General features: G+C 35.8%; 2 protein-coding genes across 8 annotated transcripts; one reads left to right on the top strand and one right to left on the bottom strand.

Moving 5' to 3' along the window:
- Positions 1–113,028: 113,028 nt before the first annotated feature.
- Positions 113,029–147,137, top strand: CCNH (cyclin H). Of its 5 annotated transcripts, none has more exons than XM_047778241.1 (10): positions 113,029–113,369; positions 115,401–115,523; positions 117,539–117,612; positions 119,211–119,421; positions 122,331–122,494; positions 131,734–131,804; positions 134,807–134,918; positions 138,009–138,083; positions 138,652–138,728; positions 138,832–139,538. In XM_047778241.1, exons 1-9 carry the CDS (start codon positions 113,253–113,255, stop codon positions 138,677–138,679), a joined length of 975 nt encoding a protein of 324 aa, XP_047634197.1. In that variant the 5' UTR covers positions 113,029–113,252; the 3' UTR covers positions 138,680–138,728; positions 138,832–139,538. The 5 variants fall into 5 exon arrangements, with proteins under 5 accessions (XP_047634197.1, XP_047634195.1, XP_047634199.1 ...); XM_047778239.1 differs by lacking the exon at positions 138,832–139,538 and adding an exon at positions 146,806–147,137 and having other exon boundaries at positions 113,030–113,369; XM_047778243.1 differs by having other exon boundaries at positions 113,030–113,369; positions 138,009–138,069.
- RASA1 (RAS p21 protein activator 1) lies at positions 136,425–256,248 on the bottom strand. Of its 3 annotated transcripts, none has more exons than XM_047778238.1 (26): positions 255,134–256,248; positions 195,730–195,882; positions 194,616–194,751; positions 193,476–193,546; positions 189,444–189,561; positions 188,396–188,427; positions 184,375–184,427; positions 181,697–181,847; positions 177,842–177,920; positions 172,253–172,373; positions 171,484–171,640; positions 164,349–164,436; positions 162,027–162,104; positions 159,806–159,963; positions 159,228–159,304; positions 157,316–157,488; positions 156,831–156,990; positions 154,696–154,838; positions 152,674–152,789; positions 151,838–151,924; positions 149,212–149,279; positions 147,205–147,293; positions 145,231–145,308; positions 142,745–142,879; positions 141,369–141,498; positions 136,425–138,572 (listed from the first exon to the last, which is right to left on the bottom strand). In XM_047778238.1, exons 1-25 carry the CDS (start codon positions 255,649–255,651, stop codon positions 141,415–141,417), a joined length of 3,123 nt encoding a protein of 1,040 aa, XP_047634194.1. In that variant the 5' UTR covers positions 255,652–256,248; the 3' UTR covers positions 136,425–138,572; positions 141,369–141,414. The 3 variants fall into 3 exon arrangements, with proteins under 3 accessions (XP_047634194.1, XP_047634193.1, XP_047634191.1); XM_047778237.1 differs by lacking the exon at positions 136,425–138,572 and adding an exon at positions 139,682–140,304; XM_047778235.1 differs by lacking the exon at positions 136,425–138,572 and having other exon boundaries at positions 140,367–141,498.
- Between the last annotated feature and the right edge of the window lie 32,110 nt (positions 256,249–288,358).

Here is a 288,358-nt window from a genome sequence, read left to right as displayed (position 1 = left end):
GTTTTCAAAGTCTGAGTTTGTTTCTGTTCTGCAAATAAATTCATTTGTATCATTTTTTTAGATTGCATGTTTAAGCGATACCACATGATGTTTGTCTTTCACTGACTAACTAACTAACTGCCTGACTAACTTCACTTGGTACCATAATCTCTAAATCCATACATATTGTTGCAAATGGCATTATTTCATTAATTTTTATGGTTAAGTAATATTCTATTTTTATGTATGTGCCAAATTTTCTGTCTCAATTCCTCTGTTGGTGGACATTTAGGTTGCTTCCATGTCTTGACTATTGTAAATGGTGCTGCAACCAACATATATGTATTTTTTGAATTTGTTTCTTTCCGGATAGATGCCCAGGAGTGAGATTGCTGGATCATATGATGTTTCTACATTTAGCTTTTTGAGAAACTTCCTTACTGTTTCCCACAATGGTTGCATTAACTTACAGTCCTACCAACAGTGTAGAAGAGTTCCCTTTTCTTCATACCCTCTCTAGCATTTGTTATTTGTTTACTTATTAATGGTGGCCATTCTGACTGGTGTGAGATGGTACTTCATAGTATTTAGATTTGCATTTCTCTAATAATTGGTAATGTTGAGTGTTTTTGCCAGTGTATCTTCTTTGGAGAAATGCCTGTTTAGATGTTCTGCCCATCTTTTCATTCAGTTATTATATTTTTTTATTACTCAAATGAATTTATCACATCTGTAGTTGTATAATGATCATAACAACCCAATTTCACAGGATTTCCATCCCACACCCCCAGCACATCTCCCCACACCCCAAACTGTGTCCTCTGGAGACCATAAGTTTTTCAATGTCTTTGAGTCAGCATCTCTTCTGCAAAGAAGTTCATTGTGTCCTTTTTTCAGATTCCACATGAAAGTGATAGCATTGGATGTTGGTGTCTCATTGTATGGCTGACTTCACTTAGCATGATAATTTCTAGGTCCATCCATGTTGCTAAAAACACCAGTATTTCGTTCCTTCTAATGGCTGAGTAATATTCCATTGTGTATATGTACCACAACTTCTTGATCCACTCCTCTGTCAATAGACATTTAGGTTGTTTCCATGTCTCGGCTATTGCAAATAGTGCTGCAATGAACATTGGAGTACATGTGTCTTTGCGAGTCATGGTTTTCTCTGGATAGATGCCCAGGAGTGGCACTGCTGGATCAAATGGTAGTTCTATTTGTAGTTTTCTGAGGAATCTCCATACTGTTTTCCACAGTGGTTGCACCAATTGAAAATCCTACCAACAGTGTACTAGGGTTCCTTTTTCTCCACACCCTCTCCAGCACGTATTGTTTGTAGACTTTTTTTGATGGCCATTCTGGCTGGTGCAAGGTGGTAGCTCATCGTGGTTTTGATTTGCATTTCTCTAATAGTGAGTGATGTGGAACATCTTTTCATGTGTTTTTTGGCCATCTGTATGGCCAAAAAACAGTTCTTTGGAGAACTGTCTGCTTAGATGTTCTGCCCATTTTTTGATGGGGTTGTTTGTTTTTTGGGATGGAACTGCAGAAGGTGTTAATAAATTTTGGAGATTAATCCCTTGTCAGTTGATTCACTTGCAAAGATCTTCTCCCATTCTGTGGGTTGTCTTTTCATTTTGTTTAGGGTTTCCTTTGCTGTGCAGAAACTTTTAAGTTTGATTAGGTCCCATTTGTTTATTTTTGTTTTTATTGTTAATACTCTTAAGAGGTGGATCTGAGAAGATGTTGCTGTCAGTTATGCCAGACAGTGTTTGGCCTATGTTTTCCTCTAAGAGTCTTATAGTGTCTGGTCTTGTATCTAGGCCTTTAATCCATTCAGAGTTTATTTTTGTGTATGGTGTTAGGGAGTGTTCTAATTTCATTATTTTCCATGTGGCTGTCCAGTTTTCCCAGCACCACTTATTGAACAGGGTGTCTTTTCTCCATTGTATATTCTTTCCTCCTTTGTCATGGATTAGTTGGCTGTAGGTGCGTGGGTTTAATTCTAGGCTTTCTATCCTGTTCCACTGATCTATATTTCTGTATTTGGGCCAGTACCATACAGTTTTGATGATTGTTGCTTTGTAGCATAGTCTGAAGTCCAGGAGCCTGATTCCTCCAGCTCCATTTTTCTTTTTCAGGCTGTCTCTGGTTATTCTGGGTCTTGTGTGCTTCCAAACAAACTTTACAATACTTTGTTCGAGTTATGTGAAAAATGTCCTTGGTAATTTGATAGGGATTGCATTGAATCTGTTGATTGCCTTAGGTAGTATAGTCATTTTAATAATAGTAACTCTTCCAATCCACAAGCATGGTATATCTTTCCATTTGTGTCATCTTTGATTTCTTTCATCAGTGACTTATAGTTTTCAGAGTACAGGTCTTTTGTTTACTCCTACATATTTTATTTTTTTGGATGCGATGGTAAACGGGATTGCTCCCCTAATTTCTCTTTCTGATCTTTCATTGTTAGTGTATAGAAATGCCATCAATTTCTGTGTATTAATTTTGTATCCTGTGCCTTGACAAATTCATGGATGAGGTCTATCATTTTTCTGGTAGAGTTCTTACGATTCTCTAGGTATATTATCATGTCATCCGCAAATAGTGATAATTTTACTTCTTCCTTTCCAATTTGGATGCCTTTTATTTCTTTTACTTCTCTATTGCTGTGGCTAGGACCTCTAAGACTCTGTTGAATAGTAGTGGTGAGAGTGGGAATCCTTGTCTTGTTCCTAATCTCAGCAGGAATTCTTTTAGATTTTCACCATTGAGAATGATGCTAGCTGTGGGTTTGTCATATATGGCCTTTATTATGTTGAGGTAGGTTCCCTCTATGCCCACTTTCTGAAGAGTTTTTCTCAGAAATGGGTGTTGGATTTTGTCAAAGGCTTTTTCCGCATCTATTGAGAGGATCATAAGGTTTTTATTCTTGAGTTTGTTAATGTGGTGTATCACACTGATGTATTTGCTGATATTGAAGAATCTTTGCATCCCTGGGATAAATCCCACTTTATCATGATGTACAATCCTTTTAATGTACTGTCGTTGTGGTTTGCTAGTATTTTGTTGAGGATTTTTGCATTGATGTTCATCAGTGAAATTGGCCTGTAGTTTTCTTCTCTTGTGGTATCTTTGTCTGGTTTTAGTATCACGAGATAGTGGCCTCATAAAATGAGTTTGGGAGTATCCCCTCCTCAGCAATTTTTTGAAATGGTTTCAGAAGGATAGGTGTTAGCTCTTCTCTAAATGTTTGATAGAATTTGCCTGTGAAGCCATCTGGTCCAGGACTTTTGTTTGTCGGAAGTTTTTTAATCCCAGTTTCAATTTCAGTTCTTGTGATTGGTCCATTTATCTTTTCTATTTCATCTTGGTTTAGTCTTGGAAGATTGTACTTTTCTAAGAATTTGTCCATTTCTTCTAGGTTTTCCATTTTATTGGCGTATAGTTGCATATAGTAGTCTCTTATGATCCTCTGTATTTCTGTGATGTCCATTGTTACTTCTCCCTTTGCATTTCTAATTCTATTGATTTGAGTCCTCTCTCTTTTTTGCTTGATAAGTCTGGCTAAGGGTTTATCAATTTTGTTGATCTTTTCAAATAACCAACTTTTTGTTTCATTGATCTTTTCTATGGTTTTCTTTGTTTCTATTTCATTGATTTCTGCTCTGATCTTTATGATTTCTTTCCTTCTACTAACTTTAGATCTTGTCTGTTCTCTCTGGAGCTGCTTTAGATGTAACGTTAGCTTGTTTATTTGAGCTTTTTCTTGTTTCCTGAGGTGGGTTTGTATTGCTATAAGCTTTCCTCTTAGAATGGCTTTTGCTGCATCCCTTGGGTTTTGGAATATCGTATCTTCATTGTCATTTGCTTATAGGAATTTTTTAATTTCCTCTTTAATTTCTTCAGTGATCCATTGGTTGTTTAGAAGCATGATGTTTAGTCTCCACATGTTTGTGTTTTTTGCAGTATTTTTCTTGATGTTGATTTCCAGTCATATAGCATTGTGGTTGGAAAAGATGCTTGATATGATTTCAAATTTCTTAAAGTTACCAAGGTTTGATTTGTAGCCCAGGATATAATCAATCTTAGAGAATGTTCCATGTGCACTTGAGAAGAATGTGTATTCTGTTGCTTTTGGATGGAATGTCCTATATATATCTATTAAGTCCATCTGGTTTAATGCTTCATTCAGGGCCTGTGTTTCCTTATTGATTTTCTGTCTGGATGATCTGTCCATTGCTGTAAGTGGGGTGTTAATGTCCCCCACTATGATTGTGTTATTGTTGATTTGTCCTTTTAAGGTTGTTAGCAGTTGCCTTATATATTGTGGTGAACCTATGCTGGGTGTGTAGATATTTAAAATTGTTATATCTTCTTCTTGGATTGATCCTTTGATCATTAGGTAGTGACCTTCCCTGTCCCTTAAAATATTTTTCATTTTAAAGTCTATTTTGTCTGATATGAGTATTGCTACTCCAGTTTTCTTTTGATTCCCATTTGCATGGAATATTTTCTTCCATCCTCTCACTTTCAATTTGGATGTGTCCCTAGAAGTGAAGTGGGTCTCTTGAAGACAGCATATATTTGGGTCTTGTTTTTGTATCCATTCAGCCAGTCTATGTCTTTTGGTTGGGGCATTTAATTCATTAACATTTAAGGTAATTATTGATGTGTATGTTCTTATTGCCATTTTATTAACTGTTTTGGATTCATTTGTGATGCTCTTTTTTCTTCCCTTCTTCTGTTATTCTCTCCTCTTCTGGTTTGATGAGTATCTTTAGTGTTGTATTTGAGTTGAATTTTCTTGTTTGTTTTTGTATCAATTGTAGATTTTTGGTTTCCAGTTATTCCGAAGTTTTGATATAAGAGTCTATATATATATATATGAGATTATTTTAAGTTGTTGTTCTCTTAATTGCAAGTGCATCTGCAGTGTCCTGAATTTGTACCCACCTCTTCTCATGATTTCTGATTTTGGTGGTATAATTGTGCATGAATGATTTCATATCTTTACCGTACATATACCTTTACTAGTGAGCCTTGTCATTTGTGGAATTTTTGTTTCCTGTTGCTGCATTTTCTTTTCTGCCTAGAGAAGTTCCTTTAGTATTTGTTGTAAGGCTGGTTTAGTGTTGCTGAATTCTCTCAACTTTTGCTTATCTGGGAAGGTTTTGATTTATCCTTCAAATTTGAATGAGAGCCTTGCTGGGTAAAGTAATCTTGGTTGGAGGTTTTTTCCTTTCATCACATTAAGTATATCATGCCACTCCCTCTGGCCTGCAGAGTTTCTGCTGAAAAATCTGCCAATACCCTTATTGGGGCTCCCTTGTATGCTATTTGTTTCCTTTCTCTAGCTGCTTTCAGCATTTTCTTTCTGTCTTTAATTTTGTTTGATAAATATGTGTCTCGGGGTGTTCCTTCTTGGGTTTATTTTATATGGTACTCATTGCGCTTCCTGGATTTGAGTGAGTGGTTCCTTTCCCATGTTAGGGAAGTTTTCAATTATTATCTCTTTGAATGTTTTTTTCTGTCCCCTTTCTCTCTTCTCCATCTGGCACCCCTATAATACAGATGTTGGTGCGTTTAACATTGTCCCAGAGTTCTCTGAGACTCTCTTCATTTGTTTCCAATTTTTTTCTCTTTTCTCTTCCACATCTGTAATTTCCCCTAATCTGTCCTCCACCTCACTTATTTGTTCTTCTGTCTCCTGCATTCTGCTGTTAGCTACTTCTAATGAATTTTTTATTTCAGTTATTGTATTTTGCATCTCTTCTTGTTTAAGTTTTATATCTTGTATTGTTTGCTCAGTGTTACCTGTAATTTATCCATCTTTCCCTCCAGTTTTTTTCCAATGTCTTGAATCATCTTCAGTATCAACAGTCTAAAGTCTTTATCCTGGATGCTGAGAATTTCCTGATCACTTGGCTGTTTTCCTGGGGTTTTTCCTTTCTCCCTCATCTGAGTTATAATTCTCTGTCTTTTCATTTTTATAGGTGTTTGCTGTGGTGACCTTTTTATAGATAATAGAGTTGTAGCCTCTCTTACTTCTAGTGTCTGCCCCCCCCTGTGGCTGAAGTTGTTATGGGGGCTTGCTGTAGGCTTCCTGATGGGAAGGACTGATGCCTGCCCACTGGTAGATGGAACTGATTCCTATTCCTCTGGTGGGTGGGGCTTTGTCTCTGGATGAGATTAGAGGTGGCTGTGTGCTTGGGGGCTCTTTAGGCAGCCTGTTTACTGATGGGCAGTGCTGTGATCCCACCTGGATTGTTGTTTGCCCTGGGGCTTCTTAGAACTGATGGGTGCCAGATTTTCCCAAAATGGCCACTTCCAGAGAAAGGCACGCTGCTGAATATTCCTGAGAGCTTTACTTCCAGTGTCCTTCCCCCACAACAAGCCACATTCGCCCCTGTTTTCCCAGGAAGTCCTCTGAGAACTGCAGTCAGGCTTGACCAGATTCCTATGGAGACTTTGCTTTGCCCTGGGACCCAGTGCACGTGAAGGTCTGTGTGAGCCTTTTAAGAATGGGGTCTCCATTTCCCCCAGTCCTGTGGAGCTCCTGCACACAAGCCTCACTGGCCTTCAATGCCAGATGCTCCAGGGTCTCTTTCTTCCAGTGCCAGATCCTCACATGTAAGAGTCTGATGTGGGGCTCAGAACTCTCACTCCTGTAGGTGAGTTTCTGTGAACCAGTTACTTTCCAGTCTGTGGGGCTTGTCACCCAGGAGTTATGGGGTTGCTTATATTGCATAATCACCCCCTCCTACCTCTTGATGTGGCCTCCTCTTTGTCTTCTGGAATAGGATATCTTTTTGAAAGTTTCTGGTCCATTTGTTTGAAGATTGCTCAGCATTTAGTTGTAAATTTTGTTTTTTTTTTTTAGGAGAGAAGTTGAGCTCAAGTCCTTCTATTCTGCCATCTTAATCACATCCTATTTTATTTTATCTTAAGGTACCAATCAGAATATCAGTGGGGAAAGGACCAGAAACTCCTTATGAATATTGTTATCCTTATTTTGATATTGTTATATCAAAAAGGTTCTCTCATTTACTATGTTCCTCCAGAAGAAACATGCAGATATCTTTCCTACTAGAAAAAGATACTTTATTTTCATTTGTCATAAAATTATCATAGTATGCTGAATTAATTGGTGTAATACTCTGTACTGCCATCTGCTGTAAGATTGTCATAACTAAAATATAAATAGCTTATGTGTGGAGAGAACAAAGACAAGTGCAAAGAGTTTCTAACTAATAAAGATACCTACTAGATGTCCAGGATACCCTTAGCTGAGGCTCCTTGTGTGGTAGCAATCTAAACAAATGTCCCTGGGTGTTGGCCTCCACTCCTCTGATCTGAGAAGGATCTGAAGGCAAGTCCCTAAATAGTCTGGACCATTAAAAAAGGAATTTATTTGATCCTCATGACATAGCTTCAGGAAGGACATCTGCAGACCTTCTTAGTGCAGACAGGATACCACATTCAGGTGAATGGAGCCTAGAGGGTCTAAAAGGTCTGACTTGGCCACCACATGGCTTACTGGGTGCAGGCTGGCCTTCCTTGGGCAGAAAATGGACTCTCACTTCTGACTCAGTCACCACTTCCAGAAGCCATTACCTTTCAAAAATCCAGGCCTACAGTGAGTCATCTTCATTCTGTCAGGAGGGGCAAGCAGATGTTACAATATATAAATGCATCTCTTTCTCCATAAAACGTATACCACAGGTAATTTAAAGTAATGTGACAAGAATGCAGTACTTCTATCTGCTCTTTGGTTCCTCTTGCCCATGACAACTTTCCCTAGATAAGAACCTGGACATGGAGGTGGGGACCCTTCTGTTATTTTAATGTTTCACAGTGTTATCCTTTACAGATTTGTAAACTGTAATGAGAAGTGTATCATTAATATAGTATACTGGGTTGTTCCACTTAGGAGATAACAGTTCAAGCTATATTACTTTTATGATAACTGTCCTAAATTTAGTAACTGCTAGAAACATTTTTGATAAATACTAAATAGAGCCATCTGTCATCTTCTATTTCTGTTCTTTGATAGATATTTTTCAATAAGTGATCACATAAATCTGACAGAAAAATGTTTAAAATTGTATCAAAAGGATGTTTGGCAACATGGTGGGCTGAACTGATACCAATAAAAATATTCTCATTACAAACTCACTGGTAGGCTGGACACATTATAGCCAGAAATTTTAAGTGCATGATAAAGTTCAAAATAAAAAAAGGGAAATTGCTGAATAGCATAAAGAAGAAAGAAATAAATCTAGATCCCAGACTTTGTGGGTTCATGGATGTTTCCAACCTGCTACAGGCCCTGTGGTGAGAACTAGTGTGTCAGTGACCACAAAAGGGTAGATATGTGACCACAAGCTACAAGAGGTGAATGATTTCATTCATAATCATTCTATTCCCTACAGCTCCCACATCTATTTCTTCTGGCCAAACCCCTCTCAGGAGCTTCCCCTTCTCTTGTCCTAACCCTCCCAGGACAATTCACTACTTGAGCTTGTGGGTGATCTACATATGATAGGAGTGGGAAGTAGAGGCCCAATGTGGAGATTCAAAGCCCAAATTAGATGCAGAGAGAATCTGCATGAGATAGGAAACTGATCCAGGTGAGTTTCATGGACCAGGTTGAGAGAGGAGGCCTCCTATACAGGGTGCAGAGCAGCTCAGGGAATTGAAACAAGAGTTGGGTAAGGTGGGCATCTAAGCAGGATGTCAGAGCCAGTGGGATGATGTGGGCACATGCATAGGACATGGGTCTATACAAGGGAGATGATAAAATAAATACATATAATTTATTATAGTCAGAAAAAGTAATCCAAGTATGAAAAGAGATAAAACTATATGAACCCTACGTTATTGATCTGGACTCAGAGATGTCAGTGAACTATTGGTTTTCAAATTCAAGAATAGAGATAAAAATAAATGTAGACACACATGTGTGTATGCATATAATATATACATATATTCCTTAGCTCACTTAACTTCTTTCCAAAAGGCCTAGCACCAGTGAAAAATTCCCAAACAAACAAGTGCAGGCAACATCAGATCTTGGTTTTAAACATCATTGTCCACTTAAAGGAACCAGGGCTGGGACAGGAAAAGTATACATATGTGTCTGAAACATTCTGTTGTGCTGGAAAGCAACAAAGTATTCAGAGTAATGGGGTTATGTCAAAAAAGACACAGGAGCAAGTTCAAGAAGTGTCCAGTGCCAAATTTTGGGCAGTATAGCACCAAATAAAAATGATACTAATGGATCACAGCTTAACGAATAAGAATAGGAAACTATAGTCCATTTTAATGAATGAATAAATTGGAAACTTTTGAAAAAAATTTACAAAGCTTCAAAAGGCACATTCCCCAAATAATTATTAATTACAAGGTTTAAAAAAGTAAATTGAAAATGAAGATCTTAGTAAATATCATCTTCAGGGATCAAAAGGATCATCAGCAGTAACAAGATAACTTAAAATTTGTGCACCACATTATAGGAAGTAATGATGAGACAACATCTTTTTTGTGATACTTTGCCAAAGATGTATAACCTGAATCTAATCATGAGGAAACAGCAGGCAAAACCAAACTTGGTGACATTCTGCAAGATAATGCTTCTATAATCTTCAAAGCCTCAAGGTCACGAAAGCAAGGGAAAGAGTGAAAAAAATGGGTCAGATCAAAGGAGACAAAACAGCTAAATGCAGCACATGAAACTTGATTGGACTCTGAGGATTATAAGTGTCAGTGCTAATGTCTTAATATTGATGGTTATACTGTGATTATGTTGGAGAATGTACTTGTTTGTAGAAAATGTACACTAAAGTATTTGGAGGCTCAGGGTGCAAATAATTCTCAAATAATTCAGGAAAAAAGTTATTTTTATTGTATTTGACACTTTTCTATAAGTTTGAGGTTGTTTCAAAATAAAAGATATTTTTAAAAAATTTCAGTGTTGCTTCTGTATAAACAGTGACAAATCCAAAGATATTTGTATAACCTAAAACTATGAGATAAAAAGAACAATAGATAATAATAATTTAGAGCACATTTCTGCTCACATGATTACTAATTAATTTTTATATATTGTCAACTAATTTAATTTTGCAACACTGTATTATAAAAAGCAAACCTGAGGCACATAAAGGTTATATAATTTGTTTAAAAGTATACCAGAAGTAAGAGGCAAAGATGGTTATTATATTTCTATTCTCTCTAACCATGTAGAAATATAATTGGTCCAGAATAATTTATCTATGGGGTTTGTTTTAATACTATCTTTTTTCAAACATAACTCTCTTGATCCTTATAAACTATTATATCAAGCTTAAGATATGAGATATTTGTCCAGGGTTAAGGTGGGTCCCTCTAATGAGAGTGACAGGAAACTCCCTGATTAAAGTCAGCATGTGCACACAGCAGGAGTAATCACAGCATAATTAATTAAAGAGCTCCTTTCCGCATAGCTGAGTCAGTAGACCCCCTTTCCCCTTTCTGCCTTCCATATATACAGGGTATGATAACAACTGGCAGCAAGGGTGGAGCTTAGGCAGAGGATAAAACCTAAAAGATGTTCTCTCAAGACAGTAGGTGGTCTTTATGAGGAGAGACACACAACAAGTGTTGGAGATAGCAAAAATAAAAAATAGCTAAGACCTCCAATGACACACTAAAGAAAAAAGAAAGACCAACTTGGATGTGAAATATTCTAAAGCTATTCAACACCCAGAATAGAGACGTTTACTTCTGCAGTTAGGAAGACCACAGCCTGCCTGCTCCACACACATTCACAGGAATTGGCACCTGTCAACTTAGAACAAGCACTTAACCCTCCTTCCACCCACCCAACCTCCCCCCATTTAATGACTGCTGAAGAAGAAAACTCACTTAAATGCAAAAAAACCCTTATCTTTCATTTATAAAAATTCTGACAACCAGAGTATCAATGTTTTAAAAAAAAATAGCAAGAAAAAGGAAGATCAAGATGAGCATGAGGATCACTATTCCATCACCAGTAGAAAAGTGAACAATGAATATGCATGGCCAATTAAAGAAGATAAACTTGAATTGTTAATAAAAATATAAAAAGATGTTCAAATAGAGGAAGAAAAAATGCACTTTCATCATGCCTATGGTTCTGCATAATAAGAGGGCATCCATTGAAAATGCACAGATGCAGCCTTGTAACCCCAGGCCAGGGTTTCTCTGATGGACACTGATAAAGGGAGGTCATTTCAGGAGGCTTATTTTAAGCTGGGTACCTAGGGGTTTATTTTTCCTAGAAATGGAGATAGCCAATGGATTTATACTCATAAAGGAGCAGTAATGAACAGTTTAAGCAGATAGAGAGGGTAGGAAAACTATGGGAAAAATCTCTCTGATTGGTTACCTGGTGTAAAGATGTTTGTATCCCATGTGAGTGTTCATCAAACTATGACCTCATCAGAGGAAAATTTTAATAATCAGGTGGAAGATTAGCCATGTCATTTCTCAATGGGCTCAAGAAGAAAGCAGTCCTGGCAACAGGTAGGAAAAGAAGTTATACATGTGGAAGAGCATTCCTTCCAACCACTAAGATCCATCTGGCTATAGCCACCTGCTGAGTACCCAATCTTCCAAAAGCACAGACTGATGCTGAGCCCCTGATATGACTCCATTCTGAAAAAAACAAAAAACAAAAAACAAAAAAATAGCCAGTTACTTCATAGCAGGTTGATTAAACTGGATTGCTTCCACTGTAAAAGGAGCAGCGCTTGGTTCTTACTGAAATAGACACAATGACAATGCATTTGCCTTCTCTTCCTGAAAGACTTTTGCCAAAACTACCATCTGTAAACTTTAAGAATTCCTCATCCACCATCATAGAATTTTTCACAGCCTCATCTCTGACCAAGGAACTCCTTTTACAACAAATAAAGTGCAACAGTTTACCCATGCTTATGGTATTGGTTTTATCACTCCCCTAAAGCAGCTTACTTGGCAGAACAATGAAATGGCCTTTTAAAGGCCATTGAGAGCCAGGTGGGTGGTTGGTACCTTGTAGAGCTGCAGAAATATCCTCAAGGATACAGTATATACTCTCAATCCATGACTAGTATGTGGTGCTTTTACTCCAGGAGCAGGATTCATGGGACTGGGCACCAGAAGAAGGAAGTAGGATTACTTTCTATCACTTACCTTTTAGTGATAAATTGGCAAAATTTCTTTTTCTCATCTCCACAAATTTGGGTTCTGCTGGTCTAGAAATATTTGTGTTCAAAGGAGGAAGTCTTCTACCAGGGGATACAGCAATAGTTCCATTAAGCTAGATGTTGAGAATGCAACATGGCCACTTTAAGCTTCTGTGCTAATAAGTCAACAGGTAAAGTAGAGGATTACAGTACTGGGTGATTTATCTATCTTGATGACCAGGGGGAAATTGGGTTGTTACTACACAGTGAGGATAAGAAGGAGTTTGTCTGAAATATAGGAGATCCCCCTAGAGTACTTCTTAATACTCTCATGATCTGTAATTAAAGTAAGTGAAAAACTAAAACAAACCAATAGAAAGGACTTCCAATGACCAAGCCAATTAGGGAATAGAATTTTGATCACCTCACCATGTAAAAAACTGTAACCAGCTGAGATGCTTGTTGAGGGTCAAGAGAACATGGACTAGGTAGTGAGTGAATGGTGTTATAAATAACTACAGTGAGGTAACCAGTTGTAAGAGTGAAGATTATAATGGTTATGAAGATTCCTCCCCTGTTATGATATGAATATATTACACAGTTTTTCTTCCCTCCTCAAATCCTACCTTCTAACATAAGAAATATTAATAGTAGTTAAATTTATACCTCCATTTTTAAGTTAAAACGTATCAAAGGGAGCATGGATTTAGCTAGGAAAAAAATGAATATTACCCAAAGATGGATAGTGTAATGTTGTATCCTTTTTTGAGAGGAGAGGGTTGTATGTTTCATTTATGCATGACCTGGGTGCTTCATCATGTTAGTTGGCTTTGTAATGTGTAAACTTGGCTAAGTTAAACTGCATTTGCCAGCATTCAATTTCCTGAATATTCCCAGTCAGAGTGGTTACAACAGATACTGGCATGAAATATAGAGGGCAAAAGTGAAGGAACAGCCATGATTTATTGTCTGAAGGTCAGGGCACTTTAAGCTTTGTTTGGAACCCACCCAAGTTTTCTCTGATCTGGTGCCTCATTTTGTTACTGTGGATAGTAGAGAGTGCCTGCTCCTCAAGTTACAGCCAAATCATTTCTTTCAGTTTCTCAAAGTTCTGGGCCAGCTACAAATGTGGCTCTTCACAAAACAAAAGCTTCATCTTAGCACACAAAACAAAAGCTTCATCTTAGCACATGATGCTTGATGGAAAATACCTATAGAAGTCTGCATCAAGGCAAGAATAGCAACTAGGATAATAGCAGATTTCTTTGTAGAAACTTGTCAATGTATTTATAAAAGGAAAATAAATTAGTGTAAAAATCTGAAATTGTAGAGTGTTTGTACATATTATAATTCTATCTTGGGGTATATAATAGAATTATTTACACTCTTACAAGAGATTTCAGGGAAATGGATAGATACATAATAAATTTTTAACTTTTTGTGGTGAGAACATTTAAGATCTACTCTTTTGAAGCTTTCAAGTATGTGATACAGTCTATATACATTAGCTATAATCACCATGCAGAGAATTTTTTGAGGTATAATTGATATCAACATTATATTAGTTTCAAAGTTACAATATAATTCAATATTTGTATATTGTGAAATAATCATCACAGTAAGTCTAGGTAACATCCATTACCATATATAGTTATAGAATGTTTTTTTTCTTGTGAAAAGGACAATTAAGATTTATCTCTTAGCATCTCTCAAATATACAATATTATATTAAATATAATTGTCATGAAGTTCATTTCATTCTCATGACTTATTTATTTTATAACTAGAAGTTTGTATCTTTTGATCCCCTTCACCCATTTCCTCCACTATACCTCCCTCACCTCTGGTAACCACCAGTCTATTACCTGTATCTATGACCATGGTTTGTTTTGTTGTTGTTTCACTTAAACCTCTCAAAGTCTGACCATGTTGTATCAAGTGGCAAGATTTTATTCTTTTGCTGACTGAATAATATTTCATTATATATTTATACCATATCATCTTTATCCATTCATCTGGTGATGGACACTTAGGTTGTTTGCATATCTTGGCTATTGAGAATAAGTCTTCAATAAACATGAGGGGGTGAATATATCTTTTTGAGTTAGTGTTTTCATTTTTTTCAGATAAATATCTAGAAGTAAAATTGCTGCCTCATATGATAGTTCTATTTTTAATTTTTTAGGAAACTGCATACAGTTTTCCATGGTGACTGTACCAATTTATAGTCCCATAAACAATATGCAAGTGTTCCCTTTCTCCACATCCTTGCCAACACTTAGTTCTTGTCTTTTGCATTATAGCCATTTTAACAGGTGTGAGGTGATAGCTTGTTGTAGTTTTTATTTGAATTTCCCTTATGATGATTTTTAATATCTTTTCTGTTGGCCATCTGTATATCTTCTTTGGAAAGATTTCTATTCAGGTCCTCTGCCCATTTTTAAAACTGATTATTTGATTTTTTTTTTTTTTGCTATTGAGTTATATGTGTTCTTTATACAATTTTGGATATTAACCCCCATCAGCTATCTGATTTGAAAATATTTTCTCCCATTCAGTAGTTTGCCTTTTCATTTAGTTGATGGATTCCTTTGCAGTACAAAAACTTTTAGTTTGATATAGTGCACTTGTTTTTTGTTTGTTTGTTTTTTGCTTTTGTTGCCCTTCCTTTTGGTGTCAAATTTTTTTGCGGCCAAAAAATTACCAACACCTATGCAAAGGAGCTCATCATCTATTTTCTTCTGGGAGTTTTATGGTTTAATTTCAAGTCTTTAATCCATTTTGAGTTAATTTTTGTGTATCATGTAAGATAATGGTTTATTTTTATGATTTTGCATGTGACTGTTCAGTTTTCCCGATATCATATATTGAAGAGACCATTCTTTCCTCATTGTATATCCTTTGCTCTTTTGTCATAAATTTATTGACCATGAAAGTATGGTTTTATTTCTGAGCTCTCTACTCTCTTCCATTGATCTATATGTCTGTTTTTATGCCAATACCATACATTTTGGATTACTATAGCTTTATAATACTATTTGAAATCAGGGAATATGATGTCTTCAGCTTTGCTCCTTTTTCTCACTTGGGGTTTCTGTGATTCCATACAAATTTTAAGATTGTTTGTTCTATTTCTGTGAAAAATTTCATTGGAATTTTGATAGGGATTACTTTGAATCTGTAGACTGATTTGAGTAATATGGACACTTTAACAATATTAATTAACTCAATCCATGAGAAAGGAATGTCTTTCTGGATTTTTTTTTGTGTCTTCAATTTCTTTCATCGTTGTCCTATGGTTTCACCTCCTCCCTAGGTTAAATTTATATATAGGAAAATATTTTATTCTTTTGAACATAATTGTAAATGGGATTGTTTTCTTAATTTCTCTCTCTGAGAGTTTATTATGAGTATATAGAAATGCAACAGTATTCTATACATTGATTTCATATTCTGAAATTTTACTGAATTCCTTCATTTTTCTAACAGTTTTTTGGTGGAGTATTTATAGAGTTTTGTATATTCTAACATCATGTCATCTGCAAACAATGAGTTTTACTTCTTCCTTTCCAATTTGGATGACTTTTACTTATTTATTTTTTTTACTTAATTGTTCTAAGTCTTCCAATACTGTGTTGCATGAAAGTTGCAAGAGTGGGCATTCTTGTCTTGAGAAGTTAGTATATGATAAAGTTACATTACAAATCTGTTTTGAAAAGATTTATACCTCAATAAACAGTTTTAGACATAATGTTGGGGAAATTCCATACCCCACATGGAATAACTACCAATTGGGTCACATGTTTAAATATAAAAGGAAAATTTTAAAAAATAAAATCAAAACTATTAAAGTACTAGAACCAATATTATTCTTGATTATCACCAAATTGAAAAATCTATCTATTATGGAAAGCTGACATAGAGACCAGAAGGCTACCTCCTTGCCTCAGGATGGGATGAACTCAATATAGTTTATGCTTCAAGGATTCCATGAAATCAAACTAAAGCTAGACTCTAGTCCATACTGTCTGCCTTCTCTCACTGTACTGTTCCTGAAAGCAGTTCTTATAATAAATCACAAACAAGAATTCTATCTTAGGATCTCTGTCCAGATAACCAGCTCTAAAACATTGGTGAATATATATTTTATTGGGAAATTGAATTTAAAACAAATGTTAAAATAAAAACTGCATTTTGAGCCCTGGCTATAGGTTAGTTTTACTGCTGAGCACATCATGCTTTATTTACTTTATTCTTTGGGATCTAATTTAAGCCTTGTGAATTCCCTCATAAAAGCAAGCCAGTTAATTTTAAAACAGGCCTCAAGCACAGTCAAGTTCTGGTCCACAAGGCTTTATCAATGTGATCAGCCACTACCATTTGTGAAGAAAGTAAAATTGTGGTAATTCCTTCTCTTGGTATCAAGAGTGAGATGCTGGTGGAAGGGAAAGAATTGATTCCATTATTCTGTTTGTTCTGATGCTTAGTATTTGAGACCATGGAACAATGAGATTGACGTCTAAAATCTGGAGACTTTAATATCATGAGACTATGAAACTACAACTATGAGATCAAAAGATCTCTTTTTGCTTTCCCATTTTGCCCACAAGCCACTGCTTTCTTAGGAAAATAATCATTTGAAAATTTTGACCAGAGAGGATTATATTGGCATGTGGGACTAAAAGCCAGCATGCCAGCCAATAGTTTTGTTAAGATTCTGATGATTTCACTTCACCCTGGCAAAGACTGCCCTTTCATTGCAATTTCACTTCTCTGCCTATTCAACTCTAATCTTAGCAGCTGGTCCCAAGTATAAATGCATCCTCCATCCCTTGATCCTAAGATGGTTCTTTTGGTATTTCTTTATGCTTTAGCTCTTCAGTGGTTTTAAAGAGTCTGTATATTACATTTATCTGACAATTTCTAGCAATAGTAAAATTTCATGTCTTTCTGCTTTTTAATAAGAGGTTAAACCCCACTCCACCTCAGATTATTTTCAATATTACTTCAGAAGTTCTTACACAATACAGGATGGTATAAAACAAATATAAGAAATAGCGTAGTGGAAAGGATGAAGCAATACATTATTTGCATATCATCTGAATGTATATCAGAAAATAAGAAAGTAACTTAAAAATTAGAATCAATTGTATTTAAAACTAAGAGAAATCTATACAAATAATTTCCTCATATAACACAAAAAAACACGAAAGAAAATAAAAGAGTGAAGCTTACCAAAAACAACACCTTCCAAAAGAAATAAATATGTGAGAATAAACTTAAAAAGATGAGTAGCCTATATATGAAGGAAACCTGACAAATAATCTTAGATATTTGAATAAATGAAAAGGCATACCTTTTCCACAGATAGGAAGACTGAGTATTGTTTTTAAAATTACATTTTTGAGAATTATTTTATAGGTTTAATACAGTTTCAATTAAAATCAAGAATGCTTATGATTTTATTATTTTTTTTATTTTTTTATATATATATTTTTTTTATTTTCCCACTGTACAGCAAGGGGGTCAGGTTATCCTTACATGTATACATTACAATTACATTTTTTCCCCCACCCTTTCTTCTGTTGCAACATGAGTATCTAGACAAAGTTCTCAATGCTATTCAGCAGGGTCTCCTTGTAAATCTATTCTAAGTTGTGTCTGATAAGCCCAAGCTCCCGATCCCTCCCACTCCCTCCCCCTCCCATCAGGCAGCCACAAGTCTCTTCTCCAAGTCCATGATTTTCTTTTCTGAGGAGATGTTCATTTGTGCTGGATATTAGATTCCAGTTATAAGTGATATCATATGGTACTTGTCTTTGTCTTTCTGGCTCATTTCACTCAGTATGAGATTCTCTAGTTCCATCCATGTTGCTGCAAATGGCATTATGTCATTCTTTTTTATGGCTGAGGAGTATTCCATTGTGTATATATACCACCTCTTCCGAATCCAATCATCTGTCGATGGACATTTGGGTTGTTTCCATGTCCTGGCTATTGTGAATAGTGCTGCAATGAACATGCGGGTGCATGTGTCTCTTTTAAGTAGAGTTTTGTCTGGATAGATGCCCAAGAGTGGGATTGTGGGGTCACATGGAAGGTCTATGTATAGATTTCTAAGGTATCTCCAAACAGTTCTCCATAGTGGCTGTACCAGTTTACATTCCCACCAACAGTGCAGGAGGGTTCCTTTTTCTCCACAGCCCCTCCAGCACTGGTTATTTGTGGATTTATTAATGATGGCCATTCTGACTGGTGTGAGGTGATATCTCATGGTAGTTTTGATTTGCATTTCTCTTATAACCAGCGATGTTGAGCATTTTTTCATGTGTTTGTTGGCCATCTGTATATCTTCTTTGGAGAAATGTCTATTCAGGTCTTTTGCCCATTTTTCCATTGGGTTATTGGCTTTTTTGCTGTTGGGTTGTATAAGTTATTTATATATTCTAGAGATTAAGCCCTTGTCGGTTGCATCATTTGAAACTGTTTTCTCCCATTCTGTAAGTTGTCTTTTTGTTTTCTTTTGGGTTTCCTTTGCTGTGCAAAAGCTTTTCAGTTTGATGAGGTGCCATGGGTTTATTTTTGCTCTAATTTCTATTGCTTTGGGAGACTGACCTGAGAAAATATTCATGATGTTGATGTCAGAGAGTGTTTTGCCTATGTTTTCTTCTAGGAGTTTGATGGTGTCCTGTCATATATTTAAGTCTTTCAGCCAGTTGGAGTGTATTTTTGTGCATGGTGTGAGGTTGCATTGCTTTGCATGCAGCTGTCCAGGTTTCCCAGCAATGCTTGCTGAATAGACTTTCTTTTTTAAATTGAGATTTTAAGGAAGATCTCACTGAGAGGGTGACATTCAAGCCAAGACCTAATGTAAGTAAGCAGGCAGTCATGATATCTGGGCAGGAGCAATGCAGGCAATCAGGAGCTCTGAGATGTTTGAAGGAATGCAAAGAAAACCAGCACAGTTGGAAGGAAATGAATGAGGAAAAGATGCATAAAAGCAAGTAGTTGGAAAGAGATCAGAGAACGTAAGACATGAGATCATATAGGCCATAGTAAGAGTTTTGCTCTGAATGAAATGACAAAGCAGTGGAGGGTTTTAAGCTAAATAGTGACCTAGACCAAGCTACTTTTTATCAGGATCTTTAACTGCTGAATTTAGAATAGCCTGGTAGGTGGTAGGGTAGAAAGATCAATTAAAAAGCTATTACAAAGTTAAAACCAATTAACATAGACAATTTGAAAGCAATACGATTACTATAGATAACTTAGCAAAGAAAACAATTTCTAAAAACTAAAATAAATATGTGAGGAGTTTAATTTCACTTAAGATAAAAAATTCAAAGAAACTCTGAGATCACCTTCTTTATGTTGGCCAGCATACATTCAATTTCAGGAACTACTCCTGGAGAAGATGCATCCCCATTGACCTACTAATTGCTGTTCTAGTTATCTGTCTTAAGTCAGACATTTAGAAAGTAATATTTGCAAAAAAAATACTTGTCACTGTGTTACTTAGTCTACACACTTTCAATGAATAATCCAAACATAAAATTGAGAAAATAATTCTTTTTACAGTAGCATCAAAAAGGATAAAAATACTTAGAAATAAATTTAAGAAAAGAAGTTCAAAACTTGCATACTGAAAACTAAAAAATATTGTGAAGAGAAATTAATGAAGACTTAAAAAATTGAAAGACATTTCATGTTCATGGTTTTGACAACTTAGTATTGTTAAAATGGCAAAAATCTCGAAATTGATCTAGAGATTCAGTGCAATTTCCATCAAAATCCCATCTAGCTTTTTTGGTATAAATTGACAAACTGGTCCTAAAATTCATATGGAAATTCAAGGGGCCCAGAATAGCCAAAGCAATCTTTAAAAGGAAGAACAAATTTGGAGGTCTCTAATTTGCCAATTTTAAAACACACTTAAACTAGCATAATACTGTATCATACTAGCCTTATGATAGATATGTAGATCAATGGAATAAAACTAGGATTCCAGAAATAAAATATCTATTTATGGTCAATTTATTTTAGACAATGATGCTAAGACAATTCAACATGGGGAAAAAATAATTTCAATAATTTTCTGAGAAAACTGCGTATATATGCAAAAGAATAAATTTGGACCCCTACTTCATACCATGTAAAAAGTCAACCCAAAATGAATCTAATAGATAAAACACTTAGACAAATTCTTGAAACACATGGATGTATAGCTCAGTAATCTTGAATTTAAAAAAATGGTTTCTTAGACACGGCATGTAAAGCACAAGTAACCAAAGAAAAACTGGACTTCATCAACACTAAAAAAATTTGTACTTCAAAGTCACTACCAAGAAAGTGGACAGCTTACAGAATGGGAGAAAATACTAATAACCATATATCTGATAAGAGTCTAGTTTCTAGAATATTTAAAGAACTCTTACAACTCAATCATTAAAATACAAACAACCCAATATAAAAACGGTGTACTTATGGGACTATGAAATGGTGCAACCATGTTGGAAAAACAATTTGTACAGTTTCTATATATGTCAAACTTGTGACTCAAATTCTACTCATAAGTATATCCCACTATACACTTGAAAATATATACACCCAAAACATGTACATGTATGTTTACAGCAGCATTACTCATAACAGCCAAAAAGGTGAAAACAACCCAAATATCCATCAACTGGTGAATGGAGAAACAAAATGTCATATATTCATACAATGGACATTCAGCCATAGAAGTGAATAAAATACTGACACATACTTTAATGAAGGAGAACTCCGAAAATGTTTTGTGAAAGAAGTAAGTCACAAGAGGCCACACACTGTATGACTCTATAAACTAAAATATCCAGAATAAGCACTTTTGTACACACAAAAAATAGATTAGTGGTTTTCAGGGCTAGAAGCAAGAGTTTTTTTGCTGATGAGTATGGAGTTCCTTTTAGGTGATAAGAATGTTCTCACATGTGATATTGATGTTGGTTGTACAACTCTGTGAATATACTACCAGTTACTAGATTTTATGCTTTAAAATTGTTAATTTTGTGATTTTTTTTAGATTACAATTCAAGAAAGTTGATCTAAAAAACAGAGTTACACTATACTACGTCTACATTAAGAAAGCATTGAATACCTACTACATTGTCCAGATATATATGAAATGCTATTGTATATAGAAAGTAAAATTAGATTTCTCTGATGAAAGTAAATCAGAGAACAAAAAACTCAAAAGTTAAAACTTTGATAATTAAAATGCAAAAAAACTCAATAGAGTTATTAAAAATAAGATAATCAAAATGCTCCCTGTTTATATATGGAGAGAATAGAACCATAATACAAAAATAAATGAAATAAATAAGAGATAAGAAATAAATTTAATCCAGAAACATCTAAATAATAAGCTTTCCAGAGAGATTAGGGGAAAGGGAAATAAAGAAGCAATGAAGGAAATAATAGAAGAAAATCTCCCAGAACTGAAAGTCTTGAGTCTGTAAATCAAATGAGCCTGTCAAGGATCCAACAACATCCACCCTAAGGCATTTCCTTATAAAATTTCAGAATACTGGTTACCAAGAGATGAACTAAAATTCTTCCAAAGAAAATGAACATGTGACATACATACAAATACCAGAGATCAAAATGGCATCAGACTTAATAGAGTGATATTGAATGGTAGAATTTGTAAATTCTGAGGATGAATAACTTTTAATCTAAAATTATGTATCTAGGTAAGCTATCAAGAAAGTATAAGGATAATGTGAACATTTCCATGATAGTTCTTTAAAAAAATAATCTTTGTGTATCTTTCTTAAATTACTCCAATATATTCTTAAGAAAAATGAAGGATTAAACCATTAAAGAGGGAACAGGTATTCCTACTCAGGAGAATAGTGAAGAGAGGTATTCAGAGGCATTTCTGCACCTGCCCTACAGAGAAACTAAGTCAAAGCAACAGGGGGATAAAAGAAGGAGGTATATAAGACAAAAAGTTTTAAAATAGAACTGCTAGATTATTTAACATCTATACGCTTTTGAAAAAATTCTCATAGCTATTTGAAAGTTTTGTTGGAAAAACTGGTTAGAAAATGACAGAAATAAGAAAGTAAGAGAAAAATGAAGTAATTATTAGTGTCCCCTCCACTACCAAAAAGAAATGTTGTACTAGGAAAGAAACATATTTATAGTAAACAAATTGGTGAAACAACAAATAATGTTTTCATACTCATAATGATGAAATATTGATTATTGCCAATAAAAATTATGTAAAAAAGGAGTTCCCGTCGTGGCGCAGTGGTCAACGAATCCGACTAGGAACCATGAGGTTGCGGGTTCGGTCCCTGCCCTTGCTCAGTGGGTTAACGATCCGGTGTTGCCGTGAGCTGTGGTGTAGGTCGCAGACGCGGCTTGGATCCTGCGTTGCTGTGGCTCTGGCGTAGGCCAGTGGCTACAGCTCCGATTCAACCCTAGCCTGGGAACCTCCATATGCCGTGGGAGCGGCCCAAGAAATAACAACAACAATAACAACAACAACAACAAAAAGACAAAAAAAAATTATGTAAAAAAATTTATTAGGATATGACATAATGTGGAAATCACATAAAAGCTAAATTCTCAACTATCATAATAGGCAATTAGTAATATCTAAAATTGATAAAATATGCTGTAAGTATATCACTTAGAAATATATACCAATTAAAGAACTCAGTGTGGTTTTTTCTGAGGAAGTGGATAGAGAAATAGGGTGGTGAGAATACCTTTTTGTTAAAAGGCTATCAACTTGATTTGTTAGCAATTTATAAATATTTATGAAATATAATTTAACAAAGGAAGATTGGAATCATTTGGGATATTTGAATAAGAAAATAAGCATGTCAAATATATACCTTTTCATCAAGTCTAAGTTTTTTTAATTGATGTAACACTTGTTTATAACATTATATATTTCATATGTTCAACATATTTTGAGTTCTGTATGCACTGCAGCATGCTCACTACCAAAAGTTTAGTTTCTGTCTGTCATCATACAGTTGACCCCTTTTACTCATTTTGCTCCCCTGCCACTCTTCCCTTTTGGTAACCACTACTCTGTCTTCCATATCTATGGGTTTGTTTTTGTTTGGTTTCATTTCTTCATTTATTTTATTTCTTTGTTTGCTTGGTTGGTTTTTTAAAATATTCTATATACGAGTGAAATCATATGGTATTTGTCTTTCTCTGCCTGATTTATTTCACCTAGCATAATACTCTAAAGGCCCATCCATGCTATAAATCTAAGATTTTTTTTCATATCTGATATCTTGAAAATCAGATGTATTTTACAATCAATGGCATGTAATTTTTATTGAAAATGAATTTTCTTTCTTAGAAGATAAAATAATGCTTTGAGCCATCAGTGGCATCTTAGATTTGATAAAATACATTGTGAGCTTAACTTAAAATGAACCTCTTATAGACACATAATTTATAAAAATTAATCAACTATTAAGCCACAGATTCTGTCAGAGTTGTGGCTGCTGTGGACAGCTAGAAGTATCTGGTGTGACAGGTGAAGTAGTCACAACAGGCTTAGTGATGCAAAGGTATCATCATATGAAGAAAGGAAAGAGCAAGAATCAAGGTGAAGTTGGCAGTGAGGTGTTTATTTTCAGATGTGTGTTAATATATGATTGGCCATCAAGAGCCATCTGCAGATGCACTAAACAGAAAGAAAAATTTAAGAATGAGAAAACAAACTGGAAATAATTTTGCAAAGTGTCAAATAGTTCAGACCAAATAAAATTAATCTAAAATAACATTCTGGACAAACAGGCAAATATCTTTTTTTCAGCAAGCTGATACTGGAGAGTAAGTCTTTCTGATATACAAAGAAAAAAACTGACAATAGACATCCAGCTAAATTTGCCACAGGAAGACAGGATGATGACTTCAAAGAACTCATCAGGGTGTGTAAAGTTGCTAGTGATAGTGCATTGGCAGAAGAGTTCTTCAATGCAACCCATTCAGCTTAGTTCTTAGAATTTTTCCATATTCTACTATATAAAGTGCTCAATTCCCCTACTGAAGGCTGCAGACTGACAGAGTCTTTGGATAATGCAATTGCATAATTTGAAATAATGAGTGAAGAAAAGTATAAAGACTTGACAATCATCACGCAGTTGTTACATGAGAAACTCATATTATGGACTTCAGCCACCCAAGGTGACAATGAAAGACAAAATAAATAGATATTATAGGATGTGGAAGATGGAAACCAGTGAGTCATCAAAGCCAAAGGAGCCTTTAGCTCTGACTTGTCCAATCCCACTCATTCTCACCCCTCCAAAATCTCTAGTCACTACAAATAACCAACTCTTATTTTTACATTTGGGTGCAGCATAGAGATTCTGTCCTGAAGACTTTTATCCTTTAATTGCTTTTTAAAAAATTTCCAAGTGTCTTGAAGGCAGAGAATAAACTTGGGTGGATTTTACTCATCCTCATTTTAAGACTCTTTTAAGACAGGAAAGCACAGGTTTTCTCAAGATATCTGTATTACTGCCTCACCAATGGGAAATATTAGAAATGGACATTTTCTCTTAAAAAAAATTAAGCCTCCAGTAATGTAAGAGCCTAGGAGAAAATTTTATTTCTGTAAGGAGTACTTGATAGCATATTTCCTTAATATAATTAAAGTTCAGTTATGTATTAATATCTATGATTAACTGGTTGCTTAATTTGAAGGTTTAGGTAGATATGGCTTACCGTACTTACTGTAATAGTTATGCTGTCAAAGTTTTCTGAAATGTGCTGAAATGTTGCAGAGGATGCAACACAGATGTTTGCCCCTTTTATCTTATTTCAAAGCAGACTGGTATACGAGCCTATATTGAAAAGACTATCAATCTTCAGTCCTTTATTGTTATTTTATTGTTTGTGTGTTTGTTTTTCCCTTTTCCCTCAGTAGCATAGCAAGCTGGTGGTGGGAGTAAGTCAAGTTCTGAATGTGTAGGAAATAAGGGGTATAGTGTCTCTAGAGACTTCAAAATGGTAATAAAACCTACTAAGAGTAGATCTGTTTTTTATTAATACCATGTTCCAGCAATTCTAAAAAACATTAGTAATCGGAAGTTCTCCTTGTGGCTCACCAGAAACGAATCTGACTAGCATCCATGAGGAGGCAGCTTCGATCTTTGGCTTGGCTCAGTGGTTTAAGGATCCTGCATTGCTGTGAGCTCTGGTACAGGTCACAGAGGCAGCTCAGATCCCGTGTTACTGTGACTGCGGTGTAAGCCTGCAGCTGCATCTCTGATTTGATCCATAGCCTGGGAACCTCTGTATGCCATGTGTATAGCCCTCAAAAGACAAAAATAAATAAATAAACAAATAAGTTAGTAATAAAGTTTACTTCCATCCAAAATATTTTGCGTATGTTCTAAATAACAATTGTAGTTAATGACCATATTTTTATATCTAAGCTTTGAATTAGCACTATTGTATTACTTATTCTCTAACAAATATTATATTCTCCTTAGAAGTTAATTCAGAGAACTCTGAGTTATAGTTGCCTCTCATATGGATGGGTATTCAGCAACATGCATTTGTTTGGAGGGTAATTTCCTAAGGTCACAGATCTTTGACTTGCTTCCAGAACTGTTGGTGTCTTTATCCCCTGAGATATCACATATTCCTGCCTCCAAAGAGTAGACTCAAAATCATCAATGATAGTGCTATGATTATAAACACAAAGAACTAGAACTTGAGTTATCTTGTGTCTTTATCCCCTGAGATATCACACATTCCTGCCTCCAAAGAGTAGACTCAAAATTATCAATGATAGTGCTATGATTGTAAACACAAAGAACTAGAACTTGAGTTATCTTAATCCTATCATTCCTTGCCCACATGGAGTTTGGGCTTAAAATGTTTAAAGTTGAAACAATGTGCAAATGAAGAAGTATAACATTTTTCATAAATGCAGATTTTATAGCTGTGAAAAATACATGAATATGCATGAAATATATTTATTTCATTTAAAGTTATTACTAAAAATCATTTTCTTAAATAAAGGAGGAAAAATATTTTTAAATGATCTGCTCTGGGGTCAGATAACAAGGTACACGAGTGCCCACTACTGCCCTCCTTCCCTGCCAAGCCTCTTTTAATTGTATGGGTAATATTTCACTAATTTTGATTAGTAGATATGCTGAGACATAAATTCTGAATCTCTGATTATTGTTATTAAAACAAAGAATCAAATTACCATTTACTTAAATGCTCAAGATTATATGAAATCATAAATAAGTTAGAAACATATCTATATACATTTAATACACAGACGTATGTGTAATTTATGTACATATTACTTTATATATCTTAGTGTAAAAAAGTTTAAACAGCCTTCTAAATACCTCCTACATGAAAGATACAATTAAAACTGAAAATACATAACATTCAAAAGTGAGTAACAATGAGAAGGGGCTACACACCAAATCCGCTAAATAAGGACAACAGAGAATTGAAAGGAAAATTCAGAAGATTTAATGTCTTTAATAGAAAAAAGTGGGAGTTCCCGTCGTGGCTCGGTTAACGAATCTGACTAGGAACCATGAGGTTGTGGGTCTTGCTCAGTGGGTTAAGGATCCGGCGTTGCCCTGAGCTGTGGTGTAGGTCGCAGATGCAGCTCAGATCCTGCGTTGCTGTGGCTCTGGCGTAGGCCGGTGGCTACAGCTCCAATTACACCCTTAGCCTGGGAACCTCCATATGCCTTGGGAGCGGCCCAAGAAATGGCAAAAAAAAGAAAAAAGTGTATTAAATACAAATTAAACTTTTAATTCAAGGAGCTAGTGGGACTATTAACTCTAAAGAAGAGAAAAGAAAAATTAATAGAATAAAATACTTGTAATAAATATAATAAACATACTAGAATTCATAATCATTTTAAATACTTCCTATGAATTAATGAAGAAATGACAAAGGAAATAATTATTTAAATGGACTAAAATATGGAAAGGCAAGAAACATATTTACACTCATTTGCAAGCAAAACATTGCAAACTAAAATAAAATAGAACAATTTTCCCATCATATGGGCAAAATGTATCCCTGATAATATCAAGTGATAGAAAAACTGTGAAAAAATGAGATTTCTGATACTCCGTTGATAGAGTTTAAATTAGTGCAGCCTTTATACAAGAAAATTTGTCAGTACTTATTAATATTACAAGTGATCATACCTTTTTGATCAGACAATTCAATCTACAGGAATTTATTTTCCAGAAAGATAGTTGTACAAGAATATTTATTACATCATTATTTATATTAATTTGTTATTATATTAACAAAGACAACCTAAAAGTCAGGGCATTTTTATCTTATGGAATGTTATGCTGTCAGTAAATATAATGATGCAGTTCTCCATGTATTAAAATTAAAAACTCTCTAGTTGACAAGCACTTTATTAAGTGAAGAAAGCTACCTCATGGGAAAATATATAGTATGATCCCCTTTGAGGAAATGATTTTTTTAAACCTCAGAAGTAAATGTATATACCCATCCTCATAAATAAGTGAATGAAAAGCAGTCTCTAAGAACATACGACAAATTTTTTCTTGTTGGGGTGGCATTGGAATTGGGGTGGGGAGATAATAGAGGACTTTTACTTATTTTTCATTCCATATATTTCTGTATTATCTGGAATTCTGACAAGAATTCATTGATGAATAATTGTAATTGTGATAAATAGATGATAGATGATAGATAGATAGATAGATAGATAGATAGATAGATAGATAGATAGATAGATAGACTTTAAAATATCTGTCTGTAGCACAAGAGCAGTCAGTGGAAAATAGCCCAGAAACTTAACAATGAAGACAGAATAGTTGTAGGGTGTTCTCAAGAACAGGCTTGACTGAGTTGAATACTGCCATTGTGTGATCTTGGGAAGGTGATTAACCTCTTTGTCTCAGTTTTTTCATCTGTGAAATAGGGGGTAGTTAATGGAACATTATCCCAGTGCACATGTGTAAAATCCTTAGACCAGTGTCTAACATATATAAAGCATTCCATGCATGTATAAATATAGTGTTAGCTATTCTTTTTTTTTTTTTTTTTTGTCTTTGTTGTTGTTGTTGTTATTTCTTGGGCCGCTCCCACGGCATATGGAGGTTCCCAGGCTAGGGGTTGAATCGGAGCTGTAGCCACTGGCCTACGCCAGAGCCACAGCAACGCGGGATCCGAGCCGCGTCTGCGACCTACACCACAGCTCATGGCAACACCGGATCGTTAACCCACTGAGCAAGGGCAGGGACCGAACCCGCAACCTCATGGTTCCTAGTCGGATTCGTTAACCACTGCGCCACGACGGGAATTTTTTTTTTTTTTGTCTTTGTTGTTGTTGTTGTTGTTGTTGCTCTTTCTTAATGTTAGCTATTCTTAAAGGAGGAGCGATTCCCAGGAAGAAATGATTGATATTCTAAAATTGAGAATGGATGAGAAATGGGAAACAACTGAGATGTTATTTTCCCATTTGAAAGGATCAAACCAAAAGAACAGTTAGGTGTTGAGTCCTCAGGTTAATAAGCAAAAAGGGAAATAACTGAGATGTTATTTTCCCATTTGAAAGGATCAAACCAAAAGAACAGTTAGGTGTTGAGTCCTCAGGTTAATAAGCAGAAAGCGAAGTTCCCTAGTGATGTAGCAGTTAAGGATTTGGCTTTGTCACTGCAGTGGCTGGAGTTCAATCCCTGGCCCAGGAACTTCCGCAAGCCATGGCTGTGGCCAAATGAATAAATAAAATTAAATTGAACATTTTAAAAACTATTTTCAAACTATTTTTTTAAAAGAAGCAAAAAGTGGGAGCACCAAAATGCTGATACCTTCAATTAATATGCAAGAAAGGGGTGATGATAATGTAGATTAATTTGTGGGGGCAGACTCGAAGGAAATGTTTTTAGGATAAAAATATTGATTATGTTTTTAGCCTTGCAGGACATTTGGTCCTGTCCAGAATCCTTGAAATTCAGTCCTATGCAAAATGTCTGCAGGCACATTTGGTCCATGCCACATGGTTTTGGATAGGACCAAATATCAAGAACCTTTTGATGTGACCAGATGTCTTATGGATGTTGGAACAGGACCAAATATCTGCTAACTTCTTACAGCAATGTAAAAATGGTATCAGTGGGCAAAAGACTTAAAGGGGTGTTGGGAAGTAATAGTGATGGGTGGAAAATGGTCCCTGAAGGGACAGAAAGAGATAGAATCAGTAGCATAGAATAAGGTAGCAGAGAATTTCCATTTCCAAATAGGATTTGAAGCATGGTCTGACATTCTGAAAAAATATAACTAACACAGAACTATAACTCCAGAGGTGGAAATCTGCTTTGTGCTGAGAATACTTACATATTTGATACAAAGGAAAGGAGCAGTTGCCATGGTGGCTTAGGAGATGAGTGTGGATATCAACTGGATGACAAATTATGGCATTAGAAGTATAGGAGATTGCAGAACCTCAGAATTATTGGTGAATGTTTAAAAGAATTGTGGAGATATGAGGGCAACTTAAATCTAGGTGTAGAAGCTTAAGAAAGAGTGTGCTAAATCAATCAGTTACAAGAAACCTGGAAGTTTCAGAGAGACTTTCAAACTTCTCCAGCACAGGCAATAATAGAATGAGGAAAATGAACTATCTACATAAACCTTTAAAGGATGCAGTCATTGCATTTTTGTTGCAATCATTTCTCTTCATATTTTGGCAGCATTTTGAATGCCATGCATTTAATTTATATTAAAATGTGTTCAATCATAGTACACTGTATCTGCTACTATGTTCTTGAATAAAGTAGGACATTTAACGTATTTGTTGATCCCCAAAGTTTAGTCTGTGTTTGTTTTTATAATTAGAAAAAAGGAGGAGTTCCCATTGTGATGCAGCAGAAATGAATCCAACTAGGAACCATGAGCTTGCAGGTTCGATCCCTGGCCTTGCTCAGTGGGTTAAGGATCCGGTGTTGCTGTGAGCTGTGGTGTAGGCTAGAAGCTGTAGCTCTAATTAGACTCCTAGCCTGGGAACCTCAGTATGTGGCAGGTGGGCCCTCAAAAAGACGAAAGACAAAAAAAAAAAAAAAAAAAAAAAAAAAAAGAAAAGAAAAGAAAGAAAAGAGACAAGGAGGAGAACCACAAGCCTAATTTAGCAACTTCAGTTACAACTAACTCTACTCATGTCTGTCGTGTTCTAAATCCTTTGGCAAAAGACTATATAAGGAAGGACGAGACCAGGATGAAGAGTGAACAAGGGGGACAAATGGAATGGAAGGGACAGAGATATTTATTCCTCCACATATTTGCCATGTCTTTCCCATGCCTAAGCTATTCTACTGGAACTTCTCTTTTCTTTGGCAGGAGTTCTGGAAGAAAACAGATGAAGAGTGGGCAGACTTAGAGAGTAAGTTAAAGGAAATAATGTATGCCTTTGTGACAAGGAAATGTACTTTTGTGCACATGTATGTGGGTCCATGAAACTTGTAAGACTGTACCTCACTTTAACTCAGTATCTGAAAATAATATTTAATATGTGCAAAATACAAATCAGGAGGTTATTATTTACTTTAGAAAAGACTTTCACTTCTTCTATGTTTTTTTCTTGAATTTCCTTCAATTTGTAAGCAACCTCTGAGCAGTAAACCTAAGACTTGACTTAAATACAATGGTTCAGGAGTTCCCGTCGTGGTGCAGTCATTAACGAATCCGACTAGGAACCATGAGGTTGCGGGTTCGATCCCTGCCCTTGCTCAGTGGGTTGAGGATCCGGCGTCGCCATGAGCTGTGGTGTAGGTTGCAGACGCGGCTCAGATCCCGTGTTGCTGTGGCTCTGGTGTAGGCCAGTGGCTACAGCTCCAATTGGACCCCTAGCCTGGGAATCTCCATATGCTGCTGGAGCGGCCCAAGACCAAGAAATAGCAAAAAGACCAAAAATAAATAAATAAATAAATAAATACAATGGTTCAAAAATGTATCAAAATCCATCTAAATTCCAAAAGCAGAAACATAGTTTATGCCAAATGTGGGTCAACAATAATTTTTTTCTTGATGCCATTCTAAATGTTATTGGCAGTGAAATAGCATAAACCCTCAAAAAATATTTTTTTTTAAATCCCAAAAATACACATCAAAAAATCTGAACAAAATATCTTTCTCCCCAGCCTCTCTTGGTTTGGGTGGGAACAGTGGTAATTGACATGAAGGCACCCTGATTGCCCGTAATTCCAGATTTGAATTTAGCCAATAAAAGGCACCAAGAGAGAGTCAATTTAATTGTAAGCAATGTACATAAGACTCCCCAGGGTCAGAGGGTGGGAAGTGGGGGGTGGTGAGGGGTAGAGGTTGAAAGGATTGAAGCCATGGGCTCTAGGTTAGGGGCACTGAATGGAAGGACAGTATGACCCCTTGGGGACTAATCTGGAGTTCTTAGAATCTAATGTCAGCAAGCATGATGTTATTTTACAAGCCTAATAACCTTTTTGGTAGGTAGAAAGGTTTTCCCAAGCTATTTGTAAAGTGAAATTGGAAGAATTAATGAAGAGGAAGTTTCTGCTCAACAAGTGAATTGGCTGAATTAGAGGAATTTTCTTGCCTCGTCATCTGTAAAATTCAAGAAAATGTTTTACAATATGCGTTTGAATATCTATTTTCTTTTTCTAATCTTAGATCTCTGGAACACTTAGAGTGGAAACTTTGCCAGGCTTTATCCCTTTCTGATATCTAATTAAACCTGATTTAGTGGAGAATTTATCAGCATGCCTTTTCTCTCATATTTCATTTATGGATATGGACAGACACCCATTTTTGCCATGCACTGTATGTTGAAAGATCAAATACATCAGCATAATTTAAATAAATCTGAGCCCTATAAATTCCCACTGGATGCAAGACCACAAATGGAAACAAGAACAAGGGCATGTTCAATAACATTAAAATGCAACTAATTTAAAACACAAAGGAAATACATTTCTATGGAGTGCCTAATAAATCTACAGCACTCATTTCCACAGGATTTTAGTGAGCAAAATACTTCAGCAAATTTCAAGAAAGAATTACACATTCAGAGCATAGGAAAAAAATATTTGTGGCTATGAGGATACAGGAACAATTTTATATGAACAAATTTAAGGCTACATGAACAAATTTATATGCTTTGTTTTTGAGTTGAAAAAGATTCCAGCCAACTTTGTAGATTAGGAAAAGTTCATTGATAATTAGGGAATGTGCTAGAGTAAAACTCTCTTTATATTGGTACGTCTTCATTTATTATTTTATTTGACTGATTGGTTTGTTTCAAATAGCACTGAGGATAGTTATGACCAGAGTGTTTTCTGGCTATCTTCGAATTGATTATACCAGTAGAGTTATTACTGTAATTAAATCAACCTCCTGCAAAGACTGGATCATAGGCAAAAGCAATAGTTTTTATGAAGAGACAAATATATTTGTAAAAGTATTACTGGAAGGTTAAAAAAGAGAAAAAATAATAAAAGAGGAAGTGAATGAGAGCTAGAAGGGAGAGAGAAAAAGAAAAGAGCTAGAGGTGATAGCAGGACTGGAGACAGAGAGTGGTTCTAAACAAAAACATGGATAAGAAATAAAGATTTTGGAGTTCCCATCGTGGCTCAGTGGTTAACGAATCCGACTAGGAACCATGAGGTTGCGGGTTCGGTCCCTGCCCTTCCTCAGTGGGTTAACCATCTGGCGTTGCCGTGAGCTGCGGTGTAGGTTGCAGATGCGGCTCGGATCCCGCATTGCTGTGGCTCTGGCGTAGGCCAGTGGCTACAGCTCTGATTTTTTTATTTTTTTTTTTGTCTTTTTGCCATTTCTTGGGCTGCTCCCGTGGCATATGGAGGTTCCCAGGCTAGGGGTTGAATCGGAGCTGTAGCCACTGGCCTACGCCACAGCCACAGCAACGCGGGATCCGAGCCGTGTCTGTAACCTACACCACAGCTCACGGCAACGCCGGATCCTCAACCCACTGAGCAAGGGCAGGGATCGAACCCGCAACCTCATGGTTCCTAGTCAGATTCGTTAACCACTGCACCACGACGGGAACTCCTACAGCTCTGATTTGACCCCTAGCCTGGGAACCTCCATATGCCCTGGGAGCAGCCGAAAGAAATAGCAAAAAGACCAAAATAAATAAATAAATAAATAAAGTTTTGCTAATGAAATAATAAAAAACTTTATTTTCCCTCCTTATAACTAATTTTTCCTAATGTATAGTCTTCCATATAATGTGAATTCCCATGTTTTCCTTCTCCTATGCCAGCAATTACCAAAGAAGAGGGGCACATGTAAGCTTTCCTTTATCCAGATACCTTCTTAAAAGTATCTCTGAGGTTTAGGAAGTCCATTGTCCCTTCTTAGGAGCCCACCTTTCTGAATGCCAAGACCATGATCTTTCTATTCCTTCAAATATTTTGTAAACAATCATCTCCTAGGTACTACAATAGTCTTGGGAGTTACGTCAAAAAAAAAAACAGACCAAAATTTCTGTTCACATGGAGCTTATGTTCTAGTGGGACTGGGTGGGAGAGAAGGTAAACAATAAAATGAAAAGTCAAATATAGAGATGACAAGACGTGCTTGGGAATAAAGCAAAGCAGTAAATGTGAGAGGCGTGTGTGTGTGTGTGCAGGCTCGGGAAGGAGTATAGCTTATTTTGCTTTATTTTGTTTTCAATTTTATTGAAGTATAGTTTTTTTACAATGTTGTATTTATTTCTGCTATATAAAAGAGTGGCTTAATATATAGATATAGATATATATACACATATCTATATTATTTTTAATGTTCTCTTTTATTATGGTTTATCACAGGATATTGAATAGAGTTCCCTGTGTTATATAGTAGGACCTTGTTTTTATCCATTCCATATGTAATAGTTTGCATCTACTAATCATAAACTCTCATTCCTTCCCTCCCCAACCTTCCACCCACTTGGCATGCTCTCTGTATCTGTAAGTCTGTTTCCGTTTTGTAGATATGTTGATTTGTGTTGTATTTTAGAGTCCTCATATTAGTGATACCATATGGTATTTGTCTTTGAATTAATTCACTTAGTATGATAACTGCTAGGTCCATCCAGGTTGCAGCAAATGGCATTATTTTGTTCTTTTTTATGGCTGGGTGATATTTCATTATATATAGGTACCACATCTTCTTTGTCCATTCCTCTGTCAATGGACATTTATATTGTTTCCATGTCTTGGCTATTGTAAATAGTGTGGCTATGAACATAGGGGTACATGTATCTTTTTGAATTATAGTTTTATCTGGGTATATGCCTAGAAGTGATTGTGGATCATATGGCCACTCTATTTTTTGTTTTTTAAAGAACCTCTGTACTATTTTCCATAGTGGCTTCCCCAATTTACATTCCCACCAACAGTGTGAGAGGATTTCCTTTTCTCTATGGAAAGAATATGGTTTTAAATGGAGAAGTCAAAGAATTCCCATTATGGTTCAGCAGGTTCAGATCCAACATAGTGGAGTTCCCATCCTGGCTCAGTGGTTAACGAACCTGACGAGTATCCATGAGGATGTGGCTTCAATCCTTGGCCTTGCTCAGTGGGTGAAAGATCTGGCATTCCCATGAACTGTGGCGTAGGCTGCAGACACGGTTCGGATCCTGTGTTGCTGTGGTTGTGGCATTAGGCCTGGTGGCTACAGCTCGGACTCGACCCCTAGCCTGAGAACCTCCATATGCTGTGGGTGCAGTCCTAAAAGAGACAAAAAGACAAAAAAAAAAAAAGGAATCCAACGTAGTGTCCCTGAGGAGGTGAGTTCGACCCCTGGCCTCATTCAGTGGATTAGGTATATGGCATTTCCACAAGCTGCAGGGTAGTTTGCAGATGTGGCTCAGAATCAGCATTGCTGTGGCTGTGGCATAGGCCTGCAGCTGCAGCTCCAATTCCACCCCTAACCTAGAAACTTCCATATGCTGCATGTGTGGCCATAAAAATAATAATAATAATAAAATATATAGTCTCGTCCAGAAAATCTCACTGAAAAGTGTAAGTTGAACACTCTACTAAGTAAGGAGTGGGGTTGGCATAAAGATTCAAAGTAGAAAGAAAAAAGGGAATGCAAAGTCCCAGATGCAAATAATGATTCTGGCTTTAATTTTGATAAAGATGGGCACTTTGGGGATATTGACAGAATTGTGTCATGATCTGACTTGCTTTTTATCAGAATCATTCTTGCTTTGTATTGAGATTAAATGAATCTGAAGCTCTGCAAAGTTAGGTGTAGGTGGAAGGTTTAGAAATTACAGTCTTCAGTACAGATGCAAAAGTTAAAATCATAAAGGTTAATGGAAGCTTTCAAAGAAAGCATGTGAAAAGAACAATCAAAGAGGGAAAGGGATGGAATCCTACTGGATACTAATATGTAAGAGATAAAAAGAGAAGTATCAATTTATGGAATCCAAGAGAGAACATATCAAAAAAGTAAGAAAACAAATCATGAAGTTAAGACTATTGAGCTTCACTAAAGACTCAGATGAGTTTAGGCACCATGAATTTGGACTGGCCTAAATGTGGACTGACATATAGTTGTTTGATACATTTAACAGTACTTCCAGACCAGTAAAAGTGTAGAATCCTGACTGAATTGATTCAAGTTATGGTTTTGCGAAGCAGGTGCAGTAAACAATATGAGCATCAAATAACTGAGATATTGATGAGAGACAATGGAGAAAATATCCAGCCATGTGGTTTCAGGCAGAGAAAAACAAATAAAACCAAAAGAAGGTTAAATAATAAGGAAACAGCAATCAAGAAATGATGTGTCTAAGAGTTTGAAGAGCAGATTTAGTAGGAATGAGTTTGAGAATAAGGAAAGGAAAGAGGTATAATTAAGTGGGATATGGGTGCTTACTATTTTTAATGGAGAAAATAATAAGACAAATTGTATTAAACCTAATTAAAAGTTGATGTCTTTAGTTAATATATCTTAGGCTGTAGACAGTTTAATTTCATAATATAGATTTGATCATTCTCATTTATCTTTTTTTTGTCATTGTCATAAAATCCCAAGTTAAAGATTTCTCTTCAAGAGTTTTAGTTATATACCTGTTCTATTGTAGGCCAACTGGCCACCGGAAGCAAGATCAAGGGCTTCAAGATAGGAAAGCTCTCCCCTACTTACAGAATCCCCTTTTCACTAGGCTTATTGCAGAATGAGTGGATATGAGCATTTTACTCAAAGTTACGTATTTCTAGGGAGTCCAAATATTATGAAAATTTTGCTTGTGATTAGACTACAAATTTCTTCTGAGTGTTTTTTCCTGTTACATAATTGGAATAAAAGCATACATAGTCATTTGGTAAAACCAAAGAAAATCAGATATAAGGAGTTCCTTTGTGCCACAGCAGGTTAAGCATCCAGCTTGTCACTGCAGTGGCTCAGATCACTGTGGGGTGTAAATTTGATTCCTGGCCTGGGAACTTCTACATGCTGTGGGTATGGCCAAAAAAGGAGAAGACTAGAAAATAAAATATAAAAAAGCAAAGATTTTATTATTTAAAGAGAAATATGTTGTTTACTACCAAATATGATTACAAAAGATTAGATAGATAGATAGATAGACAGACACAGACAGCAGTTTTAATTTTAAACTTTTGAATAACTCTGAAGCAAGGTAATATGGTTGACTAGTTCTGCTTATGCTTTTCAAACTTTTCTGTGTCTTTTTTTCTAAATCAGCAGAGCAAGATCTGCCAGGTGCAGTTTTCTTTTTCAGAATGAACAATGAAGCAAATTGCCTCATCTTCTCTTAGGCAAAGTGTACTACTACTTTTAGTTTGCTTCTGGCCCCTTTGAGTTCTAGGCACTAAATTCAAACCTAAGTTTTCAGCTTCACATGTCTTTGCTTGGTATTTAACTCTCTTACTGTGGAACGGATGCTCACTACACTAAAGCTATGCATAAAATCATGAATAAATGACCTCAAAGGCTCCTTTTGGTCGTTAATCTCCAAGTAGCCCTCTCTAATGTAAAGCCACAAAGGAAGAACTTGGTAATTCTCTGCAACAAAATGAAGTCAAAATTGTGTGATCCTCCAAGGTTATACTCCTGCAAGTAATTTTGGTAGCACAAACTCCTCCTTTTTCACTTAAACCAAATATCCATTTTCCTGTAGCATTAGTAGAGAATTTATCAAGACAAAGAAATTCTCATAAAAGCTTAATTAGATGTTAAGAAGATTCAGCTAAAAGAAAGAATAAAAAAGAAGATAATATCAAGCATATGTTGATGAATAATGTCTATCAATGTGTTAATAATGAAGTAAAAGGAAAGTTATGCCAAAGAGGGGGGAAAAACAGAGAAGACAAAAAGGAACAAAGTTCTAGAGGTATATAAAGAGAAAATGAAGAAAAGAATGAAAGAATAAGAAGTAAATTCCAAAAAGGAGAGAATGGAAAGTTCACACTATTTTTAAAGTACGACATTTTTTACTATAATATTAAAAATATTAAACTATAAGGTGATTAATAGAGAAATAAAATATTAAAATTCTGTTTACATGCCTCTGTTGGTTTTTTATTTAATATACTATCATTTTAGCAAAAAATGTCTGTAATCTCCTTCCTTATATCATTGTATAGATTATTCACATAGAGTTGATATGACAACAGTAATGACACAATGTCTCAAATGCAGATGATGTATTATATGTGTACACTAATCGGGATATTCCATTCTACGTGAATAAACAAAATTACAATGCTAAATCTTTTATATTTTCTAGATGTCTAACTATTCCATCAATGATTTAGGATTACCCACTTATTTCAAGTGTGATTGAGGTATCCCCAAAAATCTAACAGTTGCTTCTTTATTATAGCCATATGCTCAGATTTAGTCAAAGAGAGAACAATTTCTGCAGCATCCTTTCAAAATAAAAAAAATAAAGGAGCTGATTATGATTGCTGTTTTGTAGGTTCAGACATTTAATGCCTTCTTCCTTGGAAAAAAAATAACAGCTAGGAACAATAATCACAGGCAAAACTTTGCAACACCAATTGCCTTGAAAAGGAAACAAATATTTCCCCTACACACAAGAAAAAAATACTGTCCATTCCTGTCAGCCTTTTCAACCTCTTTTGTGTTCCAAGAAATTGCGAGTAATGAAAACAGGGCAGAGCCAATCAAATGGGTGTGTATACTAGTGCACTGAGAGAGTTGAAAGCTCTGCATTTAAAATAAGGTTTATGCATAATTCATAGACTATGCATGTTTATGTAAATTACTAAAGGCGGAAGTGTATACGAAACCAGAATCTGAGGTAAAATGACGATGTTATAATATACTGCGGGACTTGCGTCTTGCCAATTCAACATACCCCGTTATACTATTCTTGAAAATTACAGCGTGTGCCAGTTCACACTAGGAAACCTAATAAAACTTTGAGGGTTACACACACAGTGTATTTTTCGACATTTTTTTTCAGATTCAATATATTATTAAACACTGAAACTCAGCCATATATAATTCAGACTGCCTGGGAATAAAGATGTACATATATAATCCTGTTAATGGGAGTTATATACGTTGAGGGAAATAGAAACAGTGCCTAGAAATTTTATTTAAACAGAGAGAGGTTTTAAGTGTATGGGGATTTCCACTTTAAAATGAAGGAAATGAATTCTTCCATCATTGGAAACAGAGCCATTGAATTTTGGAAGGTAAAATATTATTTTGAAGGCAACCTCCCACCTAACACAGAACACTGGTGTGGTTTCTGGCTGGTGATACTCAGCACAGACTCATCTTCTAGGTTAAAGTGTTCTTTTGAATCAGTCATTGCGGGCTGCCAGCAGAGAAGAGCTCATTTGCATGAGCTCTCCACCTCCTGGTCAGCTCTGAAAATCTTGGCAGCTTAGCAATGCAATTGGCAAAGGAGTATTTCAAAAAAAATTAATAAATAAGGACTTCCAAAGAAAACATTGTCACTGAATTAAGTCCAATGCACCTGAAATTCATTGCTCTGTTATCTTTTAAATTGTTATAAATATAGCAGGCATTTTAAAGTCATTTCTGTTTATTCCTTTCCTAATGTACTGTGTGAACCATTTTTCACGTGTTAACGTACTATATGCAAATGGAGTTTAATGTGTTTTATTCACAGAATGCATTTACAAATCATTTTGCGTATGGAGGAAGCAGTTGCTTCAGTTTCACACGTGAAGCTGAAAAGGAGGGTTATGTACTACTACATTTCTAAAACGAGAGAAAATAAATGGAATGAGGAAAGCCCACAGATGCTATAATAGAAATTTTCTAGGATTCTAATTCGCCTATTAGTACCTGTTTCTCATTTGATAGACTTTCAAAATCTGGTGATAAATTTCCCTCCCTAACAATTTAAGCTCTTGTTATTAGAAACAATTATCCCTTCCTTTATTCCTGCTTAGTTCCATGTGTACTATTCCTCTTAGAAATCAAAAGAAAAGCCCAGAAACAGCAAACACTTCTAGGTGAAGCAAAAATTCATTTAAACATTTGTGCTCTATGTACTCCCACAGAATCTGAGAGTAATTTCTCAGACAACTAATCATGATGTATTTTTTCATGGCATTTAAAGATTTTCAAATGATTTGCAACAGAATTTATTTTATTTCAAATAGTTCTCATACACTAAACTATGTTAAATCTCTAAATGTTTAAAAAAACGCAGAGTAAATATTGAAGGGGTATTAAAATTCCATGTTATATAATATTAAAGATATATCCAAAAGGAACATCTCTAATTGTGATAAAAATAATGTGAAGAATATGTACAACATAATGTTTTTATTCTGCAAATTTATAGAAATAGGTCCCTAAATGGTTATTATTTTTGTTCCATGTATAGAATGACTGGGAAAAATGTTGGCAATTACTCTGTGAATGGTGTTCTACCCTGGCATGAAGCTATCACTAATTTGCATATAGCATTGTTGGAGATGAAGGCTGTGACATACAGATCATCATCAACATTGGGAATTCACACTGCTTACTGTACCTCCTCATACAAACACATACTGCCACTTATGGATCAAAGGGAGTGTTGCCACTGCAGTTCTGAGCTATTAAAACACATCACGCTACTGGAATTTTAAACATGTTTTAGGAGTGGAGTCTTTACCATTAGAAGGATGTTTTTTCCTTTGTTAGGTAAACAAAAGGAATTCTCTTAGAAACTTATTCCACAGAAATATTGATCTTTTACCTACATTTTCATAGTTTTCTCAAACAAAAAAAGGCACATAGTATAAAAATTAAAAATTTTAATTATTTGGTATGTTAGTAAACAGTACTTTTTATTTTCTTCTATAACAGGAAGAAAGTTTAAGAGTATTCTTTGAATTTAAGAATAAAAAAGAGATCAAAATGTAGATACAATCCACTAACTTTTGAGCAGTGGCTTTTAGTAGTTTCCATGGTGACATGGGTCCATAAATATAAACTCAAATGAGGCAACTTTTACCTCATTTATTAAATAAATAGGCAAAGAGAATTTTATTTTAAATTACTAGAATAATTATCTTGGTTATTTCCTTCATATTGCACATATAGCCATGATGGGCCTATCTCCTACTATTCATCTTTATTTTTTTTTTAAAGAAACTAAAAATTTTGCTGTGTGCATTTTAGAAGACTAAATATTTTGAATTTAATATAATGAGAGATTATTACTCTTTCTTAATTTAAATAAAAGCTTTCTTGGTAACAAAATAGTGAATTGGTTATGGAACTTGAGAATTAAGCTCTCAGCAATATGATATTTTTCTACTAGTTTTTGTGAAAGAGGACATGTGAATGTATTAGAGAATTTACATCTGCCCTATGGGACCATCTATAGTAGATTGTTTCTATACATTATATGTCAAGACTTGCCTATTGAGGCATATATAGCAGGTATGCACTGGAGTATAATTTATAATGTATGCTTACAGCGTATTTCTATAATGTCCTTACCCATTCCCTATTACCTTTCTGTCCTCTAATTTTCATGAGGCTCCATCGTGCATCTTATTTTCAATTTAGTGAAGAAGCCGAGTGATCGGTTATGGATGATAAGAGGAAAAATCAGTCAAATGTGGACAAGGCTGGCCTGATAAGACTGAAATGAAGTATGCTTTTGATTGTGTAATAATTTCCAGCTGTGTTTCAGTTTAAGAAAATATCCAACATGACACTCCTAGCTTAACTCAGTCACACATTTCATACAGGTAGTATTTTTCAGATGACACCAAGTTAGAAGGGGTTGCTAACACTTCAGAAGAAAAGATCAGAATTCAAAGTGACCTTGATAAATTGAAGAAACAGCATGAACCAGATGAAAATACTGGCTTGCCAATACAGTGGGAGAAAAAAATCTTAGCTAGCATTCATCACTCATTTATGCATTCATCAAATATTTATTGAATGCCTACTATGTGCCGGTCACAAGCTGAATATTGGTTAATTTTAGTCTGGAAATCTGACCCCTCCTTCAATGATTGGTCCTTTTTAGGAAATCAATCTCTTTCAAAATTATGTTCCTACATTGTTTAAAACCAGTAGACTTAAGGAAAAAATACAAGCAGATAATATATACACATTATATATATTCATTGTGTATATGTAGTATATAGATATAAATATATGCAAGCTTCATTCTTTTTGAAGGTTGAGTCACTTTGAGGAGACAAAATGTCATTATTTAATGTTTAACTTTGGGTTATAATAAGGTAATATATATACATAATAATGAAAATAATTTAAAAGATATTTTACTGCTTCGATCTTGGTCTGCCAAAATTCAGGACTACTCATTTCCCTTTTTAAAATTTGACTCCAGTAGTATTCTAACTTTGTTTCCCCCCTGGCTGCCTTGAAGAAGAGTAAACATGCATCCTGGTTTCACTGGGAGAGTTTACACCTGCTTTTTCAGCATAATTCACTTTCAGAAGTAATCCACTTATACAACAAATTATGTGATGCCCCCTATCTTGAGGTATCTCTCCGCCTGTACCCAAGCATTGTGCCTTTTGATAGGGTCAAATAAATGTCATTCCTGCCCTCCTGGAGTTGACTGGATACCTGGAGAGACATAGATATCAACAGATCTTTTCAGGAAAAAAATCAAGAACCTGAAGGTGAACAGACTTCATACAAAAGTATGGATAAAAAGGAACTAGCAGTCAAGAAGCCATTAAAGCGGCCAAACTGGAGAACACAGGGCAGCAAAGCCTAATTGACAACTTATCAGACATAGTTCATCTTTGAGCAAAACTCCCTTTATATAGGTATCTTTAACTTGAAAACCAGGTTCCAGAGCCAAAACAGGCAGAAATGAGAATAGAACATGATAGTAATACCCATAAATAAATAATATATACCTGTCTATAATGAAAAGTGTTTTCATTACTTTTTTAGATTTTCGCCATTCCTTGAAAATCTGCAATGTATATATTTTACTGGTAATGAAAAAATTTTAACTGTTCTACCTAGTTTATATTTATCATAATGTTTTTCTCCTTTCAAATTTGTAACCTTAGGTGTGAGGAAATAAAGAGTTAAATTTTTAAACAGTCACTGATATGCTCTCTAAAGCAATTATTCCTTCTGTCACCAAGAGATAAATGTACTACCACAAGACATTACAAATGTGCTCTTCTAGACTCTAATACAAATTACTGTCAGACCATACCACTTAAAGCCTTCTTCCTCTTATTTAGTAAAGCCAATTCTTTTTGATTTTTTAACATATAAAGAAGAAAATATTGTGCTCTAAGGATTGTGAACACATTTTAACAATTTTTAACCCTTTTAAAATAACATTATCTGCTTATTAACTCTAAACACCACTCGATACCAAGACTCATGGACATTCTGGAAGAAGTTGGTGAGGAAGAGAGCATCTGGTATTGGATGAGTTTCCTGTTATTTGTTAGGGTTTGAACAAGCACCTCAATCAGTGAGAGGAACACTATAGTTAGTTTTAACCCTAAGTAAGCCTCACGAAGATGAAATTAAACTATAAAAATTGACTTAAAGGTTTACCTCCCTTGTAGTCTCACCCCAAGCAGAAATGATCTAAGGATCATTCAGAGCCTGTAAATGTGCTTAGAGATTGTGAACATGTGAACACAATGCATAGATCTAATGTTTGTGATTTTGCACTCTAATTTTTTCAATTTCTTAATCTGTGAAAAGACAAGTCTAAATCACAAACTCATTTGGGGGAAGCTGAAATTTAAGACAGAACTACTCAGGAGTTCGTCTTGTAGCTCATCAGGTTAAGGACCCACCGTTGTCCCCATGAGGATACAGGTTTGATCCCTGGCCTCACTCAGTGGGTTAAGGATACCGAGTTGCCACAAGGTGAAGCATAGCTCACACATCTGGCTCTGATCCACTGTTACTGTGGCTGTGGTACAGGCCGGCACCTGAAGCTCTGATTCTGCCCCTAGCCTGGGAACTTCCATATGCCACAGGTCTGGCCCTAAAAAGAAAAAATGAAATAAAAATAAAAGAGAACTGGAATTCCCATTGTGGTAACGAACCTGACTAATATCCATGAGGACGTGGATTTGATCCCTGGCCCCACTCAATGGGTTAAAGATCTGGTGTTGCCATGACCTCCAGTGTAGGCCAGCAGTTCCAGCTCTGATTTGGGCCCTAGCCCAGGGACCTTCCATATGCTGTGGGTGTGGCCCTAAGAAAAATAAAATTATATTAAAAAAAAAGAACTTTGTTTTTCTTTGCATGTAGGCTGTGAAAATGTGTCATACATTAGGCTATGGGCCATACAAGTTAGTGAGAGAGCACTTACTTTTTAAAGCAAAGGAGTTCAATCTGAGGAGTGGACAATGATGTAGAAATGCAAAGAAATGATGTGACCTAAGCCTGCAAGATTGACCAGTCCTTAGATATGTTTTCAGAGCAGCCTTGCAAGCCTAACACTGGTTTAGCCCCAGATATCTGCTCTAACCACCAATCGCCTGTAATTAATATACCCTACAGCACCCTTGTTTTTTTTTTTTCAAATAGAAAATATGTTCAGGAAAAAGTGAGAAATGTGTGGATAAGTATAGAGTGTGGGACAGAGAAATTGTCTTGACTACAGAGTAAAACAGCACTAATTAGAACACATTGAGGAGTAATGCTATTATTGTAGCATTGGTGGGGGGGGTTGATATTTTTTCAGTTAAATTATTTTAAAATGTTCTTCATTGATGGAAAGCAATTACATACTGTAATGCATTTTTTCTAAAAACAGCTCTATGGTTTTCAACTTGTTAATGAATTTGACATAAGACAAATGATTATATATAAAAAACTTGGTAAAGAATTTGCTTAATGTAAATATAAATAGTCATGATTATTATAAGCCCATTAATATATTTTTGATAATTTCTTTGCCATGTTTGTGGCATGTGGAAGTCCCCAGACCAGGGATCGAACCTGCACCATAGCAGTGACCTGAGGCGCTGCAGTGACAATGCCAGATATGTAACATTTTTCACCACAAGAGAACTCTTGATAATTTTTCATGCATGGTAAAAGTTAAAGTGGCAAACTGATATTCTGATAGAAAAGTCAAAGTTTTGAGTGTCCGTGTGGGAGAATAGAAAATTTTTAGATTTTCTTAAAAGACTTTTTTTAAATTTTAGGACAAAATTTTTCTTGACATTGTTTGATCTAATTTTGCACTCCTTGATAGTAATGTTTTAGAAAACAAGTGTAATCAAAATTGGTAGTTATGGCCTCTGTTAATACAGTAGTATATGTTTTAAAGCTTCATAAATGCCTGTTTTCACCCAAACTTGGGAAGTATCATGTGATGTGTGTTGAAATTAATGGGAAATAGCTTAAACGCTATGCCAAGAAACTTGGACATCAGTCTTTGAGATTATTTATCATGAAAAAAATAAAAAAAACTCTACATGGGGAGTTTCCGTCATGGCACAGCAGAAGTGAATCTGAATAGGAACCATGAAGTTTCAGGTTCAATCCCTGGCCTTGCTCAGTGGGTTAAGGATCCAGCGTTGCCGTGAGCTGTGGTATAGATTACAGATGCAGCTCAGATCTGGCTTTGCTGTGGCTCTGGCGTAGGTCAGCAGCTGCAGCTCTGATTAGACCCCTAGCCTGGGAACCTCTATATGCCGTGGGTAGTGGCCCTAAAAAAAAAAAAAAAAAAATCTACGTTTGACTTGAAAAACTCCTACCAAGTTCAAATTAGAAGACTACAAGACTTTGGTCTTTTCTTCCAAAGACAATTTACACAAACTATAGCAGTGGGAGGAAACCGAGGCATGGAATATTCTGCAAGTCATGCCTTCTGTTTGGGAAATTGTCTACTTCCTACTGCATAACATTTTTATTAGAGATTATTGAACCACTTCTTGATTCCCTAAATAAGAATATTTGAATGGCATCACTGTCCATTATCCAATTCATAAAAGAGGGAATCCCATCACCTCACCTTCTTTTAAAGTAGTCAACAGATCATTTCCCCTGAGCTTGAGCTGTGGACAAAAGATTCTTTTTAGTAGGCCTCCATAACACTGATGATGAATCTTAACTTACTGGAATTTTCAAACCACCAAATGAAAAAGTAGCCAAGATTCAATATACATGGTATCTAATAATTACCTAAAATTAACTTGTTAGATATTAATGCCACTAAATAGTACACTTAAAATGGTAAACTTTATGTACTATAAGTGTAAAAATTAATTCAAGCTAAAATTTTTTTTTAAAAGAAAAATATTTTGACATGAAAATTCTGAGTTTTATAGCCAACTGTTTATGAAAATAACTAATCACTTAGGAGCTACATGGAGAAAGAGACATCTCTGATCTAGGTTTTCTAAAAGAAATGGGTTGGATAAGGTTGGAGTATGGCAGGTCTTGAGAATCAGTTGGCATTATGTTAGGAATGTATTTCAAATCTAGCTGGCCCTCAACTCCTTAGTTTTGAGGTCTTTATTACCATTATGGGGAGAGATTAAACAAATGACCAAGTAAGAAGAAGAGGAGACAGGTGATAATTAAGAGCGGAAAAAATTAATTTTTAAACATTCAGAAGCCTTGAGTATAGTGATTGCTTTGCTGTAACTTCAGTGATATGAGGACTATTAATTTGTTTGAAAAAAGAAATGTTGGCACATCTATGAATTAGGTAAAATAATCCCTGATTATATGTTAAAACAATGGTTAGGATGACTCTCAAACTAATATCTCCCTACCCCTGTAGATAATTGTGTTTTTCAAGAGACTAGATACCATCAAAACCATATTTAATAAAATAGTACCTTTTCTTCCCTTTTGATTGACCTTCCAATGCTGAGAGAATTCAGGTATCCTTATACAGTACAAGCCAACATGTCATATTTGTCTACCAATAATATGTACTAGGGAATTAATTATCCAAATTTACATTTATGGATGATTTAATCAGCCTGTGATACCTTTCTGTGCTGCTCTGCAGTGCCAGTCTCATGCTCTTTCTTGCCATTCGCTGTTCTCTGCCAGAAACAACCTTTCTTCTTCCTTGGTCTCTGTCAAGTATAAAGCAAGACATCATCAATTAAAAACTAAAAGTGATAAGAACCTACCAACTGCCAGATAGTAAAAGCAGCAGATCTCTTTCCTCAGAAAAAACAAAAACAAAAAAGGTAGACCAAGGAGTCCACTTCAAATTATGATGATGTATTTCTAAAGGATTATTTATAGCAAAATATTTTCCATTTTGTAGAAAATAAAAATATGAAAAAATCATGAAGGGTTGCCCTTATTTTGCATTTTAGTGACATGCTGATCCAATACCAAAGAGAGGGGTATAAAGCTTTGGTCAAGGTTCTAGGTAGCAAAGACTTCTTTCTGGATTTCCTCACACTTACTTCCCTTCACAGAGATAACAAATGACAACATCTTAGCTATATGTGCCAGCTCTGAGCAACATTACTCATTAGAAGAAATTCCACACTATGGCTTCTGTCTCTCTTTGATCACTGCCCCTCCCTTGTTGGTAGGATCTGTACTGGTACAGCCTTTGGGGAATATGTTTAAAATTTAAAAATACACATAATCCTTGATCCTGACACTGTATGAATATTTCTGTAGGACTGATTATGAGAGGGAAAAGCAGCCCCTGACATCTAGGAATTGGCCTAACACTTAATAGAGAGGCCTTGTTGCTTACCTGGCTCCACCTAGGTGGAGGTGTTCTTTCGTTGGACACACAGAAAGAAAAAGAAAAGAAAAGAAGAAAGAAAAATAGAGAAAGAAAAGAAGAAAAGAAAGAAGGGAGGAAGGAAGGAAGCAAACCTCATAGCATCCCAACACTGGACAAGGTCACTTTGTGACTGTGAAGAAGAGAGAGCAAAACAAAAAAGACAGCTTCCTGGAACTTTACCCATAATGGCTTAACCAAAACCCAAATTCTGCAATTTTTAACACCTTCCTACTGAAATCCCTCATGGTTCTCCATGATGCAACTAGCAAAAACCGGACTTACTTGCTGGGGGTCTTTGATGGGAGGGAAGAAAGTTCTTAAAGACAGAATGTTGTTTATTACAGTAGTTTAATAGCAAATGTTGAAAACAACCTATTCAGAAATATGAAAATGATTCAATAAGTTATGACACATCCATTATATGAAATAGCCCTTGAAGAGTTAGAGGCACAGTTATTCAAATGAGGAAAAAATCTCTACATTGCGCTGTTATATTGGAGGAAAGGGCAAGCATGTTAAATAAAATCACAAAGAATAGGACACTACTATGTTTAAAGAAAAACAAATTTGTGTGTGTGTGTGTGTGTGTGTGTGTGTGTGTGTACCGAAGAAGTTCTGGAAGACTATCACATTCTTAACAGAGCCATGGGGAAGAGAAGAGATAAAGAAATATTTATATCTTATTATTTTAATTTTGACAAAGTTTTGTAAGTTTATAATTTTTGGAAAGGATTGTAACTTATAAAAATTGACTTCTCAGTAAACAAATACCATATGAGGAGTTCCCATCATGGCACAGCAGAAATGAGTCCGACTAGGAACCATGATGTTGAGGGTTCAATCCCTGACCTCACTCAGTGGGTTAAGGATCCAGCATAGCCATGAGCTGTGGTGTAGGTTGCAGTCGTGGCTCAGATCTGGCGTTGCTGTGACTGTGGTGTAGGCTAGAAGCTGTAGCTCCAATTAGACCCCTAGACTGGGAACCTCCATATGCTGTTGGTGTGGCCCTAAAGAGCCCCCCCAAAATTTAAAATACCATATTATCATATACATGATGTTTATATTGCATTATATATGTTGAAGAGGTGATAGATATACATTTCTCTGCATCTGCTTTTTGCATACATTACAGAAGCCCTCCCAAGTCAACTGGTATAGGCCTATCACAGTATTTATAAAAGGTACATAGTATTCCTTAATAGAGATGCAGAGAAATTATCTATTCTCCTATTGACAGACATTTGGTATGCAATTGAGCCACCACACACACACACACACACACACACACACACACACACGCGCGCGCGCACACACACACATATCCTTTCATATGTATGGTTTCATTTTAGTGCTTTTTTTCCATATGGCATCAATTGATAGGAAAGGGATTTGAGGGGCAAAGGCAAGGGCTATTCTCAATTTTATTTCTTTTAATTTAATTTTTATTTTATATTGGATTATAGTTGGTTTACAATGTCATGTTCAAATGTAAAACAAAATGATTCAGTTATACATATATCCTTTCCTTTTCAGATTCTTTTCCCACATAGGTTATTATACAGTATTGAGTAGGGCATCCTATGTGATACAGTGGACCCTTGTTAATTATCTATTTTACATATAGTGTGTATATGCTAATCTCAAACTCCTAATTTAAGCCTCATTCCACCCCTCTTTCCTCTTTCGTAATCATGTTTGTTTTCTCTGTTTCTGCTTCTTTTTTGTAAGTGAGTTCATCTGTATAATTTTTATTTTCACATATAATGATCTCATATGGTATTTGTCTTTCTCTAACTTAGTGTGATATCTCTAGGTATATCCTTGTTTCTGCAAATGGCATTACTTTGGATTTTATGGCTGAGTAATATTCCATTGTATATATGTACTACATCTTCTTTATCCATTTCTCTGTCAGTGAACATTTAGGCTTCTTCCATGTCTTGGCTATCGTAAATAGTAATGCAGTGAACTTTAGAGTGCATGTACCTTTTCGTTTATGGTTTTCTGCAGATAGATGCCCAGGAGTAAGACTGCTGGATCATATGGTAGTTCTATTGTTAGTTTTTCAATAAACCTCCAGAGTGTTCTCCATAGTGTTTGTATTAATTTATATTCCCACCAACAGTATAGAAGGGTTTCCTTTTCTCCAAAATCTCTTCGACATTTATTGTTTGTAGACTTTTTTGATAATGGCCATTATGACTGGTGCCAGATGATAGCTTATTGTAGTTTTGATTTTCATTTCTCTAATAATTAGTGATGTTGAGCATCTTTCCATATGCTTTTTGGCCATCTATTTGTCTTTGAAGAATATCTTCCGCTCTTTTTTTACTGGGTGACTTGATTTTTTTTTTATAGAGAGAGTTCAAGAGTTGTTAGTATATTTTGGAGATTCCTTGTCAGCTGTTACATTGGCAAAGATTTTCTCCCATCTGTGGCCTGTATTTTCAATTTGTTTATGGTTTGCTGTGCAAAAACTTTTAAGTTTTATTAGGTCCCATTTGTTTATTTTTATTTTTATTTTTATTTTCATTTCTCTGAGAGGTGGATCCAGAAAGATAGTGCTATGATTTATGCCAAATGCTTATATTTTCCTCTAAGAGTTTTATTCTCTCCAGCATTACATTTAGGATTTTAGTAGTTTTCTAGTAGCATCTGTAGGATTTTCTATGAATAGCATCATGTTGTTTGCAAACAGTGACAATTATACTTGTTCTTGTCCAATTTGGATTCCTTTTATTTCTTTTCCTTCTCTGCTTGTCATGGCTAGGACTTCCAAAACTACTGAATAAATGTGGTGAGAGTGGACATTCTTATCTTATTCCTTATCCCAGAGGAAATGCTTTCAAGCTCTTCACCACTGAGAATGATATTAGCTATGGGTTTGTCATATTTGGCCTTTATTATATTGAGGAAGTTTTCCTCTTTGAGAACTTTCTGAAATATTTATTATAAATGGTTGTTGAATTTTTTCAAAAGCTTTTTCTTCATCTATGCTGATGATGTGGTTTTTGTTCTTCAGTTTATTAATGTGGAATACCACACATTTGTGGATATTGAATCATCTTTGCATCTCTGGGATAAATCCCGCTTGATCATGGTGCATGACCCTTTGAATGTATTATTGGATTCAGTTTGCTAGCGTTTTGTTGAGGATTTTCACATCTATGTTCATCAGTTATACCAATGTGTGATTTTCTTTTGTTGTGGTATCTTTGTCTGATTTTGGTATCAGGGTGATGGTGGCTTCGTAGAATGGGTTTCGGAGTATTCATTTCTCTGCAGTTTTTTGGAATAGTTTCAGAAGGATAGGTGTTACCTCTTCTCTAAATGTTTGATAGAATTCACCTATGAAGCCATCTGGTCCTGGACTTTTGTTGGCTGGAAATTTTTTAATCACAATTTCAAGTTCAGTACTTGTGATTGGTCTGTTCATATTTTCTATTTCTTCTTGATTCAGTCTTAGAAGGTTGTACCTTTATAAGAATTTGTCCATTTCTTCTAGGTGGCCCATTTTATTGGTGTACATTTGCTTATAGTATTCTGTTATAATCCTTTGTATTTCTGTGGTGTAGCTTGTAACTTCTTTTTCGTTTCTAGTTATATTAATTTGAGCCTTCCCCATTTTTATCTTGATGAGTCTGACTAAAGGTTTATCAATTTTTTTTATCATTTCAAAGAACCAGCTTTTAGTTTCATTGATCTTTTCTACTGATTTCTTAATCTTTATTTCATTTTTTCTGTTTTGATCTTTATGATTTCTTTCCTTCTACTTGCTTTGGGATTTGTTCTTTATTAGTTGCTTTAGGTCTAAGGTTAGATTGTTTATTTCAGATTTTTCTTGTTTTCTGAGGTAAAATTTTATTGTTATAAATTACCCCATAAGAATTTCATTTGCAGCGTTCCTGTCATGGCGCAGCAGAAATGAATCTGACTAGGAACCATGAGGTTGCAGGTTTGATTCCTGGCCTTGCTCAGTGGGTTAAGGATCCGGCATTGCCGTGAGCTGTGGTGTGGGTCACAGACAAGGCTCAGATCTGGTGTTGCTATGGCTGTGGTGTAGGCCAGCAGCTACAGCACTGATTGGACCCCTAGTCTGGGAACCTCCATATGCCATGGGTGCAGCTCTAGAAAAGACAAAAAAAAATTATTTATAGGAGTTCCTGTCGTGGCTCAGTGGTTAACGAATCCAACTAGGAGCCATGAGGTTGCGGGTTCGATCCCTGGCCTTGCTCAGTGAGTTAAGGATCCGGCATTGCTGTGAGCTATGGTGGAGGTTGCAGACATGGCTCAGATCCTGCATTGCTGTGGCTCTGGAGTAGGCTGGCAGCTACAGCTCCCCATTTGACCCTTAGCCTGGGAACCTCCATATGCTGCGGGAGTGGCCCTAGAAATGGCAAAAAGACAAAAAAAAAAAAAGAATTTCATCTGCTGCATCCCATAACTTTTGGATTATTGTGTTCTCATTGTCATTTGTCTCTAGGTATTTTTTGATTTCCTCTTTATTTTCTTCACTGATCCATTGGTTGTTTAGTAACATATTATTTAACCTCCACATGTTTGTGTTTTATACAGTTTTTTCCCTTGGAATTGATTTCTAATCTCATATTGTTATGATCAGAAAAGATGCCTGATAATGTTTTTCCATTTTCTTAAATTTACTGAGGCTTGTTTTGAGGCCCAGAATGTGATCTATCCTGGACAAAATTCCACGTATACTTGAGAACAAAGCTTACTCTGCTGCTTTCTGATGGAATGTTCTATAAATATCAGTTAAGTCCACCTAGTAATGTAATGTAAGGTCTATGTTTCCTTGTATTGATTTTCTATCTGGGTGATCTGTCCATTGATGTAACTAAGATGTTATATCTCCCAATATTATTGCATTACTGTTGATTTCTCCTTTTATGTCTGTTGGCTTTTGCCTTATATATTGAGGTGTTCCTTTATGAGTGCATATATATTTATAATTGTTATATCTTATTCCTGGCTTGACCTTTTGATCATTATGTAATGTCCTTCTTTGTCTCTTGTAACAGTCTTTAAAGCTTATTTTACTTCACTGAGTATGATAATCTCTAGGTCTTTCCATGTTGCTGCAAATGGCATTATTTCATTTTTTTGAGGCTGAGTAATATTCCATTGTATATATGTCCCACTTCTTCTTTATTCATTCCTCTGTCAGTGGACATTTAGGTTGCTTCCATGTCTTAGCTATTGTAAATAGTGCTGCAATGAACTTTGTGGTACTTGTAAATTTTCAAACTATGGTTTTCTCTGAATAGATGCCCAGGAGCAGGATTGCTGAATCATATGGTAGTTCTACTTTTAGTTTTTAAGGACCCTCCATACAGTTTTCCATAGTGGTTTTACCAATTTACATTCCTACCAACAATGTGGAAGGGTTCCCTTTTCTCCACATTTATTGTTCGTAGACTTTTTATGATGGCCATTCCGACTGGTGTGAGGTGATACCTCATCATAGTTTTGATTTTCATTTCTATAATAATTAGCCGTGTTGAGCATTTTCATGTGTGGTTTTTTTTTTTGCCATCTATATATGTCTTCTAAGGAGAAATGTCTGTTTAGATCTTCTGCCCATTTTTTTCATTCTTTAAGTTGATCTGCATGAGTTCTTTGTATATTTTGGGTGAATTTCTTGTCAGTTGCTTCAATTACAAATATTTTCTCCTATTCTGTGAGTTGTGTTTTTTTTTTTATGGTTTCCTTTGCTGTGCAAAAACATGTAACTCTAATTAGGTCCTATTTGTTTATTTTCATTTTTATTTTCATTCCTATAGGAGGTGGATCCAAAAAAATATCCCACAGTTTATGTCAGAGAGTGTTCTGCCTATGTTGCCTACAGATTATCATACTAAGTGAAGTAAGTTAGACAGAGAAAGACAAACATTATATGATATCATTTATATGTGGAATCCTCAAAAAAGATACAAATGAACTTATTTGCAGAAGAGGAGACCCATAGACTTTTTTTTATTTTAATGATTTTATTTTTTTCTTTATAGTTGGCTTACAGTGTTCTGTCAATTTTCTACTGTACAGCAAAGTGACCCAGTCATATATATATACATTCTTTTTCGTACATTATCCTCCATCATGTTCCATCACAAGTGACTAGATGTAGTTCCCTGTGCTATATGGCAGGATCTCATTGCTTATTCACTCCAAATGCAATAGTTTGCATCTGTTAACACCAGACTCCCAGTACATCCCAATCCTTCCTCCTCCCTCTTGGCAACCACAAGTCTGTTCTCCAAGTCCATGAGTTTCTTTTCTGTAGAAAGGTTCATTTGTGCCATATATTAGATTCCAGATATAAATGATAACATATGGTATTTGTCTTTCTCTTTTTGACTTACTTCACTTAGTATGCTATTCTCTAGTTCCATCCATGTTGCTGCAAATGGCATTATGTCGTTCTTTTTTATGGCTGAGTAGTATTCCATTGTGCATATGTACCACATCTTCTTAATCCATTCATCTGTCTGTGGACATTTAGGTTGTTTCCATGTCCTGGCTATTGTGAATAGTGCTGCAATGAACATAAGGGTGCATGTATCTTTTTCAAGGAAAGTTTTATCTGGATATACACCCAGGGGTGGGATTTCTGGGTGCTATGGTAGTTCTATGCTTAGTTTTCTCAGGTGTTTCCATATTATTTTCCACAGTGGTTGTACCAATGTACCTTCCCACCAACAGTGTAGGAGGGTTCCCTTTGTTATTTGTTGAATTTTTAATGATTTCTGAATGGTGTGAGAGACTCATAGACTTTGAAAACAAATTTATAGTTACCAAAGGGGCATGTGGGGAAAGGGATGGGTTGGGGGTTTGGGATTGGCATATATCCACTGTGGTATATGGAATGATTGGCAAATAGGGAACTGCTGTATAGCACAGGGAACTCTACTCAATAATCTATGATAATCTATATGGAAAAAGAATCTGAAAAATAATGGATGTGTGTGTATGTGTAACTGAATCACTTTGTTGTACACCAGAAATTATCACAAATTTTAAATCAACAGTACTTCAATAAAACTTTGAAAAATAAATATTCCAGAAAAAATCTATTTTGTCTGACATGAGTATTGCTACTCCATCTTTCTTTTGATTTCCTGTTGCATGGAATACTTTTTTCCATCCATTCTGTTTCACTCTAAATGTGTCCCTAGATCTGAAGTGGGTCTCTTGTAGACAGCACATATGTAGGTCTTATTTTTGTATCCATTCATCCAATCTATATCTTTTGTTTAGAGCATTTAATCCATTTTCATTTATGGCAATTTTTTGATATGTATGTTCTGACTGCCATTTTTAAAATTATTTTGATTTGTTTTGGAGGTCATTTTATTCCCTTCTGCTTTTGTTATTTTCTTTTGTGATTTTATGACTATATTGTTGTATTTGGATTTCTTTTTCTTTTTGTATATATCTATTGTAGTTTTTGTTTGCAGTTCCCATGAGATTTTATATAGCAGGCTATATATATATATATATATATATATATATGATTGTTTTAAGCTCATGGTCTCAAATGCATTTCTAATATCTTGCATTTATACTTTCCTCTTCTCACAACTGCTGATTTTGATATCATAAATGTGTGTGGATTATTTACTACTTTTACTGTGTGTTTGCCATTGCTGGTATGCTATCCCCTTCACAATTTTCTTGTTTCTGGTTGTAAACTTATCTTTTCCACCTAGAGAACTTCCTTTAACATTTGTTGTAAAGCTAATTTGGTGGTGTTGAATTCTCTTGGTTTTTTTCTTATCTGTAAAGTTTTCAATTTTGCCTTTGAATCTGAATAAGAGTATTGCTGAGTAGAGTATTCTTGGTTATAGGTTTTTCCCTTTCATCCCTTTAAATATATCATTCTAATCTCTTCTGGCCTGCAGAGTTTCTGCTGAAAAGTCAGCTTATAACCTTATGGGGATTTCCTTGTACATTATTTGTTGCTTTTAATATTTTTTCTTTGTCTTTAATTTTTGTCAGTTTGATTAATATGTGTCTTGCTACATTCCTCCTTGGGTTCATCCTGTAAGGGACTCTCTGCAATTTGTGGACTTGAGTGAGTTTTTCCTTTCCCATGTTAGGGAAGTTTTTGGCTGTAATATCTTCACATATTATTTCTCTGTCTTCTCTTCTCCATCCTCCTTGGATGCCTATAATACAATGTTGTGTGTTTAAAGTTGTCCCAGAGGTCTTTGAGACTGTTCTCATTTATTTCCCCTCTTTTTTCTTCATTCTTTTCTGCATCAGTGATTTCTACCACTGTGTCTTCCAGCTCACTTATTAATTCTTCTGCCTCATTTATTCTGCCCTTGATTCCTTTTAGTGTATTTTTCATTTCCCTTATTATATTGTTCATCTCTGTTTGTTATTTAAATCTTCTGTCTCTTTGTTAAACATTTCTTATGTCTTCTTGGCCTCTGCCTCCATTCTCTGTCCAAGATAGCGGATCATTTTTATTATCAATACTCTGATTTATTTTTCAGGTAAATTGCCAATCTCCATTTCATTTAGTTGTTCTTATGGATTTTTATCTTGTTCCTTCATCTGGAACATATTTCTCTGCCATCTTATATTGTCTAACTTTGTGTGTTTGTGATCTCCTCCCTGCAGGCTGCAGGACTGTATTTCCTCTTGCTTCTGGTGTCTGCTCCCTGGTGGGTGTGGTTGGTCCAAAGACTTGCCTAGGCTTCTTGTTGGGAGTGACTGGTGCCTCCTTCCTGCTGTATGGAGTTGGGTCTTATTAATCTGATGGGCAGGGCCATGTCAAGGTGTGTTTAGAGGTGGCTGTGAGCTCAACATGACTTTAAGCAGTCTGCTGATGGGTGGAGCTGTGTTTCTATCCTGCTAGTTGTTTGGTCTGAGGCATTCCAGCATTGGAGCCTGCAGGCTATTAGATAGGCCAGGTTTTGATGCCAAAATAGTGACCTCTGGGAGAGTTCTGGATGATCAATATTCCCTTCAGCCTCAGCTACCAGTGTCCTTGCCCCCACAGTGAGCCAAAGGCAATCCCTACCTTCCAGGAGATCCTCCAACTCCTTTGGGCAGGTCTAGCTCCTTCTCCAGTGGAGTCACTACTTTGTGCTGGGTCCCAGTGCGTGTGACATCTTGTGTGTGCCCTTCAAGAGCATAAGGCACTCTGTTCCCCCAGTCCTGTGAAGTTCCTGCATTCAAGCCCTTCTGCCCTTCAAAGCCAAGTACTCCAGGGGCTCCTTCTCCCAGGGCCACATTATAAGGCTGGGGAGCTGATGTAAGGCTCATAACTCTCATTCCTATGGAAGAACCACTGCAATATAATTATTTTCCATTTGTGAGATTCTCACCTGGCAGGTATAAGATTTGATTATATTGTGAAAATGCTTTTCCTATTGTCTCCTTGTGGTTTCTTCTTTGTCTTTGGATGTAGAATATCTTTTTTGTATGTTTTAGTATTTTTTATCAATAGTAGTTGAGCAATTAGTTGTGATGTTGGTGTTTTCATGAAAGGAGGTGATCTCAAGTCCTTCTACTCCATCATCTTGTTTGGAATTGTGGGCTGGTTTTAATTTGGATGCTTGCTTCCTCTTTCCTCAGTGTGTGCTGGTTGTTATGCCCTTGAAATAGGGTATACAGGACCAGAAGCTCTTGAGAGTGCCCTCAGTATGGCAAGGGCAGTGCTTGGGACATGTTCATAGGTCTTGTAGTAGTGCCTGTGGCCCAAGAAGTCCTGATGGGGAGATAGCACTTGCCTGCTCACCAGTGTTGTAGTGGCAGCGGCAGCCCATGCCCATCTTTGCAGCCCGCCATGTCTGCAGCAGTTCACACCCATGCCCAAGAGCTACTTAGGTATTGTCCTTTTACCTAGGAGTACTTAGAGGGAATGAAACTCTTATGACAGTCTTAACCCTCTCCTCACACACTTCACCCCCTGCACCAACAGTGGCACCTTGCCACTCTGGCAGGCCCAGACTTCTCAGTACACCGTTAGTGGCCACAGGCTAGTCTCTTTAGGCTGTCTCTATGCAGCCAACCCTGGTCCTCTACCTGAGGCTAACCCCTAAAACCTGAGCTTTAGCATCCAGCCCCACCTGCAGAAGCAGATGAGTATCCGGCTAGGGAGCACCAGGTAGCAGTGCTAATCTTCTTGTAGATCACTCTCTGTTTTGCCTTCCACAAACTAGTTGCTATGCCTTACTTCTAGGATCCAAAGTTTCCCCTCCATCCAAGATGAGCTACCTGCCTGTGAGTGGAATTTCCAGGATGCAGAAAATTTCCTCCTTCACAGCTACATCTCTGGGGCCCAGGCTCTGTTCCAATTCTCTCTCTCTCTCTTTTTTTTTCTTTTACCTTTTATCCTATGTAGTTGCATGGAGATTTTCCTGCCCTTTCAGAAGTCTGAGGTCTTCTTCTAGCATTCAGCATATGTTCTATGTGAATTGTTCCACTTGTAGATGTATTTTTAATGTATTCGTGGGAAGATGCGAGCTCCACATCCAACTTCTTCACCATCTTGTTTTTCTTCCTTCCAATTTCAATTTTCAGGCTAAAATCATGGTCCCAAATAAGACTAAATTTGACTATGCTCTGTTTACAATAATAAAAAATAGATCCTTTATATTGTCTTTCTTGACACCAGGATTAGCTAGATAACTTATAGAGCCAGGAGAAAAATGGAAACATAGTGCCCATTATTCAAAATGCAGGAAAAAAATGTGCCATGAAAGGTAGTAAGATATTAAAAGTTTTCCTTTTTTCTACAATCTCTTCTTTGATCTGTCATGCTCTCTGAGGATGTCAGTACTACTGGACAAGTTCACACCCTCACATGCACCCAAGTACTGGGCTGCGATTTGTCCCAAAGTGATACCCACCTGCTGCCAGGCTCAGCATATATATTGAAGCAGTTTATGTTGAAGAGACTTTCCCCACATACTTCAAAAAAAAATCTATTGCAAAGGATATTTTTCTTTAAAATATTTTTCTCCAGTTTTTGAAAACAGTAAGTTAATGTTCCAACTCTCTCTCTCAACCTACAATATTTTATTGATCATCCAACCACATCAAAATATTAGACATATTTCTTATAACTCACATACTTCATAGGAGCAATAATTTTTGAATTATCTCAAATCATGCTTGCAAATACATGTTAAACCCATAACAGTTTCACCATTTTGCTTATAGTAGTCTCTGAAGCCACTCATTTGTCACCATTCACCTAGCACAATCATCACCAGCTAAAGATGGATGAGTAAGTAGCAATTTAGGAAGTTGCTACAGATAGTAGTGCATGCTTTATTTGTACTTTGTTGATCTGTCTTAGAGTTTTTAAATACTTGTTTTTATTTTCATAGCATGTTCATCTTTTGACAAAGTGAAATAAAGCTATTCTATAATTACACTAGTAACCCATGACAAGAAAAAAGTGGTAAGTGTTGCTTATATAGTTATATGATGTTCACATTATCTGTTTCTAAATTTTAAAATGAAAAGACACTATCAGTTATAACTAAATGCATCATCACCTACATATATATGTCATAGCTTTAAAAAAACGTAAGTTTTAATTCCTATAAAATTGCTTGCTGATACTTATATTCTTAATGATGTTTCTATAATAATCTACTTGTTATTATTCTTTGTTTATGACCCTATTAGATTATGATTTGGAAGTGCAACTATGGCTGAAAATTCCCATGTACTACTAGTGACATATTTCACAATGAACATAGAAAGGCTACTGCACACTATTTAAATTCTTACCAAAATTTCCCTAAATTATGTATCTGCTAATCACCCCACATGCCCCCATAATGAACAATTTTATCTTTAATGGCTTTTAGCATAATAATTGTTTATTGTGTGAATTTTGGAAAGTAAAAAATTAGAGAATTTATAATGGCCATCTGTAAGCCTACCACTAACTTTATATTTCAATGTATATCTCTTCATAAATATATCTTATAGCCCAACAAAATTGAGATCATATCACACATATGATTTTGTAGCTACTTTCCATACTACATATATCCTATAAAACTTTTAAATGTACTTCTTGGTATGACTTTAAACTAGACTTCTCCATAAGTTTAACAGTAGCTATACTAACATCCCATGCCTAGAATGATTCTGTTTATTACAGATATCTAAATTTCTCCTTGAATTTTGCTTAGTTACATTAAGGGACCTATTTTCTCTTTTAAGTAATTGATAAGAATTAGTACCTAGTGGCTCAAACTCATAACAAATTTGGCTTTAAAAGGTGAAAAACCTTTTGGTTGTTTTTTAATTATTAGACTCTAAATTTAAGAAAATTAAAAATCCAAAAAGAAGCTGGGTTGAGCTACTACATACAGAAGCTTGTTTTATTTTTCAGAGGCACACTTAGGAATGTAATTTTAAATGCAGAAAAATACTAAGAACTCAGTAGTACGTAAAAGTTTTTAAAATACCATTAACAAGTAGATAGTAAATTTTTTTTGTTGTTTTGCACCTAATTTATTCAAATACTTCCTTTTACAAAAAATATTTAGAAATTAACCGTAAACCCATTAAGGGGCTGAGGTATATGCTTCTCTTCATCCTCAGTGCCTAACACACAAAAAAAGTTTGCTTGTTGCTGCCACTGCTGCTTCTACTCTTGTTGATAAAATTGATAAGAACATTATCTTGATTTCTGCCTCACTCTGTTGCTCCTCAATAACTTGGAAAAGTTAGTGTACACCTGAGTTATCTTCAAATATTGAGTAATAAACCAAAATATCTAAGCCTCAGCCTTTAGTAGAATTATTGAAAAGACTTTAAAAATGAGGCTCTACAAATTGATTAAGTTGAGCAATCTTATGTTCCCAGGCCACAGGCAATGATCTTACAGTAGATAATTCACATCCTCTTATTACTCTGGCCTAAATTTCTCTCCATTCTTACACTCTAAATAATGCCCTCAGTCTTTGCCCTTTACTCTACAGATAATATCAGTTACTACTTGTCCTTAAACATCCTGAAATCTCATTAAAAATCTATATTCTTTATATTCAATGTATCTTCTATGGAATAACAATGTATTCTTTGTTTTCAGTGTAATTGTTGGTGCTAGATAGTAGGCAAAACATACATGACCTGAATGGTATCCCTGGGCCCCAGTACTGGAGTCCTTCAGCACTTAAGTATATACTGGATAGAATTATTAGAGGTCACCATATGCAGGTCCTCAGCAGATAGGACTACCAAAGATAATCACCTCCAAATTGCAAGTGAAGATCTTACTTGCAGGTTTCTTCCTCATTCTTTTTTTTTAACCTTTATGAATAACTTTAATCCATTAAATGACTGAATAAATACATTCAGTAAAATAAAATGAGATTCCAGTAGAAATATAATGTCATCTCAATAAATTTTCCAAGATTGTTTTTTCTTTTTTAATAGTAAAGTATAGTTGATTTACATTGTGCCAATTTCTGCTATTGTAAAAAACAATACAGGGAGTTCCCGCTGTGGCGCAGTGGTTAACAAATCTGACTAGGAACCATGAGGTTGTGTGTTTGGTCCCTGGCCTTGCTTAGTGAGTTAAGGATCCAGCATTGCTGTGAGCTGTGGTGTAGGTTGCAGATGCGGCTCGGATACCACCTTACTCTGGCTCTGGCATAGGCCAGCTGCTACAGCTCCGATCTGACCCCTAGCCTGGGAACCTCCATGTGCCGTGGGAGTGGCCCTAGAGAAGGCAAAAAGACAAAAAAAAATACAAAATGGCAAAAAAAGCAAAGTGACTCAGTCATACATACATATACATTCTTTTTTATATTGTTTTTCATCATGATCTGTCCCAGGAGATTAGATATAGTTCCCTGTGCTAAACAGCAGGACCTTGTTGTTTATCCATTCTAAATGTAATAGTTTGCATCTACTAACCCTCAATTCCCTCTCCCTTCCCCTTGGCATTCTTGCTAATGATGAGAAGGCTAAATGGGGTGACAAAGTAAAAACTGTTTCAATAGGGAAAGAGAATATATAAAGTTTTTTTGAAACTCTTGAGAGCTCAGCATGGAATGTTACATCATATTTACCATAATTCCATTGTATACCATGAGATCAGTAGGTTTCCTTGGATTCTGTAAATCAGACTGGTTAGTCTTTAATAGATTGTCCCTGTGACTTCATAAAAGCCAAGGTTATGTGGGTGAAGGAGTCCCAACACAAATAACATGGTAATGGAGTTTCTGTTGTGGCTCAGCAGTAATGAACCCAACTAGTATCCATGAGGATGCTGGTTCAACCCCTGGTCCTTCTCAGAGGGCTAAGGATCTGGCATTGCTGTGAGCTGTGATGTAGGTTGCAAACATGGCTCAGTTCTGGTGTTGCTGTGGCTGTGGCATAGGCTGGCAGCTGCAGCTCCAGTCTGACTCCTAGCCTGAGAACTTCCATGTGCCATGGGTGCAGCCCTAAAAAAAAAAGTGGGAATTCTCCTTTTATCTTAAATTTCTATTTTTTTATTGACTAAATCTTCTTCTATGTTAAATTTCTATTTTTTATATTAAGAGGTTAGTGTGTGGTCTATCACAACAGTCAGTCTGTAGGGTCTGGAGGAAAGTGGAGGTGATGACAGAAGGAAAACATAATAGAGGGAGGAAAAGAAGAACTAGAATGATCAGAACTCCACAAATATAAAATATCTATGTTCACTTCCTTGCAAAATTTAGGATCCAAATTGATGATTTACCATAAAATATTTTCATTGACTAGTTGAAATTCACTTCTTTGAGGTTTTGGCAGTGACTTCATTCTTAGAGTTTTTCTCCATTGTCCTCATTCTTAGAAACTCAACAGAACAGTTTTGTTTTCTTAGCCCACTCTAGCCTCCATCAGCATACCCTTCTATATGAAATGTTTCTGTGCATGTAATCACATAACATTATCTTCATCTCTTTTCACTTTGTGAGAATCCAGTTAAGCTCTTTAAAGATCCCAGATATGTGCTAATTAGAGTGGCCACCCTAAAGGTATCAGTAAATCAGGCCACTTCTAATCCAGCCCTCTCAGTGTATTTGAAATGCCTTAGGATGGACAAGGGTATTGAAAAATATCAACCCTAGAGAACAAATTTTATCACCCCTGTCAAATAACACTCACACTGATGAATTCTGACATTCACCTCCATATAAGTCAGAATCCACTTATTATTTAATTAGCCAATTCTATGTAACTTCTGCCATTAAGTTTGACAACATATGTAGCCTCTCTCTTTTCTTGTATGATGATATAATCTGGCAAGAATTAAAGAGGAATTTAAAATTGAGAGTTCAGTCTTCAAAGTCATATATTCTCTGACCTGTAGCTTGGCATCTTTTGGGCGATGTGAGTTTCTCTGAAGAACTAAACTCTATTGTAACATTGTGCGGTTTGGTGCCATTTTTAAAAAGCAAATTCTTGACATGAAATTGAGAATTATTTCTCGAAAGGGGTGAACTTTTGAGTACATAATGGCTCATGTGGTTTATCTGAAATATAATTGTTATTTAAGTAGCATTTGAATTGAGTACTTGTTTATTGAGAACTGAACAAGATCTTCTACTTCTGTGGGTATAGACTGGCTATTGAAAATGCTTCTAATTCCACATCTTGAGTAGCTGAGGGAGTAAGATCTCTACAGTTTAAAGGAAAAGTGCACCCCCTTTCTCCTAAACCTTCCTTTTTCAAAAAAGAGGGAACCCTCCCCCAAATCCCAGTTTCTAGAAATACTTGCATGGTATAGTGTACAACAGCTGTTTTGTTAAACTAATACCTTGGATTATGATAATGCTAAGCATTACATTATCCTACTAGAAATACCCTCTTCTTTTGTGGAATTTCTCCTTCCCCAATCCATCCATGTGTTTCCACTGGGAGCTGTCACTGTATACAACTTCCCTACCTAGAAGTTGGGTAGGTCCCTAACTCATACTGAGCCCAAAATACTGCCCCATCCCTGGGGTACACTGACTGTCTGAAAACCAAATTGGTGGCCTTGACTGTAACCAGAGGACTTCTTCGTAGGAGCTAATTATAAATTGTCAAGATCTCCTATGGCTTTTTGAGTTATATTGATGAAATTTTTTTGGTCTGCAGTGGTCTAGAGCCATGATCTCAGTCAGGTTTTGTTTTTCACTGTTTTTGGTGTTGTTATCAGAAAAATTTAAATTACCTATGTCCCTCATATATTTTGCCTTGGATGGTTCAATGATCTGAATGTTTGTATTGCCTTCCAATTCATATGTTGAAACCTTCCCCTGATGTGATGGTATTAAGAAGTGGGAAATTTCCAGGTGATTAGGTCATGAGGGCTCTGCTCCTTATGAATGAGGATTAGTGCCCTTATAAAAGAAGCCTGTATATATATGTATGACTGGGTCAGTTTGCTATACTGCAGAAATTGGCATGACACTGTATATCTACAGTTTAATTAAAAAAAATATTTTAAAAAGCCTGAGAAAGCTCCCTTGCCCTGTCAGCCATGTTAAGTTACAGCTAGAATACTACTATTTATGGCCAGATGCAGGCCCACACCAAACACAGAACTTAACCATGAAGGCACCTTGATCTCAGACTAACAGCCTTCAGAATCATGAGAAATAGATTTCTGATGTTTATAAGCCTTTCAGTCTATGGTACTTTTTTAATGGCAGTCTGAATGGACTAAGAAACTTTGTATCCCATTGGTCAGCACTAATCTATAGATTTAAAGCAATTCCAAACACAACCCCCACAGACTTTTGTTAAAAATTGATAAACTCATATAAAATTCATATTGAAATGCAAAGAACCAAAAGAATTTTTTTAAAAAGAACAATGTTGAAGAACTTATATTCTCTAGTTTCAAGACTTATAAGTCTACAGTAATCAAGGCAAGGTGGTATTTGGCCTAAGGATAGACAAACAAATCAGTGGAACAGAATAGAGTATAAAAATTGAGCCACATCGTATAACTTCAGCTAATTTTCAACAAGGCATGAATGTAATTCAGTGAGGAAAGTATGCTCTTTTCAACAAATAATGTTGAAAAAAACTAGACAGCTATGTAGAGAAAAATGAATCTTGATCCTTATCTCATGTGATACACAGTGATAATTTGAAATAGACCATAGTACTAAATATGAAGTCTAAAATTATAAAACTTCTGAAAGAAAACATAGGAAAAATCTTTTCAATCTTTTTCCTTAATAGGAAATGTCTTTGGACGAAAAAGTACAAATTATAAAAGACCAAAAAAACTTATTTGGGACATTATCAACATTTAAACTTCTGCTCAATAAAAATTTCTACATTTCATTAAAAAAGTACTAACCACCAGAGTTCCCACTGTGGCACAGTAGAATTAGCTGCAACTTGGAAACCCTGGGACTCAAGTTTAATCCCCAGACTGGCACAGTAGTTTAAGGATCCAGTCCTGCCACAGCTGTAGCTTAGGTCACAACTGCACTGCAGGTCTGATTCCTGGCCTGGGATATGCCGATGGGGCAGCCAAAAAAGGAAAAAGAAAAAAGAAAAAAAAATAGCCACAAACAGAAAATATTTGCAATAAGTGTATCCGACTGAGGACTAGATCTAGAATATATGAACAGCTCTTAAAATTTAGTAATAAGAACAAAAGCCATCTAGTTAAAATTAGGCAAAGATTTTAACAGAAATTTCATAAAAGAAAATAGCAAATAAGGAAATAAAAATGCTCTTAGTCATTAGTGAAATGTAACTTAAAACCACAATGAGATGTAGCAAACACCTATTAGAATAGGTAAAATAATTTTATACTAATTTTAAATTCATAATAATAAGGTATCTATAAAGTCTTACTCAGCATAATAAATTTGCTGTTTATTCACTATAAATAAATAAACAACAATGTATTGAAAGTTCATTCCTTGTTATTGCCAAGGAGTGTGTATGGATATAATTATTTAAACATTTACCTGGTGATGGACAGTGGATTGTTCTAACTTGGAGCTATGATGAGTAAATCTATGAAACTTCGTAAACAAATCTGTGTGTGGATCTGTTTTTATTGCTGTTGTGTGAATACTTAGGGATGGGATTCCTGGGTCAGATGGGAAATGAATGTCAACTTTGCAAGAAGCTGCCTGAGTGTTTCCTACAGTGAGTACCATTGTACATCCCCACCAACAATGTATGAAAATTTTTATTTCATATTCATGTTTATACTTAGTTTAAAATGTAACCATTTATTGTTCTTTGATATCAGTCGTGATTTCTTTTTCATTTCTGATTTTAGAGATAAGGACTCTCTCTCTTTTTCTTAATTAGACTGGCCAAGTGTTTATCAATTGCGTTTATCTTTTTAAAGAACCAGCTCTTAGTTTCATTGATATTTTCTATTTTTTCACTCATTTATTTCTGCCCTGATCTTTATGATTTTTTTGTTCCAATAATTTTGGGTTCTTTGTTTAGTGTTTTTTAACATTAATGTTTAATGTTATCAAAATGTTTAACAATACATTTAGAAGAGTTTTTCTTTCAAATGGTGGTTAGGTACTTAAAGGATTTGCCAGGGAAAAGTTGTGATTCTAATCTCAAAGCTCAGTTTATGATAAATGAGGACAGGATATCATTTCAGATCTTTTAATCCTAAATTGTATTGCATTTTATTGGAGTACTGGATCTTCTATGAACAAGGACCCCTCTTTTTTTAACCCTATTTTTCAGTTGAAATATAGTTTATGTGCAATATTTTATGTTACAGGTAAATAATATAGTGAGTCACAATTTTTTTTTGTCTTTTTAGGGCTGCACCCATGGCACATGGAGGTTCCCAGGCTAAGGGTCGAGTCAGAGCTGTAGCCACTAGCCTCCACCACAGCCACAGCAACACGGGATCCAAGCTACATCTGTGACCTATACCACAGCTCACAGCAACACTGGCTCCTTAACACTGGATCAAGGTGAGGGACCAAACCTATATCCTGATAGATGCCAGTCAGATTCATTTCTGCTGAACCATGACAAGAACTCCAGTGAGTCACAATTTTTAAAAGTCATTTCCCTTTTATAGTTATTATAACATATTGGTTCTATTCCCTGTGTTGTACAATATATCCTTGTAGCTTATTTTATACATAGCAGATTGTGCCTTTTAATCCCCTACCCCTATCTTCCCCCTCCCCTCTTCCCACTTGGTAACAACTAATTTGTTCTCTATATCTGTAAGTGTGCTTTTTTGTTATGTTCATTAGTTTGCTATACTTCTTATATTCCACATATAAGTGATATCATACAGTATTCGTCTTTCTCTGGCTGACATCTTTCACTTAGCATAATACATTCCAAGTCTGTCCATGTTATTGCAAATGGCAAAATTTCATTCTTTTTATGGCTAAGTGTTATTCCATTCCACCTACAACTTCTTTATCCATTTATCTGTTTACAAACACTTAAGTTGGTTCCATATCTTCTAGTTTTGGGTTTTGTTTTTCTTGTTTCTTTAGCTGTGAGCTTACATTGTTTAAGATTTCTCTTGTTTTCTGAGGTAGGCTTGTACGGCAATAAACTTCCCTTTTAGAACTACTTTTGCTGTTTCCCATGGATTTTGGATCTTTGTGTTTCCATTTTTATTTGTCTTGAGGTATTTTTTACTTTTTGATTTCTTCAGTGATCCATTGGTTGTTTAGTAACAAATTGTTTAGCCTTCTCGTGTTTGTGGGGTTTTTGCATTTTTTCTTTATGGTTTACATCTAGTCTCATAGTATTGTGGTCAGAAAAGATGCCTGATATAGTTTGTTTTCTTAAATTTACTGCGACTTATTTTGTAGCTAATATGTGATCTATCCTGGAGAATGTCCCATGTGCACTTGAAATGAATGTGCAGTCTACTGCTTTTGGATAAAATGTTCTATATATGTCTATAAAATCCATTTTGTCTAATGTATCATTTGAGACTTGTATTTCCTTATTGATTTTCTGTCTGGATGATTTGTATATTGATTTAAGTGGGTTGTTAAAGTTCTTTAGTATTATTGTGTTGCTTTCAGTTTCTCCCTTTATGTCTGTTAATATTTGCTTTATGTATTTAGGTGCTCTTATGTTGTTTACATGTATATATTTACAATTATTAAATTTTCTTCTTGGATTTATCACTTGATTGTTACATAATATCCTTCTTTATCTCCTGTTATAGCCTTTGTTTTAAAGTCCATTTTGCCTAATATAAGTTTTGCTACCCTGGCTGCCATTTCATTTCTATTTAATAGAATACCTTTTCCATCTGTTACTTTTAATCTATGTATGTTTTTAGATCTGAAGTGTGTCTCTTGTAGGCAGCATATATGGATCTTTTTTTGTATCATTCAGCCACTCTGTGACTTTTGATTTGGGTGTTTAGTCCATTTACATTTAAAGTAATTATTGATTGGTATGTACTTATTGCTATTTTATTAATTGTTTGAGGGTTGTCTTATAGTTCTTTTTTGTTCCTTTCTTCTTCTTTTGCTCTCTTCCCTTCTGATTTAGTGACTATCTTTAGTTTACATTTGGATTCTTTTCTCTTTTTCTGTGTGTATCTATTGTAGATTCTTGGTTTGTGGTTACCATGAAGTTTATATATAGCAATCTTTCTATGTATACATCTGTGATTAAGTGGATAATCTCTTAATTTCAAACACATTTTGACATCTCTGTGTTTTTGCTCCTCTCACCTCATGATGGCTGTTTTTGACATCATATTTTACATGTTTTTGTTAAGTGTATCCCTTAACTACTTATTGTGGTTATCAATGATTTTTACTATTTTGTCTTTAGTAACTTTACATATAGTTGATTTACTACTACCTTTACTGTATATTTGTCTTTACTGCTGAGCCTTTTCCTTTTATAATTTTCATGTTTCTAGTTGTGTCATTTCCTTTTTGACTTAGAGAAGACCCTTTAACATTTCTTGTAAAACTTATTTGTGGTGCTGAACTCTTTTAGATTTTGATTGTCTGTAAAAGTTTTGATCTCTCCATCAAATCTGAATGAAAGCCTTCCTGAGCATTCTTGGTTGTAATCTTTTCCCTTTCATTGTTTTAGGTATATAGTGCCATTCCCTTCTGGTCTATAGAATTTCTGCTGAAAAGTTGATTCACAGACTTCTAAGAGTTCCCTTGTATGTAATTTATTGCTTTTTCCCTGCTACTTTTAATAGCTGCTCTTTATCTTTAACTTTTGCCATTTTAATTACAATGTGTTTTGTAATTTGGTTGATTCTGTTTGGGACTCTCTTTGCTTCTTGCACCTGGATGTCTGTCTTCTTTCTCAGGTTAAGGAAGTTTTCAGTCATTATGTACAAATATGTTCTCTGCCCATTTCTTTCTCTTTTCTTCTTTCTCTCTTCTTCATTCTTCTATAATGTGAATGTTAGGATGCTTAATGTCCCAGAGGTTTCTTAAACTGTCCTCATTTTTTTTCATTGTTTTTTTGTTTTTTTTTTCTGTTCAACTTCAGTGATTTCTACTCTTCTACCTTCTAGCTGACTGGTCTGTTACTCTGTATTTTTTAATCTATGTTGATTCCTTCTAACATTTTTGTATTTCAATTTTGTATTCTTATTCCTATTTATTACTCTACATTTCATATAGTTCTTTTAGGGGTTTCTCTTGTTACTTCACTTGGAACATGTTCCTCTGTTGTCTCTTTTTGCCTAATTTGCTATCCCTGTCTCTATGCATCCTGTAGGTTGGTTGCATTTCCCACCTTGAAGAAATGGCTTTTTATAGGAGATATGCTATATGTCCAGGCAGTGCACTACCCTATGGTCATCACAGCTATATGCTCTAGGAGTGCCCCCTATTTGAACTGTATGAGTCCTTCTCTTGTGGCAGGCTGACTACAGTGGGCAATCTGGTAGACACCCATGGCTGGCCCCTGTTCCAGCTGGTTGCCAGGCCCTGACTTGTGCATAGGCTACTGGCCACTGTTTGGCAGGGCTGAGTCAGGAATTGGCTGGCTATGGAATTCTGAGGGATCTTGGACCTACTGCTAGCCCACTTGTGGGCAGAACTAGGTTCTGGGATGGGTGTTTGTGGGGCTAGGGTTTTCAGATCTAGTTTCAGCCTGCTAGTGCACGAGCCCTGTTCCTGATATAACAGGCTGCAGGTTCCAGGGTGTTCCAATCTGGCACTGGCCCATTGGTCAGTAGGGCAGGACTTTGGGCAGCTGGCTAAGGGGTCTAAGATACCTCAGAGCTGGTGTTGACCTGCTGTTGGGTGGGGATCCTAGGGCTGGTGTCAACTTACACATAAGTTGGCTGAGTCCTGATAAGGCAGGCTGAAGGGCTGTGATGGTCTCAGGGTTGTTGTCCACCTGCTGATGAGTGCTGTCAGGGCCAGGGGAACTTGGGGGCTAGTGCTCACCTACCAGTGATTGAAGCCAACTTCTCATTCTAGTATTGGCCCACTGGCAGGCAGACCTGGGTCTTGGGGTCTCTTGCTGCCAGTCCTGGGAGTCCTGGAGCTGGTGTTGACCCTCTTGTGGAAAGGACCTATTCCTGACACAGCTTTCTACCACTCTGTTCAGGGTGTCTCAAAGCTTGTGTAAGCCTTCTGGTGGTTGGGGCTGAATCCTGAAGTGACTTGCTAATGGATCCAGGATATTCAGAGTTGGTATTGGCCTGATGGCTGGCAGGAATGAAGCCCAGGTGGTCCCAGAGCTGATGCCGCCCTGTTGGTAGGTGGGCCTGATCCTGCCCTGGCAGGCTGTGGCATTATAGTGATCTTGGGGCTGGTATTGGAACTTCCTACTGGTTGGTGGGGTAGGGACACATGAGGTCTCAGGGCTACTTTTTGACTACTGGTGGGTGAGGCTGGACCTGAGTCTAGAGTCAGCTCACTGGTGGATATAGCCAGGGATCAGGGGTTCCTAGGGCTGGTTTCTGCCCATTGGTGGGCATTCCTGGGGTTTCTGGCTGCAGGGCCCTTGAAATCCCAGGAATAGTACTGGTGCACTGGTATGTACTGCTGGGTCCTGGTTCCACTGGTGGACAGGGCAATGTCCTGTGGCAACTGTGAGATCAGGAGGTTTTAAGGCAGACTGCCTGCTGGTGGGTGGGGCTGTATTTATGCCCAGCTAGCTGCTTGGCCTGAGGCATTCCTGTATTGGTGCCACAGGCTGGTGGGCAGGATTAGGTCCCATTCATAAGCTATAGGGAAGATTCCAAAATGATGCTTACCAGCACCAGTGTCCATATGGTAGAATAAGCTCCAAAAAAATGGCTTACAGCAGTTTCTATATCCCCAAGAAGAGCCATAGTTGCTTCCTGCCTGTCTGAAGGGCTCTCCAAGATTGACAGGTAGGTCTGACCCAGGCCTATAATTTTTTTTTACCACCAAGCAATATGGAGTAATCATTTTACAAATTTAATTGATTACTAGACGAAACAATGACAAAACCAGACTGCTATTTGATGTGAATCCATAGAAGTTCAGGCTTCAAGTCCAGCCAAAAAGTTTGTTACAATTTCTTTCAGTGTTGCATCTGACTCCTCCTTTCCATTAGCCCTGATTTTGCCCAGCAGGGTTTGGTGTTGGCTGACAATATGAGACAAGAAAGCATTCTCAAACTTTATAATTTTTCTTGGCTCAAGCTTTCAAATACTGCTTCTACCTTGGATCCTGAAGCATGTGAAATTTTGTGTGTGCTCTTTAAGAGTGGAATCTCTATTTCTCATAATTATCTGTGTCTCCTGAAAGTCCCTCTGGCCTTCAAAGCCAAACACTCTGGAGGCTTGTCTTACTGGTGAAGGACCCCTGGACTTCAGAGCCTGATGTAAGGCTCACACCCATTGCTCCTTGGGGAAAACATCTGCAATTTTGATTATATTCCTATTTGTGTGTCACCTAATCAAGGGTATGAATCTTGACTCTACTGGGACTCTGCCTCTCTTATGCATTTGGTTCCTTCTTTATATCTTTAGTTATAATTTTTTTGCTAAGAGAGATTCCAATATCTCTCATCAATAGTTGCTTTGTAAATAGTTGTGATTTTGGTGTGCCTGTGGGAGGAGGTGAGTTCAGGGTCTTCCTCTGTTTTGTTTTAAAGAGGAAAATTTTGTTTTAAAGAGGAAAGAAAGAATCTCCCTCCAGAGTTCCAGGATCCTGGTGCATATCTATAAAGGAAAAGTTGCTTTTGTAGATAGTAGTCCGAGAAATAATTTCCTGGCAGTAAAGTGCTATAACCCAAAATGCCAGACAGAACATCTTTGTAAAAGAATGAAAATTCTATCTATAAGACAAATTATTACAGCTATTGTCTTGTCTTTTTTTTTCGACAAGGGAAAATAAAGTTATGGAACCTCAAGTCATAAATACATGGATCATAGCTTGTGAGCTTTGTAACATTTTACCAACCATAAAGGAAGTCTAGTGAAGCTAAACATGCACTTTTTTTTGGTTTTTCTTTTATGTTATCCTCAAAGTATTATCTGTCCATAGCCAGACAAAACTATTCATGCTAACTGGAGGTGAGAAAGTTCAACTTGTTTATCAAGAGAGAAATATTTTATTGCCTATGTTTTCCACACTGAAGCAAACTGATAATCTTTAAAAGAGGAAATCCACTCATGCTAGGAGTATGATAGAAATTATTTTCAGGCTTAAACTTCCTTCTTGGTAGAGGTATAAAGAATAAAATTTTCAAAGTGCTTTTGTTTGCATTATGCCAGGGTTTACATTTCTGTAAATTTAGCAGATAAATTCAAAAAAGTTTTCAAGCTGTGTTGGTGTATAAAAACAAAAAATATGTGTGTCTCTGTCACTTAATAGCTCTGTGTCTTACATGTATGTCTCAAAAAATGAAGGAATTAAAGTAGACAATTTTTAAAGGTCTTCTTAAAAACATATATATTTTAAAGTTAATGCCAGATGGTTTCTGATCCCACATTCATGCTTATGAATATCTTGTACATTGTAAATGATTCCAATTTAGGATAAATCTCTGTCTTCACCCTAACTGGACACCCATTTCCTTTTTGCTTTTTCCTTTCTTCTAACATCTCCTTTTTAATACAGTATTGAAAAATGCTCATCTCTGCAGTGGAAATTACTCGACCTTGTCTTTCATAGCCTCCACTATCTGTTCAGCTAGCAAAGTGGTTGAATGGCTTCTGACTCTTGACATACTTTTATTCTTATGACTGCTTATACACGTCCTCCTCTTTTGAAAGTTTCAGATTTAATTGGAATACTTACCTGTAGGTACAGAAATTTAGTGGCGACTTAATTCTAACATTGATAGAACAATTGATTTTCCATATAGAAAGAAAATGCAATTATGTTTCTATATTATACCATATGCAAAAGTTTATTACTGTAGAAATAAAAATATAAATATAAAGGATAAACCATAAATATTTTAGAAAAGATATATTTATGATATCATAAGAAAGGATTTCTTAAATAAGACATAAAAAGAAATATCCATAAAACAAAAAGCTTAGGAGAAAATATGACCTCTGGGTAGGGAAAGAGTTAAGCAATGCACACAAAATAATAATTATAAAAGAAGAGACTGCAAAGTCCAACTATATTAAATTAAGAATATCTATTCATCAAAATGCACATAAAGGAAATAAAAAGATATTACAAATTGAAAGAAGACATTTTCAACAAATAGGCAGAAAAGGATTAGTAACTAAGTACAGAAAAACTCCCATAAATAAAAAGAAGACAAAAGAAGATTCAGTAGAAAATCCCCTCCCAAAGCAAACAGGTATTTCATGGAAGAGAAAACATGCATAACTCATAAACATAATAAAATAGGTTCATAACAATTATTAGTTGTTAGGAAAATGTAAATTATAAACAATTTGCTATCATTTGACATCATATCATCATTGGCATAAATTTACAAACCTGACATATCATGTATTGGCCACAATACAAATAATCAAGGATCTTAGACACTGTTCATAGGAACATCTATTGTCATTACTACTCTGGAAAACAGTTTGGTACTATCTTGTTCAAGTGAATTATCACATTATCTATAACCCAGCAATTTCACTCCTAGGTATAAAGCATCTGTCTTCCACATGTAAAAGAGATGTACAACAAGAGAATTATAGGTAATAAAAAAAAAAACCTGAAAAAACCTAAATTCTATCAGCAGGAGAATTAATACATATGTGTATATGTCACCTAATGGAATATTATACAGTAGTGAAATTATATATTCACCCATGCTTCAGTATGGGTGAATCTTAGACACATAATATTGAGAGGGAAAAGCACATTGTATTAAACTATATACCAAAAGATGCTACTTGTATCTTTAAAATACAAAGCTTTAAAAAACAGAATGCATTGCTTAATTATACATTTGTATGTCATAAATCTATTAAAAAGCAAATAGTCAATAAAATTCAGTATGAAGTGTGCTTCTTGGAGGGAAAAAGGGTGATGGGGAAGAGAACACAGGTGGTTGCAAAGTTATCTACAGTTCCCTGATTCTTAAGATGAATTGTGATTTCATTGATGTTTATGATTTATTTATATGTATAAAATACTTTGTAATTTGGTGATTTTAAAGATAAACGTGTGCTATGGGCTGAATTGGATCCCTCTCCCCAAATTCTTATGTTGAAGTCCTAACTCCAAATACCTCAGAATGTGAAGGCATTTGGAGTGTGAAGGCATTTGGAGATAAGGTCTTAAAAGATGTAACTGAATCAAAATGAGATAATCTGGGGATGCTAATCCAATATGCCTGGTATCTTTATAGAAAGAAGAGATTTTGATAGACACAGAGAGAAGAACATGTGAAATTACAGGGGAAGGACAACTATCTATAAGCCAAGGGTAGAGACCTCAGAAGAAACCAACAGTGCAAACACCTTGGTCGTGGACTTCTGGCCTCCAAAACTGTGAGAAAATACATTTCTGTTGTTTAAGCCCCACAGTCTTTGGTATTTCATTGTGGTAACCTGAGCTGGCTAATACAATGTGATTCCATAAAATATGATAAAGTAAATTACATCTGTTAATTAATTTTTTATTCACAAGTTTAATTCATTTTGTTAACTGGGAACCTAGGCATCACTGTGATGTGTTTCCAGTAGGAAATATACTCCAGGCTTAAAACAACTGATTTATAAATTAGCATTTTGTTACAATCCATTCATGCAGTGGGGCTCAGACCTTATTATCTCAGCTTCTTTTCAAGGGCCTTGATGTAAGTTCTTTAGTCTTTTCGTTACTCAAATATGATTTTCTTTAAAAAGTACCTACTTCTGGAGTTCCCATTGTGGCTCAGTGGTAACGAACTCGACTAGGATCCATGAGTACACATCCCTGGCCTCCCTCAGTGGGTTGAGGATCTGGCATTGCTGTGAGCTGTGGTGTAGATTGCAGACGTGGCTCCAATCTGGCATTGCTGTGGCTGTGGTGTAGGCCAGAAACTGTAGCTCTGATTTGACCCCTAGTATGGGAACTTCCATATGCTGCAGGTGTGGCCCTAAAACAAGACCAAAAAAAAAAAAAAAAAGCACCTACTTCCTTATGGGAATGGTGATAAGGTTCCTTCACAAAGCTGAGGCTAAAATGAAGATTTGGTGCAGGTGGTTTATTTGGGAAGTGAAGCCTAGAAGCAGGAGTGACAGTGAACAGTGAGAAAGAGAAAAAGAGAAAGCCAGCAAAGGATGTGAGAGGAAGCTGATTAATGTGGACAGCCGGGGCTCCATACAGCTGGGGATCCTCTGAGCACCCATGATCTTAGAACTTCACTCAACATGAAGGAGGATGGGGTATGTCCATCAGCTCCTCTTCTCCACTAGTTGAAGGTTGCTCCCAGAGGCATTAATTCCTCTGCAATTCCACACTGCCTTGCTCCTGACTGACTGATCCTATGCTTGCAAAAAGCCTGACATATAAAAGCAGAGAGACCTGGGAGTCACTTGAGGTGGGGCTGTGGTACTATGCCTAGAAGGTGTCCACCGTAACTTGTTCAATTCAGAGGCAGGCTTGAGGGGATGTGACAGAGGGCACAAAAGGCATCTGTTAAAAACATGTATTTCACCAATCTAAAAATAATGTTTGTTCTGGGACCATAAAACTCCTAGAAGAGAACATAGGCAGAACACTCTTAGATATATATCATAGCAATATTTTTTTTGTATCTATTTCCTAAGGCAAATAAATAAAAGCAAAAATAAACAAATGGGACCTAATTTCAACTCAAAACCTTTTGCACATCAAAAGACATCATTGACAAAACAAAAACCAAGTGAATGGAAGAAAATATTTGCAAATGATATGACCAGCAAGGGATTAATATCCAAAATATATAAACAGCTCATTCGATTCAATGATGAGAAACAAACAATCCAATTTTAAAAATAGGCAAAATATCTGAATAGACATTTTTCCAAAGAAGATATAACAGATGGCTAACAGGCCCATGAAAAGATGCCACAAAATTGCTTATTATCAGAGAAATACAAATCAAAACAAGAATGAGATATCACCTCATACCCATCAGAATGGCAATCATCAAAAAGTCTACAAATCACAAATATTGGAAAGGAAGTGGAGAAAAGGGAACCCTACTACTGTTGATGGAAATATAAATTTTTACAGCCACTATGGAAAACAGTATGGAGGTTTCTCAAAAAAAAAAAAAAATAGAACTAGAATATGACCCAGCACTTCCACTCCTGGGTATATATTCAAAAAAAAAATGAAAACATTAATTTGAAAAGATATATGCACTCCAAAGTTCATAGCAGCACTGCTCAACAAAAGCCAAGATATGGGAGAAACTCAAGTGTCCATTAGTAGAGGAATAGATAAAGAAGATAAGGTCTATGTATTTTATACACACACACACACACACACACATGCAGGAATATTATGAGCCATAAAAAAGAATAAAATTCTGCCATTTGCAGCAACATAATTGGATCTGGAGAATATTATAGTTAGTGAAATAAGTCAAAGATGACTATTATATAACTTATATGTGGAATATAAGAAACAATATAAAAAATGTGTATAGTAAAACAGAAAGAGACTCACAGATAGAGAAATCAAACTAGTTGTTACCAAAGTGAAGAGGGAAGTGGGAAGAGTCAAGTTAGGGTTATGGAATTAAGAGATACAACCTACTATGTATAAGATAGATAACCACCAAGGATATATTGTATAGCACAAGGACATAGAGCCATTATCTTGTAGTAACTTTAAATGGAGTATAGGCTATAAAAATATTGAATCATTATACTATACACCTGAAACTAATACAATATTGTAAATCAACTGTATTTCAACAGGAAGGGAGGGAGAAAGGAAAAGGGGGAGAGAGGGAGGAAGGGAAGGAAGGGGAAGGGAAGGAAAGGAAAGGAAAGGGAAACAGAAGAGAAGAAAATCAGTGTCTCTATTGGTCACAGTGGCAAGAAATGTCTTAGCCTATTGCAAGAAGAATGACATTATTGGAGGAGCAAAAAAGAATCTCAAATATTAGGGCCATGATAGCAGCAAGGAAGATAAATTATAAGAAGAAACCAATACCTTTCTGCCTGCTGTCTAACCAAGATGCAGTAAGGTACAAAAAGCTCACAGGCTTTTGGACTAGGTATAATTAAGCCATGGAATAATTAGAACAAGACCAATTGAATACTCATCACCTTTCAGAAGAAAAGTAGAGGGAGTTAAAGCTAAACTTTTAAGTAATAAAAAAAAAATTACTGGATTTCCCCATGGCTCTGGAAAATTACTGGATTTTCCCCATGGGGCTAAGGATCCAGCATTGTCACTGCTGTGGCACAGGTTCAACACTGGCCCAGGAATTTCCACATGTTGTGGGAGCAGCCAAAAAAAAAATAAGAAAAATGTCTATAGATCTAATATAGATAACATAAAAATAAACTATTAGCTATAAAATATAAAGCCAAAATTTACTGGATAAAAAAATTCCCTCTATTTATTACTGTTATGATGTTAGATAACATCAAATTATATTTCATATTATTTTCACTAAACTCTTTTTACATTTGATGTAAATAAATTTTTCTTTGGTGGCTAAACCTTAATGTGATAGAACCACTTTCCATGAAGAACATGGTCTTTGAAAAATGCATAGACATATATCACCATTTCCAGATCAAGTTTTCCCTGTGTTCCCACAAGAGCCTTTCCTTTGCTAGCATTTTTTCTACCTAAATGCCCTTTCCTTTTTTATAAGACTAAATATGCTCCATTCATCAGGGCCCAGCTCAAATCCCTTTCTCCTGGGAGGTTGCTTTGTCTCCTTTCTTGACAATACTAGCTCCTATACTTGAAGCCAGTCCCCCTTCTTCAGAGCTCTCAAAATCCTTGGGCCTCCATTATAGCTATTTATGGTCTTTTCCACCCACTACATTATAAATGCTTAAATGTAGAATTCATGTCTGATTGTTTTTTAGTTCCAAGTACCTAAGAGTGGCAATTTGCTTATAGTAGGAGTTTAAAAAATATTTATTGGCACAGTAAATTAAACAAATGATTGTCTAGTGGTAACATACCAGCAATTATTTGCCACTGCTTGCTCCTATATCTCACAACCCACTTTCTTCTCTGCATATGCAGAAATCTAGTTCTTCTATTAGTCTGATACATTTTATAATAGGTTTTCACTTGAATTCACAAATTGGTTATTGTTAATCATTGGCAGTTTGGACTTATTCAGGTTTTCTAATAAGAATAAGTTCTCAGAAATCTAGTTGGACCATTGATAGAATTAATAAATAATAAGAGGTAGAATTGCCAGATGAAACACTTGTCTTGAATATTTTTGAAAATAGAAAGCTTATAATGAGTTTGTGAGCTCATATAATAGTTCCTTATTTATTCCAAATATCATTGTAATTATGATATCCATGGAAATTGTTAAAAATTTACTTTTGATTCTTGCTAGTCAGGCTTTCTATAAGTGATTTCTAAATATTAAAGCAAATTGAGAGAAAAAGAAATTTTCTTGACTCGGTAGAGATAAACCATTCATACCCTTCTTTTTCTATTTCTTCTCTGTAATGTCATTCAGAGAAGACAAATATCTCTCCGTAATCAAGTAGACTGGAATGAAACCTTTTAGAAAAAAATTATGCTTTCCTCAGTTTAGTCACTCAATCCACAGTGTTTGTTTGTATCTCAGAAATAATGGTTATAAGGAAATTCAGCAAAGAGCTGATTTCTGTAAGATATTCTCAGTTCTATTATTCTAGTATAACAACCTGATATACTAAATTGGCAAAGAATTTTTTCCAAGAATAACTCATGGGATGAACAGAATTAGCTAGTTTTGCCACTGCTTTCTAGTCTCTGTAATCATATGCTCATCAATTTGATTAAGGTCTCTGGGAAGAACCTTGGAAAAGCTCCAATGATTATTTAAATATTTATTCAGAAACAACTAATCCAGAAAACACTGCCAATCTACTAACCTTTCCAAACACTTTGAGATAGATTTTTTTTTTATATCTTACTTTTAGGATAAGCATCTTAACTTTTAAGGAACTGAACCTCAAATGGCTTTGGTGATATTTGACATTCTAGATCTGTGCTATTCAGTATGGCACATGTGCCTCTTAAGCATCAGAAATATGACTAGACCAAACTGAGATGTGCTTAAATGTAAAATACAAGTCAGATGTTGAAGGCTGAGTATGTAAAATATAATGAAAAATCTCACTAATAACTTTCATATTCATTATATGCAGAAATGATAATAATTTAGACATTCACTTAAGATATTATTAACAGTAATTTCAACTATTTTTATAAAAGGGAACTATTAGAAAATTTTAGATTTCATATGTAGCTTGTGTTTGTGACTCAGGTTTTATTTCTTTTTGATAGCATTGTCCTATATTTATAACCAGTTTAGCTCAAATTAGAATTTTTTCAGGAAAATTTAACTGTTTATTACTTTAGACTTTACCAGTTATTAATCAGTCAAATAATTCAAGTAAACAGTGGGTAATGACTGATTTCTCAAAGATGAGTCTGGTTTGGGAGGTAGTATTTTTTGAAAGTGATCATTTCTTTCATCAATGATTGTTTTCAGATATATGACAGCTTTTTGACTTGAGGCTATGTACAGTATTCAGATACCAAAATTATACCTAGTTGTGTGGGATGATATATAGATAGACAGACAGACAGACATAAATTAATGTAAAGTGCCAATCAGCAAATATGGAGAGCATTATTCTGCACACCCCTTTCTATTTAATAAATATTTAATCAGCAGTGACTAATTATCACATCAAAATGTTAATACACTAATGTCAAGATACCTATAAAATAAGTGCAGAATTCAGAAAAGAATAAAGACTTTAAAATAAAACCACTATTTAAAAAACTAGAATGAAACTATGAACTTAGAGTGACTTTCTTATGTCACTTCATCTACAGATTATTTTTTGCCACTGATGTAAAAAGGATAATTTTGAAATGTTAGAGATATAATGAGAGGTTTTGAAAAGAATTTTTTTATCAAGTATTTTTGCAAATTCTTTACCTGCTTTGTCTTTGAGAAAGAAAAGTATTGCTTGACTTTATGTGATGAAAAGTGCAAAAGCAATGACACACTATTAAAAAAGAGATACTTTGGACTTCCTGTGTGGCTCACAACAAAAAGGAGATACTTTGGGAAGTGTCTATTAACATATAAAAGTATATTGCACACTTGTCAAATTTTCAAATTCTTTTCAGATATTGCTGGTTTGCTGTGATTCCATCCACTTGAAATGATTCAAAATCAGATACGTAGCATTCAAATCCTCTGTTATTTAAACCAAAGGAAAAGAGACATGAGTAGTTGTAAGTACTGTGGCTCCCCTTGCATGGTTATCGTTGCCAGGGAAACCACTTACTTCTAATCCTTGTGTTCAGCCTGTCCATCCCACTATCTGGCATCACTGCTTCTCAAGAAGGGCAACATCACAGCATGGCATAAGAACAGGAAACAAAAAATGACAATAACCAATACGTTATCCTGCTACATACAAACGTTTCTCAGAAAATCTACATGGTGGTGACTTCTGGGAAATGAAAAACAGAATCAGCCCTCTAAAACTGCTGTATGTACATGTGCTAGTGGCTACAAGGTACCACATTCACACATTCAAGTATGCAAAAACACCAATTTCTAAGTCACACATGTGACTGCAGAAAAGAATATAACATGTCAGGCCCGGACAGGACAGGGCTTGGCAGATCAGAGTCCTAGGGCTTGCTAGGTCAGTATGGAGCCTATGATCTTTCTGAGAGGCAGAGTTACTGGCCGGCAGTGTGATCTGCGAGGCAGCTTTATGGGAGTAGATTCTGAAAACCAGTTTAAGAAGGACTGAGATTCCTTAAGTCCTGGGTCAAGCTTAGTTATGAAACAAGCCAGCTAGCCAAATAAGAGCATCTTGAGTAAGTAAAAATAAAGCTGATATGTGCTAGTAAAAGAACCATAGGTCACAAAGGTAATTCTTCATATAATTCCAATATTGGCTTCCTCTTGGACACCTTAGCAACACACTCAAACACCTAAACTGGCTGTATGAATCAAAGGAATACCCAAACTCTGAAAAGTGATAATGCACAATAACTACTTTGAATGAATATAGCTAAAAGCACAGTTGTGGTATCATCTGTGCATCTATAAGATGTTAATCAATTCCTCTACTGCTTTTTGTTTTATTATGGATTTCTAGTATTTATTTCTGTGTTCTGCAACATTTGCTAAATTGAATTGAATGTAAAAAATTAGCCCAGCAGAAGGTGAACAATGTCTATCAAATTCTGAAGTCAGAGGTTCTAATTAAAAAAAAAAAAACAAAAAACTCCAGCCATAGTAGATAATTGTGCAAGTAACTCAGCTACAAGAGTACAAAAAAAAAATTAATCTGAAAGGACCATAAAAAACAAACGTTGCTCAAGTGAACTAGATGTAGTCATGGGCAGAGCTTTGTAAAAGATCATTTTCAAAGGTGCTATTCAGAATTAGCTTCCTTTATTCTTTTATAAACTTGGAACTTCATCTTATACTACACTTAATGTCTTCTTGAATGATGATAGAGGGTGGTCCCTGAACATTGCAACTGTAAGAAGGCCTCCTCCGATAACCATGCTAACCTAGAAGGTTGTTTTTCATAGGCTCTCAAGAGTGACATTCCACGTAAACTCACAATACAATCTCCAGAATACCACCCCAAAATGTAATAGTAACCCATCAAACATACAAAAGCAAATTTCCTGTAGACATCCCCAAATTGTCTTCTGAATCTCCCTTTTTACATGTTTTTGTCATCAGCTTTGAGAATTTTAGATATATTTGAGTTATCTGAGAAAGAGATTCAAATTTAATTTTAAAAAATGAACAGGAAAATAATAAATTGATATTGACCATACTAATCTTAATCACCCTCTTTTTTCTAGATAAAGATTATCCTCGCAGTGACCCAATACTAAAATACAGGATTCCCTTCCCGAAATTTTGGGAAGTTAGTTGCAAAGGTAATAAATAATCAATTCCTATGTAATGTAGGAGCTACTTAGTCATGCCTGCCAATAGAGAGAGAGACAGAGAGAGAGAGAAGAGGCAGGAAACATTCTAAACTGTCTAAATCTGACTGTTCTGCTCTCTGAAATGTAGCTTTAATGTCACAGCACCAAAAAGAGAGTTATACATAAGTTACAGATTTGTCTGCCTTTATTTTAATCTATAGTCTGATGCAAGGGTTCGTTCCTTTGTGACGATGTTTTCCTTCTTCCCATGATATTCTTAATATGAGTATAACCTTATCATTGTTAGGCTCGAACCACAAATAAAATTTAAGAACTTAGTTCTGATAACCATAAACATAAACTCTGTGCTTGACCAGTCAAGGCATTGACAAGTTGCAAATGGTTGAATAATTTCTCAAACCCAGTATTTCTTTTGGGGGAAAAGAAGGCTAAAGAAAATTACGAAACAATTCCCTAACTTGGATAACTAAAGTAGCATGATGTCCACGTGTGACATTCAAGGGTGTCTTACTCCTGTAGACTAGAAGGCTGTGTATTGCATCTAAAATCATCCTTACACATTCAGCCCACAGCCTGGGCAGCAGCCAAGCCTACCCAATGTGAGAGCTTTTTCCAGCCTCTCCATGCCTTTTACATTTTTCTTTCTCTCCAAGTAGCCCAGAGCCACATTTTAATAAGTGACCTTCAACAAGCTGAATAATTTCTTCAGTACATGGGTACATTCAAAAGCCTTGGAGGATTTAGCTGTAATAAGTAGTCCTAGCAAATATACGATCTTATGAAGCCTTTGAAGTCTCTAAAAACTTCCCTTAAATAGCCTCAATTGAAGGTTCAGGCTAGATGATTTACAGAGCCCCTTGCAAAGCAAAAATCCTATGATTTGGGATCAGCAGAACCAGCTGGATATTACAGCTTAGTGCAGTTAATATGGCTTTCTCATATTTAAGAATATTTTTGGATCCAAAAGAGACTGCCTGAATAGTTCAGCTATTAACTATTAATTAATGTCCAGTCTGCACTGGGATAGCAACAAAGCCAAATAAGCAGAGGTTTGTATTCTCATTCCCTTAGTTAAAGGAATAACTTAATAAAAATATTCCATTAAATTCAATTAGAAAACATTGTACAGTACTGCAGAGGTGAAGATATTTTCTTGTGACTCTGAATTAATTGTCATTTAGAAGACTCAGGGTTTGTATTTTTCCTTCAACAAACTTCTGTGCTTAACTTATAACTCATACCTCCCACATCTATTTCTGTAATTTTATAAAAAAGTGTGAAAATAATAGAAAATGTTCTTACTACTTTATTTTTCAATTAGTGGTGTATGAATCATATTTCTAATCATATGTGCTCTGAATAGCAGTTTTTGAAAACTTCAAGGATGTTTTAATAAATACTGCCTTTTAAAAGAGTAATTTTATGTTTAATCATGTACAGCATCTATGGCATGATTTTTGCAGAAATAAAATTGTAAAGCACAATCTCAAACAATAAACACATAAATAAGAAATCATGATCATAGAAGTTAAGATAAAATTGAACTATAAAAATCAATTTACTAGTTAACCAATTTCTGAATGGCAAAATTAATTGTTCAGTTGATTAAATTTACCAGAAACTCGTTTTAAGAAATATTATTTAGGAGTTCCCATCGTGGCTCAACAGTTAGTGAACCTGACTAGCATTCGTGAGGACACAAGTTTGGTCCCTGGCCTCACTCATTGGGTTAAGGATCTGGCATTGCCGTGAGCTGTGATGTAGGTTGCAGATCCGGCTGGAAACCTGTGTTGCTGTGGCTGTGGCGTAGGCCTCTGGCTTTAGCTCCAATTCGACTCCTAGCCTGGGAACCTCCACATGTCGCAGGTGCAGCCCTAAAAAGACAAAAGACGAGGAGAGAGAGAGAGAGAGAGAGAGAGAGAGAGAGAGAGAGAGAGGAGAGAAGGAAGAGAAGAGAAGGAGAAGAAGAGAAGGCAGAAGAGGAGAGGAGAGGAGGGAGGAGAGGAAGAGGAGAGGAGAGGGAGGAGAGGAGAGGAGAGGAGAGGAGCGGGAGAGGAGAGGAGAGGAGAGGGGGGAGGAGGAGGGAGAGAGAGGGAGAGAGAGAGGGGGAGAGAAGAGGAGAAGAGAGACGAGAGAAGCGAAGAGGACCGAGCGAGAGGCCGAGAAGAGATGCGAAAGCAACGAGAGCAAGAGAAGCGCAGGAAGAGACGCATAGATTAAAGAAAAGAAAAGGACAGGAGAAGAGACACCGAAAGATAAGAACTAGAAAGAAGAAAGAAGACAAGAAACAAGAACATAAGAAGAAGAAAGAAAGAATATAGAAAGAAGCAAGAATAAACAAAATGTAAAATAACGGACTTTTTAAATAACTACCCAAAAAACCAAAACACCTGATAAAAAAAAGAAAGAAAGAAAGATTGATTCTTTAAAATATATTTAATGAAAATGAATCTGAGTCATTATCTTCTGACTCAGTCTTTACCCCCTAATATTTATGGAGGACTTACAATATATTGAGCACTATTTTAAGTACATTATATAAATTAATTTGTGTATATATATACTCTTCACAATAACCATATAAGGTTTATTCTATTGATAGCCCCAATTTTAGAGAAGAAAACAAAGGCACAATTCTGTTGAGCAACGTTCCCAAGTTTGCACAGCCAAAGTTGCAATGCAATCCACCATACCATTCTGGTTCATAAAATGACATTCACAGAATGCAGCAAGTGACTGAGCATTACAGTGAGTGTACAAGGGCCTTCTGCCCTATATGGGGACTCTTCTAATGGTCAGACTTTGAGTCTTTGATCTGAGGCTCAGCATTGAGTTGGCTAGGACCTTTTCATCTGAAGGCTCTCACTGCTCAATTCTGCCTCTTTCCTGCCTGGTGTCAGACCAACATCATGGTATGAAAGCATTCCATGACCTTTTCATTTTTCACTTCTTTACCTTTCGTAGGCATTATCAACCATCCACATCTCTGATCAATAAATCTCTTCCACTTCTAACTCCAAATCAGCATTTGATTCTCAGAGAAACCAAAGATGACATACCAGATGACTCACAGATTTACATCTCCTTGGATTTCCAAATCCATAATATATTCATCTATTAGGTAATCCTCCAGATGTCTTAAAGAACCTTAAGTAGAACCTGGACTCATAATCTTCTCCTAATTTTTTTTTTCTGCCTGATGTTCCATCAGCAGCAGATAGTCCTTCAATCCATTTGGTTGTGCTAACCATAAACCTGGGAGCCATCCTTGGAATTTCTTCATGCCTGTCTCACATATCCAATTCATCATCAGATTATGTTTGTTTAACTTCCTAAATATATTCCTCCTTCTTTTTCTTTCCAGCTCCATCATAAGAGTCTTAGTCTCAAATACCATCATCTCTTGATTATTCTACACTAGTCTCCAAAGACTTGGAGTTCCTGTCATGGCTCAGTGGTTAACAAACCCGACTAGCATCCATGAGGACGCAGTTTCAATCCCTGGCCTTGCTTAGTGGGTTAAGGATCTGGCATTGCCATGAGCTGTGGTGTAGGTCTCAGATGTGGCTTGGATCCTGCGTTGCTGTGGCTCTGGAGTAGGCCAGCAGCTATAGCTCTGATTTGACCCCTAGCCTGGGAATCTCCATATGCCATGGGTGTGGCCCTAAAAAGACAAAAAAAAAAAAAAAGAGAGAGAGACACCTATAACCACTATAGTTGCCAGCCAATCCATCATTCTCCATGCTATAGCTAGAATTATTTTCAAGACACAAATCTGATCATGTCACCCTTTGGCTTAAAATCTTTCTGTTGTTTCCCACTGCTCTTAGAATATGACAAAATTCTTTAACATAACTTAACAGTGGTCAAGTTCTAGCCTCATTTCCTATTCCCCTCAGAGTATGGCTGTGATGGCAGGGACTATGCCCCTTTTATTTACTGTTTTATATCAGAGTTTGCTTGAGTACATGGCACACACCAAGTGCTAAATATATAGTTGTTTAATACATAATTAAGTGACTGAATGAATAAAGAATCAATCAAATGAGTCTATTCACAACCCACTGGACACATTTTGTGTTTTTCTTTTGTGGAACTTTATCTCAGAGTTGACTATTTAAATCTTATCCATCCTGGAAGGTCTAAGATGGTGGAGCAGCAGGACATAAGGCTCAAATACTCCCACAAATACATTGAAAATACAACTATATGTGGAACTATTTGCACAGAAAATTTGCAAAAAACTGAAAAAAGACCTCAAGATTATGACAGAACAATAAAAACATCACAAAACCAGATAGGACATAAGAAAGAAGAAAGAAGCAGAACAAGAGAAAAAGAAGCAAAAGGAAATGAGATGAGACCTGCTTTCCCGGGTGGGAGCTGGGAATAGGAATAGCTCCTGCAACCCAGGAAGTTCTGCCACCAGCGACAAAATAAGCCAAAAACAGAGGAGGAACTCTACAAAAATGGTCTGAAGCAGTTAAAAATGAGACGGTCCTCCATAAATGGTCAGTGCTATGGGCAACGGGCAACCATAGACGGGTACCAGTACATGTTAGGAACTAAAACTTTGGCCTTAGAAATCATACCCAGAGAAGGAGCTGGGGCTAGCTACATGGGGAAAAAAAGGGAGGTTGGTCATTTGGAAACAGCCTGGGGGGACTAGAGTGTAGGACAACCCCAAAGCAGAGCATCTAAACAGAGGCAACCCAGTGGGGCTTAGAGACTGGATGCCATTGGAGGTGCTGGAGGAAGGGGAAGGATCCACCACTACAGCCTTGTTCCCTATGCCCGCTTTCTTAAGCTGTAGAATACTGCCTGTCTCAGCTCCAGAACCACTTGGCCACAGCGGCTGCCTAGCATTGGCTAGGAAGCAGCCCCACCCTTAGGGCTACAGACTTCTTGGAGCAGGTGGAATAACCATCTGAGGGAATAACACAAGTTCCCAGTTCCTGCTGGTGGTGGCCCTGCGCTAGTGGAACCTGACATGTGCCAGAACAGCTACTGGTGGTGGTGGTGCTTATCCCCCCCCCCCCCACCGCCCTGAGAGATCAGGGAAAACACTTTGGCTCCATCCAGAGAATCTGCAGAGGCTCTGACCAGCAGCGCAGTGCCAGAAAAGCTGCTGGTGGCAGCACCCACTTCCTGCAAAACTAATGACCTGCTTGAGCAGGGAAAACACAGGCATCTCAGCTCTGCCTAGAGAGGCAGTGCTCATTCCTACAAGAGGGCCACTGGTGCCCGCTCCCTGCTGATCAGAGAAAACACAGGCACCTTGGCTCTGTCCAGAGAATCTACAGAGGTACATGCCAGCAAAGCAGCACCAGAAAAACTGCCGGCAGCAGCGCCCACTTCCTGCAAAAGCAGTGACCTGCTTGAGCAGGGAAAACACAGGCAAACACAGGCATCTCAGCTCTCCCCAGAGAATCTGCAGAGGCTAGTGCCAGTGCAGGAGGACCCATTCCTGTGAAAGGGCTGCCAGTGCTCACTCCCTGTTGATCAAGGAAAACACAGACACCTTGGCTCTGCCCGGAGAATCTGCAGAAGCTCGTGCCAGCAAAGTAGCACCAGAAAAGCTCCTGGCAGCAGCACCCATTCCCACTCTCTGATGGAGCTGTGGGCTGTCTAACTGGTGAAAAGCACAAGATACAGGACCCCTGCCAGTGGCCCTGTGAAGGCTCCTATCAGTGGCACTCTTTCCACACCAAGGAAGCCAGGGGAGGCCCATTAACACACATTTTAATCTTCAGGACTACAGAGAGCACTCCAACCAGCAGCAAGGCAGAGGGAAGGACCACCAGAAGCATACAACCTGCAGCTACAGAGAGCCTGTGAGCAGCAATTAAAGAGAGGCTCCCCCACCCCTGAGACTTAAGAGAGAGATTCCCAGAGTGGCCAAGCAAAGAGTACTGGCAGAACAGCAGCATCTGCTCCTAAATCTATAGAAAGTAGTCCTTAGAGCCTACCCTGCCAAAAGGTATATATGAACCACTACCACTTCTGAGAACTCCAGGCCTGGGCACCTGTTTCAACATCTACATACCAACTATGAAGGGGAGAGTAAACAGAAAGTTAGACACCATGAGATGACAAAAAAAAAAAGAAAAGAAAAAAAAACAGCTTTCAGACAAAGGCACAAGAAAAAAAACACACAAAAACCATTAAATGATGAGGAGATAGGCAATTTACATGAAAAAGAGTTCAGAGTGGTGATAGTAAAGATGATCCAAGATTTTGGAAAAAGAATGGAGACACAGATTGAGAACTTAAAAGAGGTGTTTAACAAAGAGCTACAGGATTTGAGGAGCAAAATGAATAGTGCAATAGCTGAAATGAAAAATAATCTAGAGGGAACCAATAGCAGGTTAATCAGAAGAATGAGTTAGTGAGGTGGAAGACAGAGTGGTGGAAATGACTGCTACAGAAAAAAATAAAGAAAAAAGAATGAAAAAAACTGAGGAGAGTCTGAGACATCTGTAACAACATTAAACATACCAACATTCACATCATAAGGGTTCCAGAAGGAGAGGAGAGACAGAAAGGACCAGAGAAAATATTTGAAGACATTATAACCGAAAATTTCCCAAATATGGGAAAGGAAACACTCACTCAAGTGGAATAAGCACAGAGAATTCCATACAAAATTAACCCCAGAAGAAATACAGCAAGCCACATACTAATCAAACTGACCAAAATTAAGTTCAAAGAGAAAATATTAAGCGCCACAAGGGAGAAACAACAAATCACATATAAGGGAATTCCCATAAGAATAACATCTAATCTTTCAGCAGAAACTCTACAAGCCAGAAGGGAGTGGCAAAATATGTCTGAGGTGATGAAGAGGAGGGACCTAGAACCAAGAATACTCTAATCGGCAAAACTCTCATTCAGATTTGATGGAGAGATCAAAAGCTTCACAGACAAGCAAAAGCTAAGAGAATTCAGCATCTCCAAACGAGCTCAACATCAACTACTAAAGGAACTTCTCTAAGCAGAAAAGGAAAAGCCACAATTATAAGCAATAATATTAAAAATGAAGAAGCTCATTGATAAAGGCAAAGACAATTTAAAAGTAGGAAATCACTCATTGACAAAAATGATATCTAAATTAGCCAGCATGAGAAGAGGAGAGAACAAATGCAGAACAGTGAAAATACATTTGAAATTAAGGAGACCAGCAGGATGAAACAATTCTACACACATATAGATGGATATATCAAAATATAAGGGGAACGACTAGTCCAATAACTGTAATGGTCACACACATAAAAAAGAAAAACCAAGCCAAACATAACATAAACATGGTCAGCAAATTGCAAGAAAAGACAACAAAAAGAGGAAGGGATAAAGAAAGACACAAAATAGCAATTCAAAAAAATTAAGTAAATGAAAATAAATATATATTTATCCATAATTACATTGAATGTAAAAGGATTAAATGCTCCAATTAAAAGAAAAGACTAGCTGAGTGGACTCAAAAGCAAGACCCATATATATGCTGTATACAGGAGACCTACTTCAGATCTAAGGACACATACAGACTTAAAGTGAGGAGATGGAAGAACGTACTACATGAAAATGGCAATTATAGAAAAGCAGGAGTAGCAATACTCATATCAGACAAAATAGATTTTAAAATAAAGAAGTTCACAAGAGACAAAAAGGACATTACATAATGATCAAAGTATCAATACAGAAATAAATAATTTTAAATATATATGCACCCAACATAGGAGCAGCACAATATATTAGGCAACTACTAACAGCCATCAAAGGGAAAATTGACAGTAACTCAATAATAGTGGGGGACTTTGACACCCACTGAGAGCAATGGACAGATGATCCAGACAGAAAATCAGCAAGGAAATATAGGCCTTAGATGATACACTAGACCAAAGAGACTTAACTATTACCTATGGAAATTTTCACCTCAAACAGCAGAACATACTTTCTTCTCAAGTGCACATGGAACATTATTCAGAATAGATCAAATCTTGGGCCACAGATCAAGCCTTGATAAATTTTTAAAAGTTGAAATTATTTCAAGCATTTTCTCCCATTACAGTGCTATAAGACCAGAAATAAACTACAAGAAAAAAACAGCAAAACCCACAAACTTTTGGATGCTGAACAATATACTACTAAACAATCAATGGATAATTAAAAAGAAGAGGAAATTAAAAGATACATAGAGACAAATGACAATGAAGATAAAACAATCCAAAACCTATTGGACAGTAAAAAAATAAATAAACAAATGGGACTTAATTAAACTTAAAAGTTTCTGCACAGCAAAGGAAACCCTAAACAAAATGAAAAAACCCACAAAATGTGAAAACATATTTGCAAATGAATCAACTGACAAGGGATTAATCTCCAAAATTTATAAACACCTTCTACAGCTCCATGCCAAAAAAATAACCCCATCAAAAAATGGGCAGAAGATCTAAGTAGACAATTCTCCAAAGAATACATATGGATGGCCAAAAAACACATGAAAAGATGTTCAACATCACTCATAATTAGAGAAACGCAAATCAAAACTACTCTGAACTACCACCTTACACCAGCCAGAATGGCCATCATCAAAAAGTCTACAAACAAGTGCTGGAGAGGGTGTGGAGAAAAAGGAACCCTATCACACTGTTGGTGGGATTGTAAACTGGTGCAGCCACTGTGGAAAACAGTATGGAGATTCCTCAGAAAACTAAAAATAGAACTACCATTTGATCCAGCAGTGCCACTCCTGGGCATCTATCCAGAGAAAACTATGACTCCAAAAACACATGTACTCCAATGTTCATTGCAGCACTATATACAATAGCCAAGACATGGAAACAACCTAAATGTCCATCAACAGAGGAGTGGATCAAGGAGATGTGGTACATATATAATGAAATATTACTCAGCCATTAAAAAGAATGAAATACTGTCATTTTTAGCAACATGGATGGATCTAGAAGTTATCATGCTAATGAAGTCAGTCAGACAATGAGACACCAACATCAAACGCTATCACTGACATGTGGAATATGAAAAAAAGGACACAATGAACTTCTTTTTGGAACAGATACTGACTCACAGACTTTGAAAAACCTATGGTTTCCAAAGGAGACAGGATGGGGGTGGAGGGATATGCTGGGTGTTTGGGAGGAATATGCTATAAAATTGGGTTGTGATGATCATTGTACAACTATAAATGTAATAAATTCATTGACTAATTTAAAAAAAAAACCTATAGAACACAGCAAAAGCAGTTCTGAGAGGGAAGTTTATAGCAATACAATCTTATCTCAGGGAAGAAGAAAAAATGTAAATAAACAATAAACTTACATTTCAAACATCTAAAGAAGGAAGTACAGACAAAGCCCAAAATCAGTAGAAGGAAATAAATCATAAAGATTAGAGCAGAAATCAATAACATAGGGACAAAGAAAACAATTGAGAAGATAGATAAAACCAAAAGTTGGTTCTTTGAAAAGATCAACAAAACTGATAAACTCTTAGCCAGACTTATCAAGAAAAAAAGATAGAGGGTTCAAATCAATAAAGTTAGGAATGAAAAAGAAGTTATAACTGACACTGCAGAAATACAAAGGATCATGAGAGACAACTGCGAGCAACTGTACGCCAATAAAATGAGGACAACCTAGAAGAAATGGACAGATACTTACAAAGGTACAACCTACCAAGACCGAACCAGGAAAAAATAGAAAAGATGAATAGACCAATCACAAGTACTGAAATTGAAAATGTAATTTGAAAATTTTCAAAATACAAAAGTCCTGGACCTGATGGCTTCATGGCCAAGTTCTACAAAACATTCAGAGAAGAGTTAACACCTCTTATTCTGAAACTTTTCCAGAAATTGCAGAGGAACACTTCCAAGCTCATTCTATGAAGCCGTCATTACCCTGATACCAAAACCAGATAAAGATACCGCAAAACAAGAAAATTACAGGCCAATATCACTGATGAACATAGATGCAAAAATCCTCAACAAAATATTAGCAAAATCCAAACAAATATACATTAAAAACTTCATATTCCATGATCAGTAGGATTTATCCCAGGGATGAAAGGATTCTTAAATATCAACAAATCTATCAATGTGATGCACCACATCAACAACTTTAAAAATAAAAACCATATGATCATCTCGATAGATGCAGAAAAAGCTTTTCACAAAAGTTGACAGCCATTCATGATAAAAACTCTCCAGAGAGTGGGCATAGAAGGGAACTATCTCAATATAGTAAGAGTCATGTTTGACAAACCCAGAGCTAACATCATTCTCAATGGGGAAAAACTGAAAGCAAGACTAAGATCAGGGACAAGACAAGGATGTCCTCTTGTGCCAATGTTATTCAACATAGTCTTGGAAGTCATAGTGATGGCAATCAGAGAAGAAAAAGAAATAAAAGTAATCCAAATTGGAAAAGAAGAAGTAAAACTATCACTGTTTGCAGATGACATGATACTACACCTAGAAAACCCTTAAGACTGTACCAGAAAATTGTCAGAACTCATCAATGAATTTGGGAAAGTTGCAGGATACAAAATTAATACACAGAAGTCAACTGCATTTCTGTATACTAACAATGAAAGATCAGAAAGAGAAATTATGGAAACAATCCCATTTACCACTGTATTGAAAAGAATAAAATACCTATGGATAAACCTCCCTAAAGAGACAAAAGATTTGTACTCTGAAAACTATAAGGCACTCATGAAAATCGAAGAAGACACAAATTGATGGAAAAATATACCATGCTCTTGGATTGGAAAGATCAGTATAGTCAAAATGACAATACACCTACGGAAATCCATAGATTCAATGCAATCCCTATCAAATTACCAATGACAGTCTTCACAGAACTAGAACAAAATATTTTAAAATTTGTATGGAAACACAAAAGACCCTGAATACCCAAAGCAACATAGAAAAGAAAAAATGGAGCTGAAGGAATCAGGCTCCCTGACTTCAAACCCTACTACAAAGCTACAGTCATCAAGACGTTATGATACTGGCACAAAAAATAGAAATACAGATCAATGTAATAGGATAGAGAGCCCAGAAATAAACCCAAACACCTATAGTCAATTAGCCTATGACAAAGGAGCCAAGGACATATAGTGAAGGAAAGATAGTCTCTTCAATAAATGGTGCTGGGGAAACTGGACAACTGAGTGTAAGAGAATGAAATTCGAATATTATCTAACACCATACACAAAAATAAACTCAAAATGGATTAAAGACTTAAATGTTAAGTCCAGACACTGTAAAACTCCTAGAGGAAAACATAGGCAGAACGCTCTTTGACATAAATCACAGCAATATCTTGTTTGACCCACCTCCCCTAGAATAAAGACAATAAAGCCGCAAATAAACCAGTGTGACCAATTGAACTCAAAAGCTTCTGCACAGCAAAGTAAATCATTAAAAAAACCAAAAAGACAATCCACAAAATGGGAAAACACTTTTGCAAATGACTCAACCGACAAAGGTTTAATCTCCAAAATATACAGATAGCACATACAACTCAGCAACAAAAAACCAAACTCAATTGAAAAATGGGCAGAAGACCTAAATAGACATTTCACCAAAGCAGACACACACATGGCCAGCAGGTTCAGGAAAAAATCCTCAACAGCACTAATTATTAGAGAAATGCAAATCAAAACTACTATCAGGTACCACTTCATATCAGTCAGAGTGGCCATCATTAACAAATCAACAAATAGCAAATGCTGGAGAGGATGTGGAAAAAAGGGAACCCTCCTATTCTGTTTGTGGGGATGTAAGTTAGTACAACCACTATGGAAAATAGTTTGGAAATAGCTCAGAAAACTAAATATAGAACTACAATATGACCCAGCAATTCCACTCCTAGGCATATATCCAGATGAAAATTTCTTTGAAAAAGATACATGTATCCATATGTTCATCATAGCACTATTCACCAGTTGCCAAGACATGGAAACAACCTAAATGCCCAACAATGGACGAATGGATCAGAAAGATGTGGTACATATATACAGTGAAATACTACTCAGCAATAAAAATAATGCCATTTGCAGCAACATGGGTGGAAATAGAGATTCTCATACTGAGTGAAGTAAGTCAGAAAGAGAAATACAGACACCATATAATATCACTTATATGTGGAGTCTAAAATATGGCACAAATGATCTAGTTACAAAACAGAAGAGATCATGGACATGTAGGACAGACTCGTGTTTGCTGGGATGGAGGGGAGAGGGAGGGAGTGGGATGGATTGGGAGTCTGGGGGGTAATAGAGGAAAACTCTTGGATTTGGAGTGGATGGGCAGTGAGGTCCTGCTGTATAGCACAAGGAACTATATATCTAATCATTTGTGATGGTACGTGAAGGAGGATAATGTGAGAAAAAGAATGTATACATATGTATGACTAGGTCACTTTGCTGTATATCAGAAATTGACAGAAGATTGTAAATCAATTATAATAAATTTTAAAAATAAATTAAACTAAATTTAAACCCCCCCAAAATAAAAATAAAATAAAAACAATCCTTTAATTCTCAGATCAAATGTCAAATCCATTAAGGCTTCCTTGACTTATCTAGGTGAAAATATTTATGTGCCCTATTATAAAATCCTGTATTCCTCTTGTATAATACACTTAATATGTAATCATCTGATTAAATATCTTTAATAAGACTAATATAGCAAATTAAACTCCATATTTCTTGAAGGCAAATGTTGCGTTTATGCTTTTAACTATTCTGCACATCACCTAACATACACATGTGTATAAGTGTATATGCTTACTTGATTGAATGATTTGATTGACTGATCTGGCAACATCTGGATGGTTTTTCCTGCCACTAGAGCAACTGTTGTGATATTAGAAAGAGTGGATGAGGCTAATAAAATTGTGATGGCCCAGTAAAAATGTTGGTTAGGCAATATATCTCTTGAATCTAGCTTTAAGTATCAAGAATAGGAGACTCATTCAGCCTATAAATTTTTGTTGGTTTTCTAAACTCAGATGTCATAAAATCTACTTCATAACTACAAAATGTGCTGTGGCTGTGTGTTTTTAAGGATCACCTAAGCTTTATACTAAAGAAAATTTTCCAAAATAATAATATATGTACCAGTGGGGACAGAAAAGTTGATTTTAGGTGCTATAGAGACAGGCCACTTAAAAATCTTTAATTATTATCAATATACTTTAATGTATGTTAGGAAAAATAAACTATCCCATCAAAATCATAATTGCCATGGCTAATATAGCTTTGGATGGGGTTGAAAAACATGCATTTTAGTATTAAAAATAATAATAATTTTAAATTAAAATACTATAAAATGTGGTATCAGATATGATCACAACCATGCCTGAAGTTTAAGAAATATTATTTTAAAGAATTGAAATATATTGAAACCTACCTAGGTTCTCACCATTATGGAATCAATCATTGTGTCTGAGAACTTTCATTCACTTGTCAGATATTTATGGGGCAGTGCTATGTTTCAATCTCCAGGCTCAAAATTAGAGGAATAATGTGATTAAGAAAGTGTCTTCCCTCAAAGAGCTCACAACCCCAAAGAGAAGCACCATGGAAAAAGTACATAAACCTAGTGTAAATATCCCAATATAAGAACATCTATTGAAGGGTCCATTGTGAAGGAGAAAAAAGGTAGGAATGAACAGCTCTGCTTGGTGAATGTGGTACCAAAAAAGGAGTTAATAGAGGAGCTCAACTTGGGAGGCTGGGGGAAGTTCTCTGGGCAAATAAGTGAGTTACATCATTTCAGGTGAAGACCATGGTCTGTCAAGGCAGAGAAGCATCTCTGACAAAAAATAATCCCAAATGGCTAGATTCTGGGATGCAGCATAGCAGGGTCTGGGAACTGGCAAAAGAGGCAAGTAGAAGCGGTGGTATCTCATGTAAGGAGTTGCTTCTATACCTTAAAGGACCAATACAGAGAATACGCACATGATCAGGTTTCTATTTTTAAAATAATAATAATGCCAAAGGAATTTTGAACTCTTCTGAATTTCAACGCAAGAAGTTTGAAAAATATTTTTCCTAGCAAAGATTCTCTTAAAAAAAAAATTTTCCAAAACACCCAAAAGTGAGATTTAAAAAAGAGATGCAAACAGAGATTAAGATGAGAAGCTGGAGTTCCCGTCATGGCTCAGTAGTTAACGAATCCGACCAGGAACCATGAGGTTGCGGGTTCGATCCCTGGCCTTGCTCAGTGGGTTAACGATCTGGTGTTGTGGTGAGCTGTGGTGTGTAGGTTGCAGATGCAGCTCGGATCCCGCATTGCTGTGGCTCTGGCGTAGGCCAGTGGCTACAGCTCTAATTCAACCCCTAGCCTAGGGAACTCCATATGCTGTGGAAGCGGCCCAAGAAATGGCAAAAAGACAAAAAAAAAAAAAGATGAAGAGAAACTTACACTCTTATAGGAAGAAAATCATCCATGTCTGAGGCTTTGGTCTCCTATCCTGAGGGTCTTACCTGTTTCTTAAGGAAAGCAGTTCCTAGTCATCCATTTCCTCCCATTCATGCTCCATCCTGCTCCTTCACTTTGGCAGCTCCTGAAATATCATAGCATTTCTGTAATCTTTTATTGACTGATATATAGATGAAGAACATTTAAAAATAATTGATCATTACAATATAAAATATCAATATTTTTGGTCATTATTAAGATTTTATATCTAAGCAATTTTTGTGGATGGGAGAGGATGGGGATGTAATATCTTCTTATTTATTTTATGTTAGGTCAATGCTTCTCACACTTGGCTGCACTTTGAAATCACTTGAAGGATGTTACAAATTTTTCTAAGTCAAAAAGAGAAAGAGAGAGAGAATCAAAAAAAAAACCATCACATACATACATACCATAAATTAAAAGACAAATGACAAAGAAGGAGAAAATATTTGGAATACCATTATAACCAGAAACATTAAAATAAAAAAAGAACAAAGGACAAAATTTAGAAAAATAGGCAGAAGGCATCATAGACGTGCGAAACAGGATATAGAAATGGCTTTTAAGTATGTTAAAAAAACATTCAATTTCACTTACAGAAAGATAAATACAAATTAAATTATAGTGAGAGAATATTTCTTACTTATCAAGTTAACAAAAATTCTAAAATTTGATATATCCTGTTGCTGAGAGTATAGGAAAACAGTCTCATACTTTGCTGGCAGAAGGGCAAAATGCCATAACATATGTTAAAATTAAACCTCCAAAGCCAAGACAAAGCCACTCCTACAATTTTTCTCCTGAAAATTCAGCAAACTGAAATTGTGTTCCTATAAATACTCTGCTTTGCCAGAAACACAGTATATCCAGTCAGCCAGTCCCCAAATACCTACCAAATCTGAGCTCGGTACTTACTTTTTTGTCATCTTAAAAGGTCAGATATGCAACGCAAGCAAATCATGCCATGTCTCTGTGTTGCGGCTTCTAACTCTACAAAAGTCATCTTTCCCAATATCCTTTGGGAAGAATGCTCCACTGTTTGTGAAGCACTGTAGTCTTGCAATCCATGGGGCTTGTTTTCCTTGAATAAAGGACATCAAATTCATTACTAAATCATTTTATTGTTTTTATTTGATACATCTAAGGAGAGGAATTAGGCAGTATCTAAAACCACTTGTGCATTTTACCTTTGACAAAGCAATCCTACTATATCAAGGAATTAGCCTTAAAGATACAACTGCAGCCATAATATATATATATATATATATATATAGACACAAAGTTATGCACTCCAGTATTGGAAAAAACTAAATTCCTATACATAAGACATTGGTTGAATAAAGATCTATGACTAAGTAGCTGTAAGAAAGAAAATGGAAGTTCTCCAAGTATTTTTAAGTATGGAGTGCTTTCCAAGATTTTTGGTAAGGGGAAAAAACATTTTTAAAAAGCAGGTTTGTATAGACAATACATAAACTCTTACATAAAAAGAAGGGAAAATAATATATTTTATATTATATCCTTGCTCGTTTTTGCAAAAATAAACACAAGAACAGTACCCTAGAATATAATGAAATGATTGTCTATGAAGACTTTGTAGAAAGAAGAGAGAGAAGCAAATGATATTATCTCTGATATTATCTCTATGTAGTTTTGATTTGGTAAAATGTTAATGCTTTATGTCCTCCAAAAAATTAAGCAAATAGAAAAAAAATTGAATAAAAGGAGAAACAAATGAACTTATCTATATATCATATTGATAATCATGCAGCAAGAAAACCTGAAGTAATTCAATTAACTTTTGAACACTGGAATATATTCTAAGGATCAAAGAAATTGCAAAGAAATCTTGAACTTTGCTCAGTAGGTTTGTTGGTGGTGGTAGTAGTATAGGCATAGCAATTATAAACTATTTTTTGTGCCTTTTTAGGCCTGAGAAATGTATAAACATTTGATGTGGCTGGGAATCAGTGTTTTACACTACTGAACAGAAGACAAAGAGGAATAAAATCAGTAATAGAATGAATTCCTAAATATTCATAAAATTCTTACTTCTCTCCCCTGAATGGCCCTAGAAGCACTGCTGCCAATAGCACATGAGCACACCAGGCTCTCAGATCAAAATGCTACTCACGGTTTAAAAGAGCCAGGGCTTTGGGAAAAAATGACTGATTCAAGTACGGGACAGGAAAAGTGCAACATGAACTGAGAATATTCTATTGCACCAGAAAGAAAAGAAGGGCCCCCAGTTTTAGTGGGGAAATGTCAAGACAACACAGAGTCATTTGAAAGGGCGCCTATGATTCCAGTATGACATAATGTGCATTAAAAGGAATAATGACAGATATTGAATATGAATTTAAAAATCCAAATTTATATGACAAAGCAAAGAGTGGGAAAGAAAGAAGAGGTCTTCTTTAGATTTCTTTAGAATCCCGACTTATAAATGTAGAAGGCATAATAAATAATTTTTTTTTTTTTTTAGCTATTTCTTGGGCCGCTTCTGTGGCATGTGGAGGTTCCCAGGCTAGGGGTCAAATCGAAGCTGTAGCCACGGGCCTACACCACAGCCACAACAACATGGGATCTGAGCCTCATCTGCGATCTACACCACAGCTCACAGCAACGCCAGATCCTTAACCCACTGAGCAAGGCCAGGGATCAAACCTGTGTCCTCATGGGTACTAGTCAGATTCGTTTCTGCAGAGCCACAATGGGAACTCCAAAGTTCTTATACTTTCAAATGATATCGCTTCTTTATTGTTATTTCAATAATCAAATTTATCATCTAACAGAAGTTTATCCCTTAACAAAATGTGAATAATTTTTCTATCCCCATACTACATTTGTGCTGAAAGAGTTCTAGTTGTATAGCTAAAATTCAGTATCAAATTTAGTGCTTACCTTAAAATGGTAAGTACACAAAGGGTCTTTATCTTCCAGTATTCCTAAAATACAAATTATATTTGGCTATTACTTCAAACATTATTTCCATAAGTGCATTAGCCAAATCAATTCAGTTCTACATCTGCTAACTATGAAAAACAAAACATCTTCTCCCACTTCTTGGCTCTTCACTATATATGCCCCCCAATACCAGAGAGAAGAATTAGGTATTATTTAAAAGCAATAATGTCCATTTTTTAATTTTGTCATGCTTGCTAAAGAAATAGCCATAAGACACATGAATTGGTTACTATATCTAGCAGCTTTACGAGACAAAATTTGGAAATGCAAGTTAAATGAAAATGGGGAGGGAGGTAAGTGAAAACAATTAATGCTAAGCAAAATATTGGATAATGGGAAAAATTATAGGGAAGGAAAGCAATTATTTTCTCCTTTATGGGTTTAGTTTTTCTTGTGCCTGAACATTAACATTTGCCCCCAGGACAGGGGTGTGTGCATGTATGAGTGTGTATGCATGTGCATGTCTATGATTCAACAGCTACTCACTGAACATTGAGTGAGGATGTCCACATGCAACTCACATCATTTGAAAGACTCCTAGAGACAAAGCTTGGACCTTTCTATGAGATATGGAATGTGAATGCCAAATTGGAACTTCCTTCTTGAGCCCTCAGGGGGTCTTTCCAACTAATATTTGCCAGAACATGCTTCTAGAAGTGAAGGAAATAGATTCTGGAGTAAAACTAACCTTTTTAGATAAGGTATAGAGTTTCTAACAGTGACCGGAGAGATTGCCAAGGAGAAACTCTTAGAAATTTGAGGATAGAATGAGGTTGGGAACTGGGACACTTCCCCAAGAGGACCCTCAAGAAAGGTAGAAATTTCCCTTTGGGCAATGGAAAAACCATATCTAACACACCCACTTAGAATTCTTTCTCTGTTAAGGTTAGTTTTCAGGTCCCCACACTATTTTCCTGAAGGGACCTGAAATGCTTGAACATGACTTTAAAAAGTCAGCATACTCTTGCATATATTTTTTCTAATGTACATTGTTGCCTGCCATGCCTCTTCTTTCCATATACTAAATTAGATACCCTGAAAAATAATGTTTTAAAAATTAAACCTTATCATAAAAAGGGGATGGAAAAAAGAATTAGAAAGAAATAGTGTAGAATGTTAAAACTTTTGTTCCCAGAACTCACTGAACTTATTTCTCTTCCTAGCCTTCTACTGTTGAACATGGGCTATCTGATAAGCACTGTTAGAAGCTTGGAGATTTTGATGCCAATGAATCCAAGGTTTCAAGTCATTTCAAGAAGAATATGAAATAGTTTTCATTTGGGAAATTTTGTTGGAAAAAGTACATGTTTATGTGAGTACCAATGGATGTTAAACATATGACTGGACCATAGCCCACAATTAGCAAATAACAAAGTAAGGATCTGTTCAGTTTTGTCAACTCTAGAACTTCTGCTGTACTCCACTATGGTGTACCACCTCCTAAATGTGCAAAGTTGGTCTGCACACCTAGGAGATCATAATGAGCTTATCAGTTCTCTAGGATTGTTACTGGACAGGGTTCTTGGCCTTCTTTAATCAATAGAAATTGATAAGAGGGCAGACAAGAAATTCAAGCAAGGCTTTACTTGGGGCTCCAGCTGCAGTTGGAGGTAGGGAAAACAAGTAACAGTTTCCTTTGCTCACTTGCCAAGGCCTGGAGCAAGCTTATTACTTCTGTGGGGTGATTATAGGGGTGGGTGAGCCTAGAGGTCAGGCAGGAGGGAATCCTTAGGCGGTCTGCTCATTTCATTGGTGGTACTCTGTGTAGGGTGCATGTGCAGTACCCTGCTTTTACTCCTCATACCCAGTTTTTTCTCCCAGCTCTTCAGAAGTAGCATTTGGATTTTTGGTCTTTTTGTATCTTGTTGTCCATAATTTACTCCAACTGCTCATGTATGCAGTTATTTTTAATCCTTTATAGTTTCTTTGTATTTTGTTGCTTGATGAGATGTTTGTCTAGGAGCATGCACTGCAACAAAAGGTCGCAGGTCCCAGGTCCCAGCCTGTCTTAAGATTTTGTACGGTGACAAGAAGCTGTGCTGGAAACCTGAGGGCAGGCTGGGGCAGCACCACTTCTTTGGAAAATGTGGAGCAGAATTCTGCTTATCAGTTACCAATCATATGAGGACACTAACACTTTTTGTTCTTTAGGCAGAATTAAGAAAGGGATATGAGGGCCTCAAATCTGACATGTGGCAAGATCCTCCTACCTGCAGCCCTGAGAAGCTGTGAGATTTAGATAGTTAATAAGTGACTGGCAGAAGAATCCACTGTATTCATTGCATTGACATACATATCAGAATGTTGAGTAACAGTAAAATTCTTAATGTAGGATATAGATTTCTTGTCATATATCATGTTTAATAGATGTATTTAATATTCACTATTGAATATTAAAACTATATTCCCTTGAAGCAATAGAGGCATCAAGAAAGAAAGAAAAATGACATGTTATCTTCTTTGACGCAGTGAACATTGAAAGAGCCTCAGAATAAATACTAATTTACTCATGACAGGTGTGCCTCGGGAAAGCAAGAGGTAGTTACTAAAAAAGCAAGAGCATAAGATGAGGAGTCCAGCAAGCCCAGTTCTGTTTATGGTTGTAGCACCAAATATGTAACCTTAGATAACCTTAGGTCACTGACTATTGAGAGTTAGCCACTCACAAAGCCACCCTCCTGGAATAGGAACCAACTCTAGGGTGCAGGACAATCCATCTGTATGAGTCCCACAGCTCCTCAGAGCATTTGGCTGACCTTGGGAATAGGGTTGGGATGTTCCACCAAGTGGAGAAATGGGGACTGAAGCCCTTGTGGCTCATGATGTGAGCTTAGAAAACACTGTATACAGAATGATACCATCAGCCCTGGCCAGTACCAATAACCAGAGGAGGCTTTAGAAAATTTGGAGAAAGGTACTCCAGAGTATGAAGCCCTTCTGGAACTAAAAATATGCAAACTTATGCATATCCTACAGCTTACTCTCTTACTGCTTCAGTTTTAATTTTTTAAAGCTTTTAGACCATAAAATCAATTTATATTTATTTATTCTTTGTCCTAGTTCCTCTTTAAAAACTTAGACCACTCAGAACTTAATGTTAATTGAAAATGTTTCTTTAAAAATATCAATAATTTTCCAGAAGTTTGATGTCCTTTCTCTGTGAAAACAACAGACATCCCATGTCACTGGGATAAGAATTGATTCAGGCATTGAAACTACTCTCAGTAAATAGCATTTCAGTGTTTATCTCATTCCTGTTTAAACACTCATATTTAATATTTGTGTTTTCAAATGTTACATGGATGGCTCAGCTGATTTGTACTTGCTAATTAAGATAATTCTGTGGTTGATGAGTGGAATTTGTCTATAATAGATGTATTATTTCATTAAACCATTGGACTAACTTATATTTTTATAAGAGTTTGCTATAATTGTATCCATGTTTTATTTATTCCTCACAATAAATATAGGGCATATGATGAACTGCCTTTGACAGATGAGAAAATTAAGGAAAGTTACCTAAGGTTATCTAAGGTTACATATAATTATTTCATTTAATCCTAAAATCCTTTTATCCTCAGTCTTTTCAACCAATTAACAAAATGTCTGATGTTTTATCCTTAGTTAATATTTTAAAACATATGCTTAAAGGTATGGGTAGATTTAAGCTTAGGGTAAGGAGGTTGTCAAAGAAGAGGGTGGGTGTACTTGCAGATGTATCCGAAGGACATTGGATTAGCCTATAAATTGGAACAATGGACCAGGAACAACCAAAACCAACATTTTCAAGGACATCAGGTTTAGAAGTAAAGATGCAAATGTCCTCCTCAGGACCTGGCTTCTTGCCTTCTTTTTTTCTGGTTCTTTCTTGTCTTATTTCCCTGTCTGTCTGCTTGGAATATGGAGTCCATGATGAAATACCACTACTCCTGGACACATATTCTCACATCTTCCCAACTAGAAGTAAAAGGGCTCATCTCTCTAACTCAAGTTTAGATTACTAGGAAGGCATCTGGTTGATACAACATATATCAGTGGCTCACTCCTTGGATTAATGACACAGTGTACTGTAACAGCAACCTTTGCTGAATGTCAAGTTTAAATCTCAGAAGGAAAGAAAGATACTGGGCAAACTAAGCAATAGAATATCCACAACAATAAACTAGACAATTGTGGGTCCATTTTTACTCTAAAATTCTGAACTAATCTTAGCAATATCATTTGGGGGGGGGGGTGCAAAGAACAGTTGTTATTCAAATGTGCAACTTGAGCACTGTCTAGGAAACCAGACCTCAAATGGCCAAGAGGCTCCTACTATTTATGAGCATGGCATTGAGGTTAAAAAAAAAAAAAAGATGCTCTATATAGCCAAGAAATGTATTCTAAACACATTGTAGTTATCAAGGGTCATCAACCTTAAAATATCCCTAGGAGTTCTCATCGTGATGCAGTGGAAATGAATCCAACTAGGAACCATGAGGTTTCAGGTTTGATCCCTGGCCTTACTCAGTGGATTAAGGATCCGGCGTTCCCTTGAGCTGTGGTGTAATTCACAGACGCAGCTTGAATCTCGCTTGCTGTGGCTGTGGCTGTGGCTATGGCTGTGGCGTAGGCCAGCAGCTATAGCTCCTATTAGACCCCTAGCCTGGGAACCTCCATATGCCATTGGAGTGGCCCTAAAAAGACAAAAGATAAAAAAAATTAAAATATTCCTATCACTGAAAGGGAATTGCATGGTAAGGCCAATCAAGGTAGTAGAATTTATTATTTATCTTTAATAAAAAAAAATATTAAGTGTATCCAATGTCACAGATACACTAATTGATTCAACAGCATGTTTGAATTTACATTAGAAAAGCAAAACCACTTGTTTAGTATTGCACATAAAGAGCATCTATATTCTGATTATGGATTTTGATGTTGAAGGTGCTCAGCTAATCGTGAGCTCGTTGCAATTATTAACACTTTCAAAAACATTTATTTTTCTAAACTTGAAAACTTTGGTAGCCTCTTTAACTAGAGACCATTTTAGAAAACTACTTTTGAAGGCTGAGTATACATGACAGGACTGCATTTTTTATGACTGTACCAATTTCTAGTATTGGCACCTTTTTATTAGAGCAACATCAAGATGTGACTATTCAAAACAAGAGCCTTTTCCATGTGGAATGACTCACTATTATCCAAAACAAAGGTTCATGCTATAGAGAAAAATGCAGGTTAAGGGGATGATTAGAGGAAATTTATAGTTGTCCACTGTAATGAGTACCAGCAACTACATCCACTTCAGTTGAAAAAAAAATCATAATTGTATTGGCATGGAGATTGGTAGCCTGAAATTAAGGACAAATATACCCTGGTAGCCCACTATCAGCATTCCTGTCAGCTGGCAGGCACAAATGTGGAGATGGTTTAGCCATAGAGACCCCTTCTCTAGTTTCCCTGAAATCAAGGCCACACAGTATTCCTGGGCTCTAGGCACTCTTGCTTTTCACAAGCACCTTCCTCCATAAAAATAATTACACGTTGTATTTTGTCACTGTGTTGTTATAAAGATGAATATATTACTATTTCATATTAAAACATTTTCTTTGGGCTAAAAGTCTATTTTTAATTCTGACTTAAAAGACATTAAAACATATTCATGCACCCCTCAAAGCATTGTGGTCACCAGGCACTATGCCTAGTAGATAAGGTAGCCTCCCCTCAAATCACACCTCTCACTCTTCAAGGATATCCAGCCTCGAAATTTTGGTTCAGTTAGGCTCTTGGCATTTCTGGGGTGATAACTAAGACCAAAGATTCTAAAAGATTAGCCACTGAGTCCAAGAATCCACTAATTTAAAAAATTGTGGAGTTCCCATTGTGGCTCAGTGGTAATGAACCTGACTAGTATCCATGAGGATGCAGGTTCAATTCCTGGCCTCATTCAGTGGGTGAAGGATCCGGCATTGCAGTGAGCTGTGGTATAAGTCACAAACACAGCTTAGATCTAGCATTGCTGTGGCTGTGGCGTAGGCTGGCAGCTGCAGCTCCAATTCAACCCATAGCCTGGGAACTTCCACATGCCGCAGGTACAGCCCTAAAGAGAAAAAGAAAAATTTCAAAGTATCATCACCTACAGGCAAACAGTCCATTCTTTACTGACACAAATATTAGAGTTGAAAAAATTAGATGGAAGCTAAGTACAGTGTAGAAGCAGCTGTCCCTAGGGAAGCTTTCAAATATTCCCTTTGGATGGAATAAGTTGGCAGAACACAGTGTCTACTTTAGAATATTTTTAACATTTGTTGGTTAATCCAATGCCATATTCTGAACTCCAAGCCATCAAAAGATAAGGAGACACTTGGAAATTGTTTTGACAGAAATAAACATCCCTGCCCTAGGTAAGAAAAAGCCATTGTACATTTTTCATTTAGTCATTCAATGAATATAAATTAGTGACACTTCTATTAGTTCCTAGGAATATGGGTCCAAGGCTGGAGGAGAGAAAAACCTGGTGATTTTAGAAGCCTGCAAGTAATTCTGCAGGCTGAGTCTCATGTGTGTTGAAAGGTAGAAGATGGAGATGACACTTAGAAAGCAATGGTCAGACTTCGAAGGAGCTTCTATGCCTTGTTAAGGAAGTCGTTTGTAACCTAAAGCTGTTGAGGAGTCAAGGAATGGTTTTAACTGAAGAAATGGTGTGATTTAAATTTACAGTTAGGAAGATACTATAGCAGCAGTATGGAGCATTGGTTTACAATCTTGCTTTCTGCACAGAATTACATGTGGAGCCTTTAAACCTGCCAACCCTCAAACCCCACCCTTCCAAGATTCCTGTTCAGTTAGCCTTAGGTAGGGCTCCAAGGATAAGGGTTTTTAAAAATTGCCCCAGTGATTAGTCTAAAGTGTAGCCAAAGTTGGAGAAGCACTGCTGCGGAAGAGTAGAATGGAAGAAGACTTCCCAGTGCTAAGTGAGAGTTTAAGGAACTAAACTACTAGTATGAGAGAAAACTGAATGTAGGAACCAGAAATTTGGTTGGTTGAATTTACTAATTTTTGACTTTTACAATGATGCGTATAATGAAACTGGTGTCTCCAGGATCTGGCCACATGGCTCCACCCTGTGGATAAACTGTGATGTATCAAGACAGCCGATGGCTTTTTTCCTTCAGATCTCACCATTAACCTGAGAATATTAGTAGAAATAAAAAGCCAAAAATAGTGTGTTGGTTAGAAGAAAAATGTGTATTGGCCCCTGAAAAGATTTAGAGCTCAAATACTTCATTCAAATCTGATATAATACTTTACATGTGAAATTGCTTTATAATTTTTCTTTGGGTACAACATTAATGAAAAAAAGGTATTTCTAAGTCTAAAAACTGTTAAAGAGTAAAATTATCAAATTTTTGCGGGGGAAAGTTATATAAAGAGTGTTGCCTTGAGGACTTGAAATGCCAAACATTCATATAGGATTCCTTGAAAGTAGCTTTATAATCATACCACTCTCATTCTTGGGATATTTGAAATAATTCAGGTAGAAATCTTAAGGAGATTAGAAAAAGAGTAAAAGAAATTGATTAATTTTTATGACTGTAGAAGTTTCTCATCTTATTTAATTACTCACATAAGTCTCTTTAAAAGCTTGAAATGTGTGATACTTAATGGCAAAATAAAACATCTTCATAGTCTGTAAACTTTCATACATGATTGGCTATTGTAATTTATCAATATCTCTTCAAGAAAATTCTGAAAATGAGATTATTAAACTAGTGAAATTAACATTGCATTTCTAATTCTGCAGACTCTAGACAGTTTGCTCAGTAAGCACTTTTTCATTTCATAATTAAGTGGTACTTTTCATTTCAAGGTTTGAACCAAGTTTAAATTTCAGTTTTATAATCTGATTTAATATATCAACCCAAAGATATATATTTTACATCAAAACTATCTTTGTTCTGGGAGAAACATGACCCTCACCAGTGAAACGTATCAAAAATCTATCAAAGAAAAAATAAATTAGTTCTAAAAATGTGAATGGATAAGAGTATTGCCTCACTTACAGGATAATGACATCCTGTTGACAAAAATGTCCTTTCTAGATGTGAGACAGTGATTAACTTAACAAATATTTTTAGAGTATCTGCCAGATATAAGATACTATATGAGCTCGCTGGTGACAGATGCCTAAAAACAAGACAGCTGCTTCAAGAGAGTTTAAGCCTTTGGGGGGCAGTAAGATAGTCACATTTAAAGGTCAAATGGTATATATACACAATCAACTACTACTCAGCCATAAAAAAGAACAAAATAATGCCATTTGCAGCAACATGGATGAAACTAGAGACTTTCATAGTAAGTGAAGTAAGTTAAAAAGAGAAAGACAAATACCATATGATATCACTTATATCTGGAATCTGGTATATGGCACAAAAGAACATATCTACAGAAAAGAAACAAACTCATGGACTTGGAAAACAGACTTGTGGTTGCCAAGGGTGAAGGGGGGAAGTGGGATGGACTGGGAGTTTGGAGTTAGTAGATGCAAACTACTATATTTAGAGTGGATAAGCAATGACATCCTGCTGTACAGCACAGGGAACTAGATCTAATCACTGATGATGGAACATGATGGAGGATTATGTGAGAAAACTGGGTCCCATTGCTGTACAGCATATTGACAGAACATTGTAAATCAACTATGATAGAAAAAATAAAAATCCCTAAAAAAAAAAAAAAAAAAAAAGGTCAAGGCAAACATTACATTAAAAAGCCAAAGAAGTGAGGCAAAGTAAGTGCAGTGAGGAAGGAGATATCACAGTCAGTTGGAATAGTGGAATAGTTAGGAGAAGTCACAGAAGTAGCAGGGTTCAAGTTAGGTGAACCTAAAAGAAATTTGTAAAGGCACAAAGCTTTGGGGGCACTGTAGTCAGGGACAGTGACAAGAGCAAAAACAGAGAAACAGGATGGAACTTGCAGGTCAGAAGCATTAGCCTCATGTGGGAGCACGTTAGAAATGGAGAATCTTGGTCTTGGCCTCCTTAATCCCATTCTGCATTTTAACAAGATTTGTGCATAGGTTAAAAAATGTAAAGCACTCTCTCAGAATGTCATCAGTAAACTTTTTTTTCTGTAAAGGGTCAGATAGTAAATAGTTTTGGCTTTGCAGGCCACCCTGTTCTGCTGCTCAGCATGAAAGCAACATAGAAGGCAACATATAAATGAAAAAGCATGGATGAATTCCAAAAAACTGTAAAACTGATATAGTTATGGATACCACAATTTGAATTTCATATGATTTTCATGTTATCATGAAATACTATTCTTCTTTTGATTTTTTTCTAACCATTTAAAAATGTACAAGCCATTCTGAACTTGCAGGGCATACAAAAATAAACATTGGTGGATCTGGTCTGTGAGCCATGGTTTGCCAACTCCTATCTTAGAACACTGAACATTAGTAGAGAACTTAAAAACAAGTTAGCCCTACCATTAATTTTACTGTCTAAATTCTAGATTCTACAACAATAAAATAAGAATGACTATAGAGGTTGGTATTCTTTATTACTCTATAGACAAAGGATACTTAATCTAATCATAGGAGAATAATATTTTTCTTCACCTTTTTTAAAACAAGTGGGAATTTGGTTATTACTAATTTTTTTCAAATGGGTATTAAATTTCACCATGATCATGGTACATGTGTATAAACATAAGGCAAACAAATACTTAAGCATCTTCCATTATTTTCTCTCACAGAGATAACCTGGGATAAACGTATGGTTTTCTTCAATCAACCTAACAGAAAAGGTAAAGACTCTCCTTGATAGTGTCATTCTCCCCATCACCTGGGCTTTAAAATCTATCACACTGAAGCAACTGGAATGGTAGTTCTCAAAGTATGAGCCAAATTCCCAGCATCACCTGGGAACTAGTTAGAAATGCTAATTTTGAGGCTGACCCAAGACAGAGGGGCAGGGGTAGGAGGACTAGGGCCCAGCCATCTATGTTTTAAAAGCTCTCCAGGTGTAAGGTGAACATTAAAGTTTGAAAACTGCCAGACTCAGGATAAATCTTGTTAAGAATCCAGATGCCTGGGATTGTACTCCAGACCTATTGAGTGGGAGTCTCTGGTTTGCATTTTAATAGGCTCCCAGATGACTGTTATGCTCATTCATATTTGAAAGTCACTACTTTAGAGTTGCTGCTTCTCTTTCATCCCACCACCTCATCCAAACTGTAAGACATTACCAAGTCCTATAAATTTCACATTTGCAAAAATTTCCGAACCTAATGCTCATGATCAGAAAAACCTAAGATTTTTATAAACAAAGATTTCTAGGCCTTGCTCTAGAATTAGACAGAGAAATGTATTACAGAAATACGTTACATCTCATGTAACATATGTTATATGATGCATATGATATACATGATATATTATCTCCCCATCTGGCAACACAGTCATGAATATATATATATATATATATATATATATATATATATATATATATATATATATTTTTTTTTTTAGGGCCATGCCCATGGCATATCAAAGTTACCAGACTAGGGGTCAAATCGGAGCTGTAGCTGTTGGACTCTGCCACAGCCACAGCAACTCTAGATCCAAGCCGCTTCTGCGACCTAAGCCACAACTCACAATAGCGCTGTATCCTTAACCTACTGAGTGAGGCCAGGGATCGAGGAGGCCATATCCTCATGGATACTAGAAAGGTTCATATTCCACTGAGTCACATTGGGAACTCCAAGTCTTTGTTTTTTCATATCAACATGGCAGTTTTTTTAAAAAAAAATGCCTTTTCTTTTTTTTTATTTCTTTTAGTAGTACTCTGTTTTGGAGAAATTAGGTATTTGCTGCACACAACTCTTTTTCTTCTCTTAGTTGTAACTTGACAACTGGGTAAAAAACTAGGAAGGGATATTAGAGCCAATGCTAACTGTATAAATTAAATAGAATTACAAGGGGTTTAACTGTTTTTGAATGTCATTGCAAAGCTATATTTAGAATGTAAAAAATCTATGTCAATTGTACTGAAGGGGTAAAATTTCATGTCAGATTATAAAGACTGTATGTTTTTGTGAGAATAGACATGGTTTATTCCCATGCCCCACTATCACCTTTGTGGCCCTGAAATCAGAAACTATGTGGATATGAGTATGCTGATGAGTTTGGGAAAGAACCATAAGTTAATCAGGGCACTTAATAAAATGTTTTTAGACTGCAAAATTATTGGCAGTCCCACACATATTTATTGGTCACTCCTCCACCCATTTCCCCTTTTCCTCCTTTACTCCTAAGATCAGGGAGTCTGATGTTCTTTATTTTCCCCAAAACATTAAGATAACAACAGCAGAGTCTGAGGAAGAGAGAAGCTTGTCCTAAAGCAAAAGAGAGGAATTCCCAGCACTCTCATGGGAAGCTTTGGCATAGCAAATAGGTAAGCTTAGAGCCTTTCCTATTTAACAACTATATCATAACAAAAGAGATCACGTTTCTTAAAAAAGTCACTTAATCTTTGCTGTTAACATTTAATTCTGGATAGTACTTAATGAAATATTACATATTTGTTTTCAAGTTTTTAACACTTTCATTACTCTTTTAGGATGTTTAGATTCTGTTTGGGGTTTTATTTTGTTGTTTTGTTTAAAATATCTCCATCTAGTAGCAAGGAAATTGAGATTTAAAGGTAATAGTAATTGGGTAGGAGGAGTTACCTTGATGGCACAATGGGTTAAGGATCCAGTGTTGTCACTGCAGTGGCTCAGGTCACAGCTACAACACAGGTTCAATCCCTGGACTGGGATTTTGACATGCCATGGGCATGTCAAATTAAAAAAAAAAAAAAAATGAAGTCCTTAGTCTGCCTTCCACTGTAGAAACTGCACAGAAAATTGTGCTCAACAGGCTGAACAGGGGAATGTCACTCAGGCTGAATGAAAATGCAACATCTACCTTGCTCACCTTAACAAGAATAAACCATATATGAGCCTTAATGTCAAGGCATCAGGAACAGCTTTATTCTGTAGATAGTTAACTCAGCTATAATTCCTTCTACACCCCCCAAATCTGGTCAATGTTAATTTTCATGGACTAAGATTTGTTAAAGGTTTAAAAAAAAATAGTTAACACCAGCAACACCAGGTTGTCATATTTGTCTTCCTAAATGAACTGTGACACTCAGCAATTTTATTCCTATCCCTGTGGAAATCATATCCCACCATTTCTCTCAAATGTCCATTTTTATTTCCCTTTGCATGAAACTAAAGGAGCTGTCATTACCTTTCAGAAAAACAAAAAGAATTGACATAGTATACATAACTGTCATGGTTCTAAGATTTTATACATACATTCATTTATCTAAATCACTTCTTTTCCTGACTTTCTGTTTTTCCTTTTAAATTACTCTTTCCCATTATACAGTCTCTTTGGATGCTCACAAACCATTGGACTCATAACTTGCTGTGTCCTTCCTTAAAATCAGCACATTTTCTTTTTTCTCTTTTTCCCTCTTTTCTTAGCCAATGTACTATCCAACTTACTAACTTATGTTCAAGGAGTGTCTGGATCTCCGGTTATAAACTACAAATGGTGTGAGTTCAAGAAATTCAAATAACTGTAAAAGTCTACCTTCAACTGCACCCACCCAAATAAAACAAAAAAGGGGGGAAAAAAGCTCTCTCTTTCATAAGGCTTTAAAAATATTTTCATTGAAAGTAGAGTTAGAGATACCATGAAACCTCTTTTTACCTATAGACCTTTTCAACTTTCTGAATCTCATTATCTTTATGTGCTTTTTTAATGTTTATTTTTAGGAAAACAACTTACAGTAAGTATATCCATCCTTTCTAACACAATGTATGATGCACAGGAGAAGGTATGCCTAAATGGGACAAATATAAAAATCAGTAAAGACTTTTATGTGATCAATGTAAATTCTGTATCTCAAAAGCAATTTTGAAAGCATTAGTTTTACATATATATAGATAGATATACAATCTTAAGTGTTAATAACAGCTTGTTGTAAGGCTCCCTTGAGGGCAATAATAAAGATGGGAATCTCAAGAAAACCCTAAAATTACCACTACCCTACATTGTGGCCTCAGAGATGGAAATAGGGGGAGAGGATTGGCTAGTCATCAACAGAAGCAGAAGGAAAAAGGCACAGAAAATAATAGAAAGGGACACAATACTCCTGCACTGCTTCTAGTTTTCCAATTATGTTCAAGTCTCTGAGGACAAGAATTTTGGTAGCGCCCCAGACGTTCTTCCTTAAAACAGCCAGGAAGGAATGCTTCTGCCCTAGGACCTCGACTGTTCCATCTGTTCCAATATCACCCCCTACATCATTGGTACTTCCGCGACTCTTTCAAGTCCTTGCTCAAATGTCACCTCAGTGAGACCTCCTGAACATTCTATTTAAAAGCTGACACCCTCTCACGTCCTTTCCACACTTCACTTATCCCACGTGAATTGCTTATGTTAGCTTCAACATACCCACAAATTATTCCCTTTTGGACACCCTGCCTGTCGCTTCTCCTTTAAATCTTGTGGGGAAGGGCGGAGCTAGGACCGAGGCTAAAAGCGAGGAGGAGCCTTCTACAGGCTACGCCTACTTGCGTCGCGGGCAGCGGGCCAGCAATCCCGCGCGGAGACATTCTTCCCCTCTTCCGCTCCGGAAGCGCGACTGCGGAGGGGATTACCACGTGACCTTGACGTCAACGCGCCCGCGCCAGGCGGACCTGATTCCCTCGGCTTCCCAGGGGTCTTGGTTTGTGGCTTATCTGCTTTCCACTCTGGTGCTGCGCAGTTCGCGGTCCTCGCTCAAGGCCCCCTGGGCCTGGCCTCCAACTTCAGTATGTACCACAATAGTAGCCAGAAGCGGCACTGGACTTTCGCCAGTGAGGAGCAACTAGCCCGGTTGCGGGCCGACGCCAACCGCAAATTCAGATGCAAAGCAGTGGCGAATGGGAAGGTAAGGGCTCCCGCTGCCGGCCCCTTACCTAGGTCTCTACGAGCTCTAGCCCGTCCCCCTCCGCCAGGACTCCCTGAACACCTTCTTCCTACCTGCCCCTGCCTTCTCAGTGCAGAGTGCGTTTATTTAGTAAACGATGAGCACTCTGCCAGGTGCTCTGGGTTAGGGACAGACGAAACTATCCATCCTACAGTCAAGTGAAGGAAAGATAAAAAAGCAGTAACGGCAAAGAAGACACTTTGTAGGATGCTAATATAATGAGGGGAGGGACTTTTCTCATCAGCTGTTGTGGAGAAGATGGGGGAAGGACCTTCCAGGTGGACAGAGCCACAAGTGCAAAGTAGAAGGTCAGTAATTGCAGGGCTGGTCCGTGGAACGCTCATGGTTCTGTGCGGCGGAAGCTGAGTACCTGTGCATGAAAGGCTGGAGAAGGTAGACAGGGGACTTGTAAATGGAAGTAAAGAGTTTAAAGTTTGTGAAATTTTATATTGGAAATTAACCCTATTAGATTCTGTTGTAGAACGAGCTTTCTGGGAAAGAATGGATTGATTGGATGGGACATGGTGGAGGCAGGGGGACAAGAGACCGTTAGCATGAACCAGTTGACCAGAGATGGTTTGGACTGTGGCCTGCCAGCCACGTCCTTCCTGTTCTCCTTCCTCTTCGGTTTAATCTTTGCTCACAAGCTCCAAAAAAACACCACCATCCATTCTAGCTTCTGTGTCAGACCTGTTTTGATTCTGAGTACTGAGGTACCTTTACCTATAATTCACAACTTACTTCATATCACTTTGTGCTGCACAAAGTAATACATATTGTGCAAAATTCAAGTATTTAGTATGTGTGAGCTCATACAGCCCTCACAACTACTCCATGAGGTAGATACTGTTATTTTCCTTGCTTTACATCTGAGGAAACTGAGGTACAGAGAGGTTGAATAACTTCTCAGGCTATATGCTAATAAGTGACAGAGCCAGGATTTGAACCCCTGGAATCTCGTTCCAGCATTCCTTCAGTAAACCACAAGGCCGTGCTGTCTTTAAAGTTAGAACCTGTGTTAGTTGCTTAGGACTGCTCTTAAAAAATTTACCACAAACTGGGTGCATTAAAACAGAAATTCATTGTCTAAAACAATGGACGATAGAAGTCTGAGGTTCTGGAGGCTAGAAATCTGAGGTCAAGGTGTTAGCCAAGTGGTAATATCTGTGGCTTCTAGGAAGGATCCTTCCTTTCCTCTTCCAGCTTCTGATAACCCGGGTGTACCTTTGCTTGCAGCAGCTAACTCCAATCTTTACGTCCATCTTTACAAAGTGTTCTCCATGTGTCTCTGTGCCCTCACATATTCTACTTATAAAGATACCAATCATACTGGATTAGGAGCCCATTCTACTTCAGTGTGACGTCATCTTAACTAATTACATCTGCAGAGATCTTATTTCCTCACCTTCTGAGGTACTGGGGGCTAGAACTTAACACTTTTTTTGGCAGTCCTAATTAAACTGATAACAGCATTAAATGAATATTTGTTGTAAATGTGTAGTGTTTATTAACTATCAAGTATAGTCTGTAGAGATTTTACAAAGGTAGTAAAGAGATAAAGTGTTAAGGATCAGAATTATCCTTGTGACACTTGTTGATTTTTACTCAAACCCGTGTGATTTAATAACTGACTGAGGGATATTGAAAGTTTTCCAGCCATTGATAGTGTATATCTTTATTGATTTATAAATAATGACATCAAACCTATGAACATATACACATGCTCCTCATGATTGCTTGTACCTTAGTGAGGCAGATATTCAGCTGACATACTGAGAAAATATGCAGTTATGGTGTAGTTTATTAAATATTTTCTTAAAAGCTATTTTGTGTAATATTAGCAGTTTTTGATAAAGGAAAAATATGGTATATTTCCTTTTGGTTGGATCTCTAAACTAAATTTAATCTGGACAAAGAAAAATATTTTAAGATTAAAAAATTTTTTAAGATTATCTAATTCATTACATTTTTATTCTAATTTTTGATTCAAAGGTTCTTCCAAATGACCCAGTCTTTCTTGAGCCTCATGAAGAAATGATACTCTGCAAATACTATGAGAAAAGATTATTGGAATTCTGTTCAGTGTTTAAGCCAGCAATGCCAAGGTCTGTTGTGGTAAGTTATTGTAGTGGTGAAGTATAATGTCATTTAGCTAATTTCTGAAATCTGATCAATTATATTTAACTCTTTATCTACTTTCCTCCAAAATATACTTTTGTTATATAAATATTATAATTTATGTATTTAAGTTTTTGTCACATACATTTTTCATAAATGCCTTGAATTATGAACTCCTATGTTGTATCTCTCAGAAGTGTTTCAAGAATCATTTCATATCAAAAGAATTTTGAGGCCTGATACATAGATCATGATATCCTCATTTTATAGAAAAAGAAAAAATCAAATTACTTTCCCTCCAGATTCTCAATTAGTGAGCATTATAACTCCTACCTTATGGTCCCATGGACTAGTGCTTTTTAAACTCTTCACACACATGTGAAATAATGCATTTATTCATCATCTGTAATCCTACGCCCCAGCCAAAAGTCATGCTGTAATTTTTTAAACCTTGAGTAGTAGAAACTGGAGGTTTACTTTTGGGTGAAACTTGTCTTGTGGCTGTTTCACATGTATGGTTCTGAGCACTGTGTGTGTGTGTGTGTGTACGTACTCTGATGGGGTAATAGTGAGGAGAAACATGTAGTTAGAACTTTTTGCTATGTGGATTTACAAACACTGCCCTCTAATTGTTCACCTTGTATGTTTTTGTTGATAGAAATTTAAATTTAAACGCCTATAAGATAAAAAAAGAGATATATAAAATATTTTTTCTTATTATCACACAGTTTTGTTGTGAAGGTCAAATATGAAAGTCTTAAGTGAAAGTCATACTTTTTCAAGTTATACAGCGTGAATAATTTATGGTCCAATAGAGAATAACCCCCGAAGAAATGATCTCCATTTTTATAGTTGGGGGAAAAAAAAAAAAACTGAAGTATATTGAAGATAGCAAGTCTGAAAGTATTCATAATGTTTTCTTTTTTTACTGCACCTTCATCTGAGAGATCAGATTCATGAAGAATTTTATATGCACTTTCTTAGTTCCTGTCTCCAGATTTGGTCCTAGCTTTTTCTGATAAGAGAACTATAACATGAAGCGATAGGTTTAAGTGATCTTTTCAGATAAACTAAATCCTTGAATGAACTTCTTTGTTGAATTTGTCTTTATATACAACTTGCTTATTTATAACTGCTAGTTTTGGTTTTTGTTTAACGCAAAATGACAAAACTAAACTTTTGAAATATTTTAAGAGAGGAATTCCCTAGTGGCTCAGCAGGTTAAGTATCCAGTGTTGTCACTGCTGTGGCTCTGGTTACTGATGTGCCACAGGTTTAAACCTGGATTAGGAACTTCAATATGCTGCAGGGGTGGTCAAAAAAATTTTTTTTAATAAATGTTTTTTTCATCCTAAAATAGGTAACATTGGTTCTAGCCAAATGACATAATGGTTAAAAATATACGCAGATCTTGGATGAAACCATTCCTGTCCCTTGTGAGATGTGTGACCTTGAGCAAGTCAGCCTTATTGATATTCGGTTTCCTTCTCTGTAGAGGTAGAGGTACTTCACCAAGTTGTTATAAGAATTAAAATAAGATGACAGTGTTGTACGTAGCACAGAGTCTGGCATGCGGTATGCTCTTAGTACATGGTAGATGCTGAGCAGAGATTGGTTGTATCATGGATCCAGAGTGGATTTAGAGAGAAGGCTTATTGCCCCAACCCTATTATTCCATCAGTATTTTACAGGATTGACTGCTTAAGCTGTGATCATATGTATAAATTATGCAAATATATGTAATTATATAAAATTCCCACACTTTTTAATTAAGCCACTGATCTCAGGAGGGATAACCTAGGGTGAGTGGAGAAGGACAACAAAGGGTCTTTGGCTGTGGTGTTTCTGTTGTAATTTATCATAATTTATTTTGATTTAAGAATTAACAAGTTTTGATATTTTACATGGGTGACTTTTTCAAAGAAATCTTCACATAAATAAGTTTTTTTAAATACAAAATTTAACTTGTATGTGCAAATAGATTCTGATAATATATGTATTTTTAATCTTAGGGTACGGCTTGTATGTATTTCAAGCGTTTTTATCTTAATAACTCAGTTATGGAATATCACCCCCGGATAATAATGTGAGTATAAGTCTGATTTATTGATTTACATCTAAGAAGACCTTTAAACTATTTGAGCATGTGTGTGTGAAAAAAATGGCTTCCTAATAAAGGGTAATTTAGCTGTGCATTCTATTCTGAACTTGGATCCCTCTTTGTACTTCTTAGTATGCCTATATAATACTTCCATCCTTGTAATACTGATATCATCTGAATTTGAAGTTATCGAAATTCTAATTCTGGTTTTTCTCAAACTAGCTTCCCTAATATTCCTCTCTGTTAGTGGAACCTTTGTTCTCCCAGTTGCTCTAAGAGTCATTTATGATAACTCCTCTCCCTGTACATGCAGTCAGTTTTTACAGGTCCTATAGCTCCATATTCATTATACTTGAACAAAGGTCTGTTGTGCTTCTGCTGAGCACTGTGCTTATCATTAAAGATAAAGATGAAATTCGTATGAGGCTCATCAGAGAGCTTGCTGTCAGTCACATTGTCCCCATGTATTTTCTCTTTTTCATTTCCATTTCTACCAGTTTAAGTCAGGCCTTTGTTACTTCCAATCTTGATTTTTGTGGTAGTTTTACTGCTAGTTTCTCAGTCTGAAACTTATGTAGTAGCCATGAGCGTTTCATAGGTTTGTTCTTGAGGTTAAAAATCCCCTATTTAAATGCCCTTGGTGACTTAACACTGATGGCTTTCCATAGGGTTTCTATGACATACCTTTCTTCCCAAGTCCATATGGTACATATGTGTGTACTATTTTTTTTCTTTTCCATATACATTTCTTGATGCTGAGTATTCCTTTTCCTCAGTTATTTTGTTTTTCTAGGTATTTAGGCTAAACTATATGAACTTGCCGTTAAGTCACAAATTGATGAATCCTGTGCCAGTATTATACAATTCAGCCTAATTTTGTAGTCTCCTTATGGATAAATAGATTAAACAGGAAACTCTTTTTTTTTTTTTTTGTCTTTTTAGGGCCACACCCACGGCATATGGAGGTTCCCAGGCTAGGGGTCCAGTCAGAGCTGTAGCCACTGGCCTGTGCCACAACCACAGCAGTGTGGGATCCAAGCCTCATCTGTGACCTACACCACAGCTCACCACAATGCTGGATCCTTAAGCCACTGAGCAAGGCCCGGGATCAAACCCGCGTCCTCATGGATGCTAGTCAGGTTCTTTTAACTACTGAGCCATGATAGGAACTCAGAAACTCTTTTTTTTTTTTTGTCTTTTTTGCTGTTTCTTTGGGCCGCTCCCGCGGCATATGGAGGTTCCCAGGCTAGGGGTCGAATCGGAGCTGTAGCCACTGGCCTATGCCAGAGCCACAGCAATGCGGGATCCGAGCTGCGTCTGCAACCTACACCACAGCTCACGGCAACGCCAGATCCTTAACCCACTGAGCAAGGGCAGGGACCGAACCCGCAACCTCATGGTTCCTAGTCGGATTCGTTAACCACTGCGCCACAACGGGAACTCCAGAAACTCTTTTTTAATCAATTTCCTGAGATACCTAGTATAGCATTTGGTGAATATTGGGTAATTTTAGAACATACTTTTAGAAATATTTAATTATTTCTCAAAGTATATACATATTTCTCCCCTTATTTTTCCTCTAGGCTCACTTGTGCATTTTTGGCCTGCAAGGTAGATGAATTCAATGTATCTAGTCCACAATTTGTTGGAAATCTGCGGGAGAGTCCTCTTGGACAAGAGAAAGCGCTTGAACAGATTTTGGAATATGAACTGCTCCTTATACAACAGCTTAATTTCCACCTTATTGTCCACAATCCTTATAGACCTTTTGAGGGCTTTCTCATTGATTTAAAGGTAATCTTGATATTAAGTAAACTGATAGAGTGAACTCCTTTGCTACGTTACTTAACCAAAAGAATCAAAATTTTATTATAACTTATGATGATCCTGGTGTTATAGCATGGGCTTGCTAAAACATGAGTTTGACCTGGACCTCTAGGGCAATACTTGTGAAACTTCAGTGTACTTCAGAATCATCTGGAGGGCTTATTAGCTCAGATTGCCAGACTGCAATGGAGGATAGGTAAGGGTTTGATGAATTTGGTTTGGGACATGATAAATTTCCATTGCCTGCAAGACACTCAGGTAGGTAGATGTTTATGTCTAGAAGTCAGAGAAGATGGATAGGCTGGAGGTATAGTTTTGGGCATCATTGCCCCAGGAAGATTTAAAGTGGGTCAGCCATTAGGACCGTTTAAAGGCTCGCTAGAGGAGTTCCCGTCGTGGCTCAACAGGAACAAATCTGACACTGAACCATGAGGTTGCAGGTTCAATCCCTGGCCTCACTCAGTGGGTTAAGGATCCCGACATTGCCATGAGCTGCAGTGTAGATCGCAGACACATCTTGGATCTGGCATTGCTGTGGCTCTGGCGTAGGCCAGAAGTTACAGCTCCGATTCAACCCCTAGCCTGGGAACCTCCATATGCCATGAGTGCGGCCGTAAAACACACACACACACACGGTCTCTAGAGGAAAACAAGAAGCCTGGGAATCTCCATATGCCACGAGTGCGGCCATAAAAAGCACGCGCAGACACACACACACACACACACACACACACACACACACACACACACACACACACACACACACACACGGTCTCTAGAGGAAAACAAGAAGCTCCTAAGACTGAAGGATATTGACACACACACGGTCTCTAGAGGAAAACAAGAAGCTCCTAAGACCGAAGGATATCGACACAGGTAGGACTTTTGGAGAAGTAAAGGGAAGTAGAATACTTATAAAGATGATCATGAAAAGCTCTCCAGTCCTGCTCAGAATTTAGACACAGTAAAAGTTGAAAGATAATGTTTACTGGATTTAGTGCTAGAAAGGTGATATGTGAACTTGGTGAAATTAGTCTCCATTGAATGCAGAGGAAGAAATAGAAGGTAAGAAAACAGGTATATATAACTTGGATTAAACAGCTTGTCTTTGAGGTGGAAAAGGAAGATGGGATGAATGAGAAGGTGGGGCAACTGCTGGAAATTGAGGAAAGGAGCAGTTTTTGGTTGTGTTTTGTTTTGTGGAAGAAACAATGTAGAGAGCTAGTAGAGAAAGCTTAGTGGAAAATATGTAGCTCAAGTTTTTCTCTGGAGTGTGGTAGAAGGGCCTGGCCTGGGATTTGAAGCAAGGTAGAAGAATTAATTGGCTCTCACTTTTAATGAAGGGAAAGAGGAAAGCATGAGTAAGGATAATGTTATGCCTGGGGATTTGGTGGTAGCAGGTAATATAATGTCTTTCTTTGTTATCAGCAGAGATAATTTTTTGAGAGCAGTGGAGTTGCTGAGAATTATCAAAGACATAGAGATGGGTAGAGGATGTTTAACATAATCACTGAAAGGTGGGAAAACACACTTTCTAAGGAATATTATCACAGCTATGCAGTGTTGAGAGCCTTGTTGAGGATGAGTGAACTTGGAATTTATAGTGATGTTACCAGACCACTTGGTTGCATTGTTTTCTCTAGCAGCACCCAGAAATCTGAGTATAGTTGCAAACAGAAGGCTGGTTGTATTCAGCCACTATTGAAGTTTTGACAGAAATGTGTTGACTGCATATTGAGGCAGGAAGTTGAAGAGAGAAATGAGGATTTGTGGACACCAGTGAATAGAAGAAAGTATAGGGATGAGAAACCAAATGTTCTGAGGAGGGTGTCAAGGAAAAGCTGTGAAGTAATTGAGCAAATCTCTGTGGTCAGAGTTGGAACATCAGATTCGTCATGTCAGAGTTCAGGCATTTTGGGATAACAGTAAGACCTGAGTGTGACTCTACAATTGACTCTGGCTCTTTGGTTTCAGAGTATAGAAAAGATTTATTACTTCTTTAGGACTTGCATGGAGATACCTGAAATGTATCTGAGGGTTTGGGATTTAGGGTTCATCTTAAAGGGTAAGAAGAATTGTTAGGAAATAGAGGTGTCATGCATATTTGGGGAACGCATACTGAAATTAATGCTGTAATCCAACCAAGATTCATTCCCATTTACTTGTTTCCAAAAGTAAATTTTAAGTAGGAGAAATTTCCAATCAAAATGAAGTCGTATTTTGGTTCCTAAATGTGGCCTTACATCTGAATCACCTGGATTGCCTGGGAAGTATTTACCTGGGAATATGTATTTCTTAGGTCAGCTTGCGTAGTCGAATCTCATAGGGCCACCTGTCCTCTTCCTTCTCAGGTGGAAGGATAAAGAGAGGGGTTAACATAAATCACAATAGTACTGAGTACTATACTGGAAACCTTAGATCTATTATCTCAAAGCATGTATTTCTTACTAATGGAATGTGTTCAGAAGAGTTGGGAGTTCCCTAGTAGCTCAGCAGGTTAAGATCTGGTGTGGTCACTGCTGTGCCTTGGGTTGCTTCTGTGGCACAGGTTTGGTGCCTGACCTGGAAACTTCTGCATGCTGCAGGTGTGGCCAGAAAAGAAAAAGAAAGAAAAAGTAAACAATAAAGTTTGAAAGCCAGTGAGTAAAAGAGTCCTAAAACATACAGAATTTGATGACTGTACTTTTGGTACATTCTGGTGCTGAATACAAAACATTGCTACATGGAAAGGTTATTATTGCTGGGGTATAGAAAAGGAATTACTTTTATTAAAAGTGTTTTGTGTTAAGCATTTTCTGGTCTATATAAACATTTTTGACCTGTTATTATTCCATTAAACTTTTAGAAGTGATGACATTTGCAAACTTTCTTTTTAGACTCGATATCCCATGTTGGAGAATCCAGAGATTTTGAGGAAGACAGCTGATGACTTTCTCAGTAGAGTTGCATTGACGGATGCTCACCTTTTATACACACCTTCCCAGATTGCCCTGACTGCCATTTTATCTAGTGCATCCAGAGCAGGAATTACTATGGAAAGGTATTAATTTGTATTTAACTTTGATCAGACCCAGTCACTCATTTTTTTCCTTCTGGAGTCCTGAGTTCTTAAGTAAGGTTCCCTTTGTGACGTAGTCCTTTGTATCTCCTGTGGTTGAGGGTTGATGAGGACAACTGAGGGAATAAATGGAATCACCTTTTAAGGAAATCTTCAAAAATTAAGTAAGATATTTTCGAGCTAAAAGGGCTAAAAGGATGCAATTTTGACTGAAGTAGAAGAAAATAAGGTGATGCTCAAAAGACTGGTATGTCTGGCAAATTTAGAAGTTACATGGACTGTTAAGCAACACAAGTGCAGCAAACACATCTGCCTTGTTTTATCATAAATCTCCTGTATAGAGTGTGTGTGGCACATGGAATTCAGTAAAGATTTGTTGAATGAATAATGCTTTAGGAAATGTCCAAGTGAATTTCAGTTGAGCTATAGATAGTAATAGAGGATACATAAATGCTCACTGAGAACCAGGCTCTGTGATACGTACTTTACATGAGTTAAATTCACTTGATTCCTACAATAATACCTTGTTGCACAGGTTAATTAGATTTTATTATATTTGTTAATAACTAACTCAAGTACAGGCTAGCAGTAAATTAGACTGTAAAAATTTTTACATTTAATTTCTTATGACCTTTGAAATTCTGTTTGATTTCATTTCTAGAAATAGCTGCGGAGGAAAGATGATAAAACTTTCTAAAGATAAACTGTTCTACATGTTTGTAATCCCTCATCTGTAATTTCAAAATCAGTTGATTTGGGGGCAGAAAACATGAACAGATGCGATTTAGTCTTTATTTAACTTCATGGGAGTATTTGTAGGTTTCCTTGCAGAAACATTAATATTACTGATTATAGGATACTGCCTCAGAGACATCAGTCAAGGATTTCACATTTCATGATATAGACACCATGTTAACTTTCTAAGACATGAACAATTCTAGATTTCAAAACACATCCAAGATAAGGGACTGTGGGCTTGTATTTTGTTTAATTTATGGTATGCCTCCTCTCTATAGACGCAACTCCCCAACTCTCTATATAAATATGTACATTTAATCCCAAAGTGATCTATACCTCTATTTATTTACTAAACAAAGCTTTATTTTTATTTATTTATTTTGCTTTTTAGAGCCACGGGTGTGGTATATGGAAGTTCTAGGCTAGGGGTCGAATCAGAGGTACAGCTGCTAGCCTGCACCACAGCTACAGCAATGCCAAATCTGAGCTGCGTCTTCCTCCTACACCGCAGTTCACAGCAGTGCCAGATCCTTAACCTGCTGAGTGTGGCCAGGGATTGAACCTGCGTCCTCATGTTCATTTCCACTGACCCAGTGGGAACTCCTAAGCAAAACTTTATTGAGGTTTCTGTGCCTTCTGTGATCATGCCCTATGCTATACTGTAGGAATATAAAAGTAAACAAACTATAAATCCTTGGTCTAGTTAAGAATGGGTGTGGAGCTTCCCTTTTCTAAGGGAAGAAAGCCGCTTTTCCACAATTCAGGTAATTAGCTGCTTGCTTAAACTGTTTACACATTATATCTTTCATGGTATATATGCAAATTCTCCAGTGGTGAGATTTTTCTTGTGTTGATAGAGAGGGATGAAGCATCCTGAGGTCTAAATTAAGAGTTTGTTTCATCGTGGAAATTAATTTAGTTATAATTTCATGTAGCCAGGTGAAGGTGAAATTGTAGTACCTTGGGCTCATTGCAAATTACATACACTTCTGTTGCATTCCTAGAGACTGTAGACATTTGGGATTTTTTTTTTTTTTTTGCTTTTTTAGTGTCACATCTGCAGCATATGGAAGTTCCCAGGCTAGGGGTCAAATTGGAGCTGCAGCTGCCAGCCACAGCCACACATCTGCCAGATCTGAGCTGTGTCTGCAATCTACAGCACAGCTCACAGCAATGCCTGATCCTTAACCAACTGAGCGAGCTCAGGGATCAAACCTACATCCTCACGGATACTTGTCAGGTTCTTAACCCCCAGGCCACAACGGGAACTCCAGGACATTTGTTTTCTTTTGAAGAAAAGCTTTCAAATGATTTTTAACTTTTGACTTCCTTTGCAACTTTTGGGACACAAGGTACTTCTTAGATAATTCTTGCTCGCCTAAGGATTTTTTTTTTTAATCCAAATATTAACATTTGAATTTAGAGTCGAGATTAAGAGCTACTAACTTTAAAAAGTTTCACAGAGTTAAAGAGTCTGGTCAGTTAACTCTTAAAAAGCAAACATATCACTCTTATGCATAAGAAGTGGAAAAGAAGAGTGAAAAGAAATGAAAAAAGATGCCTAAAGTTGTAGAGAGGGGAAAGGAAAACACTGTTACTTTGATTTATTGGTAACCAGAGATGAGTTAGTTAAGGGAATTATTTTTTTCTGTATCTGAAATGAATTCACACTAGGTGAAAATATAATAGCTAAGTTATTAAAATTTTGTAATAAAATTTTTACAAGAATTTTTATAATTGATTTACAGTATTCTGTCAATTTCTGCTGTATAGCAAAGTGACCCAGTTATACACATATATACATTCTTCACATTATCCTCCATCATGTTCCATCACAAGTGATTAGATATAGTTCCCTGTGCTATACAGCAGGATCTCATTGCTTATCCATTCCAAATGCAATAGTTTCATCTACTGAACCCAAATTCCTAGTACATCCCACCCTCTCCCCTCCCCCTTGGCCACCACTAATCTTTTGTCCATGTCCATGAGTCTTTCTCTTTTCTCTAGATAGATTAATTTCTGCCATGTATTATTTTCCAGATATAACTGATACCACATGGTATTTGTCTTTCTCTTTGTGACTTAATTAAGAATCTTTAGTTCCATCCATGTTGCTGTAGATAGCCTTATTTTGTTCTTTTTTATAGCCAAGTAGTATTCCATTGTGTATATGTACCACATCCTCTTAATCTCTTCATCTGTTATTAGACAGTTGGGTTGTTTCCATGTCTTGGCTATTGTGAATAGTGCTACAATGAATATAGGGGTGCATGTATCTCTTTCAAGAGAGTTTTGTATGGATATATGCCCAGGAGTAGGATCATATGGTAGTTCTGTATTTAGTTTTCTGAGGTACCTCCATATTGCTTTCCATTGTGGCCATACCGATTTACATTCCCACCAACAGTGTAGGAGGGTTCCCTTTTCTCTACACCCTTTCCAGCAGTTCGTATTTGTAAACTTTAATGATAATGGCCATTCTGACTTGTGTAAGGTGGTACCTCAGTAGAGTTTTGATTTGCATTTCCCTAATAATTAGTGATGTTGAGCATATTTTCATGTGTCTGTTGGCCATCCATATGTCTTCTTTGGAAAAATGTCTATTCACATCTCCTGTCCATTTTTCAATTGGATTGTTTTTTTTTTTGCTGTTGAGCTATATGAGATCTTGGTATATTTTGGTGGTTAAGCCCTTGTTGGTTGCATCATTTGAAACTATTTTCTCCTATTCTGGAGGTGGTCTTTTTTTTTATGGTTTTCTTTGTGTGCAAAAGCCTTTAAGTTTGATTAGGTCCCATTGGTTTATTTTTATTTTGATAACTATTGTTTTGGGAGACTAACCTAGGAAAACTTTTTTATGGTTGATGTCAGAGAATGTTTTGCCTACATTCTCTTCTAGGAGTTTTACAGTATCTTGTCTTATGTTTAAGTCTTTAAGGCATTCAGAGTTTATTTTTGTGCATGGTGTGAGGGTGTGTTATGGTTTCATTGATTTACATGCAGCTGTCCAGTTTTCCCAGCACACTTGCCAAAGAGACTGTCTTTTTCCCATTTTACATTCTTGCCTTTTTTGTCGAAGATTAATTCACCATAGGTGTCTGGGTTTATTTTTGGGTTTGCTATTCTGTTCCATTGTTCTGTATTTCTGTTTTTGTACCAGTACCACACTGTCTTGATTACTGTAGCTTTATAGCATTGTCTGAAGTCTGGGCGAAGTATGTGGTTTTTGTTCTTCAGGATTACTCTGGCAATTCTGATTCTTTTATGGTTCCATATAAGTTTTTGGTGTTTGTTCTAGTTCTTTGAAAAATGGCATGGCTGATTTGATGATAGGGGTCACATTAAATCTGTAGATTGCTTTGGGTAGTATGGCCATTTTAACAGTATTAATTTTTTTAATCCATTTCTTTGAATTCTCTTAATTTCCTTCATTAAATTTATATAGTTCTCAGCATATAAGTCTTTCACCTCCTTGGTCAGGTTTATTCCTAGGTATTTAATTTTGGGGGGTGTGATTTTAAAAAATACTGTATTTTTACATTCCTTTTCTAATATTTCATTGTTAGTATTCAGAAATGCAACTGATATCTGAATGTTAATCTTATGTCCTGCTACTTTGCTGAGTTTGTTGATCAGTTTGAGTAGTTTTTGTGTGGAGTTCTTTGGGTTTTCTGTGTATAGTATGATATCATCTGCCTAGAGTGACAATTTTCTTTTCTCTTTCAATTTGGATGCCTTTTATTTCTTTTGTTTGTCTGATTGCTGTGGCTAGGACTTCCAATACTATGTTTAACAACAGTGGTAAGAGAGGGTGTCCTTTTCTTGTTCCAGATTTTAGTGGGAAGACTTTCAGCTTCTCTCTGTTGAGTATTATATTGGCTGTGGGTTTGTTATGAATGACTTTTATTATGCTAAAGTATGCTCCAACTATACCCACTTTGGTGAGAGCTTTTATCATGAATGGAGGTTGGATTTTGTCAAATGCTTCTTCTGCATCTATTGAGATGATTATGTGGTTTTTGACTTTTCTTTTATTAATGGGGTTTATGACATTGATTTATGTATGTTGAACCATCCTTGTGAACTTGGGATGAATCCCACTTGGTCCTGGTCTGTGATTTTTTTTATATGTTGTTGGATTCAGTTAGCTAAAATTTTATTGAGAATTTTTGCATCTATATTCATCAAAGATATTGGCCCATAATAATCTTTTTTGGTGGTATCTTTGGTTTTTGTATTAAGATGATGGTGGCTTCATAGAATGTCTTTGGGAGTGTTCCTTCTTCTTCAACAGAAAGATTTAAAAAGGCTGGATATAAGTTCTTCTTTGTATGTTTGGTAGAATTTACCCATGAAGCTATCTGGTTCTGGACTTTTATTTGTAGGGAGTGTTTTTATTACATACTCAACTTCATGTCTAGTGATTGGTCTGTTCAGTGGATCTATTTATTGTTGATTCAGTTTTGGTGGGCTCTACGTCTCTACAAAGTTTTCCATTTCTAGGTTGTCAAATTTGTTGGCATATAGTTGTTTGTAGTATTCTCTTACTCTTTTTTTTTTTGTATTTCTGCAGTATCTGTTGAGATTTCTCCTTTTTCATTTCTTATTTTATTTGGGCTTTTCTCTCCTCTTCTTGGTGCATCTGGCCAGAGGTTTGTTAATTTTGTTTACCCTTTCAAAGAACCAGCTCCTGGTTTTATTGATTTTTTTTCTATTGTTTTTTGAATTTCTATTTTATTGATTTTCTCTCTGATCTTTATAATTTCCTTCCTTCTGCTGACTTTTAGTTTTGTTTGTTCTTCTTTTTCTAATTCTTTGAGGTGGTGCGTTAAGTTGTCAATTGGAGATTTTTCTTCTTTTTTGAGGAAGGCCTGTATTGCTATGAACTTCCCTCTAAGCACTGCTTTTGTGGCATCTCAGATTTTGAATGGTTGCGTTTTCATTATCCTTTGTCTCAAGGTAATTTTTAAATTCCCTTTTGATTTCCTCGACCCATTAGTTTTTTTTTTTAGCAACATGTTGTTTAGTCTCCATGTAGTCAGTTTTTTCTCATTTATTTTCCTGTGGTTGATTTCTAGTATCATGCCATTGTGGTCAGAGAAGACACTTGAAATAATTTCTATCCTCTTAAATTTGTTGAGGTTAGTTTTGTGCCCCAGCATGTGGTCAGTCCTTGGGAATGTTCCATGTGCTCTTGAAAATAATGTATATTCTAATTTTTTTGGATATAATGTCATGAATTAAGTCTCACTTTTCTATTGTGTCATTTAGAATCTCTCTTACCTTATTGATTTTCTGTCTAGAGGATTTGTCCGTTGATGTGAGTGTGGTTACTATTACTGTAGTCCCATCAATTTCTCCCTTTATGTTTGTTAGTTTTGGTTGTATGTATTTGGGTGCTCCTATATTAGGTGCATATATATTGATGATTATAATATCTCTTCTTAATGGATCCTTTTATCATTAGTGTCCTTCTTTATGGCTTCATTTTGAAGTCTGTTTTGTCTGATATGAGTATGGCAACTCCTGCTTTCTTGTCTTTTCCGTTGGCAGGAAATATCTTTTCCTATCCCCTCACTTTCAGTTTTTATGTGTCCTTTGCTCTAAGGTGAGGTCTCTTATAGGCAACATATTGTATGCTCTTGTTTTTTAATCCAGTCTACCACTCTGTCTTTTGATTGGAGCATTCAGTCTATTGACACTTAAGGTAATTATTGATAAATATGTATTTATTGCCATTTTAAACCTTGTTTTCCAGTCAATTCTATGTTTCTCCTTTGTTCCTTTCTTTTTTGGTGTTGGATAATTTCCCTTTACTTTACGCTTGTGTCCTCTTCTTTTTAATTTTTGTGAATGTATTATTTCGTTTTGATTTGTGGTTGCCCTGTTTTTCAAGTATGTTAACCCCTTCCTATATCTGCTAACTGTAGCCTGATAATTATATAGGCTAAAACACATTCTAAAAAAAAAAAAAAGTCTAGATTTTCTTACTTTCCTTTCCATTTTATGGTTTTGATGTCCTTTTTTAACATCTTCATATTTATCCTTTTTGCTGTTCCTTGTGTTTATTATTGCTTTTACAATAAGTTTTTTTTTCCTTTCAGATCTGTATACTGGCTTATTTAAATGATTACTTTCCAATTGTGATTTCCTCCATTCTATTGCTTTTTTTTTAATTTAGAGAAGCCCTTTCAGTATTTCTTTTACAATGAGTTTAGTATTGCTCAACTCTTTTAGTTTTTGTTTGTTGGACAAACCTTTATGTCTCCTTCTATTTTGAATAATGTTCTTGCTGGGTAGAGTTTCTAGGCTTCAGATTTTTCCCTTTTAGAACTTTGAATATATCTTGCCATTTTCTTCTGGCTTATAGTGTTTCTGTAGATAAATCAGCTGGTAGCCTTTTGGGGGTTCCCTAATAATTAACTCTTTTTTTTCTCTTGCTGCCTTTGAATCCTCTCTTTATAAGTTTTTGCCATTGTCATTATAATATGTCTTGGTGTGGGCCTGTTTGGATTCAACTTGTTTGGGGCCCTCTGTGCTTCCTGTCTCTCTATATCAGTTTCCTTTAGATTTGGAAAGTTTTCAGCCACAATTTTTTCAAATATATTTTCCATCCCCTTTTCTTTTTCTTCTCTTGCTGGAATCCATATTATGTGTAGATTGGCCCACTTTCTATTATTTCATAGCTCTCTTATATTGCTTCCATGTTTTTTCATTTGGTTTTCTGTCTGCTGTCCTGATTGGGTGATTTCCATTATTCTGTCTTCCAAGTCACTAATTATTTTCTCTGTGTTATTCATTCTGCTCTTCAGTGCCTTTAACTAAGCTTAAGTCTCTGCAAATGAATTTTCTAATTTGTCTTGGCTTCTCATATTTTCTAGTTCCTTTCTAAAATAATCTGCATTACTGTCCATATCCGCTCTTAATTCCTTCAGTATTTACACTGTCTCCTTTTTGAACTTGGTGTTGGTTAGACTGCAGAGATGTGTTTCATTATTTGCTCCTTGAGTGGAATTGTCCTTTTAACTGGGAATGGTTCCTGAGCTTCTTCATTTTGCTTATATTTTTTTTATTATCTGGAGCCTATCTCTCACACCCAGCCTTCTGCCCAGCTGCCTCAGACTGTGGTATCCTGGGAGGTGGTACTGATGGTTTGTGTGGCTCTCTTTCTGCTTTGCCCTCCTTAGTCCAGCTGCTGCGCTTTTGTCTGAGGCTTCGAAGCCCCTCTGTCTTCACTGATTTGCCCATCAGAAGGCTTCCCAGGGAGTGGGTTCCTTTCCTCTTTCACACTTCCCTCTCCGGAGTGCTAGTCCCATGCTGATTCTTTTTTCTCTTTTTTCCCCTTTTGTTCCGCCCAGTTATATGGAGGGTTTCTTTCCCTTTTTGGAGGTTTGAGGTCTTCAGCCAGCATTTATTGGATGTTCTGTGTGAATCATTCTACATGTGGATGGTTTTTTTTTTTTTTTTTTTTGATGTGTTTGTGGGAGAAGGTGAATGCCACATCTTACTCCTTCTCCATCTTGATCCTTCTCCTGTAATATAATTTAAATAGTTTTGATGGCTTAAAAGACATATAGCAACAAAACTTCTTAAAGAATTGACTTTCTAATTTTGTAACTTTATTTCACCCAAGGGAAAAATTAATAGTTTTTTAAACATTCATGTTTGAAAGATTACTTTGCTTTGAGAATCTGTTCTCTTGGGTTTTTATCAATTATGGATCAAGTTCAGATATATAAAGCCTCAGAGTAACTAAAAATTTAAATGTGGAAATTACATGTTTTGCTTTTTATGGCTACACCTGCGGCATATGGAGGTTCCTGGGCTAGGGGTTGAGTTGGAGCTGTAGATACTGGCCAGTGCCACAGCCATGGCAATGCCAGATCTGAGCCACATCTGCACCACAGCTCATGGCAACGCTGGATCCTTAACCCACCGAGCAAGGCCAGGGATTGAACCCACATCCTCATGGATCCTAGTCAGGGTCATTTGTCCTAAGCCACAATGTTAACTCCAGAAATTACATTTTTATACTATCATTGGTTCCCAGAAAAACAGGTAATTGGGCTTTATATCCATTTGTAGAAAAACATGAACACCTTTGGTTTGAACTTGTCCCTGTGGCTCAAGATTCCTCATCTGTAAAATGAGATTAGACACATAGGGTTTTTATATTAAACACTTAACATTAAAAGTATTGAATATTGCTACTGTTAGTTTCAGGTCATTCTTCCTCTAAATGTATTATAGAACTTAAGTTAATTTGAGCATTAAGCATCTTTTAATCTAAATTGTATATCCTTAAGTCTGTAAGAGGTACAAATTATATCTTTTTGGAGTTCAAAGTATTGATATTTAACTTTTAAATTTATTCAAAGATTGACCTTGATGAAATGTACATGGAGGAAAATAATTTATGATGTCATATTTTCTCAAGAGGCTATATGTGATCAATAGATTAAAACTTTTTTCTTTTCCAGTTATTTATCAGAAAGTCTGATGCTTAAAGAGAACAGAACTAGCCTGTCACAGTTACTAGATATTATGAAAAGTAAGTAAAACAGAATACCTCATAAAATGTTCTTCTATCACAATGTTACTTTCTAAATAAATAATATCTTAGTATTTAACTTGAGATAAGAGATTACTGATTGGATTAACTTTTATTGAATTATTGTATCATGGAGGCATGAAGGATACATTGGTGAAGAATAGAAGGTATATGGAAGAAAGTAGTTTTCACACAGAACAATTTTTTTTTTGGCCACCTTGTGGCATATGGAGTTCCCAGGCCAGGGATTAGTTCTGAGCCACAGTTGCAGCAGTGCCAGATCCTTTGACCTGCTGTGCCAGGCTGGGGATTGACCCTGCTTCCTGGTGTTTCAGAGACACTGCCGTTTGCATTGTGCCACAGCAAGAACTCCTACACAGAACTTTTGGGGAAAGTGAAAATATAATCAGGTGCAGAAAGGGTTGAGATTTAAAAGGTTCCTTTTAAAAGGTATCCAGACATGATGGGCACTGAAAAATATCTACAGGGAACCAAAAACTAATTAAATTTGAAACTCATATATTGTAGTTAAGTCAGCTTTAACTAGTTGATATGTCATTTTCTAGTCATTTTAGTTGATATTAGAAAAGCCATGGTTCTCAACAGAGTGGAATTTTTGCAGCATCTCCATCCTCTTGGTTGTCGCAACTTAGAGGTAGGGGGAGATGTTGGCAGCTACTATCAGCATCCAGTGCATGGAGGTGATAGGACCCAATAAACATTTTATAATTCATAATACAGCCCCTTGGTAGACTGAGAAATGGCTCCCCAAAGATTATCAGTGGAAGCCCAGCATTACCTTACATGGCCAAAAAGAGACCCCCCCAAAAAAGTCTTTGCAGGTGTGACAAAGTTAGACATTATTTTGGACTATTCAGGTTGAGCCTAAATATAATCACAAGAGTTCTTAGTAGAGGAAGGCAGAGAGAAGTCTGACACACTGAAGGTGATTTTGAAGACACAGCAGAGGTTTGAAGATATGTCTTAAAAATTGGAGCAGTACGGCCATAAGCTAAGGGATGTTGGCAGTCATCAGAAGCTGAAACAGAAGCCTCTAGAGTGTAGCCCTTCCCATATTTTGTTTTTGGTCTAGTGAAACTGATTGCAGACTCTGAGGCTTTAGAACTGTGGAACAGGAGTTCTCTTGTGGCACAACAGGTTAAGAATCCAGCATTCTCACCCTAGCAGCTCATGTGGCTGCTGTGGCACAGGTTCAATCCCTGGCCTGGGAACTTGTGCATGCCTCAGTTGCTGCAAAAAAAACAAAAACAAAAAAACAAAACAAAACAAAACCTGTGAAACAGTCCACTTTTGTTGTCTTAATAGGTCCTACTGAGTTTGTGGTAATTTTTAATAGCAGTCTCAGGAAATTAACATAAACCCTCACAACAAAGAATTTTCTAGCCCAGGCTGTCAGTAGTGCTTATGCTAAGAAACACTGTCTTAAGGTTTTTTTTTTTTTTTTCTTTTCACTTTTTTAAAGTATGCTTGCTTTACAGTGTTGTGTTAGTTTCATATGTGCAGCAAAGTGATTCAGATGTGTGTGTATATGTGTGCGCTTCAGATTCTTTTCCCTTGTAGGTTATTACAGGATATTGAATATAGTTCCCCAAGCTATATGGCAACCTTGTTCTTAAGGATTGAGTTAGAACCTCCCCTTAACTGATTGGCTGGATTAGCCATTCCTCTCCATGTTCATTCTTGCTCTTGTGACACTGCATGCTCATGGCTACTATGCACATCTTCAGGGTTAAAAGTCAGTTTTGTTTGTTTCCAAAATGTTTTGTGCCAGTTGTCCTTATGAATAAATTTCTGGTTTAAATATTGAGTAAGCCAATAAAATATGACATTGAAGATCTTTATCTTAGATGACAGTTAATCGGTGTTTTTATGTTTTATGTTTCAAAAGTTAAAATGCCTCAGGGCATGTAAATACCATTTCTTGATTCTTTGTTGGAAATGATCTCGAGGTCTTCCCTCTTTAAGTGAGAGTGATGAATTTGAGATTTATCAGTCAGAAAACTAGGTTTTCAGTTATACCACTAGAGGGTTCACTTCCAAAACTAATTGTGATTTGGCCATAGATATTAGGATCCAGGAATTTAGTAAGTACAAGAGGTCTTAAAGGTAACCCACTGTGCTGATTTTATAGCTGACACTTACCTTCATTTTACTCCATTTGTTTTAATATAAAATAAGAATAGCTCTTGCTAAAACTCAGAGCTGGAATGGTATTATCTTATTCATAATTTTTCACACACAAGATACTGTCCCAAGGGTTTTGATGCAAACACTGCTTTATTTGCTTTATGAAATAAGTCACTCATTTGGAGCACATGGCTGGCTAATTAGCCCTGTTTCTCTCATCATTCCTTATAAAAATCATGAGATTTATATTCTTTGTTTTGTGGTAGTTGAATAACATAAAGGGCCCAGGTGGAGAATCCTTGTGTGCTTAAAGTCACTGTAGTAGTTTGCTTTTAGCATAAGGAGGGTATTATTGTTTTCTTGGTGATGCTTCATTGTATAGGTTCCGCATTGTGTTAAAGCAAAGCATCATTGACGGGTATTTACTAAGCATTTTTCCTTCATTGCATATTACATAATAATGTTTTCCTTGTACATGAGGCCCTCCATCTGTAGGACAGAATGTTATGAATATAGTTGGTGGTAGAGAACAAAGCATGTTTACTAAATCATATAGGGATTTTTTAAAAGCCTTAAAACTGAGTAAAGTGACCATGGTAGGATTTGAAAAAAATACTGACTAGCAGAGCCTGCTTATCTTTATGCTGTACACGACGCGGGCTAAGCAGCAGAAGCTATAGTAACTTAAGTAAGGTGTTCATTGAATTCTAATGTGAAATAATAATCCTGATAATCACATTTCAGGAGTGTTCTTTGTTGTTCCCAAAACTAGATGGGAAAATATTATTCATCCCCTTTATGAGAACCAGACTTTTCATTATCTGATGTGGATCCTTTCTTTTATATACATATAGGCATGAGAAACTTGGTAAAAAAATATGAACCACCCAGATCTGAAGAAGTTGCTGTTCTGAAACAGAAGTTGGAGAGATGTCACTCTGCTGAGCTTGCACTTAACGTAATTACGTAAGTAGATGGGACACTGTTATCACAGAACAGATATAAATAACTATTATTGTGTTCAGCATAAAATAAGTCATTTAATTGGTGAATGCTCATATGGGTAAAACTGACTTACCTATTAAATCAGATTTTTTTTCAACAGGATTAAACACGAGATAATAAAAGAATTTGGCTTTTTATAGTCAATTCTGCTCCTGCTGTGATTAATGTGTTCTTTGGCTTGTGGGATCCCATGAGGCAGTCTTCCTAGGGAATTCATGAACCTCTTCTTGTCCTTTTAATCTCTAGGTTTTTTGTAGGTCTGGTTATCTCCTCTGGAGAACAAGTACACTGTTCCAGATTTATTTCTATTAGCTAGGGTATGGAAATTTAGCATATTTTCTCTCAGTGGTAAACTTTATATTGAAGACAGAATCAGTAGGAAAATGTGCTGTTAGATTTCTTGTTGCAGCCATAAGGAACACTGTAATACGTCTTATTGACTTGTTGCTGAATGTGGAATTCACTATATTTGAGCTCTTTATCACCTGCAGCTTGAAGATCTGCTTACACCTTTCAGGTGTTTAAACAGTTGGGGATCTGGTAGGTAATAAGAATGGTAAAATTATTATTTTCTATTTTCTGTGGAACACATTCTGTAAAACTTAGTGGGAGGTAGGTCTGTCTTCTTACAGTTGAGATGCATCTGAGATGTTTCTGATTCCATAATTGATGACTATATGTTATTGGATAATATATGAGACATCAGACCAGAATTCTAAGGCCTTCAGATCAGGTACTTGTAACTCAGATTCTTCTAACTATAAAGCTATAGTAGGAGAATATCCCAGGACTTATGATGTGTGTAAAATATGGGACTATTTTATATTTGTAGCTGTAACTGCAAAACATGGCTTAGAATAGAACCTAAAATTGGTAAATTTCACTCCTGGGTTTCAGTGTTACAGCAAAAGTAAAGAAAAATGTTGACTTTAATGAATGAAAGTATTGCAGTACTGATTTATAATCTTTTCACATTGATTTTGAAATGGGCTTATTAGACCAGGTGTTGGCACACTGTGGCCCAAGGGCCAAATCTGGGCCACAACCTGTTCTTAGAAATAGTTTTATTGGAACATAGATACATCTAGCATACTGTGTATTGCTGTTTTCAGACTATAGCAGAAGAATTGTGTAGTTGTGACAGAAACTACATGCCCATACAAGAATTAAAATACTCATTATATGGCCTTTTGAAGAAAAATTTGTCCACCTCTGAATTAGACCACTCAACTATTGATCTTCCTCTTCTAGCTAGTTAACTGAGTGGACCATAATCCAAAGTTCCTAATTGGCCAGAGTTTACATCTTACTTTCAAGTGTACTGTGTTAAGCAAATCCTGCATATCTATGAGTACTTAAAGGGCGCTTCTCAAACTGTAAAGGACTGTTAATTTTCTTTTTAACCCATTACAGACCTACACTTACATAAAATATTAACAAATAATTACTCGAAAAAAGACAAAAAAAAAGCTTAAATTTTATTAGATTCAATAAGCTTAAATTTTATTAGATTCAGTAGTCATAAATAAATCTATCAAATTCCTATAAAAATTTCTAAACACACACTCAATTTCTCTACTTATCTCATTGCACGCTGGAAATGGTCCATAAATCACACTTACAAGCACTACTTTAGGATAAAATATTTTTTCTTGGTCTTTAAAATTTTTTATCTTTTTTAATACACAAGTAGTATAGTGTCATTATTAAAGCCAATTTAATACAGGTAAACCAGAGTTCTCTTTAACCAAAACCCAAATCCCAGTTTCATCCCGAGAGGTAACTTATAGTTATCTTTGCCAAGCTTTTCACTATTATATATTTAGAAAAGGGTTTTTTTCCTTTTCATTGTTTTCATACACATTGTACAACATTTAATAGTATCAGTATTTAACTTCTGCCAGTCTGGGTGAAGAAATAATTATCACATCGGTATTTTTATTTGCATTTCTCTTATTATTCTGATACTGATATTTCTATGTCAAATAATCATGTTTCTTCTGTATTGCATAATTATAACCCCTGCCCAACTTTCTGGTCTTGTTTTCTTATGGTTCTTTTTATATACTCCTCTTTTTATATTTATCATAGACCTACTTTCTTTTGTTGCTTCTTTTACTTTGTGACATAGGCAGCTTGTCTTTTGCTGTATGCTCATACACCTGAACACCGTGTCTTACTCTGTATTTTGCCTTTTGTTTAGCTGTTAAAATTATTTAGAATTGTATGTGATTGGTTTGAGGTAGAAATCTCATTAATTTTTGTTCAAAGTAAACTTGTATCAGCCATTTAAAAATATTTCATGATTTTCTCTAGTTATTTAAAATAGTCATTTATTACAGATTAAACTCCTATATATATTTTGTACTGATCATTGATCTTTAACTCTTTGCTAATACAGACAGACCTTCATATCTGTGGATGCAGAGCACCAAATGTACTAATATTACCATTTCATAAAAGGGACTTGAGCATCAGGATTTTGGTATCTTGAGGGGTGGGGGTGGGGTTCCTGGAGCCAGTCTTCCTCAGATGTCAAAGAATGACTGTACCATACTTTTAATTACCATAGTTTATATAAAGTATGTTTTGATGTTAGGTGGGACATGCTCCCCATATTTTGTTCTTTTTCATATTCTTTTGCTATTTTTGTGTAATCTTTTCCTGGTCAGAGTTAAGCTTAGGAAAAATTTTATTAGGATTTTAATTAGAATTGGATTGAATTTTTTTATTTTGCTGCATCATGCAGCACCTTGATATGGGATCTCAATTCCCAGACCAGGAATCAAAACCGGTCCACAACGATGAAAGCACTGATCCTAACTGCCAGATCACCAAGGAACTCTGCAAACTGCACTGTCTTTAAAGAGTAATTTGAAAGATAATTGCCTTCCTCCCCATAATTCTTCACCTTTTTCCATTTATCCAGGGTTCTGTAGATATCTCAAAAAAAGATAGCTTGTTTGAGAGATCTACAGAATCTTGCTAGCTTAACCATGCTAGATTCTGTTGCCAGTATTAGATTGCTTATTGATGGTTGCTTAATTACAGCAAGAAGAGGAAAGGTTATGAAGATGATGATTATGTCTCAAAGAAATCCAAACATGAGGAGGTATGTTCTCAAAGGTAAATTTTAGCTTACTGTTGTTGTTTATTCTGGTATGACAATAGTGTTAAGATTTTATTGTTCCAGAGTGCGGGCATTATAGACAGAGGTGTGGGTATTAGAAAGCTTTTTTTTTTTGCATCTTTATGTACATTGTCTATTACAGGAATTTTTCTCACTTCCATCTTAGCCTGTTCTGAAGCAGTATAGTAGTTACTTCATGAAGAATCCCTCCTAAGGTCATCATAGAAGGCAGTAGGGATGTATAGACATGCTAAATTTTTGTCATTTTTTTAATCTTCAGGGATTCTTCACCTACCCTTTTTTTTAAAAAAAAAAAAAAAAACTATACCTGGCAAGTCAGATGCAAATAATCAGAGGCAGAGGGTCACATCTGTAACATTTATTCCTATCACTGGAGTTGTCTGATGAGATGAATTCTTATTATGCAAATTTTCCTGGTTTAATTACCTTCTATAATCAGCATAGCGAAGAGTTCATTTTCAAATCTGAGAAGAGGCAGGAAGGTAAACAATACTGGTTATTATTCAGTATAATGTTATCCTTGATATTTTCTTTCTTTCTTAGGAAGAATGGACTGATGATGACCTGGTAGACTCCCTGTAACCATCCGAAAGTGACCTGTTAATACTCGCTAATCAACAGTAAGATGAAGCATATCTGGCATTTCACTTTATTTAAAAATGAAATTGTGTGAAAGCATCAAAATGTTAAACTTTTCTATTATTTAATTTTTTTTTCTTTCAGGATAGATTTATATGAGATCAAACATCTTCAAATGGGCCAGAATAGCATCTGGTTTGGGTAACCTTGCTCCCTCCCATGACTAATATCAAATCACTCTTTCTGGGGTAGCGAACTTACCTTTACCTTTTTTTTTTTTTTTTAAAGGCACCATAAACAAACTTAGTTTTAAAAGTGCTAAGGAACATTGGCTTTTATAGCATTTGCTCAATTATTTAACATGCATGTTTTAAGTTGGAATCAAATTATATAGGTCTATCAGTTTTTTTTCTGCAGAATGGCGTTGAAGGAATTCTGAGAAACTGTAATGCCCTGTATCTAAGTTTTAGAGATGTATACCTCTTAGTGTCATTGTAGGATTTCCATAAAGTGTAGGTACCATTTAATGACATTTCAGTATTATATGCATATTTTTGTTTAATCTTTATATTTTAGGTTTGAATATTTTTTAGTTTAGTTTCCTTCTCATTGTGGAATGAAAGGAATAAAATTCATGAAATGTGACTGTATAAAAGCAGAGTAGAAGCTGAAATTAGCCATCCCCCATTGTAATCCAGGTTAAGTAGCATAGCTGCCAGATTATAGAAGGGCAAACTATTCACAATTTTCTTTTAGGTTACTAATGTTTGGCATCAGAGCAAGGTCCACATGTATCTCTGAAAATTCCCCTACCCACCACCTTTGAATAAATGTTTAGAGGTTTCATTTCATCATTGACCAGCTAGTTACTACAAAGCCTACAAAGGTAAATGACAAGTTTCCTATTCCAGCTTCAAAATAAGGATGTCATTAAAATACAAAAAGCAGGGTGTCTTTAGGTTTGTGGGTGGTTGTTTTTTCAAAATAAAAGGCTGAAGGAGAAGAAGCATTTCAGATTGAGAAGTAGCAAATGGGTCAGTGTGGTTACACCTGAAGTATGAGTAGTGGGAGAGAAGCAAATTGCTGAGCACTAGAGTCTGGACCTTTTTTTTGCATACTGTTTAAATGTTTTTAGAGATGTCACTAGTCCACATCCCTTTTAGTCTAGCCTTTAACAGCCAGAGGGATGGATAATGGGAAAAGAAAGTAGTATGATAGACAACACATTATTATTGAAATCAAGGAACTCAGGGACTGCTAAGTGTTTTGCTATCTATGTTCAGTTGTGATCGCAGCTACTTCTGGGCTAGCTACATCAATACAAATAACAGCATTTAATAGCTTGAAATTTATACAGCACACTTTTAGATTTAACATTTTGTTTTTTCTTTTTTCCTTTTTAAATAGTAGAGGGATAGAATAAAATGCTTTTCCCGGCCTTGTATGCCTTCTCTCCCCCTGCACAATTATGGGAGGGAAAGAATTGTTACTTAACAAATACGCAATGGATGAATTAATGGAATCCTTCAAAGAGACCATTAGCCATTAAAAAAACAAAAAAATCTGAAGTTTCATCTTCTCCCTGGGCCTTGCTCTGGTACTAAATTTGAACTGCCCCTAAAGGAGGAAGAAAATAAATGTTTAGCTGTATTTAAAAAAAAGTAAAAAGTAAGCAGTTATTCAAGATATCCCTTGGTTTTATTTTAACTTAACCCTTGTGAATACTTCACAAAAAAATACACATACAGAAGCAAATAAAACTATACAAACTAAATATCCAACAGATAACAAGTAGTCAGAAAGGTCAAAGATGGATAGCTGTTTTAAGTGGTTGGTGAGGTTGTTTGCATAATTTAAAAAGCAACTTAGAATTAATAAATGAATACTTTCAACAAAAGCATTCTAGGGTTTTTTTTAACTCAAAAGAAATTGGTAATGTATAAAATGGTTGACTGGGTAACATGCATTGATCAGTATACAATGACAAATAATATTTATTGAATTCAAACTATTTACTGCTGTAAACATTTAACAAAAAAGCATTATGAACGCTAAATACAATCTTTGACAATTCCAACAAAATAAGTGGTATGTGTAAAAAATAAAGCTGATGAGCAGTAGATCTCCATTCTATATATTTTCTTTCAACACTTCCAGCAAAGAGAAGTAGCACAGTTATTTTAAAAAAGTATACAGCAAAGATTGTTCCTATTATAATGGGAGACTCTGGAAACTGTAAATACAAATGAAGTCATTGAACAGTCAAACGGTCATATTCCTAATTCAGGAAGAAGTAACAGTAAGAACAGTCTGCAATCCAGTTATACTCAGTTGTCAATAGAGAATGCTTATTCTTAGTTGATTTCATAGTTCTTTTTTCAAGAGACAGCAAAACTTTGGCAACTCGATGTATTGAAAATATATTTTCAGAGTTCAAGATACAGTCATAGCATTGTGTGAAAGGTGATCTGTACACCAAGGCTCAGAGGTTGGTAAAGATTGGTTCCTTATATGGAAAAAGTGCAAATAATCCTGCACAAGATAGCTTACAAAGCTGCTGGTATGGTTACTCACCAGCAGAATCTGGGGTTTTGTTTGCATAGCTCACACATCACTGGAATGTGGAAAGGTGTGCTATTTTTTGGCAAGAGCAAAGGAAACATTATACTGATGTGAATTACCATGTTGGGCATGCTGGATCCATGCAGAACACTGAGGTAAAGGCTGCTACCTGACATCATTAGTTTTTGTATACTGGTTTTGTTTCTGTTGAAGCAGTTCTGTTATAGCCAGGAGCTTTTTCAGTACATGCTAGACAAGGAAAAACAGTATAAAAATTACTAGTAAATAAATGAAAGCTCAGAAATCTCAGGGATGGGAACCTAGATTTGACAAAAGCAATGTGATCGCAAAGGAATTCATAAAATAATATTACCAATCTAATCAAAGCATAAAATTGTCAAAGTATGCATTCAGTCCTTGACTGAGTATTTCTGGTCATATTATTTGGGTCAGGATAGAATGTTTGTACTTTAAAGTGAACAGAAAATCATTTGTGTTTGGCATTGTCTTATCTACTTAGGCCAGAACAATCTCAAGGACAGATTTAGCAATTTAAAGAACTTATCTCAAGCTCTGTAAAATAACCTCAGGGCAACTGGTTATATAGCTTAATGAATGCTTTTAAAGAATCATGGAAAAAATTATGACAATATTGGGCCTAAAATTAAATCAATCATCTCCTTCACCTTTTTTAAAAAGTCTTAATTGAGCCAAATTCTCCAATAACATTTTTTTTTTAATATTTAAGGCTACTCATATAATGAACACAGCCCCAATAAGAAAGAAAGCATTGTACATGCCAACAGCACATAAGTAGGTCCACGGCACATATTCTGTATAGGTTTCTAAAGTGATTGGAACCTAAATGAGCTATATACTATTATCTAAATTTGAAAAAACTTGAGTATTTTAGACTTTCAGATTGAGAAGAATTCAGTCACCAAACTCAATGAGTTAATCTTTTCTACAGGTACCCTGCCGAATGGTTGGCCACTGTGGTGACAAGTAATTCAAAAGAGCTTATCAAAAATGGCAATTTCTAAGGCCACACTCCAGAATCCCATCTGGAGTTTGAAATATTTTCTAAATAATTCTCATGTGTTTTAAGAGTTTGCAAAGCACTTGGCCATGCACTGTGTGTGTGAGCAAAGCAAAAAGACAAGGCCACATCACTGCTGGCTTACCATGAGCTCACTTAGAATTTTCACACACTCCATTAACGTGCATGAACACTACCATTTTTTAGTCAAGTTCTCACTCACTTAGAAGCAAGATTTGACATTTTGCAATATCGTAAATACATTATAATAGTCTGGGCCTATCATTCCTGTTTGGTGAGATCTTTGTGGATTATGACTTAAGAGTCTCAAAAATTTAATATAATTAAATAAAACAATGTAACTCAGCTATTTATCACCTTTCAAAGAAACTGTGTGGTTTCCATTCTGCTTAAGTGCCAATGAAACATCATTAACAAAGGCTGGCAAAAACGTACCTGCTGTGCACCTCGCTCATTACTGAGTGTTCGCAGTTCATCTGAATGGGCCACACAAATCTCATGCAGTGCTGCCAAATCACGGGACAGGTCAGTTCTAGAATGCTCTGTAGTGTCCGGAAGTTCAGGTACATTCTTTAAGGGAATCATAAAAATACATTTAGAAATACAACTCTTTATAGTCACTTCTGAAAAGATCCTAAGTGGGTATAGTGGATAAAATTTAACACAGAATTTTCTCTTAAAATGCTTTTAAAATTCACAAAAACAAAAACAAACAAAAAAAAGGAGTTCCCGTCGTGGCGCAGTGGTTAACGAATCTGACTAGGAACCATGAGGTTGCGGGTTCGGTCCCTGCCCTTGCTCAGTGGGTTAACGATCCGGCGTTGCCGTGAGCTGTGGTGTACGTTGCAGACGCGGCTCGGATGCCGCGTTGCTGTGGCTCTGGCGTAGGCCGGTGGCTACAGCTCCAATTCAACCCCTAGCCTGGGAATCTCCATATGCCACGGGAGCGGCCCAAGAAATAGCAACAACAACAACAGACAAAAGACAAAAAGACAAAAAAAAAAAATTCAACGTGATAGATTTTGTGACCTCAGTAGCCACATCACAACCAGGTTTCACTTTATTCAACAGCAGGGCAGGATATTATGCAGTACTATTACTATTCTAAATAATTGATTTTCCTAAACTTTTATCTATACCATTTTTGAAACTGGAAAATAAATAATGCAGATATTAACTGTATGTAACAGTTAATGTACCTGTTACATCAATGTAACCTAAATTTAAAATTCCTCTACCCTTTCAGACTTTCTTTCATTATTAAACTGCTGTAGTTTGTCTAAAGTGATCACCATATATATAACTAAGAACTAGATGATGAAAGTGTTGATGAGAACCTTTCAGGCCTGTAATTACCTGTGGACTAGGCCTAAAACACTTGCTAATGTATAGAAATGACAATGTTAATTACTATAACAAGTTGATGGCATTTCATTGGCACTAAGATACCATAATTAAGTATTGATTTTATTTTGAGCCTTGGATAATCAAACATGAGTAGTTTTAAATACATCGATTTCTCTAATGGTGACAGTATTTGCTATGCATTCCTGAAAAAGCATTCCTAAAAACTGCAGAATAGTTTTCTATGGTATAAATATTTACACTATTAATTCAGTTTTATTAACTGTCATTTATTCATTCAGTGTATGAAGGATTACAGAGATGGAATGAAAGACAAAACAGTATTGTCTTCAAAGAGTTTACAGTCTGGTAGAGAAGACAGACTAGAAGTAAACTGATCACAGAGTTATATATCCAAAGAACACTTAGGAAGTAGAACAAAAGGTATTTAATTCAGGTATACGGTTCAGCAAAGCCTTCCTGAAGGAGATGTCTGAGATAGGTCTAAAAAGATAAATTTGAATTATTGAGGTGTACAGCAATAGAGTATGAGGAGACTGGAAGAATATTAGAATATTGGAATTATTGGCAGGTTGAAAGGCTAGATTGTGGGGCATACCTAGAAAAGTGATATAGAAAGCTGGACTGCACAAATATGGGTTGATACAAAATTAGCTTAGCCTTAAATATTGGACAGGAGGTCGCATAGAGAAGCGTAATGGACATTCAGCATCTACTCCGTTACTTCTCAATTTCATTATCAATATGGACCTACACTGTAAATACCTTACACCTGATTGGTTTGATCATACAGTGGTATGGTGGTTGTATACTTGTGCTTTTAACTGAATCTGAATGAATGCATTAAGGCAGAACACTCTCCTATCTTAGCATTCTCTGCTATACACTTGGCTAAATTCACATATACGTATATACTCTTTTTTGGTTTCCATAGATATATGAACTGAATTACTAGTATATTAATTTTTTAATTGATTCAGTATCTGAAAATCTACAAGAAAATTTTACTATAAGAAATAATTTCTAAAATTATTTTCGAAATCCTATTCTTAATTTTATAATCACAGCTTATTTATAAAGGCCCAAATAAGGCATATGTTTAATACCAAATCCACGTATTTTAATTCCTAGAAAAGCCATAAGAACATTCATCCTCCAGTCCATTTACTTATTAAACTGGCCAGCACTATGAGTCATCCTTTTTGTTTCAAATTCCACACAGTAGAAGCAAACTTAAAGTAGCTAAAGCAGCTAAAGATGTCATAGTAGTGAGGTGGAACAGCTAAAAAGATAATGAAAGGTCAGACAGAAACTTAAGAATTACACACAAGTCCAAAAGCACAATACTGTATGCTTACTTGGTGTAAACCATTTTAATGTAAGAACAAGTGGTTATAATTGTAATCAAATGAAATAATTCATTCAGGAAGGCAGACAAAAATAGGGAGCTTTTTGTTTTTAGTTCTGAATAGAAAAGGTTCTAAAGATGGTTGCTTCAGTGAGTTAGACTCAGCAATACTACAGGTGTCAAAGTAGTCGAAAAATTATATACATACCCCAAGCTCATCTAAAAACATGATCATACGATGCTTGTTACTTTTGATGAATGGATTGACACCTTCCATGTAAGGCTCCTAAAAATATAAAAAAATAAAAAGCTTACTATATGCATCAAAAACACTGATCTATAGCAAAAGCCATATATATAGCAAAAATTCTTAGAAATTTAAATAATCAGTAGCAGCACATTCGTAAGAATTAATTTAAGCAGTGGAGATATTTTTTTTTCTTTTTTTGTGGTCTTTTTAAGGGCTGCAGCTGTGGCATATGGAAGTTCCCACACTAGGGGTAGAATCAGAGCTTCAACTGCCAACCTATGCCATAGCCACAACCATGTCAGATCCGCAACCTATGCCACAGCTTGTAGCAACACCAGATCCCTAACCCACTGAGAAGGGCCAGGGCTCAAACTCGCATCTTAGTGGATACTACTCAGGTTTTTAACCCACTGAGCCACAACAGGAACTCCCATATTTTTCTTCTCATATAAGCAAGGAGCCATTCTAAGGAATAGGAGTATGAAGCATTTTTTAATGAAGCAGTAAGAAACTGTGGATGGGAAAAAACAAATCAGAACACATAGCTCAGCAGACATAAAACTGCTTATAGGTAGGTCATTCAAAAATAATAACAGAAACTATTTGCCAAGCACACCCAGCAGTTATTAAAATCAAGCAGAGAATATAGGGAATTAAAATACAGTGTGATAAAAACTGCAATAAATAATATGGTACTCATAGCCTGCTTCAGGATTCAGGTAAGTTCAAAAAGTCATACCATAAATGACTCTTAATTCTAAAATCTTAAAACTTATCCTAAAATACGCTAGGTTGTGACATGGAAAACGGTTACTACTAACAAAAACTCTTAAAATCAGTAAAATGAGATAAGGACCTTGGCAGTCAATTCCAAAGAAATGGATATGAAAAATCATAGTCTAAGGGTAATGAAATAATGAAACACAAAGTAATATAATGGCTATCAGATCGTTAAAAATTAAAGAGTAATACTAGTTGAGTTTGGGCAAGTGTAGGCAGCAGAGTCTTCTTGCTCAGTAATTTTACTCCAAAATTAGGTTAAGAAAACAATTGGACAGTGATTTTTAAAGGAAGTATATATATAAGGATACTTGTCACAGGAGTATTCATCACAGTGACAAAATGGAAGCCATCCAAGTATCCAGTGGCAGACCACTTAACATTTACATTGTGGCATACTAAATAATCATTAAGAAAAATAAAATAGTTCGTGTTTCCAGGTACAGCAAGAAAAGTTTGTTAAATTGACAGAAGCAGGTGACATAGTATGATCCCTACCAGAACATTAACAATTGTTATCCTTAGGTAAAAGAATCATATATGGGTGTTTTAAAAACTCAATTGAGTTTTAATATTCACAGAGAATGTTTATTGTGCAATACATAATAAAATCAATTGGGGTGCATTTTAAAACATGTTCACTGATTTTAATATTTGAAAGTGGAAGAATCTAATTTTATTTGAAATTATACTGAAAAAATATTCTATATACTAGCTTAAACAGTGTTTTGGTTTTTTTTTCCTTTTTTTCAGGGCCACACATGTGATATATATAAGCTCCCAGGCTACATGTCAAATTGAAGCTTTAGCTCCTGGTCTACACCACAGCCACTGTGATCCAAGCCGCATCCGCAACCTACACCACAGCTCACAGCAAACCAGGATCCCCAACCCACTGAGCAAGGAAAGGGCTTGAACCCACATCCTCATGGATACTAGTTGGATTCACTTCTACTGCACAATGGGAACTCCAGAAAGAGTGGTTTTTAAAATTCCATTATTAAAATGTAAAATCGAAAAATATGAATATACCAACAAAATCATCAATTATCTTTATGAAATATCTACTGTTGAAAACTGTTATATTTTATGGTTTTATTGTGTCAAAGTTTCATTCATAAATGACATTTTAAAGTATCAAAATGTTTTTACCTTAGCTCCAAACTCCACAAGATTTGCTAAGTTCTGCACAGACTTAGCCACTAATATCAGCGTTCTTGCAGCAATAGGAGATGGGGAATCTATAAGAGAATTGGGCACAGCTAATGACACCAACTCCAAATTCTTCCAGCTAAACCGTTAAAAATTTACCACTTTAATATTTCTCTACTATTAAAAATACTTTCTTCCATTGAGAACTCAATGGTTCTAGGAAAGTACTACCCACATCATTCAAAAGAGCTTGAGTTAAAGGGGGAAAAACAGAATATGCTTATTGGTGCTTTTAGTGTGAATACTTCAAGACTAACTCATTCCTAACTGGTTGATGCTATTTCAGAATACCCCAAAGCTTTATTGCTAAAAAGACTGTCACTCCACCTACCCTTCAGGACAATCTACAAAGCTAATTTCAACCCACCCAGATTAGCAATTTGCAATGTGAGCAGTTCCATGTTGCCAACCTCCACTGACTCAAATTATACAATTTAAAGCTAAACAAAGTCTGGAACCTCTATTTTGAGGAGGAAAACATGAAATTATTAATTTAAAAAATACTTAAAAGGTTAATCAGGAAAATGTGCCCTATATAGATAGGATATAAATAGAATACATTTATGTCTATTAATTTTAAGCCTGGAAACGTATTGACAGTAAAAACCTATAGTTTATCTGCCTGATTTTACTTTTATTTATTTTTATGGCCACACTTGCAGCATATGGAACTTCCCAGGCCAGAGATTTATCTGAGCTGCAGCTGCAGCCTACACTACAGCTGTAGCAATGTGCAATATTTAACCCACTATGCCACGCCGGGGGTCAAACTCATGCCACCAAAGAGAACACTGGATCCTTAATCTGCTGCACCACAGCAAGAACTACTGACTGCCTGATTTTAAATTGTATTCTTTTCATCTTAAACTGCTAGACTACAAACAGTATTGCTTAGTGGTTCAGATCCAACATTCAGATAAATAAATCTCTCCACAAGAATTCAAAACCCTTAATTCTTAAACCCTAAATGTAACCATTTTAGTAGCAATAGGAGGTAATTACAGAGATGTGATGTCTATAAAGATAAAATAAGGTATTCTAAAAAAAATCTTAATACAATTTTGAGCTTCAAATTATTAAGACAAAAATGCTTCAGATTCCTTCTGCTAATAATGTGGTCACAAATATTCTTATCCTTTCTGTGAAATAAGCCTGCAGTAACATGTAAAAGTTCATAATGGGCATATGGGTAAAAAGCAAAACCAAAATTGGTTTGTTGGAGAATAAAATGCTAATTAACATTAGACACTAGGTGACAAGAAATCTCTACTATGAAATCTCAAAGGGCTACTTTCTTCCTAAGTGTTCAGAGTACTATTATAAATGCAGCTGTAATTTACATAGGGAGGTTCTCAGGCTAGGGGTCAAATTGAAGTTGTATGACATACCGACTGCGATGCAGGATCCAAGCCGAGTGGAGTCTGCAGCTTACACCAAAACTGGCAACACCAGATACTTAAACCACTGAGAGAGGCCAGGGATTGAACCCACATCCTAATGGATATTAGTTGGGTTCATCCACTGAGCCACAATGGGAACTCCTGCAGCTATAATTTTGATTCTAAAATCCAACTTGCAGTGGTAGTGTACAGGGTCTAGCATAGGCTAAAGGCTCACAGAAAGCTGTTCATCCCAACTTGAAAAAGCCACACTGCAGACTAGAAAAAGTCATCATAGGAATTGAGACACAGGTGGGGATGGGAAAAAAATGGTAGGTGTATAATCATGCCTTCTCAGGCTTCAGTTGCTTTAGAGAAAGAAAGGAAAGAAGCACAATTAAAAAAATAATAAGGTAAGCCAAAAGTAGAATAGGGTGCTTTGGAATGTTTTAAACCAAGTCTTAGATTTGGATAAGAAAAGCAGATTTAAAAGAGAAGAAAATGAAGTAAACTCACTAAAGAATATGACATTTTTTTTTAATTTCAAAATTTATCAGAAGTTGATTACCTGAGATGATATTAAACATCCGTGGATTCAGGATGGCAGGACAGATAAGTCGAAGAAAAACAAAACCACTGAATGGGAGGGAAATGTTGGGGTTTTTTTAGATAACCACTATAATATGTGTTACATTAAAATAATAAAAATTACAATACTTGTAGAACCATGAACTTTGAACTAATCTATGGAAGGCCAAATAAAGCTTTATGAAAATAATAAGCTAAAGTATTTTGCAATAAGAACATATATCTGCATCTTAAACATTCACTTTCCTCAAATTTAGAATTTTAAATTTACTTTGGGTAGACTTAAGTTATATCTGTAGCATTTATTGTCTTGGCTAATATTTATTTACTCCAAGGTAGTACGGCCTTTTATACTTACTTTGAAGAAAGTGTTTAGAAACACTAAGGCTTTCTGGGAGTACAAATAAATCTTTTTAATAGATACATAATCCTGAAAGGTCCAAAAGCTAACATTTTCTCACTTCTTTCTTTTCTTTAAACAGAACAGCTCAGTAAAGTCCATTATAAATCACACTGGTTATACAGATTTTGTGTTATTTAAAATTTAAGAATCCACTGTACTAGGGAAAAAGTGACTTCCTGATAAATGAAAATGTATACAGCAGTATGCTGAAAAGCTTTTAAAGCGATAAAAAGACATTAAGCTTTCCAAATTAAAATTTTTTCATATTCCAAAATATTAATAGCAAAAACAAAAACTAATTTAAAAGCACATGGCTTAACAATAGTTGTCATATATGATTTTACCTGCTAATCTCTCTCCTGGGAATGCAGTACAAAATAAATCTACAAGCTTACATATCTATTCCTAGTCTGCCCCTTTTAGTTACTGGTACAGTTTATGTCCTTATGTAGAAAATATTTCTCTAACTTCCTCTTCAGAAGAATCCACACTAGTAATTGACCTTTCACCTGCCCTATGTAAAGACAAGCATTATTTTCAAGTTGACAGAATTCCTTTTAGAGATTAAAATAGTTGACAGAGTCTCTGTTCTCTGTTAGAGTGAATAACCCAACTTCTCAGCATTTAACTTTCCAACAATGCTGTTTGCTAATTTTGGGAAATCTTAGGAAATTAATGCTGCTTCTCAAATAACATTTATTCCCAATTATAATATACAATTAAGTCTTTAAACAGATTATCTTTTAAATTACTTATGAAGAATATTACATAAAATTTGCTTGAAAACACTTGTGATACCTAAGTAGGTCTTTGAATTTGAAGTATAATCTAGCAACAATGAACCATAAGATTTCAGTGTGCGAACCTACTTTCTGTGAATTTTTAGAGGTGATTTGAAATGTAAGAGGAAAATTAGGTTTCTACACATATATTTAAAAGCTTAATCACCACCTTGGCCATAAATGTTCCCTTAAAAAATCCTATAGTATCAAACAATCCACACAGCAGAGTTTCCTGCTTTTTGCTTAACAATTATACTTGTTTGAAACTTACACAACAGTTTTCATTTTTTACATCACACAAAACTGTTGAAACATGTTTATAATTATTTTCTATTTTTCAATCACTACTAAAGGCAGGAAGTACAGAATCTCTAATTCTTAAATATTTAGGTCACATCATTACTAACCAAGAGAGATTTAATCTGTAAAAAAGAATAGAAGCTTCTTTGCAAAATTTAGGTTGGGGACAGGATTAACACACATTTTCAAAACTAATTACACGACCTTCAGTAGCTGCCTAATTGTTTTTTATGGTATAATAACATGACGGGAAGCATATATTCTTTAATGTTTTTGCACTGATTTCCTATCTTGAATGGGTTAAGGTGTGCTTAACAAAAGCCTGCCAGAGGGTCAAGGTTATTAGATTGGGATTTACAAAATCCACCATTAGTTCTGCCTTAGCCACTAATTTTCTGTGTAACCTGAAGCAAACCACTTACAAGCAAGCAACTCTACAGATTTGCCTCCTCACTGGCAAAGTTAAAATCGTGATAATGAAGTCTTCCTATATAAGCTACAAACTTTTATGACTTGACAAAGCAATTCCTAATTACTGTACAGTGAACACACTGAAACACAGCTTCAGAACTATAGATTCTGGTTTGAGATTAGGCCCCAAGTGACAGACTGTTGCAAATCAATATCTAAATGGTTCAATTATGTCTCTTCCTTCTTAACACAAATCAATCTTTTTCTCTTTCCCCCCGCCTCTGTCTTTCTATATATATCTATGTATGTATACACATCTATGCATGTATATATGTCTGTGTATGAAAGTTTCTACATGAAGTTAGCTACAGATTTTAGATTTTGTTGGTTTCATAACTTTTAACCTCATTCTGTAAGGTAAAAGAATCCCAAATAGTTAACTGAATATAAATTAATGTTCACGTTTTTAGAAAGTGCAAAAAGTAGCTAGCTAAGTATCATGGTAACTTAAAAAAAAAAAAACAAAAAAACAGTAAGTTAAAGCTTAGGAGCTATCTCAATTCAGAAAATATTCAGTGGGGCTCTGACATAAAAGTAGAAGAAAAAAGTCTTGAATTGCATGATATATATTGTTGGTCTTCAAATTTTCAGTTATCCACTTGACTATAAGTACATGCTATACAATCATTTAACAAACTGACAAGCCTTACCTAACAACTCTTGTTCTCATGGTGGTATTTGTAGGCCACTTGTGCTGGACAGATTTCTGTAAACACCCATAAATATATCTCAGTGTCCTGCCAAAATAACACAGTCATCTCAATACAGAAAATAAATGAAAATAATGATCACATTGTAGCCAAAAGCTTAATTTATCAAGTACATGATATTTTTAAATGCAACTGGCCTTTTTCCCAAAACAGAACTCTGCTGCAAAACATATGGCAAAGGATAAAACTTTTTAAAAGTTTTCATCATCAATTCATTTGGCCAATTCTTTACATTTACTTTGGAGGACATCCTACCATTTTTAGATTACTTCTATATTAATGAAAAGCATGAAAAAGTATTGGAATGAGGATACAGAGGAACTAATGAGTACACAGAGTCCAGTGAGACAGACTTTGATATAAGTTAACTTTCAACTGATTGAGTTCGCTAACATTGGAAGCCATTAAGCAGATATTAATTTTCTTGTGTACATTTTGAGCAAGATATTCAACTATAGACTGAAGAAATACATCTCTTTTATAATCTCTTTGAATCTGAGACTCTAAGTCTCTATTCATTCTCCAAGTCATGAGATAAACCAGACATATGGGCCTATATAAAAACATGATTTGTTTTATTTTAATGTAAATATTTAACTTTGGTTTCTTCAAGTCACTCTTTTTCCTTGAACACAATTCATTATGTAAAGATTAAAAACTCTAACTTTTCAGAGTTTAATAACATCACAATAGTAGAAAAGCTTATGTTTTAGAAATACAAAATTTTTAAGAGGCAGGTATACGATTTCTTGTCAAATTAAAATTTCACCACTTACGGTGGAAGTATTTCTGAAGCCATGAATATTTTCTCCACAAGCTCTGAAAGTATGTTCAATAGGTGTGCTAAATTAGTGTTCACATCTTCATTTTTTTCTAACTTTGATGGACTTAACTAAGAGAAGGAATAAATCAATATAAATGCATCTTGGCAATCATAAAAATCAAGATAAACAGTCGTTTTCAAGGTTCTCCATTATTCATTCTGTATTCATCTTGGTGGTAGAGGAATGGGGATAAATGAGAATTTTTTTTTTTATTATTTTATCTTAATTGTTTTTAGGGCCACACCTGCAGCATATGGAGGTTCCCAGACTAGGGGTTGAATCGGAGCTGTAGCCACTGGCCTCCACCACAGCCACAGCCACATCAGATCTAAGCAGCGTCTGCAACCTACACCAGGGCTCACAACGCCAATCCTCAACCTGTGAGCTAGGCTAGGGATTGAACCTGCATCATCATGGATGCTAGTCAGATTAGTTTATGCTCAGCCATGACAGGAACACTGAGAATTTCAAATAGTTTGCTCTATGGAATTCTTAATGGGCTTGTTACCATTAATTCATAATTATTCCACTAAAACCTGAGTAGTATTAAACCATTTTCATTTTTTTTTGAGGGGTTAATACCATCAATAAAGTTTTCTTTTATTCATTTACCATGTTTTACCATAGATTTTTACAGGCATACAAACTGTTTTAGACTTCATTTTAAATGTAATATTCCCAACTAGAAGACAAAAAATCCAGTTTCAGTGGCCACATATTCACAGATACACTACAGAGCATTTAAATGGGAAGAAAGATCACCACATATCATTATAAAATCTTAATTCTATTGAAAACTGATTAGAGAGGTTTTTCTGAATAAGATTTAAGTGACTAATAAAATACCAATGCCTCAGGCAGAATCATGAACCTTTTCCAAAATGTTCCAATAACTTTTGAAATTTAAGAATTCTGATCTGGAATCAATGGGGTAGATTTATTCACAGGAATCTAAAGTCGCTAGCCTGGATTCAACATCCAGAGACTGCGGACTTGCTACATTTCTGTATTCTTTACAGTCAGGCCAACTATGGTGTTAAGTCTACATTTGACAACTTAATGCAGAATTAACATTTACTGCACCCAGTGAACATTATCAAAAGTAGTTATTTTATTAATTTTATATCAGACCTAAAAAATATATTTAATATCCTCCTCAGGAGTTCCCATTGTGGCTCAGCAGGTTAAGAACCCAAATAGTATCCATGAGGATATGAGTTTGATCCCTGGCCTCATTCAGAGTGTTAAGGATCCAGCGTTGACACAAGCTACTGGGTAGTTTGCAGATATCGCTTGGATCTGACATGGCTGTGGCACAGGCCGGCAGCTGCAGCTCTGATTCCACCCCAAGCCCGGGAACTTCTATATGCTGCAGCTGTGGCCCTAAAAAGAAAAAATATATATATCCTCCTTCTATAGTTGCTCTAACTTCAAAATAAAATGACAGAATAGCCATATAAGTGAGATTTTACTCCTTATGGTAATGGTTCGTTATGAATCTTCAGTGAAGCCTTATCCTAAAAGGATGTTTTTATTTGCTTTTGAGGAGACTGTCTTGTACCTCTGACCTTCTCACCCCACCCCCCAAAAAATCTTCAAAGACAAACCTAGATGTTACTATCCAGTGCCACATACAACTTACACAATAGAAGTCTCAAACATAAATTTCAACTTATGCTAAGTATACTTTCTGAAAGTAGCATATACTTTTATCATTAGTACAGTATGAGAAATGATAAAGTACTTGCATGTATTTCTGGTGCAATTTGAGATTTTTAATCCACAAATAATGTACATCTTTTTTTTTAAAGTCTGTTTTGCGTAACACTTTTCTAAATGTATTAGAAAAGGTTTAACTGCTCTGATGAATAGTTTCAGACAGGTAACATATTTTCCTTAAGGTGTAATTAGTTATAACACATTACCTATTTGAATATGCTCTTTCCTGAAATACTTACAACATTAAATACTCACCTCACAAGATTGCTTGCTTTCCATTATCTTTAAGATAGAGTCTTTCAAAGCATGATGAACAAACTGTGTAGCAGTGGCTTTCATATACTGCTCCATCAAGGTGCTTGCAAGTGTTGTGGCTCGAAATAGAGTAGTGGCTTCATCTACATAAATATATTAAAAGATTATTTGTAAAGGATTGTATTAATGTGAACCAAATTGAAAATTCAATTCATTTTTCCTCAACCAATTATCATTTAAACATGCTTATTTGCATTCAGCAATAAAGTATTGATTATACTGACATTCTATATTTCTATAAACATAATTCTTTAAAAGATCATAATTTATCCTTAATTCTTAATTAAATCTTAAATAATGAATTAAGATAAAGAATTAATTCTTGGAGTTCCCATCATGGCTCAGAGGAATGAATCTGACTAGCACCCATGAGGACACAGGTTCAATCCCTGGCCTCAGTCAGTGGGTTAAGGATCTGGCATTGCCATGAGCTATGGTTTAAGTAGTAGATGCAGTTCGGATCCCACGTTGCTGTGGCTGTGGTGTAGGCCAGCGGCTATAGCTCTGATTTGACCCTTAGCCTGGGAACCTCTATATGCCACAGGTCCGGCCCTAAAAAGACAATAAATAAATAAATAAATAAATTCTTAATCTTCATTAGATCATAAACAGGAGAGGAATTAACACTGCCGTGTTCATATCACAAAACAGAGTTGGAGTTCCTGTTGTCGCTCAGTGGGTTAAGAATCAGACCTGTATCCATGAGGATGCAGTTTCCATCCCTGACCTTGCTCAGTGGTTTAAGGATCTGGTGTTGCCGCAAGCTGTAGAGTGGGTCACAGATGTGGCTCAGATCCTGTGTTGCCCTGGCTGTGGCTCAGGCCAGCACCTGCAGCTCCAATTTGACCCCTAGCCTAGGAACTTCCATATACTACTGCAGGTGCGGCCCTAAAAAGTAATAAAAAATAAAATCTCTAAGCTAATCTTAAAAAAAAAAAAGAAAAAAACCAAAAACTTTTGAAAGTGATATAACTTACCTAGGACTAAAGAACCAAATAGTGACAAAACTTAGCACCAGAATGTAGCTTTTTCTTTCTACTGAGGTCATGCTTTAAAAAAAATCTGAGCTAATTTCCAAGCAAGAATGCACAATAAAATCCCAGTATAAATTAACTTATTAGCCTAAACATAGCTATTAATGACATTAGTAAAATCCTAAAAAATGCAAGTATTACCAGAAAAGACAATCTTAATGCAAAACATGTACCACCACTTTATTTTTCCTGACAAATATATATATTTTTACATTTTTTTATGACTAGGAGGAAATAGTTCTGGGTATTACAGTTTATTTGGGGAATCCAGAAGCAAGGACTATTACTGAGTCAAAGTGCTGGTTGTAAATCCGTTTTTATAACATATTTATAAGCTGTTACAAAGTTTGTGTCCAGCTATACTGCCTAGAACTTCCTATCATAGAAGCTAGAAATAAAATGCAGACACCTAACTTGTACAATGAATTTTTAAATGAAAAATAAACAAGAGAATATGGAAATATGCCAAACTTCTTAATAATCAAGCACTGTGAACCACTGATCTGGACATGGAAGTCACTTTCTTATAGCACCTAATACTAATTTGCCATGACAGAAACTTGTATTTGAAATACTAACAGCAGTTCCTGTGGTGGCTCAGTGGTTAACGAATCTGACTAGGAACCATGAGGTTGTGGGTTCGATCCCTGGCCTCGCTCAGTGGGTTAAGGATCTGGCGTTGCCGTGAGCTGTGGAGTACGTCACAGACGCGGCTCGTATCCCACGTTGCTGTGGCTCTGGCATAGGCCGGCAGCTACAGCTCCAATTAGACCCCTAGCCTGGAAACCTCCATATTCTGAAGATGTAGCCCTAGAAAAGACAAAAAACAAAAAGAAATAATAGCTGCTCCCCATTAGCCAGCATAAAGAATCAGAAATGACATTCCAACTGTAATTTTTAAAGAAGGAAAAACAGTAACTTACTTTGTAAGATAATTTAACTATTTAATATAGTCTAAGATGGAGTCTGTATATACTTGATATATATAAAACCTATTAATCCAATTTTTAAAAGTATCACAGAAACACATCCATACTATACCTTCCATGCTTATTTCTCTGTCATTTAGTGTACATAACAACAAGGATTCAAGCTTTTCATGAAGAAAAATCCTCAGTAGGATGCTAGCCAGTAGTGTTCGATCCTGTCCACATACATGTGATAAAGCATTGACTACATGAAGCTCCTTTTGCAGTATAAGCTAAAAATGACATCAGGAAAAATAATTGAAAGTAAGAGAGCATTAAGCATTCTCAGATTAACAGGAAATTATGTTTTTATACATTCTGATATTTAGGAATATGTTCTATTGAAAAAATGTATTAAAAATAGAATGAGTTTGTAGGCTACATATTTATAGTCTCTTAAGACCAATAGCATACTGCTACAGGGCTTTTTAACCTTCTCTGCCTGTCAGTGTGCCATTAAACTATGAAATTACTGTATTTAACTCAATGGATCTTTCATTAAAAGTATTTCTTGCTAATGCCATTAAAAACAATTAGACTGGTAAATAACTTTAATACCTCTTTAAATTCGCTGTACTCTTCTTCTGGCATGATTTTTTCCATAGAATATCGTGCTCGGACACGCAGAGATCCTGGTTCAATACCTTTTAATGGTATATGGGAGCTGAGCAAAAACCATTCATCTGTGGCATGCCCTTTCTGTAACCGGCTCAATTGGCAGCGCATAAATACTTTGATAGAAAAACATGAAATGATTACTGTCTAAAAAGATGACACCGTAATTAGTCACGCAAATTTTCCTAACATTCCATCTTCTCAATAATGTTAAATGCTTTCCATTAAAGGGGTTTCCAATAATATGATAAATTCAGTACTTAATGTTTACTTCATTCATTTACTGAATGCCTACTATGTGCCATAGTCTCTGAGAGGCAGGGATGTGGGATACAGACTTTATTAAAACACACTCTCTGACTTATATGGAAATCAGAGTCTAGCCAAGGAGGCAAGAAATCAATTACAATGTGAGAAGGGCTATTAACAATGGTTAATGTGAATGAAGTACAGAGAAATAATATCTAATTCAGCCTGTGGAGGCTAAAACCCCTTTCACACAGGTACCCCTCAGGTTGACTTACAACAGGATCTGGAGATAAAGCTAAGTAGAAATGTACTGGAAAAAAGAGAGTATGTGCATAATCTGAATAGATGGTATTGTGGATGCTTTTATCCAAGGACTAGGAGTTCCCATTGCGGTTCAGCGGTAAAGAATCTGACTAGCATCTATGAGGAAACGGATTCAATCCCTGGCCTTGCTCGGTGGGTTAAGGGTCTGGCATTGCCATGAGCTGTGGCATATAGATCGCATATGCAGCCCAGATTTGGTGTTGCTCTGGCTGTGGCGTAGACTGGCAGAGGCAGCTCCAATTTGACTCCTAGCCTGGGAACCTCCATATGCCAAAGGTTTGGCCCTAAAAAGACAAAAACAAAAAAACAAAAACCATGAACTATTCAAGAGCTGTAAGAAAGCTGGTATAGAATCTGGAAAGGGATGGATGTGTGCATATGTATAACTGAATCACTTGTCCAGCAGAAATTATCACAACACTGTAAATCAGTTATACTTCAATAAAACGAGAAAAGAAAACAAAGTGATATAGTTGGAGAAGAGGTTTTAATTACTGAGAGTAAAAGTGGGGAGGAGTGGATCAGGAAAGGGCCTTTCTTCTGTGTCATTACTACAGGGTTAGATTCTATCTTAAAAGTAATGAGAAACCACTAAAAAATATTAAGCATTTAAATAGCATAGAAATCAAAGAATAAACATTATTTATAGCAAAAAACATTCAGCCTTTGATTCTGTTAACATATATCCCTTTTTCCCTCAAGCCTAACCTTTAAGAAGATATTTAAGTGTTAACCTAATTTACTATGATGTGAATCGCTAAATCCCACTGCCATCTGTTTCTAAAATAGCCTGTTTCAGGCTGGGAAAAGGTGTGCTGAGAACAAGCCCTGACCACCAGAAGTGACTAGTGTCCTCTTGTTTTAAGAAAACTTTTTAATAGACTGCTTTTGGCCACTTACATGCAATGTATAGGAAAGCAGGAGAAGCCTACAAAGTAAAAAGAAGGGACAGGGAAGCACCATAGACAAATGACCACTGTTAGTGTTTTCTTGTTCTTCTCATTCATTGGGGAGGGAGGGAGAACACTAATTTTAAGGGCTTAAATTTACAGTATATGCAATTTAGCCATCCTGGTCTTTTTTTTTCCCCCCTTTCTTTTTTAGATACATTCTTTCTCAACAACCAATACTTTTAGAGTACAAAAAGAAACTATCTCAAGTTATACTACTTACACATCTTTTAAATTTTCATTTTAGAAAATACCTCATTATGAATTTTAAAGTATATGAAACATCCTTTTTTTTTTTTTTACTTTAGAACGCAATTTCTGCATGAACTTACAGATATCAGGATCTTTGCTTTTCTTTGTTTTATTACTAAGAGTTATTTCAAATCTGTTGATGTCAGGAGGAAGATCACTAAAGGAGCAAGGAGAAAAAGAATTAAGAAAATATCCTGGCATCAAACCATCAAATTTGTTTATTCTTAGTATCAAATAAATCCCCATTTCTGCTATTAACCCAGTTGAGAGTGCTAGTTTTAAAACTAGATTCAAAACATGTTTTATTATTTGATACACAGGAATACAGGCGAGCAAATTATACTTTCCCTAACATCTTTAACTTCCTCAAGTAAATCCTGGAAACCCCTGGAAACATCCTATATGTGTATGTTAGTAAATGGTTCTGGAAGTGTCAGTTACAGTAATTCCTATTAATAACTAGGTGAAAAACCAAGGATATAGCACTTTACTAATAAAAGTGAACAAATACAATAGAAAAAGTAAGTATGTATTATTAACAAGCCTGGACTTGGTACCTGTTCTGACTGGTTTAGAAAAAGTCAAAAAAAGAAAAAAAGAAAGAAAATGCATTATAGTAAAAGAAAAGCATCTAATGTAATGATAAAATAAGACTTACTCAAAGACAAACTCTTCTGACCATACAGGGTTTTGCCCTTCCCTTGCATGAGTTTTTGCTACCTGGACACTATTCAGGTAGATGTTACAATATGGATTAGTAAAATGTTTTACTGGGAGTTTATGGGCTTCTTCAATATGTAAAACAAGACTGCTGACCTAAAGAAAACACAAAAATTGTTACCCTAGATTTCAAGAATTATGCATTAGGTTTCAAAGGCAACTATTACAAAATAAAAACCCAAAATAGTGATTTATTTTCTCTTTTTTTCCAGAAAGCATGACCTTCAGTTATAGTTTCCCTTTTAAGTGACATAAAATAAACACTCACATAGTCGTCCCACTTAAAAAAATAAATTCAATTTTATTTTATAAGTTATTCCTCCAATTATATTCTTGCAGAAATAAACACACCTTTTCTACCATAAAACAATGGTTCAGAGAAAAATAAAGTTGAGGATTCTTTACTAATTTAAGTAAGCAACTGTCACTACCCAAATCAAAATCTAATGTTATATTAATGTTCATCTGGAAGATTTTATTTCTATACAGAGTTCCACAGCTAGAAAGTACACTTTAAACACTGGTTCTACCTTCTCCTCTTACAGAAAAGGCTAGAGATCCAAAAAAGCTAAGTCATTTTTCAAGTTGTGTGTGCATATGTGGGTTTGTTTGTTTTTTGTTGTTCTGGCCACGTCTGTGATATGTGGAAGTTTCCAGGCCTAGGATCGAACCCAAGCCTCAACAACAACCCAAGTCACGATAGCAACCATGCCAGATCCTTAACCTGCTCTGCCACAAAAGAACTCCTATTTTTCAGTTTTGATGTCAAAAGTTATACTCTCTAGTATCAGGTTCTCTTTCACCCCTTCTACCAATTACTTGTGTGGCCTTGCACAAGTAAGTTTCTGAGCCTCATCTTCCTCAGATATAAAATCAGAATAGAATCTACACTGTTAGAGTATAGATTAGAAATGATATGTACAAAAGCACACAGCAGAGTACCTGGTACATAAAAAAGGCTCAAGATATGTTATTATATCATTATGATTTATATTATACCTACAAATGATAATTTCATGCCTAAAATTTCACACAAGATACAATCCACAAAAGTTCAATCTGATTTTCCATAGCTTACAAAATGTTAAAATATGTTTTGAGAAAACAGTGATTATGCATGTAATTAAATGTCTCAAGGCAAAGGATCAAACTTCTAGCTGCAGGGACTATAACTTAGGAGTCATCCAAATAATAACCATTTATCCACTTTCAGTAGAACAGTATGTTAAATTCACCAACCTTATTGGAATTCCCATAAATAAAACAAGTCACCTTGGTCAATAAATATTGTCTAAGGTTTCCTCAAAACTCCAAGAATGTTAAATTTACCTAACTTTTTCCAATTATCTAGGGATAACTAAAAGAAAAAAGCAAAGAAATCAAAGGAATAAAGTTGACTTTACATACCTAGAAAAAAAGAGAAAGCCTAGTTTAACTCTCCATAAATGAACATATAGGACATGTTAAGGTTTCAAATAAGATGGGATACTACCTATGAGTTATGCAATAAGTTTCAAGAGCAATTAATGAAAAACCCAAAAGTTTACTGGATTTCGTACTTTCAGTCAAATGATCATTTTCAGTAAGTACCTTTAGTTTTTCTTTTTTGACACAGGCCAAAATAATTTTTTGAAAAAAAAATAATGAAAGTGCCAAACACAATAGTTTCTGTTGTTGTTGGCTTGCTGTTGTTAATTTAAGTAGAAGGAAAAAAGTCCTTGGTATGTTTTCAAAAGATGGCATTATGGACTACATACCCAGAAGGTATGTAAAAGAACATTCTCTTTCATGAAGAAACAACTATTTCTCCTGCTGCTGAAGCAAGTGGGAGCATGGCTTAAAAATACCTGAAGAGATTAACCTCTCTTAAGAACTCTACATAAAGTGTTTTAACTGTTGCCCAAAATAGCTCATAGTGTGGGTGTTCCCATGTGGCGCACAGCAGGTTAAGGATCCTGAGTTGCTGCATCTCTGGTGCAGGTTGCAACTACGGTTTGGGTTCAGGCCCTGGCGTGGTAACTTCCACGTGCTGCAAGTGTTGGGGTTGGGGGGAAAACCAAAAAACAAACAGTTCATAGAGAAATATAAATAAAGAGCAAAGTGATAAAGCAAAACACAATCACAAATTTGTGATAAACACAGAGAAAATTAAGTTTCACCTGACGCAGACGTTTATTAGATGTTCCTGGACTACTTTTTCGTAAATTGCAAAATGCCTGTAGACCTTTCATCCAATCCTACAAAAAATAATAGCATTTCAAAGTAATATAATATACAACAGTTTATGAAGTTTCCAATCATCAATTTGTTTTTTTTCCCAAATTTAATTGTTCTTTCCTTCTCTAAACTGCCATTTCTATACTCAGAGTACCCATCCTGTGCTTTAAATATATGTATACTCCAACAAAGTAAAACAATGACCAAAACAATTATAATTACTGTAAAACTGACTGTATTACTGTAGAATCTCTAAATTAATCTTAAGTACCCATGTGTGGCTATTTATTAGCCTCCCCCTCTGAAAAAAATTTACATACAGTTAAGCAGTTAAAACTTGAGGCATCCTAAGGCAAAATTCAATTTGATATGTTTTGTGAAAAGAGGGCTGACCAGTTGATGATGACTGATTTGATAACAAGCATTCCAATCTTTACCTTAGACCATGACAGAGGTGGTAATGCATAAGGGAATCTGAGTGATGTTTAAGTTTTTCAAATATAGCATTAGATTTTTTTAAATATTTCAGTCTAATATTAAGTTGCAGCTGTATCCTAAAATGTTTAATGATCTAGTACTCTGGAGAAAGGAAAGAACAATTTTAGGTTTATCCAAAATAAATCTATATATTTCACTTAGCATACATGCTTCTAGAGAACTCTGAATCTGAACTCTGTTAAGAGAACTTCTTTCAAGTGAAGCAAATTAAGACTAAATCAATTACCAAAAAATCAATTAGAAAAAGAAGAGAGTAACCGCAGATCCCACAGGCCACACCAAAGCAACAAAAACTGGAAATATCAGTTGGGTTTTTGGACTTTAAGTTGTAGTTGGAAACAGAATATAGAAAGAGTAGATATAATTACAGTAAAAAAAAATGTTTATACAGTAATGTGAGGCATGCAAAATATACTAAAATGTCATCAAGGTGTGTAACCCATCTTTACAAAGAACATGATAAAATAATTGGAATACAGGATCCTCAAGTTTAAATTTCTTTTCTAACTCTATTTCTAACATTAAAAAAAAATGTCAAAGTTACTGAAATATTCTGAACCCTATTTTTGCACTTAAAAATTTGGGATACATACACACAAAACATGGTTTTATGTGTTTTGTAAGTTAATGAGTATTCAATTGAGATATTTTTCTAAGATTTGAAATATGATACTCAATTATGAGCCATCAAATATAATGGCTCATTCATCAAGTTTATTCTACAGTCTAAGATATTTTCAAAATTTATGAGTCAGGGGCCCATGCCAGGATCCAAAGCTTTAAGAGAATCTGCCTTATTATCCACAGTTGTCAAATTATCTTTTTCCCAATAAAGTAACATTCTTTCACTTAACTACCTTCAGGTTCCTTCCATGGAGTATAAGCAGAAGAAACAGAGCCATATTTCTACAAAATACCACTAAATACTCCCAAAATATTACGGTTCAAAGAAATGAAAATATTTCTAAAAGAATTTTTTTAAAGATTCTTCACTGCATTACTTAAAATTTAATAAGTTTTAAGAGTGGCACTGCACATGGATCCATGGCTAGTGCTAAAAGTAAACATATTTAAACTTAAGAAAAAAATAGAAAATTCCTCAAATATTTTCCTCATGATGACTGGACTTTTATTTTTATACAGAATTCAACCAGTGAAGAACAACAATGCTTATTAGAAAAACTAACTGGCTTACCTTTTTGACTGAACTGAGGATATCTATAACCTTTTCATTGACAGGGTTTTGAAATGAGCATTCTCAGTTGGACTCAACATCATAGAGTATTTAAAGATAAAGTTAAAAGTGGACTTTTCCTAATAACCCTTCACTGCATTTTTCTGCGTTTCTTTCAGAAAAAATTTTTACACATGAAAATTCTCATTCCTCAAAATAAATACATGATTAGATTTCAGGCATTCTTTTTCTTTTTAGGGCTACACCTGTGGCATATGGGAGTTCCCAGACTAGGGGTTGAATCACAGCTGCAGCTGCCAACCTACACCATAGCCACAGCCATGCAGAATCCAAGCTGTGTCTGCGACCTACACCACAACTCATGGCTACGCCAGATCCTTAATCCACAGAGTGCGGCCACAGATCAAACCCGCATCCTCATGGATGGGTTCATTACTGCTGAGCCACAATGAGAACTCCAATTTCAGGCATTCTTTTAATCACTTTATCTTAAATGCAATTGTTTTCTAGTCTACCTAAAAAGAAAACATGGACTGAATAAAGGTTTACAGTAGCTGAAAAAACAACTTACCTCTGCTTGTTCTGGAGTTTCGCCTGCAAAGTAGAAGATGTAATGTTCTTCACTAAAGTGCTGAACCACTATCTGAAAGCAGTTTGGTCTTTAAAAATACAAACAAAAAAGTTATTAGCAAGTTTAACAAAAAGTATTACAGCACTTTCTATCGACTTTAGGAAAAAAAATCACAGCATAATTATATAATTTATATAAAATTAACACAATACTTAGAGAAATAAAAATCCATTGTAATAGATCACTAAAAAAAGAAAATGTCAGCTGCACATATTTTAGAAAGCTTTTTGCACTATTTTATCAGTATTTCAAAGTACTATGTGAATTAATTTTAAAAGGCATTAGAAATAGAAACATTACAGTGAAATTGAAGCAGAAGTGCTAGAACTGCATACAGCTTGACTTTTTTAAGCAAATAAAATGTTACTGAACTCAATGCTTCAGGATGATATATCATATACATTTATATGAACTGGGAAAAGACATGTTCTTTAAGCCTAAAATGTTCTCAGTGGTTATCTCTCAGGAGGTTCTGAATGATTTTAATTTTCTTTATAATTTTCTTTTCAATTTCTATTTTACAACTAGCCATTTTTCCTCATCTGTTAAAATGGAAACACTGGAGCTCTCTTTGTAGCTCAGTGGTTAACAAACTCGACTAGGAACGTTGAGGATGCGGGTTCAGTCCCTGGCCTTGCTCATGGGTTAAGGTTCTGGCGTTGCCATGACCTGTGGTGTAGGTCACAGATGTGGCTGGGATCCCAAGTTGCTCTGGCTGTGGTGTAGGCTGGCAAGTATAGCTGTGATTCAACCCCTAGCCTGGGAACCTTCATATGCCACAGGTACAGCCCTTAAGATGGCAAAAAAAAAAAAAAAAAAAAAAGAAGGGAAACATCATCTACTCATACATAAGCTTATTTTGAGGATGAAATGACCTAACAATCATGTACAACAGCTATTTGTGCTTATCCTCCTTTAGTATGTACTGTACTATAATTTATTTGACATGTAAGTACAGTATTAGATAGTAGTTCCTATCTTTTTTGAAGAAGTAGTCTTTCCAACTAGATTTGAAAATGTTTAATAAGGGTCTTTATGTTTTTGAAATTGAATAAATGTTATTTCTATTTCTTGCTTTAATCAAAGATTATACCTTACACTTTACTGTTAGTAAATCATAGCAAAATACCCAAAGTCCAAGCTTAACATTTATTAAAGATAAAAAACCATCTCTTCATGCTTTGAGAATGCCATAAAATAATGGAATATATCAGCTGAAAACTTTTGATTCTGAAAGTGATTTTACCAGAGTAACCCTCCTGGCTGGATCAAATGTAAACAAAAAAAAAACACAACTCTTTGAAGTTAGTGAAAACAACCAAAGCAACTACTACTTGAGGGACCAAGATTAGAGTGAGGTGAGCCTGACATTCTCTACAGCTTTTCCTTTTGAGGTGTTTTCCAATTCCTAAACAGTACAGGGCAAGAAGCTGAGGGAATAAGCAGAAAGCACCATCCTAAGCGGTTTAAAAAGCTAACTAAGCTAACTGAGTTTCACAGCTGGGAGAAACAAATGAGTTTGGGACCTTTAAAAGAGAAAGCCTTCAGCTGAGATCCCTAAAGGACTATGTCTTCAGAATGAGAGAAAACCACCAACAGAACACCTTCACCAATATCTCCAGTTGATCAATCAGGGATCAATATGAACCACCCTAACTCTAACTTATCTGGCAGAAGAACAATCCTTTCTGGAGACAACATTATCCATAGCATCTACAGTTTTTCATACACAATGTCCCCCTTTCAGTCAAACGTAAGTAGACACAGGAATCAGGATCCAATGACCGAAAAGCCGAAAGAAAAACAAAGACCTACATATAATTCAGAAACTGAGAATAGATACAAGTTTAAAGTAACTGTGATTAAAATCTTTTTAAAAAGATTTAAAAATAGCGAATTCTGCCATATAACTAGATACATTAAAGAGGAATCAAACAAATTCTAAAGGGGCAAATTTAACAAATAAAATTAGGACCTCAACAAATGCATTTAACTGAAGAACAGATTAATGAACTGAAAGACAAATCAGAAGAAAAATATCCAACCTAAGGTACAGAGAGGGAAAAAACTATAAAAAACATAGAAACTGTTTAATAGACACATGGGGTACAGTAAAAGGTATATCCATGTAACATGAATCTCGTAAGATTGAAAAGAATGTGACAGAAAAACTGTTTAAAGAAATACTAATGAAAAATTTTCCAAAACTGACAAGAGACATCAAGTCTCAGATTGTAGAAGCTACACAAACATTAGGATACATTTAAAAATACATATTTTTTACAGCAAGCACATACTGGTTTAACTTTTGAAATCTAAGATAGGGTAAAATCACAAAGCATCCAGAGAAAGATGAAATACAGTACACTTTGAAGAGAAAAAAAGATACATTAGGTCTAAATGACAAAATGTTGGAAAGTAGAAAATCTTTAAAATGGAGTTCCCATCTGAGGATTAAGATAGTGAAATAGAAGGACTGGAGCTCAACTTCTCTCCTAAAAACAACAAAATTTACAACTAAAGACTGAGCAATCTCCACCCAAATGGATTGGAAACCTTAAAAAAGATACCCTACTCCAGAAGAAAAAAGAGGCCACATCAAGATGTAGGAGGGGCGATTTCACAATATAAACAACCCCATACCTCCCAGGTGGGAAGCTCCACAGACTGAAAACTAACTGGTTCACAGAGACTCACCTACAGGAGTGAGAGTTCGAGCCCCACATCAAACTCTCACGTGTGGGGATCTGGCACTGGGAGAAAGAGCCCCTGGAGTATCTGGCATTGAAGGCCAGTGGGGCTTGTGCTCAGGAGCTCCACAGGACTTGGGGAAACGGAGACCCCATTCTTAAAAGGTGCACACAGACTTTCACGTACACTGGGTCCCAGGGCAAAGCAAAGTCTCCACAGGAATCTCAGTCAAATCTGACTGCGGTTCTTGGAGGACATCCTGGGAAAACAGGGGTGAATGTGGCTTGTTGTGAGGGAAGGACATTGAAAGCAAAGCTCTCAGAAATATTCAGCAGCTGCCTTTCTCTGGAGGTGGCCATTTTGGGAAAATCTGGCCCCATCCATCAGACAGCACTGAGAAGCCCCAGAGCAAACAACAATCCAGGCGGGATCACAGCCCTTCCCCTCAGTAAACAGACTACCTAAAGACCCCTCAGGCACACAGCTGCCTCTAATCCCATCCAGAGACTAAGCCCCACCCACTAGAGGGATTAGAATCAGCTCCACCTACAAGTGGGCAGGCATCAGCCCCTCCCATCAGGAAGCCTACAGCAAGCCCCCATACCAACTTCAGCCACAAAGGGGGCAGATACCAGAAGTAAGAGAGGCTACAACTCTATTATCTATAAAAAGGTCACCACACCAAAAACCTATGAAAATGAAAAGACAGAGAACTATAACTCAAACAAGGGAGAAAGAAAAAAAAACCAGAAAATCAGCTAAGTGATGATTGTTGATGCTGGAGATGATGCAAGACACTGGAAATAAACTGGAGGCAAAGATGGATAACTGGAGGCAAAGATGGATAACTTACAGGAAACACTGAGCAAAGAGATACAAGATATAAAACTTAAGAAGAGATGCAAAATACAATAACTGAAATAAAAAATTCACTAGAATTAGCTAACAGCAGAATACAGGAGGCAGAAGAACAAATAAGTGAAGTGGAGGACAGATTAGTGGAAATTACGGATGCAGAACAGAAAAGAGAAAAAAGATTGAAAACAAATGAAGAGAGTCTCAGAGAACTCTGGGACAACATTAAATGCACCAATATCCATATTACAAGGGTGCCAGAAGGGGAAGAGAGAGAGAAGGGGACAGAAAAAAATATTCCAAGAGATAATAGCCGAAAACTTCCCTAACAAGGGAAAGGAAACACTCACTCAAATCCAGCGAGCACAACGAGTACCATATAAAATAAACCCAAGGAAGAATACACCGAGATACATATTAATCAAACTAACCAAAATTAAAAACAAAGAGAAAATCTTGAAAGCAGCTAGGGAAAAGAAACAAGTAACATACAAGGAAACCCCAATAAAGTTATCAGCAGATTTTTCAGCAGAAACTCTGCAGACCAGAAGGGAGTGGCATGATATACTTAATGTGATGAAAGGAAAAATCCTCCAACCAAGATTACTTTACCCAGCAAGGCTCTCATTCAGATTTGAAGGATAAATCAAAACCTTCCCAGATAAGCAAAAGTTGAGAGAATTCAGCAACACTAAACCAGCCTTACAACAAATACTAAAGGAACTTCTCTAGGCAGAAAAGAAAATGCAGCAACAGGAAACAAAAATTCCACAAATGACAAGGCTCACCAGTAAAGGTATATGTACAGTAAAGATATGAAATCATTCATTTACAGTTATACCACCAAAATCAGATATCATGAGAAGAGGTGGGTATGAATGCAGGACACTGGAGTTGAACTTGCAATTAAGAGAACAACAACTTAAAACAATCTCATATACATATAGACTCATATCAAAACTTCAGAATAACTGCAAATCAAAAATCTACAATTGATACATAAACAAGGAATCTCTGGAGAAGAAATATATCTCATAGTAAATAAGAGCATAATCCACCATGAAGGGGGTCATTTGACATCGTTCTTGGAATGCTGAAGTCTTCTTACATCTGATTCTGATTTCCTCTCCATCAAAGAATTTATGATAATTATAATTAAACAATGCAACTGTACAATTAAAATAAATAAATAAATAAAATAAAATAAAATGGAGTTCCCGTCATGGCTCAGCAGAAACGAATCTGACTAGTATCCATGAGGACACAGGTTAGACCCCTGGCCTCGCTCAGTGGGTTAAGGATCCAGAGGTGCCTGTGAGCTGCAGTGTATGTAGGAGATGCCGCTGAGGTCTGATGTTGCTGTAGCTGTGGAGTAGGCCACTAGCTGTAGCTCCGATTTGACCCCTAGCTGGGAACCTCCATATGCCTCCAGTGTGATCCTAAAAAGACGAAAAAAAAAAAAGGAAAAAAAGAAAAAAGCTTTAAAATGCTGAAATAATCACCAACCTAAAATTTAATATTTTGGAAAACATCCTTCTTAAATATAAATAAAACAATAAATACTGCCACAGTAATATTCAGCCTCAGAAAAGATAGAGGTGTAAAATTCCCATGTAAATATTCACTATAGCAATAACTCTCTGTATAACTGAACTATCTTTCAACCTGTGCTTCTGAAACAGCTAATATTTAAAGTAAAATGGCACTAAAAGCCAGAAGTTTAATATAAAGAAATTAAACACTTAGACACCTCTTAATACTGAAAATAACCTGGAAAAATTGTATGGCTGTGCAACTCAAGTGGTGAGGAAAACACCCTAACAAGCAGTGCTGTCCAGCTGTGGCTCTGGTATAGGCCAGTGGCTACAGCTCCAATTAGACCCCTAGCCTGGGAACCTCCACATGCTGTGGCTGCGGGCCTAGAAAAGACAGAAAGACCAAAAAAAAATACCACCTTGCCCCAAGCCAACTTTTTCTGCTTGGATTCTTTCTTTCTTTATCTACTTTTGGACAGCTTCTTGCTCTTAGTAATTCACAGTACAAACACTGGCTAAAATTCCAAAATGTCCCCCTGTAAAGAACATTATTTGTTCATTTCAGCATTTCCCAAACCTATTTGACCATTTTAAAAATGGATGATATGTTAAAATTTTAAGTAACACTAATGTGATCTCCTAAGCACAGTTTGGGGGCAAGAATGAGTTGTAATGCTCTACAGGTATTTCTCTTGAAGTTTCCTACCTTAAATAAGATAAACTAGATTTACCTAGTTAGAAATGCCATCCTGTATCGGAAAATAAGTTATTAAAAACATTTGTTTTAATTGCTTTGTGTTTTATTAACCATAATGCTAAGTATTAATCCTAATGCTAATTGTGAAGTCTATCTAAAAAGACCCTGGAAAAGATCTTTTTTTGGCGGGGGGGGGGGGGGGGGTGCTTTTTAGGGCCCCACCCGTGGCATATGTAAATTCCCAGGCCAAGGGTCAAATTGGAACTGCTGCCAGCCTATACCACGGCTCACAGTAATGCCAGATCCTTAACCAGCTGAGTGAGGCCAGGGATTGAACCCATGTCCTCAGTCAAGTTCTTTACCACTGAGCCATAACAGGAACTCCCTGGAATAGATTATTGATAATATTGACGGTGAAAGATAAAGAAAGGCCACTGTTACACAAAACTAGAAATAATCAAGAGCTGAATTTGCCTTGTGATGTTCAGGACTTGACTTTATACATTTATATTAAAAAAAAAAAAAAAACCCTGACAAGATGTTTTAATTTCAAATCTGCAACACTCTCCTCTTTCCTACTGAAATAATTGTGTTTATACAATTGTTTCTTAATGTCATTATTTCTTAAGAATAAGTTAACATGGAGTTCCCGTCATGGCGCAGTGGTTAACGAATCCGACTAGGAACCATGAGGTGGCGGGTTCGGTCCCTGCCCTTGCTCAGTGGGTTAATGATCCAGCATTGCCGTGAGCTGTGGTGTAGGTTGCAGACAGGGCTCGGATCCTGCGTTGCTGTGGCTCTGGCATAGGCCGGTGGCTACAGCTCCAATTCAATCCCTAGCCTGGGAACCTCCATATGCCACAGGAGCAGCCCAAGAAATACCAACAACAACAACAACAACAAAAGACAAAAAAAAAAAAAAAGAATAAGTTAACAGTACAACTGAGTGTACCTAGTACTATCAGATGCGCTGAGTAGTGATACAACAGTGGAAAGGTGACAAGACAAAGTCAGTCACTCAAATGTCTGGCGGAGGTACAAGGAGGAAACACTATATACAGATCAAGTCTTACTACAGGAGATGTCATTCCAAAGATTTCTGTGTAATGCAATGGAGTAGAATTTTATGCATAATTTAGTCTAAAATAACTAAGGAAGACAAAAATTACCCTAGAAAGTAAATGTGGCATTTTCAGATTATTTTAGGCCTCTCAAAATCAGCATGCTTTGAAATGATCTGAACATACTATTTATCATCAAGACAATTCCAAAAAGAAACAGGAAACCAATTTCTTACCTGCCGAAGAGACTATCGTGAACAACATAGACAGAACACACACTGAGATCTATTAATCCTTTTGGTTTTGTAGCTCGTTTTTCACTTTCAAAATAAATAAGTTGGGCATCACTGCCCTCTAAGATAAAATATAAATTTTTCCACCTTTTTCCTTTGCCTGTTAAAAGAAATTGTTTACCATTAGTCAAATAATGAACTATGAAATCACGTTTATTAAAATCATAAACACTGTTGCTAAAAAATTTAATGTTTCAACTTTTATTCCAAAGCATAAAAAAAATACCAATCCTTATAAAATGAAAAAAAATCTGTAGTTCCTCTGTAGAAAAGTACCTTTTGTTATATTGCTTGTTATAATGAATAAGTGAACTTGAATAAGTGACAAGGGTACCTTATCTGTATCTTTAGAGTTTATTTTGATAAAATCTTTAAAATTCCTGCTTATTTTCTACTCATAAGGAAAAAAAACTCTCTACTAAATAACCATGTGCCCCTTGAACCTCCTAACATTTCTTAATGACAAACCGAGGTAAATATATAAAATAGAACATCAATACCATGAATGTGCTAAGTGCCAACAAGAATTTACTTAAAAAAAAAATGAAAAAAAAAAAGTAGGGTTAGAAGAAGGGAGAAAGACTCAGATACAAGCTTATTAAATATGTATCCTCAATGCTAAGTTTTCTGACCAATATTCACAATGCTTTCAGTTAAATGGTAATTGTAAAATGCTGAAATTGAATCTTTAGTCTTAAAAGCTTACACTTACCCTTTTTTAGAAGATAACCTTTTTTAACAATATTTTTATAAAAAGCATCCTTTGTTTTACGACGAATTGTATTATAAATTTCCTTGCCATCCACTGTTTCATTGAGTACTTGTTCTTGATCCTGAATTTTCAAAGATATTAAAATTATTTCATGAATCCTTGATGGAAATGAGGTAAAAATCTACCAAATTACCAATTTAAAAAATAGATTATATGTCTGTTTAGACATTAAAAGATTTTAATACTAAAATGTAAAATAATGTAACATATATGAACAGATCCTTTGCTTTTCAAAGAAATTCTCAAAAAGGTTCCTTTACCATTTCTCAAGAACATGGACAACTAATAAGCTATTTTTTTTTTGTCTTTTTGCCTTTTCTTGAGCCACTCCCGCAGCATATGGAGGTTTCCAGGCTAGGGATCCAATCAGAGCTGTGGCCGCCGGCCTATGCCAGAGCCACAGCGATGAGGGATCCGAGCCACATCTACAACCTATACCACAGCTCATGGCAACGCCAGATGGTCAACCCATTGAGCAAGGCCAGGGATCAAACCCATCACCTCATGGTTCCTAGTCGGATTCGTTAACCACTGCGCCAAGACGGAAACTCCTATTTTTTAAAATACAACTTTGTTGTGTTTTAAGACAACATTGTTTTGAAAAATCATGAATTTATCCCAGCATAATTTATAGATTAGAACCAATTTAAGCATAAAGCAAATTAATGTTTGCTTATGCACAATTACATCTATAGGAAACACAAGGTGAATGCAGAAATCTGTACCCACCTCAAGTCAGATGCATAGGAATACACAAAACACATCTCAAATGCCTAACAGCCTCCCTAGCGTCACTAAGTGTTACACCTCATACCTATCCATCCACAACTGGTGTCAGAATGGGTCTGTTTTCATACAATCCTCCTTCTACCACTTCCCAGTATTTACAACCTTTCCAAAGGCTTCTTCCACAAGAAAACTCTAGGTCTTTTTAATGGTAAAATATTTATTATAGTACTTAAATATTTCTTAACCATTTAGCATGTATAAAAACTATTCATTTTTACTAGCTTCTTACTTATCTTTATGTGTCACTTTTCCCATAATCCTGTGGTTTTCATGGCATGATTTTACATAATCCTCTGACTTAATGGGAGAGCATATGTCTAATTGCTAAATCCCTTAAATAACAAAAGATGTCAGGAAAATAATGAGTGCCCTTATAATGATATTCACAAAATAAGTCAGCCTTCAGTATTACCATGAGGGTCCAGTGGACCCAGTTTCTTTTTTGAGCAGCTCTATTTGCAAGAATTAATATTTTATGATTCTGTTTCCTTAGAGACTTCAGCTGATCCTTTTATAAATCTAAGGTAGGTAATAGGACTTTAGCGAATCTTATTTTTCCTATATCTTCAAACATTCTGCTATTTCATTATCTTAAGAGCCATTCATCATTATTCAACAATTATTCCCAAGTATGCTAAAGAGCAGGGGTTGACAAATCATAGTACATGGACCAAATTCAGCCTATTGCCTGCTTTTGGATATAAAGTTTTACTGCAACACAGCCATGTTCATTCCTTTATATACTGTCTCGGGTTGCTTTCACACTACAAAGGCAGAGTTACAGAGACTGAATGGCCCACAAAATCTAAAATATTTGTTATCTAGTCCTTTACAGAAAATTATGCCAACCCTTGGTGTAGAGGGTGATGCAACACTGAAATAAACCATCTCTACTGCATTAACCCTTTGGCATTTTTTGATGTGTTCCTAACTACTGCGGCATTTTTCAAAAAAGCATAAAAGGCCATCTCCGTTGGTTTTTAAAAATTAGTTCTCACTGAACACAGCTGAAAATTCAGAACTCTTAATTTTCTGCTCATAAAACAAAGAGAAAAAAATGACAAAGAAAGATGTTTGACAATTACGAATGCAAAGAAGATGTGAATGCAAAGAAACAACACTCTGGGACCTATTGTGACGATAAAATTGATTTTGATAAGCAAAATCTCAGAATGTAATTCTTTAAATGGTAATATTTTGATGAATTTTCTCAAACTCAAGAATCACCGAATAAATGATATATTTCTAAGAGAAAAAAAAGAACTATACTGCTCTCAACTAGTTAGTGATTAAATAAGGAGGACATCATCATGCAGTATTTTGTGACAAGAATCTAGCTTAATCTGTTTCCTAAAAGAAAATGACAATTCTTTAGATATTTATGATTGGGCACCAAGATTTACTTAATATGATTTGTAAATGGAAAAAAGTACTTTGTATCTAAAGGTTACTGGGAGGAAACATATAATGTAGAAAACAACAAATTCACCATTATCAATCATTCTAAATAACTGATGCTTATAAACCTAAACAAAAAAATATTTTAGACTCATGGAGCAAAGAAGTTTATACTCTCCAAAAAAAATTATGAGTCACCAAAGTTTTAAAAAGTATTGCATTTGATGATATAAGAACAAGAATAGCAAGAAAGATTCATAAATGAGAACCTAGTAGAAATATATTCAAAATCTGGAATCGGTATTGATTTTGACAGTAAAAACGTGAGAAGAACCAAAGTAATTGTAAGCAAGAACTTATAAGCAATGTAAATCTGGAATTAGGATTTACAAGACAGATATGTTGAAGTCCGTGCATGACAGTGGATGAACAGTTAGCTGCCTTCCATTTCAGGTATGTAAGCCTTTACAAGCAAGAATATATAGAACAAAAATTTGGGTTCACTACATTTAAATTCTTATTAAATTTTCCAATAAAGTTGTTTTTATTTTTTTCCTTTCCTTTTCTAATAAAGTTGTTTTTAAACTATACCTTTACTCCTACCTCTACAAATAACTCAGAAAATTACTTAAGGATATAAAAAATTTAAATAGGTACATTGGATTCAGATGCTAAATGTTGATGACTACTTCCCTGGTTATATAGATTTGTATTAATCAGTCTTTATTATAAGTAGTGATAATATTTACTATTATTGGTACAAGATCAAGCATATTTGTAGTCTGTTATTTAAGACCTATTATTACAATAATATTTGGATTTAAATACCTGATTTCATGATAATTTATACAGGTCTATGCTATTTATTTTAAGTAGGAGAGCTGATCAACTGATCTATAACTCCTGAAGGGTTCCAACACTTTAGAAGACACCACAGGTGAGGACAATACTTCACTTTCCAGGTTCTAAGTAAATTACTGGATGATGGGAGGAACAGCTTCGCAGCTCAACACAGTTCTGGAGAAGGAAGTCTTATATACTCCTCCCTAAGGGAAGTAGATAATTTTACTGGTGTGAGTCTAACTAGCCAATGAAGCAAGCTTTTGCAAAGAGTTTTAGGTGTGCAGGCTCCTTAAATGAGACTTCAGCCATAAATCCTGCCTCTGTCCCAGAAAACTCATTTAATAAATTAATTCAATTAAGTGTAATTCTAGTTCTTGAGCTACATCAGTGAATAAATCAATGATCCTTACCCTCAAGGAACTTATATTTTAATGAACTAAAGAGATAATGAACTTAATAAATAAGCAGGTTGTATTGTTTGTAATAGGTGGTTAAGTGCTCTACAAGGTAGGGCAAGCAGCAACATTAAATAAAGTTTATAGGTAGATTTTAATTGCGAAGCTAATTTTTGAGCAAAATTTGAATGAAACAACAGTGTGAGGCAAGTGGGCATTTGAGGGAAAGTCATTTTGAGCAGAGTTAACAGATGGAGCAAAGAGCAGAGAGGCCAGTATGGGTGGAGATGAGTAAGGAAGATGGGAGAAAGAGGTCAGGGGACCATGAAAGGCTGCTCTAAGGTCTTGTATGCCACTGAAAGGACTTTTTGGCTTTTACTCTAAATGAAATATAGAACACCTCTAAGTATTAGAAGAGTGAATGGCCTGACTCATATTTTTAATGGACTCCTCCGATTGTTGTACGATATTAAGGGAGCAAAGGTAGAAACAGGGAGGTGAGGACAGATTCTGGTGGTGGTCATATTCTAGATGTACTTGAAGGCAGAATCATGATTCTCCTGACAGTGTGAATGACTTAACTTGTGGGCAAATAAAATTTGTGGACTTATAGGAAACAAATTAAAACCACCATTAACTCAAACAGCCAAGGTGAACTAGAACACAGGATGTAGCAATGGCACTGAGTGGAAGCACTGTCATTTGGAGGTAAAGACACCTCTGACACCTGATAAAAAGATTCTAAGCAGTGGTTTCTAGAAAGCACATACCACACTATGTGGTTTTAAAAAACAATTTTTAGTCAAAGTCTGCCAGAACTGCCAACCAAAGTAGTATATCAGTGCTTACTACAGATATTAGAAAGGTGTCAATGAGGAAGTGAAACTTGAGGTTGATCTTAAACCTGCAGTATTTAGATAGGCAGAGAGAAAGAAGGTGACATGGAAATAGCAACAAGCACAACAAGATTGGGACACATTAGTGAAAACACAAGGAAGGTGAGGTGGGTGCTTCTTGCTGGAGAGGAGATACTCATTTAATTAATTTTGACTGAAGCCAAGTACCCTTCTAAGCAATGGGAATGCAACACAAAACATCTGCCCTCCTGAACTTTCCAATCTACCAGCAAAGCATGAGGAAGTAAAGCAAGATATATTAAAATGTGATGAGATGGTGATTCTTAAATTTATATTAAGCATCAGAATAATCACCCTCCCCCTTTCAGCAGCTGCAATGAATAGTAGGTTAAAACCATTAGAAACTAACTTGCTAGGAGGAGGAAAATTGAGAAGCTCAAGATACTACAAAATAACTGCAAATTTACTTGGGTACCCAAAACCCCTGACATTCCTTCTTCATGCCCTTGGAATGTCACTACTTCCATTTTCCATACAGGAAAATTCCTAATCACTCTTTCAAAGAACTTTTTCTAACCTCTGAAATAACCTTTTCCTACCACACTTCAGAAAGTATGACAGGCAAGAAACAGAAGCTACTCAATCATCTGATGGACTAAGCAACTAGCACTCAAAAGACCCTCTTGTTCAAGACCAATCTTTCTTCTTAACATTCTGGATTTTAGCCATTCTTGCCTTCTCTATGACCTTGTACATCAGGTACTGCCAAGGCCCCATCCCTCACCTGGCACTGTCCTCTTGAGTATACAGACATTCTCAGAACTCTCTCACCATAAAACGATAGGCAACAAAGAAAGAAAAACTTTAAAACCCTTTTGGCCCTTTATCATCTTCATCATTTCTTATTTTCTTTACTTATCAAGCTCACCTAGATAAGCCTGGCTGTGATTTATCCTTGCTGTCTCTACTTTTATCTCCAACAAACTTACTCCTTAACCCAGTGCAACTTGGCTTCTGTCCCCACCACTGTTTCTAGCCTCAAACAGCCATCAAGGACTTCTTAATTATCTAGAACCAACATAAATAAAAACTAAGAGATTCTCTTACAAGATTTCATTTTCTTAAAGAATAATCTATAGTTTTAAATTTTATCAAATTTTAAATGCATGAATGTGTGCATAAACATTCCACGAAAGATGCATTTTAAAATGAAATGCTAATTATTAGAAAAAGAAAACAAAACTGACCTGCATTGGTACAGGTTCCTTAAGATAATACCCTTCGACAATTTGTTCTTTTCGATAGTGATCTATGATGTCCCCAATGCTGTTAAAATAAAAATTACTAACATTAACATAATTTGTCTTACAAAAATTGCAAATCTTAAAAATACATGCAAACCTTGTTAGCAAGGATTATCCACTTGCAAGTTTTTCCCTAAGTATATAACCTGGATACACTAATAGAACATATGATTGTTACAATCATATTATTTTAGAAAAATAAGAATTCTCCTAATATTGGTTTACAGGTCAGAAATAACTGAGTAAGAGATTTCAATTCTCCATACACATACTCAAATAATCATTATACATGAGGAAAGGGTTAAAAGTCTACTTTTGTTTAAACAAAAGTATTAGAGACATTGAGAAAGAACGATTGACAGAAATAGCATTTATTTAACAAGTAATGAGTTAAGGTAAACTGTAAGAATATTTATCATCAAAATATTTACACATTCTGCTTTTATAATAATTACATGGAGTTAGGTCAAAACCTACAAATAGCAGGTGAAAGAAAAAACAAATTAAAAGAAAAAAAGAAAGACCAGGAGCTAATCTTATATGTAGGTTTACTGCTAAAGCAGGACACACTTACTGATGATTTTGGGAAAAAGTCCTATAAAATAGTCCTAGTATTTGGGAAATAGTGCAAATTAAAAAAAAAGGACTAAAAATAAAATATTACATAATGCAATTTGACACAAATTTTAACATGATATAATGAGGATTTTTATTTATTTATTTTTTTTGTCCACACCTGTGGCATGGGGAAGTTCCTGGGCCAGGGATCGAACTCACATCACAACAGCAATCCAAGCCACTGCAGTGATAATGCCAGATCCTTAACCCACTGTGCCACAAGAGAATTCCATGAGTCTTTTAAAAATATAAAAATGTTTCTCTGAATATTAAATTTTAGAATTTTAATTAAAATTTAAAGTTTCCTTTAATATATTAGAGAAATCGGTATTTTAGCAACAGCTGGGAAACATTTGTCAAATCTTGTTAATTTACCACTCGATTTTTTCATGTTCTTCCTATTGCTACAATAATTGGAATATATATATTTATACAAAATTGGATATATATCACTGGATTTGTTTTTCACAGTCCTCCCTTCTGCTAGAAGTGGAATATATGTGTCTTTTAACTTTGGAAATACATATGTGTACATACACACACATATATAAATATATGTACATATACATGGTATCTTTTGGATACCAAAGATACAGACATACATACACAGACATGTATATATATTTATCTCTGATGATAAAGTACCTTTGCTATACTACAAAATTAATTTAAGCTAAATAAAGTATAATGTTAAAAAGCAAAACAGAAGACTTGAAAAGATTAATTTTTAAAAAGCACCAATGAATATGAACTAAATACCAGAGACAGCATTTAACGTAAGGAAGTGGGAGGATAAGACAAGTAAAAAGATCACAAAAAGGATAAAGAAGTTTCAAAAGTTTTTAAAGTAAAAATGTAACTCTAAAGAAAAATGAAAATCAGAAAAGAAACATTTGAAAATAGCTATGTACCACAACAGAGATGACTATGTGTTTCAAAGCAAAAGGCACCAAATCTATGAAAAACAATAAATATCCAGGGTTTCCGGCTTCGTAACTATAAATGCAATCGATCCTGTGTAGCACTACAGTGTTACAATATAATTCTTGACCATGAGCTAGAAGAACAGAATGCTGTTGTGTGGAATACTTCAGACTGTCCATGAGGAAATTTAGATGCATATGGCAACTAGACATATATATATATATTGCTAGTTTAGGGCCACACTCGCGGAATATGGAAGTTCCCAGGCTAGGGGTCTAATCAGAGCTTCAGCTGCCGGCCTATGCCACAGCTACAGCAACACAGGATGCAAGCTGCATCTGGGACCTACACTACAGCTCACAGGCAACTCTGGATCCTTAAGCCACTGAGTGAGGCCAGGGATCAAACCTGCATCCTCATGGATACTAGTCGAAGTTGTTTCCACTGCGCCACAACGGGGACTCCCAATCAGATATATTTTTACCAATGATCTGGACTTTCAAGAAGGTTTTTTTTTTTTTTAAATTATTCTTTAGTTCATATTCTGCCCAGATATATCTAAAGAGATAGTCAATGGAGACACAATAAACCAAAATTTCCTAGACGTTCCATAAAGTTTCCAGTCATGAAATCAGATTTACATCGCATAAACTTAAAACATGTTTACTATAAATTAGTGACATAACTGTGAGTTTCTCGACATACTATATCTTACCCTCTCGTTTTAGCAATTTAGTTAATGAATAAAACCCTACTTCTCTCTTTTGTTGAGCCCTACATAAATGTTAGTCATCTTAAAGGTCTGACCAAAATCTTCCCTCTCCCCTATCACCACCTGAACTGCTCTCGTTCCACTGAGTCTCCTATGCATGCCTGTACATCCCTGAATTTATCACTTTACCATCTTTTGTACCAGACCAGAGCATTAACAATGTAGGAACAGTTTCTTTTCCTTTGATATTTAGGTACAGGATTTGCATAATACACTTCACAAATTAGTCAATAAATGTTTACCAAATTATATTTGCTGTTTAATGCCTCTTCTACTTTTCTAAAATTTTCAATATAAAAACATTAAATGTATTCTCAACAATGCAGTTTCTAAATGAAACAGACCTAACTGCTACCTGCCTTTGCCAAAGGCTAATGTAGAGTTAAATTAGAGATAGGACAGAGGAGTTTGGCTCGATTACATAGATTAGATAATTTAACTTTACACTTCCGTATCTAAACAATAAATAATAATCACAAAGGTGTATCTTCCTAAGAATTATTTCATTACTGACATTCATGCTGGAGTATATACTTCCAAAACAATTTTTTAAATTGCTATTTTTCAGGAATGAGGGTCACACAATTCTGGTATTCCTTTAAAAATCCTGTTTTTTCTTTCTTTTTAGGGCCCCATCTGCAGCACACGGAAAAATCCCAGGCTGTGGGTCAAATCAGAGCTGCAGCTGCAGGCCTACATCACAGTCACAGCAACAGCAGATCCAAACCACATCGCCAAACTTCACCACAACTTTCAGCAATACCGGATCCTTAACCCACTGAGCCACAATGGGAATTCCCTAAAAACTACATTTCTTTCTTTTTTTTTTTTTTTGCTTTTTTGCTTTTTAGGGTCACACCCCCGACATGTGGAAGTTCCCAGGTTAGGGATCAAACTGGCCTATGCCACAGCAACACTGGATCCTTAACCCACTGAGTAAGGCCAAGGATCCAACCCACACCCTCATGGATAGATATTAATCGGGTTTGCAAGCACTGCACCACAATGGGAACTCCTAAAAATTACTTTTTAAATATTAAAACTAGAAACAACCAACACTCCTGAACTTTATAAGATGAACATACACATAGGAAATAAAGAATCTAAATTGGAGGAATAACCACAGATGCTAAATTAATGTGTACATAGAATTTTTTAAAGCCATCATTTTGTAAGCAAACTAGTAATTCTGTAATAATTTGACAAGAAATTTTTTTTTGCTTTTTAGGGCCACATCCACAGCATATGTAGGTTCCCAGGCTAGGGGTCCGTTTGGAGCTGTAGCTGCTGGCCTACACCACAGCCTACACCAACGCCAGGTCCTTAACCCACTGAGTGAGGCCAGGGATCAAACCCGCAACCTCATGGTCACTAGTCAGATTCGTTTCCATTGCGCCACAACAGGAACTCCCCTGTCTTACAATTTTTAATGAATTCGACTCTTTTGCAAAAGTAAAGATAACTAAAAATTTCTCACAACTTACCTGTTATAGTATCGACCTCCCATCATAAACTGATTGTTTGGTGTTGGACATATTTTAAATCGCTGAATATTTTCATTGGTCCGAAAATAAAGTGAATAGTCACCAGGAGTATTATCTGATGGCCTCACAAGAAAACTGCAGACTTGACCAACTGTAAAAATTAAGCTGTTAGTTTTTGTCCCTAATTATCAAATTTAAAAAGTGTTAAATAGTACAATTCCTAAATACATTCAAAAGTCAAAAACATAAATTTTAACAAGGAACCTGTTTTATAATAAAGACAAGTTTAAAAGGCAACTCTTTTTGCATTTTTGGTTTATGAGTCACAACCACCCATGATGTTGCTTATTACGTAAAGAAAAACAAAAGTTTGCAGCAGTGACTTCTGACTAATAATGTCTATATTTGTCATGAGTTGGAAAGAATACTCTAACCACAGGTGGGGGTACTGCCTAAAACTGCTATGTTTGTAAATCCCCTTAATAAGAAGAGTCTAAAAAAGTTAAAGTGAATTTTGGCTAAGAATACTCTATACTTAAACAATCCTGCTGATTAAACATTAAAAGTCGTAACTGTAATAAATAGTATCAAAAACTTCCAAAGGGAGATTCAAAACAACTGAAATATTTGTACCTCATCAAAATCAATACATAAGTACTGTATTTAATAGGCATGATCCTGCAAAGTCAATGTGAAACACATTATCATACATTAAATATTTTCATAATTTTAGAGAAGTCTCTCTTTGATGTCTGCAATTAGCAGTGACTCAACATTAAGATGCTTTTTTTTTTACCTTTTCTCTCTTTAAGCCCTAATGAAATAGAAAAAAATCAGAACTTCATTGCTTTTATGAAAGCACAATCAACACTTAAAAACATCAGATGTAATTTTTATGTAAATTGCCAATAGTTCCAGTCATCTAGCCAAGACACCTACTACCAAGTAATTTCATGTTCAATACAAAGAATAGATATTGAATGTGGAGTCTAAAATATGGCACAAATGATCTATCTACACAACAGAAAAGATCACGGATATGTAGACAGACTTGTGTTTGCCAGGGGAGAGGGGAAGGGAGTGGGATGGATTGGGAGTCTGGGGTTAGCAGATAAAAACTGTTGCATTTGGAGTGGACGGGCAATGAGATCCTATTGTATAGCACAGGGAACTATATATCTAATTACTTGCGATGGAACATGATGGAGGATAATGTGAGAAAAAGAATATATATATGCATGACTGGTCACTGCTGTATAGCAGAAATTGATAGAATATTATAAACCAATCATAATAAAAATTATAAAACAACAATAGGAATTACTGCAAAATTGCGCATGCAAATGCTTGGGTATACTTTTCAGGGGAGAAAATTGCCAGACTATTAAAAGAGCACATGACCCAAAGAAAATAAAAACATAAGGAAATCAAATTTAACTCATCTTCAAATTACATTCTTAAAACAAGAATACATTCCTCGAGTATTTTGTGGTACAAATTCAAAAAATATAAACATATATTCAAAAATTCAGTAAATTCAGTAAAATAAATATTTTGGTTCCACTTTGCAAGCTGATAACATGTCATCCTGGTTGAAAATTTGGTCTCTATTACTACCATGTAGCATTATCATGTTCTTTATTTTTATCCTACTTAAACTATACCCTGACAACAAAATTGAATACTTCCCCAAACTACTTCAAATCTCTCCTAAGAGCAGAGTATTTAATTACATTAAGATGCAATGCCTTATGGCCTAAACAGTAATTCAGATAAGATACTTAAATAATCAGTGAATAAACCACAACTACTGAACTCAAAATTATCGAACGCTGGTTGTTTTTAAATAATTAAGACTTCTAAATTACAGATCATGGCTTAAATTTGTCTCGAGTCCTTCAAAATCATGGTTTACTGAAGAGATATTTAATAGTTAAATTAGTTGTCTTTAATTTTAATTAGGATAAATGATGATGGAATAGTTTTCTGTTTTAAATAATAAACCCACAATACATTTCTATTTTTATTTTGCATATCTCTGCCACCACATAGTTTTAGGGAATGCTAATATCAATGTATTTTAAATAAGGCCCAATTTATAGTTCTAAAAGTATACAAAAACAATTGCAAGAACATTTGCTGCACTTAAACAGCAAGAAAAGGAAAAGAAGGTAATATCCCTATACAGGAAACTGATAACAAATTATGGTACGTATACATAATGGAAAGCATATGATCATTACAAAGAATAATGAAAATTTATGTACACAGATAAAGAATGATCTCCCCAAATAATCCTAACATGAAGAAAAAAGTGTGTTACATGTTCCTGTGAGTGTACGCAGGGAGTGGGTGGGTTCAGGAGAGTACGTAGGGGTGAGGAAGGAAGACACAAACACAGAAAACATCTTAAAAAAAAAAAAAAAACTCATCTGTCACTACTTTTAACGAAGAGTTCAGGGGCCTGGTGCAGAAAGAAAACACACTTTACTAATTTTATACTGCATGTATGTTTTCAACTAAAAATCAAAAACAAATTTCTCTGTGCTGAGCAATAAAAAATGGTATGCATAAATATCAAATGAATGCTAAATGCAAAATAGATGATAAATGGTTGGTTCTCTTTTTTGTTCTTTTTAAATAATGATATTGGAAAAGGAAAGTGAACATACAAGTACCTGTCATCAGTAAATTATAAGCTTCTTGTTTGGAAATTTTCCCATGGAACCATCTTAAAAAGAGAAAAAATTAAATATGTAAATCAAGCCTTTTCTGCACTTACACCATCACAACCATCAAAATAATATAGTAAGTTTAATTCAAGCTGACATAATAAACTGCCACTGATCAGATGATCTCACTCCTTTTATATTTGTTATTATACTTTGTAAACATGCATAAGTTCAACAAAATACAGAAAAATTAGCACCTATTTACTATGAACTATAATTTTCGTATTAATTACCAATACAAAACCAGCAAAGAATTTAAAACTGATAATGACAAAGTGTTATAAGCTTACATCATAGCTAGCATTTTCTTTTTATTAGGAGTGGGGATGGTACAGGTAGAGCCCACCAGAACCCCAGGAAAAAAAAAAATCAGTGGATTAATGTTTCTCATACTTATCTCTAAGTGAATTTCCCTAATAGTTCTTTCTTCCAATCTACATGGTTGATTCATACTTTACTGAAAGACAGAAACTAAGACTGAGTGATGACAGAGTTGATACCAACATCAAGAACTGAAAGAAGAGAGTGACTTAGTATTCCTACTTCTATTTGAGCTTATGGCCAATGAAAACAGGTTACTAGAGTATTTTATATTCTGCATACTTAAAATAAGCCTTTAGAAATTATTACAAACAGCATTATAGTCAAGATCTACTGCCTTAAAATAAAATGATACATGTGACTCTGATACAGGATACTGGCAATTAAATTACTTAAAAACTCTCATTCACCTGAAATATTATTATCTAGCTTGCAGATGAATATATGTTAATGCCAAGCTGACAACTCAAATCACCTCTGTACAACTTTGCCATATATTCTTAGGGTCTACACTTATTTTTAATCATGACTTAAAGAATACTTTGAAAGTAAAGATACTACAAGACTAAATCATAAATGCTATAAAATCCAATGGGAGAGGTTAAGAGGCTATTCACATTTTTAAATTATCCATATTATTACTGGTCAGAGTATAACATATAACTGAATTTTTACCTATTCACATGAATGAAATACTAAATTTTTTTTGTTGTTGTCTTTTTAGGGCCGCATCCTCAGCATATGGAAGTTCCTAGGCTGGGGGTTAAATCAGAGCTACAGCTACTGGCTTACACTACAGCCATAGAAACGTGGGATCCAAGCCGCATCTGCAACCTACACCACAGCTCATAGCAACACCGGATCTCCGACCCACTGAGCGAGACCAGGGACTGAATCAGCATCCTCATGAATCCTAGTTGGATTTGTTTCCTCTGCGCCACAATGGGAATTCTCTGAAATGTTAAACTTCTAAATTCTCTCTTTAATTTTATTTCAGCCATTAACTAATTCATATTTCCTGAGGCTCCCAAAGCAAATTCTGAATAATATAAGTATATAGTAACTGGAGTAGTCCAGCCTACCTTAAAAGGCAGTAAAGATCCATACTGCATGCACTCAAGTACTGTTGAAATGACCATTTACTACAAATGCTAGAACAAGATTTCTATATTCTAGGGGAGAGTTGATTACATGACCTCGAAGGCCCCATCCTATATTTTTATAGCTAGAATAAAGGCAAAAAGGGGAATTAAAGGTGGATGGGGGGAAAAATGGAATTCAGAGAACAATTTGCAATACTGTTTTCTGAAGGGGTTAGATCTGAATTTCCTCATTTAGGCATTTATTACCTGTATATAAAATGAATATATTTCAAGCACATAGTTTTGAAATAATAGAAAAATGAGTCTCTGACTTTAGGAAGTCCCCATTTTAGTAACAAAAGGGAACATAAATACCATCATCTATAAAGAGAATGCAGAAAATATAATAAAGCGCAATGACAGGTACATGCTGGGGGCAGTTTTGCAAGAACAGAGAAGGGCTCCAATTCTGTAGAACACGTAAGGGACAAGATAACAGAAGGCTTCTTGGAAAGAGTGATAAATGAGTTAAGTCTTTAAATAACAGGCATTAATCAAAAATAGTGAAGGGGAATTCTGGCCTAGGAAGTAGCTTGAGAAAAGGAGAAAAACAGTACTATACATTAGAAGATCTGCAAGCTGCAGAGTAGAGTATAAACTAGAAATGACAAGAGCTAGCACTTACAAAGGACACAGGATCTAGATCAAAGGATCTTTTCTAGCTCTGCTAAGGAAAAGAGAATCAGGAAAGAATTTTAAGTGAAAAAGTGATGCATTCCAATATATGCTTTGAGTTGATTATTCTGGCTATTGGAAGAAAGGATTTAAGGAGAATAAAGAGATGAAAAAGGCCTGAACTAGAATATGGTTGCTTAAGATTGAGAAGACAACCACATTTAAGGAGTATTTTAGAAGATAAAAAGAGCAGGACTTGATACCTTTATCATGGAAATATGGACCTGGAAAGGAACATGGCTGGAGTTATGACATCTATTTAGTCTCAAAGGGCACTCGGGGATGTTACTGAGATGCTTTACCGCCAGTCATAAGAAACTTAGGGAGCTGACAGATACATAAAGTAAAAAACAACAGTGCTAAACACCAAATGAGTAGAAAAGTATAACATTCAGAAAGTGGAAAAATTACAATGGTGTTAAGTTAAAAAAAAAAAAGATTTCGCAGTGAAAGTGAGATTTCTACTTTACGCTATGAGAAAACTGGATAGAGCTTTAAATATTTACTGGCATTTGATCTTTTTTTTTTCTTTTCTTTTTAAAACCAATCTATGGAATTATTTTAAATAGGGATAAAAAAATATAGATTTCTAGCTTCTCTTAAAAGTCAGAAGGCTTTCTTAACACTAGACTTCCATTCTTTTGCACATCAATTAGACAGAGCAGTTGCTTCACTGCAGGCAAACAAAGTTTAGTTTTTGACTTCCTGCAATCTCCCCCAATACAAAGAGTGAATGTCAGTTTCCATTTATCACCACACTTGCATTGTTATTCTCTTAGAGCAGGGAAACAGTTACATGTGTACCTAGATCACTATCAAAGAAGGAAAATAAGAAAGATCAAGAGTATTCTAACTTGAGAAAAACTGAAATATATACAACTGACCCAATTCATTTCTTACATTATCTGTATGCCTCCTCCAAACACTAATTAGAATTTTAATTCTCATATAGGTAGTGAGGAGACTTCAAAATAGTACAATCAAAAAAAGTAGTTCACTGATGAAGCCTACTTTGCAGCTACATAAAATAAGGAAAATGAACTCAGAAAACTTCTCAAATGTTCCACTTGAGGAAGGGTGGGGAACTAAATTAAATGACTGAAAGTGGAGTATTCAGTTTAGTGATTTTATGTTCTAATGGTTAGAAAACAGTTTAAGTAAACACTTGACAGGCAAGCCTTAAATTCCACCCCTAACTGCTGACAGAAAGCTAAGAAAAAAATGTTCCACTGACAAGATATTAAAAAATGAATGGTCTATTAAAATAAAGAGTAAAATAGGATTGGGATTAAGAGTTAAATTCTTTAAAAGAAAACATATATATATATATATATACATATAAATATCAAGAGGGATGAGAAGGACACTAAAGAAGATCTTTAAGAACATTAAAGAAATCAGAGTAAAGCTGAAACACCACATGGAGTTGGTGGTAGCTAACAACTTCTGGAATATAAGAGAAGAATGTGGCAAGTAGTAGGTGTAATAATACCTGGCCTTAGAATTAGTCCTTAAAATCAGCCCGAAAAAATTGACAAGAAAGTCCTTGTGAAATCTTATTAATATGGTAAAGAACCATCACTTGGAGGCTAAGTTCTCTGACAAGCAAGAAAAAAACAAAACCTAAACCATAGAACATTAAAAATATGGTCACCTTCATTATCATTATGTTCTTAAGAAAATATTTAGACATTAATTCTTGAGCCAAATAAAAACATTTTTTTAAATTCAGCTCAGAAAGTATTAATTTTCTTTTAAAATATTTTTAGGTGCCAGTTTTCAATTAGTAAGTGTACTATAGTTTTTTCCTTTTAATAACGCAAACTCACATTTTGCCTTCATGTGGATCTTCTTCCCGGCCCTAAAGGGAAGACATTAAAATAGTATTTTATAAAATCATTTATTTTTAGTAAAAATCAAATCTTCAAATACATCTATACCCTATCCTTCATATTTATTTATGTATATACAAGAAAAGATGTTTCTGTTCATGAAAGGTCTTTCCAAAACTCCCCCTTAGTCCTCTTCTCCCCTTGTTGCAATAACTCTAAATTCAGGCCCTTTTCCTCCTTTTTCTTAAACTATAAATAGTAGCCCAAGTAGTATAATTACCTCTGTGCCCTTTCCCACCCACCGCTCCAATATGAATTCATCAGTTTCAACTGAAACTTAGCCTTGCACTAAGAAACACCACACTTGGCTCAGCGGTAACAAACCCGATCAGTATCCATGAGGACTCAGATTCAATCCCTGGCCCCATTCAATGGGTTAAACGATCCAATTAAAGACACAAAGGGATACAAATGCTAATACATGTTTAATTCTTAGAAACACATGAAAACTTTCTGAAAATTGGCAGCTACAGATTAAGACATGCTAGCTTAGATATGTTCTTCACAAATAAATAGCATTTATTAACAGTAAATAGATTTTAATGAAAAATTACTTGTACTTATAAATGGAGGTTTTTCATGAAAGAAACGTATCTATAACTAATTTCCCTGATAATGGACATGTTTCAAAATTTTATTTTTTATTTTATTTTATTTTTTTGTCTTTTGTCTTTTGAGTGCTGCACCCGTGGCACACGGAGGTTCCCAGGCCAGTGGTCTAATTGGATATGTAGCTGCCGGCCTATGCCAGAGCCACAGCAACGCCAGATCTGAGCCACGTCTGTGACCTACACCACAGCTCACGGCATCACCAGATCCTTAACCCAACTGAGCGAGGCCAGGGATCGAACCCACAACCTCATGGTTGCTAGTCAGATTAGTTTCCACTGCGCCACCACGGGAACTCCAAATTTTTTTTTTTTTTGGTCTTTTGTCTCAAAATTTTAAAAATATTTAGAATTCTGAGAAAGAGCATAAAACTTACCACTTCTTCTACTAGGTCTTCAACAATAAGACCTTGTTCATCTGTTCTTAGATTTGTAACCCACATCCATCCATCTTCTAATTCGTTATGAACAATAAACATATCTCCTTTTAAGAAACTGAAAATAGAAATTGTGAAGTTAATGTCATAGAATACCCTAGGTCTTTGTCCTGTTTCTGTCATTATCTATATGGAAAACTTTGAAGACAGTTGCCAATCTGAATCTTGATTTCATTATGTGTAAAATGGATTTAGTAATGGTACCTGCACTATGTATATCACTGGATTATTATTAGATGAAAGTTGGAATTTATGTAAACAGGAATTATACATATATTATAGACTTCAGGGTATAACTCCAAGAAAACTAGACCTAAAAATATAAATTTCAACAGCATTACTCTTTCAGATGTAGGTAAGATATGAAATCGTAAACATAAAATAAGTATAATTAACTGATTCCACATACACAAGATATAGTTACTTTAAATAGTCACTGTTACTTTAAATAAGAAAAATTAGCCTTATCACAAAGATGCTTATGAGACTAGCATTTTTCTCATAAAAAAAGCATAAATAAGCCTTTATTAAGTTAATTCAGATATCCATGGTCCAAAAAGCATGGCATTCTTTCTCTGAAAGTGATACCAATAGACAGATTATGAGAATGCATGCATGTTTTTCCTGCTATCAATATCTGAATGGAGAGATGTATATACAACCTCATTTCTTTTCATTGGAATCTAGATGTTTTCAACCTTTACACAGTCATAAGAGGAAAAAGTTGTTGATTTAAGTCATCAATATGAAACCATTAGTATAATTCCTCAAACTTTTCCTTTTAGGCTTGAACAAATGCCTCTGAGCACTTAAGGTTTCATGATTGATTGGATGCTACCACTGACCTGTATCCATATCCTTACCTATCATATATGCTCATTTTTTAAAAATCAATTTTCCTTTCAGTGTTAATAATCATAAACTGAAGTTCTAATAAGTTAATCTCTTCTCATACCTTTCAAACTTTGTTCTTCTATAGAATATCTCAAACTTCACTGTTAACTTGGATCAGTTCAAGAATAAAAATTTGCACATCACACTTGATGAAGTTCTCATTGTGGCTTAGCAGTAAGGAACCTGACTAGCATGCAGGAGGATGAGGATTCGATCCCTGGCATTGCTCAGTGGGTTAAGGATCTGGTGTTGCCATGAGCTGTGGTGTGGGTCGCAGACATGGCTGGGATCTGGTGTTGCTGTGGCTGTAGTGTAGGCCAGCAGCTGCAGCTCCAACTAGACCCCTGGCCTGGAAGCTTCCATATGCCGTAGGTGTGGCCCTAAAAAGACCAATTAAAAAAAAAAAAGAAAGAAACTTGCACATGACACTTGAAATGCACCCTTTTTGAATAAGCACAGAATAGTGCATTCTATCTTTTTTTTGGCAGGGGGAGGGGAGCTGCCATGTGGCATGTGGCACTCCCAGGTTAGGGATCGAACCTGCACCACAGCAATGACCCAAGCTACACTAGTGATAATGCCAGATCTTTAACCTGCCACACCACAAGGGAACTCCTTGCATTCTACCTTCATTCTACAACCCTTAACAATAACTAGTGTTTCACTAGCTGAAATGTAGCAGAAATAACCACTTAACCAAATAAACTCTTCCTTTCCAGAACCAACTACCTAAGTAAACACATTAAAAAAATAATTATTAGTAAGGGGGAAAAAAAGGAGTACATAGGGACAAGAAGTAAAAGAGAAATGATAAATGATAAGCTTCATTTTTTGGTCAAAAGCAATCTTAAGAGATTTTTTTAAATTTTTGACTTCTGTTATTATTGCTATACTACTGACATTTTATAATGCAAAAAACAAACCTGAAAAGTAAAAAGCTTACCTCCTAGCACAAAAAAACATAATCTTAAGATTCATTCCATATTTTGCATTTTTCCTCAGAACAGGTTAAAGTGCTTTTATTAAAGCTCATTACATTTCAGATGTTTTTATTCTAAAAAACAAACTTCCCAGGTACATACAAAATTTTAAATTTGTTTAAAGCTGGAGTCCATTTTTTGGACGGTCTCTCAGGACCCCTTTTACACTTTCAGAAATTGCTATCTAACAAGGCTTTCCTTTATATGGATTGTATCTATTGATATTCAACCATATTAGAATTGAAAATGTGAATGTTTAAAAATATTTATTAATTCCTTTAAAAATAATGAGTTCCGTCATGGCTCAGCGGAAATGAATCTGATTAGCATCCATGAGGACACAGGTTTGCTCGCCAGCCTTGCCCAGTGGGTTAAGGATCTGGTGTTGCCATGAGCTGTGGTGTAAGTTGCAGACACAGCTTGGATCCCACATTGCTGAGGCATAGGCCAACAGCTACAGCTCCAATTCAGTCCCTAGCCTGGGAACCTCCATGTGCCACGGGTGTGATCCTAAAAAATAAAAAAGACAATAATAATACTATACCCTATTACATGGTAACATAAAAATGAAAAATAATTATAGTTTTTACAGGTTTAGTAAGCATATTATTGTTTGGCATTTTTGCAAAACTCATGTCTGGCTTAACTGAAAACTGATGGATTCTCACGTTTCTGTGTTTAATCTGTTGATGTATGTTTTTTTGCTTTAAGTATATAAAGAATCTAGCTTTATACAAATATGTAGTTGTGTAAAAGTTAAGTATTTTAATAGTCTTTCAGATTATAAACTTGACTAGTAGTACCTTCTTTTTTTATTTTTTTTATTTTTATTTTTTTGCTTTTTTTGTCTTTTTAGGGCCACATCTGAAACAACAGAGCTTCCCAGGCTAGGGGTCCAATCAGAGCTGTAACCACCGACCTATGCCACAGCCACAGCAATGCAGGATCCAAGTCATGTCTGCAACCTACACCCCAGCTCATGGCAGTAGTACCTTCTTGGAGGTTGGTTATAATGTGAAATCTAAAACTATGTATCAACAAAGTTGATGTTACCCATTTCAATAACATCTATTAGTCCATTTTGTACTTCGAATGGATCTTTTACCCATGCGTAATTATAAAAATAGTTTTGATCTTATGAACCCTGTGAATGTATCTCAAGGATCCCCAGGGTTACATGGATCATATACTTTCAGAGCTGCTGTCCTAGATGATCCCACTGAGAATTTTCAAATTATCCAAAATTCCCAAATTGGCAATTCATCACTCCTCTTCTTTGTTAGATCCATTTCTTCCCTTCTCTTTCTTTCACTGGTTTTTCCAGCTTAGATCACAAATAAAAGTGTGCTGATAAGAACTAAATGAGAAGTTGTTATTTTGAGGACAATTATATAAAAATGGAAAGCCTCTTTTAAGATTTCAGATAGTTTATTTTTTAAAATACCATAGTGCCAGAAATTTTTAGTACCTCCCAAAAGTTATTATATTTTAACTGATGTTGACTTTAATGAGAAGCTGTATACTCAGAATCACTAAAATTATTTCAAAGTGGCCTTAACATTTCACCAGTAAGAAACAAATTTTCTACTGGAAAGCTAGATAGCTTATAGAAAGATACAGATAATTTCATAACTGCTAATTTTCAAATTATATAAAATCAAATTCTATAGAAATAAATTATATCTAAATTAAATTACATAATAAAAACTTTATCATGTTCTGCAGCTATTTATACCATAACATGTAAAATTAATTCACTCATAAAAGTTGAATAATTATTTGAGTAACATTTAAAGTTGAAGTGTGTCATGTAATAACAAAAATTAAAATGGGAGTACTGAATATAACAGAACTCTCCTTACTCTGTCACAGTCTAATAAAAAGCTGTTATTTCTCCTGTCATCTTCACTGTGATCTCTCTGATCCAAATCCATAGGCAACATATGGGGTCAGGAACAATGAACTTAATAGTAAAGACATGCTTTGCTGGATGCTATGTTCTCAAATTCCAAAACCTTCCTAGTCCAAGAGCATTAAATATTCAATCTTTCAAATGCTTATTTCAAATGCCTATAAACGAAAATATCTTATAAAATACCTTATTTCATCAGTGTCTGGTACTTTCGTGTAAGGGAGAATGGCTCGAACACGCCTTCTATCTTCTACTGGCTAGAAACCATAAAAAAATTGATTTACAAAAGATAAACTTTTTATATCAAAGTCAAATCAGGTTTGTCCACATAAAGCCAATAAAAATCCACATTATAGGAGTTCCCATGGTGGCACAGTGGGTTAAAGATGTGACATTGCCACAGCTGTGGTGTAGGTTGCATCTGTAGCTTAGATTCCATCCCAGATATGACCCCTGGCCCAGAAACTTCCATATGCCATGGGTGTGACAAAAAAGAAAAAACACATTATAAACTCCACAGGATCATTCAAATTATTTTTTGCTGGGGTCTAAGTACCCAAAGCCTTGAAATGTTCATCTTGCTTTGCTGTTGTTTTTATAGAAATTCTTTTTTTTTTGTCTTTTGTTGTTGTTATTGTTGTTGTTGTTGCTATTTCTTGGGCCGCTCCTGCGGCATATGGAGGTTCCCAGGCTAGGGGTTGAATCGGAGCTGTAGCCACCGGCCTACACCAGGGCCACAGCAACGCGGGATCCGAGCCGCGTCTGCAACCTACACCACAGCTCACGGCAACGCCGGATCGTTAACCCACTGAGCAAGGGCAGGGACCGAACCCGCAACCTCATGGTTCCTAGTCGGATTGGTTAACCACTGCGCCACGACGGGAACTCCTAGAAATTCTTCTAACAACATGACCATCATGTTTTTAGTCAGGTAATATAACTTACGATTTAATTTTTGTTAAAAACTACACAACATATAATATTGCATTACTGTATGTTGTTATATATATAACTTTTCTCTAATGACGCAAGAGACATTTCAGAGGATACAGCAACTTCAGCATTAGCACTGTGATATCATTAAAAAACATTTAAATTATCACCATACAGTATGATTTTAAAAACATTAGTAACTTCAATACAAAGTTATAGAAAAATTACTTTCTTTTCTAAAGAAGTGGCCAGTTTTTCTCTGACACTACAACCAGATTTAAAATTTAATGTAACAAATACTCTTGAATTACAACAAACATCACAAAAAACTGAACAAGAGCTAACTTCATTAGTAAAGTGAAATAATAAAGTTTTGAAACATATTTTACTTGCCTCTGGCGGTGCAACTGGATAAAGCAATTTTTCTCCTTTAAGCAAACAGGAAACATGACTGTAATAACCTATTAGGTCTGACAGAGAAGAAAAACGTCTTCCACCAATGTAGTAATCTCCACACATAGCAATAATCCTATTTTTATAGGAAAAAGAATAAAGAAAAACAAAAACCTTTATAGCCAATTTTGATGGCCAAGTTCCATGGATATTATAAATTTATAATTTCATACTGTTTTCCTTTACCTGCATCCCTATACTAAAATACTACTAATAATACCTTCACTATATGAAAGTTACTTAAGATTGTCTTTTAAAAAGATATGTGTGCATTTGATATGAGATCCTTGACTTATAAACCTCAATTACATAATTCATTAAAATATTTGTAAATTCATCCTCAGACACATCTCCTTTCTTTCCATATTTAAGACAAAACAGGAGTTTTAATAAGTTTCCTTTGGCTAAAAATACCTTACAGATCTCTTGAAATATTTACACAGACTATAATAATAATCTCACATTCTACATATGGTAGATAGTACTCATAGAGCCTATTTTTAAAATATAAAAGTCAATGGTACAAAAACATTTTATCAATTAACACTATAGGCACTGGATGATTTTTTCAATGTTTCCAGAGAAATGAAATCAATACAATATATGTAAATATATTTATAAATATGAACTTTGATATCTGTATTTGAAAATCTACATGTCTCTTTAATTGAAGTGAATGTCTGCAGTTTCAAAATACTGAAGTTAAAAGGAATTCAAGGGCGCATACTTTTCTCTTAAAATACTATTTCTAAATTTTCTGTTACTCTGATCTAAAAGTATACATTTCCTTTATTTCTGCTTTACCATTCAAGGTTTCTTTGTAATTCTTTATATTTTAAAAATGATAATTATATTTATCAGCACAAAACCATCCAATAATAATATTCTTAAACAAAAATGTAAGCATTCAACAGCATCTACTCTAAATCACTAATTAAATCATTTAATTAAAAGTGTTTCTTTCCCTATTATTTAAATGTCACTAAAGCAGGTCTATGAATACTACAGAAAAATAGCTTTATTATGTAGCCTCATAATAGGAATAAAAACTTACCTAAAATGGTTGACAACATTTGTCTGGCTAAGAAATGAAAGTACAAAGGAACCTGGCCTCCGATCACTCTCTCTTATAAGGTAACTGCCGGACTTCCCTGCCTGCCTGAGGCGTTCTTCTGCTATGGTTCTATCAAGTTTTCCATGATACCACCTAAGGAAAAAAATTAAAGAGATGAGAATAAAAATAGCAACCATAAAATTACTATTGGTAGTTGAAAAACATACTACTAAAGATTTTACACACCTACATATTAACTTAAACATTTACATTTTATTCTGAACCAGTTATTCCAATTTTAACTCGTGTTTTTAAATTCTCAGGCTCTCAAAAATAATTCAGTCACTCAATTTTTAATTTGTTCTCTAAGCCCAGGCCTAATCACCTCAAGTATGAACCATCCAATACCTACTTAAAACATTAAGACTAAGATGAAAAAATGGAAACAAATGATCCCTTCACTATTTCTCAATATATTAAGGAACCAAGATTTAACAAGGCACACAGTATCTCAGAGAAAATAAAACTTTGATTTAGTGTTTGTGCCCTAAAATACGAAAAATAGAATGACACTAGCCCTATTCGAATTTCCTATTTCAATATGAAGTTAATTAGTCCCTTTTGTCTTAGGATGACCCACTCCATAATCACATATTTGAATTCTTCAAATGTATTTAACAAACGTGGGAAATAATTAATACCGTTGTCCCTTTAACTTTCCTGCTCTCAAATTACCTATTTTCTATCTACCATATTACCAGATGATCTGCTTAAATGACTGGCTATACCTTCGCTACAACCTGGCATCATCCATACTATCAAACTATGCCTATAAAAGCCTCATGGATTAACATAAACAGAAGCACACTTAGATTGGAATTTTCATATGGTCATGGTAAAAAGAAAAAAATCTACAAAGTAATTGTTATGAAATATTCTTACACTTTTAATATCCTTTGGTACTTGGGGTCTAATTTGAAACATTCAGAGGAAAACAATAAACATTCATATTACATTGACGTACTCAATATCTAAGCATTAGTCGACAAAACTATTATAGTACTATGACTATTTTTATAACCTTGCTGAAATGAAAGCTTACTATTCTTAACTTTTTTTTAAGAAATTTCAAACTTCTCAAAAGAATTATTATTATTATTATTTTGTCTTTTGTCTTTGTTGTTGTTGTTGCTATTTCTTGGGCCGCTCCTGCGGCATATGGAGGTTCCCAGGCTAGGGGTTGAATCGGAGCTGTAGCCACCGGCCTACGCCAGGGCCACAGTAACGCGGGATCCGAGCCGCGTCTGCAACCTACACCACAGCTCACGGCAACGCGGGATCGTTAACCCACTGAGCAAGGGCAGGGACCGAACCCGCAACCTCATGGTTCCTAGTCGGATTGGTTAACCACTGTGCCACGACGGGAACTCCAAAAGAATTATTTTTAATTTTCTTCTAAAAACCAACCCATTTGAAAGTTTGTATATAAGACAGAAATAAAACAATGAAAAACAATCACAGAGCTTCATTATAACAGTAGAGCTGCCCCACAGAGCAGATTTACACCTTGAACAAAGACAAAACTAAGAACAATATTAAACAAAGTATTTTATTTATTTATTTGTCTTTTTAGGGCCTCACCCTCAGCATATGGAAGTTCCCAGGCTATAGGGGTCAAATGGGAACTGTAGTTGCCAGCCTACGCCACAGCAATGCCAGATCCGAGCCACATCTGCTACCTACACCACAGCTCACAGCAACACCAGATCCTTAACCCACTAAGCAAGGCCAGGGATTGAACCCGCATCCTCAGGGATACTAGTCGGGTTCTTTAACCACTGAGCCATGATGGAAACTCCAATGTATCTATTTTAGTGTACTTGATATTTGTTAAACTTCTGTATTTTATGCAAAATGTCAAGATTAAAAGATTTTTTAATCTCCATCTTGTAAACACACTGTAAGAGCCAGAGGTATATGAGGCATTACAAATTACTAATTTATAATAAATACCCCATTTTTATGTATTTGTGATTTTCAGTTTTTACATCTATGTACTTTCTATAAGATTCTGGCATTAAAAGTGGTATTTAGTTCAAGACAGAGACATAAATCTAAATAAACAACCGTCTCCTGAATATTAGTAATTCTCTTTATGCCAAAAGTTTTGAAGATACTAGAAAAAAATCTCAATTCTTGATTATGACTATAAATTGAAATTGAATTATCCAACAATAGGCTTATGAGCACATAGGCATTTGACTATGATTCTCGAAAACTGTTAAAAAGATCCATTGTTACAAGCCTCTGACTGTTCTAGGAAAAAAACCGAATTATCTTAACCAAAACTCAGAATTTCTTGAATTATCTTTATAGTCCACATCAAATTACCAAGGAGAATCAGACAAAAAGAATCTTTTAAATATATCTGCACAGCTATATTTAGCTACTACTGAAACATAAAGCAGAATTAACCTTACAATTTGCAATCTTTATCCCATTTAAAAGCTTGAAAATCAAAATATTTTATATATTAAAGCTACTACTGAAACATAAAGCAGAATTAAACTTAAAATATGCAATCTTTATCCCATTTAAAAGCTTGAAAATCAAAAAATCAACATCATACTAGATAAAAGTAATCGCTTTACTAAAATTGTGTAAAGCATGATATACTGAAATGTTTTATAAAATAAATGTTTTAGAAAGTAAATAACAAATCAAATGTGATATGATTTGATTTAAATACTTTACAGATTAATAGAACCTTAATCTGTTAAGGTTCTGAGCACTAATCCTTAGGTCTTCTTTAATACAATGTCTCTCAACCTTTTTTTAACCTATTTTCTTTTATAAAAATAAAAACTTTACCTACCAGGAGATTGACGGTCCCTAAGGTGGTAGTTTCACATGGAGAATCATTACATATTCTATTTAACCCCAGCAGTGAAGAGAATGCTATCTCCCTTAATTTTCTGAAATTTGTAATACCATTCATTTTATATAAAAAAATGAGGAATATGCCATCTCAAAATATACCCGCATATGACACTCCCCAAGAGGAGACACTTCCTAGTAGATATTTGTCTAAAAGGTTCAATTTATCATTATAACAAGAAAATGAAAGAAAACCTACATTTAATTATCCCCACTATTTCTCTAAGTCTTTACAAATCAAAGCTTTATTGTATCTCTTTAAGGATACTTTTGCTGGTGACTATTTTCAAATAAGTAAAAATTAAAAAAAAAAAAAGATATGCAACTGGAAGCTAGAATATTCCAAAAGAACACAGAATAACTGAAGTGCCATTTAGGGGAATGAGAATATTCTGAGTATAACATGAGATTACCAAGTATCTATAAACTCCAACACCTAAATTAAATGTTTTACTCTGCTTAAACCTGTGGCAATTATAACCCACAGACTGCACCTGACACACAGTAATGTTAATCTAAAAAGTATTTCTTGAGTGAAGGAAGAAGTGTTGAATCATAAAATATAATAGTGAAAAGTAATTTTTTAGAAATCTAGTTTGATTTCCTCCCTTGCCAACTCGAAGAAAAACCAAAAAAATTTCTTCAATGTGCACAAAAGCAAATTCTCATCTTTTTCTATCTATTTCTGAAAAGAATATGAAAACGATTTTGGCTGACAGAGCTCAAAGAAGGATGGCTACACTGGTACCTCCTAAGCTTCTTCAAAAGAGATTAAGCTGACTGGTGAGACTAGAACCTAAAAGAAACCTCCACATTTATGCAAGTCTCTACATTTTTTACCTTATTACCACCACCTGTTTAAAAAAGGGCAGTGGAAATAATCTCCATCTGAACCTTGGAATAAATTAAATATTTATCCTAAACTTCTTTAAAGAAAAATATAAAAGTGAGAAAGCACTACATAGGCCATACAGTATAATGTTTAAGAGTGTCGGCTTATGTTTGAATACTAGCTCTGCCAACTGTATATACAAATGTGGGCAAAGTTCTTAATTTCTGAGCCTGAGTTGCCTCATGTAAAAAAGGCGCAAAATAACAGTATATACTTCATAGAAGGTTGGCATGACATTGTTAGAAATGAACTAATACATAAACTACACATAAATTACATACATGTACACATAGACTATAGGACTGATTAATTCAGCTTTGTCAATGAAGATTTCATATTACATACTGTTACATGATGGATGATTACTATGTGGGTCACCTAGGTCTCAGTTATCTTTCTGCTTTCCAATCTTGTTTACCTTCTAATTTTGGGAAAAGAACAAAAGAAACCAATTTTTGTTTCTTCTAAAACACTGATTTTTAAAGAGGAAATTTCTTTTCCCAAAACCTCTTTTTTGAACATTACAGATCAGACATATTAATTGAGGTTGGAGACTTCAAAGTATTCATAAAATAGAATTTCTTCCATTTCTCCTGGCAATTCCAAAAGGAAGCCCTAAAATAGCTCCATTCTTTCCCCAATGTGGATATATTTTTTGGAGAGACAGCAAGCACAGTATGCACTTGAGATGTTATAAATTAAGTTTGCTTAAATTAGTACTTTAATAATAAAGTATCTACTGTTTTCCTATTTAAAAGTAAATTAGCCCTTTCTCTTGATTTCTCTCTTTTAAGCAAGATGGGGGAGAGATACAGAAGAAAATTCTAAAAGTAAATACATTTTTAAAAAAACTCAGCTAGTTTTGTAATTTTTGTTGGGAAATCATACAGGCAGATGTGGAGTCCCTTGATATCATTTTCTTAGATGCTACATAACTAAGTTTATCTAAACTAAAACATCTAAGATGAAACTATACATTAAATAAGTTAAATAAGAAAAGAGGTATGTTGGGCAAACCTCAGGAATCATTTTAAATTTGGAATCACATGAATGTTTTTATAAGCATATATACTGGTACAGTTTATTTAAGGGGCCTTAGCAGAGCCTTTGTGCTTTTTAGTCTCTCATCAGGTAGAATACAGAAATCTATACAAGAAAACAACCTGTTATGAATATAGATAGGTGCTTAATTCAAACTACACGATTATTTAAAACTTCACAATCCTAAACGAAACTGTCTACTACAGTAGAAAACTATTAAAATAGCACTACCATCAACAAATTTCCTTTGTATAAAAAGGAAACTAAATTGCAGTTCCCAGCAGATCACTTTTACTTTCCACTATGCTCTTCCTCCTAGTTATATCACTGGCAGGCACCAAAGTTCTCACAGAGAAACATATATACAGAAATCTCATTGCCAAAAAATGTCATCACCTGAATCACTTGGAACCATTTGCGCCTGATCATATAATGAACTTCCAAAGTTCTTCCTTAACTCTCAAACATGTTAAGCAGATTCTCTCACACATGCTGTCCATTCTGAAATTAAACTGATTTCAGGCTGGGAGTAGAGGCATAAAGACATTTTCTAAACCTACTAGAAATCTCCTAAAACCTCGATATTTCCTTTCAGCAAACAAAGTCATACAGTCTGAGCTAGTGGTTAAGAAAAATAAACTGACTTTTTAAGGTGAAGGGGAGAGTAAAGAAAAGACACCTTATACTAAGTGATTTCATTCAGTCTTTTTTTTCCCGTATCACTATGCAGACAGACTAAAATTTGCTCACTAGGAAATTCATCGGAACAACCACTAGACTAAGGGAAATAGGTACCCCTTAGACCAACTACACTAAAACTTGAGAAGAAATATTTACATGTATGTTAGACCTCTTGAGTATAGTTACAGGTTCAGGCAAATATCAAGTGTGTGTGTCTGTGTGTGTTTGTTTATGTATTTAGTCATTTACCTCAGATCAAATGAGCTCAAGGCAAGGGCAAAAATTTGATTTCCTTTTGCCATAGGTAACACGTTTATAGAGAACAAAGGAGATTTAAGTTCTATGGGAGTATTAAAGAAACAGCACTGTCATATGTCTGTCCACACAAAATTTCAATTTATACAAAATGTGGGACCAACAATACAATGTTTATGCAACCAAAAGTTTATATTCAAGTACATTCAACTACGACAGTCTCATGGTAACCTTAACCCCTATAACCCTAGAAAACAGATAATGAAAAGTAGAAAATGCCACACGCTCTCCAAAAATGTTATGCACTAATTAAACATGTTTATTTAAAAAAACAAAAAAAAAAACAAGAAAGAGGAAAAGTATAATACTTTCTAGCAGGAAGCTAACATCAGTTCCCATATTACATCCTCCATTTCTTATATCTGTGTAGTTTCATTTCTCAAAAAACTCTCAATGCTGACTGCCGTACAGCATAGGGAACTCTACCCAATGTTCTATGATAATCTTTATGGGAAAAAAAATCTGAGAATGGATGTGTGTACATGTATAACTGAATCACTACGTTATACAGCAGAAATTATCACAACTTTGTACATCAACTAAACTTCAATAAAACTTTAAAAGATGGGGGGAAAAAAAACCCTCCCAATTCTTATAGCTGAATATTTCTTAGAAATTCAACAATTAAAAGTGTCAAGCCAGCAATTAAGCACATTAAAATAGGGCAAAGAAATGATGTGTGGTCATCTGGTCCAAAGAACACATTACTGCAACATAACTGTAAACTACCTTCTACTTAAAAACCCACACTTTTTTAATTTCACAATGTTCAACCTAAAACTTTAGAAGGTATGGTGATACAGCGGCCACCTTCTGTAACTAAAACATTTCTTAATATGGATATTAAGATAAGCCTTTAAACACTGAATCTGAAGTTCAAAAATAAACTTTAGTCTAGCATGACCTTTAATTAGAACATCTCCAACCAACTACATGCCAAGCATTGTGCTACATTGTAGAAAAATAAGTTACCACCACAGAATACCATGAAATAGAAGTTTACAGTCTAGTGGAGAATACAGACAAAACAGGCAGCTGCAATTTGGTACAGCAAGCACTAGAATGTGGGGGCATATGGAAAAACTTCAGTCTTAGCACATTAGTATACACTTCCTGAAAAAACTGATGGCTAAACGGAAAACCTAAAAAGATAAGTAGCAACTAATTCAGAGAAAGCAAGGGACTGAGAAGGTGAGAAAGATGTCACAGGCAGAGGGAAAAAGTAAAGACGAACAAAGGCAAAAAAAAAAAAAGTTTAAATACACTTATGGGAACATGAGAATAAATTTTCAAAATATACTTTACAAGACTAATTCTTACCAGATAAAATGGAAAGAATATAACCTTCTGAATTAGACTAGACTTATAACCTTACCTGCTAAACTTCTTTCAATACTTCAAAAAGAAATGCATCTCAAAGAACATTTCAAGAGTTCAAAATATTTTCAGGAGTTCCCACAATGGCTCAATGGAAATAAATCTGACTAGCATCCAGGAGGACACAGGTTCGATCCCTGGCCTTGCTCAGTGGGTTAAGAATCCAGCGTTGTGTTGTGGTGAGCTGTGGTGTAGGTCGCAGATGCAGCTCAGATCTGGCGTTGTTGGGGCTGTGGCGTTAGGCTGGGCAGCTTCAGCTCTGTTTCGACCCCTAGCCTGGGAACTTCTATATGCCGCGGGTGCGGACATAAAAAGACCAAAAAAAATTTGTGTATTTTCAGATCTATCTACTCACCTGCTCCCAGAAATAACACTATGTTAGGGGACTTATGACATAACAAGTTCTCCACCATACATATCCATTATTTTCTCCTACATCCCCTATATCCCACACAAAAATTTGTCTTTATTAATTCAACAAAATTTTTTAAGCACCACTATATTTAGGCATTGTTTTAGACATAGATTTCCTCCCTGTGTTTTCTCAAAATGTTTTTCCTATATAATATCTTTTAATGAGGTGAAAAGATTACACAATTTAGCAAAATGTCATCCTAAAATTAAGGTATTTCCTATGAGTTTTCTCCCTCAGAAATTCCTATTTCTCTATTCTCACTGATGGAAATATCACTATCTCTTCAGCTCAAATGACAACTTCTATAAAAATGATTCTCAAATTCTTCTCTCTATACTTGGCTTTCCTCCTGAGCTTCAGGCCTAAGTTAACAAGTACCTACTAAAAGTATCTGCTAAGAATCTTCACTTGAAGGCGAATATAGCCAAATCTAAAATATTGGCAATATTTTATCCCTATACACAAACACACCCTTCTTCCTCTTTACACCTCTATACTGTTAATGGCATCAGCATCTTCCCCAGTGTTCAGACTCAAAACTTCAAAAGCAACACTGTTCCATCCTATTTCTCTAGCCATAACACTACTTCCAACTTACATATTTCATTTTCAACAATGCTGGAGTTGCAATATACAAACTCTTCTCTAATTTTCCATTTCCTCATCAATTTATTTCATTCAGGCCCTCTTTTTCTCTCATACTGTTTCAACCCTTCCTACAACTGTGGAAAGATTCATCTTCCTAATAGGCTCTTCCCAAACCATAAGCTTAATCATTTCACTCTAATAACTCAAAATCTACAAAATCATCCATTACCAAATGAAGTATAAACTATTCAACTGGCATTCAAAGGTCACCATAAAAGACTCCAATCTACTTTTGAGGGAGAGAGGTGAAGAACTTAGAAGAGAATGAAAAAAAAAAAAAGGGAGATTTAGGTTTTGAAGTATGTTTGTGATTGTCGAATTTAATCATCTTTTGCTTACCTAGAAATCAGAATAAGCTATCCATAGACTTCTGAAAGGCTCATTATTTTTTCCTTATTTTTTTTATTTCTTCAAGTACATTATTAAACAAGGAGTCCTCAGTAAGATAACCAAAGTAATTGTCCAAAGAATGAATTGTTCTCCTAACATCATGGCCATAACAATGATAACTTCCAGGGTGTTTGTGAAAAGCAGGAGAGTCAAGGCATAAGCTGCTAATTATTTCTTATTTACAATTTTTTCAAATAAACAGATCTGGTTTAAAGCATTCTAGCAGGAAGAAATTAAACATTAGTAGCTCTCTGAAATCTATCCACAAAAATGTCACTTTAAAATGTATTATACTTTGACAGATTTGAACATCTGTCTTACATATTTCCTAAAATTTAATAAAACTACAAATAAATTAATAATAAATTATCTAAGAAGTCACAAAAATTTCATTAAAATTTTGAACTTTCACTAATAGAAATTAAAGGATCAGCTTGCATATTCATTTTTTTAAATTAGGTTTATATTTACCTGTAGAGTATCTTATATCAACACTGTTTCTTAAGCAAGACAAATAACCATAATAGCTGTAAAGTATTTGCTTGATTACTAATAGATAAAAATAATGGAATAAAGACTACTGTTCTCAAGCTGCTACTTCTTTTTTAAGTACATAAAATATAGTAACACCAAAGGTTGTTCAACGCTCTCTCATATGACCATTCTAACATGAGAAATCTAACAGTATTCTGTACTTACTCCAGATTGGGATTTCCTGAAAACCCCAGCTACCTCTTTAAAAAAACAAGATTTTGTAATGAAATTGAATATGTAATAAAAACACTCCCTACAAACAAAAGTCCAGGACCAGATGGCTTCAACTGTGAATTCTACCAAACATACAAAGAAGAACTTATACCCATCCTTCCTAAACTTTTATAAAGGGTTGAAGAAGGACACTCCTAAAGACATTCTACGAAGCCACCATCACCCTAATACCAAAATCAGACAGAGAAACTACCAAAAAAGAAAATTATAGGCCAGTTATTTTGATGAATATAGATGTAAAAATTCTCAAGAAAATTCTAGCCAACCAAATCCAACAACATGTAAAAAAAGATCATACACCACAACCAAGTAGGATTTCTCCCAAGTTAATAAGAATGGTTCAAAATACGCAAGTCAATCAACACTGCACACCACATTAATAAAAGAAGAGTAAAAAAAACCACACGATCATCTCAATAGATGCAGAAAAAACATTTGACAAAATCCAACATCCATTCACAATATAAACAATTCCAAAAGTGGGTATAGAGGAAACATACCTTAACATAATCAAATCCTTTTATGACAAACCCACAGCAAATGTAATACTCAACAGAAAAAACTGAAAACCTTCCCACCAAAATCTGAAACAAGACAAGGAAGCCCACTCTCACCACTTTTATTCAACATTCTATTGGAAGTCCTAGCCACAGCAATAAGACAAACAAAAGAAATAAAAGGTATCCAAATTATAAAAGAAGAGGTAAAATTATCACTCTATGCAGATGACACTGATACTATATATAGAAAACTCTAAGAAGTCCACACAAAAACTACTCTAACTGATCAATGAATTCAGCAAAGTAGCAAGATATAAGATTAACATTCAGAAATCAGTCACATTTCTGTATACTAACAATGAAATAGTAGAAAAGGAAATACCTTTTAAAATCACACCTGACCAAGGAGATCAAAGACTAATATGCTGAGAACTATAAAACATCAATCAAGGAAATTAATGAGGATTCAAAGAAATGGAAAGATATTCCATGCTCCTGGACTGGATAAATTAATATCGTAAAAATGGCCATACTACCCAAAGCAATCTACAGACTCAATGTGATTCCTATCAAATTACTCATGATATTTTTCAGAGAACTAGAACAAACAATCCAAAAATTTATACGGATCCACAAAAGTCCCAGAATTGCCACAGCTATCCTGGGGAACAAAAACCAATGTTCACTGCAGCACTATTCACAAAAGCCAAGACTTGGAAACAATCTAAATGTCCATCAACAGATGAATGGATTAAGAAGATGAGGTATATACACAATGGAATACTACTCAGCCATTAAAAAAAAATGCCTTTTGCATCAACATGAATGGGACTAGAGACTCTCAGAGATTCTAAGAAAAGTCAGAAAGAGGAAAACAAATACCATATGATATCGGTTATATCTGGAATCTAATATACAGCACAAATGAACCTTTCCATAGAAAAGAAAATCATGGACTTGGAGAATAGACTTGTGGTGCTAAGGGGGAGGGGGAGGGAGTGAGACGGACTGGGAGCTTGGGGTTAACTGATGCAGACGATTGCCTTTGGAATGGATTAGCAATGAGATCCTGCTGTGTAGCACTGGGAACTCTATCTAGTCACTTATGATGGACCATGATAATGTGAGAAAAAGGAATGTATATGTGTATGTGTGACTGGATCACCCTGCTGCATAGTAGAAAATTGACAGGACACTGTAAACCAGCTATAACGGAAAAAAAAAGTAAAAATCATTAAATAAAAAAAAAAAAATACAGCACAGACCAAATAAAATATATCTGTAGGCAAGACTCAGCACACCAACTGGCTATTTAAAATCTTGACTGCAGTTCTCTCTGACCCCCGCACAAGAAATTTAGGAACTCAGGATCTAAGCATTCAGATTAATACAACCTCTCAAAATCACAGAGATGTTTATTTTCTCTTAACTTTTTATTAAAAATAAATAAATAAAAACAAGATTTTTTAAAAGGAAGCTTTTGTCTGTTGCCATTAATAAGGGCTACAACATAATTCTGCACTTATTTATGAACACAGTGAATATGAAAATCAGAATACATCCATTTTATTTTCTCTTTTTGAGTTCTCATATACCTGAAATTTTTTATAATGATTTTTATTTCTATTATAGCTGGTTTACAATGTTCTGTCAAATTTCTACTGCCATAGCAAGGTGACCCAGTCACACATACATGTATACATTCTTTCTTCTCACATTATCATGCTCCACCGTAAGTGACTAGACAAAGTTCCCAGTGCTACACAGCAGGATCTCATTGCTAATCCATTCCAAAGGCAATAGTCTGTATCTATTAACCTCAAGCTCCCAGGCCATCCCACTCCCTCCACCTCTCTCCTGGCAACCACAAGTCTATTCTCCAAGTCCATGATTTTCTTTTCTATGGAAAGGTTCATTTGTGCTCTATATTAGATTCCAGATTCCATAGGTGATACCATATGGTATTTGTCTTTCTCTGACTCTGACTTACCCTTGTCAGTTGCATCATTTGACACTATTTTCTTCCATTTGCTAAGTTGTCTTTTCATTTTCTTTTTGGTTTCCTTTGCTGTGCAAAAGCCTGTCAGTTTGATTAGGTCCCATGGGTTTATTTTTGCTTTTATTTCTGTTGCTTTGGAAAACTGACCTGAGAAAACATTTGTAAGGTTGGTGTCAGAGAATGTTTTGCCTATGTCCTCTTCCAGGAGTTTGATGGTATCCTGTCTTACATTTCAGTCTTTCAGCCGTTTTGAGTTTATTTTTGTGCACGGTGTGAGGGTGTGTTCTAGTTTCACTGATTTGCATGCAGCCATCCAGTTTTCCCAGAAATACTTGCTGAAAAGACTGTCTATTCCCATTTTATGTTCTTGCCTCCTTTGTCAAAGATTAATTGACCACAGGTGTCTGGGTTTATTTGTGGGTTCTCTACTCTGTTCCATTGGTCTGTATGTCTGTTTTGGTACCAGTACCACACTGTTTTGATGACTGTGGTTCTGTAATATTGCCTAAAGTCTGGGAGACTTATGCCTCCTGCTTGGTTTTTGTTCCTCAGAATTGCTTTGGCAATTCTGGGTCTTTTGTGGATCCACATAAATTTTTGGATTGTTTGTTCTAGTTCTCTGAAAAATGTCATGGGTCATTTGACAGGGATTGCATTGAATCTGTAGATTGCTTTGGGTAGTACGGCCATTTTTATAATATTAATTTTTCCAACCCAGGAGCATTGAATATCTTTCCATTTCTTTACATCTTCTTTAATTTCCTTGATTAATGTTTTATAGTTCTCAGCATATAAGTCTTTTACCTCCTTGGTCAGGTGTATTCCCAGGTATTTGATTTTGGGGGGTACAATTTTATAAGGTATTACATTTTTGTATTCCTTTTCTACTATTTCATTGTTAGTATACAGAAATGTGACTGATTTCTGAATGTTAATCTTATATCCTGCTCCTTTGCTGAACTTGTTGATCATTTCAAGTAGTTTTTGGGTTGAGTCCTTAGGGTTTTCTATATATAGTATCATGTCATCTGCATACAGTGACAGTTTTATCTCTTTTCTTCCTATTTGGATGCATTTTATTTCTTTTGTTTTTCTGACTGCTGTGGGTAGGACTTCCAATATTACGTTGAATGACAGTGGTGAGAGTGGGCATCCTTGTCTTGTTTCAGAATTTCAGCTTTTCTTCCTTGTGTATTATATTTGCTGTGGGTTTGTCATAAGTGGGTATACATCCATTTTAATATAAAACTCTTTATATTTGGTCTGTTTGTCTTTTCTTTCTTTTTTTTTTTTTTCAGGGCCACACTTGAGGCATATGGAGGTTCCCAGGCTAGGGGTCCAATTGGAGCTAATAGCCACCAGCCTACACCACAGCCACAGCAACTCAGGATCCGAGCCACATCTGCGACCTACACCACAGCTCGTGTCAACGCTGGATCTTTAACCCACTGCGTGAGGCCAGTGATCAAACCTGTGTTATCTTGGATGCTAGTCAGGTTTGCTAACCACTGATCCACTATGGGAACTCCAAAAGTCTTTATATTTTGGAGTTCCCGTCGTGGCTCAGTGGTTAACGAATCCGACTAGGAACCATGAGGTTGCGGGTTCGGTCCCTGCCCTTGCTCAGTGGGTTAACGATCCGGCGTTGCCGTGAGCTGTGGTGTAGGTTGCAGACGCGGCTCGGATCCCGCGTTGCTGTGGCTCTGGCGTAGGCCGGTGGCTACAGCTCCGATTCGACCCCTAGCCTGGGAACCTCCATATGCCGCGGGAGCGGCCCAAAGAAATAGCAAAAAAAAAAAAAAAGTCTTTATATTTTAAGCAATTTGAAGATATTCTGCCTCGCTTCCAAATATAACTTTCTCAACAATAGGTACAATAGTAAGTGCAAAATATTAAGGGGGGGTGCCATTTATATAATCTAGATCACATACCCCCATCACATTCATTTGATTTCATGATATAGAGTATTTATCAATATAAATCATTCCTAACCCTCCAGCCAGCAATAACTGACAACCTGCATTTCTAACAGCTGCTGGACCTTTCAATCTAAGTATCTCAACCAGTAACTCAAACTCAACACATCAAAACCTTGCCTTCATTCTTCTACACTCCTTTTCTTCTTTATCTCCTGCTTCTCAACTTTCCTTATGCCACATGTCAATCCACTCACCCAAGGTATTAGGCAGAACCATATATTGCTGGATTTTTTTTAAGACCAAAAAACAATTACATATGGTTCAACCTTGTGGAAACCTCTCAATATCTCATTTATTCCTCTATTCTGTTTCCCTCATATCCAATCAGTCAAAAAAGCCTTAACAATTCCAAATTCTCAATGCCCTTTTATCGATCCAATCTTTTCCTTTCCCAATGTCAATATCCTTCCTTATGTTCTGTAGTAATTCCTGCAATAGCTCTTCTAGATTAACTGCTCTTCCATTTCCTTATATAACAAATAGCTAAGCCTGAATCACATCTCAAAAATTAAATCGGTCCCATTGGCTATAGAATAAAATCCAAACGATTTACATGGCATTTAGCTAATTATTATGACTTTTCCAGTCTTCACAGGACTACTCGCCACTGTCTAAACATATCAAGCACATACTTTCAAGCCTCTATCACTTTGATCACGCTATTCCTTTTATTTAAAATGCCCTTTTGCCAGCCCTTTGGGCACAAAAATCCACGTCATTCTTCAATGCTTACCTCGAATGCCATCTCCTTGATCATCTGGTCACAACCATATTCTATCATATTTCTGAGTATTTCTTATACATATTTTTGATATTTTATCTTATCTGTAATATACTTGGTCACTTTCACATTTATTTTCTCTATTAAACTGAAAAACACTTGAGGATACTGGGGACTTTTAAGTCATCTTTATAATTCCCTACTCTAGCACTTAGCACAATGCTTAGAACATAGCAGGCATTGACAGGTAGGAGGCTAAGAAAAACAAATCCATCAAAAGTTCCTGCCTACACTGAAATTCTAAAGTCACAATCCCTTACTTCTATCCACATACTTAGTCAAACAGGAGAAAGCTTTGTATTCTCCGATTCAAGCTGTTTGCTCAACCCTCATGGTCTTCCCACCCCCATTCTAGAGATCTTTTATCACTCTTCCCTTCAGGGGACACCATGCCTCCAGGCAGAGCCCAAATTCCACCACCTCAAAGGCATCATCTAATGACCACAGCTGAAAGAATTCCCACTAAGATAAAGAACAAGACAAGGATTTCTGTTCTCACCACTTTTATTCAATATAGTTTTGGAAGTTGTAGCCACTGCAATTAGAGAAGATAAAGAAATACAAGAAATCTAAATTGGAAAGGAAGACGCAAAACTATCACTGTTTGCGGATGACATGATATCATCCATAGAAAATCCTAAAGATGCTTTCAGAAAACTATTAGAGCTCATCAATCAATCTGGTAATATTGTAGGACACAAAACTAATACACAGAAATCTACTGCACTTTTAATACTAAAAATGTAAGATCAGAAAGCAAAATTAGGGAAACAATCCCATTTCCACTGCATCAAAAATAAAATAAAATAAGATACCTAGGAATAAACCTACCTAAAGAGACAGAAGACCTGTACTCTTACACTGTTGGTAGGTATGTAAATTGGTACAACCACTATGGAAAACAGTATGGAGGTTACACAAAAAAACTAAAAATAGAACTACGATATAATCCTGCAATCCCACTCCTGGGCATCTTTCTGGAGAAAACCATAATTTGAAAAGATAAATACAACCCAATGTTCATTGCAGCACTACTTAAAATGCCATGACATTGAAGCAAACTAAATATCCATCAATAGAGGAATAGATAAACAAGAAGTGGTACATATATATATAATAGAATATTACTCTGCCATAAAAAATGAATGAAATAATTCCATTTAAAGCAAGATGGATGGATCTAAAGATTATCATTCTAAGTGAGGTTAGACAGTGAAAGATAAACGTAGGTATGATATCACTTACATACGGAATATAAAATAATGATACAAATGAATTTACTTGTAGAACAGAAACAGACTCAGACTTTCAAAACAAACTTATGATTATCAAAGGGGACAGGCAGAGGAGGAATGGACTGAGGATTTGGGATTGGCATATGCACACTGGTATATGGAATGACTGGCCAACAGGGACCTGCTATACAGCACAGGGAACTCTACCCAATTTTCTGTGATAATCCGCGTGGAACAAGGATCTGAAGAATGGTTGTGTATACATGTATAACTGAATCACTGTGTTGTATAGCAGAAATTATCACAATGTTGTAAATCAACTATACTTCAATAAAACTTTAAAAAATGAAAAAAAGACCATTCTGCCCAAAGTGATTTTTTTTTTTGGGGGGGGGGGTCTTTTTGTCTTTCTAGGGCCACATCCATGGCATATGGAGGTTCCCAGGCTAAGGGTCCAATCGGAGCTATAGCCACTGGCTTACACCACAGCCACAGCAACACAGGAGATGAGCCACGGGCTGTGACCTACACCACAGCTCACAGCAAAGCCAGATCCTTAACCCACTGAGCGAGGCCAGGGATTGAACCTGTGTCCTCATGGATGCTAGTTGGGTTTGTTAACTGATGAACCACGACAGGAACTCCCTGAAGAGATTTTTTAAATCAAAAATGATCTAAAATGCGTTATATATAATGCGTTGCGTTCACATCAGTTTTCTCAGTAGAAATAGTGAGTAGAAAAATCAGTTCCCCCATCTAGACACCCTAACTTCCCCTACTGTGAACTCCCATAATATTGGCAATCTATACAACTTGCCTACACTCAAAAGATGCTGATTTGGGAGTTGCCTATTCAACACCCATTCCATTCAGGAAAAAACACTCACACTCACACCAGCCTCTGGGAATGCTTTCTCCTCAATTTTCAAAAACATGGCTTCTGAGGAAGGTGTCCTTTTCTTTGAAGAATCTGGCCTAGTCAAAATTGATCATTCCATAGTGAGTCAAATATTCTTTTCAAGTATATTTTTCCACACTGGAACTGAGAGTTGGTCCTTTTCTGATGGCAAAAGCTATAGGATGCAAAGTTAAAGAAAGGGTTTTTGCTTCTCTGTTACATTTCCCCTTAGATGAGTCAGTTTATAGTAAGAAAGAATGAAGGTAACAGCTCTAAACAGATAAAGAGATGGAAATGAAGATTAATGATAACATTCAAATTCCTGGCTGGAGTTATCTCTGAGATTCCAGTTACAGGCCTACCCTTCCCTTAGTTTAGCTGTTCATCTCATCCTTCTATTACTTCTAGACCAGTTTTTTGGTCTCTAGGTGCTTTGAGATATTTAAAAAATTACTAGATCTCAGAGAAATGTGTTTATGTAGGTTGTGTCTATCAACATTATCATTAATAGAAATCAAAAACTGTGAACATTCTAAACATTTACTATTAATTTTAAATTAACATTAGTTACTATTGTCGGTATAGAAAACATTCTTTACATAAGATGATAATAAATTTCAAAAAATTACAGCTGAATTCTCATATCTGAATTCTCATATCTGTTTCTTTTTTTTTTTTCTTTTTGGCTTTTTAGGGCTGCATATGGAGGTTCCCAGGCTACAGGTTCAATCAGAGCTTTAGTTGCCAGCCTATGCCACAGCCACAGCCACACCAGATCTGAGCCATGTTTGTAATCTACACCACAGCTCACAGCAACTCCAGATCCTTAACCCACTGAGCGAGGCCAGGGATGGAACCTGCAACCTCATGGTTCCTTGTCAGATTCATTTCTGCTGTGCCACAACAGGAACTCCCTCATATCTGTTTCAGAATTCAGTCAGTTGCTGTATATTGTTTTGATCATGGTATATGAAAACTGTTACTCAACATAGCTACTTAAAAGTTAGATAAAATGTAGAATCCAACCACACCTATAAATGTTCCATACTCTTATTAGAATTCATTAATGTACCATTTATTTGTGCATATTTTGTAGTATCATGCAATAGGCACTTGGCCATACTGGTTCACTGAGTTATAAAGATCTTCTAAGGGTTAACATGTTTTATTTTATAATATCAAGATATCACATTATTCATATCACCGCTACACAGTAAAGTAGGCCTTGGTTGTCTAAGCTGCATATCTGGCCTTTCCCCAGCTCCTAAGAGAAAACATCTAAGCCTTTAAAATATTCTGGAAATAAGAGTGGCTTTGTTTACTGAGAACCCTGGGCCATGCTAGACTGTTCATGATAATATGATGATGTATGGTGGGGGACTTAGAACTCTTTGAAGTCAAACGGATGAAGTAACTAATGTAGGCCACCAGGGGGCACTAGGCCGACATGACGAAATCTCAATAAAATTTCTGAACACCAAGGCTCAGGTGAGCTTTCCTGATTGGTAATACTTCATACGTGCTGTCCCATATTGTTGATGGGAGAATTAAGCACTATCTGCATGACTCCACTGAGAGAAGACAATTAGAAGCTTGCATCTCGTCTCTCGTGGACTCTGCCCTATGCACTTTCTTCGCTGATTTTAATCTGTCTTCACAATAAACTATTAACTGTGTGTTAACACCTTTGCTGAGTTATGTTTTTCCTTCTAGAAAACACCAAATCTGAGGGTGATTTTAGGAACCTCCAACAACCATCAGTATCATTAGGAGAGCTGTTAGCAACACTAATGCGGGTGTCAAGACTCTTTTCAGGTAATAAGTGTAACCTTGAAGAAAAGGTAAGCACTGTTTTCAAAAAAGTGATCTGACCCTGGCTCTGATGAGTTTTTCTTCCAGAAATAAAAACACTGCATGTGTATCTTATATCCTTTCTAACTGGCCACAGATTTGTTCTAGGGTTCAGCATAAAAGCTCTAATTTTTGTTTTGTTTTGTTTTAGTGAAATACCATGTCTCTTGCTAATTCTAGCTGTTAGCTATTAATTAGTTAGACACGTGAAGAGTATCTATATTGTAGTTTACGGATTTCAAATAAATAGTATAGTGAAATACTGACCTGAATTTTTTGAGATGCTTATCAACTGACATTTTTCTTAGCCCCAGAAAAGAGTATGAACTATGATTTTTTAATTTACACCTTACAACAATAGATTTGTTCTTTTAAATATAAGCATGCCACTTTGTCTTGAAGCATAGAAATAATTCCTCACAAATGATTTTTCCCTCTGGAAAAAATAAGCTACAAAAATATTTGTTAAACTACATATAGTCCATAACTGAGTGTAGCATGTAAAGGTATACAAAGCTTATAATAAGTAATGCTTCATCCAAATAATTCTTTTTTTTGTTTTATTTTCTTTTTTGCTTTTTAGGGCCGTACCCGTGACATATGGAGGTTTCCAGGCTAGGAGTCTAATCGGTGCCAGCCTACACCACAACCACAGCAACACAGGATCCGAGCCGCATCTGCGACCTGCACCACAGCTCACAACACCACCAGATCCTTAACCAACTGAGCGAGACCAGGGCTCGAACCCGAAACCTCATGGTTCCTAGCTCGATTTGTTTTTGCTGTGCCACGACGGGAGCTCCAAAATAATTCTCCTATTTTGAAAAAAAGTGTTAAAGAGTTTAACAGTTCCATAATAAATCTTCGCCCAGAAAAAAATATATCATCCTAAAGTCACTATGTATTTAGGAAGCTAAAGTTGCAGATAACAAGGGTTCTAAAATTCTAATGTTTACATGAAAGCTCAAAGTTTGCTTAAAAGCACCAAATATCATTGGTTAGTTCCCTTAAAATGAGAGGTTCACTTTGTTCTTTTCCCAGAAAAATGTCTGTCAAATACTCAGGTGTGACTAACCACAGTGTGTCATTCTTTATAGTAAAATGGTATGCCATAAAAGACATGGTTAATTCAGCTCACAATTGCTTTTCAAGAAAATGTACTTAGGGAGGCAGCATTATGTGCATTTTCAATTTCTACACACAGAATGGTAAAAAGACATACACTCAAGGATTCCAACTTATTAAAATTAATAATTTTCACTGCTTCATCAAACTCACTTTCAACTAAAACTGGCTTTTTTTCTCCACAAGTGTATGGCAGTGATAAATACAGTAACTACTGAGACAATCTGGTGATACTGCATTAATTTATACTAAAGGACCATACATTTTTATCTCACATTGCTTGGCACCATCAGTGCAAATGTCAACGTGAAAATGGCAAATAATGGCTTAGTATTATGAAAACCTTTACAGCTCCAAAAGGGTCTCAAGGAACCTCAGGATTTGAAGTCAATATCCTAGTCAAAGCAGACCACAAGGGTCTCTCAATAATGTAGTAGGGAAGCTACTCCAACCTTTTGGAGAATCTCAGCTAAGCCTGTCAACTTTTATATGGAAGATAAGGCCATCACTGATAATATAACCAAAATTATAATCCTTCCCTATTTCTTTATGCCAAGCTCACTAAGCCACCATTATTATGGATTTTTGGTTGTCACTGTTTTGATATAAGACCTACTCTGTTATAAAGCACCTCATTTCCAAATATTTCATTAGTTCTGACATTATTTTATTAATGTTTCAGATATTAACTTCCTAGCTTTGATATCTTTCTTCTACTTACTAATGATGATCAATTACATTCTCTAGATTACTAATATTTCTTTAGCTGAATCACAGGCCTATGAAACTCTTTAAAATTCCTTAGTTTCTACTTGATGGTTTGCTACACTTCATAATTTCAGCAATTACTTAGGAATGTCTGACTTACAAACCACTCTAAATTATGCACCAAAAAATGAAACTCAAGCCAGCCAATTATTATTTAATTGGCCTTCAAAATCAAAAAGGTTCTGGACATTACTTGCCACAGTGAACAACCTGAGCCTTTTCCACTAGTCACAGCATATTACATATACCTCCTTCCATTTGTTCCCACTAAAACCTTCTTCCCTCCAGATCACCCAACCAGAAACGTATCTTTCAGCCACGACATACACATCAATTCCAGAGGAGGACCCTACCACATATAAAAATTGAATATATAATAGGAGGCTTATCACCAAAAACATTAAATAATACTCCAGAATTTCCCATTGTGGCAGAGCAGAAACAAATCTAACTAGCACCCATGAAGATGCACATTCGATCCCTGGTCTCGCTCAGTGGGTCAGGGATCCTGTGTTGCTGTTAGCTGTGGTGTGGGTCACAGACATGGCTTGGATCTGGTGTTGCTGTGGCTGTGGTAAGGCCAGCAGCAGCTGTTGCTCTGATTCGACCCCTAGCCTGGGAATTTCCATATGCTGCAAGTGCAGTCTTAAAAAAAAAAATTAAATAGTCCTACAACAATCAATTAGATGTTCAGAAAGGAGTCAAAGATTCCCAAACAAAATAAAGAGTGCCAGAGAAAGTGTGTCCCTAAAAGGAAAAATAAATAAAATAAAAATTCTGCACCCTCCCTTCTGGAACTACCAGTACCCTTTTATACTGTGCCATTTCTTTTTTCTTTATCATAGCATTTATTACCTCTCACATTTTGTATAATTTATTTATTTTGTTTATTATCTTTCCCACAGCAAAATGTAACCTCTAAACAACAAAGTCTCTTCACCTGTTTATTCATCTATCCTAAGCATCTAGAATAGTGCCTGACATAAGATAGGTTCTGAAAAGTTTATTAAATAAATAAATATACCAAAAAATGATAGTTATCTTAAAAAGCCTAACTAGAGAACTAAGAGCCAGTGGTAGAAGGGATTTTTTTTAATTAAAGAATAATTTTGTGTACTTTTTATACACATTGCATTTGTTTCCCTGTATGCAAGAGTATACTGCCTCCTGGAAAACTTAATAATCTGAACACTCATCACAATCATATGTTATACATATATATAAACTATACACACACACACACAAAGATAGCAATGGTTACTACTAAAAACAGTGAGATTAAGGAGGTATGAAGAAACAAAATGGAGACATTTTCATGTATTTTTCCTTTTTCTTTTTGACAAGAGGTATTTACATAATACTCATTATACTACTTGTGGCAGAATAACTCTACAACCAAGAATAACTAGAAATGGCAAATAGAATGCAAGGAAAAAAAGAGGTTTGTCCATTTGAAGTCATCATAGAGTTACTTGAGGAGCCAAAATTTCAGAGAAAGTGTGCCATTCAGCAGCCACTTCACCATTTTTCCCCTCAGAGTATTTGTGGATTACAATCAGAAAGCAAAGGCTGGGAATCCATGTAAAGACCATGTCTTCTGCCTGTGTAGGAGGAAAGGGATCCAAAAGGGCTTTTGGCAGTCTCATAAAGCTGGTGAAACATATTAGAGACTTGAAGGGCCAGGAGTCTCGTTATAAAGCAAACAGAGAAAATTGAGCCACAGTCTGAACTAATCCCCCTCTAGAGACATTTACTAAATTCTGAAGCTACAAGGATAAGAAGTTCAGCAAAGACTGCAAAGCAAAATGAAGTATTTGAAAATTTTGTGATTAAAGTGATTTGACTGCATTCTACTTGCTTAGCCGAGGACAAGGTGAGTCATCTTCTGTAGCAAATTATCATTCAGATCTTCTATAAACTGTCAAATACAATGTCTGACATTTAATTAAAAATTAACAGCATGCCAGAGTTCCCATTGTGGCTCAGTGAAAATGAATCTGACTAGCATCCATGAGGACGTAGGTTCGATCTCTGGCCTTGCTCAGGGGGTTATGGAACCTGCATTGCCATGAGCTGTGCAGTAGGTTGGAGACGCAACTCTGACCTCGCATTGCTGTGGCTGTGGCATAGGCCAGCAATTACAGCTCCAATTCGACCCCTAGCCTGGGAACCCTCATATGCCGCAAGTGCGGCCCTAAAAAGACCAAAAAAAAAAAAAATTAATAGCATGCCAAGAGACAGGACCCAACAAAAGAAAACAAACAAGAAAAAAAAAGATATAAAACTTGAGAAAAAAATCAAAGATGGTTCTTGGAGAGAGTAATTTGGAGAAGTTCTAGAAAGACTGATCAAAAGAAGAAAAATGACACCAATTATCAAACTCAGACCCACAGGTAAATAAATTTGAAATTAATAAAGAGACTTTATCTCGCAAAAAATACGTGAAAGATAAAAATGAAACTGAGCTTTATGCATAAAATTGGAATGATTAAAAAGTAAGTGACTTTACCAAATTAAGAACTAAATATGTGAGAGTAATACCATATTAGATATATTTTTAAAAGCCTAATAAATGGGCAACTTTCATAGAAAGTAGCCTTACTGAAGTACAAAAAGAAAAGAAGGATGGACTAAAGAGAAAAGAGCATAAAAGATGAATGAGACATAACAAAAGAAAAAATTGTTAACATTTATGTTGAGTTTCAGAAGACGGCAAAAATGGAACAAAGGCAAAAATCTGAAGAGAAAATGGCCAAGAATTTTCAAAATCCAATGAGAGATATCAATTCAAAGATTCAAGAAGAAAAGGAAAAGCAAGAGAGAGAGAGAGAAAGAGAGAGGGAGAGAGAAAGAGAGAGGGAGAGAGAAGGAGAGAAGGAGGAAAGGAGGGGAGACGAGAGGAGGACTGCCTGCCTCATCTAGGTACATTAAAGATAAAAACCAAAGACTAAATTTTATAAGCAATTAGAACAAAAAGACATGATTTTCAAAAAAAATAATAAAAAAGACTTCGCTGACTTTAAAACAAAAATACTGGAAGCTTGAGAAAATGGAAGATCTTTACACTTCTGAAAAAAGTACTTGCAAACCTAGAATTTTATGCCCATAAACAACACCTTCAAAAACCAAAGTAAGCATGTTCTTAGGTAAACAGAAAGCAAATATGTTGACAGTTGATGTTCCACAAAAGAAATTCTCAAAGTGCTGTGGGGAAAGAAAAAAAAAAAAAAAAAGAGTTCCCAGAGAAAAGCGAGGAAATGCAGAATAAAGTAAAAAAGGTAAATGGCTAAATTCAAATAAACATTGACTATATAAAGCAATACTATACAATGAATATTAAAACATATATGAAAATTCAGGACACTAATATAAAAATCAGGATAAGTGTATGTAGAGTTCAAGTGTTCTAAGTTCTTAGTATTGTTAAGGAAGTGGTAGAAGTAAATATTTTCAGTAGATTGCATTAAGTCAATGATATGTGTTGTAATCTCTAGGGCAACCACTAAAAGATCAAGATTGCTAGAAAGGATAAAAAATAAAACACTTATAATGGATTCATCTTAAATGGAAGAATATAGAAAAATTGAAAGTGAAAGGATGAAAAAAGTTATACCATTTTAGCACTAATCAAAAGAAAAATGATGTCAGACAAACTAGATTTTAAGACAAGAAGTATTATTACAGATAAGGGGCATTTCATAATAAAGGGACCAATCCACCAGGAATTTAGGCTAAGTTGATAATGCATATACCCAATAACATAACATCAAAATATAAACCACAGTAGGTTGAGAAACTTAAACAAGCTACTCTTAACAGTTGATAAAAGAAGCAAATAAAAGAAAAAAAAAGTATGCATAAAAAGATACGACCAAGATTCATAAACATAATGACCTTAACATCCAATAACAAAAGAACATACATCCTTCTAAAGTGAACATGGAACATTTGTCAAAACTACCATATGCTGAATCAAAAAGGAAGCCTCATTTCAAAGGACTGAAGTCATTCAGAGTATTTCTTAGGACTTAGTGAAATTAAGAAATCAGTTTAAGACCAAAAGAAACAAAAGATGAAAAATTTTTTAAACACTACACACAGCTATTTGGAAATTAAGCAATATATCTCTTAACTCTTGAATCAAAGAAGAAATCACACTGGAAACAGAAAGGACTTAAAGAATGATAATGAAGATAGGACATAAAGTTACGATATGTAGCTGAACCTATACTTGGGAGTTAAATTTGTAGCCTCAAATGGTATGACAATTATTTAAATAGCTACCTCAAGGAATTAAAGAACAAAAAAGTTAAATCTGAAAAAGGCTTAAAGTAGAGAACAGAATTAATGAAATCAAAAGCAAAAGTATAACACAACTTCAGAAAACAAATCAAAATTTGGTTTCTGCAAGTATTAACAAAATTGATAATTGTAGCGAAACTAATCAAAAGAAGAAAAAACTCATACATTCTCATTTTCAGTAATGAAAAGGAAAGTCTATAGGTTCTAGAGAAGAACAACTAGTTATGCTATCATTTATCAAGATTTATTGCCAACACTGACAAGTAAACCAAAGGAATAGAAGTAAGATATAAGTAAAATGCTCACAAACAGACTGCTGTTATTTATGACAATGACATACATGAAAAATATGGTCATTTAGGTAATATTTCTGGGTTGACTGGATATCAATGTTTTTAAAAGGATGGAAGGCAGAGAGGAGAAGGAGGAGGGAGAAGGAGAAATCAGTATGGAAAAAGAAAAGCCAAAAGAAAAAAAAGCCCTAAGAATGTGAACAGCCAATTTATGAACAAGTTATCCAAATAAGACAATAAATATGAGAAGATACACACCACCATTATTCATTACATTTGGAAAATACAAATTAAAACTACAAACACTATTTTATCACACACCCACCAAAGTAGCTACAATGAAAAGAATAAACAATACCAACTTTGGCAAGAATGCAGAGTAAAAGAATTCTCATACACTGCTATTGAGAATGTCAATGGGTATAAGCACTTTGAGAAACTATTTAACAGTATCTACCAAGCTTGTCATACAAACATCCTACGACCCAACAATTCTAATCCTAACTACATACATATGTTGATCAAAAAAAACAAGAAAAATTCATAGTAGTACTATCTGTAATAGACAAAACTGGATATCATCCTAAATGTCATGTCTATCAACAGCAGAAAGGATAATAAACTGGTAGTCACACTACAAGCAATGAAAGGGTGAAATATTGCTACATGTAATAACAAGGATAAATCTCATAGACGTTAACAAAGTTTATGAAGTAACACAAAAGATCACATTATCTGACTCAATTTATAATAAAACTCAATTTACATAAGTTCAAAAACCCAAAAATAATCTATAGTATAAGAAGTTAGTATTATGTTTTATTCTTTGGGATAAGTAGTATGGGTATTAAACTGGGGTAGGCACAGGACTTCTAGGATGCTGGTAAATCCTTGATTTAAAGCTGGATCACATAGGTATTATTAGCAAATACTACTAATAATCCATTAGCATGTATTAGTACATAATATTATGCATATACAATACTCTTAAAATTCATCAAGATGAAAACTTATGATGCTAACTTTATGTACATTATACTTCAATAAAAGCCTATTTTTAAAAAGTAATTTGAAATACAAAAAAACTCTTTATACTAAAACCTTAATTTTAACATTAAAGGGGAGGATGCTTAAATATATTTTTATAAACAAACAGTATTATGCAAAGTTATATGCATATTAAACACCTCATACAGTATACTATATGCAACTGGCCAGTATACTGTTACCTTCCCCTCAATCTTTTACATTATCTTGGACTCGATCTCACTTAATCCCCAATACCACCAAACATTTGCACCGTTCAAGAGTGTGGTTAACTTTTGCAAATTTTTGTTATGTTCTGCTCAACAGCCTAAGAGTCTACAGTCAGTACTAGCAGGTGAGTCAATGGATGACACAGTGACAGGTTCTAGCCCCGTCTCACTTGTTGTCTTCCTATGACTAACGACTTGTGACCACTGAGGTCAGAGAATGATGGGAATACATATTTCTGCCTCTTTGGCATGTGTATTTTTATATCTCTCAGGATTCTGTCACCACTCTTCTCTTTCTCTATTCATTAATTATGTGAACTTTAATCACATCCACCATTTTTAAGCTTTTTAAATAATAAAAAAAATATATGAATACTTTAGTCTCCCTTCATACAAAAAGTTCTTCCATTCTCAATTATTGTAGGCAGGCATTATTCTATGACTCAGTTTTAACATCCTTAGAACAAAGCAATTATAAATGTAGATGTTATCTCACAAACAACTAAATGATTTTATCCCAAATTTTCTACATTGTTTCTATCATATTTCTGTCATTAATAATTAGAATAAGCTTCCCTGTTAAGGAGATTTCCTCTTTTCCTTATAAATCATAATGAGTAACACTAAAATGTTTATTTATTGTTGCTTTATTGTCATCTTGGCTGCATATTATACTATGTACAAAGAAAAAAATTACATGGAAACGTAAGTTCTTGACAACTGCTGCTTCAACTTAAAGAAGTCATTCACTTATGTACTTAATTTACTATTTCGTATTTATGCAGGTTTTTTGTTTCAAGTCACATCAATGTCACCTACCTGCAGAAGGTAGGCATCAAATATTCACCTTTGGTAAGAAATATACAAAACTATATATGTGTTTTACTAAATTTTTTGTGATAATTATAAAACATCAGCATCACTGTGAGTTATAAAAGGAGAAATGTTACCATATTTCATAAAAGGAAAATTAAAGCATGAGGAAATTAAATAAATTTTCCAATACAATGATTCACTAAAAGTATTAAAACAGAAACTCAACTTTTCCAAAGACTAAACTATGGGTTCTTCCTCTATACTACTTCCCCAATAGGCACCAGGTGGACAGAAACATAGCTACTTGCTATTTCTGTTAAAACATGCTCTGCAAAGAATGTTCACCAAGGTATGAACTTAAGAAAAGCAAGCTGTCAAAAAGGCTTCCTTGGTATATTAAAGACTCAGGAACCGTACCAAGTACACTCTGGAATTCCAAGAACACAGACCCAAATTATTTAACTGTCAAAAAAACAAAAACAAACAAAAAAACTACAGAATGCCAATTCCCATCAACTGAAAAATACACAATTTATTAAATGCTATGAGACAATTAGGTAACTAGGGACACTGTTGGTTGGCTAGTAATTACCTCTATTTTTTCAAACAACTTTTTTCTAATGATAAAGTCTCTACCTTAATTCTCTAGGTTTTGATAAGCATATTAACATACAGTGAAAAATAAAGTGCAATTTGCTTTTGAATATATGTGAGTAAACACAAGAAATCAAGCCAAATAACTATTTCTCAAGACATCTAAATATTTATTATTAGGAATAAAAATACTCTCATTCCAAGTATTTCTCTTTGCTACTCTGAAAAAGCTGCTCCCCTTAGTTTGTTATCTCCTCTAGCAACCACCCTCTTGAAATACTGATCCCCCAAATTTCCATAAACCAAACTCTTTTTAACCTCTTTAAAACTTCTAACTTTAAACTCCTTTAAGCCACTTCTGGTTTCTAGTCAGGCATTTGAGGAACTTAGAAATTTATGCTCTATCCAAACAAAAAGTAAAAAGCTGAACAAACTGAGAAATCAACAATTCTGCTTAGATTCATCGGAGAAGTGAGGGGATAGGACAAACCACTGCCTCCAAAACTGAGAGAAAGAAATCATACCTTACCTAAGCAGAAACCTCCCCAAGGAATCAGCATCAGAGAACTGTAATTGACAAATTACTAGAGGCTCATTTTGGACAGCTCATGGAGTTTTAACTCCAGCATGACCCAAGCATAAGGGGGCACCCCAACATTTTCAGAAGTTATACCAGGTCCTCAGAGTGAATATCTGAGAAAAATCACCTCATACTTCTGGAAGTGGGGGAAAGATCATTTTGAAATACATCAGAGCATTCTGTTAATAAAGCCTTTCCCCAGGAGAAATTAATTTACCAGGCCTAACTTGCTAAGGTTTTTTCAAAAGTCCTAACCCACCTGACGGAAGAGAAATTATCAAATTCAGCCCTCTATAGCCATCCTGTTTTACCTAAGGGAGTATAACAACAACAACAACAACAACAAAAAAAAAAAAACTGGGAGGCACTGAAGGTCACAATGCAGAGGCACAAGAGCACCGAAAGACTGGGATCTAATCATAGCACTACAGCATTGCCCCCTCCCCCACTAGCACTAAGAGGCCTACCTACCAGTTATTTTTACCCCACACATCATGTCCACCTTTCAACAAGAAATTACAAGGTATACAAAAAGGCAAAAGACAGAGTTTGAAGAGACAGAGCAAGCATGAGAATCAGAGTCAGAGCAGGAATGTGGGAATTATCAGAGCAGAAATCTTTTTAAAAAAACTATGATTAATATTTTAAAAGTTTTAATGGAAAAAGTATGCAAAAACAGAAGAATAATATAAAGCAGAAAACATAAATTCTATAAAATAATAAAAAAAAATTAGAGATCCAAATCACTGTAAAAGAAATGAAGAATGACTTTGATGGGGCTCATTAGTAGACTGGAGGCAACTGAGCAAAAAAAATCTCTGAATTTGATGATATGACAATAAACAAAAACTTCCAAAACTGAAAAACAAAGAGGAAAAAAAAATAGAATATTGAAGAAATGTGGGACAACTATAGAAGATGTAATACACTTGTAAAGGGAACAGCATGAGGAGAAAGAAAAAGAGAGAGGAGGCAAAGTAATAATGACTTAGAATTTCCCCCAAGTCACTATCCAGGATCAGAATACCAAGATCCTAGCAACTCAGAATACCAAGCATGATAAATGCCAAAAAAATTGCACCTGGGCATAGCATATTCGAACCTCAGAAAATCAAAGGCAAAGAAAACAGAAAAGAATCAAGAGAATAAAAAAGCATATTATACCTGGAAAGGATTAAAGATAAAAATTACATCCAAATTCATGCAAGAAGAGCATGGAGTGAAATATTTAAAGTGTTGATAGAAATCACCAACCTAGAATTCTGTACCCTGAAAAAGTATCCTTCAAAATCACAGAAGAAATACTTTCTCAGACAAAAATTGAAGTAATCTTTTCACAGTAGAGCTGCTTTCCAAGAAATGTTAAATATTCTTCAGAGAAAAGAAAACTGACATGTCAAAAATGCAAATCTACATAAAGAAAGGAAGAGCATCAATGAATAAGTGAAGATACAGTTTAATGCCTTACTTTTCTTAAGCTTAATTAATCTAACAGATAAATGTCTGTCCCAAATAACAGCAACAATATATTTGATTATGTATGCTTACATACCTTATATGTGTGTATATACATATGTGTGTGTGTGTATAAGCTTATGTGTAAATGAAATGAATGACAGTAATGATACAAGGGACAGGAGGGAAGAATCAGGAATATTTTGTTATGGAAAAATCCTTGCACTATCTGTGAAGCAGTACAGTATTATCTGAAAGTGGACTTGGATTAGCTGTTAGTGTATATTGCAAACTCTAGGGCAAAAACTAAAAAAAGTAAAATGAAAAGTATAACATATGATAAAAGAGAAAAAAATGCAATCATACCAATGTTCAATTAAAACCACAAAAGGCAGAAAAACGTTAGACATAAATAGAAATAAAAAACAAGGGCAACAAATAGAAAACAGTTACAAAAATGGTAACTATTAATCCAACTATATCAATGATTGCTTTAAATGTCAATGGTCTAATTAAAAGACAGACCATCTGACTGGATCGAAGAGTAAGACCCAACTGTATGCTGCCTACAAGAAACCAACTTTAAAGACACATAAAGAGAAAAAAAAATTTTTTAAAGACACAAAGATTAAAAGTAAAAGTAGAGAGATAAAGAGGTAGAGAGCTTAAATGTTCTCACTACAAAAAAAAAAAGTAACTATGTAAATATGCGTTTAAAAAAAAAAAAGTAGGGGAATTCAAATGTAGCTCGGTGCAAACAAATCTGACTACCACCCATGAGGACGCAGTTCCCATCCCTGGCCTCGCTCAGTGTGTTAAGGTTCTCACATTGTCATGAGCTGTGGTGAAGATTGCAGACGTAGCTCAGATCCGGCATGGCTGTGGTTATGGCCTAGGCCAGTAGCTATAGCTCTGATTCCACCCCTATCCTGGGAACCTCCCTACGCCAAGGGTACAGCCATAAAAAGACAAAAAAAAAAGGAAAGATATAGAAAAAGATATACCATGCTAACACTAATAATAAAAAAAATAAATAAATATTTAAAGAAGCTGGAATAGCTATATTAATTCCAGACAGAGCAGATTTCAGAGCAAGGAAAGTAATCAAGAATAGAGGCATTACATAATGATACAAGGGTCAATATTCCAAGAAGACATAGCAAATCCTCACTGTATACATGCCTTAACAACAGAGCATCAAAACGTGAGGAAAAAACTGATAGCACTGCAAGGTGAAACACATGAATTCGTAGTTATAGTTGGAGACTTTAATAATTCTCTAACAGAAATTAATAGACTTAGCAAACAAGAAATCAGCAAGGACACAGCTGCACTCAACACCACCATCAATCAACTGGATATAATCACTATTTATAGACCATTTCATCCAACAGCAGTTAACACATTCTTCCCAAAAACCATATGGAACATTCACCAAGATGGGTCACATTATGTGCTATAAAAACACCTTAACAATTTAAAATAGAGATCATCCAGGAGTTCCCTTTGTGGCGCAGTGGTTAACGAATCCGACTAGGAACCATGAGGTTGCAGGTTCGGTCCCTGCCCTTGCTCAGTGGGTTAACGATCCGGCGTTGCCGTGAGCTGTGGTGTAGGTTGCAGACTCGGCTTGGATCCCGTGTTGCTGTGGCTCTGGCATAGGCCGGTGGCTACAGCTCCAATTCAATCCCTAGCCTGGGAACCTCCATATGCCGCGAGTGCGGCCCAAGAAATAGCAACAACAACAACAACAACAGACAAAAAAAAAAAAAAATGCCTCATAAAATAGAGATCATCCAATATCATATACAACAATGGAATTAAAAAGAGAATTAATAACAGCACAAAAATTCCAAAATGCTTGGAGATTAAACAACACACAAATAACACATGCATCAAAGAAATCTCAAAAAATTTAAATAGTTTTAACCAAACGAATATATAACTTAATAAATTTGTGGGATGTAGGATAAACAATCATTAGAAGGAAATTTATAGCACTAAATGCTTAAGTGAGAAAAGATATAAAATCAATAACCTCAGTTTCCATGTTAGGAAACCAGAAAAAGAAGAGCAAATTTATAAGAAGAAAATAAATAATAAAAATTAGAACAAAACTCAGTTTTCTGAAATTGAAAACAGGAAGTCAAAAGAAAAAAAAAATCAGTGAATCCAAAGGCTGGTTCTTTGAGATCAATAAGGCTATAAACCTCTACCCAGGCTAAGAAAAAAAGAAAAAATACACAAATCACTGATATCAGAAATTAAAGATGGGATATCATGACTAATCCCCAGGACATTAAAAGGATAAAGGAACACTTTACCCACAAATATGATAGCCTAGATTAAATGGATCAATTCTGTGAAAAACACAATTTGCCAAAACTCACACAGAAGAAATAGATGATATGAACAGGCTTACATCTATTAAAGAAACTGAGTCAATGATTAGTGACCTCCAATTACAAAAAGCACCAAGCCTAGATGGGTTCATTGGTGAATTCTACCAAACATCAAAGGAAGAAATTTTAACAATTTTCTACAATCTCTTCCAGAAGATAGAAGTAAAGGGAATACGTACTCTTTCTATGAGGCCAGCATTGTCCTAACACCAAAACCAGACAAATTACAAGAAAACTGCAGACCACTATCTCATGAATACATGTACTCCTCAACAAAGTATTAGTAAGTCAAACCCAACACTGTGTAAAAATAATTATGTACCATGACAAAGTGAAATTTAGCCCAAGTACGCCATGTTGGTTCAACATTTGAAAATTTTTTCTTTTAGGGCCGCACCCATGAAGTATATGGAGGTCCAGAGGCTAGGAGTCGAATCGGAGCTGTAGCTGCTGGCCTATGCCACAGTCACACCAGATCCGAGCCACGTCTGCAATCTACACCACAGCTCACAACAACGCCGGATCATTGACCCTTGAGCAAGGCTATGGATTGAACCTCCATCCTCATGAATGCTAGTCAGATTCACTTCCACTGAGCCACAACAGGAATTTCCCCAACATTTGAAAATTAATGTAATCCATCATATCAACAAGCTAAAAAAGGGAAAAAAATGATCATATAAACAGAAGCAGAAAAAACATCTGACAAAATCCGACACCCATTAATGCTAAGAGAAACACTCAAAAATCTAGAAAACACGGAGTAACTTCCTTGACTTGATAAAGATTTCACAACTTTAGGAGTTCCCGTTGTGGCACAGTGGTTAACGAATCCGACTAGGAACCATGAGGTTGCGGGTTCGGTCCCTGCCCTTGCTCGGTGGGTTAACGATCTGGTGTTGCCGTGAGCTGCGGTGTAGGTTGCAGACGCGGCTCGGATCCCGCGTTGCTGTGGCTCTGGCATAGGCCGGTGGCTACAGCTCCGATTGGACCCCTAGCCTGGGAACCTCTATATGCCGCGGGTGTGGCCCAAGAAATAGCAACAACAACAACAAAAGACAAAAAAAAAAAGATTTCAAAACTTTAAAGTGACACCATACTCAATGGTGAGAAAATTAAAACTTTCCACTAAAATTGGAAACAAGTCAAGGATGTCTTTTCACATCACTTTTTTCATTATTTTACTGGAAGTATTGATACATTACCCAAGAAAAGGAAAAGGCTTAAAATTGGAAGAAAGAAATCTGTCACTGTTTGCATATGACATGATTGCCTATGAAGAAAACCTAAATGAATCAACAAAAAACTGCTACAACTAACAGGAGATTATAACAAGATTTTGGGATACAAGATTAATAAGCAGAAGCCAATAGGTTTCCTATATACAACAAGCTATAAACAAGTGGAATTTTTAAATTTAATTTTAATTTTAAATTACCATTTATATTAGCACTCCAAAATATTAAAGAGATTATATTACAGCAAGATTTGGGGATACAAGGTTAATATGCAGAAGCCAATAGCTTTCCTATATACAAGCTATAAACAAGTAGAATTTTAAATTTAATTTTAAATTACCATTTATATTAGCACTCAAAAATACTAAAAACTCAGGTATAAATCTAATAAAACAAGGTCTGAGGAAAACTACAAAACTCTGATAAGCAAAATCAAGAAAGAACTAAATAAATGGAGAGCTCCTTTTTCATTTATAATTTTGGTTATTTGGGTTCTTTCTCTCCTCTTTTTAGTGAGTCTGGCCAGGGGTTTGTCAATTTTGTTTACCTTTTCAAAGAAGCAGCTCTTGGTTTTATTAATTTTCTCTATTGTTTTTTGAGTCTCTATTTTATTGATTTCTTCTTTGATCTTTTCCTTCCTTCTGCTGACTTTAGGACTTTTTTGTTCTTCTTTTTCTAATTCATTTAGGTGGAGGGTTAAGTTGTCAATTTGGGATCTTTCTTCTTTTTTGAGAAAGGCCTGTATTGCTATAAATTTCCCTCTGAGCACTGCTTTCGCAGCATCCCATAGATTTTGAGCGGTTGTCTTCATTATCATTTGTTTCAAGGTAGTTTTTAATTTCCTACTTGATTTCCTCATTGACCCATTGGTTTTTTAGTAGCATGTTGTTTAGTCTCCATGCAGTAGGTTTTTTCTCTTTCCTTTTCCCATGGTTGATTTCTAATTTCATGGCATTGTGGTCAGAGAAGATACTTGAGATAATTTCTGTGCTCCTAAATTTATTGAGATTAGCTTTGTGCATCCATTCATGATCAAGACCCTCGCCAAAGTGGGTATAGAGGGAACATTCCTGAATAGAATCAAAGCCATTTATGATAAACCCACAGCAAATATAATACTCAATGGGGAAAAACTGAAAGCCTTCTCACTCAAATCTGGAACAAGACAGGGATGCCCACTCTCACCACTGCTCTTCAACATAGTTTTGGAAGTCCTAGCCACAGCAATTAGACAAACAAAAGAAATAAATGGCATCCATATAGGAAGAGAAGAGATAAAACTGTCACTGTATGCAGATGACATGACACTATACACAGAAAACCCTAAGGACTCAACCCCAAAACTACTTGAACTGATTCATAAATTCAGCAAAGTAGCAGGATATAAGATGAACATTCAGAAGTCAGTTGCATTTCTGTATACCAGCAATGAACTATTAGAAAAGGAATACAAAAATATAATACCTTTTAAAATTGCACCTCACAAAATCAAATACCTCGGAATACACCTGACCAAGGAGGTAAAGGACCTATATGCCAGGAACTATAAAACTTTAATCAAAGAAATCAAAGAAGATGTAAAGAAATGGAAAGATATTCCACGTTCCTGGATTGGGAAAATCAATATTGTAAAAATGGCCATACTACCCAAAGCAATCTACAGATTCAATGCAATCCCTATCAAATGACCCAGGACATTTTTCACAGAACTAGAACAAACAATCCAAACATTTCTATGGAACAACAAAAGACCCAGAATCGCCAAAGCAATCCTGAGAAACAAAAACCAAGCAGGAGGCATCACTCTCCCAGACTTCAAGAAATACTACAAAGCCAAAGTCATCAAGACAGTGTGGTACTGGTATCAAAACAGACAGACAGACCAATGGAACAGAATAGAGAACCCGGAAATAAACCCTAACACCTATGGTCAATTAATTTTTGACAAGGGAGGCAAGAACATAAAATGGGAAAAAGAAGGTCTATTCAGCAAGCATTGCTGGGAAACCTGGACAGCTGCATGCAAAGCAATGAAACTAGAACACACCCTCACACCATGCACAAAAATAAACTCCAAATGGCTGAAAGACTTAAATATACAACAGGACACCATCAAACTCCTAGAAGAAAACATAGGCAAAACACTCTCTGACATCAACATCATGAATATTTTCTCAGGTCAGTCTCCCAAAGCAATAGAAATTAGAGCAAAAATAAACCCATGGGACCTCATCAAACTGAAAAGCTTTTGCACAGCAAAGGAAACCCAAAAGAAAACAAAAAGACAACTTACAGAATGGGAGAAAACAGTTTCAAATGATGCAACCGGCAAGGGCTTAATCTCTAGAATATATAAACAACTTATACAACCCAAAAGCAAAAAAGCCAATCAATCAATGGAAAAATGGGCAAAAGACCTGAATAGACATTTCTCCAAAGAAGATATACAGATGGCCAACAAACACATGAAAAAATGCTCAACATCGCTGGTTATAAGAGAAATGCAAATCAAAACTACCATGAGATATCACCTCACACCAGTCAGAATGGCCATCATTAATAAATCCACAAATAACAAGTGCTGGAGGGGCTGTGGAGAAAAAGGAACCCTCCTGCACTGTTGGTGGGAATGTAAACTGGTACAGCCACTATGGAGAACAGTTTGGAGATACCTTAGAAATCTATACACAGACCTTCCATGTGACCCCGCAATCCCACTCTTGGGCATCTATCCGGACAAAACTCTACTTAAAAGAGACACGTGCACCCGCATGTTCACTGCGGCACTATTCACAATAGCCAGGACATGGAAACAACCCAAATGTCCATCGACAGATGATTGGATTCGGAAGAGGTGGTATATATACACAATGGAATACTCCTCAGCCATAAAAAAGAATGACATAATGCCATTTGCAGCAACATGGATGGAACTAGAGAATCTCATACTGAGTGAAATGAGCCAGAAAGACAAAGACAAGTACCATATGATATCACTTATAACTGGAATCTAATATCCAGCACAAATGAACATCTCCTCAGAAAAGAAAATCATGGACTTGGAGAAGAGACTTGTGGCTGCCTGATGGGAGGGATCGGGAGCTTGGGCTTATCAGACACAACTTAGAATAGATTTACAAGGAGACCCTGCTGAATAGCATTGAGAACTTTGTCTAGATACTCATGTTGCAACAGAAGAAAGGCTGGGGGAAAAATGTAATTGTAATGTATACATGTAAGGATAACCTGACCCCCTTGCTGTACAGTGGGAAAATAAAAAATAAATAAATAAATAAATAAATAAATAGAGAGCTATTCCATGTCCATAGATAGGCAGACTCAAGACTGTCAAAATGTCATTTCTGCCTAACTTTATCTACATTCTAGGAAATCTCAATCAAAACCCCAGGAAGTTAGTTTTATGAGTATCAACAAATTAATTCTAAAGCTCATATGGAGAGGCAAATGACCTAGCTAGTATAGCTAACTCAATATCGAAAGAGAAGAACAAAGTCAGACATTATTATTATTATTATTTCAAAATCTACATTATTATTTCGAAATTTACTACAAAGCCAGTTATCCAGACAGGATGGTATTGGCCAAAGAACAGACAGACAAATACATTAATGAAAACAAAACAAAGCCCAGTTCCAGACCCATAAAATATAGCCAAAAATCATCTTCAACAAAGGAACAAAAGTAATGCAATGGGGGAAAGACAGTATTTTCAACAAACAATGCTGGAACAACTGGACATTCAAATGCAAAAAAAAAAAAAAATCTAGAAACAAATGCTTTCCAAAATTAACTCAAAATGGTTCACAAACCTAAATAAGCACAAAACTACATAACTCCTAGAAGATAACAGGTGAAAATCTAAATGACCTTGAATATTGTGATAACTTTCAAAATACAACAGGCATTAAAAGAAATAAAAGGTAAGCTAAACTTCATTAAAATTCAACATTCTGCTCTGTGAAACATTGTCAAGAGAATTAGAAGGTGAGCCACAGACTAGGAGAAAATATTCACAAGAGACATTTACCAAGGGACTGACATCTATTGGAATGGCCAAAATCTGGATCAACAAATGCTGGTCTGACTGGGGAATAACAGAAATTTTCATTCATTGATGGTCAAACTGTACATACTCTTTACCATACAAGCAAGTAATTATGCTTCTTGGTATTTTCCCAAATAAACTGAAAACTTAGGTCCATACAAAAATCTGTGCACAGATGTTTATAGTAGATTTATAACTGCCAAAAGATGGAAGCAACACAGATGTCCTTCAGTAGAAGGGATAAATTAAATGAGGTACATCTAGACAATGAATGTAAAAATACTCAGCAGTAAAAAGAGATGAACTATCAAGCAATGAAGAGACATACAGGGAGTTCCCGTCGTGGCGCAGTGGTTAACGAATCTCTCTAGGAACCATGAGGTTGTGGGTTCGGTCCCTGCCCTTGCTCAGTGGGTTAACCATCCAGCGTTGCCGTGAGCTGTGGTGTGGGTTGCAGATGCGGCTCGGATCCCGTGTTGCTGCGGCTCTGGCATAGGCCGGAGGCTACAGCTCCGATTTGACCCCTAGCCTGGGAACCTCCATGTGCCGCGGAACGGCCCTAGAAATGGCAAAAAGACAAAAAAAAAGAAAGAAAGAAAGAAAGAAAAGACATACAGGAACCTTAAGTACCTATTACTAAGTATAAGAAGCTAAACTGAAAAGGCTGTATACTGTAGGAATCCAACTATATGGCATTCTGCAAAAGGTGAAACTATGAGGATAGTAAAAAGATTGCCAGAGGTTGGGGGGTAGGGGGAGGAGAAGAATGAATAGACAGAACAGGCAATGAAACTATTCTTTATGTTACTACAGTGGTGGGCACATTTTATTTACATTTATCAAAACCCATAAAATGTACAACACCAAGAGTATCCTAATATAAATCATGAACTTTGAGTTAATAATCATGTGTTAATGTAGGTTATTCAATTGTAACAAATGCACTACTGTGCTGTGGGATGAAGATGGGAGAGGTTGTACATGTGTGGGGTTAGGGACTATGTGAGAATTCTATACTTTTTCCTCAAAGTTTCCTTTAAATTGCTATAAAAAATTAAGTTTATTACCTTAAAAATTTTGATTTAAAAAAAAAAAACAATACTCCTCTAAGCCAGTCAACAAGGATTTACCATTATATTCAAATAGCATTCCTATTAATTATCCATCACCTTTATAATTAAATTCAACACATTTCATGATATGCATCCTCCCAGTTCTTAATTTGAAAAGATCACTGTAAAAACAGTGAAACCAAAGAGTAAGGGGCTAGGCAGAACTCATTTGCTGTCTGTCAAGAGACTTCATAAAGTAGCAATAGCCAAGGTGACTTCTCCAGGGTCTGCTGATAGTCAAATTCAAATCGGTCAAGTTTCAAAAATAGACTGGAATCAAGATTGTTGATCTATTCTAACAAAGTTCCCAAGTGACTAAAACAAACTACAATAATTTTTCTATTAAAAAAGTCCACAATCTTGAACTTAGTCGATGACACATTTATCCTTAATAAGGCTCCATTTTATGAGTCCATTTCAACTATGTCACTTGCTACAATCCCCATTCTTTATGTCAATACTTCCAACTGGTGTATGTCAGATCTTTCTAAACAGAAAGCATATTTAATTCATCACATGTTAATTTAGTTGAGATTGTGTGGTTTAATTCTCTAAGAAAACATTTCTTTTGAAGTTTGTTTGATGAGATCACTGTAGCCACTGCTTAAGAAGAAAACTTTTTGTCATTGTGCACCTTCATTAAGATCATAGCTATATTCAGAAGAATGAATGACGTCTGTCACACAAGGTAGAGAGAAGGGCACCCCAGACAGAATAAATAGTAGAGTCAGAAAACAACACGGCAAGTTTAAGGAATACACAGTATAATATTGATGAAAAATAAAACACTGGAGACTAGTGCAAACAGCAATGTGTGTTACACTAAAGGTTTAATTCTTTTGTCTCAACCTGCAGGTCTCAAGCTATTGGGTTAAGAAATCAATTTAGTAGGTCACAACCAGTATTTTTTTTTTTCGATTAAGTGAAATGGGACAGAAGAGTAAAACAGAGTGCATCACAGGTAGTAAGGACAAGTACTATTTCATTAAGCGTTTGTTTCTGTTATATATATTAGTTTATATTTGTGTGCTGGGTCACAGACATAAAATCTATTTCTTTTGGTAAGTCATCATCAAAATTGGGATTGAGAGCCACTACTCTCTTGGACAATGGAGACTTATGGATAGTTGTCAAGAGAGTGTACAAAATCATGCTGGCAGTAATATAAGGCAGTTTTTCAAACGCTGAGAATCTCCATTTCAATTTACTTTCTACCAGTATTTCTGGGGGTTTTTGTTTTGTTTTTTAAAGTAGAATACAACAGAGTTAGAAAGACAACACAAAGTATCATAAGTAGTAATTTAAAAGGATGTTTTTCATGCCATTTTGGTTATTTTTTCTGTATTTACACATGCACAAGTCCTGTCACATTGTGTAATAAATTCCTTAATTTTTACTTGCATGAAACAAGAAAAATTTGCAAACCACTGATAAATTGGCAGAGAAAGAGATCAGGGGCACATTTTCAGGGAAAAAATTAATAGACTACCCCAATAGAAGGGAAGAGAAAATGACAGTTTGAAGTCACTGGAAATGTTTCTTAAAGTGAGATTCTAAAACAATTTAAGAAGTAGAAAAGAACCATCAAAGTAAATGATTACATTTAGTGTTTGTAGATTTTTTGATGATGGCCATTCTGGTTGATCTAAGGTGGTACCTCACCGAAGTTCTGACTTGAATTTTCTCTAATAATTAACAATGCTGAACATCTTTTCAGGCATTTTTTTGTTTTTTGGGATTTCTTTTTTTTTTTTTGTATGTCTTCTTTGGAGAAATCTCTATTTAAGGTCTTTTGCCCATTTTTTTGACTGGGTTGTTTGTTTTTTTGATATTGAGCTGCATGAGTTGTTTGTATATTTTGGAGGTTAATCCCTTATCAGCTGCATCAGTTGCAAATATTTTCTCCCCTTCTGTGCATAAATGCTGGGGAGGGTGCGTAGAAAAGGGAACACTTTTACACTGTTAGTAGGAATGTAAACTGGTACAACTACTATGAAAATAGTAGTGGAGTCTCCTCAAAAAAAAAAAAAAAAAAAAAACTAAAAACAGAACTACCATAAGATCCAGCAATCCCACTCCTGGGCATGGATTTGGAGAAAACTATAATTTGAAAAGGTATGTGCACCCCAGTGTTCACTGAAGCAGTATTTACGTTGACCAAGACATGTAAGCAACGTAAATGTCCACTGAAAGAGGAATGGATAAAGATGTAGTACATATATAGAATGGAATATTACTCAGCCATAAAAAAGAATGAAATAATGTCATTTATAGCAACATGGATGGACCTAGAGATTATCACACTAAGTGAGGTTACGTGGACAGTGAAAGACACACATTATATGATATCACTTATATGTGGAATCTTTAAAAAAGAGGATACAAATGAATATATTTGCAGAACACAAACACAATTACAGACTTTGAAAAAAAAAACTAATGGTTACCAAAGAGGACAAGAGGGTTAAGGGATGGACTGGGGGTTTAGGACTGGCATATGCACACTGTGGTATACAGAATGACTGGCCAACCAGGACCTGCTGTACAGGGAACTCTACTCAAAATTCTGTGATGGTCTATGTGGGAGAAGAATCTGAAAAAGAATGGATGTATGTATATGTATGACTGAATCACTTTGCTGTACAAAAAAAATTATCACAACACTGTAAATCAACTATACTTCAATAAAACTTTAAAAAATGAAAAAAAAGGACTTTCTGTCATGGTGCCGCAGAAACAATTCCAACTAGGAACCATGAGGTTGCAGGTTCAATCCCTGGCCTCACTCAGGGAGTTAAGGATCCAGTGTTGCTGTGAGCTGTGGTGTAGGTTGCAGATGCAGCTCGGATCCCACACTGCAGCAGCTGTGGCATAGGCCAGCAGCTGTAGCTCCAATTAGACCTCCAGCCTGCGAATCTCCATATGCCGCAGGTGCAGCCCTAAAAACGACCCCCCCAAAAAAAAGAAAAAAGAAAGAAAAAAAAATGATCACATTGAAGTGGGGAAAGGAGAAAAAGAAAGGCATATTGCTGACATCTTTTTTAAAAAGTGTTAAAAAGTTAAGAAAAAGATTGCATTCTATGGATTCCACATATCTATAGGACAATGCTCAAGCTCATGCAAAGCATACCAAGATGCACCTGCTAGCTAGTGTATTTCAAGTTCTCTTCTACTGCATGTTCTCACAGGCCCTGTGCACTAGGCAAACAAAACCATTTCATAAAAACTAATTTTAATTTATTAAAAAGTACTATTTCTCCACAGCACACTAAGACTTTGTATGATTTTTGACACTACAATATTTTATCAAGTTAAATAAGTCCCAAAAAAAGTGTCAAAATAAAATTGCTAGCTACTTTAAATACTACTCACTTTTATAATTATTTTTTAAAAAAAGGCTTCATGAGGAAAATACTCTGTGGAAAATATTCACGAATTCTAATGTGAACTGGAGGATACAGTCCCCTGACAGTGTCCTCCTTTTTCCTGAATGCCATGAAAGACTAAAAGCAAACATCAACTACATCATTTACTCATTTTTAGCTGCCAGAATGACAAATGCAGAGAATTCTAATAGGATTCCAAAGAAATACTGAAAATTTATTTTCTCTTACCATCACCTGATCATTGCTATGTCCCTTAAGTACACACACAGAGAAATGCACTCTAGACACATGGATTAGTTCTCTTAGGTGAAAACTGAAATGCAGCAAGTTATTCCTAAACCACCATATAATCACTATTTAACCCGGTGATTAGGAATTTCCCCAAAAATCCATGCTTAGGCAGCTACCCTAAAACTCAATGTTATGGGTAAACAACCAAGCTTACTACATATTATGTGCTGAGTGACCCTCTAGTCACTTAAGTGACACAATGTTTGGAAGAATTTCTACACAATTTGTGGCTCAAGAAATGAGTAAGGAAGCTAATAATCATTTACTTTCAAAAAATTTAAAAAAGTTCTTTTGAAGGAAGATTAAAAACCTATAAAAAGAAAAAAGAAAGCCTATTACCACCTTCCATTCAAATATAAGAAGGCATTTATTTATTTAAATATCCATAAGCAAATGCATAGAGGCATCAAAACTGCTTTCTCTACTATCTACGGTAATCTTGCAAAATGCACGTATATATCTGTAGCTAAACACATTTAATTATCTATAGATATATGTATTGAACCACTTAAACACTATCCGAAATATCTTCAAAAGGCTATTAATCTATTATCTCTCCTAAGATAAGTTTGTTCTCCTATCGAAGGAATTTTTCACAAGTGGTAAAGGCAAAAAAAAAAAAAGAGTAAGAGTGAGTGTTTCACAATGGTTAAAAGTATAGACCTGGGCATCAAAAGTTTGGGTTTGAATCTTCTGGTAGTTTTGTGACCTGGGAAAATTACCTAAAACTCTGCTTACCTCTATTTCCTCACATGTGAAAGTGTTAGCTACAATTATATTTGGGGGGAATGGGAATATATACAGGCATATCTCATTTTATTGTGCTTTACTAAAGAATTAAAGAATTTACTAAACTATTACTGTGCTTCACAGATAACTGTGTTTTTTACAAATTAAAGGACTCTAGTAACCCTATAGTGAGCAAGTCTATCAGCACCATTTTTTCAACAGCATTTGCTCATTTTGTGTCTCTGTATCATATTTTGCTAATTCTCACAGTATTTCAAACTTTTACATTATTATTATATTTGTTATGGTGCTTGGTGATCTGACGTTATCCCCCCACACACTACGACTCACTGAAGGTTCAGATAATGGTTAATACTGTTTTTAGCATAAAGTATTTTTAAATAAAGGTTTATATACTTGTTTAGAACACTACTGCACACTTAACAGACACTATAATAGAGTATAAACAGTTTGATCTTAATATGCACAAGGATACCAAAAAGTTTGTGTCACTCGCTTTATTGCAATGTTCACTTCACTACAGTAGTCTGGAATGAAACGTGCACTATCATATCTCAAGGTATAACTGACATATTTTCTTTGGATAAGTGTTATGGAGTATACATAAAAAATTTAAAGGAGACTTCGTCAATAAAAAAGTGATTTTTTTTCTTCTTTGTATGTTCCAATGGTTTCCAAATTTTCTGTAGTAAATACATCCATCATACCTAGGGAACATACCCATCATACTAAGAACCAAGAAAATCATTACTTGAATGAGGAAAAAAGACAATCATCAACATATGCCAACACTGACACAAATTAGATATTTGAATCATCTGAAAAAGATTTTAAAGCAGCCATCATAAAAAAAATCTCCCAACAGAGTTCTCTTGTAGTACGGCAGGTTAAGGATCCAGTGTTATCACGGCAGCAGCCCAAGAAGTGTGGGTTTGATTTCTGGCCCAGTCTCTGGCCCAGGAATTTCCACATACTGTTGGTGCAGCCAAAAAAAAAAAAAAAATCTTGATCAGTGAATCACAAATTCTCTTGAAACAGACAAAATATAAGCTAAGAAATAAAAACTATTAAAAAAATTAAAGAACTGAAAACTACAATAAGCAAGAAAAACAAAAACTTATTAGATGGGCTCAATAGTAGGAATTATTACTATTGACAATAGTAGTAATAGAATAGTAGAGAACAGAATCAGTGAAGTTGAAGACAGATCAACAGAATTTACTCAATCTGAAAAAAAATAGAAAAATCACTGAAAAGAAAATAACATGGTCTCACAGAAAGATGGGACAATAATAAAAGACCCAAGTCCATATCATTAGAGTTACAAGAAAAAAAAAAAAAAGAGTGAGTTGTAGAATCTTCAACAAATGGCTGAAAACTTTCAAAGTTGAAGGAAGACATAAACTTACAGATTCAAATGAGCAAACCACAAACAAGTAAACCCAGAGAAGTTACAGCTTGACATATTATCTATGAACAAAGACAAAGAAAAATCTTGAAAGCAATCACAGAGAAAGGATGCACTGCCTACAGGGGAACACCAACTCAATTGCAGCCATTTTCTCATCTGAAACCACAAAGGTCAGAAGACAGTAACAAAAAAATTTCAAAAGCACTGAAAGAAAAGAACTGTCAACCATGATTTCTATATCTAACAGAATTATCTCTCAGAAATAAAGCAGAAATAAAGACATAGAAGAGAAAGGAAAACTAAAAGAATCTGTCAGATAGCAGACTATCCTTCGAGAATGGCTAAGGAAAGTTTTCAAGTGATAAAAAGGACTTTGGAATGACAGGAAAGAAGAAAGAACAATGGGGAAAGCAAAAATATGAATAAATATAATAGATTCAACAGACTACTCTCTTACTCAAAAGATTTTAAAATCATAGCAAATGAACAAAATAAAAATTTCAGAGGCAAAAAAATTCGCTAAGCTTGAGTTCATCAAAATTAATAAACTTCTATATCAAAAGACTGTCAATAATGAACAATCAACCCTTCACAACAGGAGAAAATGTTTATAAACCACTTATCTGAAAAAGAAACTGATAATCCAGAATATATAAAGAACACCTACAACTCAACAAAAACAAACAAGTTGATTTTTAAAAAATGGGCAAGAGCTCCCACTGTGGTGCAATGAGACTAATAGTGTCTTGGCAGCCTTGAACATGGGCAGCCTTGCATAGTGGGTTAGGGATCCAGCATTGCCGCAGCTGCAACTGTGGCTCAGATCTGATCCCTAGATCAGGAGCAACATATGCCACAGGGGAGCCAAAAATGACAAAAGACATTTCTCCAAATAATATATACTAACGGACACTCAGTACATGAAAACATGCTCAACATCACTACTCATTAGGAAAATGCAAGTCAAAACCACAATGAGATACAATTTCATACCCAAAGGATAGCTATCATCATCAAAAAAAAAAAAAAAAAAGGAGTTCCCGTTGTGACACAGTGCAAATGAATCCAACTAATATCCATGAGGATGCAGATTCCATCCCTGGCCTCACTCAGTGGGTCGGGGATCTGGCACTGCTGGAACTGTAGTATAGGTCACAGACACGGCTCAGATTCAGTGTTGCTGTGGCTGTGGTGTAGGCCAGCAGCTGTAGCCCCTATTCAACCCCTAGCCTGGAACTTCTATATGCCACTAGTGCAGCCCTAAAAAAGCAAATAAATAAATAAATAAATAACCAACTCAGATAATACAAGTGATAGTGAGGATATGAAACAATTAGAACCCTCATACTTGCTACTGAGGCTACAAAATGGTATAGATGCTATCAAAAATGCTATCCTAATTCCTCAAAAACTGAAACACAGAATTAAGTCCTCTATGATCCAAAAATTCCACTTCTAGGTATACCCCTAAAATGAAAGAAATGACTAAAACAGATACTTACACTATGTTCAAACAGCATTAATCACAACAGTCAAAAAGGGGAAGGGACCCAAGTGTCCATCGATGGCTGAGTGAATAAAAACGTGGTGTAAGGCTAGAGTAGTACTCAGACCTAATTAAAAACAAAGTTCTGACAAATGCTGCAACATAGATGAACCTTCAAGACATGCTAAATGAAATAAGTCAGTTACAAAAGGAAAATATTCCATGATGCCATTTATGTAAGGTACTTAGAGGAGTCAAATTCATAGAAACAAAAAGTAAAATGGTGGTTGCCAGGAGCTGAGGAAAAAGGGAAAGGAGAGTTAGTGTCTAAAGGGTACAGAGTTTCAGTTGGGGAAGATGGAAAAGTTCTGGAGGTAGGTGGTGGTAATGGTTGAACAACAATGTGTATGCACTTCAGACCACAGAACTATACCCTAAAAATGATTAAAATGATAAGTTTTACATAATGTATATTCTACGATAACAAAAATATTAATACCATCTGAAAAGCTACTCAGTGTATGCAGAAGAAATAGTCAAAGTGGGAAGGTAAAGGGAGATAAGTGGAAGAATAGTTTCCCCACTTCGTTTGAATTAATAAAATGCTTATACCTACAGACTGCAGTAAATTACACACATATTTTTTAATATCTACAAAGTGATATAAATATCACTGTAATATATCATGATGAAATCCTAACAAATGTTCAAATAACCCAAGGGAAAGCAAGAACAGAGAGGCAGAGAAATGAGAAAGAGAAGGCACACTTAAGCCCTAACATATCAATAATTATTATAACTGTAAATATTTAAAACACACCAAATAAGGGCAGATGAGCAGTGTGGGCTTGGGGGTGGAGGTGAGAACCAACTATATGCTCTCTATAATCAGATCACTTAAAATAAGACATGTGAAAAGCAAAATGATGGGGGACTCAGAACTCATTTGAAGTCAAACGGATGAAGTAATATTTGCTAGAGACAAAAAGAAATTACATCATGATAAAAGAAACTATCCACCAGAAATATACAACAATCCTAAAAGTATATACACCAAACCACAGAGCTCCAAAATACATGAAACGAAAACAATAAGAGTTGAAAAATAGAGACAAATTCACAGTTATAGTTGGGAATGTCAAGACTTCACTCTCACAGACTCACAATAAAGAGAAAATGAACAAAGATTTAAAAGTTCTGAACACCACATTCAAACAAAAATATCTAATAGTTGTATAAGCTGTCTGTATATTTCAGAGATTAAGCCCTTGTCAGTTGTATCATTTGAAGTTGTTTTCTCCCATTCTGTAAGTGGTCTTTTTGTTTTCCTTTTGGTTTCCTTTGCTGTGCAAAAGCTTGTCAGTTTGATTAGGTTCCATTGATTTATTTTTGGTTTATTTCTGTTGCTTTGGAAGACTGACCTGAGAAAACATTTGTAAGGTTGGTGTCAGAGAATGTTTTGCCTATGTTCTCTTCCAGGAGTTTGATGGTGTCTTGTCTTATATTTGTCTTTCAGCCATTTTGAGCTTATTTTTGTGCATGGTGCGAGGATGTGCTCTGGTTTCTCTGATTTGCATGCAACTCAAAGGCAAAAAAGCCAACAACTCAATTGAATAATGGGCAAAGGACCTGAATAGACATTTCTCCAAAGAAGATATACAGATGGCCAACCAGCACATGAAAAAATGCTCAACATCCCTGATTATTAGAGAAATGCAAGTAAAACTACCATGAGATACCACTTTACACCAGTCAGAATGGCCGTCATTCGTAAGTCCACAAAGAACAAATGCTGGAGGGCGTGTGGAGAAAAGGGAACCCTCCTGCACTGTGGGTGGGAATGTAGCTGGTACAACCACTATGGACAACAGTATGAAGGTACCTTAGAAATCTATACATAGACCTACCATATAACCCAGCAACCCCACTCTTGGGTATATATCCAGACAAAACCTTCCTTAAAAAAGACACATGCACCTGAATGTTCATTGCAGTACTAGTCACAATAGCCAAGACATGGAAACAACCCAAATGTTCATTGGCAGATGATTGGAATAGAAGATCCTACTCAGCCAAAAAAAAAGAACAAAATAATACCCTTTGCAGCAACATGGATGGAACTAGACTCTCATACTGAGTGAAGTAAGTAGGAAAGAAAAAGACAAATACAATATGATATCGCTTATATCTGGAATCTAATATATGGCACAAATGAATCTTTCCACAGAAAAGAAAATCATGGACTTGGAGAATAAACTTGTGGTTGCCATGAGGGAGAGAGAGGGAGTGGAATGGACTGGGAGCTTGGAGTTAATAGATGCATAGTATTACCTTCAGAACGGATTAGTAATGAGATCCTGCTGTGTAGCACTGGAAACTATGTCTAGTCACTTATGATGGGGCATGATAATGTGCGAAAAAAGAATGTATACATGTATAACTGGGTCACCATGCTGTACAGTGGAAAAAACAAATAAAAGGTAAAAAAAAAATTATCTGACATAGAACATTCCACCAAAAACAGCCAAATACACATTTTCTCATGAATCCATGGAACATTCACCAAGACAGACCATATCCTGGACTATAAAACCAACCTCTACAAGTTTAAAAGTACTAAAGTCGTAAGGGTATATTCTCTGACCATAATGGACTCTAGAAATCAAAAACAGAAAGACAATTGTTAAATCTTAAAACACTTAGAACACATTTCTAAATAATCCGAGAGTCAAAAAGTCTCAAAGTTAAAAAAAGAAACACAGAACTGAAAGATAATAAAAAGGCATGTTAAAAGATGCAGAATATGGCTAAAGAAGTGCCAAGAGGGAAAGGTATAGTATTAAACGCTTATTTTAATAAACAACAACAATAAAAGGCATCAAATCAGTAATCTTTAATTCCTTGCTCAAGAAATTAGAAAAATAAGAGCAAACCTAACCCAAAGCAACCAGAAAAAAGGAATAATAAAAATAAGAGAAATCATTAAACTGAAAACAAAACCATGGGGCAGGGGGGAATTAATGCAACAAAAAACTAATCCTTTGAAAAAAATAAAACTGATAAAACTTTAGCAAGACTGACAAAACCAAAAGGAGATAAGGTTACAAATTCAAGTATCAGGAATGAAAGAGTATTATGAATATTCTACAGTCATTAAAAGGTTAACTAGGAAATGATACAAATAAGTTTATGCTGCTAAATTAGACAAATTAGAAGAAATGAATCAATTCCTTTAAAGCCTCCAAACTCAACCAAAATAAAATAATCATAAATTATAATCCTATAATCATTAAAAAATGAATTCATAACTTTAAATCTCAAAAAAAATAATCTCAGACTGAAATGTTTTCACCAGGGAATTCTACCAAATATTAAAATCAATAATGCACAAACTCTTCCAAAGAGCAGAAAAGGAGGAAACATGTCCTACCCCATACTATGAGACCAGTGTTACTCAAATACTGAAAAAAGACAAAGATAGCACAAAAAAGCTGCAGACCAATATCGTAAAGATGTCAATTCTCTGCAAACTCATGCAGTATTGGTGAGAATGTAAAAGGTTACAGCCACTCTAGAAAACAGATTGGCAGTTTCTTCTAAAACTGAAACATGCAATTGCCACACAATCCAGCAGTTGCACTCTTACAAAAATGAAAACATGTTCATGCAAAAACATAAACATAAATGCTCAAAGCAGTTTTTTTTTTTTCCTGTAACAGCCAAAACTGGAATTTACCCAAATGTTCTGCAATGAGTGAATGATTTAACAAACCAAAGTACATCCATACTAATCGGCAATGAAAAAGAACAAAATATTGATACATGCAACGATGTGGATGAATCTTGACGTGGATGAATCTTGACGAAATTGTGTTGAGTGACAAATGCTATCCCAAAAGGTTACATATTATATGAATACACTTATGTAATCTTTTTGAAACAACTAAATGAAGAAAAGAATAGTGGTTGCCAGGGGTTAGAGGATGAAGGAATGTGAGTTTAGAGCCCTGGTGGTAATGCAATTGTTTGGTACCTTTACAGTGGTGATGATTACACAAATCTATACATGTGGTAAAACGCCACTGATTTAAATGCACGCCACACACACACACACACACACACACACACACACACGAGTATATGTAGAACTGGTGAAATCTGAATAAGTGAATTACATCAATGAAATCAGTTCACAGTTGTGATACCACCAGATGTTGCTACTGAGGAAAAATGGGTGGGGAGTACCCCGTTGTGGCACAGCAGGAAACGAATCCGACTAGGAACCATGAGGTTGCTGGTTTGATCCCTGGCCTCGCTCAGTGGGTTAAAGATCCAGCTTAGCCATGAACTGTGGTGTAGGTCACAGATGCGGCTTGGCTCAGATCCCTTGTTGCTGTGGCAGCTATGGAGTAGGCTGGCAGCTCTAACTCTGATTTGACCCCTAGCCTGGGAACTTCCATGTGCCGCAAGTGCAGCCCTAAAAAGGAAAAATGGCTGAAGGATACACCTCTATATTATTTCTTATAACTAAATATGAAAATACAATTTACAATTAGGAGTTTCTGTCATAGTTCAGCAGAAACAAATCTGACTAGTATCCATCAAGACACAGGTTCAATCCCTGGCCTTGATCAGTGGGTTAAGGATCTGGTGTTGCTGTGAGCTGTGGGGTAGGTCACAGAAACAGCTCGGATCTGGCGCTGCTGTGGCTATAGCCTGGGCTGGCAGCTAATCACAGACCCCTAACCTGGGAACCTCCATATGCTGCCAGTACGGTCCGAAAAGACTAAAGACAAAAAAAAAAAAAGAAAAAGGAAAAAAAAAAGAAAGAAAACACAATTAGATTAGACAAGGTAGATAGATATGGATGGGTGAGAGAGAATGTTCTACTAATTATTATATAAGTATCTTAACTGAACACAGTCTAGTGGGTCATATCTATAAGGACTTTAATAAAAGAGCTGAGCGGTATCTCTATGTTCTTTCTTTAGCTAGAAACAGATATATAAGAGAAAGGAATTTTAAAAGTAACACTGACTGTTCCAACAACAAACACAGAATGAACACAGAAAATTTGTTAGAGTAATGTCTCACCCACAGAATTTTCTACAGCTACCACTCATGGTCACCTGTAGGACCTTTACACACTATGATAAATCAGACATGCATTTAAATATTTTCCATCTTCCAACACATATATAGCCAAAAAAGAAGATGTAAGTCACTAACTCAAAAAGTAAAGCATAAGCAAAGTTTTTCTTCCCTATCAGGAAAAATAGAAAATATAGGAATGAAGACTCTTTCTCAAGCAGCAAATGTGCATTTAATCTGCTCCATAATTATCCAAAGTCTTTTTCAAAGATGCAGAGTTACTCAGTGTATCAGTCAGCTCTGGATGCCCTAACAAAATTCCACAGTCGACAACTTAAACAGCAGCAATTTCTCATAGTTCTAGAGGCCGAGTCTAAGATTAGGTGCCAAAAGAGTTAGCTGGCTTCTAATGAGGCATCTCTCCTTGGCTTGTAGGTGAACTCTTATGGCCTTTTCTCTATGCACGTGCATTTCTGTTTGCCTCTTCCTGTTCTTATGAGAACATCAGTCCTACTGAATTATGGATCCACCCTTACACTTCATTTAGCTCCATAAAGGTACTGTCTCCATATACAGCCATATTGGCAGCTATGGCTTCAACCTATGAATTTTGGAGACATAATTCAGTCCACAACACCCAGGGACTAGCCAGCCCTGTGATATGCTGACTTATGCATGGGTGCACATATATGTGTGTATTGTATGTACTGGAACCGACAAGGCAAAGGAACAAGGGAAGTATCTGCCTTTGAATTTCAGGTTTTTTTTTGTTTGTTTGTTTGTTTTTGTCTTTGGTCTTTATAGGGCCACACCCGTGGCATACAGAGGTTCCCAGGCTAGGGGTCTAATCAGAGCTGTTGTTGCTGGCCTATGCCAGAGCCACAGCAATGCCAGATCAGAGCTGCATCTGCAACCTGTACCACAGCTGACAGCAACACTGGATCCTTAACCCACTGAGCGAGGCCAGGGAGCAAACCCGCAACCTCATGGTTCCTAGTTGGATTCGTTTCCACGGATCCATGATGGGAAGTAATTCCTGAATTTCAGTTCTATCACTCAGTTTTCTCAACTATAAAAATGTGGATAATATCTCTTATTGTTTATTTTTGAGAATTAAATGACATAACCACTGTAAAGTATCTAGAATGCAGTAAATCATTATGCAATAAAGGGTCTTTGCTTTACCATTTCCTCCCCCTCAAAATTAATTATAAATATTACTCAAATTTAAACCTATCTGAAACATCATGAGTACTGGATTCTGCCCCAGTTCTACCAAGACTTAGCTATGTGACCTTAAGCAAGCCACTCTACCTGAGTCTGCTTCTGTACCTGTGCAATGAGAGTTTCCTCTATCACTAAAACACTATGTATCTATGCATACACTCGTAATTACACAGTAGTCCTTCTCTTATCCTCAGGGAATACATTCCAAGACTCCCAGGCATACCTAAAACCTCAAATTAGTACCAAATCCCACATATACTGTTTTTCCCATACATAGATACCTATGATCAAGTTTAATTTATAAATTAGACACAGCAAGAGATCAAGAATAACAAATAATAAAATAGAACAAGTGTAATAATATACTGTAATAAATGTTATGTATCTCTTAAAATACCTTATTGTACAAAGGAATGCTTTTCCCTCTTACTAAGCACTATCATACAATGTGGTCCTATCTTTTGCCACTCGAGATGCAAGAGCAAAACTATCATGAATTTCTTTCTCCTTCTTCACAGCTTCGAAGATAGAAGATTTGTTCCCATCATAGATCTTAGTAACCCTAGCATGATATTTTTCATCCCTTATTAAGCCAAAAACTTGCACCTTTTGACTTAAAGGAAGCACTTTACAGCTTTTTTTTTTTTTTTTAGGGCCATACCTGGGGCATATGGAAGTTCCCAGACTAGGGGTCAAATTGGAGCTACAGGCCACAGCTACAGCAATAGCTACAGCAACTCGAGCCACGTGTGTGACCTACACCAGGGATTGAACCTGCAACCTCACGGTTCCTAACTGGATTCGTGTCCTGCTGCACCACAACAGGAACTCCTTACAGCTTCTTTTTGGCGTATCTGAATTGCCAACATCACTACTCTTAGGGCCATTAACTAAAACAAGGGTTACCTGAACACAAGCACTGTGATACCGCAATAGTCGATCTGATGACCAAGACAGGACTACTAAGTGACAGCAGGATATGCTGGACAAAGGTATGATTCATGTCTGGGCAGGATGGAGTGAGATTTCATCATGCAACTCCGAATAGCATAAAATTTTTAAAATTTATGAATTGCTTATTTCTGGTATTTTCCATTTAATATTTTTCAATCAAGGTTGACTGAGAATAACTGAAATCATGGAAAGGTAATCTGTGACTATGGGGAACTACTATGATATCAAACACTGACACTACAAAAGCTAATCAAACCTTCCATGAAAATTTAGTAAAACAGAATTATGGTATAAAATTCACTATCACTCTTTCATATACTCTCTTTCAACTCTTTCAAAACTATCCTCTCATTTGAAAAATGTATTTGTACAATGTGTCAGTACATTAATTTTATTTTTCTCTATCACTAACGCCTTATTGTCCAGCTAGATTGCACAATCTTATATTGTTTTGCCCCCCTATAATGTTCACTGTTTTACTCACAGAATCATATGACCGCAGAACACCTAAAAGCATATTTCAAATCTACTGAGATGTTATTACACATATGGAGAAGTTATCTGTAAATTTTAACTGATAACAACTATTTTTTACTTAACCCACAACTGAAATGTACTGCAGATAATTTCAAGATAATACACCTACCATACATATATTTATATATTCAAAAAGTGAGCCATAACCAACACCTATATTCAAGATCTTTGGTTTAAAATTAAGATAATCATGGTCACAGCAAAATCTATTGTGTGGCTATTTGAACCATATGATGAAGGACAATTCACCATGTGGACCCTAAGGGAAAAACCTGATTACTTGCCCTTTCTTCCACACCACCCCTGAGCACTAGTATTCTAATATTGTCTGATATTTACATATCTATGAGTAATATATGCAGTGGGCAGTTACTATGATGCACTCAAGAAATCTTACCTCCCCATATTGGTGCCCCTGTATAGTCCACTCTCATATTAAATCTGGACTGAGTCATGTGATTAGCAATGGCCATTGGAACATGAAGAACACAGAGGCTTCGTAAGTGCTGGTATGGTAAGGCTTGTCCTCTTAGAAAGCTCCCTCATGGAACCCATCTGCCATGCTGTGAAGAAGTTCAAACTAATGAAATGGAGAGGGTTGGGGAGGCAGGAGGAGGTGAAGAAGGGGAAGGCACAGAGACACAGATGGACATACATACACACATATACACGCTCAGTTCTCCAACAGCTGTTCCCACCCATCCTAGCTAAAGTACCAGACTTATAAGTTAAAAAGCCACCTTGGACACTACAGCCAACAGATGACACACGAAGGCAGTCCTCCTTCAAGTCCTGCCCAAATTTTAGAATCAAGAGCAGATAAATGTTTTTAAGAACTAAGTTTTGGAGCAAAGCAATATGCAACTACAATAACACACATAAGCCAATTAGAACAGTTCCTATCAGGTACTAAGCAACCAACAAATATCATCAGTAACAACTGTTACTATTAAAAATCATTTTAAGTTCTATCGCCATCCCTCAAAAGATATTATTTGGAGTATTTGAGCTTTTGTTAAAGTCATTCTCTCATTTCCCTAATGGCCCATAAAAAGGGAGCAAAGAAACCAAAAGACCACTTAATTTCCCCCTTGTTCCCCATTTACTGCTGTCCTTTTATTTATTTATTTATTTTATAAATCTGTCAATGTTTGCCTGATTTCCCTAGAGGGCTAATCAGTGATCCAAACCAATTCAAGCCTTTGGATGTGCTCTGTATTCTCAGTAACTACAGGCACCACCTCAACCTATCCTAGGACACAGGTAAATAATTAAGAATTCAGTAGGACAGACTCTTCACTAAAGGTCAAAAATTTACACTCATTAATCTGCAATACTTTTCCTGACAGAATCATTAGGCAAAGGGCATAGGAACCAATTACCTCTTGTTCAGAATACATTAAGCAGCACTGAAAACATACCTGCTACTTTTCTTCTAAGACTTTACTGACTCTAATTAAATAAATATCTTACTCTTTTATGCCCCCCATGACTGCATATACTTCACTCATGATATTTATCTTAACCTAGCCTGAATGATAGTAACTGGTTTACTTAACTTCCTACTAGATCTAAAACTCTGCCAGAAGAGAGACTCAGTAAGAAAAAGGTTATCTTACTCATTATTGTATCCCTTAAATTAACCTACTGCACTGCTCTACTACTCACACAAATAAAGTACAAATAACTGGTGTTAGTCAGAAACTACTTGTCCATAACTCATCTTTTAAATGCTCACCATCATTTTTATTAAGAAATAATGACTGATCCAGAGTTTTAATGCAATCAGTGACAAAGTAAATGAATGCTACGTCCTAACATTAACATTTAACAATTATTTGTCTTAATTAATAATGAATGTTATTTTTTAGAAACAGTAAGATGATGTTTAAGAAAAAGATAGATATTACTTACATTCCTTCTTCCTGTTTTAAGTTTCAGGCTTGAAAAAGCCTGCCTTTTAGGTCCAAGGTAAGATCAAGTTAGGCGAGATGCCAGGTAAATAACATCAAAGGCAACACAGACCTGGTGGAGATTACAGCTAACTATAGAGCTCAGAACTCACCCAAACAGGGCAACCACTACCCAGGTCTAGAAATCTATCCTCAAGCAGGAAGAGAAACCAGGTAGAGCCAAGTCCTGTGATTTTTCAAGTGATGCTGGAAATCAAGACTTCCTAAACATGAAGTTTTCCTATTTGTAAGTGGTAGCAACTAATCACTAAATGCTCCAAATACATTCAGAGCAAGCAAGATACATCTGTAGGTTGGAGTCAGCACAAGAGTCTCCTGCTACTGCAGGCTCATAGTTAAAAAAACCCTATATATAATTGAAGGTGGGCTAAGGGAACTATACTCCATTAACTATCAGCCCTCACCTCTGGAGAAGAGAGAAAGAAATAATGAGGCCCATGAAAAGCAGCTCCATAATAGTAGAGGCAGTACCAGCAACAAATTCCCTTAATTTAACCTCCCCTCTCCCCCTTCCTCCTTCTCTCTCTTTTTTTTGGCCTCGCCCCTGTCATATGAAAGTTACCAGACCAAACCCAAGCCACTGCAGTGACAAAACCAGATCCTTAACCTGCTGTGCAACAAGAGAACTCCCCTTATTCTCTCAAAACAGAAATCTGTGGAGTTTCTGCTGTGGCACAGTGGGTCAAGAATCCAACTGCAGGGGTTTAGGTCCATGCGAAGGAGCAGGTTTGATCATGGCCTGGTGCAGTGGGTTAAAGGATTCTGTGTTGCTGCAGCTGAAACAAAGGTAGCAGCTGCAGTTAGGATTCAATCCCTGGCCCAGGAACTTCCACATGCTGCAGGTGGGGCCATGAAAAAAAAAAAAAAAAAAAAAAAGGAAACAAATTTGTTAGCAGTTTTAGATACAGAATCTTTGTAGCATAAAAATACATGGGGAGAATTTTTTTCCTTTTTAAAAATTTTTCCTAAAAACTTGCAAAAAAGGAGAATATTCAAACAAAGGAATAGTTAAAATTATACAAATTTTTCTGGCCGTAACCAAACTAATGAAAATAATAATAAAAATACTAAACGTGGAACTAATAATTCAACATACACACAGGAAAATAACATAAAAAATTATAGTAGTGTGATTATATTTGCACTGGTCTATCTACATATTGTCACTTTACTCTCTTATAACAAAGAACATCAAACTAGTTGGACATAAGGTTGAGCTCTGTGACCAGAGAACCATGGTCTATCTAACAAACCACTGTGGACTTGATCTTGTGACCTGAACTTCCCTGGCACCGTGCTATCACTAAGGTGACCAGTCACTAGTAGTCATATATTAATTTAGGTCAGAAGCACCTCTTCAATACATTTCTTAAAGATTTGACATTATTTAACCAAGTCATTTAGGCTTTTCCTTTTATTTAAAATAAGAATTTATAGGAAACACTTGAATTTCATCTCTAAACCTGCTTAACCTGCTGGAAGGCTTTATGAAGTTAAAATAAAAATTTTAACATAATTAATCATAGTAGACAGGCCTTTGGAGTTCAAAACATTCTCTAAAAGAGCCATTAATAAGGGAGTTCCTATACCAACAGAACTAGTAGGCAATTCAATGACAATAAAATTATACTGTTATTTTAGGAGACTATTAATTTACTCAACACTCACAATGTGCCAGGTACTGTGCTGAATATGTTCAGGGGGTACTCATTAACCTTAAAAAACGACCATTTGAGGGAGATACCATTATTATCCCCATTTTACAGATGGGGCAACTGACCTTTCCAAGATCACACAGTTAGTAAGTAGCAGAGTCAGGATTCCAACCCAAATCTTGTCTAACTTCAGAATTTGCACGCTTAACCACTACACTGTATTGCCTCCAGAGACTCTGGGTTGATATCTAAGATAAAGAAAAAAGGGAAATTTGTACTTCTCAGTGGCAAATTTAAGAAACATACTAGAAATGGAGGATACTTTTTTAGAACATGAACAATTCTCATATACATAATTATACAAATAATATTTTTATTTCTAAATACATATAACATGATGAAAATCTCACGAGACTTCTTACAAACATATTTTTTCCTATGCACTCATTCATGTTTATTATTAAAAAGTTAATGGGAAGAATGCATTTTCTGCTCAATTTTGCTGTGAATCTAAAATTGCTCTACAAAATAAATTCTGTATTTAAAGATTTAGAACTGCAATAAACTAAATATGCCTAATTCAACTTAGGAAATGCCAAAAGACTATATACTCTTTTATTATGAAAAGTTGTACATTATCATAACCACAGGGCCCTTAATATCTAAGTGATTTTCCAAAAAGTCTTAAAGGTGTAAAAACAATGCTGTAATTTGAATTTTTAACACTCTCAGAACACCTTCAAAAAAGTCTGCAATACATAAAGTAAGCTGGAATAAAATCAGACCAAAAAAACTGAACTCAAAATGAACAATATTAAAAGGAATATAACAACCCCATACCACCGCTGTCATAAATAGCACTAACTTTACTTTTACATCAAAAGATGTAGCTTAAAGTCTAAAAAGTCCTAATTCATTGAGCCCTTTCTAAATCTTCCAAAGAAGCTTTTCCAAAAAGCAAACAAAAACTTTCAACTGTCCAGAGTGTTTGTCAACATAGGAACCAAATCTTTCTTCCTCTGATACCAAGTTGTCAAAATTCTAAAGGTCAATTAAGACAGATATGAGGGACCTATAAAACAAGTTTTGCCTACTATTAGCACTTCCCCATCAACATTTTCCTCTCATCAAGGTCCACCTATACATACCTATGAAGAGAACAAGGTGGAGGTACTACATACGGAAGAGTCACTTCCTATATATTCTGCTGTAGACTGTCAAAATTAATTTTCAAATAGAATACTGCATTGGCCACCAACAAAAACTGTTGAAGCACACTATTTTGATTTGCTCCAACATTCTACTTAGGTTTCAACTATAAAAGAATTACACTAATATCAATAAATGGGAATTCTACAGCATAAATTACAGATATTGCAGAGTATGGGCCCCTAACCACACTTCACAGAACCCCCTTCCTTTCTCGCTGACCCAGGCTCTCAAAAGTGATTCAAAGACTTCTCCATCATTAAGCCTTGCGATTTGCAGCGCAACGAAAACAAAGCATTCTGACCAATGCATGTCTCAAATGATACTAGTACAATGCTCATTCAAATACTTGTAAAGCTTCTTACTAATCATCTAACCCGGGTTAATACGGACAAGGACCGCCTGGGTATCTGCAAGCTCAGCTGAATCCCAGGACGGCACCTCAATTTGGAAGGGGCAGAACCTTATCTGGTTGTCACTGGATCTACACTTTCCCATGCTTCCCGTATTTAAAACTTTACATCTTCCCAGAGGAGCAATAAATATACAAAGACGCCAGGGAGTGTGCCTGTAGGGAAGATGAGTGATCAAATTAAATCCCTACGCACGGAACCTTAAGCTTCAAAACTTTTCACAACGAGTCACAGCTGCAGGAACGAGGCAGGTTTTCTCACTTCTTTCCACGAGCCAGCTTCCCCCAAAACAGCGGTCTTGACTTACTGGTTAGTTGGAGGAGCGGTCAGCGGGATGGCCACCTCTTCCTCCTCGTATTCTGGTCCATCCAGAGAGTCACCTTCGTCCACTGTTCCCAGGCCCGCGCCCAACGGGGGCAGCTGAGGAGGAGGCGGCAGAGGAGGGAATCCACCGCCTGCCCCGAACGTCTCAGTAGGCAACGAAGTGGTCCCCTTGGTGAGAGCCATCTCCCCGCCGGGTCCGGCAGCGGCAGCACCAGCCACGCCAGCAGCAGCACCTCCCCCTGACAGTCCGGCTCCCGCCAGTGCCCCAGCCACAGACCCAGGTCCCAGGATCGATGACCCCAGAGCGGCTCCTCCACCCAGAGTCCCGGCCACTCCAGCTTCCGCCTGCCCAGAATAGGGGCCAGCTGCCACAGGCAGGGCCGCGGGTATCTTCACCCGACACGCTGCCGGATAAGCACTCGAGCCCGCGGCGGCGCCGCCTCCAGCTGCCCCGGCGGTGACCGGGCCGCCTTCCTCACTGCCGGCCTCGGCCGCCATCATGTTGAAGCCCGCTCTCCTCTGCCCTGCTCTACCCGCCCGGGAGCCCCGGGGGCCACCAGGCCCGGGCTCCGAGCCGCCCCACCCAGGCGCGTTCCCCCTTCAGCTCCACAGGCGGAGGAAACAACAACAAAAGGAGAGAGCCCGCCGCCGCGCCCCCTCTTCGGGCCACAGCCCAGGCTCGGGAGCTACCCGGGTTACGGGAAGAGAAGTGGGCAAAAAACCCAACGCCTGCACAAACGCCGACCAAACCTTCACCTTACACACCCACACTCACGCACACACACATGCACAGAAGCGAAAAACTTCCCGGCTGCACTAAAGAGGAAGGGAAGCACAGGGGAAGCGGCTGGGGCGGCTGCCGATCCTTCAGCCACCGCCACCGCCGCCGCCGCCACCACCGCTTCTTCACCACCCCAGTTCCGGCCACCCCCACCGCAGCCACCGCCGGTGCCGCTGCTGGGGCTGGGGCCACTGCAGCCGCTTCATCCTCCACCGGGCTGAGATGGGAGGGGTGGGGAGAAAAGAGGAAGGGGGGCGGGGTAGTGGGGAAATCAACTGAATTGCTCCCAACCTGGAGCGCTCAGTGAAATCGACAAGAGAAAGGAAGGCGGGGCAAGGGAGGAGGAGCGGAGGGAAGGAAGGGCGGGGGGGCGAGGGGAGGAGGAGGGAGAGGGCAGCTTCTGCGCAGGCTCCTTCCCGGTGCAGGGGTGGTGGGGGGTGCTGGGCCTGGAGGAGGAAAAGGAAGAGTCGGGAGGGAAGGAAGCGGCGGGGACGCGCGGTTCGCGGACGCGCTCTCTGTCCGGCTCCGGGTGTAACGCGTGGCGGCGCGGCCTTTTCTACAGTCGGTGTGCGCCTGCCTTCCTGGGCTTTGTTTGTTGGGCCGGTGGGGTGGAGGAGGGGAGGAGTGGGTCTCGGCGAGCACGCGGCCGCTCAGCTAGGTGAAAAAAGGAGAGTCGAAATGAGACCTGGAGGGGTTGGACCGGAGGGACGGGGGAAAGGGAAAGGAAGATGCTGCGAAGCCAGTTCCCTGCTTCCTGACCGGTAGAACAAACTCCCTTGGTGGCGGCGCAGAAACCAGACGGCCGAGGTCGGCCTGGGTCGGGGTTGGAGGGGCGGACTGCTTCCAAGGTCTTAGGCGGTACTGCTTGTGTTTTCATTTTCTTTGCATAGTATAAATTACTATAACACTACTACAAACTAAAATAATAAGGTGAATTTTTTAAACTAGGTTCTGACAAAACGAAATGAATAAGGGAGGGGGCATGTGTGAGGGCTAAGAATTTTGGTAGAAATAGTAGTTGTGAAGCCAGATTTTAACGACCATACACCATTTGTTTTCTTCACGATCCTTTCCCTCTATTGTTTGTATGTGTCTCTGACACACACAGACACACTGCCTGTGCTATTGCAAGTCTGTTGGATACTGGTAAGGTGTGGAGAGGAGTAGTGCTGTAGACAACAGTAATCAACGCACTTTTGTCCTGGTTTGTGTGCCTAACAGTAGGGCTTGAAGACACAGGCACTTTAAACAGGAAATTGTCAAGAAGGTCCCAAAGTGTCGGTTACAATTATGTATAGTTTCAAGAATTACCAATAAACCAAAATTTCACCCTTAATATGTGCAGACAATGGCTTTTTTGCTGTCTTTTATGTTAGAACATGTAAACATAACTGGAGGAATCATTCACCTTTTTTTTTTATTCCAGTATCTGTAATTTACCCTTTTAGATTCATACATTGTTCATTTTAATTTTCCCAGAAGGGATCTCACATTAAATACCATTAAATATTGATCTTTGAGATCAGATTTTCTCTGATAAGGATGGTCAAACCAACAAGAAGCACATTGAAGGAGCTGTAATAGACGCCAAAATAAAAAAGACCGCTAAAAGAGTCCCCTACTTAAGAAATTTCCAAAAGCTTATTTGCCAAAATTAGCTACAAACTTAATTATAGCAGTAATCCTGAGGACTCATTGTGCTTGCCTCTCATGCAATACACTACCTGGGAAAGTGGAGCTGAACTGACTAGTCACAACAGTGGTCTCAGACCCGCAATATCTTAGGAACTTGTTAGAAATGCAAATTAATTGGACCCCACCCTAGACCCTTTGAATCAGAAACTGCAGTAATCTATGTTTTAATGAATCCTCCAAGTTTGCACATTTAAGTTGAAGAACCATCGTATTAAAGTATGGTATGCCAAATAAGAAAAAGGTATTCAACACCATCATCAGGTTTTGAATGTAGGACATTGGACTGGCAGGTAACTATGGTTAGCACTGTTGTCGCTACACACCATAGGTATTCTGCCTGAGATTCCAGATCAGGCTCACTAATTTGCAGAATTACGTCCTTTCCCTTTCTTTTTCTTTCTTTTTTTTTTTTTTTTTAATTTCTTTAGCACCCCAAGATTTAAAGTAGCCCAACACCAATTACCTACTGATTTATATTATTTTCTAGTTACTACAAAGCTATACTGTAGATAAAAACCTGTGGACAATCCTACTACCTAGCCCAGTGCTTCATCCTTGCCAGTTTCAGTTTTCCATTCTTTTAACAAATACTGAATTAGATCAGCTCATGTCTTTAGGAATCAATTGCTCAACTAGTGGGGAAGATCTACTACCAATATTTTAAATTATACTCAGTGTTACAGTACTGTTGAACTTCTTATCCAAAGAAATTACCACATATTTTTGATATTTTCAATTTTTTTTTGTATTGGACAGATCCAGACCTTGATCTTTATTTTTCTTTGTGTACTTCCTTAATCTCCAATCAGTCTTTCTTCTATCTTCAGTGACTTTTCATTTTTTCCAAAAGGACTAAATGTTTCCACCTTCTTTATTTTTGTCTATTACCTTTATTATTCTATTCACCTTAACCTACCCATCTCTCATTTATAGTCTCTATTGTCTCATGACTTTTTTCCTACTAATTTGTCCCTCAGTTTCTACCTCTGTGTTTTCCTTTCCCTTTCTTCCAAGCCACTGAATTTCCTGACATAGGTATACTCTACAAAGTTCATGAGTCAAAAACTGAGGAACATTAAAAAACAAACAAACAAAAAACTATGAATTATTTATTTAGAGAGAAGAATTACAGGTTTTCTGCATGGACTAGTATTAGGTGTGGTGTTATGTAACATTAGTTAACAAAGGGAAGTAAACAGTCTTAATTAAATTCACAGATAATATTAAAAAGGAAGGCACTGAAAAACAGAACAATGTAACAAAGAAGAGAAAAATTCAAAAGTAGCTTTTAGTTTTTTGTAAAACAATCTTTGATAGCTATGATTTTAGAAATGTTACTTTAGATAAGGTATTAAACACAGTATTTAATGAACAAATAATCAAAAATGCTGGGCAAGGACTTGTGGGTGAAAAGAATCTGAACACTTAGTTTTAAAAAATGAATTTGGTTCATTCTGATTTTATTGGCAGCTCAAATATGAATGTAATGCATTCTGAAATATTTGGCAGTTTTGATACTTGAATATAAGAAAAGGTAACTCTGAGTCAGTAATATAATATTAGAGACTCTCAAGGAATTTAGAGCAATTGTATGAGTAGTTTCTGAGGTGAAACTAAGCAAAAAGTGATAAAGGGCATAATTGTGTTTCATGCTAAACAAATAGACTTCAGCTTTATCTAAATAGTGTCAAAAGGTTTCATTGACCTCAAAATTTTGAAAGGAAGCTTTTACTCCTAACCACTAATACTGCTACTGCATTTGTTGACCTTATCTTAAAATTTCAAGATCACAAATTTCTTATTAGAGACATGCTTTGAGAAAATAACACTGAGAAGATACAGGTTAAAGGAAGTTATTTTGATGAAAAAAGTAAATAGTTATGCAGCAATTACAGTATGTGGTACAATAATTTAAGATTGATGAAAATTATAAACACTGTGGAGAAATTATAGTATGATCTCTGAGGCTGTAAAATAAAATTCAAAGAAAATTATTTGGATCCCTCTTAAAATATTCAAACTTAAACATGGTTAAAGGAACTTTGATCAGTTGGATATAAATATCCCTCCCTTGAAAGAAGAGTAGAAAAAAAGAGTAGAAAAATGTCTTTATTTTTAGTTAAGTTTATTCTTTGGTCTTTACTTTGATGATTTTTCATTATTCGTTATTGGAAATATTCCCTTTCATCATTTCTAGTCTGTTTTCTTTGCCTAGTAATTTCCTCTAACCAGTAACATTTCTGTTTTTCCTTTCTACACCTTTACATGATAGTGCTCCATGCTAGAAATAAAAGAAAAAAGGGAGTGGAATGGTTTTAAGGTGAGTGAGTGAAGTGGGGGACTCTGCTCCACATTTTCTTTGTAAGTACTCTCCCATTTTTTGCCTCTGTCAGCTGACAATTTAATTACCACCTGAAGCACAGTCCTGGGTCTAACTAACCTTTGGCCTCTTATACCTTAGGAATCTTGCAAAGTCTCTCATTCAGGTTGCATTCTTGGGTCTACCAGAGAATCTCCCAGTAGCCCATTTATCTCTAAATTTAGTTAGTACACCAAAGACGCAAGCCTCTGTATAGTCTTTAAAATAACTATACAATGAAAGGGTTAAATAGAGCCTTGAAATAATTATAGATAGATAAAAATATGGTGAGAGTTTTAAATACATTGGAAAAAATTATGAGTAATGTAGTTTTACCTAAAACTACCTGATACTTCTAATTATTTCTTCATTCACAGTTTCGAAGAACTCAATTCTACCTGTTAACACATTTTTCTAATTTTTTAATCTTCATTCTTTACCTCATTGTGAAAATAACAATGAAATATGACACTGAGTACAGGAGTAATTTCCAGATTTCTGGATTTTACAGCCCTCTAAAACTTCAACAAAATTGAAGATTACTGAATTGTGAATTTTATGAAGTGAGAAATATTTTGTTATTACCTACCATTTCCTACAAGTCTATTTCATGAAAGGAAAAGACAGGTCAAGCCAGAATCATGTCTCTCTCTCTCTCTCTCACACACACACACACACACACACACAAAATGGGTAAAGAAAGTAAGGGACAGGGAGAAAGGAAGGAAGGGAGAGAGGGGGAAAAAAAAGGGAAAAAGAAAGAAATTCCAGAAAAAAAAGCAAAGTCTTTTGAATTACAGAAATTTAGCTTAATGAAATGTGCATGGTATATTATGTCCTTCTTGTTCATTTTTCCAGGGATGTATTAAAAATTGTCATTGGTTTGCAAACCAGGTTTCCTAGTTTGGGTTCCCCCAGAACCAGACTCTGAAACTAGGATTTAAGTGTTGTTTATTTGGGAGGTGATCCCAGGAAATTTCAGTAGGAGCATAGGGAAGGGAAGAAAGCTCTTATGGGATATCTTGATGAGTGGGTTACGACTAAGAGCAACTAGGGCTCAGTCCTACTGAGGAGCTCTGGGAGATTGCATAGAACTGTCCCTCCCACCCCCAGAGTTGTCACACCAAGGAACCACAAGGAAAGTGGACTTTATTCTTGAGCTCCCGTTTGTCATTGGTTGAGGGCTGCTTCTGAAAGGGTCTCTCCAACACCTTTAGACTACCCTGTGTGCAGGGTGAATATCTCCCATGGCTAAAGAAGGCCCTCAGGTAGAGAGTAACCTGTGTTTCCAGTGAGAGGCCACTGCCTGCTTTGAACAGGTGAATGCTGAGAGTGTATGGGCTTGGCACTGACAGTACCTATTCCACCAGGGTTTGAGGAGCCTTGTGCTAAAGAATTTCATTTCTGTTACATATGGATACTTTGGGATGTTATTTGTTACACTTGAGCCATTTTATATTTAACTTCTGTTCTGTGACCTAACTAAGGCTACTTAGCACAAATATCTAAGGAACTTTCTCAGTGTTAATCATAGTGTAGCTGGGATGAGAACTAATCATTTCCTGGTCATGCATGTTATCACTGGAGCAGTGCTGACCAGAAGGAGTACTTTTCTAAGACTATCTATTATTGCTTGACTCCAGATATATGTTCTGTCTTTAACATGTATTTTAAGCTAAGCATTGTAGTAGAAGGAAAAGTGATTATGTACTGGACATAAAATAGCTTATTGACAACCTAATGGGAAAATTTCAAGGAAAACTATTGTGAATGTTACAAGAGCATTTTTGAGGAATTAATCTGATAATACATTTTGTTTTATTTAAAAATGTTCGGTAATTGATGTCTTGTAGTTGTAGAAAATTTTAAAGTTGTCAAGTGCTTCCTCGTGCATTGTCTCTCTCACAACTCTGAAAAAGTGTGGTAATATTATCTTCAATTGACAATCTGTAAGCTTTTGAGTTCCAAAGGTGTGGTCAATTCACTTAAGTGATAAAGATTTATTATAAAGACTCCTGGGGATGTAAGATAGGACAAGAAAACTGTCCCCCAGTAAAAGATCTAGTCTCGTAGGGAAATGTAGTATCTTTTGTTGTTCAGGATGCACAAGCAGCTCTAGGGAACTAACAGGCATGCTTGTGGTCATGTATGAAGAATGGGGACCACGTTATTACCTCCTTTAGTGGCGGCATCAATCCCACGAGTCAAGAATCCTGTCACAACTTCATTCCATTTCTCTGCTCAACACAGCCACTGATTCTGACCCTGCCCCCAGTACCAACCACCCCCAACCACTCCGCTCTCCACACCTTTCTACCTCATGATTCCTGCTTACTAGTGGCTTCTATTACGTCTTTCCTTCCAGTTACAAATATTTATTAAGTGTCAGGGAAACAATGGTGAGCCAAAATAGTCTTGGTCCTTGCTCACATGGATCATACAATTTAGAAAGAGGCAAACATTTAATCATCTAGCCACATAAATAAATATAGCACTTAACACTAAGATAAATGATAATAAAACTAAGCTGACTTGAAATCTTTATGGTTTTTATAGTCACTTGACAGATTCTTTATTGAGTGTTCACAGAGCATTACAGTATACTAATGCAGAGAGTAAATCAGCTCCAAATCTGAGTTGCTGGAACAGAGAGACTGTATTTATTTATTTATTGTTGTTTGTTTGTTTGTTTTGGTCTTTTTGCCTTTTCGAGGGCCGCTTCCCACGGCATATGGAGGTTCCCAGGCTAGGGGTCGAATCAGAGCCGCAGTCACTGGCCTATGCCAGAGCCACAGCAATGCAGGATCCGAGCCATGTCTGCAACCTACACCACAGCTCACGGCAACGCCAGATACTTAACCCGCTGAGCAAGGCCAGGGATCGAACCCGAAACCTCACGGTTCCTAGTCAGATTCGTTAACCACTGCACCACAACAGGAACTCCGAGAGACTATTTAAATCCCTCCTCTGCCACTGCTAGCTCTGTAATCCTGGTGAAATTACTTAACCTCTCTGCATCACAGTTTCCTCATCTGTTACATGTATGCATGGCAACATCTATTGTTAGGTTGGCTTCCTCTAGAATCAAACCCCAAGACTAGAACTGAATTGTAAGTTATTTGGGAGGTGATCCCAAGAAGCTCCATTGCAGAGGAATGTGAAACAAGGAAGGGAAGGAAGCCAATCAAAGTTGTGGCATCAAGTAGATAATCATTGTGGGCAAGGGGTCGGGGCTCAAGCCCACTATGGGAAACCATGTTAAATACACCTCAGTTATCCCACATGAGGAATGAAGAAGCTGGGAGGATACCTATCACCCAGCTGCCTTCCACTTTGTGTGGAGTCTTCTCCTAGGTTTTCTAACTTGCTGTACTTCTGAGAAATCCCATGCTCACAAATTAGAGAAAGCAAAGCTCCCAGATAGTCACCAGGAGATTCCATGGCCATGCACTAGAATGGTGAGTGACAAGTGAATGTGGGTGGGAGTGATGACAGCTCTACACCTACCTTCGGAAGGTTTCTACGACAATTTAGGATAACAAGATAATGAAATAAATAGGAGCTTAATATATTGTATCTATTGCAAAGAATATGTCTTGAGAGGATGAGATATGCACAGAATGGTAACAATAACACACTACAATGTAAAATTCAATATGTAATTGTTAACATGAGTTAACATGTTATATTACTGCAATGGAAAAAAGAGTTAGTTTTTGTCCTAGAGAAAAAGAGCAAAACTCTTCCTTGAGTTTCTAAAAACATTGAGCTTATAGCCATTAGCACTGAAATAGCTTCCCTGTGAATGTTCACCAAATGAAGTCTCCCCAGTGCGGTGTTTATGCAACTTACAGTATTTAATCTGGTGCATTCTTTCAGTTTGGGTTTAATATTTAAAGCTTTCAAGTTTTTTTAAACATCTACACTATGGAATATAATACACTATTTCTTCTACCTTTTTGGTATCTGTGATGATTAATTTTATGTTTTTAATTTAATTTTATCTGGCTAGGTGGGCTGGCTGTATTAATTATTTAAATACTGTCTAGGTGTTGTTGTGAAGGCGTTTTGAAGATGTGGTTAACAGTTGACTCTAAGTAGAGGAGATTACTATTAAAATATGAGTAGGCCTCATTCAATCAGTTTAAGGCCCTAAGAACAAAAACAGATTTCCTGGAGAAGAAGAAATTCACTGCAGTGTCAGCGCCTATCAAGTTTCCAGCTTGCTGACCTGCCCTACGGATTTTTCACTTGCCTGCTCCACAATTATGTAAGCAAATTCCTTAAAATAAAATCTCTTTCTCGCTGAGATATGAATATATCTGTATGGTATATAGATAGAGATGAAAATAGACACAGATATATAGAGATCTATTTATATATATATACATAATTATAGATTGATATAAATTATAGATTATGAGTTTAACTCTATCTCCCTATCTAACTATTTATCATCTATTTCTTATTCTATTTCTCTGGAAAACCCTGGCTGATACAGTGTCCAAATATGTGAAAAGCAACTCATGTATGTTATCAGTCAAATCCAAATCAATAATGAAAGACCGCAAAGCAGCAAACTCTCTATATAGACCTGAATCCATTATTAAATACTATTTAGGTATATTTGTTCAATAAGCAATAAATCCTCTTAACCTATCTTTATCTTATTTCCATGTGCATTACAAGTGATTTTGAAAAATGCCTTACTAATTTAAAAAATATCTATAGTATTTTTCTATCAATCTAATAGCCTTACCAAAAAAAGAAAACAAAATGAAGAAGTTGGTATGTCTTTTATGAATTTCTTCTTGATGAACGTAACTAATTATTGTTTCCATCCTAAACTCAAGGCAATTGCTTAATAGTGTTTTCTAAAGTTTTGTTAGGCAGTGATATATTTATTATGCATATTTGGAAACTTTTTTTAATCAAGCAAAGAACTAATATTTTAAAATTCTACCCTGTGTTATATATTAGCTCATTTAATCCTCTAAATGACCTTATGGAAAGAATATTACTATTCCCATATAGTAAATAAGAAAACCAAAGCTCCCAAGTTTAAACTACTTGGGAGCCTATACTACAGTGCTATTCTAATCAGAACCTATATCCAAAATCTGTCTTCTGATTTCTCTTGTAATCATTACAGCAACTCATCCAGTTTATTAAGGAATCCCTTACCACACCTGAAAGTTTTTTCAGTAGACTAGGATTAGTTTTTATGAAGTTATTTGTTGAAGTCCATTCAAAGTAACCATGTTCCTATCTTGTATTCTCTAACTTGTCTTGGGTTATATAGATCCTTTTTAGGTTGATCTCCAAATCAAGCAATACTCAGTAGACTGAGAGAAAGAATTGAAGGAGTTTTTAAGTTACTGGATGTTAGAAGCAAAGACAATAGCTATTTTTTTAAAATTAATGACTCCCATATAAGCCTAAGAGGATAAGACTGGTGTACTGTATTGATCCCTGCTTATCTGTAAGAGAATTAGGTGTCGCTACCCATTGCCATGGAAAATAGTTCCCTGCCCTGTTGTCAGGTTTTGTCAGGTGATTTACTTAGGCCAATTATGTGTAAACAGAAGTGACCTGTGCCATTGGATATTTCTGCCAACGATATTGCTCTTTCCCATTGACAATGAGAATAGAATATTCTACAGAGAAGAGTTCCCTTCGTGGCTCAGTGGTTACCGAACCCAACTAGGATCTAGGAGGAGGCAGGTTCAATCTCAGGCCTCACTCAGTGGGTCGGTGATCCTGCGCTGCTCTGGCTGTGGTGTAGGCCAGCAGCTGCAGCAAGAGTAGAATATTCTATACAGACTGTTCCTCCATTCAAGGTCCCAGTATAAGAGTAAGAAAACACATGGAGCAAAAACCACAGACAAACTTGTTGGCCAACATGTAATGTGAGTAAGGAATAAGCCATTATTATTTTAAATAACAGATTTCTAGGATCATTTGTTCCTGAAGCAAAAGTTGACTGATAAAGGTGATGGGAATATAACAAATAGAATCAAATACAGTGAAAAGTACTGGTAATTTAGGATTGTACTAATGGATTGGAGAATGCTGCAAGTTGATATAGCCTAAAATCTGAATTATTTACCATATGGAATAGCCAAAAATATCTTCCATAAGGTTATAAGATTACTGAAGAGTGAAAAGGCTTTAAAATATGAGTTATCTAGATGACTGTCTACATAGCCATAGTTAGGTCAAAGTGCACTAGTTTATCTACAGAATTTGAGCAATTATAATAGATAATATAAATAATCAGAGATTTTTGGAATGGAAATTCTTTGATCCTTTAGACTGAGATGTTAGAACTTGTTTTATATTTTCAGTTTCCCCACTTCTCTATTTGCATTGTTATTAATAAAACCTAAAGCTGATGGAAATTTCTGAATTTGTACTTTGTTATTGGGTATAAATACTTTTTACGGCTTAGTTAATAAAAAGAACAACCATTAAATTTCTATACTTTTGGGGATGCTTGAACCAACAAAAATTTTTTTGCTGAAAAATCTAAACACAGTAGGTTGAAAAATACAGTACTGTATTATTTTCCTAGTAGTTAATTTATGACTTATGCACATAGCCTGACTTGTTTAAAATTGTACTTTCCTCAAGTAAAATAATAAAACTTTTAAGACTTGGCATTAACGAAACCATGAGAGGATTTTGGCTTGAAGTTTCTTAAATGCATTATGTATTGATGATCTTATTTCCTGAGTGTTCTGACTGAAGACATGAACAATATGCTGCTTATATAGTCTTTGTTCTTAGATAAGTATATTTAGCCTTTTAAAATGTTCCACTAAACCAATCATCATAACATCATAGGAATAAATTTAATTAAATAATTATTGAAAGTATATGATTATAGTTATTATTTTCTTTTCTATATTTTGCACCTGCAAAGCTTTCATATTATGTTGTTCATCTGATATGAAGAAAGTTCTGAGATTTATTAAAAATATAAACATATGGATTCCTTTTCATCTAAAAGAATATGCTGTTCCTTATAGTAGTTATTTTTATTTTTAAATTGATTTGAAATTTTTCTTTTTTGGTAAGTTGGTAAAATATTAGCATTTTCTTTCACTTTAAACATGTTTTCTTTTATTAAGACTATTCTATTCCATTTTATAACAATAGTGCTTATCTAAAACTTTTATGTTTGTCTTATACTGTCATAGCAATATTTCATAACACATTTTTGACTAATTTTTGATACAGAAGCATTCATTTTTACTTCTGTAATTAAAAAAATATTAGGAGAATATAATATCAGCAATGTTATGACAAAGTTTTAAGAATTCTGCAAGGAATGGACATAGTGATTACGGCAAATTCTGTTAGTTATTTGTCCATAAACCTCCTCCAATCTCCTTTCTTGCTAACTGAATCATGAATTCTTCAGGATAGCAATGAGTCCAGCTTGAGAAATGAAACCAAACTTCTCCAAGCCAGTCTTTAACAGCCCTCTTTCCATTTGGCCGAAACTTAATTTCCCATCCACCCTTAACACTAAACATAGCCAGGTGATCCAGGTGGGTTTCTTTATGGCTTCTAAATTTTTGTCATTGTTAAAAAGAATTTCTCCATTATAGGACTGTTTTTAGAAATTCTCCCAAGTTATCGTCTAGTGCTTTTATCATTTCATTTTCATATTGTTAAAATATTTAATTCATGTGGACTTTGTTTTAGAATAAGGAGTGAAGAAGAAGTCATCCACCTTTTTTTTTTTTCCTTTCTGTAAATATAACGCCCTCCATGTACTTACTGTTGCCTTTATTTTGCTTTTTCTCCCATTATATACTTACCCTGCTTTTAAAAAAAAAAAAATCTTAGGCTCTCAGAGTGAGGTATTATTAAAAGAAGGAAGTACCATTAAGACTCTCATATTTAATTATTGGCATTCAGGGAAATCTATTACATTTAAAAGTCTGGATAATGGGAGATCAAGATCAACCTTCTTGACATTTCCTTCTTGACTTTTCCTTCATCCACTTCATACAAACATCCACTTTAGAGTGAAAATGCCAAGGAGGAAAGGAGACATATCCATAAATATATGTGAAAGATGATGACTTAGCCAAAATTTTGTTGAAAATTTGTGTGTGTGTTTCAAAAAGATTCCTGACAGCATACTTTTTGGAAATTAAACTAAGGCCTTTTGTAGTCAAACCCTGTATTTTTAACAAAAGAAGGAATCACCTTCTTCTTTCTGTAGAGGAGACTTGCTTCACGTACCTTCTTTTCCTCTAAGTGGATCATGGTTCTCTTTACAGACAAAATACATCCACATACAGTCATGATTTAGGTTAGGCACATGGACAACAGGGAGAACTCCTTTAAAATAATATGTCTCCTGGAGTTCCTGCTGTAGCACACCAGAAATGAATCTGACTAGTATCCCTGAGGATGCGGGTTTAATCCCTGGCCTTACGCAGTGGGTCATGGACCCAGCGTTGTAGTTAGCTGTGGTATAGGCTGCAGATGTGGTTCTGTTCCTGCACTGCTATGGCTGTGGCTATGGCAGTGGCCAGCAGCTGTAGCTCTGATTTTGACCGCTAGCCTAGGAACTTCCATATGCTATGAGTGCGGCCCTAAAAAGCCAAAAAAACAAAAAACAAAACAACAAAAAATCTTATTAATAGAGTTGAGAAAGTATTTTTTTATGAAATTGCCAAAGAGTGAAAACTTGTCAAAGCTGATGGTAAGTAGAGAATTATCATCCTATTCAACTTCTACTTTGATGTACATCTGAAAAGTTCCATAGTGAAAGGAAAACAGTAACTTTTTTTTTTTTTTTTGGTCTTTCTGCCATTTCTTGGGCCGCTCCCTCGGCATATGGAGGTTCCCAGGCTAGGGGTCAAATCGGAGCTGTAGCCGCCAGCCTATGCCAGAGCCACAGCAAAGTGTGATCCGAACCATGTCTGCAACCTACACCACAGCTCACGGCAACGCTGGATCCTCAACCCACTGAGCAAGGCCAGGGACCGAACCCGCAACCTCAAGGTTCCTAGTCGGATTTGTTAACCACTGAGCCAGGACGGGAACTCCAACAGTAACGTTTTAAACTATTAGCTACTTACACCTGACTTTGTATAAAGAACCTTAAAACAATGGGGAATGATTTTCTAGCAAGAGGTGAGAAGGGCTCACCTCAGAGAGATACACTCATATCATACAAAAACTGGGAATAAAAAGTTACCATTTCCCAAGCATTTGGAAGTAACCCTTGCCCAACCAAGAAGAAGGAAAAGCCTGAAAGGAGGATAATACAAAAAGGATCTGAAGACACCTACCAAACATTCTTGAAAACACAATGTCTTTTCATAAGACTGAAGTTACCTTACAACACTCTATTAGTGTGGCTGACTAGCTGTTATGAGTCAATATCACACCCCAACTTTTAGGACATTATGTCATAGTGTTGTAGCTATTTATTATTTTTTTTGCTAACAAAGGGTCTTTCTCTTCAATATATATTTGATCTATGAAGCCAAATTTAGAATATAAAATAAAAAGTATAGACATAGATTAGTAAGGACTAAAATTAATTATCATATATACATATATTTTAATTTCTAACTTCGATTTCAATTCTAAGATTCTAATGGTCTTTGCTTTGAAATGAACTAAGACAAACAACTTGATGTTCATTAAAATCACATTTGTACTGAATTCTCATTCAAACTTTTCTAATATATAGCTTTATTTTTATCAGGATTCACTTCTGCAAAAATGTTAATTAGAAGAACAAGAGGAAAGTGTTGGTGAATGTGGTGTGGTCTGTTGCCAAGCCAGATCCCTCTTGTGGTTATTCATGCCAAAAGTTAAATAATGTTTATTTTCATTTTTATCTCAAGGGTGAAAAAAGGGGAGACAGTGGAGGGGAAGGGACCAAGAAAAGTGAAAAACCAAAATTGTTTTCAAGTATGTCACAAAGATGTATATGGGAGGAACTGGAATAAGATTTCATGTAATAAAGAAGTGGCCTCATTAGGAAAGAATAGACACACACCAAAAAATCTGTATACAGAGGAGAGTTATGTTTTGTTACTGTTGTTTCATTTGGTTAGGCAGAGAAAGGAGTCTGGGGGAAAGCAAGAGGTGTAATGAAGCTTTTAATGAAGTTTTGAAGGGTAACTTGAATATGCATAATTTGCTTTTTTATTTTTTATTTTTTGCTTTTTAGAGCCATACCTGTGGCATATGGAAATTCCCAAGCTAGAGGTGGAATCAGTGCTGCAGCTGCTGGCCTACGCCACAGCCATAGCAACACGGGATCCAAGCTTCATCTGCGACCTACACCACAGCTCACAGCAGTGCTGGATCCTTAACCCACTGAGGTGGGACAGGAATTGAATGTGCATCCTCATGGGTACTAGTGAGATATTTTTCCACTGAGCCACAATGGAAAGTCCCATAATTTGCTGTTATAGTTATAGTTATATTTATTTTGGATGTGTTTCCAAGTTGACATGAATCTGAAGTTGAAATAAAATAGGCCTAGTTTTATTTCAGCTTAAGTTCAATAAAATGAACTTCACTCACATTAGTCTAACGCATGTGTGTTACTGATACTGTTAAAAGTCACATTATAAAAATGTTATGATAATTTTATTATCAATAACTCAAATATTCATAAATGTAAAATCAAAAGACTGGAAGGAGATATTACATATGGAAAGCTGTCTGCTCATTCATCATTTCACTAAATTCAGGATACAGTATAATGAAAGATCATAGGCATTGTTTTTACAGATCCACCACTTACAGTTTAGGTGATTTTAGGCAAATCAAACAATAAAATTCTATTCCTATATGTGCAACTTCAATGAGTATATCTTTTTTTTTACTTCTAGAAGTTCCATTTAGTATTTTTTTCAAAATTGCCTGGTACTGTTTGGGAATGTCAGTTTTTTGCTAGTTTTTTTTTTTTAATCTTATATTTTTGAAACATACGCAGTAGGTTTCAAATAATATGTTGTCAATATCTAATAGTTCTACTTTCTAAAATTCTTGAGATCTAAGCATGCTATTTCTTGTGTGTGTTGACTAACTGATGATAGATTATTTCCTCATGTATTTTGTAATTTTGAAATTTGAGTACACTGTAATGAGAGCTTTATTTGTGGTAATCCTGCATGGGCTATGCTTCTAGAATAATTTGTATTTTCACGTGGAGGCAAGAAGAAGTAACAGGGACCACATCCTCTGCCTGAAACAACTAAAATGTTGGACAAAATATATGAAGCAACCGTTTTCAAAGACAACAGACATTAAACAACAAAGACAATGACCCCCTGACAGATGAGAAACAAATGAAGTGAGTGCCACAGTTAAGAGGGCATTCAGAGAAAGAAAACAAGAGAAACCCAGCAGGTTTTTTTGTTTTTGTTGTTGTTGTTTGTTTGAGGTAAAGAGGTGGAACTGGGAATGTGGAAAGGCCAAGGAGGTAGAGTTCACAAAGCAGAGTATCAAGGAGGAGAGACCTACATAGAGAGAGAGAGTTCCAGAGACCTATAGACAGTCTCAACTCTAAACACCCTAATTAAAAGACAGATTGATAGACTGTATAAAAAAGCAAGACCTAACTATATCCTATCTACAGGAAGCCCACTTTTTAAGTCATAAGACAGTTTTAAAGTAAAAGGATAGGAAAAAAATAGTCAATGCCAACACTAAGCAAAACAATGCTGGAATAGCTACATTAATATTAGGTAAAATGTATTCCAAAGCAAAGAATAAAAGAAAGGATAAAGAAAATAATTTTATTGACTGATTTGGTGTTTGCTTCTGCAAGTCTCCCCATAAGAAATACTAGCTTTGATATTAATGGACACAGAGGGAGAAGAGAATAGGCCTTAGACAAATAAATGGCAGGGAGTTGGCACTGAGGCTGGGAATTTCTTGGCCTAAAGGTTTCCAGGTCCTACAGAGAGTATAAATTCTATTCTCAAATCTGAGTTCTGTTCTGAGGCAAATTCTGGGGAGACTGTTTTCTGACCCAGAACGCAGGGAGATGACAAGCTTTCCTGTCTCCTAGTGTCATAGGGTTACTTTTTCTACCTCACCCATTCCCTGGATGGCAGGGAGTCCATCCTTCTGCAGAGGGTCTCAGTTCTCACCCCCAACCCTGTTCAGCCCAGCCCTGCCTTCCCATACCTATGTTTAGAGTGAAAGAGAACACCTTCTCTGCCTACCCTTGAAGAACCCCACAACCCCACCGTTGGTTCACACTTTTAGCCCTAGTTTTAGTCTTCTCCTCACATTTGACCTCTAACTATTTCCTATTTTGCTTGTAAGCTTATCTATGTGTTTCTTAAATTTTATCAAGTATTTTTTGGTGTGTTCCTTTGGAAGTTTTTCAGAAATTGTTCATCATATTTATTGCTGGTAATGGAAGTCTGTCTTTCTCTATGCAAATTGGGGATAATTGTGGCTATCTTGGGACAAGGGTAATATTTGAAGATAATATTCATAAATGCTCAGCACAGTGCCTGAAGCATATTTAGTGCTCGTAATAGATAGTTATTACAGTGTGAGTGACTAGGGACTCAAAGAAACAGTGCTTTGGAGAGCACAAAACTCTGTAAAGAATGCACTCTGGGGAATAAAACAATAGGTGGTACACAAAGATCTTGTTACTTTCACAGACTCTCTATAGGAATTTATCAAGACTTTTTCCCCTAAAACTTTTTATTTTTTGTATGAGTGATTGTAATTTGTTTCTTTATTTGAAGTACTCTTCCTTTTTCGCAAGGAAAAATTATATATAAATGATTTCATTATCTGACCATGACTCTGTCTCCTATGTACTGCATAGGAGGTTAATTCTGAAAGAGGGAAAAGTTCACTCGTATCATCACTGTAATTAGTATTGAACTTCCCAGGCTAGGGGGTCAAATTGTAGCTGCAGCTGCCGGCCTACACCACAGCCACAGCAACACGGGATCCAAGCTGCACTTGAAACTTACACCACAACTCTTGACAATGCTGGATCCTTAACTCACTGAGGAAGGCCAGGGATTGAACCCACATCCTCATGGATACTAGCTGAGCCACAATGGGAACTCCTCAGTTTTTAAAGATTACTCTCCATTTACAGTTGTTATAAAATATTGGCTATATTCCCTGTATTATACAGTATATCCTTCTATCTTATTTTGTTAATGGTTTGTACCCTTAATCCCCTATCCCTATATTGCTCCTCCTGGCTTCCTTCTCCCCATTGGTAACCACTAGTTTGTTCTTTGTATCTGTAAGTCTGCTTCTTTTTTGTTATATTCAGTAGTTTGCTGTCTTTTTTAGATTCTATATATAAGTGATATCATACAATATTTGTCTTTCTCTGTCTGGCTTATTTCACTTAGCCTAATGTGCTCCAAGCCCATCCATGCTGTTGCAAATGGCAAATTTTCATTCATTGTGCATATATACTACATCTTCTTTATCCAGTCATCTATTGATGGGCACTTAGGTTGCTTCTATATCTTGGCAATTGTAAATAATGCTGCTATGAACACTGGGGTGCATGTATCTTTTTAAATTAGTGTTTTCATTTTTTTTTAGATATATATCCAGGAGTGGAATTGCTGGGTTATATGTTAGTTCTATTTTTAGTATTTTGAGAACCCTCCATACTGTTTTCATAGTGGCTACACCAATTTAATTTCCACCAACAGTATAAAGGTTCCCTTTTATCCATATCTTCTCCAATGTTTCTGATTTATAGACTTTTTGATAATAGCCATTCTGATAAGTGTGAAGTGATATCTCATTTTGTTTTGATTTTCATTTCCCAGCTAAGGTGTTAATTTTTTAAGTTAATCTACATTTCAGGTATATATAGAGAGGTCAGTAGAACACTATTCTGTTGAGTTTTTTGCTGGTGAGGTGTCTGGTACTTTTTAGTTGTTTTTTTTTTTTAATAGATATTATTGACATAAAATATGCACAGAAGTATGCAGATAATAATTGCACTGTTCAGCTGTCTTTCACAAAATGAGCACTCTCAAGTAAGCAGAAAGAAGATCAATAAATAGGACACTAACAGAATCTCAGAAACCCCTTTCCACTTCCTATACTTCTTACCCCAGTGATAACCACTAACCTGACTTCCAAAACCCACAGGTTCATTTTGCCTGTTTCCAACTCATATCAGTAGAATCATACAGTGTATTCTCTGTAATATCTGGTTTCTTTTACTCAGCATTGTTTGTGATATTTATCTTGTAGCTGTAGTCATTTATTACCATATAATATCCTATGGTCTGAATAAACAATAATTGGTTCCACTGTAGATGGATATGTGGCTGGTTTCCAGATTCTGGCTATTACAAATAGCAATGCTATAAACATTTTACCCATGCATTTTGCTTAACATGTATATACTTTTCTGTTGAGCTTATGCCAAGGTGGGGAATCCCTAGAACATATGGTATGCATATATTCAGCTTTAGTAGATGCTGCCAAGCAATTTTCCTAAGTTGTTTTTCCAGTTTATACTCTCAACAGCATATGTGAGTTTCCGTTGTTCCACATCCTCACCAGCACTTGCTATTGTCTCTTTTTAATTTTAATAAAGGTGGTGATAGAGAGCATTGTCTTTATGGTTTTAATCTGCATTAGCTTGACAAATATTTAAATTATTCACCTTCTTCATACTTTATTGGCTATTTGGATATATGTTTTTGTGAAGTGCTTTATTAAGTCTTTTGTTCATTTACCTATTGGATTATCAGTCATTTTCTTTTTTTGTATAAGTTCTTTATATAATCTAGATAAGACTTGTTTATTAAACATATAATGGTATCTTTTGGTAAATAAAACTTTTAAATTTTCAAGTAGGACAATACATCTTTTTTTCCTTTAAGTTTATCAACTTTTGTGTCCCATTTAAGAAGGTTTTGCCTACTCCAAAAACATGAAGTTATTCTTTTATGTTTTCTTCTACTATATCTGTATAGTGAAATTTAAGATTAAGATAGGGAGTTAACTAAAAGTGATTCAATGGAAGGTTTTTGGTACAAAAAGAAATTCAGAGACCAGCACAAAAATTATACTTTATCTGTCCTTAATGATAGGTTGTCAGTATTTTCTATTGACGAGGACACCACTGACTAGCCCATATAGTCAATATGCTTTATTATATAAAATATTAAAATAAGTGTATTTTATATTATAATATTAAAATAAATGTATATACTTATTAACTATTTAATGGAATATAATTATTACCCCATATAGCTTTAGAAATCCTTAACAAATCTTCATTCCTTTATTAAAATCACAGTTAAAGAACCCAGCCATGTATTTTTATGTTTAAATAATTCAATTAACAAACTCTTCTGGTGGTACTATGTGGCAACCACCAGGGTAAACATAACCTATCAGAATGTTGTTGAACGACTCTTCTTTCTGCCTTGCTGTTTTATTAGTATTTTTCATTATACCACTTTGTCGCTTTCGTAACATGTTCTTTGACTTTCTCCCCTAATTTCTACATATAAATTTGCTTAAAATATATCTGTTTAGGGTGGTAGATTCTCTCAATTTTAAAAAAAGACATAATGAGAGTGGCCAGATCAAAGGGAATTTAAGATCATTTATATTTTTTCTTTAATTTTTTTGTTTGTTTGTGTCTTTTTATGGCTGCACCATGGCACATGGAAGTTCCCGGGCTAGGGGTGGAATGGGAGCTGCAGATTCTGGCCTACACCACAGCCACAGCAATGCCAGATCCTGGCTGAGTCTGTGACCCAGACCACAGCTCATGGCAATGCCAGGTCCTTAATCCATTGAGCAAGGCTAGGATTCAAACCCATGTCCTCATTGATACTAGCCAGGTTCATTACCACTGAGCCATGGTGACAACTCCTACTATTGTTTTAGAAGTGTATCTTCTTCCTTACATATACATAGTCAGAGCCAAATTTAATGCTCAATTACAGCAAATATATTAGAAATTGAAATAAACAGTTTGGCTTCTTTGTATCATTTCAATTTTTTCATCTATGTTTATTCAACTTTACTTTATGAAAGACATCCTCTCAAATCCTTTTTGAAAAGTAGTGATGTATAAATACTTTAAGATCAACAGAATTCAAATTTCTGTAATACTATAATAGAATTGTACTTAAAAAGCATTTTGTATCATCTTTCACTGTTTTCCCCCTTGATCCTATAACCTGGTTTTCTATATAACATCAAGGCAGTCACGTTGATTTGCTTCATTTATGATCAAATTTTCATTGATGGCTTTCTGAAACTTTATGGTACTGAATTCTGAGAGCATGCATTGTATATTTACTTGAAATTTTCCCAATTTTATATGCCATACTTGAAAAGAAGATAAGGTAAAACCCCAAAATGTTGACTGCAAATTCAACTTTAAGTTTAACAGTATAGTTATTATGGATGAAATAAATTGTGTTTCATGTGCTAAAAAATATATATATAAATTACAGCCCACCTATATTCAAAATAGGTTTGAGATACATTTATGGATTTGTTTACTGTAAGCTTCTTTCATTTAAATATAAAATATTAATGGAGATATACTTATTTTTATACATACCTTTTCCTTGAATTGTCATTAATATTTTAGTTTTAGTATTTATTTTCTCTTTAAAGATGACATATTAATGTCACATAAATTTACATGAATAATGTAAGATGTATGATTATTAAAAATATCAGGAACTTGGTTCTAAACTCAGAAGAATTTTGTAGCAAATATCCCACCTTGCCTGGCTGCAGCTCTAACTACAAGCTCCTCAGATGCTAGCATAGTTACTACTTGGAGTTAGCAGCTACCATGGCACATTGAGCTGAATGGATACAGGTGGTCTAGAGAGGAATTCCTACAGAGAGAAATTATGAAGGCTGATCAGAACACTGAAGCTGTTCCACGGTCCTCAGTGGTTTTATTCACTACTTTATTTATCTATGTAGTATCATACTTTGCCCCTTTTATAAAATTATCTTACTTTGACCATGTAACATAAAATTTCACCCACTCATTCCACACACATTTATTGAATGCCTGTAACAGGGCACCATATTAGTTTTCTATTACTGTTTCACAAATTATCAAAAACTTTGCAGCTTAAAACAATACAAATCTATTAACTCACAGTTCTGTAGGTCAGAAGTCCAGGCACATGATGGGATTCTCTGCTCAGGGTTTCATCTGGCTGAAATGAAGGTGTTGCCTGAGGCTGCACTTCTTATCTGGGGCTTAGGTTGTTATCCAAACTCATTCAGGTGGTTGGCAGAATTTAATTCCTTGTGGTTGCTGGACTGAGGCCTCTGCTTCCTTGCTGGCTCTCGGCTGTAGGCTGCTCTTAGCTCCTGGAGGCTGCCTACCATTCCCTGCTGTATGGTCTTGTCCACCACCTGGCTTTTGCTATCTTATAGACCAGTCAAAATGTGTCCCTCTGTCTTCTTCTGTGATCAGGTGAGAAAACTCTATTGTTAAGACTCCTATAATTAGGTTAGGCCCACCAAGGTGGTTTCCCTATCTTAATGTCAATTGATTTAGGACATTAATAAATCTGTAAAATCCCTTTGCAGCAATGCACAGACTAGCTTTTGATTGAATAAGTGGAAGAAGATATGTGTATACTGGACATCAGGAGCCAGGAATCTTGGAAGGCCGTCTTAGAAGTCTATCTAAGAGTCAGATATTTACTATGTGGCATATTACTTGGAATGCAATAGAGAAAAAAAATACAAAAGTCCATGTGGAGCAGACATTCTAGAAAGTTAGGGAAGAATTATACATACATACATACATACACACATACACACACATATATGTATAATACTAGTATCTTATCATTTCAGGAGCTTTAGGAGATAACCAGATATAGTCATCTGAATAGGCAAATATACCTGTTTCACATTTGATATTCTCTGCTAGTATTTCATTAACTATTTTTAATAGACAGCATTTTTTAATGTGATTGAAAATGTGTGCATAATGAAAATGTATGAGTTGTCCTTTTACTTTTTGAGCATTTCTTTTTCAATTTCAGATTCATGGAATTTGAAATAGGGACTTTAAAGATCATGCCATCCTTTTTTAGCATTTAAGGGTAAGAGTTGAAAGGAGAATTTTCCTGTTTATAGTTAATAAAATATCAATGTTCTATTATATATTTTTGAATATGTGTACTTCTTTTCAAATGATAACAGATGTGACCATTCTAATGAGTGCATTTCTTGAAATAGAGCAGAAACTTAAATAGCTAGAATGGGCAGGATACCAAGGAAACAGACTAATCAAGCAGATGGTGACTGTTTCCTAGGGAAAGTCTGAGTAAACCAGTAACTCTGCAGCAGGGATCTGAAAATAAAGGAACATTTGTGGGCATGGAAAACTTACCGTTTTTCCATATATTTTTTTCATTACACTATAATAAATAATTAGATTTAAATATATATTTTTATGTGTTGCTATTGATAATATGAAATTCAGTTGTTTTCTTCATTATCATGTTTTCATATTAATCAAATTCTGTCAAAAATTTTTTGTAATTAAGATCCAGCAATGAATTTTTTTTTTTGCAAAATCTTTGGAGTGTTTCTATTGGTCTTTAAAAATTATTTAATCATTTTACAATGAATTGATTTTTAAATTTAATAAAATAGATTTATAAATGACAGGACTGGCAGTATAAAAAATAAAAATCACAATAATAACTGAAGTTATATTCTAAAGAATAAAATTTTGCCTAAAAAACCGAAGTAAAAACAAACAAACCAATGAACAAACATATCCTAGCAGGAAACCAGGAACGGAATAAAACACAAAAAGGTATCTCTGGCACAGTGCCCTGAAGGTCAACCACCATGGCCAAGAACATGACGTAATGTCAGAGATAAGAAAATACCCTGGGTTAGATCCTTGTCATTCTGATCTTACGACCATTAGGGATCATGTAAAAATGTAATCTGCACAGTGATTCATAAAATTGTCATATATTTTATTTAATTTCTACCCAATAACATCCTGATGAGGCAAAACAGTTCTTGTTGTCCCCATTTTACAGATGAATAAACTATATAGAGAAATTAGTTTTCCAAAATACAAGTTACTAAGTGATAGAACAGGAATTGAGTCTTCTAATTCTGAATCGAGTCTTCTAATTCTGAATCCAATACACTTTTAGGTTGAAGAATGAAACAGGAGAGAGAATGGATATAGTTGCAGAAATGAATTTTGTTTCCATTTAGCATCTTAATATATAGACAGCCCATAGTTTGCCTGTGTTCTTGCCACACTGTGCAGTATTTAGTTTAGAAAGCTAAAGCTTTGGGGTTAGCATTATTATTTAAAAAAAAAATCATACTCAGCTTCCTTCCAAAAGCTGTGAAGGGTTTGCATTTTTTCATAGAAGTTTCCTTTCAGGAATGTCTTTGCTTTGTCTTAGTATCAGCTGAAAGAAATCAAAGGGAACAACTACAAAACAAAGGGAATCTGATGGATCGTTCAAGTGGTGAATCCTTTACATTGATTTCATGATGCTGGAGATATGCCACAAAAACATCCAAGTTAATTATGGAAGGAAAGGAAAGGAAAGATGCATTTGAAAAAGGTAGTGAAGAAGAACCAACTTTGGTGGAACGTGAGGGCTTGCAATCTGATGCAAGTACCAATACACTCTGGTGGTCTGTTCTCCTAAGAGAGAAGAATAACTCTTCAGAATTATTCAGATGTTTTATACTTTAATTCTGACCTCCTCCCCATCTATCACTAAACAAAGCTTATACCTTAGAAAGAATAGGAGTAAATAGAATACTTCCAACATCCCAACATCTCTAATCCCTGTAGCTTTCTATAGAATTAAAAAAAAGACTTTAACGTATATACATTAAAATTCTCATTGAGCCTAGACAGAAACATTAAAAATTTAATTGTTTACAAAATATGTGTATATGGAAGTCTTGGGCACAGGCTAGCCTCTGTTCACTACAACCTTTTGCTTTTATTCATTGACAAACCACTAAACATTACCCAGCATTCCTTGCATTTAAGTGTAAAGACTTAATTCCAGCCAATGGAATCTAAAAGAAAGTATGGTATGTCATTTTTTCCAGGTCCATGTGATCCTACATGTTCCTTTCCCTTTCACTTGCTAAAGGATATTGGAGGGCACATGTGGAAGTTGGCAAAATCTCCTATAATTTAGAACTGCTGAATTAACTGCGGTGGGGCAAAAAAACCCCCCAAATACCACCTAAAAACCTTCAGCTGCCTAGGTTTATTTATGTATGAGAGAAATAATTTCCATTATGTTTGAACCATTAGGCATTTTGGGTCAACTTATTACAGCTCTTAGTCAGTTTAGCCTACCTTAACTAATTCAGTGTGCTAGACCAAGTGCCTCATTAGAGTATACACTTAGGATATACGAATTTTTTAAATAAATGACAAGAGTTGCCATCTTTTCCCTGTAGCCCATCCATTCCACCCACTTCTAGAGAAAACAGTGTGTTCTCATGTTACCTTGGGATCAATAGCACTGGTTCACTCTAGATCTAATCTCAACTGTTCCATGTCCTTTAACTCAAAGGACCCTGGTCAGTTCAGGTAAAAATTCTGTCAACTGAAGATAATCCTGAATTAGGAGAAGTCAAGATTTCTGGAGACAATACTACTTTAAAATCTGAGGCTTTAGGATCCAGGGTAAAATTCAGTTTCCATACTGCCACTCTGCTAGAGCTAATGCTTGGAGGCAGATTGAACTTCTAGGTCTCTCCAACCACTGATAAGCCCGAGAGGAATACTCAAGACATAACTGAGAGAGTGTGGCAACTTTAAAGATGTTAGCTTTGTGTTCTGGTTGCTTGCTATTGCAGGACTCTGGGGATTAAACATTTACGGTCAAATAAATGTGTGTCTAAGCTATCCTCTGAAAAGAGTAGGAGTCACCCTTGTTATAAAAAAAATTACATAGAGATAGCTAATTTAATGATACTTTAGACAAAGGATGAAAAACAGAAAGGGTGACAGCATCTGAGTGGTCTTCGCAATCCTTTTTATGTCAGACAAGAGCTGTCCATCTGTATGGGAGCCTATGGGACTCTATTTGCTTATTCATTTAAAAATTTTTAGGATTATAATAAGTTAATATATATTACAAAGAATTTCTTAATTTACTTTGCTTAGCTAGTTCAAATGTTAATATCTAACACAGCACAATTATAGAGTAGGAAATGAGTGTTGAGAAAACTGTTAACTAATCTATACGTCTTGTTTAAATGTCATTAATTGATCACACATTGCATTTAGTTGTCATGTCTCCTTGGTCTCCTCCAATCTGAGAGTCTCTCAGTCTTTCCTCACCTTTCATGACTATGGCACTTTTGAAGAGTCAAAATATTGGCAAGGGTGTGTTGCAGTTTGTATTTATCTGATGTCTCCTCAGGATGATATTCAGAGTAGGCATTTTTGGCATTTACCACAGAAGTGATGTTGTGCCCTTATCAGGGCATTATAGCTGGAGGCACATGATGCTGAGAGGTCTCTTACTGATGATGTTAGGAGACATATCCGTATCATGTGCTTCCCACTAAGATGCATTAAGAAAGGCACAACATGCTCCTTTCCTTTTCACTGGCCAGATGCTGATGCTTGGGTGACTTTGGACGTTATCTGTAAAAGATATGGAAAAGCCTTCTTCAGTCTAGGTCCTTGAATGATTGCATGGAGCAGAATCCTTTTCAGCTCCACCCAGGAAACTGCAGCTGTCTTAGTCCGCTTATATGTGAGAAAAATACAGTTTTATTGTGTTTGAGCCATTGTACTTTGAGTTCTTTCTCCAGAGCTGTTAGCTTACCTTAGTATATTACCTAGAATTACTTAGACTCATGCCCTGCTAGAAAAAGTGCTTCATTCAAAGATACTCTTGTGATTTTCTTCTCTCTGTATTGACTTGACAAATATGTTGTTATAGCCCACAGTTTCCACAAATATTTCTGTTCAGTTTCCTCCAAATTCAAGTATTTGAAATATTTTAAGCTTGATATCCCACTCCTTTCTTTATTTATACTGTATTTTATGTCCTCTTTGTCTTTTTTTTTTTTTGCTTTTGCTTTTTAGGGCTGAGCTTGTCACATATGGAAGTTCCCAGGTTAAAGGTCAAATCGGAGCTGCAGCCTCCAGCCTATGCCACAGCCACACCAACAGATCCGAGCTGCATCTGCGACCTACACCACAGCTCATGGCAATGCCAGATCCTTAACCCACTGAGTGAGGCCAGGGATCAAGCCCACATCCTCATGGATACACTGAGCCATGATGGGAACTCCCTTTTTGTCTTTAAGCACCCTAAAACTTGTTGTTTTTTACAGTGTTTAATAAGATTTATCAGTCTGTTTACCACTTTTAAAGAACATAGACATTGCTTCTTGCCTCCCACATACTTTAGTATTTCTTTTAAGGAGGGTCTGCAAGTGGTAAATTGTGTCTTTCTTTTTCCTGAAAAATGTATTTATTTTACAATAAGTTTTGAGTAATAGTTTTATCCTTTGAAGATGTTTGTTTCCTAGAATCAAACTTGTAAAATGAAATGGATTAAAATCCCCTGAAAAATAGAGAGAATCTCGGATTGGGTTTCAAAAAAATCTAAGCTTAAGCTATATACTTTTTTCAAGAATAATACCTAAAATATAATAATCTCAGCAAACTGAAAGTAATTGGGTGAGAATAATGGGGTGAAAAGGGGTACACAGAAGAATCCAACCAAAATAAATCTGTCAGAGCAATATTGATATTAGGAAAAACACTTTATAGCAATATCATGATTAGGGTTAAAGAAGCTGATTACTTAATGACAAAAGGATCAATTCACCTCAATGACAAGGACTGATGAAGCTCATCCATATTCATTTTCTCTTCTTTTTTTGGCACACAGCTAAAATTCTCCTGATAGCTTCTTATAATTTTATTGGAACCATGTTAGCTGATTTTTAGACATGGAATATGCCCAAGTGACATTTGCCACTTCTAGGTCTGGCATATTGATTCTTTTGATGTGTGACCTTTCAGACTCTCCCTCCGCAGTGATTTTTGAAATCACTTGTTGAAGATAGATATGCATTAGGTACTGCTACATCTTCCATTTTTTCCCTTACTGATGAGAGTTTTTACTACAGCTATTCTGTGATCCATTATTTTATATTACATCTGTGTTTGTGTGTTTTTTAGTGTTGGTGAAGGTAAGCTTGTCTTTCATAGGATTTGATTTCAGGAGAAACCAAATACATGTTAGAGGAGACCACACATTCCTTGGACAGCTTGGACTTTGAATGCCCTAACTAGAGGGGACTTTCAGTTATCTTCCCTGGGGAAGATGAAGATGAGTATATTCTTCATGCAGAAATAAGAGTGAAATGATCACAGAACATTCCTTTTCTCCTTTTCTTCCAGGACAATTGTTCAAATACATTTCTCAGATAGAAGTGATCTATGCCACTTCTAGTCCTGGTACACAAAAATCATTTATATGCCTCATCTTCCACTTTCTGTTCTCATTCTGGGGCACCCTTGGAGATCACATGATGACAATTATATGCCATAAGAAGAAAGATGATTGGGTCCTCAATTAAGTGCATTGATCAATCAACCAAAAGCTGGACCTTCCCAAAGAGTAATAAAATAGTGAAAGACTGATCAGTAATGTAGACAGGACACTAATAAATAATATTGGGAATAAAAATAAAATAATTACAGATATAATAAAAATTAAAATACCAAAAATCATAAGAAAATTGTTAAATATTATAAAAATAAATTTTAAGACTAATGTGAATGGGAGATCCCTTCGTGGCTTAGTGGTTAACAAACCCGACCAGGATCCATGAAGATGCGGGTTCGATCCCTGGCCTTGCTCAGTGGGATAGGGATGTGGTGATGCCATGAGCTGTGGTGTAGGTCACAGATGCGACTTGGATCCCACATTGCTGTGCCTGTGGTGTAGGCTGGCAGCTGCAGCTCCGAGTCAACCCTTACCCTGGGAACTTCCATATGTCATGAGTAAAAAAAAAAAGACTAACACAAATGGAAAAATTTCTATAAAAATTTAAATAACCTATTAATAAAAGAAGAGCAAACTTGTATCTGAGGAGATAACCACCAGAGAAGGAGAGTCAGCGGGCAAAAATCTTTCCAGAATTAAGGCTCCAAGTCTAGACAATTTTGTAAGCAGTTTTTACCTATATTTCAAAGGACAGAAAAATTCCTCTTTTGCACAGAAAATTGCGAAAAATTGAAAAAGAGGGAAACTCTATTGTTGCTTTTATGAGGTTAATATATTTTAGGTAACAAAATAGAAAAACAAAAAGAGAAAGAAAAATTATAGGCTAATCTCCCTTATAAGTATATATGCAAATATCTTGATGTGTTGACAAACTGAATTAAACAAGTATTTTTAAAAATACATTATAGTCAAGGATGGTTTATCCCAGGAATATTTGAGCATTATAAAATTCTCATGAGTATTAAGAACAAGTAAATAATATCTATTTTCTCCACCAATAATCAGCATTGCTCTGGTGTTTCTAAACAGTGAAATAAAACAAGTAAGAAATAGCAGTTATATGAACTAGAAAGAATCAAATATTTATTATTTGAAGATTATTTGCACAGAAAATCCAATGATATCTATAGCCAAACAACTAGTACTAAAATGACAGTTAAAGTTTCTAAGTAGAAGAGCAACATACCAAAATCAATAGAATATCTCTATACCAATTGCTAATGAGGTTGATCCAGTTGCCCAATGCCTTAATATTTTTCCCTGCATGCATAAATGAAATGATATTTCTCCACCAAATGTTGACATTTCTAAAATTATAATAATAAACTCCTATTAATTCACAAATAAATTGATAGACCAATAAAACATACTCAGAGATAGGAACAGATACACATATGTGAGAACTTGGTACATGACAGGCATGGCATTACAATTGAGGGCTTAAAAAAAAACCAACAAAAACACAAAAAACTACTCAATAAATGATGGTGGGACTACTCTTAGCCATATAGGAACAAACAAAATCTCTGCCTTAAACTATTTTTAAGAATATATTCCAGGGGAATGAAATATATTTATTTTTATTTATTTATTGCCTTTTTTTTTTTAAAGGCTGCATATGCGACATATGGAATTTTCCAGGCTAGGGATTAAATGAGAGTTACAGCTGCTGGCCTACACCACAGCCACAGCAACATGGGATCCGAGCCATGTCTGCAATCTCTACTGCAGCTGATGGCAATGCCAGATCCTTAACTCACTGAGTGAGGCCAGGGATCAAACCCATGTCCTCATGTATACTATTTGGGCTTGTTATTGCTGAGACACAATGGAAATTTAGTAGGAATGAAATTTAAATGTAAAGAGAAAAACTTTAAAACTTTTCTAACAATATAGAAGAATTTATAGCTTTAGAATAGAGAAGGATTTCATAAGCGAAACACAAAAAGGAAAATACTGACAATTTGGTAACATTAAATTAATAACGTATGTTTCAATAAAGACATCAGAGAAAATTAAAAGACAAATCAGACTGTGAGAAAATATTTACTACAAATTCAGCTTGTAAAATACTTCATATTTACACTAAATAAAGAGCGCCTCAAATAGATGAAGAATAGCAAAAGAGGACAAAAACATAAATACAGTTCACACAAGAGACCCAGATGGCTAATAAACATATGAAAAGATGCTGAAGTATATTAGTATCAGAAAAACACCACTGTGAACAAATGAGTTTACATATAACACAGAGCAGATATACAAAATTTGAATTAACTAGAAGAAAAAGCCATAAAGTGTTAGCATGCAAAATGCACACATACACAGACACACCCCCCTCAAAATAAAATCCAAAAGTGTGTTATTAAAAACATGATTTTTTTTTCTTTTTTTGCTATTTCTTGGGCCGCTCCCGCGGCATATGGAGGTTCCCAGGCTAGGGGTCCAATCGGAGCTGTAGCCACCAGACTACGCCAGAGCCACAGCAACGCAGGATCCGAGCCGCGTCCGCAACCTACACCACAGTTCACGGCAACGCCGGATGGTTAACCCACTGAGCAAGGGCAGGGACCGAACCCGCAACCTCATGGTTCCTAGTTGGATTCTAAAAACATGATTTTGAACAACTATGGTAGCAGATACTGTTAGCTGCCTATCCAATACCCATCCCTCTTTCTTCCTAAGGAAAAAACACAGAATTGTCCAGTAAAAAAGAGGTGAGTTCCAAGTGATGATTCATGACTAGCCTGACTCAGTCATGACTTGTACTCTGTCTCTCAGTCATCCTTGAAGATTGGGCTAGATGTGAAATCTTCTAGCCAATAAGACTTAAGGAGACATATTTGGGAGGAGGTGTTTCTATAAAATTTTTGCTGTCTCTGTTCTGTCCACTCAACTTCCTTATTTGTACCCAAAAATAATGGCTGGAGCTATGTCAACCATCCTGTCACCATGAACAGAAGACAAAGAGAATTGCAAACATATAAGTTGTTATAGTTAGGTTCTTTCACACTTTCTGCCAAATGCCATCCTGTAACTGAACAGGACCCTATGGGACCCTTCCAGGACAGGACACCCCACCCCCCAACAAACATTCCCTCTACAGGCCTCTTGTTTTCAGAAAAACTTCAGCCTCCTAGATCTTCCCTGAATTCTAAAGAATAAATTTAATGAGAAGTGAGAAAATGCAGAAAGAAAGGAAACAGTCAACCAAGACAAAATAATAGTTTAACCATTAAACAAAGTTAAGGACCTTTATGTCCTCCTCAAGGGCTATAGATAATATTCTGAGCCATGTCCTTTGAACAGTTTTACAGATACTAAAACCCCCACCAATGTTGCTCAGAAGCACATAGACTCCAAACTTGTTGGAACCAGAAGGTTGATGAGGTTGACTCCTGATTATCTCACCAGCAATCAATCAGAAGAATGTCCGTAAGCTGATCATGCACCTCACAACCCCTCTCCCTTACCCTGTCTTTAAAAATCTTTTCCTGAAAAGCTTTGGGGAGTTTGGGCCTTTTTTTTTTTTTACAATTAAAAAAATTTTTTTTTCTTTGTAGGGCCATACCAGCAGCATATGGAAGTTCCCAGGCTAGGGGTCGAATTGGGCCACAGCTGCTGGCCTACACTACGCCACAGCAATATGGGATCTGAGCCACATCTGTGACCTACACCACAGCTCATGACAACTCTGGGTCCCCGACCCACTGAGTGAGGCCAGGGATTGAACCTGCATCCTCATGGATACTGCTCAGATTCATTTCCGCTCCATCACAACAGGAACGCCCTTTAATTTTTTTTTATTATAGTTGATTAACAAATGTTCTGTCAATTTCTGCTATACAGCAAAGTGACTCAGTTATGCATATATGTACATTCTTTTCCTCATAGTATCTTCCATCATGTTCCATAACAAGTGATTGGACATAATTCCTTGTGCTATACAGCAAGATCTCATTGCTTATGAACTCCAAATGCAATAGTTTGCACCTACTAACCCCAAATTCCCAGTCCATCCCACTCCCTCCCCCTCCCTCTTGGCAACCACAGATCTGTTCTCTGTTTCTTTTTTGTAGATAGGTTCATTTGTGCTGTGTATTAGATTCCAGATATGTGTTATCATATGGCATTTGTCTTTCTCTTTCTGACTTACTTCAGTTAGTATGAGAATTAAGCACTTGTTACCTGGACGCCTTGATTGGTGCCCTGCAATAAATGCTTCACTTTTCTTTGCCATGAACCAGTGTCAGTAGATTTGGCTTTATTGCACACAAGTGAATAGACCTAAGTTAGGTTGGATAACAATACTACTTGACATAACTACCTTGGTGAGCAGTTTGTCAATATATAGTAAGTTGAACATGTTCTCATCCTGAAGATGGAAATTGGGTATCTATTTTATTCTATTTTATATCCTATGGGAAAACTTGTCACACATGCACAAGATCCACACTGCAGCATTGGCCATATAACATTGGAAACAATCTAATTGTCCCTTAATGAATAAATGATATATTTTTGAATATTTGTACAGTAGAATGAGATAGATCAGGTTAAATAAGTGAACTAAACATGTATTGATACAGATATTTCTGAAAAATATTTTTTGAATCAAAAGAACAAATTACACAGGCATAATATATCAAACCATTTATATAAATTTTAACACACAAACTTATTTTCATATTGTTTAGGTTCCCATATTTATCTGGAAAACATAAAAATATGGGCAAGACTGAGACTAGTGATACTTCAGACTAGTGATTAGTTTAGTAATGTTGTAAGGGAAATGAAATTTGGGGA

The sequence above is a fragment of the Phacochoerus africanus genome, chromosome 4 (assembly GCF_016906955.1).
Source record: "Phacochoerus africanus isolate WHEZ1 chromosome 4, ROS_Pafr_v1, whole genome shotgun sequence".
Taxonomy (NCBI): Eukaryota; Metazoa; Chordata; class Mammalia; order Artiodactyla; family Suidae; genus Phacochoerus; species Phacochoerus africanus.
Note: the sequence above shows the minus strand (reverse complement) of the source record. Positions and strands in the feature narration are given on the sequence as shown.

Excerpts from the sequence above, each read along its gene's own strand:
- CCNH (XM_047778239.1), top strand. The coding sequence starts at position 113,253 with ATGTACCACAATAGTAGCCAGAAGCGGCACTGGACTTTCGCCAGTGAG. Across the intron at positions 117,613-119,210 it reads TATCACCCCCGGATAATAAT|GCTCACTTGTGCATTTTTGG; the intron begins GTGAGTATAAGT and ends TTTTTCCTCTAG. Across the intron at positions 122,495-131,733 it reads GCAGGAATTACTATGGAAAG|TTATTTATCAGAAAGTCTGA; the intron begins GTATTAATTTGT and ends TTTCTTTTCCAG.
- RASA1 (XM_047778238.1), bottom strand. The coding sequence starts at position 255,651 with ATGATGGCGGCCGAGGCCGGCAGTGAGGAAGGCGGCCCGGTCACCGCC. Across the intron at positions 172,374-177,841 it reads AGGAACCTGTACCAATGCAG|GATCAAGAACAAGTACTCAA; the intron begins GTCAGTTTTGTT and ends TTGAAAATTCAG. Across the intron at positions 162,105-164,348 it reads AAACTCCAGAACAAGCAGAG|GATTGGATGAAAGGTCTACA; the intron begins GTAAGTTGTTTT and ends TATTTTTTGTAG.